Source organism: Thermobia domestica, chromosome 17, assembly GCF_964235325.1.
Source record: "Thermobia domestica chromosome 17, izTheDome1.hap1.1, whole genome shotgun sequence".
Classification (NCBI taxonomy): domain Eukaryota; kingdom Metazoa; phylum Arthropoda; class Insecta; order Zygentoma; family Lepismatidae; genus Thermobia; species Thermobia domestica.
The window spans coordinates 181,818,984-182,078,520 of record NC_137470.1 but is presented as its reverse complement, the minus strand read 5'-3'; the positions used below and the strand labels follow the sequence as shown (position 1 = coordinate 182,078,520).

The window sequence follows — 259,537 nt, the reverse complement described above, 5'->3', positions numbered from 1 at the left end:
CCACACCATTGCATTGCCTTACATTTAGCCAAAGCTACCGAAAAACCAAACATATCATTCACATTTTGCACTCTTTAAGGGGCTTTACGAACGGAATGATGTCCGATAGGAAACAACGCCAGATACATTTCTGTCCTCTTTTGACCTCTAGAATTACCTCGTAATCGTTTTAGTAGTTATTTTGAATCACGCAATATATACGAACTGGAACGCGGAAAGTGACCATAATTGAACAAAAGTTGTTAAGATACACTAGTAACACACACCCACTGTCCATTACTGGCAAACGTCACAAGCTATCCGTTTCTTTGAACCAGTTTATTCATATAGCTTTCATGGTACTTTTGCAGTGAACATTTGTGTTATTCAGACGTTTCCCAATTCTACCAGTAATCGACGGAGAGTTTCCAATATTGGTAAAGAGCAACTTTATCTTTCCAGTCATGGACACTGTCAATATTGACGGTTCAAGTTTATATACATTTTTGGCACACTTATGCGTTTCCTATACCAATATTATTGCAAGAAAAACACAAAACTTTCATTTTGTTCATAGCTTTACTATAGCAGAGCTGCCAAGTGATTTCCTAACTTATTCATCTACTTAACATAACTTAAAAACAAGAGCGTGCAATCGACAACTCGACTTTATCACACGTGCAGAGTCCAAAGATCTAGCAGACGACAGCCTAATGATCTTGATTAGAACCGGCAAACTTCCCTGCGTTAGTTAATATCTTATTTTCCACACATTTCCGCCGAAGTGTCCATTACTGGCAGAGAAATTATCCATGTCCATAACTGGGGTGTTTAACTTACAGACGCTTCGTTCCCGAGCTATAGACAACCAAATTCCTGAATCGTTGAACAAAGCAAAAGATAATAAATGACAATTATTTAGCAATAGAAAGCCTGTCCTTAACAAGGGTGAATTAAAAAGTAAGGTGAATAGTTGATTTACAGAAAAGCGTACAGAGATACGTCGATGAAGCTTTACTATGTTTGAAGTATGGTATCACACTATTATTCGAAGAAAGAACCGTACTTGTCTAAACGTTTATTCCAACGTGGCACCAAATCATCCATGCCCTGCTCAAAGAAATGTTGTTCCAGATTTCCTAACCAGGTACGTGTAGCCTCTTGTGCCTCTGTCAGTGTCTGGAAACGCTGCCCACGGATATGTTGCTTCAGGGGGCCAAACAAATGGTAATCCGACGGGGCTAAATCAGGGCTATACGGAGGGTGATCGAGAATTTCCCACTTGAACCCGCGGAGGTGTGTACGGGTCCGTTCGGCTGTATGTGGACGTGCGTTATCATGCAGTAACAACACGCCCTCTCGGAGTGCCCCCCGCCGTTTCTGCCGTATGGCTGCTTTCAGCCTGTCCAGGGTTTGGTAGTAGGTGTCTGCATTAATGATCGTATCTTTTTCCAGAAATTCAACATGAATAACACCGAGACGGTCCCAAAAGACAGTAGCCATTGTTTTCTGGGCAGATGCTCTTGTCTTGCATTTCTTGGCCTGTGGTGGGTGTTTCCATGTCATGTTCTGACGTTTGGATTCAAGTGTCCATAGAGGTATCGGAGTTTCATTGCCCGTTATGGTGCGATGAAGGAATGAATTTCCTTCGTCGGCATAACGTGTGAGGTGGCTCAGGGAAATGTCCATTCGCTGGTTTTTGTGTTCGTTACTCAGAAGCTTTGGTACCCAGCGCGCGCGCACTTTTGTGAAGCCCAGTTGGTCATGGACGATACCGCTTACGGAACCATAAGAGATATTCAATTCATTGGCAATGTCCTGCAACCGCACTCCTCTGTCTTCACGAATCATGGCATCGATGACAGCCACATTCGTGTCGGTGATGGACGTTGATGGTCTGCCACTTCTGCCATCGTCTGTGACAGTACTCCTACCACTTGCAAATGCGTTACACCACACGTACACTTGTTTCAGCGACATAACACTATCTCCGTAGACCTGCACCAATTCTCGACGAATATCACATGGTTTTGTTCCCTTAGCCCAGAAAAAAACGAATGACACCGCGCACTTCCTCCTTGGTGTAATGTTCCAGTCGTTGTGCCATCTTTGAGTTGCTCTCAGCACCAGACGGGTGGACATAGAATGATGTACAACTTCTATTACCTTCATACTTCTACTACCAGATTACCTGTAACAGGGAAAAGAATTAATTAGCTACACACAATACTATGGGTTTGACAGGCAGTTTCATCCTACTTTTTGATTTATCCTTGTATATATATATAATGAAAAGTTATTCTTTTACAGGTAGGTGTATTCTAATTGTCTTATGCCATAAAGAATAATTCTAGATGCATAACTTTAAAAATATAATTTTACATGTCCATGTTAAGCAAGACACTAACTTTTTGCTTAGTAAGTTATCCTAAAGCGGACAGTGGCCGCTTCTTTTTTTCTTTTTCTCTTACGCGCTTGTTTATGCGTTAGGTGTATTTGCCAGCGTACGGAAGGAAATTTGTGACACCATTTTTCGGCCTGAAATTGCAGACCGGAACCATCTTCCTTTGGTATATTCTGTTGAAAAGCTCTTCAGAAGAAACGGAAAATGCAACTTGTTGCTTTTATCGAAGTACAACACCTGCCCAGATTGTGCTATTGTTGCTGATGTAATGGTTGATCCCTTTAGAAACACCAAACCTATGTCTAATCTCACACTAGTATGATCTATATTTTATTTTCTTTTTCTTTCTTTTTCTAAGCAGATATAGCCTGCATGAGTTGTATTAATAGATTTTGAATGTATCTAAGTAGGTATCCTTTACTTGGAAAAACTTTTTTGCTTTTTGCACCAATAATAACTCTTATTATAGGCCGTTAAAGATTAATGTGTGGTCGGAATCGTTTCCCTCGATGCGATGTTATGTTATTTTAAAGAATGGCTAGAATGTAGACTGTCTATAGATATGAATTGTGCGTGATTTATGCAACCCAAGCTGGTTGCTTTTCTAATGTCAACTGTAATACCAAGTAGATTGTATAAATCGTCACCAGTGGGTAACTAACGCACACTAGTTTTCGGGAACTTAATGTAATTTGCGATGTCAATGATCAGTAGAGTTATTTACAGGCCTAATAACCCCTTTGATAGGAGTTATTTCATAAGATGATATAAAAGTAGGGTTGTTAATGATAACGAAACTGAAAATATATTCGGTTCCGCTACAAGAATATAACTAAAATTTTAATTCGGTTCTGCTCCCAAACAGAATTGAAATACATTTATATATATTGGTCTGTTTCCGGAACCGAAAGCCACTGTGTTTTGGGTTTCGGTATCAGAATCGGTTCTTCTTTTTTCGCCTAATCTTGCTTTTTTTCACAAGGAGTGGACATGAACCTGTCATCCGGACATCCGAATCAAACCTAATCCACTCGATGAGCATAACAAAGATATGTTAATGCACAAAAAATTAGATGCCATGGACAATGGTGTAAGTCCCTGGGATCCATTAACCCTTGTAAGTATGAAGAAAATCATAGACTCGCAGTGAAACAGCTATTGCATCAACACTATTCACTGAAAAGCCATGGTTTATAGTTTATTCTCTTTAGAATGAAACAAGCTTTCCAGTGGTGCTATATATTTGGACCCATAACGTACTTGAATAGGCAAAATTGGGAGAATGCCTGGGGAATTCCCTCCAGAAAACCCTTCATTCAACTTTGGACCTCTCTGGAGTGGTCCCGGATAAAATACACAATCGCAATGTATCTCAAAAATACTATAATGGATAAAAAAAGGATTTTCCAAGCTTGTATTGCTAGACAGAATATGTGTGAGGGGAAAGCGTGTATTGGCATACAAGTATAAAATGTCTATGATGTTCTTTATACTAACAGGGTTAATAGACTCCAGGGACTTACTTCGTTGTCTATGGCGCCTATCTTTTTTGTGCATGAACATATCTTTGCTATGTTTATCGAATGGACTAGGTTTGATTCGCATGCCCGGAAGACACGTTGATATTCGTTCCTTGTCAGTTAGCCGGGAACAGCTTTTGGGATCGCTGTCCTCCACATGTTTCTATCTTGTGTGATATCCGCTGTGATATCGCACGACACTATATCGTTCTCAACACAATCTCCCCACTTATTCTTTGGTCGGGCTCATTCTAGTTTTCCATTATGGTACCATAATCTAAACAACAGCTTTAATTTGGTTCTGTCATCGGAAAAAGGATCGAAATACATTTCGACATATCGCTTCTATTTATGGAATCAAAAGTTACGAAAATCGCCGGAAACTGTGAACCAAAAATCACATGGAATTAAATCTAAATCATTTAATTCAAATAGGCACCTTAGTATTTATTTTATTTTATTTTATTTTTTTAAATTTTGAATGATAATCCCAGGTAGTGCAGTATTCTTCTTCGAATGTTCGCTGAATGATAAAACCAAATGTGTTCGCACTTGATCAATGTGGACACAGAGAAATTTCAGGAAATAATCACCACATGTGGGAAAGTTATATCCAGGGAGTATTCGAGGAATGTTCTCCGTCTGTAGGCGACTAAACGTCAGAATAGTTTTGGATATAGTTCATATCCTATTTGTTAGAGAGACTAATAATTAAGGAAAATGAATGTTTATGGAAGGCATGGTGAAAAAGATATGTTTTTAGAAAACGAGTAAATCTCGAAAACAGCCGAGATCCCAATATTTTATGCAAATGAAGTAAGTTAGTTTATTTGCTTTAACATCCTAAGATTGCCCTTTAAGTTAAACGAGAAGGATGTTTTATGAAGGTGAATAATGATGAAAAAATCTTCGTGTTCTCTCTCGGGAAATCGAGCCAGTGATTCTAAATCGAAAGTGCAAGCGCTATGCGCTACACCAGCAGTGATGGCAATATTATCTATTACTGGGATCTATCATGACATATTCTTGTATTGTGTGCCCCATTGTATAAGGGCCCCATAGCAACATTGTTAGAGTTTTAGTGTAGTTAGCAATGTAGAGGGTGGCTCGTAGTTATTAATATGATATTTCAATGACTGCGGTAAAGAAACTAACAACATAACATGAAAATAAAAGTTGAATATAAACACATTACTCTCATACAAGAAATTTAATCTATGTTCTCCATGGCATGGTTTAGCAATACATCGTCCAAGTCGATATATGTCTGCAACGTTGTCACAAGCAGTTTGAAAGACCCATACTGTTATAATGTGAAACTCTTGTATAATAGCTTCCAGTACTTCGCCCAAATTGTTGATGTGATGTTGACACATTTTGTCCTTTAAATTACATACATAAGGAAAAGCCAGGTGGTGCCAAATCATGAGATCGAACTGGCCACTCCACAGACACAAGTCGATCGATCGATCGGTTCCTTAATGTTTTGTTCTGCCACCCTCGCACTCCACCACTCTATCTAGCATACACTAACAGTTCTAAGGCTAGTTTTAGACGGAAGCATTTATCGTAACAGATGTGCTGCCAAAAATCTCGTACAATATTCTATGGCATCAAAAGTATATGGTGCTTTTACACGGTAGCATTTTGATAAGCATATTGTAGTGACGCAGCAAACAAATCACTGGAGAAAGCGCAATTATGGCTCCGAAACTAAAGCGCGGGGTATCTAAAGCTATAGTGGTTGTAATAACACGTCTCGCCGGTTATATTAAAAAACGAAAGCCAGAAAGAAGTATGTGGGAAAACTCATTTTTCTTTACTACAATTCAACTTCCCACACAAGACAAAGAGCATGGATACTTGGCACAACATCTTTCACTTTCTTTTAACACACTACGGCGCTGCAATCGGACCAGAAATACTGGGGAAAATGCTATGAAATAGAGCAGGTTCTATCGAAATGAAATGCCATAAGACATTCCATGGCATGGGAAATGTTATAGTATTTGCTACTTTACACGGTAGGATATCGGTGATACGAATTTTGCTACGAGAAATGTTACGATAAATACTTCGGTCTAAAACTAGCGTAAGTCCAGTGACCGTTATCCCACTCTTAGGCTACACAGTGTTGCCATATCGAATCTTTTTGTCCAGAATTACCAATATTAGTCAGTAAAACTACTGACGCTGTTCGGTATTAACTCTATTTAATACAAAATGAAACCGTAAGTAAATTGAACGCAACGTTCTTAATTGTACATTCGTACCTTTGACATCGATTAAATAATCATACACTACTTCCACATTTAAAAAAAAATCCAGACATTAATAAACTTAATCGAGCTATTAAATTGCTGTATACGTTACAGACACATCAGATGGAATCTTTAATTTGTGTTTGGCAATATATACATAAATAATATTGACAAATTATTTCTTACTTGTTTAAATTTCCTTGAGTCTGCTGGATTGAAATGGTCTAATCGCTGGTCAAACCACTGACACTCAGGCAGAATTATATCATCTGGCACTTTAGGTGGTGGTGGAGGTCCATGTCTGAGCATTCTGTGGCGATATAGCTTTGACGAGACAACGTCTGTGCTTATAAAAATTGTAAGCATCAAGTAAAGAATACTCCAGTCCATACTTCTCACCTTAAAGCACAAAAGATAAAGCGTTAGTATAAGACGGCATGTTATATTTTTTTCTCAAATTGTGGCATATTACTAATATATGCAAAAATGTGCACGTATACTTCAACTAGTGGTTATTTTTGTCTTATTTATATGTGCAAAAATGTGGAATGTTCGAACACAAGCAAAATTTTCTAACACATTTTAATCTTTCTAAAGAACATGAAGCGTTGAAAATACGTTGGCTTATATTCATTTATAAGTATCTAACTTAATAATGCAATTGCAAACAAGTTATATAACTTAAATTTTTAGCGGTGGCTTCTACTTCAAAACTACTTAGTTAATTGGCGGTAGCACATACGTAAAGCAAACACACACATGACCTTAGATCAACCGCTGAAACATTATTGAACACAAGGATTCATGCTGCAATAAGACAATGCGTTCTTGCTTAACAGTGGTAAGAATGTATAATATTACCCATGAATGACAGAGAAAATTTGAAGCGTTGCTAGCAAAATCCCCCGGTTGCTGGAACAATGAACTCAAGTTTAGAACTTTTGGTTTTGCGTACAATTCGGTTTTGTAAACAAATGTTGCGAAAATTTTCCTCTTGGTTTATGAACAATATTTTGAGGTGCGAACACACACAGGCACACATCGCGTTCGCTGTAAGCATTATCCGTGAAACTTTTGTGATCAAAAGTTGCTTTCTTTTGCGCTTTTTAGAGCTCCCAGAAGTTTGTTTATTGTAATGTTATGTGTTTGTCTTTGAATTAAACAACATAAACTTCATCGAAAAAGATCTCAAATGGTAAAAATGAATTTATAATTTTGCAATATATCTTTGTGGTTTGAACTCATTCATTGTGTTTACATTTTCAGTGGAGAAAACATTTCAATTTTCGAACAGCATTTCGGAGCGGATTACATTCGTAAATCCTGAAACCATTCGATTCGAAAAGTGTCACAGATGAGGACAGTTTTGAATTTAGCCTTCGTCGCCTGTGTAGAGTATTCACACTGTACAAGCAATTTCAATTGAAGTTTCTTTTGATCTTCAGCAGTCACAGCGTTATGAACTTATCAGCACTGACTCCCACAGCGTTGTGACAACGCTGCAGAATGTCTTTAGTAAACATGTCCTTCTACAAGATATTCCTGTGGGACGTTGTTGCTGGGCATTGGGATACAAAAATATTTACGGAAACGAGTGTGTCAACACAGAGGCCAAGAACAAGGTGTTGTGCTGCAATGAAGCATTCTCTTCCGTTCTCTCACCTTAACATTTATTCACCATATAGGATGTGCTCTCATTTGCATACGTATTACACAAGGCCAATAAAACTTTCTACAAGTGAAACTTTGTTGGCAACTGTCAGACATCGCTGCGTACAGGCCGCCAAGTTCATACTATTCCTACGTGATTGCACATTGGACACTATCATTTCATTCATGTATATTTAGTGCATGACACTAACCGTTAGTATTACCAAGATTTCACCGTTCCACTGAGTATTCAACACATTCTTCTAGGATGTCTAGAATGTACCGACCTCAGAGAATGTTTAGGAATGCATGCAAATCTAAACGCGATTTATGGTATTTAGTTATTTTATCTTCACTTTTATTCATGCGGTTGGAATACATAATGATATTTGACCTTTTCTTCCTATTTTGTATCCCTTCTGTTACAAATATCCCTATTTATCACTTATTTTCTTATAATGTACTATATATTTTATTTATATTTGGTTGTTTATCCTTATCTCGTTCTCACATTCCTGTATGAATTTTTGTTTCTTTTAGTGCCTTCTCTTGATAAACGTGTTCCAACTTCACTATCTTTGAAGGTTTATTTTGAATGCTTAATGCAGAAAATGTAGCAGCCGTTGGCCATATCTCCATTTAGAAACAGGTAACAGTCTTTCAATGGATAATGTTATGAAATTTATGTTTGAATGAGTGCATTGCCATTCAGGTGTATGGCGATATTGATCGGAAACAACATCTGCACCATATGATTCGCATGCTCTCCTTAAATGCAGGCATACAATATTGCGATTGACAGTATCAGAGAGCCGCCGCCATTATTCACAGATTAGCAGAGCAACTGCGGATTATGTGATATTTTAGTCCTTCTCCACAAATAAACATTGGTCATGGTCTGACATAAAATGAACTATGTTTCAACAATGATACACTCGTTTCCAGTCATCAGAGGTTCATGTTACATCTTCGTGGTACCATTGGTATTGTGTTAATACGTTGATTGTTCTTTGTCTGTGGTTATTGTCGACACAGACTGTGGGAGATTCTACTTGAGTCCCTCGGTCATTTGCACTGCATAGCACGGAGGTTCTAATTGACAATGCGTTTTAATGTTCAGTGGGACCTATCAGCAAGAGTTTTCAACTCACCACTGTTTCTCTATGATCATGATATTTTGTCGTTAGTTCTGTAGTATTTATAACCTTGGTCCTTGCTCTTTGAGACATGCCCAACACACCTCGCTTTTTTTTCAGGCTCGCACAAGTAACATTGGGCCAACACTATCACCAAACCCAGAACGCTGCTTAACCGTAGCCGCTTAACCGTTGCCAATCAATATTTTTGACTTGTTCAATTTCAAGTGTTTCCACTAAATTGATAAATTTCTGTATACTAGATTAGATAAATATTAGAAAACATGAGATGCGAAATAAGAAGTCCTCTTAATTTTACTTTAAAATTGATGACATATTCAAATTTATGCTCCAAGAATATCTCACGATAGTGTAATATGGCATTCTGTGATGGAACAAACAGCAAATTCTTTCCCTGCACATATATGTACCGTATTTGCGCGAATATAAGCTGAGCGCGAATATAGGCCGCACGCAGACTTTTGATATGAGATTATAAAAAGTAAATCTCGAATATAGGCCGCACTCCTAAATATACGAGGAACTTGTGTCTTGCAACTTTGGAGGTATGTATCAGTCATCCATTCGAAGCTAGTGTAAGACAATTCTATAGAAATTACATCATGAGCAAAGCAACTTCGACGCTAGGAGGCAGTTTGCAACGTGGACGTGTGTCACAAGTTTGCCGTTGGATATTGGCTGTTTGGCTGTCAATATCGGAAGAACTTTCCATGAAAAGTTTCAGAAAAACTGGAGTTACCAATAATACTGACGGGACTGAAAATAACCTTTTTTGTGATAATGGCTCTGAGAAGCATTCTGGATCGTTGATTGATTGATTGATTTTGAGTTTATCGTCCCGTTCAGCAGCGAGGCTATATGAGACGTGGACCTACTGATTAACGTGGAATCCGAACCACATGAGCTCCCGCCGGGAATCGAACCCGGGTCTCCCGCGCCAAAGGCGCGTACGCTAACCGCTTAGCCAAGGAGGAGCTCACATTCTGGATCGTCTAGCGAGGGTGAAGAATCAGACGCTGGTGATGCTGAGATGTGGGAAGTGATTGTGTTCTACTTTCATGGGTACGAACAAGCTGACGCTTTTATTTCGAAACTAAGTTGCTTTTCTTTTTTCAAGAAAACGTACTGTATATTGTAAAATTTCTTGGGTAGAGCAATAAAAATGTACTCTGGAGTTGGACTTTCCCTTCACCCTTTTATTACAAAAAGTATTTATGTACACAAATTATAACAAGTATTTCTCTAATATTTAGGTGAAATTAGATAGGAGCCCGGTGACCAAGCGTCGCGGGCTTTGAGATGAGGTACTCTCGGTGGCCAAGCGTCGTGAGAGGGGTGTAGATTAGGTATATCTCTCTCGGTGACCGTGAGTCGTGAGAAAGAGGAAAGGAACCCGGTGATCAAGCGTCCTGGGTATAAGGATAGGTACCTCTCGGTGACCAAGCGTCGTGAGAGAGGTTTTAGGTGTTGTGATCAATCCGGGAAGATTGATATTGGTTGAGGTGTGCAGGTCCTTTTTATTCTGCTTCCATCGTTGATTCTCGTCCTTCCGACTGTTGGCGATGGTGATCGACTCCTCTTCGGGAACGTCGTCTGTTTGTTTTTATTTATTAGTAACACATGTAGTTCACACGTGGTTATTGCCTGGTACGGCAAAGTGGGGATCCTTACAATATACATATACAGTATAGGCCTATATTATATAAATTATATAACAAAGATACGTATTCCTGTTAATAAAAAGTATCAAATGTATAACAGATTTTTATGCCAGTGTAAGACAGGGGCGGATCCAGAGGGGGCGATCGGGGCGATTGCCCCCCAGAAGATAAAACTTTCTCATGTTATATATATAAATGAAACCCATCCCAAAGTTTGGAGCCCTTAAAAGTAGCAGTATGACAACCCACCGCCACCCCAGAAGTCGGTCCTGGACCCGCCCGTGGTGTAAGGTATTATCGGTACTCAATGAAGCTGACAATTTTCGTGAACAAGATAAGTTTTTCTGGTATTTTCTTCTTATGTCCTTGATGGTTTACAAAAGTAACTGCAGTACCTTATAATGGTACTAATTTCAATCCAAAAGATGCGTGTATATGTCATTTTGAAATTGACGATTTATTTTCTTAGGCGAAGAATTTTATAGGCTGAACCATGATTTTTCAAGCCAAAATTTAGGGGAAAAATGCGGCCTATATTCGGGCGAATACAGTATTCTCTAATAAATAAACAACACATCTAATGAACTTTGGGATTAAAATATCCGAACTATTCTTTAAAATGTTCATATTCATAATTATACATACCTGAGAGCCTAAAGGTTATCCCCTGATTCTGTATTAGTAGAAATTTATAAGAAAAACAAATCACTGTCTACTTCTATTTGTCATAATTTATATACATATTTTCAGACATTTATCTCTTTATCTATTGAAATGATTAGTTTTTTAACTGAAACTAGTATAAAAAACTAAAATTTTAATTGATAACGATTTATAAATTGAGGCGATGATAAAGAAAATTTTTTGAACTATTTTCTGTAATGTAGATGAACTTATCAACTGTTTTATATTACTTTTCTTATATATTTTAAAATCTACACTTGATTTGAAGTACTAATATGAACGTTAAAAACATGATTTGTTGTGAAATGCTTTGCTGTTCTGTAAATATTTCTTTTATAATCGTAATTTCCGAACAGTCACTGGCTTACTTTTATATTTTTCAACTTATTAAAAAAATGCATCAAGATAATCGTTGATTTCTGGACTATTTATCTGCAGTGATGTGAAAAATAGAATTGTTAACGAATAAAAATATTATCTTAATACTCTTAAAGTTTTTAAAATAAATATTTTTAAGTATGTTCCGAATAACGTTAGATCAAAAGAACTCTGAACAAGAAATACTTGAAAGTATTATGTAATCAGAATTTGAAAGAAAAGTGAGTGTGAAAAATGCGGATGAAGATAATATATTTTCTTTACACGTTGAATCAATTCAAAAAGAAAAAAGCTTGTTATATGCTACCGTTTTAATTGAATGATGAGCAACGTTAACACCGGTAATTTTACTATAGTACAAACTCGTTTATTAGAGCCTCGCCGATCCTGATCTCCGGATAATCCGAATCAAATTTGTAGATTTAAGAAGAAAATAATGTTCATCTAGATAATAATTTTTTAATTATGATAGCTAGAACGTAACTATAATTACACCAAACATTGTATTTTTGTTTTCATTAAATGTACAGTTCTGGTATAGATTGCACAGCAAATCAACAAACACGGCAGTGCATGGGAGTCAAGTTCCACGAAGAAAATTCCTTTACAATGAAAAACGGGCATGCACTGCCGGAGGCATGTTATATAAGAACAAGAATTTTGGCAAAATTGCGGAATTTGAGACTCTGCAAAGAAAATTCTATTAGAGGTAGAAACATGAGGTTTCGAATTAGCACAGATATCTAACGTAAGAGATGTGCTCATATTTCAAAATTTACATTCCTAGCTTCAACCATATTCGAGTATTGGAGCCATAAAATATGCTGTTTTCAGGCTCACTGATTCACTGACTCAGTCTTCAAATTGGTTAGCTACTTCTCAATTAGATAGAGACGTGAAACTGCGTAAAGGTATCTTATAATCATTCGAGTATGGAAAAAGTCCGAAATTTAAGAAATGTGCTTTGGAAAGTTTTATAGAAGAAAAAATGTCCTTAGCCAAGTAAAAATTGCTCCATTCACTCACTCATTAATTTGATTACGTGCTTAAATAGGTATTAAAAGACATTTCTTCCCAAACTGGATTCTGTTTTCTTTACGGTCTCGTAATTCAGCTATATTTCAAAAGTGGTTTAATGGAATTAGATAAGAAAAACATAGATACTTTAAGGACAATTCAAAAAATCCACTTCACTTTAGCGGGACAGAAACTAACAACTTACAGCACTTCCAATTAGTATGCGATCAGTCAGACTATGTTTTAATTAGTCCTTATTCACTACATGACAAATACGTTTCCGTTAGAAAATCATAAATCCATTGACAATGTGTGCACTGAATTAAATACAAAAAAAAAAAAAAAATACAAGTAGGTGTAACAGAAGTTAACAGTGGTTACGGTCTTGCGACAAAAATATACGAAGAGAGTTCGCAAAGTACAATTGAGTATTCCCATACTTACAAATGTTTTATGCTGCGTTTGTAGGTAGTCATAATAAGTTGCTGTAGAGAACATATGATTGTAACATGTGCATACAGAAGCGTAGAACCAATTAACCACAGCACTGAATAATGTTTTGTTGATGGGTAACACATACATTTATTGTCAGTCTAAAATGTAGTAGCAGGTCGACGAATATTTTGCCAACAATATAACATCTTAACATAGATTGTAGAAACATATCCTCTAAAATCTAGTTCCAGTAAGGCAGAATAGATCACTTTGTTGTTGGTGCATTGACTGTCGGGTAAGTGGGACATATAAGCCTCAGTCTGCATGATCTCTTGTATACATGTTATACCATATTCTACGCTGTCTATAATGGGGGGGATTGCTATTGCACACGTACGAGGTCCAACAGTATATCTGTTGTGCCGAGAATGACCGGCAAACCTGTAATAGCTGATAAGCGTGTTTTCACGAAATTAAGTGATCCAGAGAGCAGTAAAGGTGAGAGCAGTAGTAGAGAAACTGCAAGGAAGTAAACTGGAATGGTTTGAGCATGTAGAAAGAAGACCTTCGGAATAATTTCTCACTGAATGGATGCTATTGAGCTGAGTGGGAAACAAACCGGAGCCAAAGAAGAGGTGCGGAGATAGCGTTCAGAGCGATATGATGCAGTGTGGTGCCATAGTGGATATAACAAAACTAGAAGCAGATTTAGGATAGTGATTCGAAAAGCCGACCCCAGGTATTTTTTTTTAAAAAAAAAGTGCTTAGAAGAGGAAGAGAATGATGACGAAGATTGAATGGCATTCGTATGCAACACGCACAGAGTCAAGGCTTAATTTGTCAGATGAAAGAGATATAGAATGTGTCCGTTCAGTGAAAAGTAGAATCGACTCATGTAGCCTTAGTTGAATTACCATGAAAAGTTAAACTATTTCTATTGACATTATCACTTACAGGAGGCACGGTTGCTGTTCATGTGAGTTTGGTAGTGGTCCACCACCATGACCGTGCGTTTACTACGGCTTTTCTTCTCTCTTCCCACTATGTCATGCCACAACTTTTATCGATCATCAGTCACTTGCATTTATCATCGGAAATATAGCCTTAGTTGAATTACCATGAAAAGTTAAACTAAATTTTCATTTCACTATCATTTCAGTTTTCGAATACCAAGAGTTTATATATATTTTAAATGAATTTCTTAGGTAAGTTTTATGTATATATATATATATATATATATATATATATATATATATATATATATATATATATATATATATATGTATGTATGTATGTATGTATGTATGTATATGTGTATATACATAAAACTTACCTAAGAAATTCATTTAAAAATATATAAACTCTTGGTATTCGAAAACTGAAATGATAGTGAAATGAAAAATAGAGGGAATCCTTTAGTTTAACTTTTCATGGTAATTCAACAAAGGCTACATTTCCGATGATAAATGCAAGTGACTGATGATCGATAAAAGTTTTGTCATGACATAGTGGGAAGAGAGAAGAAAAGCCGGAGTAAACGCACGGTCATGGTGGTGGACCACTACCAAACTCACATGAGCAGCAACCGTGCCTCCTGTAAGTTATAATGTCAATAGAAATACAGATAACGAAACAACTCTATTCAAATTTCGTGTAATCACGGTTAGCTGCAATATCGACACACAGTCGGTCTACACCTTCACCAAATCGTCCAGAAAAATGGCCACGGTTATTACAATAGTACGGCTATATGTCTATAATATGAGCTTTCAGAACTATCTGGATTCTATCAGGTACCCATTCCTCTCATTCTTGCACTATGAATTTTAATAAATGTCCCATTGGTTTGAGATAAGGAAAGCATGGAGAACCGTTCATACATATGGGTTTTGGGTGCTCTTTAAGAAATGCTTGCATACGTGTGAACGTACTGAGAGCAATGTTGTCACGCATGCACACAAACTCATTTTAGTATGGAAAATTTGCAAGAAGGGATGGTAACAATGTGTTCTCCAGGATATAAACATAAACCTGACTAGTCATTCTCCCAGGCGCTGGAATAATTTTTCCTCGGCTAGTGGATGTCATGCAACCCCAGAAGTGTGACGCAATCTGTTTGAAATGTCATGTCTGCATGACATGTTGAAGTACATACATTGTCTCTCATGCCTTATAGCGGATGAATATTTCTAGGATCAGTGTGAATCTGAGAAAAGATTAATCAAATGTAGGCAACGTTATATTAAATGTTCTCGGTTCCGTTTCTTGTGTCAACTCTAGTAAAGGCTCAGTATTTTCTTAATACTTAAATTCTCTGAACCGATTTTCTGCAAGTCATATTAACATTTCTTTCATTCTTATGATATATCTTCACAACCTCCAGTGCCCACATGGACATACCTAAGCGCACTACTGAATACGTATTACGTAAAGTTTCATTTTGGGGTTGGTATGGTTTTCATTTCTATCTGCACTTAGATGAAAAGTCAGTAAGTTTCGAACTGTTTATGAATGTGTTACAAGCTTAATCAGGCTTATTGTACCTAATTCGTTTGCAGGAATTATATCCTATTTTAATTTCCATGTCACTAAGTTGATACTCCTCTAGTCTAACTCGCATATAGGGACCCATAATATGTGTGTTTTCCAATGTATTCAGCTCGTCTTTAAAAACAGAACACCAAGAAGGAGACAAAATACCAACAGCATAAAATGAAATGAAATCTTTATGTTTAACGTCCCACGGTTACACCGGTTAGGCTAAAGAAGACGGTGATAATGAGAAATGACTGAAGTGGTGGAATGATGAAAGTGGTAGGAAACGGGAGAACCCCGAGAAATCCCACGAGCACGGTGTTTGTTCACCACAAACTCCACATGGCGCGAGCTGGGATTGAACCAGAGATCCCAAGCACCGGAGGTGAACGCTCTACCTCTGAGTCACCGCGCCCCCAAGCATCAGCGTGAATCTCTGGCAGAAATATAATGGTTCAGTACAAGTTGTATATTAGTAAACTTACAAATTTTTGTGAAACGTAACAACATGGGAACAGCGGAAGAAAACTGTCGCCGGTTAGTAGTCTTTAGACTCGCCATGGACAGACAATGACTGCATCACGACGAGGGATCAAGGAGATGAGATCCTGGATATCATCCTGGGGCACGTCAAATCATACGTCTTCAACATGATGCCACAGATTATCAACTGTAGTTGGAGGAATTCGCAGGTTTGAGAAGTGTTGTGCAACTGTCGACTAGCTGTGTTCAATCGGCGCCAGATGGGCATAAGGCGCCGGCCAAAGGAGTAGAGGAACATTGCATCAAGTCAGGAAGTGTAGTAGAGTACTTACAATAACAGGGCGTGCATGTGCTAAATATACCTCGTCAATGTAGAGTTGGATGGTCAAATGTCCTTCAATGCGTAGGAGGCATGGCATCCAATCACATCCCATACTCATAACACCTGCTGTTAGACAATGTGATGATGCAAAATGTAGGTCTCGCCTTTTGCTATGCCATATACGAATGCAAATATAATGCTCAGCGTTCTCAAATATTTGGAGAATGTGTACACATAAATTCAGTCCCTTACTCTTATTGAATATTCGTTGAACCTAGCTGTTTATTCGGACAAAATTACTCGTATTTTTATAACAAGTAGATACACATTAAATTAATACGATACGTAGCATAACAATAGTAAACATAAAACACATATGATTAAGTTATTACACATTGAAATTTCGTATTTATCTTTCCTTTTTTTTCATTAGGATTGATTTACCCCCATACACACATAGTCGTTGCGTATTGTAACGTGCCCGTTACAAGTCACAGGAAAAAAAGAAATAAAAAAAATAAAAATGTAAATCTTCGATAAGGAAAATGGTAAAATTACTATTATTGTATTTAATATTATGTGTTGCAGAAGGAGACATAACCTTATAAAAAAAATCATCTTCGTATTTTTTTAAAAAATAGGAGAGAAAGAATTGAATGTAAAATATAACGCTTGTGAGAAGATTTCCTTTGCCTTTCGTAACCGAGAACGTCAAGGTCTTGGCTTATGCGCTGGTCGTCGACTGCGCATGGTCACAGCTTTGCGGCCGCAAGCGGCTGGCCTCGGCTAGCTGACTTGGGCTGTGTTATGCGAACGGGTAACATCTGGAAGGATTCAGTTGTTCGAATGGATTACGGATCTAAATGGAAGTTTCGTGTTGGTTCACGTTTCTTGTATTGAAGTCTTCGTTTGTAGAAGAGTGTGTTATAGAAGGAAATAAGAATATCCATTACAAGTGAGGATTATGATTATAGTGATATTTCATTTACTGCAATATTTCGTGTATTTGCGTTTTTTGGCAAAATTAGTGAAATTAGTGTTGCTTGAAAAAACGATAAAAGTGTCGGAAGGGAGGCTTGATGTAGCTCTCTCTGCTTCTATTAGCAAGCGAATTACAGTAAAGTGCATTAGTAATACTCGGAATCACGTAATTATAATTGTTTCTGCATTTTTTCTCCATTTCGTGAATGTGGGAAATTGTGGATCTACGTCCCATTTTCTCATTTGAGTTTCTAATTGAATTGGGATCATTTAAATTGAGTCTTGAGCATAACCTCACTTTACAGTGGATTATTCTTGTTTTGATAAGAGAGTCAGAGGCAATTGAGGGCAGAAAAACTACAGAAAGTTGAGGTAAAAAACGTGGATTTTAAGAGGTGAGTGAATTTTCAATTTTTCTATTAGATTGTCTGTCTACGTCTATTCTGTTTACTCTTTGGGTTGTCTTGTTGGATTCCATTTGGTTGGATTTTCAGCTGAATATATAATTATCGCGTATAAGCTCGGCAAATCCAGGGGAACAAAGGTGGAGGGATTGTACCCGAAACCTTTGAAATGTACTATTTACCCTATGTTCATTACAGGTCTGAAATTCATGTTTTTGATTCAAAGAGTAAAATCCGAAAGGCTTATTAATGCTGTTTTTGAATGCTGAAGAATTGATAGTAAAATTTAATTTTTTTTTTTTTTAGAAAGTAAAACTTCGTTTGACTTGTTCGTGCTGTTTGGAGTATGTTTGACCGGTTTATGTTTGAAATGTTTCGATGTTGCAACGCATTCAATTGGATATAGTAAAGTTCTTTGCGGTTGTTTTTCGTCGGGAAATTTCCATTTTCAAACTAAATTGCGACAAAGTAATAAAAATAATTTCTTTTTATGATAAGTATTTATGGAACTTGTTCTTCGGTTTGAAAGAAAGGGAAATCTGCACTCGATTAAAGGTACGAATTTATTTCTTATTTTTAAAGAAAGGAATATATTAGTACTAGACAAGAGAGGTCCTGGACTGGCCTTGAGTATTCATATTGGAGTTAAGTGTGAGAGGTCCTTGACTGGACTCGAATATTTGCGTCAAACTTTAGAGGTTCCTGACTTGACTGGAGAATTTGCTTTATTATTCAATTTTGAAGATTTACAATTCAGTGAACAATTCTTTGGAATTATATTATTTTTTTCTTTTCTCAAACTGAGAAATAAAATATTTATTGAATCCAGATTTTGACTTGGCAGCGAGAAGATAGATTAATTATTGTAATTTATTTGTAATAAACATTTATTCCTGAATTGGTTGTGTTGTTATTTGTTTATATATATATATTTACTGTTAATTTATGAACTATTACTCCTCTGGATTTCCGAATTGAAATAACAGCCATAGCTATCCGGATGCTTGCTCGTGTAAAGCCCCTTCTGAGGCCAGGCTGGATTGGTTTTTCCCACCTTGTCCGCTAGGATACGGATGGGGGCGTTACAAATTTGAAACACAGCCCAAATCCGTTCTAAAATTTTTGGGTTTGTATTGTAAGTCCTCTCTAAAATTTTTGGGTTTGTATTGTAAGTCCGCTCAAAATTGTTTGTTTTGTTTGGTAAGTCCTCTTAATATTTTTGTTTTTGTAAATATTTCACATCCGTTATTATTCCTTTGATCTAAGGATTAAACTCGTTGTTATTTATGGAAGTTCACATATTGCTTTTGCATTTAAGAATTAAATTTGTGATTGATAATTAAAAATTATGGTTCATTTATAAATTACTAGTATGTTTGATAAATTGAATTAAGGTGAAGCAAGGAATTATTAGGATTATTTCCATTTGGTCAGAAAAGTCTGGGTCGCAGTAGTGTTCGTAGTTAGTATTGTATTTTGTATGTATTATAATTATATTATTTATGTTGTATTTATATTTGTATTGTTCTATAATATTACTTATGTGTAATCCGATGGAGTATGTCAGTATTGATATTCCGGAGCAATATTCCGAATTGATAACGGTAGATAGAACCGCCAATCTTGAAACAGATACTAGATCTGAATTTGGACAGTTGAATATGTCACTGACTCCGCCAACTCAAGAGAGTTTTCATATTAGACAACCAGCTATGGGAGCTAATAATTTTGAATGTGGAGGTAGTTCGCAGTCACCTGTGGATGAATACAATTTTAGTAGATTTGTTAATATTGGGAGTTTAAATGAATCGTTTCGAGATCAGAGGCAAGTTACTTTTAATGAGCCTTTAACGAGTTCTGGTTCAAATAATGATAGGAATTCGATAAATTTTGGAAATTCAGGTCCAAATAAGAATGGGATTCCTTATAGGTATTTGAATCTTAGAGATTATTACCGAAGGGTTTCTCAAATTAGAAATTCCACTCCCAAGACTTCGTTACATCCGTGGTATGATGCTCCACCTAGGAGAACTCAAATTGGTGAAAATGTGTTAACAGGGTTGCCAACTTTGCCTAGTACTAATGAATCTTCAAATGTTGAGCATCATCTCCTGATGAAGTATACATTTAAAACAACTAGTGATTTTCTAGAGTCAAAATTTAAGGAATTTAAAATAACAGATGGCAGTAATAGTTTGGTAGTTTTTGAAATATTAGCCAAAATTGAGGAAACTCTAATGGATACTAGCTACTCTTTGAGTATGATTCTTTCTGTTCTTGTCGGAAAATGTGAAGGTTTGTTATTAAAAGAAATTTTGTAAGCATTGAATCATCGAATAGCTTGGAATGAATTAAAATCTAGGCTTGTTAACAATTTTATTACGCCTGTTGCATTGCATTCACTTATTTCTGATAGAATTTATAGACGTCAACGCCTGTCTGAATCAGTTACTCAGTATGTAAGATCTATAATAATTGCCATGAATGTATTAAATTTTATGGATAGTGAGTTAGACATGATAAATATCATAGTATGTGGCATGAATCCAAATCATAGATATAAAATGTTGAATTATTACATCCCAGCTACCCGATCCGAGTTAATTGACATTGCTGTTAAACATGAATTAAATTTTCGAAATCAATTGGAATATAATAAGGAGATGGGTTCTTCTCGGAAAAAGACTAATTTAGTAATGTTAAATCCTGATCAAGGTTATAAAAATCGAGAATTTCCAGTGGGTGATAAAAATATTTCTTTGAATAAAGGATTAAATAATTCTTACCCTACTAATGTAAAGAATCGTTTGAAAGTAGAACCTCAGGTTCATAGAAAAAACAAGTTTCCGAATGAACGGTCTGATCAATTTAAAGCATCTAATGCTTCAGTTAACACTATTCCAAGTGAAATGGACAATACCGTCGCTTCATTTGTGGTTGGTAAAATACATAATTATTTAACAGACATTTGTGTGGATGGAGGTTCAAGTTTTAACATCATTCGACTGGACTTAGTGCGGTTTTGTGGATTAGAAAAATTTATTAGATTGACTCCTGAAAAGGTGGTAAATGCTCCGTCCGGGTTAAATTTTTCAACGAACCGGGAGATAATATTGACTTTGAATCTCTCAGGTCATTTTGAGAGAATATCATTTAAGATAGTGGAACAGTTGCCTTGCATGTGTCTTCTGGGAACGCCTTTCTTACGATCAACAAACTCAGTTATAGATTATGCTAGAAATTGTTTGATTCTACGCGGTGGAAAGAAACGGGTTAGATTAAATTATAAGAAGATGATTCAACATAACAAACATCTTAGCGCATTTAAATCTGGTGATGAGTCTGGCCAAAGGGATGAAATGTTAACTGATCATCACTCTACTAAACATGATGTTTCTTCTGTTTCGAACTTTATGGTATCAATTTTTATTTGTGAAGATGGATTTAATTTTCGGAAAAAAGATGAGAGTATTCAGTGCGATTTGGATTATTTTGACCTTGAATCCAAATTATTAGAAATTCCAGCGCCTAGTGCTATCCTGCTGAATCATCTGAGATCTATGATTGATTCAGAAGTTGGAGACGTTCGTAAAATCGAAGATTCCATTGAATCCATGTGGAAGGATGAAAGTTGTAAGAATTTTGGGAAAACACTGGGTGGTGCGATTGAAAGGTCCGGAGTCACAAATCCACTTGGGACTCAGTATAATAATTCATCTTCTGAGGGCAGTTGTGTCTCAGTTATTGATAATTTTCATGGAAATCAGAGTGGTGCAAATTAAATATCCTAGATTAACTTGGAGAATTCGGGACAGTGCATTGCGAATTCTCGGTTAATGGACAAATTAGGGAATAGTAGTTCAAAAGAAAATTCGAGTCAACCTTTAGTTATCGATTTAACATCTGCAGTTCTGAATGTTGAACGTGGTCAGAGTGAACATTCGGCGAGCAATGCTAGGTTGCCAGATAAGGATCAAGATAGTGTTGTGAAAGCCGATGTAAATACTAGTGGAAAGAAAATCAAGCGTAGTAATCGTAGGAAGAAAGGACCAAAGAATAAGACTTTAGTGGTAACTCAGGATTCAAACTTAGCTGAAAAGAAAGTGGAGCTTAGTCATAGCAGTGGTCCAGTGAATAAAGTGGATAAACTGAATTCCTTAGATGGTAGCAGTGGCTCTGAATTTTCGGATATTGATATCGATCAAGCTGAAAACTTTCACAAGTTTATTCAGAGAAATAAAAAGTTTATTTCGGACGAGCCTCGTACATCCGATAGTTTACATGATCAGGCTACCATGCAGGTGAAAAATCCGGAATGCACACAGTTGAAAAACCAAAATGATAATCGGGATTCTTGGAGATTCAATGAATCAGAGATGATCTCTTTCATTGATTCTATAAAGGCTAAATATAAAGACGTGATATCAGATAAAGTAGGGTGTATAAAAAACTTTATTGGTAGATTATATCTTAAGGACAATAAACCATTTAAGGACACAACATTTCCTATTCCAAAAAATAAAGAAAAGATTTTTTATGATCAAATTCGAGAGTTATTGGATCAAGGTATTCTAGAGGAAGTTGATCACTCTAATTTTGCCAGTAGCTGTTTTCTAGTTCGGAATAAGAATAACACTCATCGTATTGTTGGGAATTACATTAAGGCTAATTCACTTATTGTGAATGACGTATATCCTTCTCCTAATTTAGAGGAATGCCTGACAGGTTTAGCTGATAAGCGAGTGTATACAAAAATAGATTTACGCCGTGCGTACTTCCAAATCCAGCCAGATAAAGGTTCTCGAGACATAACAACTATTGTAACTCCAAAAGGGTGCTATCAGTATACTCGTCTTCCAGTAGGAATTAAGAGTAATATTTTGTCTCGAGCCATAGAAAAGGTATTAGGAGATATGAGAGACGAGGGTGTTAAATTATTTTTCGATGTCCTGATAGCTTCCAATTCCATCGAAGAACATATGAAAACGGTTGAAAGGGTATTCGAACGATTTAAAGATTATGGTATTACTGTATCCCCAGACAAATGTATGTTCTTTTACAGACGCATTAACTATTTAGGATATGTGATAGAAGGGGATCAAATGGAAATCGATCCTAGTAGGGTGTCAGCCATTAAAAATATTCCTCCTCCTAGAAATCGACGTGGCCTTATGAAAATACTAGGTTTATTTAATTATTACTCAAAATTTGCTTATGAATTTCAAGAATTAATGGTACCGTTGAGTGTCTTCAGTTAAATCATAGTTAAATACAAATTTGTTAATAATAGTAAAATAACTTCATATATATATTAAAGTTAAAGTTTCTTTGAAAAATTGAAAATAGTCTAGAATATTTAACGTTGTTTGTTATATAAATATATACATAATATTGTAGCCAGTTGATTGTTGTTTAAATATGTTTGTTTAAAATTTTGTGTGTTATAATATTTTTGTTTTCCGTAGCTTGCCAAGAAGAAGATGTCGAAAAATTCCTGGTTTGAGAATTTTTCTTTCCAGGGCGGCGAGTTGTAACGTGCCCGTTACAAGTCACAGGAAAAAAAAATTAAAAAAATAAAAATGTAAATCTTCGATAAGGAAAATGGTAAAATTACTATTATTGTATTTAATATTATGTGTTGCAGAAGCAGACATAAGCTTATAAAAAAATCATCTTCGTATTTTTTTAAAAAAATAGGAGAGAAAGAATTGAATGTAAAAAATAACGCTTGTGAGAAGATTTCCTTTGCCTTTCGTAACCGAGAACGTCAAGGTCTTGGCTTATGCGCTGGTCGTCGACTGCGCATGGTCACAGCTTTGCGGCCGCAAGCAGCTGGCCTCGACTAGCTGACTTGGGCTGTGTTATGCGAACGGGTAACATCTGGAAGGATTCAGTTGTTCGAATGGATTACGGATCTAAATGGAAGTTTCGTGTTGGTTCACGTTTCTTGTATTGAAGTCTTCGTTTGTAGAAGAGTGTGTTATAGAAGGAAATAAGAATATCCATTACAAGTGAGGATTATGATTATAGTGATATTTCATTTACTGCAATATTTCGTGTATTTGCGTTTTTTGGCAAAATTAGTGAAATTAGTGTTGCTTGAAAAAACGATAAAAGTGTCGGAAGGGAGGCTTGATGTAGCTCTCTCTGCTTCTATTAGCAAGCGAATTACAGTAAAGTGCATTAGTAATACTCGGAATCACGCAATTATAATTGTTTCTGCATTTTTTCTCGATTTCGTGAATGTGGGAAATTGTGGATCTACGTCCCATTTTCTCATTTGAGTTTCTAATTGAATTGGGATCATTTAAATTGAATCCTGAGCATAACCTCACTTTACAGTGGATTATTCTTGTTTTGATAAGAGAGTCAGAGGCAATTGAGGGCAGAAAAACTACAGAAAGTTGAGGTAGAAACGTGGATTTTCAGAGGTGAGTGAATTTTCAATTTTTCTATTAGATTGTCTGTCTACGTCTATTCTGTTTACTCTTTGGGTTGTCTTGTTGGATTCCATTTGGTTGGATTTTCAGCTGAATATATAATTATCGCGTATAAGCTCGGCAAATCCAGGGGAACAAAGGTGGAGGGATTGTACCCGAAACCTTTGAAATGTACTATTTACCCTATGTTCATTACAGGTCTGAAATTCATGTTTTTGATTCAAAGAGTAAAATCCGAAAGGTTTATTAATGCTGTTTTTGAATGCTGAAGAATTGATAGTAAAATTTAATTCTTTTTTTTAGAAAGTAAAACTTCGTTTGACTTGTTCGTGCTGTTTGGAGTATGTTTGACCGGTTTATGTTTGAAATGTTTCGATGTTGCAACGCATTCAATTGGATATAGTAAAGTTCTTTGCGGTTGTTTTTCGTCGGGAAATTTCCATTTTCAAACTAAATTGCGACAAAGTAATAAAAATAATTTCTTTTTATGATAAGTATTTATGGAACTTGTTCTTCGGTTTGAAAGAAAGGGAAATCTGCACTCGATTAAAGGTACGAATTTATTTCTTATTTTTAAAGAAAGGAATATATTAGTACTAGACAAGAGAGGTCCTGGACTGGCCTTGAGTATTCATATTATAGTTAAGTGTGAGATATCCTTGACTGGACTCGAATATTTGCGTCAAACTTTAGAGGTTCCTGACTTGACTGGAGAATTTGCTTTATTATTCAATTTTGAAGATTTACAATTCAGTGAACAATTCTTTGGAACTATATTATTTTTTTTCTTTTCTCAAACTGAGAAATAAAATATTTATTGAATCCAGATTTTGACTTGGCAGCGAGAAGATAGATTAATTATTGTAATTTATTTGTAATAAACATTTATTCCTGAATTGGTTGTGTTGTTATTTGTTTATATATATATACTAGCAGCGTTCACCCCGCTTCGCTGCGGTCACCCCGGAACGCAATAAACTTTGTTACTTAGATAATTTTTACTTTTTCGCTTTCAAATTGCAAGCGCCTGTCATTTATGTTAACCCGCCGAGTCACGTGCTCATGCGGGTTGCATATACATACGTTTATTTTTACCTATGATGAACTATGGAGACTTGAATGGTCCATTATCTCAAGACACTGGTAATTAAAAATTAAAGTGATATGATAAAAACCATCTAGGGTCCAAATCCTAACAACCCCCCAAAAATGAAAGAAATCGGTTCAGCCGTATTAGCGTGATGAGTTCACAAAGGATTTGTACGTTCTCTTTTATATATATAGATTTACTGTTAATTTATGAACTATTACTCCTCTGGATTTCCGAATTGAAATAACAGCCATAGCTATCCGAATGCTTGCTCGTGTAAAGCCCCTTCTGAGGCCAGGCTGGATTGTTTTTTCCCACCTTGTCCGCTAGGCTACGGATGGGGGCGTTACAGTATTCAAACAACACTCAACAACCAAAGTCGAAAACGGTTCAATTTTCTTATCTCCACAAACGGAAGGTACCATAGGAGCGCCACGAGAAACAGGGTCACTGAACGTAGAACTACGCCAACTATGCTTAAGGTACTAAATTTAAGTGGATCTTGTAAGATTTTGAACTGAACAATAACGCGAATTAACTGCTTTAAGTCGATATTTAATTTAGTCGTGGATAGGCCCTATGACTTTTGTTGTTGTTGTTGTTCTAGATATTTGATTGATTGTTGTTCTAGAACACTGATTTTAGATATTTGAAAGTATCCAATTTGTCCAAAACTATTATTTGATATTTTAACACATCCATAATTACCGGTATTACAATCCCGGCTGTCTAAAATGAGAAGCAGTTGTGAGAACTAATGGAATAAATATGTGATTGTGTGGCATACTGCAGTGTACAACGTATTTCGAGCAATGAACTTAATCCTTAAGTTTACAGTTTTATGTATTAATGTAAATATATATATGGTTCATTTAGAACACAAATGAATAACGGAAATTTACCAAACAAAAATACAAAGTTTGTGCGGTGCTCTTAATCACATGGAAAGTTAACACTATTTCTACATTAATGGAGATATTTACAATGTCTGGACGTGTATTTTGAAACCTCTAGAAAGTCGCTTAATATTTAGATCTTAAAGATGAAATATGTCCAAACCGATGAAACGTTCACTTAATTATTTTGTTGACTAAATCATGTGGTTAGGATTCCACGTTAATCAGTAAGTCGCGACTCATATAGCCTATTTGCTGAGAGGAACGTTATACTCAAAATCAACTCAACTCTTTTGTTGAGTAAATGCACCATATAAAGTACGCACCATAAACAGTATTCATTTACTCGGTTAGAACATTTGTGAATGCACAATTGTGACATAAATTATGTTCAGCCTTGAAAACTAACCTAGTCTGCACAGATTATGAGTTTGAAATATAACTGCTTGTATCGACTGTTTTTGAGTAAATCCTTAAGTTTTCGAAAAATCCAGAATAAGATTTTACACTAACAAAATACTTATTATTGTCTCAAATAATAATAACAAAAATAAAAAAAAAGAATGTGGGAATTCAATATTGAAGCCGAGAGTTATAGACATTCCATTTCCCATGGATTCCCATATCATTTCCCATTCCGATATAAGATCGAGAGTCTAATATTTCTATATAAGATAGGTTATTGCTAACTCTTACAGTTTAGAGTTTACCTGAATCGTTATTGAAAACGGGCGTTTTAATACATTTTAATACTTCTGGTTTAGATAGAGCATGAGATCGAGACTGATTTCGTCCAAAGTATCTTCTGTAGCTTTCTATTACTGTGCATTATCTATTGAAATAACCAGAGACTCAGCAAGTGATATCAATTTTGCACAACTTCCGGTATTAGTAAGAAAACAATAGCAGCAATAGGACCAATTATTGAATATTTGTTCTAAATATAAAAACAACTAAGTTTCGTTTCGCAGTGTGAAACTAAGGCAAACTTCCCAACCATGGAAATTCAAAAAATGAAATGAAATCTTTGAGTTTTACGTCCCACGGTTATGCCGGTTAGGCTAAGGAGACGGTGAAGATGAATAATGAATGAAATGGTGGAATGAAGAAAGTGGGAGAAAACGGGAGAACCCCGAGAAAACTCACGCACACGGTGTTTGTCCACCACAAAGTTCACTTGGCGGGGGCTGGAATCGAATCCGGGACCCCAAGCACCAGAGGTGAACGCTCTACCACTGAGCCACCGCGGCCCCTGCATGGAAATTCAGTCTCACACTTGAAGGGAGCAGACTGTGATGGTGTTTTCCCTTAACGCATTGAGTCGATTGCTGAAAATTGCTTGCCGCTTTTTATTACCGTTTTTGTACAAAATTGATAAGCTTTCAAACAGGAAATAGCGAATTTGTACCAGTTTCGGTTTGAATAGAATTTTAATTGAGGAGATGTAACCTATAGTGTTTTGGATTATCATGGTGCGTTGCCTTAACATGCTAAATAATTTGCAGGAAATCTCTTCTCGCTATATATTACTATTTCCGTCTTATCAATATAAACATTGAAACCGGAATTTGAACCACTTCTGTTGTGAGCAGGGAGTTGATTGAGGAGGTGGAACCTATCCTTCGGACGTTGAATCTATCGCATTAAACCACATTTCCATATATATTACTGTTTTCTGACTAATACCTGTCGCCAGAAGGAAGGGCGAACAAAACCGTACTATAAGACTCACGACACTTACGCATAGCATAGTTTGGAAATCTAATAAAAGATATGAGTTTACTATGTATTTCCATCTTTGTTTTCTATAATAGGTTGAAACTGCAGATTATTTTTCAATTACGTTGAACTATTTTTTTACCAAAAAAAAAAAAACTTCATCTCTTTTCGTAAAAAAATATACAACGTGCTATCGCAATCTCGCTTTCCACTAAAATGTCCCTATGCCACCCTTCCAATTTTTAATCTGAATTAATTAGTTCTATAGTTTAAACTTCATTCACTTTTCAGTGTGCAACACTGATGGTATTTATTAATTTTGTTAGTATATAGTATTGTATATTACAAAATCAGAATCAAAAATCACAAAAAAAAGAAAAGAAAAGAAAAGAAAACCACCTTTTATTACTGTGCAGTTTTGTTTTCACTTTAAAAAATAATAGCTTCATATTAAAGCATTCGTGTGTTGCTATGAAAACGAGCTTTCATTTAACTTTTGATAGCAGATGATTGACGACATTAGGAATGGAGATTGGTGACGCCACTGTTTCACTTTCTTATTTTATCCTGAGTACATTTATTAGTCACTATGAATAATTTGCAAATTTAGACGCAATGTTTTTTCTTGATCATGTTAAGAATGCGGCAATCACATATAAAGAAAATTCGTAAATGCAAATATGAAATTTTGTCCACTCGTTCTCTGGGTAATGTTTAAATACGTAGAAAATTCAACTAATTCAGAAGGTTAGTGATGTTGTTTTCAACGAACGAAAGTTCGTTACTGAATTCTCCATATCTGCATTTCTGTGCGTCATTTTTTAATTTTGAGCCCTCAATTTGATAGAGCATCAAGCTATCTGAGAAAGTGATGAATTTTTCGCATCACTCTTAGCATTCCCGTGATATTGAACAAAACTGTCAAATTTGGGGTGATTTAAGGAGCCACATCTCGGGGACAATAAGTTGTAGGGAGATGATATTTGTATTGATCAATATCTCAGAGGATGATTACATTTTGATACCAAATAGTAAAAGGTGGCCAGTGGCCAACTGGCCATCATTCTTCATCGATTGGCCCAAAAATGTTCGAATTTCGGAAGATTTACGAAGGCTATCTCGGGAACCGTAAATCATATAGGGATGATATTTTTGTAACTTTTGCGACAAAGAGAAGAAGGTGCGGATAAAAAGATTTACTTTTTACATGTAGGAACAATCACAGCTATCTTTTCTGGTCCATCTTTCCATTCTTCTGAGGTTCGTTCTGGAAATGTTCTTGTAGCATTCTCCACTGATTTTTTCTTGTATTTTTAACGTTTCTGCTGATTATCCATTTCATTAGTGAATATTTAGATAAAATAATTTTCGGATATAGATATTAAGGTGATAATTAAGCAGTGCTTGAACACACTCAATGGCATGCTTCCTCTGCGGAATTTGGAGATCTACCTGTACGTACATACAAATCAAATCACGTGTCGCTCTAATATACTTAACGATATTTCTTTTTAAGCTGGAGTTGACTGTAGAGATTACCAGTGTAATGGTATGCAAATCTTGCTTCCAACGATACATTAAAAGTGTTTAGTTGTAGTAACAGCGCAATTACTGTAAATGAGGTTGCACTAAATGCAATTTGTTGATTAATCCCATTATTTCAACGTGCGTTGAGCTTTATAAAGGATCCCATAAAGAACAAAATTAAAATGCTCACCACTTTTGTTCTAGTAAGTTGGCAGCACTGAATGTTACAGGATTTTCATCTGTTGTCTTTGTGGTTAGTAGTCGCTGAGCGCCGAATAGGGCGTGATTGTCATCTGTTTTCTGTATGGGTGATAATGGAGCGATTCACGGCGGAACAGCGTATTATCATAGTGAAAACTTATTACCAGTCCGATGAATGTTTTGCAGAGGCTGCTCGCAAATACCGTAGAATGTTCGGTCAACGTAATGCACCAAATAATTCGACTCTGATCAGATTAATTGTTAAATTTGAGAAAACCGGTTTCGTTGTGGACATTAACTCTTGTGGTGCTCTCATGTCAGTCGTTCTACGGAGAAGATTGTCATGATGAGTAATAATGGTGCTATAGTCCGATCTAGAAACCAGATAAGATCATACGCTATTCGGCACTCCGTGACTACTAATCACAAAAATAATAGATAAAAATCGTGTAACGTTGAGTGCTGCCACCTTACTTGAACAGAAATGGCGGTCATTTGAAAAGTTGCTTTCTTTATGAGGAAACCTTTTAATACGTTCAATATATTATCAATCAAGGTGGTTTACTTTGTTGTAATAACCAGTTTCGGTTTCAACTGCAGGAAACTTAAGATTGGATGAATGGTTGTGTGAAATAATGAGCATAGCTTGGAATCTACGAATAATATATATCTAGTTTCAAAATGAGACCTCAACACTTGAAAAGTTATTACATGTATTGCAGTGAATTTTACTATTCAAGAAAGGAACACGGTGGCTCAGTGTTAGAACGCTTATCTCTGATGCATAGGCTCGATCCACAGTCAAGTAAGGTGGACAACAACATGTGCTTAGGTTTCTTCCGCGTACAAGTTTCCTTCCACATTCTCATTCTGTTAGTTCTTCTATCATCATTCGTTTGGCTTGCTCATCCGTCTCCTTTATCCTAAAGGGCATAAGCGTGGGATGTTAAATTGAAAGATATACTATTCAAGAAATGGTGTGCTGTCACTAAACTGAAAAGGTGGATATTAAATTGACGTGTCCGCAACGCACAGCTAAAACAGAATTGCGAAATAGACAAATAATGTCGATAACTGACTCCCGCGTGTGGTCATATTCTATGTAATCAAATTTGATTAGTAGATATATCGTCGGTGAAAGGGCGAAGTAGCGTAACTTGTAAACATAAATTTCAGTTTTGACCACAATCCATCCTTATCTACCAACTATAAATAATTTCATACCTTGCATTAAGAGGTATGAACGTTCTGAAATGGTGTATCTTGAAATAGCACGGTATAAAGTTGAACGCGATATTTTAAATCGGTCTTCTGTAAAATTATAAAATAAAATCAAGATACGCCACTTCGCTCTTTCAACGACGATATACGTTCTAGAGTAGTAGACTACTGCCTTTCTTTTTTTCTTTTTCTTTTTTCTTTTCTTTTCTTTTCTTTTTTTTTTTTTTTTTGAGAAATTGCCAAGTAATATTTTAAAATCATATTTAGGTGAAGCTTTAGTCTATTTTTTTAAGCTCTAATCCACTCTTTAGGAAGGTTGTCTAGCTGATCTAATCTACACTTTAGGAAGCTTATCTAGTTGTTATATTAGTGCTTAATTGCTAGTGGCAAATATAGATATTCCTGCTTGAAATTTAGTGGTTGTTTCAAATATTTAATTTCCCCATATAGTTTGATTTTTAAAATAAATTTTATTTAATTGGTCAAATAGTTATTTCTGGAATTTCAAGTATAGCATAAATCCAGTATACACTCATAATCTACTACTCTACTAATCTAGCCTAATTTATTCTACTCTATTTAACTCTGCTCTAGCTTAGCAGACGTTGGTCTGAAATATTTTATGTTTGTGTGTGTGAGTATAAGAATAATTATTTTCATGGGACATTAGTTTTGACGCATAGTATCCATCTGTTTGCAATAATTCAAACATTCGTCCAAAAACATAACACTACATAATATCTCAGACGATCATTTAAAGTCGTAAAAGTGTCCCAGGAGGAAGGCAATATTTTAGAAAATGGTAAATGGGTTATTCAAAGCCTAAGGATTCATATGAATATTGATCTTAATCTCAACGGTTTGAGAGCTACAGGTTGTGAATTATGTTTCAATTTTTGTTGCGTATTGCTCACGCTCTAATTATACTACAGATGTGAGACATAGCGGATTTGAAAGGTGAGAGAATGACATTTCCAACGGTATGAAACATTTGGCAGTGGTATCTTTGGAATGGAGATTAATGAGGGAAAGTTAAGATTATGTAACGGAAGTGGATGGCAACACTGATTTTCAAATTTCCCTCAGTAACTTCACTTCAAAACACACCAGTGTCCATTATTGCGTACCTTTGGAGAGGCAATTTCATCGCCTTTCAAATCCGCTAAGTCTCACTTCTGTAGAATAATTGCAGAATGAGTTATAAGCAACATGAATTCAAAAGTGGTCCACAACCTGTAGCTCTCAAGCCATTGAGATTAGAACTCATGTTCATATGAACTTCGTTTTTTGCTTACCATTTTACGAAGTATTCACCCTTCCCCCTGAGACACCCTATATATATATATATATATATATATATATATATATATATATATATATATATATATATATATTAATTTGACGACCTACTACAATTTACACATGCTTTTAACGGGTTTAATGCCCGAGAGTACGTCCAGAAATATGAAAGATACGTAATACATAAAATACGTAAACTAGATTATCTAGCCTAAGTCGTGACATCTTGAACTTATTCTTCTACACAAAGGTTATTGTTCTGGTTATTGTTATTTACAATACTGAATCATAAAGTAAGATCTAGTTATTTTGATGTTGTTTTTCGTTTATTTATTTTATTACGAATCTGGCTGGGAAATAACATTTCTGTTGGCAACTCTGAGCTCATTATGATAAGTAGTCTAATTACTGTGCGTGATTGTCATCATCACCTGCTCTTCTGTTAAGACTGATTTTGTTATTTTAAATTGTATTAATTTATAAATCCTTACAGCAACAACTATAAAAGTGTTTCATGAAACACTCTCTTTATGCGTGCATGAACACGCCTGGAACATATTAATATGGTAAAGTTGAATTGCATAAAGCAAACTACCCATACTTTTTAAAACTAAATATTACGTAGCAAATGAAAACTAAGGGAAATAATCGATAACTACAACAAATGAAATGCAAGTCTCCAAATATGGCTTTATTTTGATTAGTAAGGTAATTATATCTTTACTGCGAACATTTTACCTGCTCATCCGCTTATGGTAGTTTGAGTACAAACGGTTTTCTTCTTAAATACTTAAGATAATGATACTAGTAAAAAACACCAAAACAAATCTTTCTAAATTATTCTTATTACAAATAACTAATTTATACAAGTAATTCATGAATGATTATCATGCAAATATCAGCAGCTCTTTCTTTAAAGCTACTAACAATCATGAAAACCATTTTTTTTAACCAAAAAACAATATTCACGAATTTTCATATCTTACTTTCAATATTTTCAACTTCGTGTACATAAGATGGAACCAAATTTAATATATTTTTTTCACTTCCCTTTAAATGACAATTCATATCACAAGCATGAATTGAATTCATTTAGTTATATATATAACTAAATGATTTCTCTATATATATATACAGAGAGAGAGAGAGAGAGAGATAGTACTACATATATACTAAATATCTCTTATAAACTCAGCGGAAATGATTGTTAACTCAATGCATTTACTTGTAGTTTTGCTTCGTGCTTTTAAATACAATTTTGGATTAAGATTCACAGTAACGTTTTATGATGTGTAATATTTCAATATAATATGTTTCCACTTTAAATATAATTGGTTATCATGGTTGATATTAAGCCAATGTATCATAAACACTTAATTATATGTTAAAATAATCTCCACGTTCATAACAACAATATGGTTTTACTATAAACTAATGCATATATAACAATGCTGGAAAAAAATCCCTTTTCTAACGCACACACACACACAATACGCAAATCATAAATTGAAGAAAAAGCTCGAAAATTTTATAATATTTATTATTATTGAAAACGATTAAAATTATTTTATCTTCGTACAGTGTAACAAAAACAAACACACATGACTGAGGAGAACATTTTGTGGCAGTAGGAAGGTCTCGTTGAATCTGCAAATAAATAAATAAATAAATAAATAAATAAATAAATAAATAAATAAATAAAACAAAGTTGTATGGCATGTTAAACTGTCTCCTACAAGTATATATATAATGATCCAAGTAATACAGACAATTTGAAATGATGTACAGTGGTGTGAATTAAAAGAATAAAATCCTGAGGCGAATATTCGTACGGGGAACGGGAATAAGAAATGTCCCAATCTTCGTAACATGGAACTGCATAATTTACACCTTCTACCAAACATCGTTAGGGTCATGAAGTCGAGGAGGCTCCAGTGGGCAGGTCATGTAGGCAGAATGTAAGAAAGTACAAATACTTTCAAAGTTTTAAATAATAATTCAATCAGGAAATTACCATTACGTCGCATGAGAACTAGAGGAACGTAACTCCAAAAATGCTGTTTTCGTCTTCTTCATGTTTGGACAATTTTAAAAGCCCCGTTTGGTGTGAAAGCAACGTAACACCATATGTTCTACTTGTCGATCATCTGTTGTAATGTAGCTCAATTACAATCTTATTAAAAACACATCTTTCTAAGGAAATAATATTTTTGTCCTCTCGTCTGTAAACCTACGAAAATGGAGTTACGTTTCTGATGCGACAATTAGGAAGTAGAATTTGAACTAGTTGGCTAAGGGCACAAGTTAATGAAGAGGTTTTGTGAACGTGGCATTGAATCTACGTGTTTCATAGCTCATAAAGTTATATATATCATACTAGCTGAACCTGCGCTCTCTACACAGCGCATCATTCGCATCTGAGCATAAATCTCCTTCTCATTCCTCACAACATATGTTCCTTTACAGACACAAGTGAAAGACGTCTTGATTTTTTTAAGAAAATCGGAAATGGGTATCATAAAGGGGAGATTTTTTCGATTATTTTTTCCATTATCTCGCACCATTTGCAAGATTTGAGCCTAGTGCCGGTTGTAGTTTCTAATTCATCTATGACTAGCACTCTCTTTCTTCTTGCATACAGAATGTTATAAGCAAATATATTACATATACAATTAATTATAATGTCAGTTATATTTGGTGTTCCGCGGTGGCTCAGTGGTAGAGCGTTCACCTCTGGTGCTAGGAGTCTCGGGTTCAAACCCTGCTCCCGCCAAGTGAACTTTGTGGTGGACAAACACCGTGTGCGTGGGTTTTCTCGGGGTTCTCCCGTTTCCTCCCACTTTCTTCATTCCACCATTTCATTCATTACTCATTATCACCGTCTCCTTTAGCCTAACCGGCATAACCGTGGGACGTAAAACTCAAAATTTCATTTCATTTCATTTCATATTTGGTGTTCATTGGGCAAAACACTCAAAAAATAAAGATTTATCTTAGACTCGAGAAATGGTTATCCTTCATTTTTCATTATTATTTGGCCATGAAGCAAACGTCTGAGATATATACAACCCCTATATACAGCAATATGATGTTGGAATGTATAACGCATAGGATATAATGCCTTTTTTTTTAATTTCAACGCTCCCAGTGTACCCTAAGAAAATGTAATAAAGAAATAATGACCATGTTTTTCTTAAATATTCAATTAGAACTGGACAACCTACACAAAATTTGCAATTGATCAGTGAAAACGTCATATTTCTAGATCCTGTAGTTTCCGAGATCTCATTGTCGAAAGAATTGACCACAAACATATAAACGTCCTCAACATATAGTTTAAAAGAACTCGGAAGATGGAAGCGCAATTCACATGCATTGATTTTAGAGAAGTCTTATTAAAATAAAAAGGGCTTTGAACTTTATATTATAAACTTTATGAAAAAGATATAGTTAACTAATTTAGACTATTTAAAGTAGAAATACTTAAAATCTTTGTCTCTGTTAGACGTGAAATCACACACAACCGTAAATGAAAGACTTGAAAGCAAATTTATAGGTTGGAGCAAAGTAAGGTGGTGCTCTGCTTCTAGACGTTTTTTTTTTTTTGTGACTTCCAACGTACACGTATTCCTCTATCATTAGATCATCATCGTCGCTGGAATCGCATGCTCCACAATTACTTAGATGCCTATAAACGAAAACGTTGGATCTCAGCCTGCAAAAATCTATCCACTACCTCGAACCTTACCAAATTCTGGCAAAAATTTCATCAGGTAACTGGCAAAAACCGTCATACATCGTACCCTATCATCTCACATAACAACCCTCTTCAAACCGATACTGACAAAGGAAATGCGTTCGCCTCTTTCTTTCAAGACATTTTTACCCCAACCGTATAACCACTTCATCCAACTCTCATCCGCCGTGTGGAAAACCTTGCAAACCCGCACGCTTCTCAACTCCAACCCAATCTTCACCACCAACTTACCGCTTCTCCTCTTAACGTTCTCATAACTCCTGAAGATATCTCTTCCGCCATTCGATCAAAAGGAAACATGGCCCCCGGCTTTGATCACATTACCTATAAACGCATCAAATCATGCCATCCATCTCCTCCCATCCTCTTTTCACTTCTCGCAACCATCTACAACTTCATTCTTCGCACCGGATTTTACCCTCCCCAATGGAAAATCTCCAAAACTCTCATTTTCATCAAACCAAAAAAAAAAAAAACTCCTAGTGCACTCTGATCATACCGACCAATCCAACTAACATCAGTCCTTAGCAAAATCTTTGAACGCATTCTAGTCAGCCGTTTGCATACTAATTTTTCCGACCATAATCTCATCCCTCTACATCAAGCCGGCTTTCGCCCACATATTAGTATTTCTGACCAGCTTCTACGCCTCACCACTGCTATAACAAATCATTGTAATACCTCAAAACTATCTTGTCTCTTACTGTTCGATCTGGAGAATGCTTTTGACAGTTTGGCATGCCGGCCTCATCGCAAAACTTCAATCTTTCAATCTTTCTATCTCATACATCCGATGTATACTTTCTTTCCTTTCCAATCGTATGACTTATATTAATATCAATCAATCCCTTTCCTATCCGATCTTTCTTCACTGTGGCGTCCCTCAGGGATCTGTCCTTTCACCTCTTCTATATATTTTATATGTCGCCGACATGCCCCCTCTCCCACCAAATGTCTCAGTATACCAATATGCAGATGATACCGCTTTTCTTGCCACATCTAATACTGTTCAAAACATAAATAGAACACTCCAGCAGGCAATTGACGCCTTTACTTCCTGGTGTTCCAAATGGCGCCTCACCACCAATTCTCTCAAAACACAAACTCTTATTTTACTCCCTCCTCGTTGCCGCTCACGAATCCATCGCAATCCTTCACTTCTTCACATTAATGTAAATGGCACTTTCATCCGCCATCATCACAATTACCATCATCACAATCGCCATCATCAAAGATGATACCTACCTTGGGATCATCTTTGATTCTAAACTCAGTTGGAAACCCCACCTACAAAAGAGTCGATCACAGGCAGCGAACCGTTTAAACCTCATCCGACGGCTAGTGGGCACAACCTGGAGCTTACAAACCGACACCGTCATTACGACCTATAAAATATTCCTCCGACCTGCTCTCACACATGGCCATATCTGCTGGATCTCTACACCTGATGAACTATACAGGATGGGCCATTTTAATCAATCCACGGAAATATCTGAAAAATGATAAAACATAGAAGAAATTTTTGAAGTACACGTTATATATTGCTAAGGGGGAAAACCAATTCCGCCATAAGTACCCCTCTCCGCCCCCCGTAAATTGGGGTAACGGGGGTAACTTTGAAATGCCAAATGGGAACATGGGTCGAGTAACACCTTGTTCGAAAGATCTTGGAAAACTAAGTAACGCTGTGCCAAAAGATGTTTCAAATTGTGCACCAGCTTCAAAATGGCCGCCATGATATGGTTCGGAAACTTCAGTACCCGTAGTATGAAAACCATGGAAGGTAAATGAATAGAAAAAAATTGAAATACGTAAATATCATAGGGCATATCGAATGGTGTGATCCCTGTGATCCAAGCGGTCTCCCTGAAGGGGTCTTGGGGGCTAATTTCAAAACTTCAAATAGTAACATGAGTCGAGTGGTACCTCGTTCGATAGATCTTGCAAAATCAAACATCTTGCCGGAAAAAAAAACGATTGAGATGAAATGGCAGTGTTCTCAAAAGGCCGCCGAAACATAGTATCCGTGTCAGAGAAAAGGTTTAGTACCCGTAGTATGAAAGCAATTGGAGATAAATCAACAGAAGAAAAACTGGAGTAGCTAACTGACGTAAGGCACATCGAGAGGTGTTGTCGGGGTGACTCCAAGGGCCAACTGAAAAGTATCCGGGTCAACTTGAAAATTTCAAATAGCAACTTGAAGCGAGTAACATCATGTTAGATAGACAAAATAATATCAAACACCTTCTGTAAGAATATTTTCGACATGAGACACCGTTTTCAAAATGATCGCCAAGACATGGTGAGTGTGTCTAAGGAAACGTCTAGTGCCCATAGTATGAAAACGGTTAGACAAATGAAAATAACAAAAATTAAATAGGAAAACCACGGAGGCGTTCCAAGGCTCGAGAATAATACAACAGAGATTAAAAAAAATATATTAGAATAAAATTGCCATAATGTATAGAGAGAAATCCAAGTCCTGCAAAATAATATCTCCCTGCGCTCTGTATGTGAGTGGGGTTTAAAGTAACTGTGAAAGTTCAAATGAGAACTCTACTTTAATTCGCAAATTAAGGCTACCTTACAAATAGGTATGGAGTGGTTGAAACATTTGTTTGTAAGGATGACGCTGTAGTGACTAAAAAAAGGTGCAATTTTATTTGAATGGTAACGCATATCTGTATGGCTGAGTATGATTTGATGCGAAAACAGAAAGAACGTTATACGAAAGAAGTTGCCAAATAATGCAGTTGCTGGAACTTACAAACGTGTGAATTTGCTAATCTCCGTCGCCACATAAATTTTTATGCAATGCGTGCTGGTTGTTCAGAAAACATTTCGGTGATATACGTACACACCGTTTCGTCCCTCAAACTCACAGTATGACATGAGTGCTAATAGTTAATTAACATGTAAATATGGCCATTCGCATTAACTCTGTGCACCGATTCTCTATCCATGAAGTCTGCCTTCCAAACAGCATTGGGTAGGTCAAGCGTACGCCCGAACCGTTGTCCGGTCGGACATTGAAATTTTGAAGTTAGCCCCCAAGACCCCTTCAGGGAGACCGCTTGGATCACAGGGACCACACAATTCGATATGCCCTATGATATTTACGTATTTCAATTTTGTTCTATTCATTTACCTTCCATGGTTTTCATACTACGGGTACTGGAGTTTCCGAACCATATCATGGCGGCGATTCTGAAACTGGTGCATAATATGAAACATCTTTTGGTACAGCATTACTTAGTTTTCCAAGACCTTTCGAACGAGGTGTTACTCGACCCATGTTCCCATTTGGCATTTCAAAGTTACCCCCCGTTACCCCCATTTACGGGGGGCGGAGAGGGGTACTTATGGCGGAATTGGTTTTCCCCCTTAGCAATATATAACGTGTACTTCAAAAATTTCTTCTATGTTTTATCATTTTTCAGATATTTCCGTGGATTGATAAAAATGGCCCACCCTGTATAATAGACTCGCCATCTCTGAAAGACATGCTCACCGACTTGCTTATCGTATCAAACTACCAGCACCGACTGCCGACCTCTATCGCCGAATCTACTTTCCAACAATATTTCCACACTTAGAAACACTTCGCACTAAATATATTACAAAAGTCATTGCAGAAGGAAATCCGATATTCCTAGACAACTTTCAACAGGACATAATACATGATACGTCCCCACGTCACCAACCCACTCCTCTACAAAATCTTCTCACTCTATACTATAACACTCTAGACGACGGTGACTCTCAAAAGGCCGACTTTGCCATCTACTATCCAACTCATCTTAGTCCATGCATTTATCCATCTCTGCACTAGTGTTCCATCAATGTTGCAAGCAGCGGGCTTCATCTGTCTTCATCAGCACTGTGACGCCCCAGGGCAGAAGATAACCATTCTCTTGTCCATACTAACATTACCCTCGTGTTTGTGACGTCCGCCTGCACTTCACGTCATCTCTCATTTTAAAAAGATGAATAAATAAATAAATAAGATGCCCAAAAATAACACTGAAATAAAATGCAATAAAATAATGCTCCAAATTCTCAATGACCCCTATAAATAAATAAACTTCCCCATAACTATAATCCTCATCTCGAAGAAAGGGCGTAACCCTTTGACCGGCTTAGCCCTTAAAAAAAGGTGGAGCAAAGTCACCTTACTTGTTTATAGAACAAAAGCAGGGAAGCGAAATCCACGCCGTGTTTTCACTGTGAGTCTCTAAAAGTTTATTATGCAGTTAGATTGTGTGAATGCTGGACGCTGATTGTATTACAGAACAACTTTTATAATCAATTGGAGGTCAGTGTTAAGAAAAATAGCGCATTTTAATACTTTTGTAATGTATTCTCTCTTGTTACGCTAAGTAATTCTGCTGGAACTGCAAAAGTTTCATTTTCTTATCTTCAGGAATGCTGACTTAAGTTGTTATGACGAGCATGATAATCGTGAAGTATCCTCAAAAGAGTTTTCAATTCATGTTTCTATATATTACCAAGTAGGGTGAATAGGACCATACCTACTTAGGGTGAACAGGGCCTTACTTTTGATTAGGGAGCCGCGGTGGATCAGTGGCACAACATTCATCTCTGGTGTGTGGGGTCCTTGGTTTGATCCCAGCTCGCGTCAAGTGGTGGTCAAACACTGTGTACATGGGTTTTCTCGGGGTTCTCCCGTTTACTGCTCTTTTTCCGTACACCATTTCATTCATTCTCATCATCACCCTCTACTTTGGCCTGCTTGGCGTAAGCTTGGGACGTAAAACTTAAATATTTCCCACTTTAATTTTGTACGAATGCATGCATCAACAACACCCCCACTAATTCATTCTATCTATCGTCTTATATATAATGGTGATATAAGAATTCGATAATTTTTGTCTCTCTTTCTTATTTCAGATGGGAAAATATAAGCGTTAAACGCAGATGACGTACAAGAAGCAGTACAGGTTTTTTTTTTCTCTTTCAAAATTAAAATATCTAATAAGGAATCAGCAATTAACGCTAACAATTCAAGTTCTGCAGAGAAAGAAACGTCAATAACTACATCTGTGAAAAAAGAGTTGAGTGTATGCTTATGTCTAAGGAGGCAAGCGTTTTTCCATGATTTAGTACCAACTCCCAAAAAGATCGTTAAAAAAATATCCAGTAAGTCTAGACCTAAGCAGCGTGCTGAGCTTCTAACATCACCTGAATCTGTTCGCAAAGCATTATTCAAAAGGGATTGGGAACGTAAAACGTCAGTAGTAAGTTCAGAAGATTTGACGGAAGAAAAAGAATATGATGAAGAAGAAGTAACAACAATACCAATAAAAACGAAATGATCATTGGTTTTGCAGCATTTCCTATTACTACCATTTGTCTTCATGCTTTGGGTATTAAGTATATTGCTACAAGTGCAAAGCGTAGTATCATACGCAATGTGTCGAAGGAGAACAAATGAAAATATTTACTTGTGGACGTTGTCTCAGCAGTCCAGCAACAGAACGAAAAAGAAGTTCCAAATGAAAAGTTTACTGTTTTCTGTATGTAAACTTAAGTTTTACTTTTGTGTACTCTTTTCGTATATAAAATAGGCTAGGCCTATAGATAAGGGTTAATTACCGATTTTTTGCTGATTAAAAAGAAGAGAGCGTTTGTGTTATTATTAACAGACTGTTCAAGGATTTTTAGTTGTAATGTGATTAATGTTCTACAAAAAGAAGGTATTACAGACTACTTATTTGTGTTGTGTTTTCCTAAAATACATTAGAGAGAAACTTGTTCCAACCGATATATAACTATATGACTTTATGAGCATGTAAATTTATCGCTCACACCATCTATAATTCTGAAATATTATGAATACGAATTGTACTCTATGTTTTAGTACGACTTTACAATTATCTGATGTTTCAATTCATTAATACATGTAGCCTTATTCATCTTACGAATGGCCCTATTCACCCAAATATGATAGGATGAACAGGGCCATTCGAGGCGAATATATATATATATATACATTTTATAGCATTTCACAATTTTTGAAGGAAATGGTTTTAAATGAAATTTGTAGTAAAGATATGGTATATTATAATTCTGTAAAAAGTTCTTTAATAAAGCACTAATTATAGCAGTACAAGGTAATTTTCTTTAAAGTGGTCCTATTCACCCCAATTTACCCTAGATCATATCATAACTATATATAATACTACATGAGCTGACATAAATTATTGAGCACTTCCTGTAGGGCTACAATGATTAAATTTGACATGATTGTAGGTTTTCGGGACAAACCCACAGGAAAATTGCCAAAAGTTAATATTTTTAATTTTTAGATTGTCTAAAGAGGAGATGAATAATTTCCCCACGTTTTTTAAATGAGCCTATATATATATATATATATATATATATATATATATATATATATATATATATATATATATATATATATATATATAAATATATATATATATATATATATATATATATATATATATATATATATATATATATATATATATATATATTCGTATAATCTCATATTTTAGGTGCTTAGAATTGAAATAAAAAAGACTTGAAATTCGGTATGTTTGTACGTTTTTGTTAGCGTCACCTGACTGAATCATCAGAAATAAAAATTTCCAAGGGTAGAGTGGTTTTATGGAGAACTGAAAAATCTTTCCCATGTTATTTATATGGGACGTTTTCTGCGCCCCAAAATGTTTAGGCATTTTTGCCAGGATTAGAATGATGGAATTTCGCATGATTGTAGCCTTCCAGGACTAACCGACAGAAAAGTTGCCAAAAGTAAATAATTTTATTTTTTAGGGGTCTATAGGGGGATGAAGAAATTCCCATGCCATTTAAATGGGCGTTTTCTTGGGATACAAAATCTTATCTTTTAGATAGTTGAAATAGGAAAAGAAACGATAGAATTGTGGGTTCAAGGGGAGCGAGGCCGTAGGCCGAGCAAAGATACTGTGTAGGGGCTAAGCCCCCGGATGGGCAGATTCAGGAATTATGAAGAGCAAGTTCACGAAATTCACTGTTGATTCAAAGACCGATAGATAATAAGTGCGAGGCCATAGGCCGAAAAAACCTGGGGATCTGGGGGCGGAGCTCCCAACTAGCCAAAAGCTATTCATGATATATGATAGATAATGGATCTTAAAAATTTTGTGACAATTATTACTAGCTTCAGTATTCAATTATTAATATCTGTTTTAAATATCCTTTCAGAAATGTAACGTGCTCTCTTTATAAATATGAAGCTCGTTCGTGGAGACTCTAGCTATTTTAATATAGTCTAGGACACTTTTCACGTAAAACTTAAATTTGTCTATATACGTACCTTTTGTAATAATCATCTATGGTAAGACGACTTCACTGTATAGAAAGTTGTTCAACAAACACAGGGCAACCACAAATTTAGGTGAAAGTATTTTTTTTTGAAATAAGATATTTAAGTCCTCTTTACTAATAACTTCATAAACTTCCTCAAAATATGTTCCAAAAAGAAGATACGAAAAGCCTTTCATTAGACACATTTAACAATAACTGTATACTGTTCCATTTAAACAAGCACTTGGCATAATTCATAATCAAACATTAACGTCTTCAATGCTACAATAGTCCGAAATAAATCACTTATTATTTTTAATATTAACCCTTTTTGTCAGTAAAGCTGATTTCTTCGAAACATGAGTGTAATTAAGAAAAAAAAAAACTCACCTTGATAATATTACATCAAGGAGATTGTAATATGTGCACTCATATACGCTTTAATTTGAAGACCACTTGCTAATATTGAAAAATATAACTTCTCGTGGTTACAGCACTATGAAATATGATACTTTAATGAATAACGAACTGCAATTCACTTCGAATCCAAGAATAACTTCTTTTCTATATATTCCAAATGCAATACTATTTTGCTTTTTAAATTTGCCCATCTAACGTTTGCAACGATTTAAACACTTTCCCAACTTCTGGAATCAAACACTCCACTTTGTTCATTCCAGTCTGAATAACCTTAACGTCACCCAGAGGGATAGAGCCAGAACAAGTAGTTCCCAATATTGCCAGATATGGCGCTTTAAAATCGCATATCTGATTGCATAACCGTCTCAATAGAAATGAGGAAATTAAAAAAAAAATAATTCGTAACGTCAATACGGTACACATATAAATGGAGAAAGTCAGAGACGTGACAGCTAGGGACAATATATACAACAGCTTCATCCCTCACTTTAGGTACTTAAATAAAAAAAATGTACCTGTAGTTACAAATAATTATTCTAGAATCCATTTGCCGATCAGCTTTTGAATTTCATCTCTAGCCGCTAGCAACTGAGGTGGATCATTTGGAGAAGGATCTACTATATCATCACAATGGGTTGTACCTGAAACATAAATGAGAAAAAAAGTTTAAAATTATAATTTTTAATGTTTAAAAGTAACTGACAATGAACGAACATGAACCAGTCATCTGCACATCCGAATCAAACCTAGTCCATTCGATAAACATAACAGGGATATGTTCCTGCACAAACAAATTATGCGCCATGGACAACGGAGTAAGTCCCTGAGGCCCATTAACCCTGTTACTATAAAGAAATTATAGACTCACAGTGAAATAGCTATTGCTTCAACACTGTTCATTGGAAAGTCACGGTTTATACTTCATTATCTTTAGCATAAAACAAGATTTCCATTGGCGCTATGTATTGGGGCCCTTACGTACTTGAACAGGGAAACTTGGGAGAATGCCTGGAAAATTCCCTCCAGAAATCCCTCCCGTCAAATTTGGAGCCTTATGCAGTGGTCACGGGTAAAAGCACACTATCCAAATGTATCTCAGAAAATACTATGGGAATAAGAAATGGGTGACCCAAGTTTTCTATTGATAGACGGAATAGAGATTAGAGAATAACTTGTAAACCAATACACGCTTTCCCCTCATACATATTCTGTCTAGCAATACAAAACTTTCTACACACATTTCTTATCCTATATAGTATTTGGATTGTGTGCTTCTACCAGGGCTACTCCAGAGGGATCCAACGTTGATGATAGGGATTTCTGGAGGGAATTTTCCATTCTCTCAATTTTCCCTGTTCAAGTACGTTGTGGGCCCCAATACATAGCACCTACGGAAATTTTGTTACATGCTGAAGAGAATGAACTATAAACCATTACTTTCCAATGAACAATGTTGATACAGTAGCTATTTAACTGCGAGTCTGCGATTTTCTTTACACTAACAGGGTTAAGGCGCCCCAGGGACTTACTTCGTTGTCCATGGCACCTTTTTGTGTGTGTGTTTGTGTGTGTGTGTGCATGAACATATCTTTGTTATGTTTATCGAATGCACTAGGTTTGATTTTGATGTCCGGATGACATATTTATGTCCGTTTCTTGTTAGTATATTTGGTAAAGTTTCCCTCAGCCTGTCAGCATAGTTGTGGAACGCTAATTTCAAAATTATGCTAATACATTTTTATTAACAATATTTTAGAAAATAAGAACGAAGTAAAATATTGTGTTAAGCACCATGATCTTCCTGAAGCACTTGGCATCATAACAGTGTTTCAAGTCTTTCATTAAAACATTTAACTATTTGCTTATTTTGCACTATTAATAAAACCACCAACATACAAATGTTTCTTACAATTCTCAGAATAACGTATGTTAGTTAATATTGCATTTAACGTATCACATGGACACACGACTTCGCATTTTAACAGCCGATCTTTTTATTGAATTTTGTGTTGTGAAATATGATTAATTTTACTTGTAATTATAAGGTTAGGCAATTGAATCTTTACACATCAAACTCACACCAAATATTAGGTATTCGGATGATTGTTTCAATTGCACCAAGTATTTATTTACATCAAATATAGAGTGTTTGTTTACATAATGTCCCTGCATGAACACTGTTCATTGGAAAGTCACGGCTTATAGTTCAATCTCTTCAGCATGAAACAAGCTTTCCAGAGGTGCTATGTATTGGAGTCCATAATGTACTTGAAAAGTGAAAATTGGGAGAATGTCGGGAAATCCCTATCAACTTCGGACCCTTCTGAAGTGGCTCTGGGTAAAAGCGCATAATTCAAATGTATCTCTGAAAGTACTATAGTTGTTAGGAAATGGGTGTACCAAGTTTTGTGTTGATAGACGGAATAGATATGAGGGGAAAATGTGTATTGTTTCATGCTGAAGGGAAAGAAGTATATACCATGATTTTCCAATAAACAGTGTTGATGCAATAGCTATTTCACTGCGAGTCTACGATTATCTTTATACTAACAGGGTTAATGGGCCCCAGGGACTTACTCCATTGTCCAATGCATCTTTTTTTTTTTTTTTTTTTTATGAACACATCTTTGTTATGTTTATCGAATGGACTAGGTTTGATTCGAATGTCCGGATGACATGTACATGTCCTTTCCTTGTGAGCGCTTATGAGAAATTTGCGTTTTCTACAATTTTGGAAAGATTGCATAACTAAACTAAATTATTTCATTCTTTCTGAAAGTCGCCCGAAGACAAGTGAAATGAAATCTTCGAGTCTTACGATCCAGAGTTATGCCTTATATACTAAAGATACGATGATGCTATGAAATGAATGAAATGGCGGAACGAAGAAAGTGGCAGGAAATGGGAGAACCTCGAAATGAAACCCAGGAACACGTTGTTTGTCCACCACAAAACTCAATTGAAACAACTAACGCTCTACCACTGAGCCATCGCGGCCACATCATCCGAAGACCTACTGATATTAATTTAATATATTGACGCAATCTATTGCTTAAGAAATTATGAATGAAACGGTACTAAATATGCAACACTCGACGATCACGCTGCCCGCAGAATTAGGGAGGACAAAAACAATGGGTAATAAAGATGTGACTTGGGAGAGTTATGTTTGCTACTATCCCGGGATTTACCTGATGTGACAGAGAAAGTCCGCACTCAAGATGACTGGCCTTGGAAAGAAACATTAACATTTTCGACCGATTGGCTACACTAGGAATAGAACCTGGGACCGTTCACACTAAAGGCGAAAGCATTAGCACTTACGTTACGCGGGGTCACTTTTTGTTGATAAAAGATTACACAGAGCGTGAGGTCTGACTCAACCATTACGTATATGCTAAGCATTCATACACCTATCAATTCTTATTGTTGAAACTTAAGGAATATTAGTGTAATAAACGTTTATCCCAATGAAGACTATGGATATTCAGAGTACAAGGGAATCAGGTCCAGTTATCAATGTTGTGAAAAAGAGAGGCGAAGTTTGTACTCAACGCTTTGATGCATGGAAAATTGAACATTGCTTTCCGCATTATGAGAGTTACACAAATGGCAACTCATTTGGAAAACTGGTTTTGCGAAGAAGTCTGCTAAGTTGTGTGGGTGAAACATGTAACCTTGGCTGAAAATCACCGGCAGCTGGTACAGGTTTACGGAGAGATTGTACTGTCTCGTCAGAATGTCGCAGTAGGATGTCGAAAGTTTGCGGCTTGTAGAGAAAACGTTACCGATGAGGAACGCAGTGGCCGACCCAGCATCACGTTGTTGAAACAGTTTCGCTAAAATATGATCGACCACTCTCCCTACAGTCCGGACTATGCTCGAAGGCCGCGGTGGCTAAGTGGTAGAGCGTTCACCTCTGGTGCTTGGGGTCCCGGGTTCGATCTCAGCCCCCGCCAAGTGAACTTTGTGGTGGACAAACACCGTGTGCGTGGGTTTTCTCGGGGTTCTCCCGTTTCCTCCCACTTTCTTCATTCCACCATTTCATTCATCACTCATCATCACCGTCTCCTTTAGCCTAACCGGCATAACCGTGGGACGTAAAACTCAAAGATTTCATTTCATTTCCGGACTATGCTCCAAGCTACTTTCACATGTTTTCGCACTTGAAGGAGCACCTAGGAGGCTGTCGATTCGCTTTGGACGAGGAAGTACAACACTTCATGACATCGTGGCTGAACATGCAAGGACAAGATCTATTCCAGGAGGAAATTTTCAAACTCATCCCACGATGCGACAAGTGACTCAACCAATATTGAGACTATGACGAAAAATAATCTAATGTGTGTACTATCTTTGGTGTACTGGTTGTATGAAATAATATTATACACCAGGGACGACGCCAGAAAAGTTTGATGGGGTGGGCGGTCAATGAAAATAAGAACCGGTCAATGTAGACATTTTCTGGACAATAATTAAGTTTCAATCTTTAAACTCTTTAATTAGCTAAGGCTCAGACCGAAATAGGGGAGGGACAAGGATGTGGAAAACAGCTGTCTTGGCCTTATAGAAGGTACAATTCCGGCATTCGCCTGGTGGGACTGAAGAAATGCAAGACTTAGGATGGGCTGCGGGAGTTCGTGGCTACATGCTTAACCTACCGAATTCCGCGTAGCATACACACTACCTCTACTTCCAAGTTTTTAATAATAATAACGGTGTGTACTGTGTAGTCGATGAAGTTCAAGACAGCGTTACCTTCTCTCCCTCCAAGAATGCACATGAATGCATAGACATAAAAGAAGGTTCAAACAACACAGACTAACAGATGATACTCTACCTTTCGTTAATATCATAACATACACAATAAGTAAGTAAAGTAAAACAAGAATAAAATAGGTTATTGCATTTTTTTTTATCTTTGAAGCATTTATTACAAAAAAGCAAGGGACAAAAAATATAAATCATTTATATTTTCTCTCGTATATCCTTAATTTGTGCACATTAGATTTTTTGACGTGATCTGTATATGCAACAGCAAAGATCTATGTCACTAAAAGAATAAGGAAATTCGACAGCATAATTGTTTGATCATGCCTTACACAGAAATCTTTGAAATTGAAACTTAAGTTGAAAAAAAAATATAAATTGGATAAAGAAGTAAATAGCAATTAACAAAACTTCATCATGATCCACAGAAACAACAATGTATTTTTAAACTATGAAGAGCTGATCACATGGTACGAACAAGCTTACAATAAACTTTTGTACCTGCACTTTAATGGAGTACATTGCGTTGATTGTTATGTCCAACATCGAATAATTTTACCACATTCTCTACAGCAATATTCACTACATTTTTTTCTTCTGAAGGTAAACAAAGATCCCTTAGTTGCCATTCGACTTCTTAGATATGTTTTAACCCGTCTAAGACATGAGAAAGAACGCTCACATGGTGAGCTAGATACAGGAATGGTGACAGCAATTACGGCTAATTTGTGAATTTCGTGAAAAGCAATTTTGAAACGATCCATCACTTCAGTAGACTGAGAAACGGGGGTAATTTTGCATTGCTTTTCCTCATAACGTTTCAAAACTTTCGGGAGAAGTTTCATTTTCACCTCTACACTATTGACATCACATCCATAATGACGTGCAAGTGGCTCAATTTTCTTAAATTAGAGGAAATGTTCACTTTTAGGGTGAAGACTGCTTATTCCAGTGTAAATTGGCGTTCAGCTGTATCTGGAATTATGTTTGTAAATAAAATCATTGTTCATTGCAGAGTTAAACAGGGTCCTAGAACCTATTACATTACAATCAATAACAATACCTATTGCTTTTTAAGTACAGGATGTCACCTTCATTATCCTACTTCTGTTGGGGTGGGCGGTCGCCCACCCCCGCCCAAACTTAGTGCCGTCCCTGTTATACACGTTTCATTGCAGGCTTTGTAAACTTACTTTTTGACCACTCCTCGCATTTTCCATATCTGGAATCATTTAAGCTCTAGAAAGAGGTTCAGGTAGAAATTTTATAGATGAATGAAGTTCAAAATGTCCAAAAATGAACACTTCTCTTTTCTTCACTGAACTCAGTAAATGTCACAATATAGATTGCAACTATTGAATTCTCTAAATTACGAATAAGTAAAATCTGTAATCCTTAAATAACTTTGTATATCTAATATACTATAAATACAATCAAGAGTTTGTTTATGTGTCTACCTGTGTGCGGCCTGGGGACCACACGAGTAGACCGAGAGTTACCAAATTTTGGTTGCTGGTACCTTTGTCCAGTCCCCAGACAAAGATGGAGAGTTATTTTCAAAATTCGAATCAGGGGGTCTCGGGGTGGGGCGTTTACTGATATACGCAAATGTAGTAATGACCGATATCAGTGTCAAACTCATAGTTTTGGCGGTCACTCAGATCAATAGTGAAATGCCGATCGCATTAACTTCCAAATTCACCATCATTTGGCTGCAGGCCGGGGGTCACCGGGAGATTGGACAATGAGACATGTAAAAATAATTCAAAATGACCGATATTAGTTTCAAATTCAGTTTTCGCGGTCGCTGAGATCAATGGTGACAATTCCATTAGTGATGACTCAAATTCAACTACCATTTTATGCGTGCCAGGGTCACCTGCAGGGGGTTACCAAAACATATAAAAGTACTACAAAATGCCCGATATTAGTGCGAAATAAATAGTTTTCGCGGTCACTGAGATGAATGGTGATATTCCCACAGACGTCGACTTCCAAATAGAACCCTCATCGGCTGGGGACCAGAGGCTTTAAAAAAAGTCGAAGTAGGGGGTTTGAGAGGGCCTTTACCGGAAAATGTAAAAGTATTTAAAATGATCGATATTTTTATCTTTCGTTCTTGAGTTTGTATACATTAATATTTTATATGACGCATGCGAACAATGAGTATTGAAGCTAGTAGTAACACACACACACACATACACACACACACACACACACACACACACACATATATATATATATATATATATATATATATATATATATATATTGCAGCACATAATATTTCAATTGTCTCAAAATAATTAGTTCCTTGCTAGCATATACTCTATAACGTCAACATCATGACTATATTTTGAACAAATTGTTAAAATACAGTTATTACGAATTACCGCTCTTGTTGTAGTAAAAGTCAGGGTTTTCTATCTCCCGAATATCAACTGGTCCGCTTCCGGTAGGCATATTCGTGTTCTCACTACACTAAAATTGAGATGTCTCTCGTCTAATCAGTTTTAGGAAAATATATGCATATTCGTTGTTAAGTTAATAAGTTGAACTCACCTTCAATATATATTGCAGGTGCGTCCTCATTCAAGTTTTCTAAAATTCCAAGTGGATGCCACGGGTCTATGGATCCATGAACAAATACTACTCTAGTTATCTCCGGAGCCAGTCCACCATAAAATGTGTTCGTTCTCCCAACTCCATAATTCAACGAGGTTTCGTTAAAACTGAAAAAAAAAAGATATGTTGCCAAAATTTTGTAAATAATTTCATTTTACAAAGGTGTAACGTATGTATGAAAAATATTTGCATATGTATATTGTTTGTAGCGTGAATATCACGCTACCAAAGTCATTTAAACTGCCAAAGGTGCTCTGTGGCTAATGAGAATGTAGTCGTAGTTTATAACCTGGAATATTTGATAGATTTCACATTACACTCAGTGCATTATCAGGGCAATGTAACCACATGAAAATACTCTCATTGATCCATGGTTGAATGGAGGATGTCACATCAAATAACAAAAAATGGTAACGGCATGAGATTTAGGAATTTGACATGAGATGCTTACAGGCAGTTTCCTTCAAAACATGTACCGATTTGTATTTTAATCTAATATAAATAAAGAGTTTGTGTGTTTGTCTGTCTGCTGTCTCTGTGCTGCCTGCGGACAAGACAAGTGGACCGAGAGTTGCCAAATTTTGGTCATGACTACCATGGTCCAGGCCTCAGACCAAGACGAAGCGTTCTTTTCTTCCCAAATTCGTACCAGGGGTCTCAGGGGTAGCTTTTACCGGGACATGTAAAAGTAGTACATATTTATGTTGTAGTGAAACAAACTGTTAGAAATTTGTATTTTGTGAAAGGAAAAGAATGAATCCATGTTTTTCTTCTAGGATGCACATGTACAAACGTTAATTAAAATCTATATCTATGTTTGAAATGTTTAGACGCAACTTTCTCAAAACATGGTTTCCTGTTATGGGCCCTTATTACATAGGGCTCCTCAATTATAAAACCGAGACTAGCATTGTTCAATTTTCTTCTTAAATCCTTTAGTAACTCTGAATATTTCATCTGAGTTCTTACCTACTTTTCTCTTAGTTGTTTTGATAATCAAAATGTTGGAATTCTTACCTAGCAGAAGGGATGTAAATAATAATTTGGTAATAATGATAAGGGCAAATTAAGCTTTCATTGGGAATATTCTCTAAGTCTGTTCCAACCTTCACCCTTCTGGTGTAAGTTAAGTTATATGTGCGTAGTATTTAAAAAAAGAAGTGTATGTTATATTTTTGTTCCAGACTGTATCAGTCAAATGATAATATGATGTAAGCATACTAATCTGCTCGATTAACCTATTTAACTCATATCTCCCCAAATTATTGTTTCTTCATTCTTTTTTCAGTTTTTCGCTTTACTGGTCTATTTACGGACCGAATACTCTCAAGAAAGAGACAATTTATTTTTCTGTCCGTTTATCTCAACGATAATCATGCCTGTTGTTCTGTATGGTTGCGAAACATGGTCGCTTACTCTGAGGGAAGAACATAGACTGAAAGTATTTGAGAACAGGATCCTGAGAAGAATATTCGGACCCAAGAGGAACAAGAATGGGGAATGGCGAAAGCTTCATAACGAGGAACTACATAGTTTATACCGTTTACCCAACATTGCTAGGGTCGTCAAATCTAGGAGGCTTAGGTGGGCAGGTCATGTAGCTAGAATGGAAGAAAGTAGAAACGCTTTCAAAGTCTTGACTGGTAGACCCATAGGAAAACGACCATTAGGAAGACCTAGACGCAGATGGGAGGATAATATTAAGATGGATCTCGCAGAGATAGGAATACAAAGTAGAAACTGGATCCAATTAGCTAAGGATAGAAGTCAGTGGAGAGCTTTTGTGAACGCGGCACTGAACCTCCGGGTTCCATAGGCCATAGAGTTAGTTAGTTAGTTAGTCCGTTTATCTCTGCGCAGCAGATCGCCCCAAAAATGGGACAATGAGTACGTGAGGGTAGATTACATGCAAAGTACCTCTAAAGGCTAGCTGCACTTTTAGAATATACTTACAAGCCAAAAAAAAAAAAAAAAAGCGAATTTGAACTTTTTGTATTATTTAGCACTTTCTATCTTATATTTTATAAACTGGATTAAACAAATATTAATATCATATAATTCAGAGACAAAAAACACATAGAATAGCTGTTTCCCTACTTTTTAGAATTTTAATTTTGATCAATTTCATTTTCTCATTATATTAGGTCTTTCCACATTCAAAAACAATATTTATATTGTAGGAATGTTATATCTTTATATTGTTAACTGACATAATACTTAGACGCTTCAATAACACGCTCTCAATAAGTAGGAACTGTTTGAATAGTGGAAGTATAATCTGAAGAAGTGGTTGGTTTGTCTAACTTTATCTAATATTTGCAATCTGGATGTAAATATAATATATAACGATATTCAGAATATTTGCTGCATGTATCTGCATTACCTACGTATAAGATAACTTTAGGCACACACACACACACACCAATGAAACAACGGACAACATTCCGTGTCAATCAACGCAAAAGTTGCGGATTGAAACACAATGCAAACAATGCAAGAAGCAATTACAGCTGGTATATCGGTTATCGCAAACTCAAACGAAAAATTTGTTTTACAATGACGTAAACGCTACAGAATGAGGGCCACATAATAATCCATATATATAGTGCATTACTATATTAACGTGTGCTACAAATTTCTAACTGGAATAACTTAGTATCTTAGAAACTTTTTATACTTGGGGTAGAGCGTAGCTCATCTGAAATTTGTAACACCGTGTATTTAGGCAACTCAAGGATAAATTTAACTAATCATCTTAGGATAAGAAATGAAATAATCAATTTCTTTTGGATATTTTCGACATCACACCACAAACTATTAGGACTCGAAATGGTTTTAACTATAAAAATCTACTACATCGTAATGGCACAAAAATGTAACCATTATGATTATCCAACATCGTAAATAGATGCAATACTCACAGGTAGTTCACCTCTGATAATCTCCAATCGATGTGTTCACACTATCCGATCTTAATTACAACTCCCCGAGTCTACTCTCCGTCCTCAACCAGCACAACCCCTTTCCCTGATTCAGGTGCTTCCTGGTTGTGGCGTAGAGCTTAGCTCAGGTCTCTTTCTGAAATATCTTACCTAGTTATTTCCGTATAGGAAAACTTCCTATAATTGTGGTGTGATGTTAGCAGTTTGAATATCGCTTCCTTGTTTTATAGTAAACAAAATAAATTTAAAAAGTACATGTTAGGATTTTGGATACTTTACAATATCATGTCCAACTATCGAAATAATGAATGACTCCTTCAGAATGATTAATGTTTACAAGTAGTTGAACCAAATTAATTAGGAGTTGAAATAATAAAGCTTTGTAACGAAATAAAACACTATTAACATATTTTGGTCATTCCGTAGCAGTTTTCGTTTCAGTTTTCGGTAATAGACATATGTATAATAATTTAATAATTGCTTTTTCGCAGTTTTTGCGTTGCGTAGACTGATACTGAATATTTTCCATTATTTCATTTGAGTGTGTGTGCCTCTAAAGTTATCTTAAACGTGGGTAATTCGAATATAACAAGCAAATATTGTAAAAATAATTTTTATTTGCATCCAGATTGCAAGTATCTGTAAAGTTATGGAAACCAACAACTTCTGCAGATTATTCTCCCACCATGCCTACAGTTCCCACTGCTCCATTATTGGAACGTCTCAGTTTTATGCCAGTTAACAATATAAAGCTATAATACTGAGGTGTCATAACCAAGAAGATTTTCAGACTTCATTGTTACTATTACTAGTTCTGTTTTATTGTTCTTGCTCGCTTCGTAGAGCCATAGCTGATTAAACAAAAATATTTATACCCGTCATGACCTATGCCATACATCAAATACAACACCGTGTTTCCAAGAATACACATACAACCAAGAATACACATAAAATCAAATAGTTACTAATCTTTTACATTATGTCGTAGATTTCTTTACTTACAACTAACAGAAACCTACGCATTTGTATTAATTATGTATGGAGAACTCAGAAAAATTTGACATCACCTAACTGGCTCCAGTGGTAGAGGGGGAGCAGAAAACTAATCAGTTTTTTGCACTAGAAAGTTTCACATTTTTGGTACTAAATTAAATTGAATTAAGCCAAAAGAGGGTTGAGAAGGTCCCTTTCTGAAAGAAAGGAACCCTCAGTTTCTTCCTTCAACCCATCTTGCTGAAGTGAACAAGTACGCAAGCCAAACTAGGCAGGAGTCAATACGTCAATACGAAATTAAATCAAACCAACGAAAATAATAGATACCGCCATGTCCTAAAACAAAATACAAAGATACTACACTAAAAGCTATCCAGTGGACATGTTATCAACCTACTAAACTGCAAATGGTAAGGAAAATATTTGGAAGGGAATCGAACCTCCAACTTTCAATTTTAATAGATCACTAAAACACGAAATCAGATTCACTTTACACTTGATACCTGTCCTGAGATGCTTATCATCCTAATCATGGCGGTCAATGCATAAGCTTCCACATTTATGCTACTTCTGTTCGTATTTACAATATTTCTTAAGTAGCCATGTCTTATTATGGTTTAATATTTGCTCCTATAATATATGTTGGACAAATATTACCTTATTTTTCAGTATTTTCGTCGATACTAGTAAATAGCTTTCACAGCGAATCTCCGAAGTGTTATCTCCTCAAGAGGTTTTTAGTAAAAAAGCTATGTAGAAACGCGCCAAAGCACTGAGGTTTGGTGCAATTACCAATCACGACACAGACTTTTCGCGTGGCGTTATACAAAATCAAATAAAAAATTGTTTGAAATATATAAGACTTGTTCTGACTAGAATATGGATATCTCATAGGGCTGAGGCGGGTCCTAAGGGTCCTATCTAACTTGGAATTGGCAAATATTTGGAAGAAATTTTATCCAATTCCTAAAATGTGAATTACCTTGAAATAATCTGTATATATAAAATTGAAAATCACTGTGTTTGTGACTAAATATCTTGAACCGCTCGACTGATCTCGATTAAATTTGTAACATGGATGAAATTGAGGCCGAACTGGTTTTAGGCTGTTTACTTTGATGATAGAACTGAGGGGGTATAAAATACAAATAAAACTTAATAACTCCTGAACCACTCGACCGATCTTGATCAAATTTTCAACATAGACGAGGTTCAGGCCTGGGATTGTTTGTGTGGTTTAAATTTGACGTACAAGGTAGGGGAGGAGAAGGAGGGGGAGATATATAAAAATGAATTTATATAACACTGAAAGTGACTATTGTTGTAATTTAATAATTATTGAACTATTCGACCGATCTCAATCAAATTTTTAAGAAACATGAAGTTCGGATCTGGAAACATTTTTGTAATTTCACTTTAACGGTAGATCCTAGGGGAGGGGGACGTGTAAATAAAAACTAATAAAACCTAATAACTTTTTGAATCACCCAACCAACCTCGATTAAATTTTCAACATATATGAAAGTGGGCCCTTGGGTGCTTTTTATCGTTTCACTTTGAAGAGCCAATCCAGGGGAGGGGGAGATATATATGTAAAAAAATGAAATCAAAATGACTGCCTTTGTGACATCATTATTCTTGAACCACCCTACCGATCTTGATCAAGTTTTCAACACCCACGAGTTTAGGGGCAAGGGTTACCTTAAGCTATTCACTTTGACGATGCATATTAGGGAGGGGGAGAGAAATTTAAACATTATCAAAAATGACCGATATTAGTGTTAAATCAATAGTTGGGGTCGATAAGAGAAACAGTGACACTTCTGATGCTGTTCCAATCCAAGTTCAGCCCTGATTGTTGGGGAGGGGGAGGGTACAACGTAAGGGAGGGGTATAAACATTTAAAAATGATCGAAAATGACTAATATTGGTGTCGAATCCATAGTTTTAGGAGTAGCTGAGATTAACAGTGATAATTATGATGCCCTGTGCCGCAGCGCAGATGAAGGGAAGCAATATATATATATATATATATATATATATATATATATATATATATATATATATATATATATATGATAGAATAAATAAATAAAATGGCCACTGTCAGTGTCGAATTTATAGTTTTCTGGGTCGCTTAGTGATACTTTCGAGCACTATGAACAAAATGAATAGTGATGCTTTGGAACCTGTTTAAATTCAAATTCAAAACCGTAGGATATGGAGGAAGATAAATTTTAAAATGATCGAAAATGACCGACATTAGTGTTGAATTCACATTTTTCAGGTCTCTGAGATGAACGGTGACACTTCCGATGCCATACCCGCAACACGATGGAGGGGGAAATGTATATAAATGATCGAGAATGACCAATATTAGTGTCGAATTCATGGTTTTCGGGGTCGCTGAGATGATCAATGATCTTTCCGATGCTGTTCAAATCAATGAAATTTAAATCAAAAAAAGCATATTTCATGGGTACTAAACACTTGAGATACGGAGTTGTGCGTTTAAATTTTCATTTCAACATAGCGAAGCGGGTAATATACGCTAGTAATGTATAATTCATAACCGCTAATGAGATGCCCAAATATGTGAAAGAGTTATAAAGAAATGATGAATAAATAAAAATAAATTATTATCTATAAACCCAAACACATGATAATTTTAAAACTTGCAAATTGTTATTAGTTAGATAAAATTGGATTTTTTAAAGCGAGTTAGAGAAAATTTATTCAGTAAAAACTAATTATATCTTCCAATATTATACAGTGCGTTCCAAACGTTATCGGTATAGGGACCAGGGTTAAAAAGAAAATTTTATGAGGGTAAATAAACTGAAACCTAGTGGTTATAATATTCCTGCAAGATATATATTGTTTTTCAATGTGAAAGGACCTAATATAATGAGTAAATAAAATTGACGGACGTTAAAATTCAGAATGATAGGATAAAAGATCTCAACTTTTCCGATTCGTCATTTTGTTGACTTTCCGCGAAATTTATTCCTTTCCATAAGCACTTAATAAAGAAATTACAGATCTAGTTTCGTTAGATACCAAAGAAATCTGTTCATAAAATAATTGATTTTAAATAACATAGTACGTAAAAGAGAAAAAAATAAAAAATAGTAGACCACCATATTTTTGGACAATGTGAAGTTATGGATTAAATACACTTAACATGAAGGAAGTGTGTCTCGAAACAGTTTATGTTCAATGTTAAGTCTACTCATATGCATTTTTTTTTTAAAGAAGAAAAGCGTTAAAAGAAACTTTGACGTTGTATACAAACTAGCACATATATGTTTCAAGATTATTTTAACATACGGTCTTGAAAATTGTTTGCGAAACTTTTTATTCCTATATAACTTTGTTACTACAAAATCAGCAAATATTAGTTTTAAGAATACAAAAACATATAGATCAATTAAAGAAAACTAATGACTCCATTATATAAACGCTAACTTACGTCGGCCCATAAAGATCGATGCATCGTTGAATGAAAAAATCCAAAGTTACATTCTTGCCAAAAGGTAGATCTTCTAAGTTAGATGTTTTATAGAAACCAAATTCGGTACATGTTTGATAGAACCACTGAAGCACTGAAAGTAACCAAAAATTTTGTTGCAAATGACTTAATATGACCTCAACTATAAATATTTCAGAAACAATTTTGTTTTTAAACATTTGATTATTTTTTTTTTCTAAAGTTTGTTCAGACTACACATTAAAACGTAAGTTACATTTCATTCTATTATTTCTTAAAGTTTGATGCTTATTACTCTGTTAATTATATTGTATTACTTTTGTACAAATGAAATTATGAATGTAACTTGTAATTCTATTGTTTTGTAATTTTATGAAAAAAAAATCACTTGCTTAAAAGAGTCTTAAAATGGTATTTTTGTTCTTTTCATTACAAATACTAAAATACCGGTAAATTTAGTAAAATAAAAAAAATCTTACAAATAATAACATTATTGTTTGCAGTCAAGTAGGTATTGTTTTCCGATGGACAAATCGCGCCCAGTAAGCAGAAAGGAGCTAAGCTCCAAAATGAAAATTTCTCAGGAGAGCATAAAAAACGAATGAAACGCTAATTAATTACGATTATTTCTTGCTTCTAGAATTCAGTTTTCACTGTAAACCTTTCATATTGTCTCTTGCCACTTGTCTTCTTTCTGCACAACATTAAACATGAAATGGGTAATGAGGATATGCACTTAGTCGGACATCAAGAAAAGTGGCGCTTAGCACCTTTCTGCTTTCTGGGGACGAAATGTCAAAAAGTCTGTACAATGAGGACACAATGTTTCACTGAGGTTATATCTCCTATCTTGAAGGTTCTTTAGATTGTTCTACCATATGTCGTATATGTAATTTAACGTACCATATATAACCTGAATTTCAGTACGATTGTTCGAAACGCAATTAGAGCTCAATCTGGCTTTGAAAAAGAAGTCTAATGGCACCGAAGTAAGCTTACAAGACAAAAGAAAATTAAACTGAAAATCTAGAAAATATAAATTTTCAGCAATATTTTACAAGCGAAAGGTGATACACAAATCTCGAAGTTAAGGTTTTAAAATATATTAACGTAATGAATCTCGCATGAAAGTATCCAATAATAAGTGTGTAAAAAGCTAGTGAAAGATGCAAGAAATGTGTTTATACTTTCTCGCACAAAATATTTTAGATAATGTTTTCTAATAGTTGACTTTTGAACTATGATTTCTTCCACTATGTGCTTTACAATTTGCTGGTGATAGCGCTTATATAACGTTGGGTTCTTCTGTTGCTTGTATTAATCAACTTCTACAACCAGCTTTGGACAAATTAGCTACATGCTGCCTGAAATGAAAGCTCAAGCTGAATGCAAATAAAACTAAAATGACTCTATTCGGGCCCAAACGCAATAAATACTGTATCATTCGCAATCCAAAACGTCTACATTTAAATCTTTTTAATTTTCCAATCCCAATTCAAAACAGTCTCAAATATCTGGGTGTAACATTTGACAAACATCTTACCTGGAAGCCCCATCTGAAACAATTGGAAGCTAATATCCGGCTCCGTTTGAACCTTCTACGAAAACTTAAAGGCACCACGTGGGCTCTTAATTCGAAACTTCTACTGCAAACATATAAAGTCTTTGTACGTCCAGCAATTATGTATGGACATTTTGCCTGGTTGTCAGCTGCGCCAACTTTCCATGAGAACCTAAAAGTTCTCGAAAGACACGCCTTACGTCTGGCCTACTCTCTTGCTTTCGAACGCACCGAAGCCATAGATATAGGGTTGCCAGATTTTGTAAACGAAAAACCGGGACGCAAATACAATTTCACGGTTCCCACTCATTTGGTCAGAATCAATTAATTACCTGTCTTTTCCAGGTTACTACTCACAATTTTCTAGTTCATACTATACACAGTTAACAGAAACGAAGCCCCACAAGGAATGCAAAAAGAATGTGAAAAGGTAAAATAAGAAGAGCTACCTGGCGTCCCTTATCCCGAATTTCGTTTTTTTTTTTTTTTTGTCTTTAACAAGTCCTAAATATTGTGCCAATTACGACACATTTTCTAATTTATGATTGAAGACATACTTTTTTTTTTTTTTACTTCGTTGCGGTATCAACTGAGTCAGAAATACTACCTCCCGTTTTTACGAGACATACTAGTTCTTTCGGGTTGAATTTTTGCAATCTGAAGAACGAAAACCGGGACAAACCGGAGTCTCGAAAGCCTTTTTCGGGACAGTGAATTGGTTCATTGAAAATCGGGACTGTCCCGGAAAACCGGGACGTCTGGCATGGACCAATATAATCCATACCGCCGTATCTACCACCTAAATCCACATGTATTTTGCACATAACCTCCATGCATGTACTTAAGAAGCATTTTATCGCAATAGTAACTCTGACCCATTATCCACAACCTGATTTGTTATTAGTTTTCCTACTACAACCCATATTATTATATAGCCTGAAAACATTCTCCATGTCTCATAATCCACAAAGTTGAAAACATCTCTGGCCGCAGAGAATATGTTGACTTCTACTGCCCTCCCATCTATTGGATGGGAATGAAACTTCTTAAAAAATGATGTCTCCTCAAAAAAATTGATATTCAACGACAGTAGGTGGGAGGCACCTGACACCCGGTAGCTGAAAAATCGCCTTTTTTCCATGGTCTCCTGAGAGCAAGGACTGAATTTTCCAGTGTCTCACGATACGCTATGATCCACGCCCCGTCCACCCATGGTCTTTTACGACCTCCATGTTAGGGGTGAATTTGTTCTCTTTTATGAGCCCTTTTAAGGGGGGTGTACTCGTTCCCTTTTATGAGCACATTTTAGGGGGTGTACTCGTTCCCTTTTATGATCACTTTTCCACCCCCTACGTAACACACAGCAGAGCAGATAACAGATAAGAATACATAACATAACAAGGGTATACTCGTTCTCTTTTATGAGCATATTTTTCAACCCCTACGAACACATAGAAGAGCACATAAGAGTACGTAACGTAGCAAGGGTGTATTCGTTTTCCAACCCTTATTTTAACATAGAAGAGAATACATGGAGATTACAAACATAGCACAGATTTTATGAGCATATTTTCCACCCCCTACGAGCACAAAGAAGAGCAGAGATAACACATAAGAGTACGTAACATAACAAGGGTGTACTCGTTTTCCAACCCCTATTTTAACATAGGAGATAACCCATAAGATTACGAACACATAGCAAGGCAGATAACACACAAGACTACGTAACACTCAGCAGATCAGATAACAAGGGTGTACTCGTTCTCTTTTTCAACCCCTATTGGAACATAGCAGATTTGTTCTCTTTTTTCAACCCCTATTGGAACATAGCAGAAGTACTCGTTCTGTTAGGACCTTCCCTCCTCCTTTCTCATCCAGGGCTTGGGACCGGCAATGGCGGAGTTAAAAGGTTAGGTTATTCATTTTGTAGACATTTTAGCAGAGTTTAAAAAAAAATAACGACGTCTGGTTATTCACACACACATATATATAATCTCATGTCAACCACAATCACACATACATGGTTTACGGAGAACTTAATCTCGCGCCAGGGACCATCACACATACATGGTTTACGGAGAACTTAATCTCGCGCCAGTGACCATGGTTTACGGAGAACTTAATCTCGCGCCAGTGACCATCACACACGGTTTACGGAGAACTTAATCTCGCGCCAGTGACCATCTCAGAAATGAATAGAGCATAATATCATTAGCATCAATAGTGGTAAATGAGAATTTGTTTAAGAAATTGCGTAGTGAATAACCAGACGCACGGCATGTTAGATATAAAAAAACAATAATGTCCACAAAATTGAGATAAATCACCTTGAATTCGTCTTTTATTCCATGTATAATACAGACAGTTTCGTTTTAAAAACCTTATATGATGTTGTATTTAGGGAGGTATACCATAGCTATCGAAATACTCCCCCACACACATATTAGTTATATAAACAGCAACCCAATGTTCCCCAGGCTTATCACTAGAATCAGTGTTTATAATTATGGCTGCTGGAAATGTATGAATAAACAGCGGTAGCTCATCTGCAGCATATACTCCAATAAAATGATCTTTAGGCAGATTTTGTTGTAGCGCCTCATAAAGTTCAAGTGTATTTAACATTTTTTCCCTTTAATTAATATATACTTTTCTCTGGAAATCAATTTCTAATTCTGAAGAGAATTCACCATAAATAATTGCTGTTACAGGAGATGGGAGTGCTTCTTTAAAATGAACCTCTAGGCGTACACTTCCTTGCCGTTGTGGACTAGTATGAAATGCAGCACTAGCACTAGAATCGGGAGTTAAATCAAACACCAGTAGAGTATAACCATTAGGATATTCGGCTAGTGAAATATTATTACCTTGATTAGAATAATAAATACCTGAACCTGTAAATAACGTAGAATATGCTTGTATATATAGCTTATTATCAAAATCAGGTTGTAGTGGTTTGGAAGGCACAGCTGTTCCATCAACATACAATGTAAAAAATGACATATTAAAATGCTGAAAATTGAACGGATTTGTCTGATAAGTACCATTGAAAGCAGTATTAGTAACAAAACCGATAATAATACGTTTAGGCACTATGCCTGAAAATAGATCTGGAAGTGTACTATCCATAATTCCTTGTGGCAGCGTTTCAGTCTTCACTTGCACTTTTGTTATAGGATATTTTACTCTAAATTTAGGATTTTGTAATACTTTATTTTGTGCAATTTTAACTGCCGGTGACACATCAACCTTTTTCACAAGCAATGTTGCATCTGTAATTACAACTTTTCCACCAGCATCTGCGTCACCCATTAGACAGAATGTAGGTTTAGCTGGAATTAGTTTAATGCGCAGTTGTACACCATTCAGTAAAAATTTCTCCTGATTAAATATATCAGCATGAATATAACCCAATAATTCAAATGACTGACTTAAAGTAGTGAGAAGAAAACGTTGTTTAAATCCTACATTACTATCGGCCACACTGTCCATATGCCCTGCAGTATCTTTAAACCACATTGATGTTTGAAGATGCGTTGATTTAGCTTCAGCATTATAATTTAGTAGTTTTTCAATATACGATCGATATGGGTATGTGTGTGAAGAGTAGGAAATAAGTTGATTATTTAAATATAATTGCAATTCACTGAACATTGCATTGAGAAAATCATTTACAGGGCCGATTTTCTTATCGGCAGAAGTTAAATTAGATCCATCTGATTTAGTAATTTTACCTTTAATATAAAACATTGTGTGCGGTAAGTCAATATAGTCATCTCCATGACCGGGGACAACAAATTCTATTGGTGCATTATCAGCTATCGAAGCCACAGGCTTATATGGAACTATTTTATTACCTATAATACTGGTTTGAGTGGGTAAACCAGCAAATAAATCTAATTCTGATTTCATACACTCACACTGCATTTTTCTCACTATTAATATTCACACATGGTAAAATTTATAATACCGTATTACGCTTGCGAAAATGTAATTTTACACATACACTGCCATGCTGGAAAGGAAGTGGATTACCTGTACTATCTCTTAAATCAATAATAATTTGATCAAATTGTTTACGTTGCACGGAGACATAGTGAGGATTGTCAAAAATATGTACATTATTAATACCATACTTTGTAATATTTGTATTTATAATACGTAACAACGGAGCTACAGTGTCACCCACCATTTGTGGTTCTACAATATCACTGTAAATATACATAAGTGTAGGTAGCGATTTTTGTAAATCAGGTGGATAACGAGCATGATGCACAACTGCAATATCTTCTTGTTGTATGTGATTAAAGCCTAGTATTCTGGCTAGTTCAGGAGATAGACGTACTTCTATACGCCTCTCTTGATCTTTTATTACTCTACTGACTTCAATTCGTTTTACTGTTGCTTTAACTTTTAATTGTAAATTTAATATATCACTTTTATGATTAATTTGAGATAGAATATCATCAACATTATAATAGTGTCCTGGTAAGATTTTAGTTATGTTCCAGCTTTCTGTATTCATGAGACGGTAATAAATATTATTAGTATATTTGGAAACATTCTGAAATGAATTTGTATAATGTACTTCAACAACTGCCGTCTCCCACTCACCTTTCTCTAGCACCAATGGATGATATAATTTGGTAGTATAACATGACAAAGTATTTTGTGGAAAATACTCCATAGAACTGTTACTCGGTAGTGTAAGATAAAACCTAGTCTGTTCCATATTAATCAAAAATATCACTCTTCCTTTTCTTTTTACCACCAGTCGTCTTTGCAAAATGAACTTTTCCCCGTTTTCTTCTTCTTCCAGATCCTTCCAACACTTGATTTATTTTATTTTGAGCTTTAGTTTTTAAATTATTTTTAGCTTCTTGCCAACGTGATGTTAAAGCTTCGTCAATAGGTCTATTATCACCTAATACATCTCCTCTGTCTGTCTATTATCACCTAATACACCTTTATCTGTTTGTAGACGTAAGGGTCTACGACGTGTAGATGCAAATATTTGCTTAAATGCTTTTATAATGTTTTCACCAGTTTTTGTACGTACAGGCACAGCCCAGGCATAACGACTAAACAAATCAATCACTGTTAAAATATACCTATTACCATCATTATACTTTTGCAGACTGTGCATATCGTTTAAATCCGCTTGCCACTGATCGTCAATATTGAACACTAAATAGGGATTACGTGGAAACTTTTTACGTACTGGCTTATGCAGAGTATAAGTCGACTGTTCTTTTACCCACTGTTGCACTTTGTGTAAAGGAATAGATTTCTTCACAGCTCTCCATAATGACGTTGCGGTTGAAAACGAGGCAGGGTGTGAAGGGTTATAATAAATATCGGCCAGCTTCTTCATATTTTATAATCACACCATCTGTTGACAACTTTACGTTTACGTGGTGGCTCCTCCTCCTCCTCTTCTTCTTCCTGTTTTGGATCAGCGGCAGCGGCAGATGATGTCAGCTTACGAATATATTCTATACGCTGTGGGTTGCCTATATACTCTAAAGGTATATTGGATTTTGCTAACAGTACAGCAAAGGGTTCCCAACCTGTAGGGGGAATATTTTTCTTGCGATACCTGACAAAATCTGCTATTAGATCTACTATATTAGCTCCAGGAATTAATTTATTATAAATATTAACATTACCATTGTCATCCCAATGAATGTTGGAATTTTGTTTTAATCTACGTAATAAAGGTCTTGCCTTACGCAGACAATTTTCGGGAAGAGTAGATAGCATTTCATCCTCTTCCTCCCCGTCCTCATCCTCCTCCTCCTTCTTAGTGCCAACACTAGTTGATGTTGTTGCAGTGGGTTTTTGCACAATGTGTAAATATTTTTGTAACACCTCTTTATAGCGTATCCATTTTTCTTCAACACTCATATTTTTATTATTTAAAATATTTTTCATCTCATCATCTAAATTAGATATAGTTTGATATTGGTGCAATTTTTCTGGTGCAATTAAAACAAGCTTTTGTGCCTGCTGCATAATTATTTAATTAAAGTAGATAGTATACCTCCAATAATAGGTGCAAGCAAAGCAGTAAGAAACCCACCTTTTTGTACAATTATTCGTTTTTTCTTTTGTTTTAATGATGGACCCTTTTTCGCTAAATACCTCAATTCCTTTCTATACCTTTTTAATCTATTTTTCTCTTTTTTATTTACCGGAACATTTCCTTGTAATACGTTATAGGAACATTCACAAATAGAACGAATTAATTCGGGATCAGCATTTTGTAAAATTGCTTGGCGTACTTTTGGTTTTGCCTTTGCTAAAAGTTTTAGTAAATGTGCACTCTCTTTGCTAATCATTTTTTTCTTTTTGTAGCTATTATATTAAAATTGAGTATTAAAACATATCAGTTATTGAGATTATTTTTTTACCGGTACATAAACATAATTGTAAGAATCTGAGGGGAAAATTTTTGTTCGAACACGATGTTCGTCGGGAGTGCCCTGTTTTAAATCAAAAACCAAATAACTATGAGGATCTTGTGTTGCGTCCTGATAGGCTTCCTGTACAAATTTTGTGTTACCAGGATATAATTGGCGTGCTAGATAATTAATTTGAGCCTGGTCTCTGGGGTTTTTAAAACATATTATATAATGGCAATTTAATGATATGTCTCGCATACCTTTAGCTTGATGAAACATATTTTGTGTTATAAAAATAACACTTAAATCTCGGTGGTGGCTACCTTTAGTAAAAAAGTCAACAATTCGTGTATCACATTCTCGCATTAAATCGTCAATAATTACCAGATGGGGGCCAGCTTGTGCTGGAAAATCATCTATTTCGGGGAGCCCTTTTTTAAATGTACAACCTGAGGATAGAGTTTCATACAGAGGTTGCCACTCACCATAACACCATACTATATTTTTCCATTTTTCGGCATAATGTTTTAAAAACTCTTTTACAAAATATGATTTACCACACCCAGTGGGGCCTGCAATAATGCAAGTGAAAGGATGTCGAAACTCCATTTTCTCTCTATTTTATATTTCTTCAAAAAATAAAATATTTATCAATCACCCAATAACATAGAAACTAATTCTAGTTGAATACGATTTGCTGTGACAGTATCTTCAACAAAAGTAACTTTAGAAAATTTACCCTTCACAACACATTCATATAGATATTTACTTATTAGAGGAGCAAGTGTAGAACATGAAGAAATTGCTTCATCAATACATGGGAAATAGTAACATATTTTTTTCCATGTAGAAAAATCTATTTCAACTCTACTATTATTATCATTTGCACAAATATACATTAAATTATCATCGTCATTATTAGCGTCAAGTATTACTTTCGTTTTCTCACTTAGTGCGTATTCAGTTGCATTCTCACCTTCTCTAAAATAATCATTTATATACATGGAATATGATAAAAACCTGGACCATTCATTAATTGATAACACAATACATTCATTAACAATGCGTAATTTTATAAACACATAAAATTTATAATCACTACTATATTTCAAATATACACAAAGATCGGTGGAATCATCGATGAAGTAAAAATAACTTAAAAGTTGTTTTTTATCCATAATTATCTATTTACACAACTTATTCTTTTTTACAATAGTCTATTTCTCTTAAAAACATAAGGCACTGTATCATAACTTCCTTCAACTCTTTTGCGTTTTGTGTGTACCAATTGATAGGTTTTCGTTTCCTCTTTGCTGATAATTTTGATGTCTTTTGTGCGAGCAATTTTGCAAGGGTTTGACACACTTACAGGAGGGGCATCATTCAGAACCATATTTCTAATTTGTTCGAAATTCACAATTTTCATTGTTTCACTATTTAGAGTAATTCCCCTCACCTTACAACAGGTCTTTGTTGTATCTCCGCTGAATACCTCGTACGCATAATTTTTGGTCCCACTGCTAGAAAATTAATTAATATATGCATTGGGACCTACATTATCTATTTCATTTTTTAACTCGCCGAAATAATCCCCAAGAGGTAATTTTATGCCTCCAGCTCTTACTATATAAATGAGACTATCAGTATCCATATATAACACATCTTTATCTAGCTTCTCTAAATAGTTGTATAATTCTAAGCGACCATGCATAGTAGTATACGCAGCCAATATTACATTAGTATTTTTTAACGGAATAATTGCATCATCCAAAATCTTGTAATTTAATAATAATGCATCTTCATCAATTTGAATTAGCTGTGTTACCTCAATATTACTGTCGGTTAATTTATCATAAAATATGGCAGGTTCTCGAATAATTTGTGTGTGAGTCATATTATCATTCTGAGCAAATTTGCCCCATAAACAATTCAGTGCTAATTTGCAAATACTTTTTCGTGCTTTGTTTTTATTACCAATTTTCCATCTATCTAGTTGTACTCCCTCTCTTTCATAATAATCCTTAATATATTTATTTTTCTGTTCTTCACTTTTACACCATTTAGGCCAACCATGAGCTTCTGTTTTCAATTTCATGAACAAATTTATATAATTTGTAAATAAGCCACCTTCTTTTTTAACAGGATCATATTGCACTACTTTATATTCCCATACCTCATGCATTTCTAATATTTTATAACCTTTCTCTTGGGCTTTACGTACTTCGTCCACCACCCACGTCCCAGTGAGGGCCCTCTCCGCATCACTATGCTCACAGTCCTCTGTATTTAGAGTGTCCGCGCATCTGCGACACAGAGGGAACAGAAGTTTATGATTGCTGCGATACGGTAGGACGGGATGATACAAATCCCGGGGAGGAAGTACTGTACATTTCACGATACCCTCAAATTTATCTATTGCTGGACAATCGGCACCCACATAGATTTTTGGGTGCCCTATGGGATATTTTTTCACCTTGCAACAGTAGGGGTATAACGAAATGACGTCCACGTAGTGCACCTCCTCCCCGGGGGCAGTCTTATAGTAATATTTAACAGCGGAACATAGCCCCCCATATAGAGCATCTCTAGGTTTGATAGGATCTTTTCTACATAGGGGGTGATGTGCCACCAATTCTGCAATTTGCGGATTTTTACGTAGTTCATTCTTCCATTCACACCCCCACATTTCATGAACTACGTAGCCCAAGTTTTTTAAATGATTAATTTTTCTAATGGTGTTTTCATAGCGTATTTCAAGAGTGGTATGCGGATCATTATATATAGGTTTATCACGCCCTACTTTAAAACATTTAACACATCCATGATAGAAACAACCTTCATATTCCCATACATGGATCTGTTCATCTATACGTGCATAACCATCTACTTTTAAAACACCATTTAGAACCATTTCCTTTCCATTTGCTGCGTGCTTGATTGTAATACCTAGTCTTTCTTGTTCGTAAACCAACCATTGAATCGCTTCGATGGACTGTTGATCTGACCAACGATAACCATTATGAGGAATAATACCTATAGTCTGTTCTTTGAGAAACTTGCGTCGAAATACCAGATTACAAGCCGAGGCTATACTAATTGCTTCGACTAGTGGATTAACATCAGTTATTTGCTGGAATTCTACTACGAATTTAATACATGCCTTCCGTAGAAGGTTAACATCCATGCGACAATAACGAATTAATTCTTCTTTAAAATTAAATGTCTGATTTGAGGATTTTTCATACCATTCCATAAACTGTTTTTGTTCTTTTTCCTTCATATACTGAAAACCATAGAATTTAGGGTCGGGCATAGGCCCTTCATAACTTTGATTATCTTTCGTATTAAAATAGTGTGGGAAATAACCTTTTGTTTCTTCTATGTCAAATGCATCAGATAATTTTGATAGAGCCATCGGAAAGAAATTAATACTATCGATAAATTTTAAATATTTACAATCAATACTCATTATTTTACACCCCTTCATTATGACGCTTGGAGTCCATCGTTTCGCTGATATCATTGCACGCAGGATAAAATGTGCATCATATCCTTTTGCATTATGTGTAATGCATATAACTTTACTAATATTGGATGGTTTACTGCATAAATACTCCAGAAAATCAGTAACACACTCTTCACCATAAAAAATGTTTTCCTTTCTGTTGCAAATAGTACATGAATTACCCTCGCTATTCTCAAGACAATGATAACATACTTGCTGAGTGATTACCAAATTAGGCACATGTTCACGGAATATTTCATCTTGCCTACACTCAATGTCATATAATATCATCATCCATTTTCCTACGTTTGAATATTTTCGTGATTGCATGTAACATAAATGCCGGGGGGGCATCATATTGTCACAGTTTATACAAAATGTTTCCCCACACTGGTGAGGATTTCTATTTTTCTTGATAACATACGCTTTAAGACATATTTTACATACTTTTAGCTGGGAGCACAAACCTGATTTTATATCATACGCCATACATTCGTTACCGTAAAAACATCTGTTACAATTATTACAATTTAATACTTCATCTGTCTTCTTACATGGAGGATTTTTTCGACATTTTGGGCATAATGCCTTACAGTGCCCTATATGCTTTTCTTTCACATTATATCTCTTATGGCATGTTTCGCAAAAGTATGAACAACTAAATGCAGCACTTAGATTGGTAATAACATTATAATGATTATTTATCAGGAGTAAATTAATTTTCTTTTCACCACCGATGCCCTCGAAAAATGTTTTCTCCCCCGTCAAATCGTCGTACACTGTAATCGTATAATCAGTTAAATATGATTGAATTAGTTTTAATTCAGGTATGCCACCACCATGCATCAAATTAACGCCAGAACTCTTACACAATAATTTAGCTTCTAAAGTCATAAAGTTCTTTTTTTGATTATAATAGGGTTGAGACGCATTTTTATTCCCTTTGTTATCAATGTGCCCTTTAGCAACTACAAGGGCGTGAGCAAGGCAACTACTATCTTTATTTTTAATAACGACTATACCATTGCATTTTTTCATATATTCTTCATCAGAGGAAAAATTTTGACTTTTCCTCCCTTCGCCTATAGGTAAAGCTACATGATGAAAATCAATAACAAAACGATCTTGTTCCATAAATTTAGCATTTGACTGAATGACTCGATTCAGAGCCTCCCAGACGAAGTCTTCACCGACATTCGCTGCTTCTCGAAATGAAAACCAAAACGATCTATCTGGATTATTCTGATTCCATAATGTCAGCCCTACCTGATGGTGGGAATCTACATCCTCCATCAACATATTCAATAGTTGAGCAATTCCACTTCGCAACCAGGTAATTGGGTTTTCCCCTTCAGGGGTTCTCGCAAGTTGTGCAGTTATCATTGTACCATTCATTCGGAATTTTTTGTACTTTCTAGTTATTTTGTTAATGATTGTAATTTTACTAGAACTTTCCATTTTTATTGCTTTATTCTATCAACTAACAATTATTTCCGCTGTTTGATGCTTTTACTGTAATTGGGGCTGTTCCCACTATAGAACACCAAGAAGTGTTTTTTCCAATAACGTTTTAGTGATATTTTCTAAACCTGAAAATAGTATTCTATCAACTAGCAATTATTTACGAAAACCTATATCTCACGTATTTCCGCTGTTTGATGCTTTTACTGTAATTGGGGCTGTTCCCACTATAGTACACCAAGAAGTGTTTTTTCCAATAACGTATTCTTCCTAACGGTTTAGTGATATTTTCTAAACCTGAAAATAGAGAAAAAGCAAATTATTACATTTCTTACATTGCAAAATCATCCAAAAAAATCGCTTATTAGGCGTATCCCACATAAACTAATATTTATGGGAAAGAAGATATAATATTCATAATTAGCATGATTGAAAACATCGAATATTTCATCAACCAACCAACTATAGCGCAAGTTATGAGGAACACTTAAAATCCGCATCGAAAATTTTGACAAAGTTCAAAACTAGCTTATTTTTAAAAAAATCTATATTCGGCTTATTTTTGGCCGGGTTTTCACGATCGTATTCAACACAACGTATTATTCAAAAAATAATCGGTCTTGGGTGGGGTTATGAGGAACACTTACAAATCCACACCGAAATTTTGACAAAGTTCAAAAGTAGCTTATTTTTAAAAAAATCCATATTCGGCTTATTTTTGACCGCTGTGACACCGGGTTTTCACGATCGTATTCAACACAACGTATATTTCAAAAAATAATTGGTTCGCGGTGAGGTTATGAGGAACACTTAAAATCCACCACCGAAAATTTTGACAAAGTTCAAAAATACTCACCCTTAATTCACACTTAAAATTCACTTCACTGTTCTCACACACTGCACACGATGTTATCTTCTTGCACGCCGGCGAATAACTGACTGAGAATTGCTTCGAACCTCACCCCTTATATAGTGTTCTGCTTTCCTCTGATTGGCTAAAATAAAACTCTTTTTCATTGGAGCAAAATCTACAAGTCAAGTATCTCATTGGCTAAAATAAAACTATTTACTATTGGCTCCGAACAAAAACGACTAAGATATGTACTAAATATTTTCTACGTCCATTTTTGATGTCCAAAAATCATAAAATGGCTCATATCTCGAAAACGGTCAAAAATATCGAAAAAATAATCGAAAAAATCTCCCCTTTATGAATCCCCTTGCCGATTTTACACATGAAGAACCCATGGAACCATGTTTCAAACTTGTACGACCAGGGTGGGCCAAGTTGCCAAAAGAACTTCGGATCGTCATATCTCGAAAACGGTGAGAGATAGAAATAAAATTTTAACGGCATTCGATTTAGGATCATCAAATGTATAATCTACCCAAGTTTGGTAAACATCGCCCAACTTTCAACGGTTTTTTTCGAAAATCGAAATTTTTTGCCTCTAAACCGTCATATCTCGAAAGCGGTAAGAGATAGAGCCACATTTTTGACCGGTCTTTCCAGTGGAGTACACATATACAGAGTTTCAAAAACTCAGAAACCAAATGGGTCGAAATTTTGAAAAATTCGAATCGTTATATCGGGAAAACAGTGAGAGAAATAAAATTTTAACGGTATTAGATTTAGGATCATCAAATGTATCATCTGGCCACGTTCGGTAAACATCAGCCAAACGACTAAGATATGTGGTAAATATTTTCTAAGTCCATTTTGGGTAGCCAAAATTCATAAAATGGCCCATATCTCGAAAACGGTCAAAAATTAAAAAAAAATAATCGAAAAAATCTCCCCGTACCTCACCCCTTGCCGTTTTTAGACATGAAGAACCCATGGAACCATGTTTCAATCTTGTACGACAAAGGTGGGGGGCCACGGTGGCCCGAAAAAAAACATAACACATTGAAGCGCTGTTTCTCAGCTTTCATGGCGTCATTGCTAGAAATACTCCAGACAAGTCGTCTAAGTCCATTTTTGGGTGTCCAAAATTCATAAAATGGCCCATATCTCGAAAACGGTCAAAAATATCAAAAAAATAATCGAAAAAATCTCCCCTTTATAAATCTCCTTGCCGATTTTACACATGAAGAACCCATGGAACCATGTTTCAAACCTGTACGACAAGGGTGGGCCAAGTTGCCAAAAAAAACTTCGGATCGTCTTATCTCGAAAACGGTGAGAGATAGAAATAAAATTTTAACGGCATTCGATTTAGGATCATCAAATGTATAATCTACCCAACTTTGGTAAACATCGCCCAACAACTTTCAACTTTTTCGAAAATCGAATTTTTTTTTGCCTCTAAACCGTCATATCTCGAAAGCGGTAAGAGATAGAGCAAACATAACCACATTTTGAGTGGTCTTTCCAACGGAGTACACATATACAGAGTTTCAAAAACTCAGAAAGCAAATTGGTCGAAGTTAGTAAAATTTTGAAAAATTCAAATCGTTATATCCGGAAAACGGTGAGAGATAGAAATAAAATTTTAACAGCATTCGATTTAAGATCATCAAACGTATCATCTACCCGAGTTTGACAAACATCGTGCAACTTTCAACTTTTTCGAAATCAAAATGTTTGTCTCTGCTAGAACAAGTCTTCAATGTGTTAGATTGTCCACCACATCTGAGCCCTACTGTGTTGAATGCTCCCTTATTATCTGCTATGTTAAAATAGGGATTGGAAAATATGCCATACTCTTTTTTTTTACCTCTGCTAGGGGTTGAACTGGTACACCCCTCATAAAAGGGAATGAATCTTATGTAATATCTGCTATGTTCAAATAACGAGTACACCCCTGCTATGTTAAAATAGGGGTTGAAAAATATGCCATACTCTTTTATTACCACTGCTATGTATAAATAGGGGTTGAACGAGTACACCATAGGTGTTTGTCTACTATGTAATCTGTGCTATGTTTGTAATCTCCATGTATTCTCTTCTATGTTAAAATAAGGGTTGGAAAACGAATACACCCTTGCTACGTTACGTACTCTTATGTGCTCTTCTATGTGTTCGTAGGGGTTGAAAAATATGCTCATAAAAGAGAACGAGTATACCCTTGTTATGTTATGTATTCTTATCTGTTATCTGCTCTGCTGTGTGTTACGTAGGGGGTGGAAAAGTGATCATAAAAGGGAACGAGTACACCCCCTAAAATGTGCTCATAAAAGGGAACGAGTACACCCCCTTAAAAGTGCTCATAAAAGAGAATGAATTCACCCCTAACATGGAGGTCGTAAAAGACCATGAGTTGACGGTGCGTGGGTCATAGCGTATCGTGAGACACTGGAAAATTCAGTCCTTGCTCTCAGGAGACCATGGAAAAAAAGGCGATTTTTCAGCTACCGGGTGTCAGGTGCCTCCCACCTACTAACGACCTTAAAAATTTCGTTACTGGATTATCTCTCTCTCTCTCTCTCTCTCTCTCTCTGTGTGTGTGTGTGTGTGTGTGTGTGCGTTATTTACGATATTTTTTTTTCAATCTTGAGCCCTCTATTTGATAGAACATCAAAAACTATCTGAGAAAGTGATTATTTTTTTCGCGTCACTCTTACTGTTCCGAAGATATATATATATATTAAAAAACTTCGGATTTCTGGAGATTTAGGGACCCATAGTCATAGGGAGATTATATATTGCATTTTTCTTAACTTTGAGCCCTCCATTTCGAGCAAGTGTTTTCGTAAAACAATGTATCGCAGAAAGTTTTAACATGTTTCTTCCTTCTTATAAACAGTTTCTCATCACTCCCAATTACCCAGTTCCAGAAGTCTTGTGGCTCGTTGATGTGCTTGTTTGCGAACTCGGCACAGCTGATCCCTAGGCCCTCAAATAATCGTTCAAATCACTCATGATTCTTTTCAATCCTCGCTGATAGCCCATAAAGATTAGGTTGGTATAAAATTGTCACAAAATACGAAGTTAGTGTTCTATTATCCACTAAAATAAGGGTTTATGATCTAAAAATAGATGTGATTTAGTGCTAAGTTTGTTCTAATGTAAGGGTTTAGGGTAAAAAATGAAATACATAAGGTACACAAAAACTAGTGTTGTTCAAATCTTATTGTTTTGTTCGAAGATGGACTAAAATAGTATTAGTGAACAACACCCACTGGTGGAGAAAAAAATGAATTATCAGGGAAAATTTAGAAGTGTTGTGATTGACTTTTTCGACTTTTTAACGATGAACATTGGATCAAGTAAACACATAGTAGACTGAAAACACACACAACGCAATTTTCCTATCGGTTAGCCCTGGAAAGCTACAATCATGTCAAATTTCATTCTAATCCTGCCGAAAGTGCCTAAAAGTTTCGGTGTGTAGAAGACATTCCATACAAATGCCATGAGAAAGATTTTCCAGTTCCCCATAAAGACATTCTACGGTTGGATTTTTTTTATTTCTGATGATTCACTTAGGTAACGCTAACGTAAGCGTAGAAGCATACCGAATTTCAAATTTTTATTCCAATTCTAAGTAACTAAAACATGAGATTATTAGTCCAAACAGGTCCATTTAAATAACATGGATAACATGGGGAAAGTCTTCATCCCCTGTTTAGACCCTCTAAAAATTAAAAATATACACTTTTGGCAATTTTCCTATGGGTTTGTCCCGAAAACCTACAATCATGTCAAATTTAATGATTGCAGCAATAGAGGAAGTGCTGAATAATTTGCTGGTGTAAAAGATGTCCCATATAAGTAGCATGGGAAAGATTTTTCAGTTCCCTACAAAACCACTCTAAAGTTGGATTCTTTTAAATTTTTACTGATTTACTTAGGTAGTGCTAGCAAAATCGTACAAGCACACCGGATTTTATATTTTTATTGCAGTTCTAAATACCTAAGACATGAGATTTTATGTCAAAAAAGGTCCATTAGAATAACATGGGGAAATTCTTCATCCCCTGTTTAGAACCCCTAAAAATTAAAAATATTCACTTTTGGCTATTTTCCACTGGGTTTGTCCCGAAAACCTACAATCATGCCAAATTTAATCATTGTAGCCCTACAGGAAGTGCTCAATAATTTATGTCTCCTCATGCAGTTTTATATATACGCGTACGTAGTTAAAATAAGATTTCCAAGAAGTTATGAAAAATGCTATTTTTTTTTAAAAAAAAAAATTAAAATCATAAATAAAAGTATTCAATGCAAAGCAATAGTTTAACCTGGGATATTGGGGAAATATTTACGTATAGTGTTTTGTGAACTGTCGAATCACCACATTTGAAGATGTCTTTAATCATGAATTCATTTTTTTGTGTGTGCGTGTAAATATTGAGTTTTTTTTTTAAGACGAAATTTTATAAACTCCAGTTAAAATTTAACTTGGTGATAGTGTTACATTATCGAAAGTAAACTTAAATACCAGCATACGTTGCTTTACTGTCTTTTGATAACAATTCAATATGAAACCACGGAAATTAATCAGAATCTTTTCTATTATAGAATGGTCTTTGATGCGGTATCTAAGTAAATTAATACTAAACCGCTCGGATAGAACGTTTTATGGTGTTTTCTCAGGTTAAATATATATTTAAAGATTTGAATTTCAACTAAACAAATATAACAAATTTTATTAATAAGCCAAAATCGGAAACAAATATAAAAATAACTTCTCAAAAAGGAATTATTTAAATCGAATACATGTAAACTAAATGTCAAGTAATTTCGACTATCCGCGATCTGCACAAAATAACAATTTAAGAAAAAGTTTACTAACGAGCATGTTATCTGAATATACAAATTAAGTTCCAAATCAATGTTCTTTTTCAGTCGGCATGCCAAATATAGAAAAATACATACATACCAAAAGTCTTCTTGTACTGACATCTAATTGTCCAATTCAAAGAAACTTTCCTTATGTCAAACTGGTATACTCCCTTTCTTTTTATATTTTCACTTTTCACACAACTAAACATTGAAGCAATTTACACATAACTAATATAAATTTCTATTCACTTTTAGAGGTTCACTGTAAGCCAAAAATAAGCCTAAACTAGCAAATAACATGCTTGTACACGATAAATTATGCCTACAAAAGAAAAGTAGGTGTATCGTTGCTTACCCTGTCATCATAAGTGAAGAGGGGAGGTTAGCTGCACAACCACGAAAACTCGTAGAGGGCACCACCTTCCACAAACAGTCATGAGACAAGATAGCCAACTCGTAAGCTTCTAGGATAGTTACCTATCTCAGAGGCTCACTTCTGTTGGAGCTTCTTTACTTTCTTTTTTTTCTGAACAAATAAATTTAATCACACAACAAAATATCTCGGGGGGCGCACAAACTATTCCTGAACACTTCACTGAAAAATTTATTTGTTCACTAATCTCTTCCACTAGATCTTCTTCGTCACCACTAAGTTCAGATTCTTGGACAGTTCCAATCTGTATTCCATATGTATTCTAAGGTCCCTTTTTACGTAGAAATACAAGGCTGTTCATTTGAAGAAAGTCCTCCATCCAAAAAATCTAGATGACAACATTTAGAAGGTGGTACCACTTCCTCCTAAATCTGGATCGAAAAGTCTCTCATCATTGTTTGGCGACACCCCAGGTTACAAAAGCTGTGAAATAATAAACACAAAACAGTATCTTTCTTATATAAACATTTCCTTAAATCTATGAAGATGTACATCTGACAATTTTACCTTGAAATATTTCTAAATATGGCATGCCTTTTTTTTTCAACTTCTACAATATTTACAAGAATTCTAATATAAACTAAAGTAATGATTACATTTTTAGCTGCTATTACTATTTGATATTGCTGCTGCATTGGCATTTACAGAGTTTCTTCTTTCATAATATTTCTTAAGGAAATTTACATGTCTCTTAACATTGACATCTGGATTTTCTACTAACCTAGCCCAGACTGTGTTTTTTGTCGGTAAATCCAGGATTTCATATGGGCCTTTATAGATTTTATCTAGCTTGGGATTGTATTTCTTTAACAACGATGCTTTTGTTATATTCTTAATAAGTACCTTCTCTCCTACTGCAAACTCAGCAGGGATTCTTTTTCTTTTATAGTTTTGTTCTTTCCTTTTCCATGACTTGCTGATGTTATCTGATATTATTTCTAACATTTGCTCTTTGTTATTACCATTTTCAAAAAGATTTACATTTAAAGACCATTTACAATCTAATGGACCAAAAAGTTTTCTCCCAAAATAAACTTCTGCTGGAGAAACCCCAAGTTCGCTTATAATACTAGAATTTAAAGTGAATTGAATTTTGTCGAGAAGTTTTGACCAACTACTTTGATTATTATTTACGTAACAACGTAAAATTTGTTTGACTGTTGCATTCACTTTTTCCACTAGATTAGGTGAAGGATTATAAGGACTAGTGGTAATATGTTTTATACCTTGGCTAAATAAGTACGTTTCAAAGGCATCGCTTACGAAATAGGAAGCTCGATCCGATACTAAATTATTTATCCACCCATAATGACACAAGATTTTCTCTAATTTACTTATTATTACTCTGGAATTTAACTGACGTAAAGGTTCTAGAAATGAATATCTACTTGCACTATCTGTAAGTATTAGAATATACTTAAAAACAGAACTACTAGGAAGAGGTCCTTGTACGTCAATATAAAAAGTATGGTTAGGCATAGTAACAGTTTTAGAATAATAAGTTCCTACCATTTTCGTATTTTTTGGTTTGTTTTCTTGGCAAGTTTTACAGCTCTGCACGTAATCTCTAATATCTTTAAACATTCCCGACCATGTAAATTTTCCTGCTATTCGCCCTATTGTTCTTTTTATCCCTTGATGAGATCCTGATCCTAGAAAATCATGATGGTAATGCAAAATAGTGTTAATCATATTTTTCGGAACGACTGCTCTGTAACCTTTGTTTATTTTTCCTTTCGTTTCTTTAATTAATACACTATCTTTGATTAAATAATTTGGTACTGTTTTACCTTCCTCTATTTGTGAAATTATGCCTTTCAATTCAGGATCTTGGCGCTGTAATTCCTGTAAAGAGATGTTTAAAGAAGGAAGCTTCCAAAAATTAATAAATGAAAGAGTTACTGTTTTTCCTTTATATTCTGAAATTTCTTCTATTTCAGGGGATGGAGAATGAAAATAGGTAGTATCGTATAATCTACTGATAAAATCTGCTTGGCTATTGTGGGATCCCTTTAAATGCACTATATCGAACTGAAATCGACTGATTTTTTCTATAAGAGTACCATACTTCCTCTGTCTACCATGATTTTTTAATATCCAGCTTAAAGCTTTTGAATCTGTAAAGATTGTGAACTTTCTATGTAAATAAGGCTCAAATTTTGAGAGTGCTAAAGCTAATGATTTTAATTCTAATTCAAACACATTCTTACTCCAGTCTGTTTCTGGTACAACTTTAGAATAAAAATAAACTGGTCTAAGGTTCCCATTTTCGTCATATTGACTTAAAATACCGCTATAGTTTTTTGTGCTGGCATCTACATGAATTGCAAAAGGTGAATCAAAATCCGGTACTTTCAAAATTACATGTCTTTCTATTTCTTCTTTAATTTTATCTAAAATCTGATTTTCTGCTTCACTCCACTTGAATGGTGATTTTTTCGGATCTTAATTTATGTAAAGGTCCAAGTAATTCTGAATAATTAGGTAGATATCGCAAGTAATATCCTAAAAATCCTATAAGTTTATGTAAACCACGCTTGTTCTTCGGTGCAGGTAAATTTCTTAACACCCTTACTCTGTTTTCATCTATACACATGTTACCATCACTAAATTCGTAACCCATGATTTTACCTTTTTCTTACACAGTTTACTTTTCTTGGGAGAAACAGTTATTCCCCATTCTCTACATCTTTCTAAGAATTTTTCTAAAGTTCTTTTATGTGACTCTATATCTGGACTGTGTATAATAAAGTCGTCCCATAAAATATCTAACTGGTCGCCCAATAGATCTTTAAACATGTTATTAAACAGATTTGCTAATACAAAGGGTGAAACACAAAGACCCATAGGAAGTCTTCGAAAAGCTAGAAATCTATTAGGAGTAGCAAAAGCAGTATACAATTTAGATTTTTCATCTAACAGGCACTGGTAAAAAGCGGATTTCCCGTCCAGAACACTAAATATACGATGTTTACCTATGTTTCCTATGATACTTTCACAATTAGGGGCTGGAAAAGACTGCATAATTACTTTTTCATTCACAGAAGAGTAGTTGACTACTAGCCTCTTACTATTATCACGATTATTAACTAGAAAGCAAGGGGATATGAAGGGTTAACTCCTAATCTCTTCTACAACTCCTTGTTTGATTAATTCGTCTACGTAATTATTCATTTCTTTCATCTTGTGTTTAGGTAAAGCATAAGGCTGCTGTATGCTAGGTTTATCGTCTTTTAACAAAATTTCATACTTAAAATTTTTGATTGTACCTAATTGATCTGAAATGACATCTTTATATTTCGTTAAGATCTCTTTGACATAATCACATAAACTTTCATCAAAAATATCAGTTTGAATATCGTTATTACCTTGGGTTTCATTCATGACTTCATCCAACTCATTGTCATGAATTGTGTGGTATACTGGATTGAACACGGGCTGTCCTGCAGCAGGGGAAAATCGGTAGCCTCCTTTTTTCGCTCTCCTATGCCACCTTTCCTCGCCTGTGGACACTGGAGATTAGATCGACTGGTAGATGGTTGTTGATTCAAAAGTCCAAGGTTGTTTTTCCTCTCCCCAGCAATGCCTAGTGCGCCTGTCGACATGGCTGTTGGATTGGCAACCCTGGAACGAGAATTCCGAAACGAGTAGTTTTCCGTTGTTGAAACATTGTTTACTTCCAGTTTAAAGTTCACAGTAATACCATCCTTACCCAGTAATAATTTTTGTTGTTTATACTGAATACATGCTTCTTGATTTTGTAAAAATTGTCCTCCAATTAATAACGAAATGTCTGGAGTGTCTATCACAAGAAACCAGTCTGTAAATTTCTTATTATTAATAAAGAAATGAATTTCCACTGCTTCTTTAACTTGTAATAGGTTCTTGACTCATGGAAGTAACTACATGATTTACTGTCTTTCTTTTGGGGGTACACTTTAACTTTATCTGTTCAAGTAATGTTTTACCGATATAGTTTGTACTACTGCCCGTATCTATGTAACATCGCACAGGAATGTGACACACGGAAACCATAATTTGAACCATATAATCTTGCCTTTTGTCCGAAATATTGTAGCATTTTCTTTTTTCTACCAAATTTTCTTTTCTTTTTTCTTTTTTCAAACCACACTGACGCCAAAAATGATTTCTCATTCCACAAGAATAACACTGTCTATTTTGACTCTGATTTACTCTAATATTAGGTACATTTAAACCACTAGATACTTGTGACTGCAAGGTAGCATTAGCATAATCTACATTATACTTCCGGTTAGAATCGTACGTTTCAGCAAAGGACAATAATACATGTTTTTGATTGGGAGTTGAAGTTAACAGAAATATGTTACGAATCTCAGGAGTGATAAGATTTATATCATGTTACAAAATTCTACGTCACCCATATACATGTTAAATATTTCTGAAATATTTTTCTTTTTCTAGAATAAATTCCTTAAATGTTTCCTCTGGACGCATTACTCTATATAGCTTTCCCCTTATAATTTCTGTTTTGATAATACTGCTTACATATTTTTCTACGATTCTATTACGCACTATAGCCCAATTAGCGTTTTCATTTATGAACTGTTGGAAATCTAGAAATAATGGACCTGTAATTCTACCTAATAAAAGCACTAACTAATATGATATCTGAAGGTGCTACATTCTGTTTTATCAAACTGTTAGCCTGCATTAAGAAATGACAGATCTGGTAGCCATCTACGGAATTTAATATGGGTATATTATTAACCAAACTTTCTACTGCTTTAAATGCACTTAGATTTTTAAATTTACTGAAATCGCATCTGATACCTGTATTCTGTCCTATATTAGGAGCATGACTTATGGTGTCGTGAGGGATTGTAGTTCCCGCAAAAAAAAAAATCAGATCCTCAACGGGTCGCATCTGACTACTTCTGCCCGGTTCTACATGCCCAGACGAACACAAATTTCCCACATTAGCATTATAACCACTGCTATTTAAATGGGAATTTTCTTGAGAGGGGTTAGGAATATAATTCCCCCTATTAAATTGGTTATAATTATCATATGCCTCTGCAGCGTACATGAAATTCATATTGATCTATATATAGTTTAACGTGTTTCTCTGTTACAAATCTAAACTTCAATTTACAGGTTGAATTTGGCAGGTTACAAATTTTTCTAATTGGTTTTACAGTCCAAACAAATATAATTTTTCTCTTGAGCATAAAGCTCTGGCCTAATGAGAAACACCTGACTTATGATGACAGGGTATTTTTGTCTTGATGCGGTATCTAAGTAAATTGATACTAAACCGCTCGGATAGAACGTTTTATGGTGTTTTCTCAGGTTAAATATATATTTAAAGATTTGAATTTCAACTAAACAAATATAACAAATTTTATTAATAAGCCAAAATTGGAAACAAATATAAAAATAACTTCTCAAAAAGGAATTATTTAAATCGAATACATGTAAACTAAATGTCAAGTAATTTCGACTATCCGCGATCTGCACAAAATAACAATTTAAGAAAAAGTTTACTAACGAGCATGTTATCTGAATATACAAATTAAGTTCCAAATCAATGTTCTTTTTTCAGTCGGCATGCCAAATATAGAAAAATACATACATACCAAAAGTCTTCTTGTACTGACATCTAATTGTCCAATTCAAAGAAACTTTCCTTATGTCAAACTGGTATACTCCCTTTCTTTTTATATTTTCACTTTTCACACAACTAAACATTGAAGCAATTTACACATAACTAATATAAATTTCTATTCACTTTTAGAGGTTCACTGTATACCAAAAATAAGCCTAAACTAGCAAATAACATGCTTGTACACGATAAATTATGCCTACAAAAGAAAAGTAGGTGTATCGTTGCTTACCCTGTCATCATAAGTGAAGAGGGGAGGTTAGCTGCACAACCACGAAAACTCGTAGAGGGCACCACCTTCCACAAACAGTCATGAGACAAGATAGCCAACTCGTAAGCTTCTAGGATAGTTACCTATCTCAGAGGCTCACTTCTGTTGGAGCTTCTTTACTTTCTTTTTTTTTCTGAACAAATAAATTTAATCACACAACATCTCGACTTTTTCCTGAATCATTACAGCTTATTATATAAGTTCTTTCATCTCAGGTGCTTAGGTATTAATAACCTTTCATCCCGCCCTCAGTGTGGATAGAGTGTGACGTTACAGTTAAGTGTTTTTCAAAGTTTTGATAATACTAATCTTTATTAGCAAAAAGTCACAGTGAAGTGAGTGCACACGAATGGAAAGCATGAAACTGGACTGAGGCTGTTACTTGGAACAAGCGAACATACGTAAGAGTCAACCACTGAGCTCCCATCAAATCGCGCAAATGAAAAGAGCTCGTGGCATCATGTGCCCAAGAATAGTATGGAGTTGAGCAGATTCCTATTCTATTATTGCGTCACGAAACACTATTTCTATTTCTTTGTTCACGAACCTTGCTCACGGTCAATATGATATAATTCAACAAAATGTAACAAGGAACGGAAACAATAGAGCTTTTTCCGTGCAATAACGCTTGAAGAGAAAGATAAGCTAATGTCTAGTTAAAAAGATAATGGAAGTTTGGATGAAAAGCAACAAAACAATGAAGTGTTTTTTATGCAGAAGTAGCAACACTGGGTGATAATCCAAGAGATGGCAGTGTTAGGGAGTGCTGAATATGCGAATCACAGGGTGCAACTTATACCTGTTGGTGAAAATGTTATCTTTGCAAATGTTGAAGAATTTGACCCTTGTTTGGACACCGTCTGCTCAGAAGGAGTTCAAGGTGGATGAATGCTCAACCTCAGGCTATGTCCTCTAAGTGACAACGGATGAGAACAAGTCAATATAATTTTAACTTACTTTCCGCCCGAACATAATTTAACTTAGTGGGCATAAAAGCCCTCAAATACAAGCAATTTAACAATTAAATAAGATTCGTTGGCTATTAATTGTAAATATATCTTGAAATTACTAGTGATCCATTTAACAAATTCTATCATAGCAACAAGCTTACCTTTATTGATACAAAGCTGCTGATATAATTAATTAACTTCTGTTTCTTGTATTATTTAATTACAACATCAACATGAAAGCTGTTATTCATTTTTGTAAATTACATATTTTATAAATAATTAAATGTGAACACTCACCTTCAGCAAATAAGTGGTACAACATAAACTCTTCAAATAACGAGGATTTACAACCTTATAATATGAAACCACACTGACAATACTTTTAAATGTAATTATACTTCCCACTTCTTCTAAAGGTAGAAATACTTCACACTCCATTCACTGTTTAAACTTGAAAACATTATCAGTTTCTTGTAACTAATCGGTGCAATATGCATTCCTATTTTTACGCACTCATATATTTCCGATATACTCGGTTGTATTCTAAGCGATACATCCGCTCCTAATATGCCACTCTGAATGACTTCCAAAACATCCATAGGTAGCTAGTGAAACCATAGTTCATCATTTTCCAGATACAGCGTTAATAAACAAAAGCAGAACTGGCTGCAGACGAACTTTATATATATATATATATATATATATATATATATATATATATATATATAGGGTGGTCCAACTACAATGCACGATGTTAATTATGTGTCACACCGTAACGTCAAGGTTTTTGCCCAACTTAATCTGACATTTCTTTGCTTCAGTGTTTGGCAAATTCAACCATGGAGAGGTACACAATTGAGCAACGCGTGAAGATTATTGAAGCCTTTTACGAAAATGGACGTTCAAATCAAAATGCATTTCGTGCACTTCGTGATGTTTTTGGTCAGCATCATCTACCAAATGTGTCAACAATCGGGAGAATTGTGCGCAAATTTCAGAAAACAGGGTCTGTAGGAAATGTGAAGACAGCTGTGCATGATCGCCAAGTTCGTTCTGCGGAAAACATTGCTGCTGTTCGCGATAGTGTGGCAGAAGAACCGTCAACCTCGACTCGTTGAACATCTAACAATTGAACCTCTCACGAACATCACTGATGTGAATTTTGAAGAAAGATTTGAATTTACAAGCTTACATGGTTCAATTGACTCAAGAGCTGAAGCCTACTGATCATTTTCAGCGTCGTCAATACGCCGAATGGTTGGTTGAACAGACACAAGTGAATGGTGACTTCACAAAGAAAATCATCTTCAGCGACGAGGCACACTTTCACCTCAGTGGATTCGTTAACAAGCAGAATTGCCGCATTTGGGCAAATGAGAATCCACGAGTGATTGTTGAAAATCCGATGTATCCACAAAGAGTGACTCTTTGGTGCGGGTTATAGGCTGGCGGCATCATCGGACCGTACTTTTTTGAAAATGAGGTCGGCCAAGCAGTTACCGTGCCTGGTGTTCGCTATCGAGAGATGATAACGGACTTTTTGTGGCCAGAAATTGAGGATATGGACCTGGACGATATGTGGTTCCAACAGGATGGTGCCACGTGCCACACAGCCAACGACACATTGGCTCTTTTGCGCGAAAAATTCAATGGCCGTGTAGTTTCACGTGGTGGCAATGTTAACTGGCCGCCACGCTCATGTGATTTGACACCATTGGACTTTTTCCTGTGGAGATATTTAAAAGAAAAAGTGTACGTCAATAAGCCAAGAACAATTCAAGAGCTAAAGATTGCAATAATTCGGCACATTAATGATATTGAACCTCAATTATGTCTCAGAGTCATTGAAAATATGGACCATCGGATAGAAGTCTGCCACCGAAGCCGTGGCGAGCATTTGGCCGATATTTTGTTTCACACATAATTGCTATAGATTCTTCTATCATAATAAAATATATTGAGATTATTCTCTGAAAACTTTGCGTTTTATTTACAATTAACATCGTGCATTGTAGTTGGACCACCCTTTATATATATATATATATATATATATATATATATATATATGTGTGTGTGTGTGTGTGTGTGTGTGTGTGTGTGTGTGTGTGTGTGTAAGAACAACAATACAGTACAAGTAGTCAGGGAAGAATATGCACTTGTTTTTGAACACAAACATCACCCTGTGACACACACGTGCCGCGAAGGTGAACGCAGTAGGCGCTAGACAATCGTGAGGTCAATTTAATCCATTGGTTGTAAACTAACTCTTTTAAAATATTCATTTAAGATGCATCCTACTACTAAGAGAGTAACATGCCATCATCATACAAAGTATGTTAACAATACTATTAAACATGTTTACCATAAATGTTTTGCCTGCTTCAATGTGATTCCTAGTTACTAGATAATGAAAAGCTATTCACTACTGCATGGCTTTTCTGCGAAAACATCGAAGCCTAGAAATTTGCTTTATAATACTAACATATGAATTATAAGCTACATGCCTCACTGTACTATGAATATGTCATACTGATTGCAAAATGATTACTTCATCTTGTACAGCCTCATTTTTGAAATATGTGTTATCATTAGCCTTATCATTCATTTGAAATTAGCCCAGAGAACTCGGGTGAAACCTATGCGAGGGATTAACTAACGAATGGAATTTTCGGGTTAGATCATGAAAAGCCGGAATATTTCGCCCTGTTTGCCAAGTGGTTGACTTCAAAAGATATCTTGTGTGGCCTTCTATGAGAAAAAAGCAAGAGTAATAATGTATTCCTCGAAAAATTATTTTCATGAGAGAAACACATTTTTAATCAGAAAATAATAATTAGCAAATAATTAAGGCAACTGTAAAATAAATTTAAAGTAAATGGAATTATTAAAACACACTTTGGAATTTAAGGTTAGCCTTCTTTTATATGGAAATGCCCGGGGCTAGGGTCCAGGAGTTATGGTAAGTTTAGTTATTACACTTCACGCTAATAACGCATGTATGTTGCTTTAGCTATTATGAGTTACGAGAATGCTGAATGACGTTCTTCTATATAAACATAATTTAAACAATATTGCCGGAGTACGATAGAGGAGATAAGTACTTGAAAGTATACATTGACTTCTGCAGAATAATACTGTACTAGTAATTGCTAAACAGAAACACATGCATCCAAATACAAAACTATTTCAATACCTGAATAGCTCTTGCACCTTCTTCCTTCCTGTTTCATCTTGTAGCAAGACATCAATTTTCTTCGTAGCATTTGCTATAGCTGTTACACATAATTTGTTGTGACTTGCCAAAGAGTCTCGAATGACGCCTAAATATTCTGAAACAAACATTTAGAATGTGTAACGTTTAGAATTACTTCTCCATGGAAAAATAATATTATCGTGAGTTTGATTTGTTTTCAATCAATGATTCAATGATTTTGCTGTTTTGTTACTTCTTTACTGTTTGTTAAGTCAAGACAACCAAATGAACTGTACACATTTTCGAGCAGTCTATGATCACGAAAGAACTAGCAAACCAAAAGAAACAAGTGCATCGAATTTAGTAGCTTAATCATCCGTCAGATTTGAATAACATAGATAGTTGTTGGAACAAGCAAATATAACATACGGTAAAGTTTCAGCCTAAAAAGGAGATTTATTTGATTTTTTTGTGCAGTTCAACTTGTATTTTATATACACTCTTTATCACATAAGTTTGTCACTTATCTCTCGTGAAATTGCATATCTGTAAGTCTTACTGTAATAGAAACGTTGAAATTGTTCATATCGCGCTTCATTTAAAATTAAACCCGTTTATAATTACCTTGTGTTTCTTCTGGTCTACATATGAGGAAAATCCACTTTCAACTTTCCCATTACGGTAAGCTTTTAGTCGTGTTTAACCTGTGTCTCATGTATGTAATGTAGCACATACACTACACAAAAAAACGCATACAAACTACTTTGAAGTTTCACTTTCTAGTGATTTTAAATGTGCTTAACACCGACAAGGATAAGGAATTGCAGTAGGATATAAAAAGTTCAATTACAACCTCACAAAATTCAGAGGATGATTAAAATATTCAAATATATGGATAATTATTGTTAATTAAGCTAACTTGTACCTCAAAATATGTATTGCTATATTGAATATATATATTGATCTTTCTGCTTTTTCCATTCTGTTACACTAAACTTTGATTAGTAATTTCCTTATAGTTTTAAATATTTTAAGTTTGGAACAACAATGCCAAGCAGAAATGTCATTAGCCGAGTATTCTATATTTAACAATCACTACGGTCTAGTAAGATTAAATGCTCAGTTACAATGATGAACACTGATGTCCAAAATTATTGTCGCATGTCTATAACGATATTCTTGTAAGAATATTATTTGATAATGATTTTGCAGAGTACTATTAATACAGATACTTTGTGTATAATCGGGAAATGTATATTTGTGGTAAATTTCATAGGAAATGAATTATAAATACGAAAATAAGAATGAGTAAAACAAAATGTTTCTAATTGGACAAGAAAGTTTAATTTTCGTTTTATTGTTCGTATTTACTGCTCTTTTGACATGAAATTTGCCACATACATATCTTTGCTGATTGTGTGCATACCAACATTGTAAGAAATACTGGGCGAATTCGTTATCAAATTATATTCTTACAACAACATATTTATAGATATGCGACAATAATTTTGGACATGAGTGTACATTGCAGTCATTATTTTTTTTTTACCTAGTCATCCCATCAAACTTTAATGTTGCCCTCTGTTCTTTATATTTGTACAATGCTCTCTCTTTGATGAAAAACACGCAATAATTGAACATTTTTTTTTGAATATACACGAGGTGTGTCCAAAAGCATGTAATTTTTTTCAAGCGTAAAGGAATGCAGCGCGGGGGGCTTTTTTCAGTGTATATGTAAAGGGGGCATTCATGCGTAGTCGCGAATTACTCCCACCCTCATAAAGTGTCATTGAATTTCTCCCACCATTCTATATAAGGGTACTTCAAAAGCACGATCATTGGATTTTTAAAATATTTCGTAGCAACGCAGCGGCTGCCGCCATTTTGTGTTTTCTCGATTTTAGGAGCTTACGTTGTTTTGAATTCCTCAGCATGTATTTGTGCTATCGAAATGTAAATTGCTGGACGTCTCCAATTTCTGCAGACTAAAACTTTGTCCTCAACAATTTTGGCTAAAACCACTTGAAAGGGGTGAAATCAGGATCTACAGTAGCAACATTTTTGGACATTGAAGACATGTTTGGGAAGAGGAAACTACTGACGTATAGGTCTGAATTTGTGTGTACATGTAGTCCGGGCTCAAAAGTTTATACACAAAAGTTTGCAAACATGTAGCTTCTCTCAAAGACCTGAAAAAAAATTCGTAAAATTGCTTAATTATGCCAATTTGGCATTTTTCACTATACAATATCTTCAATAGGCCTGGATAAAAAAAATCTGAAATTTTCTGAATATTTACTCTTTGAATACGCGACAAAACGTACCACTTACCCTGAGGGCTGCTTGTGAAGGGTTTTCTAAAAACACTTTAAATAATGACAAGCGACAAAACGTACCACTTGCCTGGAGGGCTACTTGCGAAGAGTCTTCCAATCCGCCATCAAATAATGACAGGCGACAAAACGTACCACTTGATAGGACAGCATATATATATATATATATATATATATTATATATATATATATATATATATATCGGCCAGAATAAGGTTAAAAGTTGAACAGATTGGTGGTGAGAAAAGTACCGATGCAAGACCAAGACTACGACTAAGGCTAAGACTAAGATCATGCCTGCAAGATTCTCGCCAGACCTAGACTAGCAAGAATCTTGCATATGCAATATTTGAATATTTGCTGATTTAAATCACACTTTATCCAGGCTTATCTAGGCATTATTAGAGGGGCGCGGGCGCTTTCTCCCACAAGGGCTACCAGCATCTCAATGTCACAAATCAAGCTGCACAATTTTCTTTCTACAGTAAGTCAATAGTATTAACAATTGACAATTAAAACCTGATATTCTTTCATCAGTATATTATTCTGAATTGTTCAAAATATTATATGAACTTCAAGGAGAACGTATACTATATTACAAACTTAGCAGATGTTTTAGTGTACTAGTTTTTGATGCTACTGTATCTATCACTTTTGCATTCGAAATATTTTTTAATAAATCTTTTTCAATAGACATCAACATAAATGTTTTCAAATGTTCCTGAGACATGGTACTCGTTAGCCTATTTTTAATGTATTTCAGTTTATTTCAGTTTTGAAAAATTTCTTTCACATGTTACCTGAGTTACGGGAAAGTAAAAAAAAATTGTATGCTGGAAACCTGGATAAGTATTACTGCAAAATGTACAATTCTGCAAAATTAAAAAGCAGCACATTGGACAATTTTTCAACACGTTTTGTATTCGCTTTCCTTGTAAACAAATGCATTTTCTCCTAATTCTGAATCACTTGCACCATCAGCACAGTCATTTTTTCTCGGTGGTGCTCGTCATCAAGACTGACTTTCAAGGATATCCGCGTCCTTCAAAAGTCCAAGAGAATACATTTATAGTATCCTTGAAAATTTCTTAACTGAAGTTTTTCAGAAAATATGTAAGTTTATCGAAAGGCATGTCTGGAAGTTCTGCTACTTGGTTGAAGTGTCTAGGGTCCAAATAACCCATAAAGTACATTGCTTCTTGAATCTTGAAGAAATACTCAAAACTACCATGTCCAATATTGTGTTGAATGCTTCGATGCAGTATCTGGTCATTGGATGGAAGTAGTTTCATCTTCATATTCACAGGAAAACTCTTTGTCCATCTCTGATGGCGAATTGTCGACAGGTCAATAGAAAAAAAAGAAATCACTTTCAAAGTCTTAAAATTTGTTATTGGTCCATTCTGCAAAGCTTAATGCTGCATTCTTAACGGATTCAAAATCATCTCGGGGCCGCGGTGGCTCAGTGGTAGAGCGTTCACCTCTGGTGCTTGGGGTCCCGGGTTCGATGCCAGCCTCCGCCAAGTGAACTTTGTGGTGGACAAACACCGTGTGCGTGGGTTTTCTCGGGGTTCTCCCGTTTCCTCCCACTTTCTTCATTCCACCATTTCATTCATTTCTCATAATCACCGTCTCCTTTAGCCTAACCGGCAAAACCGTGGGACGTAAAACTCAGAGATTTCATTTCATTTTCAAAATCATCTCTCTACTCTTTCAGTTGGAACAGAGTAGTCTGCACCATCCGATAGGACTACACTAGCTGCATCCTCTATTTGGGATAGTTTGAAAGAGAGGTCGTCACTTGAAATATCTTAAGGAACATTTGTGCTGTCCGAGTTGTTTTGAACTTGAGAAGATCTTTTATATATCCTTTAGGTTTACACCTAGCTTTTGGTTTGATATTTTCTGTAGAAGCAATTTTCTTGATTATTATGGTCAACTCTATATACAAAGCACTTTCTGGGTTCGAAAAATGACCAAACTTTTTTTCTGAAAAACAGTGTTTTTTCTACCATATTGTTTCCGCAATAACTGTAAGACGCCTTTGTTAACATTTGACCTTCCAAATGTCCATTCGCTGATAAGACTCAAGCATAAATATCGCACAGTCATTCAGCAGAACAATGACACAAAATCCATGCAAATTTTTGTCAGATCACATATGACATGATTGAATATATGAGCGTAACACCACACGTGTAACTGAGTTTCTTAGTGGTTAAGCGGTTAGCGTATGTGCCTTTGTCGTGGGAGACCTGGGTTCGATTCCTGGCGGGAGCTCGTGCTTCGGATTTCCCGTAAATCAGTGTCTCGTCTCATATAGCCTCTCTGCTAAAAGGGCCGTTAAACTCAAAATCAACTGAATCACACGTGTAACTGATCATAGTTGAATTGAAAAAATCCGAATATTGTCCTTGCATGTTACTTGAGCCATCGGTTGAATTTCCAATACACTTCTTAATATCAAGGTTCAACTCCTGCAGAATTTCCAGCAGTAAACCGCAAGGACACTGGCCTGTGGTAGATATGCATTTTACAATTACAGCAATGCTTTGTTTAACAACCATTTTAACAACATACCGTAAAACAACAGAGCACTGGCCTGAAACTACTATATCTTGAGTAGTGTCTAATAGAACAGAAAATATTAAAGCTTGAGAGACTTCTTTCGAAATATCTTCTCTGATAAGTGTGTTGATAGCATTCAAAACATAATTCACCGTGTTTAGTAAAAGTTATGCGACCACTATCCTGCTTACTTCCTCGTATATGACTGTTCTCGGTGACCTTATCTAAATTACTTTTAAGAGGAAGATCAAATTTGCTTAAGAAAGGAATAATATCCAAAAAGTTTCCATGATCTATAGCTGTGTCTTTCAGTTTATAGGCTGCTACATTTCCTCTGTAAATGAGCCCTCTTTTACCAATGAGTTTCTGCACTTTGACAACTCGATACATTACCTGTCTGTTCTTCTCAACCTTATACTGCCGTTGTTTTACCTGTTCATGAGGAAGTAGTTTCTTAACATTATGTTCTCTGTTGTTAGATATGTAAGCACTCACATTGGTCTAATGTATTTTGGAAGACTCGTGTTCTCTTACTCGCTGATAAACGTGCTTAATGTTACGTTTGTTACGTACAGAACCTTTAAGAGAAGTTAGTTCGAACTGGAGAATAATATGTGAACACGCTGAAAAAAAAAAAAAAAGAAAAAAACTTGAAGTGGTACGTTTTGTCGCGGATTAAATATCCAAAATGTTTTAGTTAGTCCAAGACAGGTTGTAATTTATATAAGTGGTACGTTTTGTCGTGGAATAAATATCAGAAATGCTTTAATTAATCCATGACAGGTTGTTTTTATGACAGGTCGTCAAAAGTGGTACGTTTTGTCGCGAAAATTCAAGTGGTACGTTTTGTCGCTGGTTCGTTTTATCGGGACACCTTACTCTTTTAGTGTACCATTAAGTCACAAGAAAGCGCGTTTTGTGTTTTTGGGCAGAATAGGGTCAAAGTATTAAGAAATGACGTCATACTCTATCTAGGAGGTGTTTTTTTTTTCACAAATTCAACTGAGAATTCGTTGTTGTGAAGTAAAATAAAGTAGGATGAGTGGATAGTCCAGTCAATGCTCTCAAGCTCGTTTCTTTCCTCTAGTTGTCACCTACCCTCTCTTATTACCCACAGCAGCACTGACGAAGAATGACGCTATCAGCAGAAGAACAGAAAAGTCAAAATGCACACTTGACAAAAGGGCCGTAAGTACTCATTGCTCTTGCTGCTTGCTATATCAATGATAATCATGTTTATTCTTGTTTTAACTGTCAACTCATGAAAGAGACTGTTGTGCCTTACTTTGACTTACATTCCCTAGTCAGCGAACACTCATTAGCTGCAAACAATGGTAGAATAATGGTAGAATAATCTTATATGTAGAGTGGTAAAGTAAGAATCTTTTCAATGGCATTAGGAGGACTAATTTCAATGTATGATATCGTATATTAATCCAGTATAGCCATATTTGGACACACAGTGTGTCATAAAATCAAAATTTAAAATCGGATAAGTCATAAAACCTTGACTTAACGCAATACCCACAAAAACTGAGAAGAGTGCAACATCAGAAAAGTCATCAGTTCTGTCATAACTACATGTATACAAGCAAAACATTTGCTTTGCATGTTTGCAACTGCCACGTACGTGATGGTTCGGATTAACTTTCAGTCTCGTATTTTACTTTTCCTCTTTCCTTTTTCCAGCTATTCCACGGCGAACACGGTCCATACCCATGCCTGCATCTTTGCCATATTGGGGCTGGGAACGCAATAGACTCGGATGCAGACACCATAGAAGATATTTGCTGTACTATGTGTAATTAAATCATGCATTAGATTTGCAACAAATGATAAAACTAAGGTGTAGATAATGAATGTGCAATATCACTCAATAAACACACATATTACATGCACATTAACCAAGAAAATAAATGAATTAACAACCCTTTGCTTAATATATCAACGAAGTAGGTGGCTTGACATATGAACTAAACAACTCACGTTAGTCTTCGGCTAGCCAATGATGGTGTTTTATCAGTGTTTTGAGGTCGAGTCCCAGGCGTTTAAGTTTGTCCCGTATAGGGATATGTTATACGTTAAAAAAAAGTGCTCAGAGATGCGCGCAATTTATGATTGCAGACAGCACGGGCGCTGCTTTCGAGATGGTGCGGAATGCACTGAAGCATTTTTTAGTTGAATATTGCATATGAATCCTTAGGCTGGAGTTTCCCGCTTATGACGTATAGCGTTGGGCTCAAGCTCTTTGGCTGAAGAGACGCGGATGCTTCAAACTGTCCAACCCGCAATGATCTGTAACAACATGTAAATCTAACTCCAAATGTACCGTTTTCTGAACTCAAGAGAGCAATTACAAAGGGAGTCGCTGTTTCCACATTGTATGTCCATATATAGCCATGAAATCGGACCGAGGCTCACCAACACAAACGAAAAACATACCAAAGCGATGAGGGAAGAGTTTCTAGAATGTTAAGAAATATACGAGGCTTGGCTAATAAAGTTTAAAATCTATCAAAGTTTTTTTCTGATTCTCCTCAAATACAAGAAAAAATTAGCTTCAGGTCGGTGATATGCTGGTTTGTAAAATAAATAAATAAATAAATAAAAATCCATATGTGTTTTAGATATATGATAATGACGTAGCCAATTAAAACCAAAAACGTAGATTTGATTTATATGAGTACTTATTAAAATCTCAATTTTTCATTTTTGACTTAATCAACTTTACACAGGCACTCTTAGATAGCTAAATATATAAATATAGATATAGATAAATGAACTACATGATTTATATCTTTGTAAAAGTAGGAACTTAAGACAGGGGAATGTAATTTTTACTACGAGCATTACTAAACATCTCTCGTATGATAATCTAGAATGAACACTTGCCACATGAATTACACATACTTACCTTTGAAGTCTGCTTTAGCCAAAACTGGCCCACTTGATGACACTGCTCCGTGAATTAAGTGTGGGTACTTTAACCTTGCCCATGCAGATAAGGAGGCTGAATATGAACATCCGAAAAGTATCCATTTTTGATCTGTGAGATTATGTTCCTTCGTCATTCCCTCTATAAATGTTGCTACATCACCTAATGCTTGCTCGCTGCTAAGGTATACTAAATTGTCCACGGTTTTATCTCTGTTCAAGAGGAAATGAGTTAAGAATATTAAACTGACGTCTTGTTTGTAGAAATAACATACACATTTCAACATCACACAGCTATCTCTATTCAATTTGCTTAAGTTTACATTCAATTATTAAATGTAGGAAATGAACCGTCTTTCATTCGTTTTAGTAAAGCTATAGTTCAACGTATCTAATTCGCATTACTGTAACTTACTTTTGTTGTAAATTGACGCTTAACAAATTTTGTCCAGGTATATTTGTTCTAAAGAGCAACGATATATTTTCATTCCAATAAATCGTGTTGAAATTATACATTCATTGCATAATGTATTATGTTTATGACGTAACAATTTTTCATGGACGTTGTAAACAAATAAAAAAAATACTAATGTTGTGTACTCTTCTGTTGGGCTCTCGCACCTGCGTGTTCTTACGTTACATTATTTTAACATTTAAACCAGAATTTTAGGAATGATAAAAAAATGGATCAAAAGATTTCGATCTTGGCCAGCAATTTTAGGAATGATCAAAAAAATGCATCTAAAGATTGCAATCTTGGCCAATAATTAGTTTTTGAATCAGGAGCTCCTAAGTCGACTTTTCGTTATTTATTTATTTATTTTTACGGAATAAGCACATCATACTGAGTTAAGTGATAGTTTGTGTTTGGCTACACTATATGTAGTTTTCCAGATATAAGGCCTACAAGCAAATTTTTGCCTCAAATATATTCGATCTTTTGATGCAAAAAGAGTCACTGCACTCATTATTTTGCTAAATTGAAATAAGGTCCAACCGGTTGTACATTTAGTGTGAGTATATTGGTAACAGAACAGAACAGTCATTCAAAATAATGGGTTTTCTAATGGCGCAATTTAATGGTAGAGTATTGTGGATTGTAATGGTTTGTTCCTTATAAGATAGGGAATGAGAAAAGTGATGATAGACATCTCAGTCCCGCGACTGGGAGGGGGAGGGGGTGTGGGAAATGACGAGTCATCGCTCGCTTAACCCCTTATAACTTCGCTCCTAATTATTCGATTTTAATTTTCTTTTTTTTTTTTTTAAAAAAAAGAAAGGTCTAAGTACGTTCTACACATTATGTTAGTAGCACCTTTTACGTAAATGTAGCCGTTTTGGTTAAATTTAAAAAAAAAATCCTAAGAAAAGATATTTCATTTGACAAAATTATCAATTTTGTATTATTTATTTATTTATGTCAAATAGCTATATTTATTAAAAAAAAAACATGACATACGAATAAAATTTTATTTTCAAAATCGTTGTTGCGTAAAGCAAGGAAAAAGAACATTAAACAAAATCTAATATTTCATTCAAGAGAAGCAATTAATATTTTTTAAACTATCATTACACTTATTCCTACAATATATTATATAATGTGATCATATTAATATTAATTTTGTAGATGTTCATAAATATTTTCGAAATATGATTTAATTATCACAGAATAAGTACTCCGATCATGAGTTTTCTTATTATACTCATTTACTGAAAAGTAAAGGATACTCTTCTTCTGATGTGAATTCACACGTTAGCCATCGGGGCACTTCCAGAATCCGAAGTTGTCCTTACTTCAATTTTTATAACATTAATTCTTCTTTATTTTAATATACACAACACTACACCATGACACCGCATTCAGAACGCAGTAAGAAAAAACAAGAAATAGGTAAAAGTAGGACAAAGAAAACACACAAACACTTCCTGATTTTCGTCACAGGGATTCATTCACGTCACAGGGATTTTGCGCTGTTCAACTGATCGGCAGCAGGTCAAAAGACGAACGGACTGGTTCATGAAAGAATAGAATAAGAAGTCACATAACAAAGGGTTTCCCTTAATCGAGTTATGACATTGCTCAGTTCCTTTTTGTTTCACGAGACTTTATTTTCTATCCTTCGCATTATCCAATTAACAGATTCCATAGCAGCATCGTCCGCTTCAAGGTACTTATCTCATAACCATGATTCAAGTTCATTGTTGAGCGCTCTTTAGGTCAGCAAGCAATATCACACATTATTGGCTTATATTGCCCTTTCCCATTAACAGTCCAACTCCAGTCGGCCACTGTAAGTAGTTCAGGATTCGCAATATGTGCTTTACGCCATAAGGGCTTTAAAATCTTACTTTTTATGGTCGGACGCAGAGAATCTTGTGTTGGAGGCATGCATAATTCATTGACTTGCTTTTTAGTGAAAAACAAACCCCACAATTCTTTCAGGGGCTTTATCTTCGGAATTCTTAAGTATACATAGAGTATAAATGCTTCCAGAACTCGGAACGTTTCCTGATTGAAAGTATCTGTTCCCAGTGTAGAAAAAGGGTCAAGTACTGTCTCATTAGCGTCCATAAATGTATTAAAGAAACTTTTTTTTTTCGTTTTACCATAAAATGAATCGGTGGTATCAGTCCCTGAGAGAGAATGCAATCCAATCAAAGCATCAGTTCGTTTGTGATCTAATGCTTGATGTACCATACGAACATAAATCTCACGTGTTTTAGCTCCTGAGACAACAAACCAGGTATCCTGTGGAAGTTGAGTGTAGAAATTCGTCCCCAGCGCTAAAATATCAGTATCAGGAGAAAATACGTTTAAAGTTCTGCTCGATTTAAACTTGCGAAGAGTGCATGTAATATGATGAGCAGAACCATTCTTGTGAAGTCGTGATATACAATGATGGAAGCTTTTAAAGATAGGCCTATATGAATTCCTATATGAAGTTGTATGTGTCGTGTTTGATACTATGCTGATTTTCCACTTGGACAAAGCTACTCTGACACTATGCTTCGTCCCTTATTTTCCTACTTCAATGATTATACTTTTGTTTCTGGTCCCATATTTTGGTTTTAACTAGTTCAAATCATGTACTGTATGTACTCTTCTACATCTAAAATTCATGTAGGAATTCATGAAACCTATCCTCAAACGTTTGCATCACTGTACATCAAGACGTCACAGATATAATTCTACTCATAATTAGATTTGCTGGATGTTATAATTTGTGTTCCGTTCCATTTAACAAAACTTCATTTGTGCTCGGTTGGCAACACTGCATTACATATGATATTATTGAGCATGTCTGTGGGTACAATGTTTGCTTACTATACCGTTGTTGCAAATGTCATTCAAATTACCTTAATCATTTTGAAGTTCTTTCTATGTCAGTGTATCTTTTGCATTGTTATCTTCACATGTTTCTAGATCCTTCTTTCCTCTGTATCTTCCACGTTTCTGGGTATCGGCCCGCAAAACTTCGGATTTCTCACTTTTCTTCACTCCTCTATCTATAGCGCATTGTTTGATTGGCAGTGCTACTATCAATATAAGATGTCTCCTTGTGAGTCAATTAATTTTCCTTTGTTCTGCATGTAGTATTTTTTTTTTAATCACATTCATTTTTACTGAAATAGATGTGAATAACACTGTTAATAACAGAAATGTATCTAGTCATTTTTTTGAGAAGAACACGTAGAATAACATGTGAAATTTATAATAAAACTTAAAGAAATATTTATTTTTCGTACAGAATCTGTTACAATTACTAAAGAAAAGTTATCTTGAAGAAATCTCTCCCTGGACATAATTCATAATCTCAAAAGATTGGGCACAACGGGAAGACACCACTAAAAATCTTGCTATTTTTTTTTAATATTTTGAATTCTTTTATTTAAGTGCTAATAGAATAAAACTACTTACTTTCGACAATATACATTTTCAAGCAAATAACGCAACGCAAGATTGAATGGAAATCAACCTTTACACGGCTGTGATCGTCACAACAATGTTTGACCAATCGACTGCCAATGGTTTCATCTCGATGTCACACCAAGCTAGAGAAAGTAGAAGCTAATTGGCTCTTGTTGAGGAAGGAAATCTAATGCAACCCTTCGTTACATCAACGAATTTTAAAGTTTGAAAAAAATAATAAAAAAGACGATAATAGTATACAACCTTAATGCAATATTGCACCCCCTCTAAATTTTTGAACACCTCCCAAAGTTCTAAGTTCTCGATAAATCACTGATCTGGATAAGATCATATCCCAGTCCTAATCCAAGATCCCGACTCATTGGTTCAATTCCTGGCCGCTAAATGCCACAGAACCTTCATTTTTGAAGGGTGTTCACTTTTTTTTTTTTTGGAACTAAATGTCAAGCTACTACTTTATTTACTCGCATGTTATAGTATTTAATACATTTATAGTTCATTATTGTAGTTAATAATGATAAATGCTTAGGTAACTGTTCTTTTATATCGTGTATTATGTACACGTGTGCGTTAAAGTGTGTGCGCGCGTTCACACATGCGGAGTTTTTTGCCCCAGCCTTGGAAAAAAAATATGCAGAGTTCCCTGATTTAGCGTGTTAGTAGTTTAGTAGTCATATATTGATAAACGAAAACCGTAATAAGTATGCCAAAATCGTAGTTATAATACGTCAAATGCTATTTGACTGACAAAGGAGAGGATAGTAAGGGAGAAATATTTAGAGAGAAATGTTGCATTGAAAGAGTTTCCTACCTCGTCACGAAAATGCTATCTGGTTTCGTGGTTGACTCTATTCACCACATCCAGTGTGTTCTCAAGTCCAGAAAGTGTAGAGTCGTATCCCCTTGGGCTTCCTCTGGCCTGTCGTTTTTTTTTTTTTTTTTTTTTTTTTTTTTTTTTTTTTTTTTTTTTTTTTTAGGTGTAAATTTAATTCTCCATAAACTTCGATCAACGTTTAGTTATTGTTTCACATCAGTCAATTCTTATACAATCAACAAAGCGTCTATGTTATTGCATATATGTGCATAATTTCGTTATTTGTTAAGTATAAATAAATTTTCTAAGTCAACATTCAATTACATTATTTATTGCAAACTTATGACATCGTAAATTAAACCTTGTAGAACATTACTATCGCGTGGAAAGTTTATTGGCTTTTGTACTGTATATAGTTCTAATGTTTGGAGAGATCTCCTCGTTAATGGCGAAACAAATCCTCGAGGAAGGGGATACGAGCAAAGTGGGTCCAAATTTGATATTCTTAAAATTGGAATTTACGGTAAAATACCCAGTAGGGAAAGTAAAGCAAACTAGTACTAGTTGATAAGGTTGGAATTTCTTCTTCAGCTACATTCGTGGTGTGTTGGAAATGTAATGAGACTGATTTTCTTGTATGGATGTATTTTATTGCTTTTTATAAATCAAGGTTCAAATTAATCTCCTTGGACTGGGCAGCTATACAGAGATGGAAGTGTTGTTTGTATTCCTCATCTGCTGGAACACATTTAAGCTCGTCGGTTACACTTTTGTGGATGCCCTTCAAAGTACCAAAATGGAGCCTTTTCAAATGATTTTCGTGGAAGGAGAGTAAAAATCTGACACAAACTGAGATCCGTGAACAGAGAGGCTGATGAACCTCAGTATTGCTTTTCTTTTCCAAAAGTCATTGATGGAAACTGCCATCTGACATGGTCCTTTGCAAACATCTTGGCGCAAAATTTCTCCTGTTTAAATCCTGTACTAACCTTTGATGGACTGTAAAGCCAATAAAATGTAACTCGCTACTCTTCATTCTTGCCCTGAACCGATGATCTGATCTCATGAGAGACTTACTCTTTCCACATTCTGATATATGTCTGAGATTGAAAATCTTCCTGCACGAGGTTCGTCTTCCACTTCTTCATTATGTATAAATTTATCGTGCCATCTAAACATTTGTGCTCTACATAGAGAATGTTCTCCATAAGCCATTTTATTTAATTGTTGATAAGTCACAGTAGTGGATTCGCTAAGATTTACTCAAAATGTGATGGAACAACGTTCATCAAACTCGATTTGCAACTCACAAACACAACTTTACTTCACATTTTCAACAATCGTGTAGCAATTGGAGCAAGTTGAAACTTTTCCTAAGTCATGATCAATGGTTAACTGCCGTGTAAAGGTGGGGACAGCAGCATTGTCGTTTTCTGGACAGTGTTGCCAGTCTAATATTTTTAAAACACACTTCGTGTTTCCTTTCAATTAGAGTAGCGTCTCAGACCTTTCAGCTTTGTATACATACGTTTATTCCTTTCCATCTCTCTGTATTTTTGAAAAGGACAAATTAATGACTCTTCACTGGCTTTTTATTTATTTCCTTCATCAAGTTCTTCTGCCGTAATTGCACTTTCATTCCCAGTTGTCTCTACAATTTAGAGATTACTTTGGACTTCCTATGTGCAATATGAAATCTTCTAGCAATTTTTCGAGTCATTGTTGAAGAAAGCTGCAGAAACCGGTCCCTATATTAGGGAGGGGTCGTAATAATATGCCTGAAAAGCTGAGTTTTGAATTTTGTTATAACAAGAAGAACATAAAATAAAATGTTTTTTACACTTATAGTTACCAGAGAAAAATAGTAGCTGGTACGTAACTAACAACCTCTATTAGCAGAGTGGATCATTTCTAAGAAAGAATAATCATATATGATAATGATTATCACGTAGTTCATCCTTAATGACAACGCGTCTTACTGACGATCTGATATTTTAGCGGTTACTATATATTTTCTCCTTTTGTTTCAACTGTAAATGCTATCATGGAATCTGACGTTTAAATTAACAATTACTCAAAATTCTATATTTTGTCTGTACTATGTCTTAAGAACATAAAAATAACTCATATATTAACTGCGTGCTATAGTAGATAGAAACGTGAAATTTAGATAGAACTCTCTGTTTATTTGGGGGCAAAAGAAAAATAATTTTATTTTTTTAACGTATTCTAAGAGTATAAATGTTTACTCCTTTTTTGCCAATAATAACATGTTACAAAGATCTAAGGTTACGTAAATGAAACACGGTACATATTTAGTTTTCATTAAAAACTAGAACCATAGACTTAGTGTTTTTAAAAATTCAAAATAATATTAGAATTTCCGTGTATTTATACATAAAGTGTCCAATGTGAGATTTCATTAGGCTAAATGTCTGAAGATGGGTGTATAAAGTCTTAATTAAAAATTAACGAATTCGTGTTTCACTATTTCCAAAAAATCACTCTTATAGAGAGAAAAGGGCAAATTATTATCGTATTTAAATGCCTAGTTCTTTATAGGCCACATAAAACGTCCAACTTGCAGATTCGTTTATATTGGAGGCTACATATTTGGTGTATAAGCTCTTTAATAAACATGAGCGAAGACGTTTTACAATGTTTTCGAAAATATTTCTCTTAACGGAAAAGAGGGAGGCATATCTATAATATTCAAGTTTCCAGTTTTATATTCACTAGTCCTTATTGTTTCTTGCAACTTGTAATAAAAAAGGTACTTCAATTAGTATAACGTTATAAATTTTAATTGATTTTAATTGCCTGCATCAAATTCTTAATATATAGAGGTTAGTGGTTAGTAAATTAGAAGAAATTTACAAAAAAAAAAAAGACTTCAGGGTGCTCCTTGTAATTAGATATTAAAGTAGGAGAAACGGAACATGATATTCCAATACATGAAAATAATTATTTTTGTGTTAAGAGAACTTTAAGTAATGTGGAATGTAGGGTCCCAGAAATTACAGAAAGTTATTCCAAAACATTACTAATAGTTTTACTCAAATACTGTCGACATACTCGTTTATTGGAGAAAGCGCGTTCCGTCTTTCTCAACGCTGGCTATTAATTTTAATGAAATATATTCTGCTATGTCATTTATTAATATATATTGTGTAATAAATAAGAAACTACACGGTGTTACACTCACAAAATGTTATGGTCGACGAAATAGCTAATAGCTGGAAGATGAGTCGTGAGTATGAATCCAATCACCTCTATTCTTGGCGTTTTCTTACTGCCGAGTTCATTACCTCTTACTTATGTGCCTTCAAAAGGAAATGAACCTTTGACAACGTGTTAACTATTCGAGCAGAAGGGACTCAAATATTATAAGAAATACACACTAGATCTGATCAGTGTTTATTCCAGGCATCTTCCGTTTAGGCTTTGTCTTCCCTTCCTCAGAGTGCAGGGAGTTAAGGCAACTTAAATTCCTATTACATGGTCCTCTTTTGCACGACATATTCTTAAGCAAATACTGCATTAGTGTAATCCACTCACATTTTGCTTTTATTCCCTCTCGGACAAAAGTTTATGGAAGAAAGATTGAATTTGATGATATTTTCCAACTGAAGTATAAGGGTCTTCGAAAAATTTGACGATTTAGCAATCGTTAAGTAGTGTCATATATGTTTTCTAGAAAATAATAGAAGACACAAGTTATTCCTATTAGAACAAAAGGGAAGTAAAGATAATGTAAATTCAATCGCTTAGAATGCATCGAGTGTTCCTGTACGCAAGTAAATTATACTTTCTTCTTAATTCGTCTTAGTCTATTTGAATGACATAACAAGATAATTAAGAGGAGTTGAGTTTAACGTCCCTTTCAGCAGCGAGGCTATATGAGCAGAGACCTACTGATTAACGTGGAATCCGAGCCACATGAGCTCCCGCCGGGAATCCAACCCGGTTCTCCCATGCCAAAGGCGCGTGCGCCAACAGCTTAGTCGGGAAGGAGCTCAGAGGGATATAATTAAAATAATTAAAGATAATTACAGAGAGATTTGTAAGTAATACTTGTCTTCTATACCCAAGCTTCTGTGGACACACAGCTCTACAAAAGAAAAATCCATTCACGGTTGCAGATAATCCTGAATGAGGAACTTTCTTTTCCGTAGGTGAAGCAAAATGAAAATGCATTTAAAACGAACTTAAAAAGGTCGTTACTGAATTTTATATTTCTGTGTACCTGTCTGTCTGTCTGTTATTTGCAGGTTTTTTTTGTTTTTTTTTTTTTAATTCTAAGCTGTCTATTCGATAGAGCATCAAAAAACTACCTAAGAAAGTGATGGAACTTTTCGAGTCACTCTTATTGTTCCCGAGATATTGGCCAAAAGAGTTCCAATTTCGGGAGATCTAAGGAGCCATATCTCGGGAACCATAAGTCATACAGAGATGATATAGGTAAGAGGATGGTAAACATTTTGGTACCAAATAATGACCGATGGCCACTGGTCAACTGGCCACCGTTTTCCAGATATTTCCCCAAAACGTTCAAATTTCAGAAGACTTAATGAGCCGTATCTCGAGAATCGTAAGTCACAGAGATGGTATTGGTGTTCATGATTCAATTTTGAGCCCTCCGTTCAATAGAGCATTAATAAAAGCTATCTGAACGTCTTTTGGTTGCACCAAGATTAGATTTTCTCAAATTGAATTTTGCCCTTGTGCCGTGCGCAGACCAATCAACTTTCTTTTCAAGATGGTAACAACTATTTCATTCCTCTTCAGGAATTGTTTGGTTATCACCCATCCCCAGCCCTTAACCTTAAGATCTGGTACAACTTTTGCGCCCGTTAAGTTTCCCACCAGTCACCTAAATTTGTTTCGAAAGCAAACCTTTCAGAGCTCTTTATAAACTGCTGTTTTCGGATCTATCGGCACCTTGTGCCCAAGGGATCACTCTTCGATGTCGTGCACAGGGTGGGAGTACGCAATCGCCTAAGCATGATTACCGAATTGGACATTTTCCCCGCTCTTCGATCCTCAAGGTCGTACTATCTAGAAGAAGTCGGCAATATCTTAGGACCCAGAGCTCCGACCTTGACTCTTGGTAAATCCTTGCCGTCACTCTATAACAACATAACACCTGATCCTTAGAGCATTATTGAGCCAATATGAATAAACCAAAATAATTAACTCACTATCGCACAATATGTCGTTTATTAGAAAGTTCAGATCTTTAACGTGGGACAACTTAAAACATTATAACTTACGTTTCTATAATAAACAAGGAATCCGTCGTCAAGACTACCAAAAACATTCCATTAACTTCATTAAAAGGTATCTATGACAACATTCAAAAACAAAAAAAATAATAATTTAATGTCTTCTTCTTCTTCTTCTATCAAGATAGCTGGCTAGTGCATATAAAAATCAAGTATCGCCCGAATAAAATTACAAGCTTATTACAAGATTACAAGAAAATGATACAACATATCATTGTAACTCTGCTGGTTTTCCTAGCCAAGGCATCCTATTTTATCCTCTTGGCTAACTTGACACTCTGTTGATTATCAGTTACTGATTCAATAATTATAACGTCATGAGTTATGAACTCAGTAATTAGTGTGGCATTAGTTTTTCATTCAATAATTATTGAGTCAATAAGTAATGACGCAATAATTATTAAATAAATAACTGGTATTAGTATTGAAAAAATAATTCCTTATAAGTTTGTTCTGGCTGCATTCAATCTAAGTTCAAAATTCAAATTATGAATGTGAATGTGAGATTAAAATCCAGGCCCGATATGTGGGTCCCGGATCCGAGATTCAGAGCCAAAATCCGTATCTCAAATCCAGATTCGGATTAATTTAGTATCAGGATCCCAGATCCGAGATCCAGATCCGACTAGAATCGTACTGAATCTCGTCTTGTCCGGGATATCCGGATTTGAAAATTATTGGCCATCCCTAGTCTACACCTGTTATCCTCTGGAAACAACAATTTGGTCAACATTTGTTTACCACGACCACGACAGCAAATGACATTAAATACTTGAATAAACAGACATTCTGCACATCAAAAAAATGAAATTTTTGAGTTTTACGTCCCACGGTTATGCCGGTTAGGCTAAAGGAGACGGTGATATTGAGAGATGAATGAAATGGTGGAATGAAGAAAGTGGGAGGAAACGGGAGAACCCCGAGAAAACCCACGCACACGGTGCTTGTCAACCACAAAGTTCACTTGGCGGGAGCAGGGTTTGAACCCGAGACCCCTAGCACCAGAGGTGAACGCTCTACCACTGAGCCACCGCGGCCCCCTCTGCACATCAATAGTGAAAGTAAACACTTGACCGTCACACGTTCCATTCATTAGAGTGATCTGCAGTCAAGAAACACACCACTCACTGTTCGTAGCCTAATCCACAAGTTGTTGATAGTGACCAAATTGAAACATCACACACACACACACACACACACACACACATATATATATATATATATATATATATATATATATATATATATATATATATATATATATATATATATATATATAAACTTTGATTATTGGGGAAACGAAATTGCGTGCAAATTGCGTACCACACACTAGATGGATGACATTATAACCTAAATTTCTGATGGAAATTCAAGTTTCGTTAATACAGTTATGAAATTTAATGTCTTACTTTCATCATCATGATTTTACATCTTTCAACTTCAACAAAACTATAGAATATAAAACATTGTGTGACAATATGCATAATGAAAGTAGAGGAGAGGACTTACTCCATTGGAATACTACTTCCATAAAATCGATGCTCCAACAGGAAACAAAGAGCACCATACTCTTTAGCATATCTAATCCAAGATCCACCAGCCAGCCAACCTGCATCTGCATATCCTTCTCCAGAAATCATCAGGAAAACAGGGCCACCCGGTTTATAGTAAGCACTGCTTGAATAGTAAAGCTGTAGAGTAAAACAAGGAGAATATTTGGCATCACAAATAAGCCAAGGAAATATAAACTAGATTATTTTATTTCTACCAGAAAAAAAAATTATGTATGTGCATATAATGGCGAAAGTGTAAACGAGCACTAATAATTTAATATTAAACTATGTCAGTCTTTCAGTACAGTTTCTACTACTTTGACACGTATACAATTTAAAGTAGCACTACATACATTTAAATCAAATCGAGGAAACGAAATGTTTCAATATTGCTATGAACAATAGCTCACTTTCAGGATAGATAAGGACACAAGACATTGGATTATTAAAGACGATCGACGAAAGGTTTATAGAAAAAGAGTAAGTTGTGTGTACTATGTTTAATGATATAGTAAACGCTTTCCACTGCTTGTATTGGGAATTATTGGTGTCAGTTTTAAAGAAGGTTTAATTGGAATGGAAAGATCGAAGGCTCATAAGAAACTTATATATGAACCAATAAGTAAGTGTTAGAATAGGGGAGGAAATGACAGAGGATAGTGCAATTGGAAGGAGAGTTCAACAGAGATGCTGTCTCTCGCCAACATTATTTGATATATATCTAGAAGAGACATTGTTAAAGAGCCAACATAATAAAGACGGCATTTCGGTAGGATGCGGAACAATTAGGTTTATACGGTTTGGAGATTATATGGCGCTTGTTGAAGGCCCATGAAAGTAAATCAATGAGATGTTAGAAAACTTGAGGAAGAACTGAAGAATATAACGCAAACCTAAATGTTAAAAAGACAAAAGTCATGGTGATTGGAACGAAGCTACCGATGTCAAATATAGCAGCAGGAGAGGAGGAAATAGCACAGTTGACTAGTTATCGATACATTTGCATTATTATTAGTGATGATATGAAGTGCGAACGTGAAATAAAAACAAGGATAGGAATGTCGAAAGAAGCTTTAGGAAGAAAAAATATATAATTCCTTATTTTGTAGAATCTTAAATAAATAGTTGAGAAAAAGACGCATAAAATGCTTTGTGTGGAATATTATACTGTATGAGCGGAAACATGGGTATTATGCAAAAATGATGTAAAGCGATTGGAAGCTTTCGAAATGTGGGTATGGAAAAGAACTGAGAGAATTAGCTGGATCGATTGAAAAAGAATGAGAGGGTGTTAAATTGGCGGAAAAGAAATCAATAATTTTACTTATTATTGAGAAGAGGAAGATGAACTGTTTGGCGTTTTGGCTAAGAAGGAACTGCATCATGAGGGACTTGCTAGAGGGTTTGTTGGCAGGAAAGAGAGAGATGAGGCGAAGGAATCTACAATTGGTAGACAATATCAAAACAGGGAATTTGTACGTGAAGACGAAGAGGTTATCAAATTAAAATTGAAGCTATTCAGTTTCCGACAAGTGACCTGCCAATAATGACAGAATACATATGATTATTATTAGAGTGGGTGCACCATATGTGGAATACCATCCTAACACGAAATACCAGACTATTTTGTCTACTATGACCTACAGCAGAGTAGACTGTAATAAATTTGTACACAGAAACGGTCTCTGTTTGCACATGAATGGTTTGCTGCCTAACGATAACAGAACATTATCTTTTGTTGCAGAATATTTTTTGAAAGACTTGCGTTTCTCAGGCATGTATACCGGTGCAATCCCTTATTGAGCATACCGTACGAAGACGCGGTAAAACACAAGAAAATGTGCTTCGAACTTTGTCTGATGTTCACATTAACATTGTTGTTAAGTGAGTATGTGATGGTACGCAACTATGTATCACCAATCTGTTTTAGATTACCATTCAACTGACAAGAGTTTGTTTAGTGCATCTATGGTCCCTATTCGACTGTACAGTATCACTAACAATCGTGGCTGTGTCATTTGGAAAAGTAGCGTTCCATCCTCTACCTGATACTGCTGCCTCACAAGTTTTGTGTTAAGCAAAAAAGAGGTTCAGATTGTACACTCCGCATCAAAAAAATTGCGACAGCTAGACCACCCAATATACACCTTCTTATCTCATAATCGTGTCTGGTAGAGAGACCCCCTCCCTCTCCTCCATTCTTCTCTAGCATACTAAAATTAGCTAACAACAAGAACGCAATTCTAATTTGAAACTACACATGTATTAGTATCGATAAAATGAAATAACAAAACCCAGACGAAACAAAATTCATAAGTTGATTTAGGGAGAAACTGAAACACACATAATGAAAAATTAAAAAAAAAATGAATGTCTATTTCACAGAGGTTCAGAAACGAGCAAGAGAGAGGGCGAGAGAAGCCAAGAGAAGAAGAAAAGTGAAAGGGAGAACAGATAAAAATGTGGAATTTTAAACTTAGCAAAAAAAGAACCTAACATTATAAAGTTCCGTTACCAGAAATCAAACAGTTACATAGATATAAGGTTTGCTTTTGTATTTTTTCAGGACTGTTCGAAAATATAGAGGATGCTTGAAACATTCATTAAGTCTCTTTTATAAAGGATAGCATATTCAATTTCCAGTAGAACTGTAGAACTCACAGACACATCTAAGATAATGTCAACAGTTTAACACAGATGCTTTGTTTCTGCGTGGTTCGGTTGTAAATTCGGTAGTGTTCATTGGACGTACTGATGGAAACTACGTTCTAATAAATCCAGTAGGTAGCGTAGGTCATATCTTCCATTCCAGACTACTAATGCAAAGTGAAAAAAAAGAAAAAAGAAAATAAAAAGGAAGAAAGAAAGAAACACAAAATTGAATGATTGCTATTTTGCTGGTAAATTTTTATCAGATATATCCTACATATAAGTCCAAACCGTATCATATTGAAAAGTTACAAAATTTCAAATGGAAAATTGGATGTTCCTTATAGATGTAACATACCATGCATGTTTCAAATTTCAACGTGAATAAATCACATTGAATTATAAGATGGAAACAAATTTGTGTCGAACTAGTATAAATAAAATTGTGTTTTCAAATAACCAAAGAAGATACCATTTTCTAGTCTTTTCCGAAGATTCATCTGTACCGAACATCCAGCATCACTTTCGTCTCTTGCGAATATAACGTTGTAATTTGCACAGAGAGAATGAACACGCTTAGAGCTAAAACGGATCATAGTGTCAGTCGGATGATGTTGGTTAGCTCATGGACCACCACTGGATCAAGGATTCAAACCCATAGTGACCCGGTAATTCGACTGAGACTCGGTAACCCAGATGATAAAAAAGATATTTTGCTTATTCTCTTGCGTTTAAACAGTATTTCTTTCTGAGATGACCAGCACTGGAGATATTATGTCCAGAGCACGAAAAACACGACGCTAAAGTTGCCAGTTAATTACATTCTCCAAACCAGGTCTATCGTTCTCTTGCTCCGTTTTAATTTTGGAACACGCACACGCAAATGAAGTGCTTCTGTACGTGAGAGAGAGGGGGAGAAGTGAAAGATGCAACGACAGGATAGGGAAACGACAAGAAAGAGAGAGAGGGGGGGGAGACGAATATAAATATGAAACATACTTATCATTTCAGTGTATAATGAAGAACACACACACTGTTTATTCGAATTCTCGCCAGTGATGCTTTTTAAGTTCTCCAACAGAAGACAAATCTCTGTTTGCAGCTATTATTTTATGCGAAAAATGTATGCTACCCGGTGGGGAATTGAACCCAGATTTTTTGCTGGGAAGTCTGGTACTTTACCACTACACCACCGATTGCTTTACCCAAACTTTGTTAAACAAATGTGATAATATTTCTTTCTGAGAACGTTAACACGAAAAGTATTTACTGCAGATCAATGAAGCGTTTCGAATGTCCTGGTAAATCCATTGCCCTTTCCCAACCAACATTCGTAAATCGTCTCTATCATGACAAAGGTGTTTGCTTCCACATTGCACGTATAATATGAGAAATCGATTGTTCACTTTCACTTTGTAAAAAATGCAAGTTTGGCATGAGCAGGATTTGAACCCATGCTGGACACCCTTATTAATCGTAGCTCCAATACGTTACCGCTAAACTACCACGCCACTTGAAGCTAGAACGCAAATATTATTTACTTTAGTCTTGATTATTAAAACGATCAAGCTTCTTCCTGTAAGTTTATTTGCACCTAAGTGCACAGCGAAATTCATTTATTCGACGACCTAGAGCGAAATTAGTGCCCACTAATAAAGTAAACAACATACAATCCAGGAAAAATTACAGAAATAAAAACATACTATGAATTAATGTCGCCGTCCAAGTTAAAATATGCCAATATTATTATTATTATTATTATTATTATTATTATTATTATTAATAATAATAATAATAATAATAATAGCATCAATTGGCCGCTTTGCTGGGCTAAATTGAGAACAAATAATAATATGCTCCGTTATTCCGTCACTTTTTACTATTACTAAAGCGCTCTTTGGTATCGGTCATTTTCGATGAATTTTATATGTCCCCTCACCTTTCCATGCTGCGGAGCACGGCATCTTCAGTGGCAGTGTTCATCTCAGCCACCCGAAAAACTATGAATTCCACAATGATATTGGTTATTTTGATCATTTTTATGTCTTCCCTTCCTCCAGTCTGCGGTGTTGCGGTCTGAATTTGGATTTAAACGGCATCAGATGTGTCACTGTTCAGCTCAGCGACTCCAAAAATTATAGATTGGATACTAATATCGGCCTTTTTCCGTTATGTTTTAAATATTGCTATCCTTCCCCCTTCGATTAGTTACACCATCAAAATGATCTGAGGAAATCCATCTCGGGTTTGTACTTCATCTAGGTTGATACTTTTATCGACAATGGTACGGTGGTTCAAGAGTTCTTAATTTTTATATGTAAATATATATATATATATATATATATATATATATATATATATATATATATATATATATCACTTTCTCATTTCCTTTCTCTAATTTCTAACGTCAAAGTGAAATAATGAAAACCATACCAGGTCCGAATCTCATCTATGTTAAAAAAAATGATCCAGAAAGCTCGCGTGGTTCAAGACTTATTAAGTTTTATTTATTTTTATATATCTTTCCCCTACCCTCCTCTGCCCTAAGTTTTACAGTCAAAGTGATATAATGAGAACCAACCCAGGCTCGAACTTCATTCATGTTGAAAATTTGATGCAGATCTGTTCGGTCGTTCAAGACTTATTAAGTCATTAACATAGTCACTTTTAATTTAAATTGATTTTTGTATATCTCCCCGTCCTCGCCTTCCCTACATTCCACCATCAAAGTGAAATAATTAAAAGCATTCCACTGCACAAACGTAATCTATGTTGAAAATTTCATCCACGTCGGTCGTTTGATTCAAGATTTATTAAGTTTTCTTTTCTTCTATATTTTTCCAGCCTCCCCTGCCCTAAGTAACAACATCAAAACGAATAGATAAAAATACTCCCAGGTACGAACATTATCAATGTTGAATATTTGATCGAGATCGGTCGGGTGGTTCAAGAGACTATAAGTCACAGTCCCTTTCAATTTTACAATATAGGTTATTATTATTATTATAATTATTATTATTGGCGTACTTTTGAATTTGCACGGCGAAATTACTGCATAATAAGTTTTTATTTATGTATTTTTTCTGGATTGAATGTGGTTTCCTTTATTAGTGGGTACTAATTTCTCTCTAGGTCGTCGAATAAATGAATTTGTTGTGTGCACTTAGGTGCAAATAAACTTACAGGAAAAAGCTTGATCGTTTTAATAATCAAGGTTAAAGTAAGTAATAATTGCGTTCCAGCTTCAGGTGACATGCTAGTGTAGCGGTAACGTAATGGAGTTACGATTAACAAAGGTGTCCAGCATGGGTTCAAATCCTGCTCATGCCAAACTTGCATTTTTTAAAAAGTGATAGTGAACAATCGATTTCTCATATTATGCGTGCAATGCTTAAGAATGTGGAAGCAAACACCTTTGTCATGATAGAGATGATTTACGAATGTTGGTTGGGAAAGGGCAAGGGATTTACCAGGACATTCGAAACGCTTCATTGATCTGCAGTAAACAATTTTTGCGTTATCGTTCTCAGAAAGAAATATTATCACATTTGTTTAACAAAGTTTGGGTAAAGCAATCGGTGGTGTAGTGGTAAAGTACCAGACTTCCCAGCAAAAAATCTGGGTTCGATTCCCCACCGGATAATATACGTTTTTCGCATAAAATAATAGCTGCAAACAGAGATTTGTCTTCTGTTGGAGAACTTACAAAGCATCACTGGCGAGAATTCGAATAAACAGTGTGTGCGTTCTTCATTATACACTGTAATGATAAGTATGTTTCATATTTATATTCGTCTCCCCCCCCCCTCTCTCTCTCTCTTTCTTGTCGTTTCCCTATCCTGTCGTTGCATCTTTCACTTCTCCCCCTCTCTCTCACGTACACACGCACTTCATCTGCGTGTGCGTGTTCCAAAGTTAAAACGGAGCAAGAGAACGATAGACCTGGTTTGGAGAATGTAATTAACTGGCAACTTTAGCGTCGAGTTTTTCGTGCTCTGGACATAACATCTCCAGTGCTGGTCATCTCAGAAAGAAATACTGTTTAAACGCAAGAGAATAAGCAAAATATCTTTTTTATCATCTGGGTTACCGAGTCTCAGTCGAATTACCGGGTCACTATGGGTTTGAATCCTTGATCCAGTGGTGGTCCATGAGCTAACCAACATCATCCGACTGACACTATGATCCGTTTTAGCTCTAAGCGTGTTCATTCTCTCTGTGCAAATTACAACGTTATATTCGCAAGAGACGAAAGTGATGCTGGATGTTCGGTACAGATGAATCTTCGGAAAAGACTAGAAAATGGTAACTTCTTTGGTTATTTGAAAACACAATTTTATTTATACTAGTTCGACACAAATTTGTTTCCATCTTATAATTCAATGTGATTTATTCACGTTGAAATTTGAAACATGCATGGTATGTTACATCTATAAGGAACATCCAATTTTCCATTTGAAATTTTGTAACTTTTCATTATGACACGGTTTGGACTTTTATATAGGATATTTCTGATAAAAATTTACCAGCAAAATAGCAATCATTCAATTTTGTGTTTCTTTCTTTCTTCCTTTTTATTTTCTTTTTTCTTTTTTTTTTCACTTTGCATTAGTAGTCTGGAATGGAAGATATGACCTACGCTACCTACTGGATTTATTAGAACGTAGTTTCCATCAGTACGTCCAATGAACACTACCGAATTCACAACCGAACCACGCAGAAACAAAGCATCTGTGTTAAACTGTTGACATTATCTTAGATGTGTCTGTGAGATCTACAGTTCTACTGAAAATTGAGTATGCTATCCTTTTTAAAACTGACTTAATGAATGTTTCAAGCATCCTCTATATATTCGAATAGGCCTGAAAAATATATAAAACAAACCTTATATCTATGTAACTGTTGGATTTCTGGTAACGGAACTTTATAATGTTATGTTCTTTTCTTGCTAAGTTTAAGATTCTACATTTTTATCTGTTCTCCCTTTTCTTTTTCTTCCTGTCTCGCCTTCTCTCTCTCTCTCTCTCTCTCTTTCTCTGCTTTATTTCTGAACCTCTGTGTAATAGACATTCATTGGTTTCAATTTTTCATTATGCGTGTTTCAGTTTCTCGCTAAATTAACTTATGAATCTTGTTTCGTCTCGGTTTTGTTATTTCATTTTATCGATACTAGTACATGTGTAGTTTGAAACTAGAATTGCGTTCATGTTGTTAGCTAATTTTAGTATGGGAGAGAAGAAATGAGGAGAGGGAGAGAGTCTCTCTACCAGACACGATTATGGGATAAGAAGGTGTATATTGGGTGGTCTAGCTGCACGGCGTTAGGTGTCGCAATTTTTTTGATGCGGAGCGTACAAAACGAAGTCCAGAAAGTAGAAGACCAAATCAAGAAACTTAGTCCAACCATAGTAACTGTAGGTGACAAGGAATTTATCGTTCGGAATAAAATGATTTGTGTATGATTGTTGGAAATGTGTGTAATTCTGCACCCTCACGCGCACCTACGCAAACGTGTTATTTGTGTGAAACCAAACCGAGAACAATCTAGGTATTCATTCTCATAAAACTGTAGATGTGAAATTTTGACTTTTGGACTCTCTCTGCTTCATTCGTGGATACGTTTTATGCAATGTATTCTCCGCATTGCCTACTCACTAGATATTAAAACATAGCAGATACAAAGCAAAGAAAATCGTATGAAAATGGAAGAAAAAAGTAACGTGTCCAAGGAAAATTACGTAGTGATCTCGGACTGTTGGTAGATATGCCGAAACAACAAGCAGGAAACACCAATGATGGCAATACAGCCCGCAAGATTTTTCGGAATGCTGAAAAATTGTCCGAAATAACTAGTGTAAATGTCGACATCATTAAGCGATTTCACATTATTTTAGAATGCTTAGATTGTGGTTTTCCGATTGATACAAACAAATTTGGTGAGTGTTTTCATTGCACTTTGGAACTGTATTTGTAAGAATGTTATTGGTATCATATGTCCGGAGGTGTACACAAAATCTCATTTTACGGGAGAAATGTTATTGCCGCGAATATTCTACCTATAGGCCAGCTTCCCGAAGAAGCACAGAAGGCTCAAACTAAGTACAATAAGATATGTAGGGAACTCTTTACAAGAAAATCATTCAGGGTTAATATCAACGGAGATTTAAGTTTTCTGATTACCTCTGATCCATATATAGCTAGGAAACGTGCTTCTGCCAAGACCAAACGTTCAGACATAATATTCGAGGTGCTTCGATTGCAAAAAGTGCTTTGTGTGAATGATTCCTCTGATCATTCCGAACACAGCAGTGAATCAGACTAATGAACATATTTTTCCCGTCAGTTTTGCGTGCTCGCTGACTCTTGTTTATTGTCCGGACTACCTAGTTTAATGTACTCATTATCACTATAAGTTTATTTAGATATAAACTGATCAAATCAATCCTATTATTTTCCTTTCACCAATTTTGTGCAATCGTGTCTACCTTTCTCAAACATATGTTACTTCTTTGCTAAGTGATGCACAAACAACATTGTACGGAGTATAGTTTTTCCATATACTATATACTTACTGCATTTTTTCCATTTAGATGTTACATCATGGCGTTGCAGGATGTCTGACATCTAACACTCTTCACATATGTATACGTATGTTACGTCAGCTATATGTTATATACGTCATCTGTATGTGAAACCTTGACCACTTATATATATTTCTTTTTGCATATGGAAAGTACGAATAGATGGATGTTGCTTGAGTTCAGTTGATTTTGAGTTTAACGTCCCTTTTCAGCAGCGAGGCTATATGAGACGTGGACCTACTGATTAACGTGGGATCCGAACCACATGAACTCCCGCCGGGAATCGAACCCGGGTCTCCCGCGCCAAAGGCGCGTACGCTAACCGCTTAGCCACGGAGGAACTCAACGAATAGATGGAACACATACATATACAAAAATTGTTTTAGAACATACGTGAAGTATTATAAAACATTCAGTTATATGCTTCCTTCAGGATCTTACATATATTTGTACGTTGTGCCCAAAAACTACATGATTTACGCATGGAACCTACGTTTTTACGTATAACTCATATATTTTCCTCTGCACAATAATGTGGAACATATTTATTTTGGTCCAAACGGCTCTGGAATTCACGAAACATTTTTCAAATGTACATATTCGGTAACCTAAGGGTGCTAGAAGCGACCGAAGGACGTCCAACTGATCACGTCTTTAATGTCCTAAAGATGAATATAATGATAGATATTTTGACACCGTTCTTTGGCTTAGCGACCTGTACCAAATTTTGGGTGCACCTATTGCATTTACTACTGCCTCATGCTTAGTAATATGAGGAAATAGCTAATTAAAAATCGCAACTAATTCCTCAATAGATTTGAGTAGTGGTATACAAAAAGCGAGAATCCATGACTTAACAAAGAATCGAACTCTGGTCTACTGTTTGCAATGCAAGTGCGGGAAATACTACACTGCATATTCCGCTTCATTCACAGTAATACGTTTGTTTTTTTTTTGGGGGGGGGGTTGCTAGATGGATGAACACCGAACAAAACAGTGGGAAAAAATATGGTAAATGGCAAAAAGTTTTGTATGAATGGTACTATGAAGTATGTCATGCGCCCTAGCACACACTCCTTCCTTACACCAGCTTATCAAGGTTGTACAGCGGTGGACACTTCTAAATGGTACACCTTAGCCGTAAATCTCCATATGGCTGTACCATTTAGAAGTATCCACCGCTGTACATGCTTCTAAGCTTATGACGCGAGCCCAGCTTTACCGGAGAAGCATTTTCTTTCTGAACTTAAGCACATGCTCTTTTACGTCTAATAACGAATTGATTGCTGTTCCTTGTAGCCGTGAGTGACGCTTGTCAGCCATGTGATTTTTCTTCTTTTGTGGTTGCTTTGCACATTTTTTATACACAAAGAAACTGATATATTATAGGTCACTAGTATTTTAATATCAATGTGTGACGCTCGTTGATTTGATTATTTTTAGAGACCAGAATGATTAATGTCATTCCTTGTAAAGATTGAAACCTTTTTCGTTGCTTTTGAGATTATTCTTGCAGCTTGAAAAACATCGTATTTCACTGCCAGCAAATTTAATTTAAACCCGTATATAAACGCTATTTAAATGTTTAGTAAAAGTTTCAATACTATAAGTTTCAATACTTTACACATCAGGGGTTACTTTGCACAAAATATGTAAAGAGTTACACAGTCCTCTGTCTGCAAAACCATGAACAGAAAACAGGAAGTTTCAACTGGCACCGTAAGGTAGAACATCTAAGTGTACCTTGGCTATAATGTTGGCGGTTAACATCAGTTCTAATGACCGGGAGGGTTCATTGTTGTAAAGATATGGAAATCAGTCATTGTAAAGGCCACCAAAATTTGAAAGATATCACGCTCAAGATTTTCCGTCAAAGTCAGTTTCGTACTTTTGTGGGATTTTGATATGTGTATAATGGGATTTTGATTCAATAGTTGAAATTGAAAGGTGAAATGTTTTAAAAGTCATAACAAATGTAAAACTGGGGGAAGGCAGTTTCAGCCTCTACTCGGGGTTACTTTGCACCGGTCCAAAATGCCGCTTAGATAGGAAATTATTACTAATGGAACCTCCTGCATTCTAAATTTAGGTAAATTTCCTATTCAGGAAGATGCCGGAATGACTTTCTTGTTGGAAAATAAATTATGAACAGTGGCGGATCCAGAAAAGTAGTTTGAGAGAGGCTTCATTCACAAAGACTTCGTTTTTTTTTTTAGAAATCACTAGACATTTTAGGGGGGGGGGCTTGCAGCTTATATACGCATAAAACTGACTAACATTAGATTTTTTTAAAAATCGTGCAATTTGGGTGGGTTCCAGCCTGAAAGTCCCAAATTCCGTAAATCTCCCACTAATTGCGGTTATGATGATATTCCTGTACATAAGGAATAACCAAGGCAATCAGTTCACGGGGATTTTTTCCATAAGTTGACATTTTTGTGAGACGTATGCTAAACTATTAGAATGCGGTTCCTGTGCCCGTACCAGAAAATACATAATTTTCTTAACAAATATCGATAATTCGACAGAAACAATTTGTACCTCCGGAACGAATCGTCAACGCGATTTCAGGTTTTCCTTGAGGTTTGAAAACAGTAAAGATCTGGCAGGCTCACATCGGGGATGTAAGGTTGCAACCCCTATCTGGGCCTGGTAGGCGATCATAATGAGGACAGTTTTGGCTGGAGCGTTGTCGTGATGAAGTTCCAGCGATCGCCAATCTCTGATCGCTTCCATTTGACGGTTCTGTGCAGGTGCTCAAGAACTTCTTTGTTAAAAAGGGCGTTGACGGTTTCTCCCGGGAGTACAAATTCTTTCTGCCTTGTCAAAAAAAAAAAAAAAAACTCAAACTAGTTTGGCGCCATGCGTGATCTTCACTGCGTCAGAGTTCGGACGCGACTGTTGTCCGACGTATTGCTTACCTTGGTCCCCCCACCACAAATTCCCCTGTCCGGAGCGCGCTGCTGGCTACTGGACCACCGCGGGTCGGCTAGTCACATGATTTTACTCACAAAACCTGTAGCTGATATTGGTGTCTGAAAGGTAGTGTAGAAAATACAATCGCATTTTTTAACTCAATCTTAATTAAGTATTAGTATATTTGGCAATTAAGTATTAGTATCGACTGGAAATCGACTGGAAGCCTTCGAAATGTGCGTGTGGAGAAGAATGGAAAGAATTAGTTGGGTCGAGCGGAAAAAGAATGCGAGAGTGTTAGAAATGGTGGGTGAGAAAAGAACACTTTTAGATATTATTAGGAAGAGGAAGAGAAACTGGTTGGGACATTGCCTAAGAAGAGATTGTATTATGAGGGACGTCCTAGAGGGTATGGTTGCGGGAAAGAGAGGGAGGGGGCGAAAGAGACTACAATTAATTAATGGTATTAAAACAGAAAGATCATACGCCAAGACGAAAAGGTTAGCGGAGGACCGTGGAGCATGGAAGCTTCTCAGCTGCGGCAAGTGACCTGCCAATAAAGGCAGAATACCTATGATGATGATATTTGGCAAGTATATCACAGTAAGTTGTATATGAACAAGAATACCAGAGGTGCAAAAAGTGCATCCAAGTTCGTTAAGGTTTGAGATGAGGATGTATGAGCCAAATTCCTTGGCCACTGCATCAGAAACGAAGACTGGAACATTGCTCGAGGTTTCTAACATATTCGAATACACCAAGATGTCTGTTCCTATTTTCCCGGCCGGGACATTTCAGCCCTAAGGCTAGTGATAGCACACAAATCCAATACTCTCATACGCACCATCCCTAAGGCTCGCTAACTTCATTTTCCTTGACACGCAGCGGAGGATTATAAGTATTCCTTGTCTGGGTTTCGAACCACGAATCTTACTGCAGTATATTGTATATGTGCCTTAGCGCGTTAGAGAAGTTGATATTCCTAAGGTTGGTGGTGTCTCAAAACTCGCCACGCCCACTACCACTATCACTAAGGCTCTTTTACATTACTTTCTCTGACACCTTGCGCCAAGTTCCAGTGTTTGTTTCAGGTGCAGTGGCCGAGGAACTTGGCTCATCCATCCTCATCTCAATATGTTTTGAGGTTGACGAACTTGGCTGCACTTTTTGCAACTCTGGTGTTTTTGTTCAGATTTCACTTCTATTTGTTGTTTACCATATCAATGTCGTATATTGGGATTCTCAATTGTGGCATATTGTTGGATTTAAATTTAGAATTGTACATTTTTAAAGGAGTCATGTGTCACATGCAACATTAGTTCCCAAGAGCTATCCTACCGCGAATCGAATCCCGGTCCATGTACAACAAAGGCGCACATCTAGCTACTAGACCAGCGGGAAGGATTTCTTCTGTTAAACATCTGTCAGAGAGGAATGTCCAAACCTGATTCTAATTAAGTTACCCGATATGATCTTGAAGCTTTGCTGGCGTCTACTATTAATCCAATGTTCTCGGGATTGCTGCCAGAGTAGGTGTTGCTGTGCTGAGCTTTCGTTACCATACAGAGGCAACACCTACTCTGGCAGCAATCCCGAGAACATTGGATTAATAATTTACCCGAGCTACAAAACCACGATCGCTAACATTTCATTTTTAATTACCTAAATACGAAGAGTATGAACAGGGCCTCAAAACCCTTGATGCTGAATGCTCGATACTTCATCACTAGACATGGCTGGTGTTTCAATATACTACCCGTTTCAGATAGGATTGCCGTTGTTTATGGTTGCAAAACGCAGAACTAAGAAGCAAACAGAACGCAGCTAAGACGTGACAGCTCACTTGTGATTCAGTGTTCTGCAGTGTTGAAAACTCAGTACGTTTCTGCAGAAAACATGGTACGTTCTTTGTGGAAACAAGCATGGTTTAAGTTAGCGTAGGAGTATATGTATGGACATGTGAGTGACAAGGATTGTTTGTTTCAACTGCTCTCCCTCTCTCTCTCTTTCTCTCACTGCAAACGAATACTATTATGTTTGCATATCAGTTATACAAAATCAGGGTTCAGTTTCTAGGGCTGCGTGCGAGCAAATAACGTTATAATTATAACAATGCAATAACAATACTTTTCATGGCGTGAATATTTACTTTTATTGTACAATACCAAACTACAACATAAAACAGGCGCAATTGTTCATAACAACTAAGAATTTCATACCTAACTTTGCTTTTGTATCGATGTGTCATTGTTTTATTTTTTTTGGGGGGGGAGTTAATAAGTGACAACGAATATTAGTGTCGTAATTAGATAGCAAATCATTTATTTCTATGCCCTTTTTCAAGTGTATATGCCTTCAAAATAGTACATTGTCATTATATTACTACAGTATAGTTCCTGGCGTAAAGGATGTCTTATGTTAAGCAGAAACAACGCCCACAGTTCAAGTAATTTCACGCCATAACTAAATTTGCCTAAAAACCTTGAAATTTACAATATTTTAGGTAATATCAGTGCATCATGAAACATCTTGTACATACAAGCCACGACCGCACTATTGTTTTAGGCATATATGTATTCATTATTATACTGTCATAATATCAAACCTGGCGCTTTGTTTTAGGTTTTCATTTCTTTCTGGATTTTAGACATCAGGCACAGATAGGGAAATGATGGGGGAGGTGATATTGGAATGGCTCGATCGGGTCAAGTTTCGAACCCGGTGTAAACTTCGGATTCGCCGCGAATCGAACCTGGGACCCCTCAATCTGTAGTCAGCGACGCTAACCCGGAAAATGCGATACCAAACTTTACAGTTCATTGTATTTCCTAGATAGAGTCATTCGGGTCACGTTTCGGATTTTGTCGCTGCGTCACTTACGTGCGGGTCAGACCGGGTTAACGTGGCTCGTTTTCAGCTCTGATTTATTGCTGTTTTTTCCTCCCCAGTTTTAAGACTACGTATTCTTCGAGTTCCCATTTTTAAATATACTACGCAATAGTAGAAAAGTGACCTCTGTCTGACATATTGCTGCGCATTAGATGTGGTACAATGATCCACTCAGATGTTCCGAAACATACTTAGGCCTATATCTAGGCCGAAGTGTCCCCAATGGGTGAGTGGTAACACTCGATGCTTTGTACTCAAGGGATCCTGGGTTCGGTTCCCAGTGGACTGTAGGGTAAGTCCGGTCCTTTGAAGCTTACCAGCTCATTTAGGACGTTATGCAATATAGGTCGTTATGCCTCCAAAACAGACAATTCCGAATAAATAAATAAAAAGTCCGGTGAACAGGAACATGTTTGTTTATGCATAATGTTGTAACGATCGTTTAATTGCACACATTTGTCGACATGAAATATCAGTTATAGAGCTCTTTAGTTTACTTAATCTATTGCAACATTGGTACAAGTACATGCATATCCCCCATAATTCAAATAACGTTACAAGTTCTCCGGATTCTCACGAAATCACGAGAGGGTTGGAGGAATCTCCTCCATTAAAAACTTCATAAAATGTTATTTATACTTTATTCTCACCTGAGAAGAAACATTCCCCCCACTTCCCCGTCACCTAGGTTGGGACAATTTTGCACCCTAATCCCGGGTCCAGCATACTAACAATAACCACAAAACAGCAATAAATAAAGATTGAAATGTGAAATGTAAGGTTTTACATTTCTGCTTTTAGTATAGATGAAAATATTTGTCGAACGGTACGCAGTTTGTATTGGGTAAAACCAATAATCTTTTGCAATTATTTCCATGAGTTCTTTTTTCTTAACTTTTGATTTTTCTACGTGGGATCAGACTTGGATCTATGTGGGACTTATCCAGGGCGTAGCAGCTGCCCCCGCAACCCCCGTAGTGCGGGGGGCCCCGAGGTATAGGGGGCCCCGAAGTCTCGCTATGAATAAAGATTTAAAGAAGTATAACTTCAATCTTACTTCTATCGGCTTTACAACTAGGGTCTCTTCTCTATACTTTTCGGGGGGGGCGTAAAAGTGTGCTACGCCACTGGACTTATCCACCTCTAGAGCCCCATTAGCTATGCCACTAGTGAGAATAAATCCTTTACAATTCTACATTTTGTTTTTATGCTGTTCTTACAACAGGATTAACGAAGGGATGCATTAGGATGTCTAAGTGCTTACAGCAGGATTCCTAAAGACTATCAAGACAAATTCTTACAACTTTTTATATATGTATATATATATATTTCATGTTTCTAGGAGTATGTTATCAAGTTTCAAAATGTAGCACGTTTCATAACATGTTCCGTACCTTATGTTGGAACGTGACGCTTTGTTCAGTTTGCTTTCGATATTGTGCATTAGCAACACTCGCCAATACAGAGACAGGCGGCGCATGACTCACTGTTGACTAGTGTTGTAAAAAAAACGGTTTTTTTTTTCTGTGAAGTTTTTTTCAATAAAAAACATCGTTCTTTTTCGTGTTTTTTTTTTCAAAAGTCTGTTTTTTTTCTGGCAACTATTATTTATTGATTTATGTTGCAGATTATTGAAATAATCAACAGAACTTGAGTCGAAGCCCTCGTAACTTACAAATCGTTTTTTTCTTTAAACCTATACGAGCAAAATTGTGTGATTATTCCTTTCGGCCCCAAGTCATTTTTGGCGTTTTCCTACATTTCCAGTTAGTGACTTATTGCTCAAAAACTATTTATTCGATTGATATGGTTAAGGCCTTGTTTTTAAGAAAATGGATGTGGCTATTTTTTGGTGTAAGTTGCATTGCAGTGTTGCCAACGGGTGGGAAATTACTGAGGGAAATGTAGGGGTGAAAATTTACAAAAAATTCCCTAACTGAATTTCAAAAATTTTTATATCTAGCACCACTGCTGCTATATGGGTTCAAGTCACCTAAACAAATCTTTGGTGTGTTGACCAGGTACAGTGAAATCCTGAAGTCGCTGGCTTCCATTCAAAGAGGGAAAGAAAAAATTATGTCATACACATGAAATTTTGACACTTTTTACGCATCAGAAGCAAAAATAAAATATGCCAGGGTACAGCTTCTCTAATTATCCTATTGAAACTTTTTATGGTTCGTTCTGTAGGGCAAAGAGGAAGCTTTCAGGTAGTGGTACGTTTGTTTCAATGTAGCCAGTAAGAGGGTAATAATAAAGGGGAAAAGGGAAATTTTCCGAATTTTTCACCTAATAGCGGGAATTAATTGTTTTAGCTGAAAATGCTGCCATCAGACAGACGAAACCTATCTGAAAATAAACCGTAATACTCCAAGAATATATCCTACAAGTATCATGGCGATATATAAAAAGTAAGCATAAAATTAAAAAAAAAAAATCTCATTCTACCTCAGAAATTCACTATTTTCTTACCATTTCCAGAACATGGTTTATTATAAACCTCAACTATACTTCCCCTAATTATTCTAGTGAAACTTTTTATAGTGCGCTGTGTAGGCTAAGGATGAGGCTGTTAGACACTGGTACATTTGTTCGAAGGTAGCCAACAAGAAGGAAATAATAGAAATAAAAAGGGATTTTTTTCCCAAAATTTGCCCCTAAAATTTGGAATTAATTTTTTTTGTGGCTAGCAACACTACTATCAGACACACACAAACTATCTTAAAATAAGCTTTGGTATCCCTCTAATATATCCTACAAGTATTGTGACGATATCTAATAAAGTAAGCATGTCAATAAAAAATATCTCATTTTTTGTACCTTTAAAAAAATCACAGGTATCTTTCCAATTAGAGAACAAGGTCCATTGTAAACCTCAACTGTACTTCCCCTAATTATCCTATTGAAACTTTCTATAATGCGTTTTGTAGGGCAAAGACGAGAATTTTAGTTAGTGATACGTTTGTTCCGATGTAGTGAACAAGTGTGAAATAATAGAGAAAACAAATAATTTTTCCAAAATTTCCCCCTAAAATCTGGAATTAATTTTTTGTAGCTGGCAACACTGCTACCAGACAGACGCAAACTATCTTAAATTAAACATTGGTACACCACTAATATATCCTACAAGTGTGATGGCGATATTTAAGGAACAAAGCTTCTAATTACCAAAAATATATTGCGGTACACATAAAAGTAAGGAAAAACTAGAAAAATCAAGGGCTAGAACCTAAATACGAATTTTACGTGCACCCCCTAATTACTCCATTGTAACGATATGTACTTCCTTTTGTTAAGTAAGGACAAATGTTCGATAGGTGTAAGTTGACTTGCACTCGGACGTATAGGTACGGATTTATAAACACAAATTTCTATTTTTTTTTTGCCCAAATGTAGGTGAATTTTAATTTCCCTAATTGGCAACACTGCGCGCAGGCACGTCCAAATGATGTCAACAGTTAGGTATCCATCCGAGGTATCTACCTGGCAAGTCTTAAGGATGTCTTTCTACAACGAAGGAAGCTACAGGGGGGAAAAAGTAAAGGAAATTCGAAATTAGAAAATTCTCGAATTTTTGACTGGGGTGAAATTTGAGAAGAAATTCGACACCAGAAGAAAAAGAAATTAATATGATAAACTATAGTCCAACCACATTTTGCAAGAATAATATCCCGATATCTTAATTAGTGTCCACACTGGAGCGGATTAAACAAGTGACACACCTGTGTGTGCCATTTGGCCACCTGGGCCACCGAGTATACATTTGATTACATTTTTTTTGACTACTAAACCGTGTTGTTGTTGTAGTTTTAGTCTCGACTAATAATAATATCGTTGTTATAAACAATAACTTTAAAGGAAAATACTCCCTCCTTTTTACATCTTAGTTCCATCACTGTTGGTGAGAAATGCAGGGTGTTTCAAAAGGAATATCGGAATTTTAAGTCTTCGTAGTAATTATTACATTTTACGTGCAGTTATAAGCAATGCATCAAGTAAAAGAGCACCTCAAACAGTCTTTGCTACAAGTGTTCGATGTGAGATTCATTCGTCACAAGGTACACATCTAGTCGATAGGCGAGAAAGGCCCATAAACTTTCCGCCATATGGCACAAAACACATTCAATTTAGTGGGTCTCGTTTCAACTGTACCATCTCCTGAGGATTTGCTGACAGCCAGATGCAAACATTATGAGTGTTCACATTAGCTCTTAGGTGAAAAGTCGATTTATCACTGAAGACGACACGATCCAGAAAATCTTCATTGTTATGCAGGAATATTTCACTTGCGAAATTGGCACGTAAACCGTAGTCTGTAGGATTTAGACCTGTAGCAACTGCAAACAATAAAGACGTAGTTGCAAGCGTCTCCTTAATATTCTTCACATAGTCGGTTGCATTGCACAGGTTCAGTCTTTATTAAAACACAAGAAGCAAGACGCTGCGAATGAGAGGAAGCGAAGGATGCAATAGATGGATTTCTTCGCTCGAAACGCGAATGCTCATAAGATTGTATACACACAGATTTTCCTTTGTGTGCGTGAGAAACTTTTGCGAGCGCTGTTCTTTGCACAAGATCTTGTAACTGGACTTTGATACCGTCCAACTCAGCTATCAATGTATTTTTTTCTTCAGGCTGACTTACAATTTCATTTTCGTTCTGAATATTAACATCTAACGTATTTTCTTTTTGCTGTATAGCATTCTTACTAACAGGATGTATATTGTATTCGTTTGTTATTGCCAAGGACTTCGATTGCTGACTACGCATGCTGACAAGAAAATTAACTCTTTCCTCTAGACCTAAGGACTTTGCTAACTCAATAACAGTCTTATACGATTTTCTTACAACTACAGAATAAAACGAAGGCAATAACCCATTGATTATCAAGTTAAGTTGTTCGGTCACTGGCATCTTCGGATCGTACTCAAGTATTAATTTCCACTTATGAAAAATGTAATCTAAAACAGATTCAGAATCTAACTGCTCCCTATTTCTCATTTCTTGCTCTAAAACTTGCGAAACTATGTTATCTTCATAAGCCTCTATTAATTTCTTCTTAATCTGTACATACATGAGATTATCATATTCTGCGGTTGATTGTAAAGCTAGCAGATAAGCACGAGCCCCGTTTTCTAAACAATACGGCAACAAATGACGTTTCTGTACATCACGTAGGTTATGAAGGACAGAAAAATCCTCAAAATGACTAAAAAACGACTGAACTGACTCGTTCAATTTGCCGGAAAATTTGGGGGGTTCTACTAAACGATCTATAGCAGAAGACATAACACTAGTATTCTCCATTATATCTATTTTCAAAATTACACTTATAATAAATATCTTACACTACTATGTATATATATCCAACACCAAAATGTAAATAACACTTCTTTCTTATGTACTAACACAAAAAAAAACAAAATATAATAACTTAGCAAAATTTTCTCTTCTCACCCACTTATCATTCGATTAAGAAACAGAAAAAAAAATTACTCTAACAGAGCAAATGAATAAAGTAGCGAGGGTGGGCGGGTGGGTTAAAAATAACTCTACTTAATTTCTCTCGACAAACTATAAATTACACAGTACAAATTACTCAAAATTTGGGATCTTAAAGCATCTACCGAATATTTAGAATCGTAATTTATCGAAATTTTAGGATCGTAACAAAGGCGTAAGCCTCACAACATCTCCACCATGTGCCGGTGCTGTGTCATCAGTTATAGCTCAGAATATGAAACATATAAATGCAACCAAATGGGGATGGAACTGATGCACAACACGGTACTTAACTGTAAAATTATGGTTGAATTTAAATAAAATTCAAATGTTTTAATTTAGAAAATGACTAGTTGGGGAAAAGGGTGAGAGAAAGAGAAAGGTTGTAATTAAAGAATAGGAATGAGCACTAGCCTGACATATCCAACGAAGCTGGTGTCGTCCTGGTCATCTGGAATGAATATCTGGAGAAGTCTCGATTAGCTGGTGACAGTCAACATCTGGATCTTAATCCTGTTGAACTGCAAGGGGCTTCGATGATGCGTCTTTGCGATGTTGTCCTCCTACACCTTCATTCTACTACTCTGGTGACAAACTTAAAGATGTCTGCGGCGATGAACCGTCAGAATGGTACTCTTTGTCTTGTGGAGTCGGTGGTCCTCCAATGGTGGGATCCGCTTCTCTCCGATGATCCTGCACCTCTCTTGATCGCGTGTCGAATACCCCTTGTTGTTCTGTTCCTCCTAGTTTTGTCCAACTCAAGAATGATGACTTAATCGGGAAGTATCAGGCTGTGCTCGAAGGTATGCGGAAAGGAAAGAAGGAAGCTAGTCGAGTTTATTTAACAAATATGCATTTACAACAGGTGTCTGAGAATGTACACTTCTAGTCAAAGTTTTCTTCAATAAGTTTCCAAAAGTTCATGTTTCTTTATATCAAATACACAGTCACTTCATTTCCAATAGACAGATACTTCACACTGCTCTCTAGTCTCCATCTTTGCTACTTGCTCTTTCTAACGGCAGACAGAAGAAACAATGCATGTACATGCGTGCGTACAGAACTGTTTGAGTTGCTCTTTCATTTCATATAATATTTATAATTGTAAGTTAATTGTAATAGATACAGTACTACAAAGTTTCAAAACCCTAATATTAATTTTGAAACACCCTGCATTACTTCAAATTGAGTCATCCTATATTCATGTCTTTTATATACATATCATCAGGGCCGGTCCTAGTCAATTTGTCGGCTCGTGCAATGGCATAATTTGCCGCCTCCCCCTTTCTCCAGAAAGAACAAATCTTAAAAGTCATGATTTTAAGTATCTACTCAAGCATGAACAACAAAGGTGAGGGTAAGTGCAGTCGCACTCAGAAAAGCTTAAATACTTACTACAAATGCAATTCCGTTGTGCCTGTTTTTTTTTCTTTAAATGTTAATTTATTATGATAGTAAAAGATAAAGCAAACACACCTGCAGAGGAAAGATGCTAATCCTTTTTATAGAATTCACTATCGAGCTTCAATCTCAATGTATCAGTTTGCAATTCCAGTGCAACTAGCTCTTTTATCTTTATTTCTTGATTTTTCTTCTACATCTTCTAACATTTTTTTAAAAAAAAACTTGTTTCTATCTTCAATGATAAGGAACTTGCTTCTGACAAAAACAAGACTACTTTCATATCAAAACTGTGATAACTTACTAAATGGAACAGATATTCACTACTATTCGAGAATTGAATTCTTGCATTTGACAACAATCAAGCAATTTGTGCACGGATTTATTCGACCATTTGCTTTAGCATTGTCCATGTGGCCTTAAACTAATGCAACCTAAACATAATTTATGAATGTAGTATTCAAATAAAAGGTCAGCTTAGTGAATGTAACTACCATCATCATGAAGTCTGTTTCCAACAAGAAATATTTAATTTAAATAATATACTTATGACAGATTTTGCCGGACCATCCAAGCTTGCCGTTCCACGCAAATGCACGTGTTGCATATATACAGTGGCGTATTTAGGGGGGCTTCCGGGCTTAAGCCCCCCGAAATCTTACTTACTATAGTAAAGTATATGAAATATATTGCAGAATGTTCACATTTTCAGGCAAAGCCCCCTATCCCGAAGTTAGCAAAGCCCCTCCCGAAACAAATTCGTAAATACGCCACTGCATATATGGTAGAGCCGGCTCTGCATATCATATATATCTACTATCCATTTCATAAAGATAGGCCCCTGACTTCGCGGTGCTGCCGTGACGTCCAGTCAAAACTTATATTGCATTGTCGTACCTCGTTGGAATTGCTGGAATGTTGTCTTTTTAATACTTAAGACATAAAAATTTTCTTTGTACTATGTAGTGAGAAAAAAATAAAAATTAATGAAAAAGTGCGTATTTTTTCGTACTTTTTTGGTAGATCAATGTTTATAGAGCTATATCTCAGAAAAGAGATCACGTGAAATAATTTCCTGTGTACAATATGTAGATGCATCCATTAACTGTAAGTTGTGAAAAGTTCAATTTTCATCACTTGATATTTTTTGTGTAATTAAAACAAATGTGCGAAGCTCTGATCTCCTTTACCATGGTAGGTAGAGAAACGTACAAAGTACTGTTCGAAAATTTGGAAGTCTAGTGTTCCAAATATTTGGAACTATTAACAAAAAAAGGTTTAGTTGATAGAGTATTTATTTTTTTAAAAAATATGTTTACTTCAACATGTTCTCTGCGTTAAGCGGTGAGCCATGTTACAACCCAATCTTTAAATTCCCCGCGCTTATATGAAGAAACAGCATACAGTAAAAGGAAGTGCGGCAACGCTGTCGTGCAGTGTTGTCGCGTTCAGGAAGCTTGTAGCGCGAAGCCTACTTCATAAGAATGTAATAGGAAAAAGTATTTATTATAACCTTTCACAACATCATAAAAAACATTAATGCATGTACACTCATGTCTAAAATTATTGTCGCATGTCTATAAATATGTTATTGTAGGAATATAATTTGATAACGAATTCGCCTGGTATTTCTTATAATGTTAGTATGTGTATAATCGGCAAAGACATGTAGGCTATGTGGAAAATTTCATGTCAAAAGAGCAGTAAATAAGAACAATAAAACGAAACTAAAATTTTCTTATCCATTTAGCAACATTTTGTTTTACTCATGCTAATTTTCGTATTCTTTTCCTATGAAATTTACCACAAATATACATTTCCCGACTCTACATATAGTATCAGTATTAAAAGTACCCTGCAAAATCGTTATCAAATTATATTCTTACAAGAAGACAGTTATAGATATGCGACAATAATTTTGGACATGAGTGTACACATCTCAATGTAATCGAAATAAAACGTTGAAGTAACACATCCAAAAACTCATCTCTTAATCTATTTACTTCATTCACTTTCGTCATGACTTTGTTGACTCATCGCTGCTCCTGCTATCTTCCCTAATATTTATAAACAATTGCTCCATTTCTACCTCAAGATCTATCAGTATACACACTCTCCAGCTTACGAACATGTTAAAGGTTAAAAAGAAATGTGCCTTGGCAATCACGTGTTCACCCAAGTTCTGCGATCAATTCCCTTGCCGAATGTACCAAATTTCACAAAATTAAATCCCCACGTTAAGCGGGTTTGCATATCCAGGCTCCTAACTATGAAAACATTTACGCTCAGTCCAACCTCAATCATTTCACGAATTCAACCTGTCTTACGTATGTTATTAGGACATAATATCGATTGTGATTTATTCTAAAAACACTTTTATACATTGCAAGAGCTGTAACGTCCAAATATTTACTGAGAACTCATAGTTGTATCGGAATAAACAAAAGCGAGTATGGAACAGTAAATTGCTATAACAAAAGGCAAAAGAAGATGTGCAAAGGCATACTAAATGGTCGAGTGGTTTGGGTCGATACACTATCAATCACATGTTTGTGAGTTCAAACCCGGTAGCAGGTTGTTTCTTTTTTAAGTGTCTTCTTATTTTCATCCGGAGGCTGAAAATATTTCTTTGAGTAACTCATTGAAAACTTCTTTTGTTTCAAATTCGATTAGAACGGAACATTATATGAATTGCGAATCTTAAATCCATAGCTAAAAAAAATGAAGTATACTCACTACTCCACTATCCTCTGATTTGTAACGAAAAACTATTTATAAACAGTGATGACTTCAGAAAATTGTCCTCGGGGGGAATTTCAATATGCGGGTGGAGAGCAAACATTGGTAGTCCACATTGAGCACGATCGAATATATGGTCCTGAAGGCGGAAATTTCTTAGCTCGAGAGGGGTCTCAAATTCTCCCTCAGATCACGTCCTGAAAGCATCATTGCTTAAAAGCTTTTCGTAACAAATATAATATTACACTTGTTTCTTGTTCTACATTTAGAATTGGTAACATCATAACTTATAGAGGATTATAATAAAAGCATAAAAATTACAATACCAATCATGTATAAATTATCCTGTAAGTTACCAACTTTGGGTCAGATTAAAACTCAAATATTTGTTTTCGGATTGCACTTAGAGGTAAGTCCTCCCCATATAATCCTGATTGGAAAGCCATGTTTAATACTAATTAATTAATCAATACTTATATGAATATTTTTTTTATTTTACTAGTTTTACTATTCAATATTATATACACTTCATTTCCAAAATCAAAATCTCGAAAATGTGTATTGTACGAGTGCAGATTCGCAAATAAATGATTATTTATCATATATATTAACCTCTATTCGAAATTCTATTTAATCGAATCGGGCAAGAACACAGACAGAAACATCGAGAACAGGTGAAAAAAGAGAGAGAAAAAAGCGTTCTACCCGGCGGGGACTCGAAGTAAGTTCGAATGGTGCTTTACAAGCCGAACGCCTTAGACCACTCGGCCATGGTAACAACTAGTAATTGTAGCAAAGGCTTCGAGTAGTAGTTCTTATTACAGAACAACATTTTCTATTGCCTAAAATTTAAACCTAATTTACTTTGATATAATATATCTATTAATTTGTTACATGAACACGTTTTCGTTACTTTGATGAATGATGTATGTTGTTGATATAGATTCTATTACACGTTCTTTCGTAAATATTATAGAAAGTATCAGGGTTATTTATGATCTTTCATGGAAATTGACTGGCGCATGCGCAGTACACAGACAGTTCAATTGGAAGGCGAGGAAGGAAACGCTAACACACTGTTAGAATGTTTCATCGCTGTGAAGTATAAAGAACAGCTAAAATGTATTTTACACTTGTCATTGCGTAAAGAATCACCAGGTTAATGTTTGTCCAAGTTCTCACTAATCAACTGGACTCATGAAAAATAATTAATATTGTCTTTACTGCACAATATGAAGAATAAAGAACGTATATTACACCACATTGTTCTCGAATTCGAACTTAGCTAAGGAAGGGACAATAAACAAAATATAATTTATTCATTCGAATTTAGATAATTCAATGAAACTAGAAATTACACAATCAAAAGGAAAAACATCGTTAAAATGACAATAATACTTTTATCCGAGATGTGAAATAAAGTTATTAATTAACTGAAATGAAAGTAATATTGGGCATGATATAGAGTAAGAAAAAAAAGTAAATGTATTCTGAGAAACGTTCAAAGTAAATTCACTAATACTTTTTGAAGATATACTACTCTTCCTTTACGTTTTAACGAACTAATAAGTAAACAAGCAAAGGAAAAGAATGAAGATGAAAGTATTGCTCTTGAAAAAATATAATAAATAAATGAAACTTAAATAAATGTTTACACAAAAAATAACACACTAGTACTTCGTGTAGTCACCTCCAGAGTCAGTAACTTCTTGAAGTCTGGAGGGGGTACTAGATACAAGTCTCGAGCAATACGACGGTGTGTCACGAAAATGTTGCCACAGTTCCATAACATGATTTTGAAGAAACGTTTGGTCTCTGTCTTCACGTCTCTCTTCCCATTCTTGCACCATGTAGGCCCACAGATTTTCAATTGGGTTCAAATCTGGGCATAGAGGGGACCACTCAATACAAATTAACTCTGGATGTTCACTTAGCCACTCTCGTGTTTGCCGGGAAGTGTGAACAGCACTGTTGTCATGCATAAATATATATTCTTCCTGTTCGGGGAAGTTTCTTTCTACGGACGGTAACAACGTATTTTCGAGGATATTAATGTAAACACTGAAGTTTATTCTCTCAGGCACCGCAACCAAATCTCCAGGACCAGCAGCCGTCATGTATCCCCAAAAGTGTGCTGATATTCGTCCTGAACAAGAAGTTCTGATAATATTTTGTTCAGCATACCTGGTCCCGCGAGGTCTATACAATATAACTCTGCCTTGTTGGTTAGACTTGAAAACCTTCTCGTCGGTCCAGATGACCAAGTCCCAATATGACTGAGGTTGGGTTATGTTATTCTGTGCCCATTCCATTCGTCTGGCCTTGTGAGTTTCAGTCCGGAGAGTCTTCCTAGCGGGTCTTGAACAGTGTAGACCAGCCCCCAATAATCTTCTTATTTTTTCGTGAGAACAATTATATTCTCTGGCTTTGTCCAAGAGGATTGACGTGTGGCGTAAAGGTCTGTTGATTACTTCTGGAACTAAAGCTTGATCTTGAGCTGCAGTTGTCACTTTTGGCCTTCCACTTCTTGACCGAGACCTGAACCATTCACCACCTTCTTCATGTCGCTGAACACATTTCTTGACCGTTTTCTTATCACATCCCAGATCTCTAGCAATCTGAGGCACAGTTTGTCCCATTTTTGCTCGGCCTATGATTTCTCCTCTCAGAGCAACAGACAGTTCTCCACAACCTTTAGAACGAGGCATTTTGAGAACCTGTTAGAAATTTGCGTTCTGGCGTGCATGACAAATGTCGGTAAAGTGCATCTTTCTGTTTCTACTGCGCATGCACTAGCCAATTTTCATGAAAGATCATAAATAATCCTGACAATTGCTGTAATATTTATGAACGAATACGTAATAGAACCTATATTAACAACATCATTCGTCAAAGTAAAGAATACCGTAAACATAAAACAATTTCAACAGACTATTACATCAGGCCAAAATAGGCTTAAACTTCAGAGAATACAAAATAAATTTCATACTCTAACAAAAGATTGAACATGGAACACGCTTACTATATTTTAAACTTGTCACATTAGCCGAGTGGACTAAGGCATTCAGCTAGAGATTTTGAGGCACCATTTAAGAGTAGTTCGAATCCCACCACAGTACAATTTGGTTTTACTTCTTCTTGACGTTTCTGTTTGTGATCCTGCCGGATTCTATTAAATATAATTCCGTAATACGCTAAAATATACGTAATATTTGAAGTTCTTAACCCCCCACTTCTACATTTTTCAAGCTCAATTGAGAAGAAAGAGGGAAAATGAAAGTACAAAGATTTACAATAATTACTTAGCATTTACTGTCATTGTAATTGTGGATATTTTATTTATGAAAATGTATAATGAACTAAAAATATATTTAGTAGGTCACATGTCTCCATTTTTCGATTCTAACTTGAAAGTTACAGTTTAGGCGGTGACATATCGAAGACCCAGGGGGTTGAGGGGGTTGTAACCCCTCCCATTGAAACTTTTATATTCAATTGAAATAAAAAGTGTTTCAGTTTATAATCTTGGAAAAGCAACAATCACTGTGTGTGGAGAACGGTTTATTTATACTACGATTTATTACTTCCAAATGTGTAGAAGATGTGACTGGATATTGTGTATAATCATTCAAGAAATACAAGAAAACGAAGGGACTTCGTAAACCCTTCACGCCACCCCAGGAGGACGAAGTGAGTCCCGCCGTCCCTCGGTTGGGAACTACTGCTTGCGAGGGAAACATTCTAACAGTATGTTAGCGTTTCCTTCCTCGCCTTCCAATTGAACTGTCTGTGTACTGCGCATGCGCCAGTCAATTTCCATAAAAGATCATAAATAACCCTGATACTTTCTATAATATTTACAAAAGAACGTGTAATAGAATCTATATCAACAACATAAATCATTCATCACTACTCAGAGGATAATGGAGTAGTGAGTATTTTTTATTTATTTTTTTTAGCTATGGATTTAAGATTCGCAATTCATATAATGTTCCGTTCTAATCGAATTTGAAACAAAAGAAGTTTTCAATGAGTTACTCAAAGAAATATTTTCAGCCTTTGGGTGAAAATAGGAAGACACTTAAAAAAGAAACAACTTGCTACCGGGTTTGAACTCACAAACATGTGATTGATAATGTATCGACCCAAACCACTCGACCATTTTGTATGCCTTTGCACATCTTCTTTTGCCTTTTGTTATAGCAGTTTACTGTTCCATACTCGCTTTTGTTTATTCCGATACGACTATGAGTTCTCAGTAAATATTTGGACGTTACAGCTCTTGCAATGTATAAAAGTGTTTTTAGAATAAATCACAATCGATATTATGTCCTAATAACATACGTAAAACAGGATGAATTCGTGAAATGATTGAGGTTGGACTGAGCGTAAATGTTTTCATAGTTAGGAGCCTGGATATGCAAACCCGCTTAACGTGGGGATTTAATTTTGTGAAATTTGGTACAGTAACACAGAATGGGTCCTTTGTTTTCTTTCAACGAAAGAAAACAATGCAATGAGTGGGTGACGAGGGCTGTATTTGCGTGTAATCACGTCGCATTGATTAAGTCTTCAATACTTCCCTTCGGTTCGTAGGCGTCAAAAACTTACACACGCATTCATATCATATGGGTTCATTGCAATGAGACGGACGAACGGGCATTTATATTTTCGTGAGTATATCTTGTGCTTTTTGATTTAAAAAAAAAAGTGGATATTCCTTCACGAGCGACGGTATTACAAAAAGAATAGGCAAAATGTTTAGCGGTAATGAAATTGCAGAACTGATGAATGACTCTGACTCAGACGGTTATGAGTTAGTAATTAATAGTAAGGACATTGATTATTCTGTGCTCAGTGGCGTATCCGGAAGTGAACAAGATAGTAACTCTCTTTCAAGTAAACCTGAGGCTGCGCAGGAAAAAAAAACGCGTCATTCCTTTCAGAGGCAGATTCTAATGTAGCTTGGAGCTCTTAGATCTGAAAACAGATTTTCTGTGAATTGTAAACTCAATATTACATATCAACTAAGGTTGTATCATATAATAAACTTTGTGCGTGTTTTTGTTTCTGTGCAAGTGTATTTTGTACTGCGTGCAATAAGTGAAGAACTGACAAAAATCAACAAATTTTCGAGGACCATCACATGCAAATCCAAACAAGATAAGAGCTCGCTTTTCTAATTTTGAACCCTTGGTACATTTACTGTATATCCTGTTAATTTCTAAGAAATTGGTTTAAAATCTGTGGAGACATTACATTTTTAAAATATCTCTAAAAAGTGACGGACAGTGCGTAACAAGTTTAAATACCCGTCCGGCTGAGAGTGTATACGCGTCAGGAAAATGTGGCAACGTAGCACTCCGTATAAACTGCGATAGCGAAGAGCGCAAAGCAGAGAAAATCATAATGTCATATTTGTGATTGTTTATCTTTTAAAACAAGTCAAAACAGTTTGGTTGAAAAAGCTACTTTAAGATCTTTCTAAAAGTTTTTTCAGATTGTTAATACACCGCAGCAATTCAGAGATAATGATGTCTCACTTTTTGCTGAATAACAAGAAAATTACTACGTGTTGAGTAATGAAATTTTCAGAACTTGCAGGTAATATATGCATCTACATATCTTGCACAGGAAATTATTTCATGTTAACTCTTTTCCAAGATATAGTCCTACAAACATTGATTTACCAAAAAAAATACGAAGAAATACGCACTTTTTCATTAATTTCTATTTTTTCTCATTATACAGTACAAAGAAAATTTGTATGTCTTAAGTATTGAAAAGACAACATTCCAACAATTCCAACGAGGTACGACAATGCAGTATAAGTTTTGACTGGACGTCAAAACAGCACCTCGAAGTCAGGGGCCTATCTTTATGAAATGGATAGTAGTCGACAAATTATTTATATATGACATTTAGAAAAATACTATTAGGCAAATTAGCATTATTTTATACCTTTAGACAAGTTATTGGAATTTTACACTGTTCGTGACATTATTTTCGTACTTATTAAAGGCCTGCTTTCACGAAAAAACAAAATTTCGTTTCTACTTTTATTTCTTAGTTGATATTGATGAAAACTGCTGAAACCCGAATTGTTAATAGGTATGGTATTCATGTAAATTGTAAAATATTTGTAGCGTATCAGTATCTAGCGTTTAATTTATGTTGCATTTTACGGTGATTACACCTACATAAAAATATTTCATACTTAAATAGACGCAAGATGCATTACAAATGACTATTTGAAAAAAAAACGAAATTTAGAAAAAAAAACGAGAGGCAATGTTTTTTTTTTAAACGTACATTTCTGAAAAAATACGAACCTTTTTTTTTCTATTTACAACACTACTGTTGACTACATCAGCGCCCTCAATTAAACCGATCATACTTAGTTGTTCTCTACCTTTCCACATTGCGAAATTACAGAGTTCATTACATGACATGCATGTTATGCAGTTTCATATTGTCTCGGATTTTCTTCCAATGATATACACCTTTCAAATATCTTGTAAACTTAATTACATTTGCCGCCAGCATATCCCATATAAAATAGAACAATTGGATTTCTCATCTTGAAACACTTCATTAATTTTAAATATCCCCACCCCTACATTCTCTTACTTATCAACTTAATTTCAATATCTATTTAATACCAATGACTGCAATAAAGGAAAAATATTCACCTAAAAAGAAAATCTTATCTTTATTTGTCTGGGTTTCCAACCACGAAATTTACGGCAGTATGTACGTGCATAAGCCCACTTAAAAAAAAGAAAAAGAAAAGTTAACTGATTCACCTAACTTGCTTAACTACTTATTGCTAGATTTCACTTGTTTTACTCGCACACTGAGAAAAAGATATGTGGCGTACGTAAAACCGTAGGTTACATGTGCAAATATATGTAGTTTTTGGGCTTAAAGTACACTAAACGTAGGTTACATTTGCAAATATATATAGTTTTTGGGGTTAACGTATACTAAACGTAAAACTGAAAAAGTATATTTTATACATACTTTTCATATAAGTGTTCCGTACAAACGTACTATCCGTACGAACGAAAGAACTGAGCCTATATAAGCGGTCAGCATCTCGCATACAGATGGACGTATGTAACTTATAGCTGACGTACGCAACGTACATATACTATGTAATGTACGGAAGACTGGTAGATGTCAGACATCCTGCAACTACATGGTGTAACATCTAAGCGCGAAAGAGGGCGCTAACTTATTCTAAGCACCGATTTAAGTAGTAAACATAAGAACCTCGTATATTTGTACAATATACCGCTCTCCGCATAACGGATTTTCCTCAGTGAGCTTAGCTCGTTCTTCTATTAACCTAGAACGACAGGAACACGAACACAGAAACGTTGAGAACAGTTAAAATTCCAAATGCTCTTCCACCGGGAATCTAACTCCGGACCTCGTACATCAAAGGCGCACGTGATAGCCAATAGACCAGCGGGGATGGCATCCGCTCGACCACTCAGACGATTGCATTATCACTAAGCACGTGATGTGTTGAGTAACGGAATCATTCCCGATTTCTGACTGTAAGGACAGTTTTTTTTTCTGAAAATAAAAAAAAATCCATAGAAAATTCCTCAAATTTCATACTCTGGCCGCTATAAGGTACCTTTAAGTTGAGTTTCGCATCTTTATCTCACTAAGAAGTACCTAATGGCTACAGACAGTTCTTCGCCCATAAAAAAAAATCCCATAGTACATCCCTTAAATTCGGAAAGTTTTCCATACTCAAGTCATTACATAAGCTAGGTACCATTATGCAAAGTTTCACGTCTCTGTCTCATTAGGAAGTACCTAATCAATGATGAGTGAGTGAATGAACCGATCTCTGTTTGGGTAAACACAGTTTTTCGTCCATAAAAAGTTCATAGCATATCCCTTAAATTTCGGACATTTTTCATATTCAAGCCATTATAAGATGTCTTTATGTAGACATTCACATCTTTATCTCATTGGGAAGTACCTGATGACTACGGACAATTTCTTCGCTTAAAAAAATCCATAGCACATCCCTCACATTTCGGATTTTTTCATTCTCAAATCATTATAAGGCACCATTATGCAGAACTTTACGTCTGTACCTCATTAGCAACTAGCTAATCAATGTGATGAGTGAGTGAATGAAACGATATCTTCTTTTATAAGGACAGTTTTTGCCCCCAAAGAATTCCCATAGCACATTCCTCACATTTTAGACCTTTTTCCATACTCGTACCTTTATACAGAGTTTCACTTCTTTATCTTCTTGGGAAGTACGTAATCAATGTGATAAGTGAGTGAATGAACCGATTTCTGCTTGGCTAAGGACAGTTTTTCGCCAATTTAAAATTTTCCATAACACATTTCTCACATTTCGGACCTTTTTCATACTCAAGTCATTATAAGGTAACTTTATGCAAAGTTCCACGTCTGTCTCTCATTGGAAAGTACCTAATCAAATTGAAGAGTGAGTGAATGAACCGTTTTCTGCATGCTTTTTCACCCAACAAATATTTGCACAAGACATTTCTCACATTTCGGACTTTTTCCATACTCAAGTCATTATAATGCACCTTTAAGGTACCTTTCCAATAAGATAGAGTTACATATCTCTATCTTATTGGGAAGTATGTAATCAATGTGATGAGTGAGTGAGTGAAAAGATTTCTTGCTTGGCAAAGGACAGTTTTTCGCCCATAAATAATTTTCTATAGTGCATTCCTTACATTTCTGACCTTTGCCATACTCAAATCATTTTAGAGTACCTTTATGCAACGTTTCAAGTCTCTGTCTCATTGGGAAGTACCTAATCAATTTGATGAGTGTCAGTGAACCAGTGAACCTGAAAACTGCATATTTTTGGGGTCCAGTATTGGAGTATGGTTGAAGTTAGGAATGTGAGATTTGGTGTATGAGAACATCTGTCCGATATATATCTAAATTCTAAAACTCACATTTCTACCTTTAATAGAGTCATTTTTAGAGAGCCTTGAAATCCAGTCCAGTTTTCATTTTCTTGGCTGACTTGGCTGTCATGCACTGCTGTGCGTGTTGATTCAGTTAAACTTTATCTCCATGATTGTTTTAGAGTACTACAACGGATCAATTAAAATAAAAAAGCTGAATAAACGAAATATAATTTCTTACTTGTTTCCATGTTCTTGAATCTGTTGGATTGAAGTGATCTAATCGCTGCTCAAACCACTGCTTATCAGGCTGAGGCTGGTCATCTGGTATTTTAGGTGGGAGTTTTCTTCTAAATATTTCGCTGTGAAAGAGTTGCGGCGAGACGAGATCGGCACTTACAAACAATATAAGAAGGAATTGAAAAGTACTCCACTTCATATTCCAAAGCTGCAAACACAACAAAAAATAAATTATTAGGATAAGGGAGTGAGGAATGTTTAAAAAAAATGAACAACGAAATATAACATGTATGTAACACCACCAAATGCGGAGCTTTCAAATCCATCCAAACAACGAGAGTAATGGAACACCTACGGACTTCTACAAGTAAAAGTACAACAAGGAAAATAGATAACAAAACGAAACAGCACAGACATATATATGAAAGTGATTACGTTTATAACGTCATAATACTTGAAGTACCCGACAAATTTCGTTCAAATTTTCAACATAGATGATGTTCAACACTAAAGTGATTTATTTATTTACTTTGTCATTTCACTTTGAACGTGTAATTCAGGGAAGGTGATGACATACAAAAATGATTGTTGCTGAAAATCCAGCCCACATTAGTACTTCTCAATATATATATATATATATATATATATATATATATATATATATATATATATATATATATATATATATATATATACCGGGTATTGCAAAATAAGTGTTACAAAACTTGGGAGGTGACTCCTGCCACTGAGACAAGGAAAAGAGTTCTCTTGAACTTTCGGCTATCGGACATAGTTTCGGATCTACAAGGTGCCGAAAACGTGGGAAAATGACTTTCGGACGCCAATAGTTCGGAAACTATCCAAAGTAAAGAGGGCGGCTAAAAAATTCACTGAAGAAGTCATACCTGCTGTATTGAATTTTGCATGTTTCACAATCCTACCATGCACGCGCAAGGGATTCCCCAAAGGAACGTACCCAGACAACACGTACCTGTACGGCACATGTGCACTTTCCATGCATGAGCCGTACATATGCACATGTTCATTTGTGTGGATGATGCATATATACATAACCCGTGCTTAAGCCGTACATGTGAATTTGCGTGGATGAAGCTATGCTATTGTCATTTTCTCTCTCTCTCTCTCTCTCTCTCTCTTTGTGTAATAATGCACGAAATTTGCACTTCACAAAAAAATCAAAGCTCTGTTCAGTCATGTCTTTAACCCGTTATGTAGATTCTTACAAAAAATAAAGTAGTACGAGAAAAAGCACAATCTTATCAAAAAAGAGCTGAGTTTCAATGATTTATGAGTGTTATCTAGTTAGGATATTTTTTCCTTCACTGCTATTAAATTTTTCATAATCACTTATGAATCTTTGTAAATAGTGAATTGAAACTAAATTGTCCACAATAATGTAAATGCATTGTGTGTGCTAGATTTGACTTTAAAACTTGTTTTGAGAACACACAAAATTTAAATTTGAGCATATTATAAATGTGATTTGACGCGAAATAACTGTGTAGTAATATGAAAGAAAGATATGGTAAAAATTGAAGTGTTTTCTTTCATAAGACTTTCATTTTCTTAGGGTGGCGAGCACCAAACTAGTATAAATAACTCTTTTAGTAACTCTTACTTCTTTAGTCTGGACTACTTTAGTAAGTTACTTCCATAGTAATATACTCTTTTAGTAACTGTTGGAGAGCTCAATTTATATTTACTTCTTTAGTTGTAACTAAAGTAGTAACGCCTTTTTACTAAAGAAGTAAGCCATTTCTACACACTACTGGTACATGTATTTCGTTTGCTGTCGGGAGCTGAAGCTTATTAAAAGATGTGCCCATGAAAAAAGGCAGAGAACATGCTCTTGTAGTGAAGAACAGGAAGTTGTTGGGAAAAGCAGACGAGCTTCTTTCGTTGAAAATGTGTTTAATACGAGAGGAATATAATGCAAAAATGTTGTTAATTAAAAAGACAGAGAGAAATCATAGAAAACAACCTTAAAATGGAAGTTATGAATAAGTTCAACAACGAAATGGCGCAAATTTTAGGTTCCGGTTCTTCAGGCATGTGCTCGAGAAATTTATGTTTTTGTAAATGAATATGAATATGTTTTATATGTACGAAATATGTTTTATTTGATTGATAGTTTTTCCAATATGGTCCTGTTTTTCACATGACGTAATGTTTGTGTTTATTATTTCAGCATCAGTACATTTAATTTTTCTAATTACCACATACCGGTACTAATATTTATTTGTATTAACAAAATTATAAGAGTAGACATTTCGTTTTTCTTAGAAATAATCAAAACACCTTTATTCTATAACTTTACGTACTGAAGTAAGAAATAAAATGTAAATGTTAATCCCCTAGTTGCAAAAATAAATAAATAAAATAAAATAAAATAAAAACAGAGAACCATAACTATAAAATTATACATAAATAAAATGGGTCACATTTCACTGCAGTAGTGACGATCCAGTGTCTTATATTCATTTAAGAGGGGAAAGTCTTTACACTAACTTCTTATTCTACTAGCAAATTAGGTACAACATTAATTAAAAGTATTAAGTATAATATACCTGACAGCCTGCTCTGCAGCATCTGCTTCTGGCTGGAATGCATATTGGTCGATGCCATTCACATGCACAGCATCAGGGTGAAACACATCTCCAACTTCTATTCCAGAGTTGTGCAGATCTGCAGCAGCCACAATAACATTCCCACATTATTTTTTTTTCATATCGCATTGTTTCAGTGAAAATTTGGAAACATTTCTTGCAAACACCGAATGAACGTTCTATTATATATCTTGTAGCAATATGGGCTCTTGTAACGCTCTTCGGCTCCTGTCTGAGATCGAAACTCAGGAGTCATAAGATGTTTGGAGAGAGCATATCCGCTATCTCCAACAAGCAACCCATCATACTGTTCAATTCCAAATTCTACAGAACTATAAGATTACCAATGTCCCAAATGCATGCATCATACGGGAAACCCAGCCAAGCCACTGCTTACCAAGTTCAAAATCTTCATATTGGCATCAGAAATGATTTGTGTATTACTAGAAAATAAATTCTTGATTTTCTGTATAGCTCTGCTTGCTCCAGAAGGACAAAGTATGGGTATATGTACTGTACACTCATGTCCAAAATTATTGTCGCATATCTATAACTGTCTTCTTGTAACAATATAATTTGATAATGATTTTGCAGGGTACGGTATTTTAATTCTGGTAGTACGTGTATAATTGGGAAATGCATATTTGTGGTAATTTCATAGGAAAAAAAATTATAAATACGAAAATTATAATGAGTAAAATGTTTGTAAGTGGACAAGAAAATTTTATTTTCGTTTCATTGTTCTTATTTACGATTATACACATACGAACATTATAAGAAATACCGGGTGAATTCGTTATCAAATTATATTCCTAGAATAACATATTTATAGACATGCGACAATAATTTTGGACATGAGTGTACATAATCTATGGCCCTATGACATTCGGGAATCCAGCAATTCCTTAAATTTCCTTTTGTTCCTTGATATATATTTTCTTTGTTCTCTAACATGTTACACACAAGTTACAATGGCTTTAAGGCAATTAAAATTTTTATTACACCTTTAAAAGTTCTTCCAGCAGTAGTACGATCGATGTTAATGAGATCACCTGCTACGAGTTGATAAGTACCAGTGCGAAAGATTCGCAATCCACAAAGAAGTTGCAGCCTAGGAGACAAAGCACGGTTCCTATCAGAATTATGATGTAGTAATGGCTCCAGCATACCAAGCAGCGGCTCAAAAGATTCCTTACGAAACCAAACCGTTCTTTGATATCATGGTCGCTATACATCGCAAATGGGTTTCTTCTTTCCATTAAAATCCTCATTCTTGGGTTGCCTACTTCTTCCTACATCTTCATATATTCTTCCTAGTCCAGATAATCCATAGAATTCCATATTTAATACACATAAATCAAAGAACACATCTTACTCTCTAACTTTACTCCTACTACTGCTTAGGAGTAAATTTTTGCCTTATTTCCTCCTTAAGTTACTAATGTACTCTTTGATGGTGCTCTCCAGCAGTTATGGAGTAAATAAATTTACTTCAGGAGTAAATGAAAAATTTACTCCTGTAGTAATTTACTCCTTTAGTTCAGTTCTCTCGACTGGAAGTCGCCGATTTCCTTCTCTCTTAGTAACTTACTACTTTAGTTTCACTTACTCTCGGTTGGTGCTCGCCACTCTTAAATGTGGGAAACTAGGTCGTATCTACATACTATATTTTTTCCGCTATTTTTGGAAACTAATAGGAAGTTTTTAATTATGTATACGACAAACGCCATGAGATATTTATTATTTTCCACACGGGCCAGTTAATTTATATATATTAGTATGGCGCTAAATACGTTGTACAACTGTTAGGTGTTACACTACCGAAAACGTGAGAAAATTAAATTTAAGGATCCATGGCTCCAGTACTATGGGACCAATCGTGGTCGGGTCATAGCGTCACATAGGAACTAGTATGTGTCCTATCCAAATATCCATGTTTCAGAATCGTGCGGCATTTGCGCATCAATTTCTGTAGAGGCAGTTGATTAGTACTTCAAAGGACCTCGCACTTTTCTTATGGAAAGTGGCTTTCGGCTAATCTTGTTGAAACTTCGCTGGTTGATAGTTCTTAACATGTGGATCAAAAGTCTCAATGGGCTCAAAGACCGAAATCCACTCCTTCTCCCCCCCCAAAAAAAAAACGCCTCCAAGTAGCTGGGGGGGATTGAACTGATTTCAGCATGTAAAACAATTTGTTGTTTTAATCAACTCAACAAGGACCCCAAACAACCACATGTTAGACTATCAAACTACCCCATTTGACACCGCCCTTTGCCCCCCACATATCGCCCCCGCGAATTACGTAGGCGACTTTGATTCGTTTTAAACGACAATGGAACAATATTCAATAATACTCTCAGAAGCTGAAGCAAACAACGATGCAACTATCTACTATCCTGATAAAGACAAGACAGGCACCACACCTTTTAAACGAGTAATAATGTCCGTCAATTATCTTACAAAGGACCGTTTGACGAACAAAAGCAGAACAATACCCAAAGATGAGACCTTTATTATCTTGAAAAGGACTATAGACAGATGACAGATCACACCTTACAAACAACGAGTAATAATATTCGTCAACAATTCCGAAACGTACACTTGCTGAACCAATGCTGGTGGCGAGCAAAAGGTTTCCCCCCTGAGTGGCAGGGTCCTTGTTGAGTTGATTAAAACAACAAATTGTTTTACATGCTGAAATCAGTTCAATCCCCCCCCCCAGCTACTTGGAGGCGGTTTTTTGGGGGGCAGGAATGGATTTCGGTCTTTGTGCCCATTGAGACTTTTGATCCACATGTTAAGAACTATCAACCAGCGAAGTTTCAACAACATTAGCCGAAAGCCACTTTTCATAAGAAAAGTGCGAGGTCCTTTCCGGAGCATTTCCGAAATGCCTCTCTAAGTTTTAATGCGTAAATGCCGCACAATTCTGAAACATGGATATTTGGATAAGGCACACACTAGTTCCTAAGTGATGTTATGCAGGGCTCCCAGCTGTCCTATTTTCCTATTTTTTCTTATTTTTTGGAAATGTGTGTATATTTGTCTTATATTTTAATCTTCTCCTATATTTCCTATATTTTTAGTGATTGCATTATTAAAAATACAAGCCAAAGACAGTTCCAGTGATGATTTAAGTTGCTACATATTAGCAATATGCTAAATAAGTCATAGCATTTTTTAAGGGACAAGTCACTAATCCTCACTATTACTTTTTTTAAAAAAATTTGCTCTTTACTATCCTCCTTTGTTCATTTTTTTCTGTTTCCTATGTGCTTATTCTTCCTCAATGAAGCTTAGCTGAGGAACCTTACCGTGCTCCAGTCTCTTGTAACGCAAGCTGTGTTAGCATTTTCTTTCAGCAGTGTGTGCAGCAGTATTGTTTCGGCATTAAGGTGTGTTGGTATTCACCAACATATCCCAACGTCTTCCAATATTGCTGTACATAACATGCAAGGTCCACACGCGTCCTGGAAACCCTGGAAATAAAAGTGTTTCGTAAAAACGTCCTGGAAAGGTCATGGAATGCAGAAAAATAGTGAAAATCCTGGAAATGTCCTGGAAATTATTTATGAAATGGAAATGTCCTAAAATTTATGTTGTATAACAGTTGTTAGAAATGTGTATATATCATTTGCAGGGCTATAAAGAATAAAATGCTGTTATATTATTTATTTTAGAGGGAAATACATTGATCAAATAATTCAATATTTAATTAGATTCAAGTATTTCATTACACAGTTATTATTTTTTATAATAAACATTGCTTTGTTTAGTAACTTTTTTTTTGTTCAAGTTATTTAGATAGCAAAGCTAATATGAACCAGCTATTTATATATCAAATCATTTATTTCAATCATTTTTTTTTTCAAAACAATAGCAGGTCTACTAAAGTAAGACTATCCATGGCTTTGGATTGATTATTTTAACAAAAGAAACACTGATCAAAGCTTAAAACACACTTTATTTTAAATTATAATAACTGTTTCGGATATCTAACATATCCTTCTTCAATATGGAAAATAAATGAAAATAAAGGTCTACTAAGTTTAAAAAGTAAAATGTTGTATATGCTCTTATTCTGTATTAATCTAAATCGTGTTTCCAGTTGCTCACTGGAGTGAAGGGTGGCCTTTTCTTACAATACATTTATTTATTTATTTTCGCTTCAGAGCACAATGTTCTATTGTATAAACCAAACTGTTCTATTTTATAAACCAAATTGCCCTATATTTTTTCAATGTCCTGCTTGGAGGGCTGTGTTATGACCCGACCACGATCGGTCCCATAGTAGTGGAGCCACGAATCCTTAAAGTTAATTTTCTCGCGTTTTCGGCAGTTTTCAACACCTAAATGATGCTTTTTTCGCCCTATGTTTATTGGAACTTTTTCTTTATTTTGCTCTCAGGAATCACCCCTCTGCTTTTGTACAACGAATTTAGCGCCATATTTTGTATATATAATGTTTTCTTATTAATATCCATTATGTTATGCTTGTTTTCTTCTAGTTGCTTTTTTTTCCTTAACAGGCACAATGTTGCGAAAGAACTTCACTGATTTGTCTCGTTCTGGGAAGAAACGGAGGCTGGAAAAAATAAACTCAATTGATTTCCCTCTTTCTTGTACGACGCAAAATATTGAAAGTGTTGCCTCCAATCTACAACAGAATATTCTGGAACCTGCAGAATTTCATAACCAGCCTTCAACTTTAACCCGTCATTCACAGACAGATAACTTTGAAGCACTTTTGCCTTCTATTACGAATGATTCATTCCCCGAATTCTACCACCATGATTTGTGTGATATCAGTTCTCAAACCCAGTCTCTCTGCCAGTCTGATTCATCTCACTCAGAGAAATCCAAAGATAGTGATTCTGATTCTCAATACAATGATTTCGTTGTGAATAATGAATCTACATTTATGAAAGAAAAGCTGATTGAATGGGCAATTCAATACAAAATACATCAAGGGGCACTTACAACTCTTCTCTGTATACTGAAAGCACACAAATGCTTTACTGCCTTGCCTTCAGATGCCAGAACTCTATTATCCACTCCCAGAAGTGTTGCTATTCATGCGATTGAACCGGGTAATTACTGCCATATCGGTTTATCTGTGTTTCTGGAAAAATTTTTAGAGAAAAAGACTGAAAATTATATTTCTCTCTTGGTTGGTATTGATGGGCTCCCATTATTCAGAAGCAGTAGAGGAGAATTTTGGCCCATTCTTGTGTCTATTTCCAACACACCAACCTTGAAGTCAGTTGTGTTTCCTGTGGGAATATACTATGGAAAGGACAAACCTCAAAGCTGCGCAGAGTTTCTTCACAAATTTATTGTGGAAATAGTACATTTAATTGAAAATGGAATGTTAATTGGAGATAAACTAATAAAAGTTGTAATAAGTGGTTTTGTTTGTGATGCCTCAGCAAAATCATACATTTTGGGAACGAAAGGACATACAGGCTATTCTTCATGTACTCGGTACAAGGAAGTGGGTGTCTGGTGTGATAATAGATTGGTATTTCCACACTTGAATGGTCGACCAAGAACACACGAAGGCTTCTTGCAACAAGAAGATGAGGACTTTCATCGTGCACTTTCCCCTTTGGTACAGATTCCAGGCTTAGATTTCATTAAGAGTTTCCCTTTAGATTACATGCATGTTGTATGTCTCGGCGTAATGCGAACGTTACTTTTTAATTGGGTTTTCGGTGCTGCTCCACAGAAATTCCCAGCGAGAATTCAAAATGCAATCTCATCATCGCTTATATCAGTTTCAAAGAATATCCCATGCGAATTCAGCAGAAAACCTAGAAGTTTAAGTGAATTGAAAATCTGGAAGGCAACGGAATACAGGCTATTTTTGTTGTACACTGGTCCTGTGATATTATCAAAAATACTATAATATGAATATTTGAACATTTATAAACACTTCTTAAGTCTTTCAATCTCAATGACTATATTATTAAGTCCTCAGTTGTGCTTTCGTTATCAACAATATGCCAAAGATCTTCTGATTCATTTTGTTAAAATGACGAAGCAAATTTATGGATCCAGACTTCTAACACACAATTTCCATGCTCTATTACACATTTCTGATGATGTTACAATCTTTGGGGCTTTGGACAATTGTAGTAGCTTTCGCTTTGAGAACTTTTTACAGTTCTTTAAGAAACAGATTCGAAAGGGTGAGAAACCTTTATCACAGGTTGCTAAAAGACTTGGAGAAATTATCCATTCGGGTAAGTGGTATAATTCATCTTCACAAAATTTTCCAAAATTCACTGCTCCACATTCTCTTGGTCCCATAATAGAAGGATGCGATTCTGCTCTGCAGTTTAAACATGTTGCATTTGAGTCCTACAGAATAAGTACTTCCCCTCCAGATTCGTGTTCCCTTTCATCAGATGGAAGTATTGTTGTGGTAAAAAACATTGTTTATTCTAAAAATTCTGATTTTTTTGTTATATTATGTTAGAAATTTGAGGACAGAAAAGACTTTTTCAAAGATCCATTTTCTTCAAGCTCCAGTTTTGGAATTTATAGTGTTAGTAGATTGTCAGACCATTTATTTGAGATACCCATTTCTCAAATCTCTCAGAAAATGATACTGATTTCTCATGGTTCCTCTCAGGTTGTACTTCCACTTATACATACATGTTAATGTAGGTAAATCATAAGGCCACTTTATTTACAAAATTATTTGCTCAGAAAAAAAAATATATTTTTACTCTTCCCTTAGTACTTCTCTAAGATTTTGTTTATAATTTTCCTAGGTTTATTTCTTTTAACTTTTTCAAATTTTTATATGTATATTTTTAGCGTACATATTCCTTTAACTGTAATGGTCTTGCAAGATGTTTGTCATAACCAATTTCTCACGTCATGTCTTTGCTGGGTAATAGATTTCTCACTTGTATTTTTCGTTCAATATAGCAGTTTTGTTACTTATACGAAGTTTAACGAGTGCAAAATGAAAATCAAATCTTTTATTGGGTGTGTGAAACTTCAATTTGTAATCTGCATATACAAGTGTATTAAAAATAAATTTCAGTAATAGTTTTTACTTTTTTCTGGGCTTATTTATTTAAAGGAAGGTGACTTTCAAGAATTATGCTCTTGTAAAATTTATTGAAGAGGATGATGCACTTGGAATTATAGCAGGCCTGTGGATACACGAGAGTGGCACATCTTGTAAATACCCGAATGTTCGTTCCAATGATAGCTTTATAAGCTTCTAAAGAAATTATCTCCTCCTGAGGATGATTGGGCTCCATGCGCAATTAAAATTCTAAAGGCGTATGGTAAGCCATCTTTGCCATTTTTTTCAAGACGTTTATTTAATCTTGTAAATTTATATCTGTGAATTTTCCAGATGTTATTTCTAAATCGCTGCATTAACCTAAACATGACATTTAAGAAAATTGTGACATATCAAAACTAAAACTTGGCATAATTATTTTACATTGAATGTGCTTTTTACATTTCCAATAACTAATATCGAATGTGATGAAAGAAACTTTAAATCATTCGTGAGCAAGGAATTTATTTCGTTTCACTTTAATTCTACATTGAATACTAATGTGAATTCATAGAGTATTTCAGCAGAAGCCTTTGTGTTTTCGTACTTTACAAATAGCGTCTCTCTCTCTCTTCATTCATCAGATACATTGGAGAAAGCAATGCAGCATTTGAGTAAAGCAGAAGAGACCTCTCATCTTGAATCAGATGAGGAGGAATACAGTAGACTCAGAAAGAGAAAGTTGAAAAAAGTGATTTTACCTGGGGAAAGTTCTTCTGATGATCATGACTGATTCTTGATGCGAGAATCAGTAAATGTAAGGAAAATAGATATTCCCTATCCAACTCCACCAAACTCTTCTAGCACAGCAGAGGAAGCACGTGCCTGTAACTTTCCTCACTCTGGTGATGCAGACCAAGTATCTGCTTCAAGTGGTACACCTGCAAATTGCTTCACATCCTCAGAGAGAAGTAAGAGTGACCGTTCATCTTCAATATGTGAAGGTTAGTTCAAAGTTTTATTTATTTGTTTATTTATTTTTTGGAGCGTCAAGCTTTTCTAAAAGTACGTAAAGCTCGCGGTTCTCATGTATTCCGCAAATACAATGGACTAGTTATATTTAAGCTGCTCATACTTAAAGGCTAATTAATTATATTTTTCATCCCATTTAATTAGCCTGTCATGTGTGCTTACGTATATTTCATCAAGTTACCTTGATGTAGCTTGGCTCAAACAATGGAGCACGATCGTAAACAAAAAAAAAAAAAAAGTTGAAATGTCTTACAAATTAAAAAGTATGTCTTCGTATATATTTTATTACGCTCTTGTAACTTTTAAACCAATAGACACGAAGCACTAAAATTGTGCACCCTTAACATATCGGCAAGGAACGGAATTTGACATTGTAGCTAATACCACCAGACTAACAGTGTTACCAACCCAACATAAAGTTACATTTTTGATGTGGCACTACGTCAGCTTATTATAAATTTCAAATATACATACAAAATGAAAACATTCAATTCTGCATTTTTTGTTCAGTGTTTCAAACTAAGGATGCTACGATGTCACAATAAATCCGAAAACATCCCAATTTTGGTGGTCTGTAGAACCGTAACAATGGAAATGAAATGGGTGGGGCAGTGCACATCGGAAGTTCGTTAATGTAGAATTCTATGATCAGGATATGGCGTCTTTCTAATAAACAAAAGCAGTTAAAAGGAATTAAAAATTTGATCATTTTCTAAGGGCTTTATTTCGAAAAAGTGTTGAGATAAGTATCGTTGATTATTTTTAAAATATGTAACCATCATAATGCCGTTTACAGCAATTTGATATATTAAACAGTTCCGGAGATATAATGATTGTTGTTAAATTTGACGATACATCTTAAAATGACGTAGTTGCAAGAGTTTTAAATTAGCGTTGCTTTTCTTAGTTTCTTTGACACTTAACCAATAGTTTTTGGCAGCTGTTACTAATACAGGTTCTTGCGATTTCATGATTTTTAGCAGTATTGTCAACTTTATTTATGATATTTCCCCAACGATTAGAAATATACAATTGCTGTAAACGTCATTATGATCTTTAGATACTTTTGGAAAGAATCTACGTAATTAGATGTGATACTTATCTCAGCACTTTTTCGAAATAAAGCCCTTTGAAAGAAGTCAAATATTTAATTCTCTGTAACTTTGTTTCTGTACATTAGAAATGCGCCATATCCTGATCGCAGTATTCTACAGTAACGTACTTCCGACGTGCATTGTCCCATCCGTTTCACTTGCGTTGTTACTGTTGTGGGGGCCTCCAAGGTGTTTTTTTTTTGTGACACTGTAGCGTCCTTAGTTTGCAACACTGAACAATAAGTACGGTATTTTGTGTTTCCATTGTGTATATGGGTTTGAAAATTGTAATTACCTGAGGTAGTGTTATTTGGAAAAAAAAGTAAGTTTATGTTGGGTTGGTAACACTGTTAGTCTGGTGGTATTAGCTAGTATGTCAAATTGTCACCCTGCCGGTATTTTAATGGTGCAAAATTTCAGCGCTTCTTGTCTATTAGTTTAAAAGTTACAAGAGCCTAACAAGAAATGAACGACCATATATCTACCTATCTATAGGGAGTACAAATTACTTCAGTTACAAAAGATGTCTCTGGCTGTTTCATAGTGACAGTTTCTTTCGGTGGTTTCAGAGGTTAGACATCTGTCAGTACTTTTCAGTTTATAATGCTTTGTTTCATGCAAAACCCCGATTGTCACTGTGTTGAATATGGGAACTTCTGTGGTAACTGAGCAGCATTTGGGGGAGGTGTTAAGTTTTCTGCTTTAATTGAAAGAAAAGTGCAGCTGAAGTGCATCGAATGCTTGTAGAACTTTATGGTAACAATGGTCCAACTGATAAATCATGTAGGGATTGGTTTCTACGTTTCAAGAATAGTGATCTCAGCGCTGAAGACAAGCTTCACTCTGGACGGCCATGACAAGTCGAAGACAAATAATTAGAGGGATTACTCGATGAAGATCCGAGTCAAACGCAAGAGGAACTTGCAGAATCATTAGGAGTTACGCAACAAGTAGTTCCCGTATAGCTGAAATCCATGGGAATGATTCAAAAGCAAGGCAGTTGAGTGCCTTATGAACTGAAACCGAGAGACGTTGAAAGGCGATTTTTCACTTGTGATTCAAAGACAACAAAAAAAGGGTTTTTTACATCGGATTGTTACTGGGGATTTTATATCGCATGTCAATCGCTGCCGTTGACCTCAACATCAATACCAAAGCCAAATATTCATGGTTCGAAGGTAATGCTGTCTATCTGGTAGGACCAAAAGGTGTTGTTTACTATGAGCTGCTACAACCTGCGATTTCATTACGGGTGATTGGTATAGGCTACAATTGATTCGTTTGAGCCACACATTACGAGAAAAACGGCCGGAATACGAGCAAAGACATGGACAAGTTATTCTTCTGCATGATAATGCTAGGCTTCATGTCGCAAAAGTTGTGAAAACTAACTTGGAATCCTTCAAGTTTGATATTTTACCGCACCCGCCGTATTCCCCGGACATTGCTCCTTCCGGTTACTGGTTGTTCCGACGGATGCAGCACGATTTGGCAGGTCACCGGTTTACTTCTTTCGCAGGAATCGAAAATTGGCTCCTAACTTGGATCCCTCAAAGGACGATATTTTTTTTTTTTTTTTTTTTTAGATATAAGGCGAGAATTGCCTGAGAGGTGGGAAAGGGTAGTAGCCAACAATGGACAATACTTTGATTAATCTGTTTATTCATTTTGTTTTGAAATAAATGTATTTTTGATCCCCTCCCCCCAAAAAAAAGGAAAAAAAAGACCGAACTAATTTGTACTCTCGATATATATATAATATATCGGGAAAATGTATGGTATATTCTTTGGAGATTGTTAGATTGTTTTTTCGTTCCCTAAATTTTATGTTTTGGTGAAAGCATTAAATTTTGATGTTCAAACATTAAAAGGTATGGAATACCGTTAAATGTTCATGTACTGAAATGCACTTTTCAATATGACAGGGTATGAAAAATTGTTGAAAGTCATCTTTCATGTATTGAACATGCCTTTGTCGTAACAATTTTGTATATCTAATACATTATTCTGTATTCTTCAGGATGTTGCAAGTTGACAAATTCTGTTGTTCAGCTGTTGGAAATGGTATCTGATCTCAATGAGAAGATAACAAGAATAGAAACAAAAATAGACTTCGGTCTTGGGGAAAAGTCTTCATCAGATGAAAACTGTGATGAAGGATTTGCAGTACTATCAGGTCTCCCACTTACAACAGATGCTAGTTTTAAAGAGTTCGATGCAAACATTGGGGACAATTCTAAATTTCAACGGAAATGTGTGTGTCTTTTAAAATTGTTTAAACTTATTATTTAAAAAAAAAAAAATCTTTGTGCATACTTACAACATTTAGATGCCTTTTGCTAGCTGTTTCTAACCCATCCAAATATAAGAAATTGTTTCATGGCATATTCGGCACGGGATGTACGCAAACCTGGCCCCATAAAGAGGAGGCGATCTATATATCTGCGGAAAGCTTAGATCAAGGTTTGATCAAAACCAATCACCAAAAATGGGGTAGTCTCACGCATTTCGTTAGGGGGCGCTACATAACTAATTTCGGTGAAAACCTATAATTGACATTTTGAAATGTTTCGCAGTATCTCTGGATGTCTAGTTAAATAATGTTTTGATTGCTTATTATAGGTCGCCATTTCAAGGAATTTCGTGGATTTTCACCATTCTGTCCTGTAAAGGATACTATATAGAGCTTCTAATAACTTTCAGAATTTCGATTGTTTTTCATTGACTTTCAGTGGAAATTCTGAAAATTCCAGAAATTCTAGATAAGTTTTCAAATGTTATCATTTTGAAGAGAGCTTTTATTAAAACAATGAAAACTTGACGAGAACTTTCTGGAACTTCAAGATTTCCATTGAAAGTCAATGAAAATCCTCAATGTTGTTAGAAGCTCTGTTGTATCTTTTCTAGAGCACAAAGGTGAAAAATCCAGGAGAGTCTGAAATAGTTACCTATAATGAGCAACCAAGACAATATTACGTGAGTAGTCATTTATAGACTTTATAACATTTCAGAAAATAAATTATGTTTTCACAGAAATCAGTTATGTAGCGCTCCCTAGCAGAATGCTCCCCATTTTTGGTGACTGATTTTGATCTAACTTTGACCTAAGTTTTCCGGAGATACATAGATTATCTCCACTTTATAGGTTCAGATTCGCGTACATCCTGTATGGCATTTACCATTGTTATTTTTTTTCCTACTAGATAGCACCATTAATACTCCTCATTGTGAATATAAACAACTAAAAGTAGTACTGATGGCACGGTCCTGTCAATCTTCTATTTCAGTGTTCTAACTTATTAAAAAAAAAAATCGTCGCTTTCCATGAGTAAAGTTGTGAATCTACGAAATACATTTTTTTCTGAAGTCATGGCAATTGTATTAATTTGAAAGGGATGTTTGTATGATACTTTTTATATTGCTACTCTCACTATTTCATTGTAATAATAGAATATTGAGTGTCTGTTATTTATCTTATTGTGCTCTGAAATTAAACTTCCCTTTCTGCTCACTTTTGTATTGACTGTTCGCTTCTATATTCATGTGTAAGACAAAAACCTGACATTTACAACATTGGTGCTGAATACTAAATTGTCGTAAGAGTTGACATTTTGAAGTTATTAAATACGTTTCATCCGTATGCATGTTTTTTTCTATAAGTTAAATTGTGTAAAAAGTTTTCAACAACTAAGAATGTATGTGTATATTGACTATGTATATGTATAATTTTATCAAATTTGCAGAATTAAGACACATTCAAAAAGTCACACATTAAAGAATTATCTTCTTTAGCGATCATGGGAACTCGGATAGTACTACATTCCTCCACATGCTCTATGAAGTAAAAACAGTGGAGTTGGCTAGAAATGTAATGCATTCCCTAGGTTATTTTCTTCAGCAAACAAACGAAAGTAACATTGAAAAAAAACTACCAATAACATTAATTGTTTAAAAGTAAGATGTATTAATCTATCCAAATTGGATCCTAGTTTTCATCAGCTTTGCTGATTTATTTTTGCCACCACATTTCACATCATATAAAAGATATGTAACCTTGGCAGATAACTTAATCACAAGAAATAATTTATGGTGATTATTTGCTCTAACATTAACTAAATATTGAAAAATATTATTTATATGCATGAAATTTTTTCGCTGCATTAACACAGCACAATCGATACAATGTTACTTTCAGTTTCAAATGTTGGCGAGTGGTGGAAAAACTCCAAAACAACTAGCACAGAATATTCTTCGTCGTGTCGTGGTGGATGAAGTTGCTGAGCTGTATAGCGTCACAGGAAAGTCGGGAATAAATTGTGTGAGGAAGCTGTCGTTTGTGGAGACACAAACCTACAAGTTTATTGTTGGTAAGATTTTTTTGTGCATTTTTTTTTCAATCGTGATCGCATTGTCTTCAATGCTTGATAGTTTATAGGGTGTTTATTGGGAAAGGGCAATAATTAGGATGTGCTCAAGCATGTCCAGAACAAGAAGTCCATATAAACTTTGTTTCAGGGATATTACTATATGAATTTGGTACATGTGGACAAGGAAATGTGTACATTGGAGTTACGTTGAAACAGTTTCATTAATTTTATGTTCCCGCTGTTATTTACCAACACTGTACACCTTTCATTTCAACCAACCATACATACCCAAGGGCGTTAGAACAGGTGCCTAAGTGGCAATTGGACTAGCCCAAAACATCCAATCCAACGACTAGTATTTTGCGTGAAGGCACTGGGTGATAGTCGAGTGAAAACGGTTCACCGTTCATTTGGTATCACATGATGCGTAGAAAGAATAATATCCTCCAAATACGGAGGGAAAGTATTTTGCAAAAGATGAAGGTATGGTGCACTGTCAACACGGAAGTCCCATCTGGTAACTGTTCACATGAAGCATGTTGGTTTTCCGCGGACCATTGGTGCCAATTATGAGTAGTGTTAATCCTGTAGTATCCTCCTCAGTCCTCTTTACATTAGTTACCATTCTCGTGTCTTATAGTGTCACAGTACGCATTTCAACATAATTGCAGTGTACCCTTGTCACCATGCATTAAACTTCATGTAGTGATATATCTGAAACAAAGGTTTAAAACGTATATGTTTATGTAAACTTTATTGTTGTAGTCGACAAATCTGACCGCCTCTCAAATTATTGACCTTTCTTCCTGAAGCACCCTGTATATTGTTTCTTTTTGAGTAAGAAATTGTTCTTTGATATAAAATATAGTTTTGCAATAGAATGTAAGTTTAGTGTTTGTAGTAACACAGACCCCACCAAAAACAAAACAAACAGAAGAAAAGTGAGATGAGCACAGTTATGTTTAATTATTTCAATAAGTGAGGAATTTTTAATTTGATAGGTTCTTTTTCTGGCGTTAATAGAAGCTATAAAATTCTACTATATTTACTCAATTATACCTCTGAATTGTTCCAAAATTTATTACCTTAAAACAATGATTCTCATTATAAACAATAATTTTGAAAGGCATATGAAACATGGCCGTTGGTTCAATTCCAGATCACACAAAATATTTCCAATCCTCTCCCCACATTATTTAAACTTGTAAGACGAAAATATCATACGTCGTATATGCTTTGTAATGACTGCACTTTTTTATTTACTTAAAAAGTCACTGACAATTGCTGCAAATGATAAAAATGTCAATTAGATTGAGAGGGGAGTCATTGGTGTGGTGAGTGACTCACTGCTGGGAATGACAATTTCAGCAATCTTCAATACAGAGAGGCAGTGGGAGGGGGGAAAATCGGAGCATAAACCTCTCTGTATGCTGTATGCGAAATAGTTTTTCTTTATCTGTTCCGTATAAAAATTGCGTGAAGTATTATACTCTCGTAAATACAGCAAATATCTCATTACCAAGCTATCATTCAGACGGAAAAGGATTGCATACCAAAATTGTTGTTAGGGTTTCTCTTTCTCACTTTTGATGTTCTTATTTTAGGAATTAAGTTCACTAATGAATGTATAATTTTATATATATCAACATAGTCATATGTACATTTTTTTCTAGCATCTGCAAAGAAATTATATCCTGAGTGTTCGGAGGAGCAAATCAGGGAAGCGATAAGTGATTGGCTGCACCACGCCAAAACAAGGAGGTCACGAAGGTACGTATCACCTCTGATGTTTGGTTTTCATGTATTCCTAAGCCTTTATTTTAATATTTACATGCAATTTTGCAGCAGTTTTCAAAATAAGAACGGTTAACAAGTGGTCTCCAAGCTTTAAATTGTCACTATAATCTACATCAGAAGTCGGCAACAGGGCGGACATTTTTGCATACTTCGGACCTAGCGGGCAAGGAGGTGCGGAACTGTGCTTTTACCTTGAAATATGTGCGAGTAGCTAACGGAGTGTAAAATGTGTTTGCTCTCGTAGGTAATTTATAAGCAGTAAAAAAAAAAAAAAAAAACCTTTGACGCTGTCATTCTTTCAACTTTATTCTCTATAATGTATAGGCACCTATTCTCAACGTGTATATTAACGCTCTCCAGCGGCGTTCTCATTTTCAAAGGGGACACTAGAACGAAACTGGGCGATTCGGGGGTGTTTGAGATTTCATGATCTTTAAGACTTTTTTCTTATTGTGCGAGAACGATTATGTATTTTACAAACTTAGAAATTTGTAGACTTTTTTAGTAAGTTATATATGACACAAACAAACTTTTTCCTTTTTTTTAAGGTTAATATCGACGGAAAAGAGAGGAACATTTCATTTTTTTTCGTCTTGTACAGTGTTCAATATAAATATCGCAACTCGACTACAGTTTTAAGATTTTATCTTATGCAATACATTTGAAATCAATGTTCTGCAGGTTGCTACATAATCAATCTAACCTTAAACTAACGCCTGATAGGCAAGTAACCAGCGAAATATTGATTTCAAATGCATAAAATAAAGTATTGTACTATTATAGAGTTGCGATATTTATGTGGAACACTGTACCACCTGATGATAAAAAGAAATTGACTCATTGATAGTAAAAGAAATGTTTCTTAAGAATCTTACTAGTATTGTTTAAATTCAAAATTTACATTATGTTAGTTAAAAAAAGAAGAAACCTTTACGTCAGGATTGCAACGCTGAGTTAGGAAGGAGGATAATCCGATGTCCCGTCATTGCACTATTCGATTTACAGGCACGCAGACAGATAATATGGATTTTGCCGATCGCTTATCTAGGATATAGGATCTTTTTTTCTTACACAAATTTGCCACTGTATTTTTGCATATTTTGGGTTAAATTTTAAGTAGTACTTAGTTTTCCAGTGTCTTAGTATCTAGTAACATGACTTGAAATATGAATATCTAAATAAATTTATTAATAATGCCATTGTACTTGATAGCATTAAGATTTATAAATTTGTTTCACTGTGAGTCATATAAGTCAGGGGCGCACTGACAGGAATTCCGTCGGATCTGAACCCCCATAACGTTTAATTTGTATGAAAATGAATATAATTTCAAGGGCAGGTACGTAACTTATTTGCATTTCATACTCTAAACCATCCTCGGCCGCTCGCAGAGAGGAATACAGAGTGCACTACTGTATATACTTCTGCCTATCTTGCATAACGTGGTAGAGATCAGCCAGTTATATACAATTGATAATATGGAAAAGGCAACGTTTTTTATTGGTTGTTCATGCCACAAAAATAAATCTTTTTCAGCTTGCTTGCCTCTCTGAATATTGTTTCTTACTTTCAACCCACTTTTCGTAGCTTAGGTAACATAAAACTTCCATTTGTGCTAGATTTTTCTTCGTTATGCGTTGACTCACAGCTTTCGTCTTCATTTTGAACTTTTCAGAAGGCATTCGAAGTGTAGTGTTTCGATCATCCGTGAACATTCACCTCAATTTCTCTACCAAATTCACTTCTCATAGTTCTTACTGCATCCAGTCTTCAGTTTATTCTCATCCTTCACTGTCCGTACGAATGAGCACGGGGTGAACAAGCGTACTCATACATTTACTCCTGTTGTAATAACTCAGTTTTTCGTGTACTTAAACCCACACTTGTCAATGTCATTCAAGGTCAGTGCATTTAGTACCATTTACTCATGAGATGTTCTACCCGTGTTTTCAACACACGTTTGCACAGGATTGCCACCTGTCGATAAAACGTCAGCCTCGTTTTCAAATTGCTAATTTAAATACTCTTACTGGAATTGATTCAATACCCTAAAAAATCTTATTTCAGAGATGCTGATGGTGGTGATTTATTGAGCTTAAATGGTAGTCTTTAGCTTTGTTTCTGGAGAAAATGGTATGGCATGTATAATTTGGATGGACCATATTTAAATTCTTAATCTCAAACTATGCTAAGAATATGACTGTGATTTAGTTTAAATAGATTGATTTAGTGTCTGCACTTACTGTATTACTTTTAAAACTTCTCTTTACAGGATGCAGAGGACTGAGGCCAAGGAATTATCGGAGAAAGTAAATTAAAAGAAAGAAAAAAAACAACAACCATCTTGTAGATTACTTTTTATATTTAATAAGAAATAAATTATAGATATATATAATCAGTTGTTATCAATGTTGTAATACCTACTATTTCCATAAAATTACAGCGGAGTTGCACCAAGTTACGGTTAATAGAATATATAAACATTTTTGCACTTGGATTTTTTAAAAATCTAATTTCACTTGTGATTGAGTTGAGGCCACTTTGCTTTATCAAGCATATATTTTAAATCTGAAATAGCTCCATGATGGCTTTTGATAAAATCATACTATGTAAAAGCTATGTTGACAAACCAAGCACTGTATTAAAAGAAAAAAAATATATGCAAACCACAACTGTTTATAAGTTCAGAACCTAATTATTCAGACAAGTATGAGTTTTTTCTTTCTTAATATTTTCAGTATCATATATAGGGCTCGGAAGTTAAAGATAGTTTTTCCCAAGTGCCCGAAGGTAAGGAACACCATAATATATGTTAATTTTGGGTCATTTTTGGCCAGAAAATGCTTAGTTTTAAGTCATATTTGGCTTATTGGTCCCCATTACCCTTTAAGTCTTAACACCTGGTTTTGGTACTTGACCTTTTTTCAACTACAGTTTTGCTGACCATTCTCAATTAGAAACTCTTAAACATAGTTTTCTCTAATAATCTCTGACAATAGGAACCCTTGAATGACGGGACCAGGTATAGTAGGTATGACCAGACAGTAGACGCTTGCGAGGATTGTCATCCAAGTAGTTCAAAATGAACAGCAGAAACAGGGCGATGAAAATGCAAATTTGCAATTTTTTTTCTGTTCAACATATCACCAGAATTGTGTATTATTTAAATATTATACACATTAAGTGTATCATTATTGATTTTATCATATTTTAAGTATTTTTTTCCAAATTTAGGTCATTTTCTTAATATGTTTAGGCTTTTTAAATATTTTTTTAGGTAAGGTCTTCAACTTCCAGGCCCTAATGGTACGATACTCAATATGCTGCATAGCAAAAGGAAAAGTCTATAATGATATATGTGTAGGAAGAAAGAAAAATATTGTCTAAATGCTCGTGACAGTGGTTTGTTAATATATACGCTACTGATAAACAAAGTTTCGTCAGAGTACCATACTGTCTCCTCTTCAGGTGACGAGAATATGCTGTAGCTGCCTTTTGAGGGGGGGGATTGGATTCTAGAACTTTGAGATTACTGGCCTGGAACGTTAATGGTGCGGTAGAGTAGTGCACGAGTCAGTAATTTTTTGTAAGTATATAATTGTTTTTTCGTTACATGTAACTCTCAGTTACTTTTCAAGAAGGCGTTTACAATGTTGTATTTGAACTGCGTAAGGCACCAAATATATAAACTCCCTTTTTTTCGTTGCATCTCTAATATGCTTTTACATCACCTCTAAACTACCTGTGTCCTACATGAAAGTCCTCTGGGTACTGCGTGTAAATCAAATGTGCGGAAGGTGTAAATCACTTGTGCAGGACGTGTGCATGGCACAGGTATTGCACACGTGAAGATGTTGAATAGAACCGGTGACGCTTATGTACATCACATGTACAGGCATGCATTTATACAGATAATGCACATGTTGCATTCGTACAATTGTACATGTACTAGGACGAAATCACCTGTGTGCTACGTGTAAATCGAATACGTGCTACGTGTAAATCAACTGTGCGGAAGGTGTAAATCACTTGTGCAGGACGTGTGCATGGTAGGTATTGCGCACCCGAAGATGTTGAATAGAACCTGTGACGCTTATGTGTATCACATGTACAGACGTGCATTTATACAGATGCACATGTTGCATTCGTGCAATTGTACACGAACTACGACGAAATCATCTGTGTACTACGTGCAAATCAACTGTGCGGAAGGTGTAAATCACTTGTGCAGGACGTGTGCACTGCACATGTACTGTGCACGTGAAGATGTTGAATAGGACATGTGACATGTGCATCACATGTACAGGCGTGCATTTATACAGATGATGCACATGTTGCATCCGTGCAATTGTACATGTACTACATGTAAATCGAATACGTGCTACGTGTAAATCAACTGTGCTGAAGGTGTAAATCACTTGTGCAGGACGTGTGCACTGCACATGTACTGTGCACGTGAAGATGTTGAATAGGACCTGTGGCGCTTATGTGAATCACATGTACAGGCGTACATTTATACAGATGATGCACATGTTGCATTCGTGCAATTGTACATTTACTACGTGTAAATCACCTGTGTGCTACATGTAAATCGAATACGTGCTACGTGTAAATCAACTGTGCGGAAGGTGTAAATCACTTGTGCAGGACGTGTACACTGCACATGTACTGTGCACGTGAAGATGTTGAATAGGACCTGTGACGCTTATGTGCATCACATGTACAGGCGTACATGTATACAGATGATGCACATGTTGCATCCGTGCAATTGTACATTTACTACGTGTAAATCAAATGTGTGCTACATGTAAATCGAATACGTGTTACGTGTAAATCAACTGTGCGGAAGGTGTAAATCATTTGTGCAGGACGTGTGCACTGCACATGTACTGTGCACGTGAAGATGTTGAATAGGACCTGTGACGCTTATGTGCATCACGTGTACAGGCGTGCATTTATACAGATGATGCACATGTTGCATCCTGCAATTGTACATTTACTGCGTGTAAATCACCTGTGTTCTACGTGTAAATAACCTCTGTCCTACATGTAAATCACCTGGGTACTGCGTGTAAATCACCTCTGTCGTACATGTAAATCACCTATTTGCTACATGTAAATCCCCTCTTTCCTACATGTAAATCATCTGGGTACTGCGTGTAAATTATCTCTGTCCTACATGTAAATCACCTGTGTGCTACGTGTAAATCACCACTGTCCTAGATGTAACTCACCTGTGCACTACATGTAAATCGAATACGTGTAACGTGTAAATCAACTGTGCGGAACGTGGACATCATTTGTGCAGGACGTGTGCACTGCACATGTCCTGTGCACGTGAAGATGTTGAATATTACTTGTGATGTATATGTGCATCTCATGTACAGGCGTGCATTTATACAGATGATGCACATGTTGCATCCGTGTAATTGTACATGTACTACATGTAAATCGAATACGCGCTACGTGTAAATCAACTGTGCTGAAGGTGTAAATCACTTGTGCAGGACGTGTGCACTGCACATGTACTGTGCACGTGAAGATGTTGAATATTACTTGTGATGTATATGTGCATCTCATGTACAGGCGTGCATTTATACAGATGATGCACATGTTGCATCCGTGTAATTGTACATGTACTACATGTAAATCGAATACGTGCTACGTGTAAATCAACTGTGCTGAAGGTGTAAATCACTTGTGCAGGACGTGTGCACTGCACATGTACTGTGCACGTGAAGATGTTGAATATTACCTGTGACGCTTATGTGCATCACTTGTACAGGCATGCATTTATACAGATGATGCACATGTTGCATCCGTGCAATTGTACATGTACTACGTGTAATTCACCTCTACACTACATGTAAATCGAATACATGTAACGTGTAAATCAACTGTGCGGAACGTGGAAATCATTTGTGCAGGACGTGGGCACTGCACATGTACTGTGCACGTGAAGATGTTGAATAGGACCTGTGACGCTTATGTGCATCACATGTACAGGCGTACATGTATACAGATGATGCACATGTTGCATCCGTGCAATTGTACATTTACTACGTGTAAATCACCTGTGTGCTACATGTAAATCGAATACGTGCTACGTGTAAATCAACTGTGCGGAAGGCGTAAATCACTTGTGCAGGACGTGTGCACTGCACATGTACTGTGCACGTGAAGATGTTGAATAGGACCTCTGACGCTTATGTGCATCACATGTACAGGCGTACATTTATACAGATGATCCACATGTTTCATCCGTGCAATTGTACATGTACTACATGTAAATCACCTCTGTCCTACATGTAAATCAAATACGTGTTACGTGTAATTCAACTGTGCGGAAGGTGTAAATCATTTGTGCAGGACGTGGGCACTGCACATGTACTGTGCACGTGGAGATGTTGAATAGGACCTGTGACGCTTATGTGCATCACATGTACAGGCGTGCATTTATACAGATGATGCACATGTTGCATCCGTGTAATTGTACATGTACTACATGTAAATCGAATACGTGCTACGTGTAAATCAACTGTGCTGAAGGTGTAAATCACTTGTGCAGGACGTGTGCACTGCACATGTACTGTGCACGTGAAGATGTTGAATAGGACCTGTGACGCTTATGTGCATCACATGTACAGGCGTACATGTATACAGATGATGCACATGTTGCATCCGTGCAATTGTACATTTACTACGTGTAAATCAAATGTGTGCTACATGTAAATCGAATACGTGCTACGTGTAAATCAACTGTGCTGAAGGTGTAAATCACTTGTGCAGGACGTGTGCACTGCACATGTACTGTGCACGTGAAGATGTTGAATAGGACCTGTGACGCTTATGTGAATCACATGTACAGGCATGCATTTATACAGATGATGCACATGTTGCATTCGTGCAATTGTACATTTACTACGTGTAAATCACCTGTGTGCTACATGTAAATCGAATACGTGCTACGTGTAAATCAACTGTGCGGAAGGTGTAAATCACTTGTGCAGGACGTGTACACTGCACATGTGCTGTGCACGTGAAGATGTTTAATAGGACCTGTGACGCTTATGTGCATCACATGTACAGGCGTGCATTTATAGAGATGATGCACATGTTGCATCCGTGTAATTGTACATGTACTACATGTAAATCGAATACGTGCTACGTGTAAATCAACTGTGCTGAAGGTGTAAATCACTTGTGCAGGACGTGTGCACTGCACATGTACTGTGCACGTGAAGATGTTGAATAGGACCTGTGACGCTTATGTGAATCACATGTACAGGCATGCATTTATACAGATGATGCACATGTTGCATTCGTGCAATTGTACATTTACTACGTGTAAATCACCTGTGTGCTACATGTAAATCGAATACGTGCTACGTGTAAATCAACTGTGCGGAAGGTGTAAATCACTTGTGCAGGACGTGTACACTGCACATGTGCTGTGCACGTGAAGATGTTTAATAGGACCTGTGACGCTTATGTGCATCACATGTACAGGCGTGCATTTATACAGATGATGCACATGTTGCATCCTGCAATTGTACATTTACTGCGTGTAAATCACCTGTGTTCTACGTGTAAATAACCTCTGTCCTACATGTAAATCACCTGGGTACTGCGTGTAAATCACCTCTGTCGTACATGTAAATCACCTATTTGCTACATGTAAATCCCCTCTTTCCTACATGTAAATCATCTGGGTACTGCGTGTAAATTATCTCTGTCCTACATGTAAATCACCTGTGTGCTACGTGTAAATCACCGCTGTCCTAGATGTAACTCACCTGTGCACTACATGTAAATCGAATACGTGTAACGTGTAAATCAACTGTGCGGAACGTGGACATCATTTGTGCAGGACGTGTGCACTGCACATGTCCTGTGCACGTGAAGATGTTGAATATTACTTGTGATGTATATGTGCATCTCATGTACAGGCGTGCATTTATACAGATGATGCACATGTTGCATCCGTGCAATTGTACATGTACTATACGGATACTGTATGTGCATTGTGCTGTCTGGGTAGGGAGTCCCGGATAATCTGCCAAATGAAAATTGGTCTAAATGGTTATGATTTGATAAGGTTTCTACCAGGTAACAATAATTCGTTTGTATTAAGTCGATATCTGGAACAAATACAAAATGGCGGGCACCTTCATGCCCGTTGTGGGTGGTTGCATAATCGCCAGGTACGAATGCTGGTTAACAGTGACGTTTTGAGTATTAAGTGTAGCGAATTTGTACTCAAATGCTCTAGAAGGACGTCTGGAGTGTCGATAGAGCACAACAGATGATTCAGGGTGATTCACATGTGTGGAAACACTTAACAGAAAATGCCCACAAAAAATGCACTCATACTCAGTAAACGTGAGTTCAAAGCGTCAGAAATGTAAGGATTAGCGTCAAGAACATGAAAGAAATTGAAAATTCACCAATATTATTCCATCAAACAGATGCAATATGATGTGTACGGTTGCATACCAATAAGGATGCAACAACTGAAGCCAAGTTGAAATTGTGCAAGGGAACTCACTGAGAAACTGGGTAAACTAAAGGAATGTCACTAGTGGGATCGCATGATCGATATTGAAATGTGGCCAATGTGTGTGTTGATATCGGCATGTAGCCAATGGACAAATGTCAACATGTCCCACTACTGCTGGCACACCGTCTCACGTGCGAAAACTAGGAAAATAACGTTGTACATTCTGCTATTACATCTCGTGCACTTTTCGGTAGAACCTAAGTAGAACACGATTGTATCAATGTTCCTCTTTGTTTGGGACATTGTCCCACAGTCGACACATATGAATAGAAATCCCTTAATTCATGGTTCAAATTCTGATATAGCGTGAAGATAAAAAACTTGTATCATGTCCCACGTATTTTAGGACATATGACGAACTCGAAATATAGGAAAATAACTCCAGAAATTCGTATTTTACACACAATGCACATACCAAGACAAATACGAAAACAGAGCTCCTCTATGGCTAAGCGGTTAGCCTACTCGATTTTAGCGTGGGAGGCACTGGTTCGATTCCCGGCTGGAACTCATGTGGTTCGGATTCCACGTTAATCAGTAGGTCCACGTCTCATATAGCCTCGCTGCTGAACGGGACGTTAAAATCAACTCAACTCAACAAATACGAAAATGAACCAATTCGGCACATGTAACACTACAGCTGGAAAACCATACACATGGAAAATAAAACGACATGAGAAATAGTAAGAAACGTCTTAAAACTCTGATTGTTTACAACTGTGCAGTAGAAGTAAGAAAATGAAACACATAAGGATGTCGGGAGGCTGTACAAGAGCGCTTGCCAAACAAAATGGGTACTCCTCAAAGAAATTAATACAGAGAAACTGATTCTCCCTCGAGCCTCAGGGCTACAGCGCTCGCTTTTGCTCGCGTACTCGCAGTTTCCAATCCTACTGGGAGCCCACGGCGTCAGATTCAAGACCCAAGTATTTATTTTCCTATTTTTCGCACGTAGGACGGTGTGCCAGCAGTAGTGGGACATGTTGACATTTGTCCATTGGCTACATTTCGATATCAACACACACACATTGGCCACATTTCAATATCGATCATGCGATCCCACTAGTGGCATTCCTTTAGTTTACCCAGTTTTTCAGTGAGTCCCCTTGCACAATTTCAACTTGGCTTCAGTTGTTGCATCATTATTGGTATGCAACCGTGTACATCATATTGCATCGCCTTGATGGAATATTATTGGTGAATTGGCAATTTCTTTCATGTTCTTGACGCTAATCCTTACATTTCTGACGCTTTGAACTCACGTTTACTGAGTATGAGTGCATTTTTTGTGGGCATTTTCCGTTAAGTGTTTCCACACATGTGAATCACCCTGCATGATCTGTTGTGCTTTATCGACACTCCAGACGTCTTTCTAGAGCATTTGAGTACAAATTCGCTACACTTAATACTCAGAACGTCACTGTTGGCCGGATTCGTGCCTGGTGATTATGCAACCACCCACAACGGACATGAAGGTGTCCGCCATTTTGTATTTGTTCCAGATATCGACTTAATACAAACGAATTATTGTTACCTGGTAGAAACCTTATCAATTCATAACCATTTAGACCAATTTCACATTTGTCAGATTATCCGGATTAAGTCATTTTCCCACGTTTTCGGCATCTTGTAGATCCGAAATTATGTCCGATAGCCGAAAGTTCAAGAGAACTTTTTTCCTTGTCTCAGTGGCAGGAGTCACCTCCCAAGAGTTGTAACACTTATTTTGCAACACCCGATATTATATATATATATATATATATATATATATATATATATATATATATATATATATATATATATATATAAATGACTGGTATTAGTGTCGAATTCACAGTTTTCGGGGTCAACAAGTTGATTGGTGAGAGCTGTTGTGTCCTTTGTGTCCAAAAATAAAACGTATTCTTCTTGTGCGAAGAACGGCCATTGTGCTAGTAATGTACCGGTATATGAAAGAAAAAAATGTTGAATTGATAAGATGTATAAACGAGTTTTGAGAGTTTGAAATAAGCAAATTCGGTGTTGGACGTCATAGCAATCACGTATACATTGTTGTTAAAAATTTGTTATTACTTTGAATACAAAGGTTTTGTCCTGACTTAAATTCGTTATGAACATGACCAATTAAAATTACCTATAATTCTATATACATATTAGGCAATAATAGGTTGCCACGTCCCTGTTGAGTGCACTAACTGAATTTTACTATCATTAGTGATCCTTATTTAGTGTTCTTGTTAGAATCGCACAGTTCTGGTCACGGAAACCTAGGCTGCTTTCTAGAGAGACAGCCCAAAATAATTTCAATCTACATCCCTACATCCTTCGGATTTGTGCTTATAGTAGAATTTATTTTTCCTCGATTCTAACACAGAGTAACGTGCGTTCTTTTTACAAAAACAATAGACTATCCTCACGTAACTATTGTCAGTATATATACTACCTTTCGGCTAGCTGGGGGCTCCGCCCCCACTCCCCCGTGTTTGCTCGGCCTCTGGCCTTGCACCTAATAAGTCCACAATTCTATCATATTTCAAGTTTCTTTTTGTATTTCAATTATCTAACAGATAAGATTTTGCATCGCTGTAAAACACCCATTTAAATAACATAGGAATCTCTTCATCCCTTTAGACCCATTAAAAATTAAAAATATTCACTATTCCTCTGGGTTAGTTCCAGAAATTCATAATCATGTCAAATTTAATCATTCTAATCCTGCCGCGAGTGCCTAAAAATTTTGGGGTGTAGAAGATATCCCTTATAAATAATATGTGAAAGATTATTAATTTCCCCATATAACCACTCTATATTTAGACATTTTTACTTTTGGTGATTTATTTAGTTGACGCTAAAGAAAACGTATAATCATACCGAATTTCAAGTTTTTTATTCCAATCTCAAGTAGCTAAAATATGAGATTATATGTAAAAAAAAAAAAAAAAAAAAAAAAAAAAAAAAAAGATGGCCTTGCAAGTAACATGGATAACTTCTTCATCGCCCCGTTAGACCGCGAAAAACTTTAAAATGTTCAATTTTGGCAATTTGTCTGTCGGTTAGATCGAAGAGCTACACAGCAAAAAATGAGGTGTTGAAATAACACAAAATGACTGCCACTTTAGAGTATCACTTGTGTGCCAATTCACCACAAAGAATTTTTTTTTTTTTTTACTGTTAAACCGCAGATGGTTACGATTGATACACATATATGGTCTATGAGATTCGGCTACAACAATAAGAAAGTAAGTCACTTTATTCATAAAGAGGTGAATTATTATTGTTGTTGTGAAACATGTGATACCAAACAAACAAACAAAAAAAAAAACAGATATGGATGGGGAGGTTGAGATGTAAGTGCTTAGGACAGACAGCGGTCAATGTTTGGTTAGATATAAGGAGTATTGAAATAATTAAAGGTATGCTTATTTGAAGAGCTGAGCGAATGACGAGATGAAGTGCTTGGACGCCACAGTACACAAGGAAGTGTTAGTATTCACAAATGAGCTTATCTTCTGTGTTGGGGCTACTCAACACTGATGGTAGACATGGGGGAAGCCCTTGTTAGAAAGAAACTCACTGTGCAAACGATGGGTATATGTGCGAATTGAATTCTGATGGAAGATATGTAGCGAAGAAATGATGGTGAAGGTGCTTCGGATGCTTCTGGCCATAGATGGAGAGTAGATGCCGGAGTGGAGGATAGTAATACTTAGGCGAGATGGAAAAGCTTCTATCAAGATATATATAGTGTCCATAAGCGTATGGTGCTGAGTTCTCCATTTCTTATCTATGTAGCGGAGCGAAGATCTTCAAGATCGCGTGTGATATGCGGAAATGTGATTCTTTCGTATAAGAGATGTGTGGAACTAGGCAAGCTTATTCGAAATGCGAGTCTCAAAGCGTGGCGTTCTATAATACGTAGGTGCTCGTAGAAATCATCATTCGCACTAACCCAGGTGGTGTGACCAGGAGTGAAACATGGGCGAAGGCATAGCTTGTAAGGGTTTAGGACGGTATCCGCCTGCAGGCTCCAGGTAGTACCAACCAAGCGTTTCAATAGATTTAAACGGTTTTGTGCTTTCTCCTTAATAGATAGAAGGTGAGGTTTCCAAGATAATTTGGCATCAAAGACTATCGACAGGTATTTAGCAGTAGTGCGAATACATGTTTTTTTTTTATTTTCTGCGGAAAAACTGTTTTACGGGGGCAAAAGCACTCACCCAAAATTTTGAAAGTTGACGCCCGAAAGACAAAAACAAGTGGACCAAAGTGTACGAAATTGTGCACAGATATGGCAGACGTAAAATGAAGGAATACGTGTTTTGTATTTTCCTGGAAAAAACGGTTAGGTGGGACGCAGACCCCTCCAAACCTTTGATCCTGAAATATCAAAAGTGCTAGTAACAATATGTCTGATGTGTGTAAAGGACGAAGAATTCCGATGACACTTTGTGTATGGACAATACGCAAAAACTAAACGAATGCCTGTTTTAGGGGACAAAATCCCCCATCCAATATGATGAAAGTTGACGCCCGAAAGGCAAGAAGAAGTGAACTGAAATGAATGAAATTGTGCACAGATATTGTATACGAAAAATGAGGGAATATGGGTTCCGTATTTTCCTGAAAAAAAGAAAAACGTTTCGGTGGGACACAGACCCCTCCAAAACTTTGATCGTGAAATATCAAAAGTGCTAATAACAGTATGTCAGAAGTGTTTAAAGGACATGAAGAATTGGAACGACACATTGTGTAGGGACAATACGCAAAAAAAAAAAAAAAAAAACCGGGTTTATTTTCTGCGAAAAAATTGGTTTTAGGGGGCAGAATTCCCCGCCCAAAATTTTGAAATCGTGCACAGATATTCTAGACGTAAATTGAGGTAATTGTGTTTCGTATTTTCCTGGAAGAAAGCGATTGAGTGGGACACGGACCTTCTAAAACTGTTGATTAGGAAATATCAAAAGTGCAAATAAGTATGTATACGTTAGAAGTTCCTAAAGAGTATGCAGAATTGCAACGAAACTTCGTATAGGGACAATTTGCAAAACAATAAATGAAATGAATTTTAATTTGTATGAAAAAACAGTGTTGGGGCCTAGAGCCCCTCCAAAAAAAAGTTAATATTACCATAAAAGTGCAGGAAGGAGTGGACCGAAGCAAATGAAATTGTGTGTAGATATTGTATAGACTGTATGTAAAATAAGGACTTTCGTGTTTTAAAGATGTCCCTATCAATTTTGGTACATCAACAGCAAACAGGAAATTAATCGGCACGTGTTTTTGTTTATGCGGAAAAACATTGTAAGGGTTAAAGTTGTCTCGTGAAATACTACAAAATACGCTATACTGTTTGTGCTTGTTGTTGATCTGCCAAATTTGAAGAAATCTGATGGAGACACTTGTGAAACACGAGAGGCTTTATTTTTCATATCCAATATCTACAGACAATTTCATTCGCTTCGGTCCAATCCTTCCGACACTCAACGCCTCGGTCCACTCAAAAGGTTTTTTTCTCTTTTCAGGAAAATACGAAGCACGTGTTTCCTCATCTTACCTCTACAACATTTGTGAACAATTTCATTCAGTTCGGTACATTTTTTCTTGCCTTTCTTGCGTCAAATTTCAAAATTCATGGAGGGGACCTTTTGTCCTCTAAAACCGTTTTTTTTTCGCAGGAAATAAAAAAGCCGAATTTGTTTATTTTTTGCTTATTGTCCTAACAAAGTTTTGTTCCAATTCTTCATGTAAATTTACGCACTTCTGACATACTTTTATTAGCACTTTTGATATTTCATGATCAAAGGTTTGGAGGGATCTGTGCCCCACCTAACCGTTTTTTTCCAGGAAAATACAAAACACGTATTCCCTAATTTTATTTCCGCAATATCTGTTCACAATTAAGTTCACTTTGGTCCACTTGTTTTTGCCTTTCGAGCGTCAACTTTCAAATTTTGGATGAGGGCTTTTGCCCCCTAAAACCGTTTTTCAGCAAAAAAATAAGTAAATAAAAATAAAAAAGCACATTTGTTTATTTTATGTATAGTATCTATCTGCCAAATTTTATCAAAATCGGAGTGTTACACTTGGGAAGTGTTACTTGTTAGAATTATAAGAACAATTTATTGTCCACAGTTTGGACACTGACTCAAAGTAATCTGACATAAAAAAAACCTCAAAAGGGAAAAAGTAGGTTTATTAAAAAGTGCTTGAGGTTTGGTAAGGGACAGCTTCCAGGACCTCACGCTGGATACGTCACTGAATCAATGCATTATATTTGTTTCTTGCAAAGATGATAATTAGATGCGTAATGTGTAAAATTATATCATAGTTTGACTTTTTATAGGTCTTTCCTTAACACATCCATATTATCCGTCGTTCTGAATTCCTGTTTTATGTCGGATAAGCGAAACTCTACTGTATTTTCAGATAGCATATACACAGGAGCTAGAGGTCTGCACGGGGAGGAATTTTTAGAACGGACCCGGGTTTTAATGTCCCCTTTAATTTATAATCTATAGGCATTAGCGGATTAAGGGCGGAGCCAATGGAACCCAAGGCCCCAGCTCAGGGGGCTCTTTAAAATCCCTCTGTTTAATACTTACGCTCGCGGTATCGCTAGATTTAAGTCTTTGCATCAGGAGCATTTACCTGTTAATAATGAATGCAATTATTTAATTGTTAATAATGAATTTAAGTAAACTAATTATTGTAAACTTGGACCACATTCAAATATTACAGCATAGTTCTCGGTAGTTCCATAATTAATTTCAGAGACCACGGTCTTTCAGTGGTAGAGCGTTCACCTTTGGTGCATGGAGTCCTTGGTTCGATCTATGCTCGCGCCAAGTGAACCTTGTGTTGGACAAACACTGTGTGCGTGGGTTTTCTCGAGGTTCTCCCGTTTTATCCCACTTTTTTCATTCCACCATTTCATTCATTTCTTATCATCACTGTCTCCTTTAGCCTATCCGGCATAATCGTGGGACGTAAAACTTAAAAATTTCATTTCAAATCATTTCAATCAAAAAAAAGTTGTAGGAAGTATGTAATTTCGAATAAAACAAACTACTATATACAATTCTGAGTATATTATTCTTTTATGAAATTCTCGCGAACCTTATTTCTAAATTGAAGAGTAAGAAGACTAAATTCATTCTCTTATTATTATAGATCCATTTCAATTGAAGCAGTTGGAAAAGTTGGAAAAAATAAAAAAAAGCATACCTTATATTCCAGTGTGCCACAATCGGTATAACGCGCCACACTGGTGTGTCCAGCAAAGTGAACAGTGTGACGCATACTTTTTCCTATTATTTGCAAGAATATTTGTCGAGTTCCTGTTATTTATTATTTATATTATTATTATTATTATTATTATTATTATTATTATTATTATTATTATTATTATTATTATTAATTCTTATTATTATACATTTCTTATTACGTTGATTGTCATGTGTATTTAATTCCATACACACGGCTGTCCTGTACAGTAGAGCGTGATTATTTTCCATACGCAAACAATGTAGATATTCCAAGTTTGTTGTGTTCGTTCTATAGGTGTGTATGTAATTAGATACATATGGCGTAGAAATCAAAATTTAATGTCCATGCCACATATATGCAAAACTATACACAAAGACATTTATGAACAAAGACATTGAGTTTGAGTTTAACGTCTCGTTGAGCAACGAAGCTATATGAGACGTCGGCCTACTGATTAACATGGACTCCGAAGCACGTGAGCTCTCGCCGGGAATCGAAGCCGGGTCTTCCACGCCAATGGCGCGTACGCTAACCACTTAGGAGCTTATGAACAGAAACATTTATGAGCTAAAACAAAGGCGAAAACAAAGATGTGTGATGTGATTTTGAGTTTATCGTCCCTTTCAGCAGCGAGGCTATATGAGACGTGGACCTATTGATTAACGTGAAATCCGAACCACGTGAGCTCCCGCCGGACGAAAACAAAGACCTTTGGAATTGACAATTGCTTGGACATTCCAGTCGAACCTACCTAATATTAGCAACGTTTCTACGATAATTTCGTAACATTGTATTATTTCTTCTGTTGATTAGCTTGGTTAGGCTTATTTAAACACATTTAAAAAGAAGTTTCGATTTTGTTCGGAAAATTGTTATTAGGTGTAACATTTAAAAGTATATTTAAGAAAGGGTACGGAGTAAACACACTGTACTTTCTCTCTCAAATTTTTTACACTGACTTATGTTAGGCTGCAACTGTTATTGAAACATTTATTTGGGAAATTGCGAATAAAATAATGTTTTGGAAAACTTTGCTAGAAGAAACTTCAGGCCCAAAAGTAAAGTACCCATTGGTCATATTTCCGTTAGAAATATTTTGATCCATATATTAGAATTATAAAGGATATAATTGTATGTGAACTATAAGCAAAAGTGTCTGAGTAATTTCTGAGAAAATTATGCAAAAAGTCACCCCCAAGAATAAATTATCCCTTGTGGATCTTTTCAGTACAAACGAGCTATGCTATATTGTTAGTGTTTCATAAAACATTTATTTATGAAATACGAACACAATCGCCTGAGTCGTTCTTGAGAAAATCGCAGGGTAAACTGTCAAAAGTAATATACCATTTGTAGATTTTCCGGATGAGGGAATTATACCATATAGCTAGGTTATTTATGTAACACGTATTTATAAAATATGAACAACAAACATCTCCTGAGTTGTTTTTAGGAAGGTCATCGGGAAAAGCTTACCCCCAAAGGTAAACTCTTCTATCTGTAATTTTGACAATATATCGAGTAATTTTTAAGCAAATCGTCGGGAAAAATTTCACTGTCAAAGTAAACTATCTGTTTTGGATTTTTCTTTTCGGAACAAGCGAGTTATACCATATTGTAAGATTATTACAGAAAATATTTTTACTGAAATTAGAACAAATTTGTCTCAGTTATTACTGAGACATTTGTCCAAAAAAAAATCAACCCTTGAGAAAACCACTTCTTCTGTATGTTATCGGAATAAACTATTTATGCTCTATGTTAGTTTATTAATGAAATATTTCTTTACGAAATATGAACAAAATTGCCTGAGGCGTTAATGGGAAAACCATCGGGGGAAAGCTCACCCTAAGATTAAGCTACTCCTTCGAACGAGTTGCCATATTGTTAGGTAATAAATGATACGTTTATTTATGAAATGTGGTTGAGAAAATTGTGCAAAAAGAACGCATACCATACAGTAAATTACACCATATATATTTTTTCAGAAAAATTATTCATATGTGGTGGAGATTTGTTAATAAAATATATATTTATCAAAAGTAAATATAATCGTCACAGCTTTTTTTATTTAAAAAAAATGAATTATTTTAAATTTTAATCCTTCAGTAAATTACCCTTGCTTTTAGGTGTCGAAGGACATAAAATTCGAAAGATATTATGTTATTAAAACGTTATGTCTAGAATTCGGTGCAGATACGTTGAACAGTATGGCCTCTATTTGAGTGCGTGTAAAAGAGTGACGAACCGAGAGACAAATAGATGGACAGACATCGAAAAATCATTTTTTTCGATATGTAGGAGCCATGTAACTTGAATTTATTGAAATCTAGTATTCGGTTTTTATAACTATCACCACACTTTCTTCTTTCGTCGCTCAAATGTGAAAACGAATAGGCCTACACCGACACGTAATCTGATAATTTGTAATCCCAAAAATTTAATTTGTTATGTTTAATGTGTGGTTACTCTAGAAAAAAAAAAAGCTTATGCATGTTACATCATTTTATTATCAGTTTTTCACGCTACTGTATAATTCGGTACGATTATAGTTAATATTCATGGCATCTTTTGGAAGCATTCGCCTTCCTCACAAAGAGAGCTGTAAAATTTAGTTTTGTTTAAAGAAAGCACTCTTTTTTTTCACACAGACTTGCATTTGTTGCACTTGTGTATATGAAACAAAAGGAGAGAGAGAGAGAGTCATTACTTTAAAAAGAAACACACACACACAGAAACACTAGAACAGTTTTTTTCTTCATGACAACGAGCTATCGTTGTGACTGTGTTCCCCACGCTGTGTGTAAAGCTGCAGGTTGCTCTTGTTTTGTTTTTTTCCTGTTCCTGACTCACAGACACTCGCAGTGAGTTGAAGTTGTGTAAAAACGGAGAGGGAACGGTTAAGCATACCATACCATAAACTAAAAACAATCGCTATTAGTAATAAATAGTAAGCCAATTCTGAATAAATACGTCATCAGAAAAACAAAAAGTTATTTAATTATTATATTATTTCGTTTCTTATTAACATAAAAATTATACACTTTCTACAATGTTTTGTAAAGAAAAAAAATTGAACAGGACCGGATGGGATTCGATCTGGTGTGAAAACCAAGGGTGGATAACTTAACGAAATGTGCAATATTTACAATTTGTTATCTGTTACGGTTACTATTTTGTAACCCATTTCTGCACCTAGTTAATAACGTTATTGGTCAGTGTAACTTTTAAAATGGTACGCTCTGAATTATGTTACGCTGAGTAACGTTACTCAATGGAACATTCTGCATTTTGGTATTGTAGTTACGGTCACCAAGGGATTAGCGTTACTCGAAATACCCACGTATGTCGTACCTGCTTGAGATTGTTAAGATAAAACTGGTTCCACTGAATACCAGTTCTCTCTTGAACCCAAAGGGTTTTGTTCCTTGATTTTAGCGATATGAAACGTATTGAAATTCTGCAGAACATTTTTGTGTAAGTAGACATATTTTTGTTATGATGAGTACCATTTCTATGTTTCTCTTTTCTTTATCGGTTACCTTTTGTACCTGAATTTCATCTTCTTCAATTCTGATGGTCTTGGAGTTACGCTTGAGTAACGTTTAAACATCCTTGGCGACAGGGAGTCTAAGGTTGGCTTTAAAAGAATCTCCATTATACTAGTAAATAAACTCCACGTTTTTCAGTCTGTTTTCTTTTTCCTCATACTTAAGATTCAGTAAACACCTTAGGGCAGCGTTTCCCAACCGGTGTGCCGCGGCACACTGGTGTGCCGCGAATGGGCCGCTGGTGTGCCGCGAAAAAATCGAAACAAATTATTAATTCTATACGAACCAAATTGCAAGTCAGGGGAAAAACATTACTATGAACCTCTACTATAAATCTGCAATTTTAAATTTCATACTGTGTTACTTTTCTGTACATTTTTAATGTTGAAAAACGTATTTATCATTGTCATGACCATTATTACTTCTTTATTGTTGCAGACTATTTCGTAACTTGAAATTTTAACATATCATTCAATAAATTCAACAAAGCAAGCATGCATACAAATTACCTACATTTGTGTTTTAAAAGTATAGGAGATTTGTTTATTTGTTCGTTATTTAGTGATCTTCCCGTTTAGTTAGAGGTTAGATACAGTTTTCGAAAGAGAAAGTGGATTTTTAAAAACCCGAGTCCTATATTTCATTGCTATTGTTTTCTATTTTAAAATTAGAATGAAAAATAAGTATAATGACTTAGCACGGGGGAAAATCAGTGATCGATCTTTCTTCTCTGTAAGAAGGAAATTAGTAATCACATTAAAATACCACGGTAATTATATATATATATATATATATATATATATATATATATATATATATATATATATATATATATATATATATATATATATATATATATATATATACATGGGTGTGCCGCGAGAATTCAAGTTACACCTGTAGTGTGCCGCAAGTTGAAAAAGGTTGGGAAACGCTGCCTTAAGCCCTCAGGTACATGTCCTTTGAGAATAGCATTACTTTGATTGCTCTGTATTTAAAAAGAGGAAAAAGAGAAATGATCAAAGAGTGAAGTTTTTAATGTAAGCTTATTGATAAGATTTTTACTTCGTGTGATGGCACTGCCGATAGTTGAGTTGATTTGGAGTTTAACGTCCTTTTCGGCAGCGAGGCTTTATGAGACGGGACCTACTGATTAACATGGAATCGAAACCACATGTGCTCACGCCGGGAATCGGACCCGGGTCTTCCAGGCGAAAGGCGCGTACGCTAAGTGCTTAGGCATGAAGGAGTTCACTGCCGGTAGTCACCATATATGTTTATTTTACAACAGTCTTGCACTGACCAATGTGGTTGAAGCTCGAGCTCACTTCCCAACAAGGATCGATCCCGGAGCTACATTCAACAAAGCTACACATATACTGGCCCCCAGGGAAGCAGGAAGGACATTTCATTTGCTTGCAAGCAATTTAGTTTATAAATCAAATACATATCAGACATCAGTGGCGTAGCGAGAAACTCATCAAGGGGGACCAACACACAAGATTTGGTAGAAAGGATCTTCTGAGGGGTGCACCAATAACTACCAGTAGGCCTACATTTGAATTGAATTGGATTTTTTTAAATGCCTTAAGGCACCTGTGGTGTGAATGAGGAAATGCCCTGGATATCCTAAGTATCTGTTCTCGGTGAATCCTTTTGTTGAACTTTTGGAAAATTGACTTAAACTATCGATTTTGCAAAACTTCCCTTTGATTTAAGCCCAAATCGAAACATGACTGAGGAAAATTTCGGAAAGTGTTGCTATTTTCACTCCTAGCTTCTCACTTTACCTAGTGTATATTTACAAGGAAGGGGGTGCACGTGCACCTTTGCACTTTTAAACATATTTCTATTTTATCTTATTTTTGAAAAAAAATCTGCCAGAGAAAGAAAATTGTCAAAAAGTGCTACCCATTCAGAAGACTATTTTCTTCTCATGTGAATGTTTTGACTTCTCGTGGCAATATGGTAATCTACAGTTTATTTTGTCTCATTTTCTCCCTTTGATTTTTAATGTAAAAAGTAAATAAAAGAATTATCATGGAAACAATTTTTTCATGTTGTATTCAGAAAACAAACATAGGGTTCTTGCGGTTCTAAATTGCGGTTCTGAAATTAATATATCGCAGGCATTAGTTGATATAGTAGCCTACATGTTGGTTTTCACCAGGTACATTCGTGAAGTGTCCCCTCGAGATTCGTGTAAAATTGATTTAAATACAAAGTTCTCTGATGTCTAATGTGTATTGTACTAAATTGTATGTATAATGTGTATTGTAATGTTTTAAACACATGTTTTGTTCTTTTTTTAAAAAAAAAAAACAAAACTATTTTTTCCAACCCTTGTCTGGTGCCTAAGTAATATAAAACAAAACCATGTACCAAATTGGTCGCCAGGTTGGAATTTTCGATCGCCAGATCGCCAATGATGACTGAATATTTCAGTTTGGCGATAGACATTTGCATAAATTATATCTTGCAAAAAAAAAAGAAAAGAAAAAAAGAAAAAAAGAAAGAAAGAAAGAAAGAAAAGAAAAAGAAAAAAACTATATGATCTTGTTGCTGGATTCAGACTTGAGGTTTCGTGGCGTGCCTGTAATATATAGCAAATCAATATATAGAAGTCATTACATATGCCGGCATGAAAAGGTAAGAAATATGGCGTTTGAAGCGAATAACTGACAATATACAGGGCCAAATGAACACATTCTCACACGCAAGATTATTCCTTCTTCAGCCCCTTCACCTTCCATCAAACAAAATATATTCGTAGTTCTTTTGTTGTTGTAAAGGCGAACCTGTCCTTTGCCCTGTCGCTTTGTAAAGTATAGCGATCTTTATTCTTTGGACAATGGGCTATCTGCGCACCATATTTCGATTATATTCAGCCAGTAGTTACGGAGAAATAAAATAGAACATACAAAGCAAGCCGAGCCGAGCCTATCGCCGGCCGAGCTCGTCCATCACATGTAGTGATCTTTATTCCTTAGATGATTGGGTATTTTCGCATCAAGTTTGGTTTAAATTTAGCTGATAGTTACCGAGGAATAAAGTACTACATATGCACACACATAATTACAGTACATCTGGAGTAAAAGTACAACATCCGGTCAGTTTACTCCGGGAACTAAAAAGAAAAGTCCTAACATCAGTATCACCAATAGAACATACTATATGTAAGGGGAATCCACTTTCAACATCGCAATATTAATGGGGGGGGGAGCTTGAGCCGGGTGATCCTCCCTGACTACGCCACTGTCAGACATGACCTACAGCTTAAGGGGATGTCTTCCCATCATCAGAGGCTTCAGAATCTTCATAAGATAACATGTAAAATTTAATTCATAAATATCTTAGAAAATACTGCATTTAGGAACTGGTAATTTTGTTGCCAAAGAGTAATACAATTCAGATGACTGTCACAATTTTGCACCTAATTACTTGGATTAATTGTAATGCATTCTTCCGTATTGAGTTACAGCAGGTAAAGAGTCAAAAGACCACTTGCAAATCTCATGAATTACTATGGATGACATTCTTTGAAGAACAAATGCTGAGGAGGGATGTATTATGACAATTTGAAAAGTGAAACCCGTGTCTACCCCTCCAGTTTCATAATCATTTATGCCTTCAGCAGTCTCCCTTTCCACTCCCACCTCCCACTTCCCACTGATTTCCCACAACTTTACGACACAACTATCTGAATGTGCTTTTTCGGCGTAAGTTGGTATGATTCACGTGTCAACAAAATACTTCGTAGAACAAAGATAATGATCTTTGAAACCTCAGTATGGAATGTCTTTCCAATTGCTTTTCTACATCTTTTGTTGGTTGAAACGGATGGATTCTCCTTCGAAGCAGTAGCTTTAATCTCTTCCACTCACAAATGTAAACCAAAAAAAGTCTAAATGTTTCTTACATATTTGCCTATTTCTTTTGTTTTCTGGAAGGATAGATTTCTTTTCATTTTATAATATTTATCACAAAAACGCACACAGTGCGATGTTTCTGTGGTTAGAACGGATTAATTGTGTGCAGGGATGCCAAAAATCAAGTTTTCGTTTTTTTTTTTTTTGAATAACTAGAGTTTGGTTTATCAAAACTCCATTATATATTTACCTTATTCGCGTGTGTTAGTGTGTGACAAAAATAAATAAATAAATAAAATAAAGTATTTCATGGATCATCACCAAATTTGGTAAAAATACAAAGAGTCAAGAATTAGGAAGTGAGTTTGTTATTAAAATAGTCTTCTCAAACCGAAAGTGGTTTAAAGAAACCATTTCCGGTTTGATCATTGATCATCATAGATCGAAAAACGTAATACGTATTAAGATCCGGGTTTCAGTTTCGTAAGAGCATATTTAATCTCTATTATTAACTCTCTAATAAAACCGGAAGTGGTTCATTCAACTATTATAATTTCTCGTTTCAATAAATATTGGTCTACATAGAGCAAGAGCGGTAGATGAAAGCAGTTTTCTCCATTCGGATAGCTCTCAAGTGTCTCAAAAGTGCAGTGGCGTAGTCAGGGGGGCTCACCCGCCTCAAGCTCTCCCCATTAGTGTTGTAATGTTGAAAGTGGATTCTGCTTACATGAAGTATGTTCCATTTGTAATGTTAGAACTTTTCTTTTTAGTTTCCTTAGTAAGCATAAGAGAGCTTGTAGTTTTATTCCAGATGTAATTAAGTATGTGTGTATGTAGTACTTTATTCCTCGGTAACTACCAGCTAAATTTAAACCAAATTAGATGTGCAAGTACCCAATCATCTAAGGAATAAAGATCACTACATGTGATGGCCGAGCTTGGTCGGCGATAGGCTCGGCTCGGCTTGCCTTATATGTTCTATTTTATTTCTCCGTAACTACTGGCCAAATATCATCGAAATTTGGTGTGCAGATAGCCCATTATCCAAAGAATAAACATCTCTATACTTGGTGGCCGACTGGGCAAAGGACAGGCTCGGTTCGGCTCTGTTTGTATGTTGTACCTTATTTCTCAGTAACTATTGGTCAGATTTATATCAAATTTGGTTTCTAAGTATCGCTTAAGGAATAAAGATCATTATATATTATGTCTGGGCTCGGTCGCCGACAGTCTCGACTCGACTTGTCTTGTACGTTGTATCTTCTTTTTCAGTAACTACTGGCCGAAATATTTTAAACAGGGACGCAAGTGGAATGCAGGACAAAAATGTCCTTCTCTCCTCTTGCCTTATGTTTTCTTACTTGCTTGACAAAAGTTATATTATTTTGCTTGGTGAATTCTTTTCCTTCAACCTTCAGAAAATCATGCTTTTGCAAAGCTCTGCTTTCTTTTAAGCCCCAAACAGATACATGATGGCAAAAAGTTTCGGAATGTGTTGCTATTTTCACTGCTCGCTTCTCATTTTAGATAGTGTACATTTACAACAAAGGGGGGAAGTGCACCTTTGCAGTCCCTAAATCCGGCCCTATATATATATATATATATATATATATATATATATATATATATATATAGATAGATAGATAGATAGATAGATAGATAGATAGATAGATAGATAGATAGATAGATACAGTGGCGGTTCCAGGATATGAACAAGGGAGGGGCTAAACCATAGCTTGAAGCTTTATCCAGTGTAAAGCAGAATTGAAGCCCATTTTAACCAGTGTATACCTGATCGTTAAGGGGGGACTATAGCTCCTATAGCCTTCCCTCGGATCCGCGCCTGTATACAAGGGCGCCGATTTCTCTGTAAAATGGGGGGCCTCATTTAGATGGAGAAGGCATATATGAGGATTTTAAAACAAATTGCATTCAAATTATTCAAAATATGATATATTCTTAAATACAATAAGGGGGCCCACATGTGCTTTGGGGGGGGGGTCCCGGGTTTCTTCGTCCCCCAGGATCGGCGCCCATGCCTTGAAACGGATGGATTCTTCTTCCAAGCAGTAGCTTTCACCTCTCTGCCACTCAAAACTATACAACGAAGAAAAGTCTAAATGTTTCTTATTTACCTATCTTTTGTTTTCTGGAAGGATAGGTTTCATTTCATTTTATATTATTTATCATAGAAAACAGACAGTGCATCGTTTCTGTGGTTAGAAAGGAATAATTGTATGCAGGGGTGGCAAAAACCAAGTTTTCCTTGTTTGGTTTTTGAATAACTAGAATTTGGTTTATCTACTCCTTTATATATTTACCATACCTGTGTGTGCACGTGTGTGAAAAAAAGAAAGAAAAAGTAAAAGAAAAAACTAAAGAACTGCTTGATGAATCATCACCAAATTTGCTCAAAATATAGTCAAGAGTATGGAATTTTATTTGTCAGTAAAACCACCTACCCAAACCGGAAATGATTTAAATAAACCATTTCTGTTTTGATCTTTGATTACCATAGATCGAAAACGGCAATATGTAGTGAGATCCGGTTTTCTGCTTCGTAAGAATATATTATTAACTCTACTACAACCTACAATGGTTCATATCAACTATAATTTCTGCTTTCAATAAATATTGATCTATATATAGCAAAAACGGTTAAAAAATACATGAAAACGGTTTCTTCCAATCGAGCAGCTCTCAAGCGTCTCAGGTGTACCTTTCATCTCTTCTTGTGATCTTCAATTGAAAGCTCGGTTTCAATAGTGATCTCCATAGAACAGGAATGAAGCGGGTTTTTGCTTTCTATTCAGCTTTCTAAAAATAACTACTATATTCTGTCTTCCAAAAGATGTGGAAATCAACTACTACCGATTTTAACTTTGATGGCTATAGAATAAAAACTGTAATAGATAAGAAGCGGTTTTCTACAATTTATTAGGCGTTCCAAGAATATATTTCGTCTCTAGTCTAATCTCTCTACTAAAACCGGAAGTGGTAGAAATCTACTACAATTTACAGTTTCAATATTAATTGTGAAAATATCGTACCACAGACACCAAACTCTTGCACACGTGGCACTGCTACTTGTTTTTGAACCATTTTCTTTATCTTGTGGACAATCGTGGCCTCTATTTTTTAAATAATAAAATAAGTCAAACTCGAGGTCATATGTAAACTAGTTTTACAAATGATTTACCAGTAGAGCACAAATTATTTACTAGTCTGCCCATTCATTACTGTTCAAGATTGAATAAGCCAAACCGAGTAGCGTGTCTGAACAAAGGAGTGAGTTAGGGAAGCTAATACATAAGACTATTTGCATGAATAGAACCTACTTTAGATTTGTAATAAGGGATAAAAAATCTTAAACATCTGAGAGGTTATTTGGTTCACACAGTTACAGTTAAGAAGTTGATAAGAGAATAAGATAGATTGGGCTAGAGCCTAAGTTGGGATAAAGCGGGAAGTATTAACACATTTTTGTAATGAAAGTCTTGATTCTGAGCGAAAACAGCTAGTTGACCTTTGACCTCGAGTTGGACCGGTTTGCGGTCACTTCTTAAGATTGAGACCGAGATCAGTCGAATTAGCACCCTCAAGTTGCAGTTATTCATTTTTTTAAAGAAGGGGCCATGGCTACAAAACTTTTAATTTATTTAGATTACATATGGATAGAAATAAGTATTTTCTAGCCCGTTCTTATGTAACAGGGGGGTTATGAAGGACGGGACCTACAGTTTAAAATGGGTTAAAACCATTACTCGGTTTGAATCGGAGAGAAATTGTCCTCTAGCTGGGCTCAAACCTGGGACCCCTGCCTGATTACAAAAGTGACAATTCTACAGACTCATCCACGGAGAACACCTGATAAAGATATATTGTACTGATATTGCATGTACTGTACTTGTGAATATTTTAAGAATCGCTTTACAAGAAGAGAAAAAAAAAACTGCACAAGTTAAATCAGTACAAAGTACAGAAGATATACTTTATTCCTCCAAGTTAGTTTACAGAGTCAAAAATTTAGCGACCTAATTTAATTTGCATATAAATATAAGAAGTGAATAAAGAATCAATTGAGTTCACTCTGGTTCTGAACCATTTATATTATTTTATTGGTTTAAATCAATTGTTTGTTTAACATACACATACAAATTCTATGAATTTCAATAGGAAAATAATTTTGGATCTTTGGATAATTTTAGCACCAGTCGAGCTAACACTCGACTCGACTCGAAACTCGAGTCAAGTTTAGAGTCGAGTCAAAGGTAATTTTCTCGAGTGGAGTTCCGAGCCGAGTCACTGTTTTTGACGTCGAGTTTCGAGTGAGTCGAGCTTGTTAAATGGCTCGCTCGTTCAGCTCGTTTTAACTCGTTTTGAAATAATGGTCTGATTAGACTGGGAAGCGAAAGCCATGAGAAATGTAAGCAGCAGTGTGAAATACTTTTAGTGTTGCTCACGACAAGGAACACTACTCGCATCTCGTCTCGTCTCGATAACGAGACGACAATATTTTTTTATTTTTTATAACGAGACAGCCTCAAGTGTCATAAGCATCAATATAAGTATATACTGTAGCTCTTACTATCAAAGCTGAGATCTGCACGTTCGAATTTTTGAACTCAAGCAGAAGCCCAACCCGAGTGGTGATGTCAATCGGCTCGGCACTCGGTTCAATTGAGCGAACAACTCGAGCCGGCTTGGATCAGATGAGCCATCGGCTCGGCCCAATTGAGCCAATTGCTTGAACCATCTCGGTTGAGACGAGCCGTCGGCTGGCACAATTGAGCTTTTGGCCCGAGCTTGCTCGGTTGGGATGAGCTACCGACTCGGTTCAGATGATTCACCAACTCAGCTGAGATGAGCCATCGGCTCGAGCCAGCTCCGTTGAAACGAGTTCATCGCCTCGGTTCGACTCGGCTCAACTGAGCCGATTGCTCGAGTTGGCTCGGTTGGGTGAGCTGTTGGCTTGGCTCACTTCTCGGTTCGGCTCGATAGTGAATGAGCTATGAACCAAGCCGCTCCAGCCACTGACAACTCTAGACCCGAGCCGACCAGTTTTGAACATGTTTGACCGGCGCCCTATAACTTTTAACAATTTTTGGCTCGAGCCTGAATACTTTCTTCTCCGGAACTCAAACCCAGATCCTCGTGAACAATGTCCTTGCCTCCTGAAGACTTCTCGGTGACCAAGATCGGAAGTCAACTAGTTTTTAGTATACAGGTACACCCCGCCTACTTTCTTGGTTATACATGATGTTATAATAATAATAATAATAATAATAATAATAATAATAATAATAATAATAATAATAATAATAATAATAATATAAGTAGTTGTAGTATCATTGACCTATTATCTATGTTAGATACTTAAAAATAGTAATTGAAACTACACACGACTCGACTGGAGTCGAAACTCGACCTGAATTCGAGTCGAGTTGGAGGAAATTTTTCGAGCCGAGCTCAAAAATGTCTGCTTCGAGTCGAGTCGAGTTTCAAAGAAAACTCACTCGTATCCATCCCTACAGTGGAATAGATATAAAGTTCGTGACCCGAGGTCTCGCTATGTATGTTCACAGGGTGTTCGAAAACGACATCAAATTACTTAAGGAATTTAATCCTTGCACGAGAACATAAAATGAAAGTTACGGGTCACCGTACTAAAAACATTCTCGCTTAAATTTCTTAGGTTAAATCATATTATGTTGCTGTCAAATACAACAAAACTTTAAGGCGTTTTCGGAAAACTCCAAAATATTGCTCGAGTTGTTGCTTTCTTGTACCGTTACGACCAATTTTCTGTGGACAATATATCTGAAATAACGCAACTGTGCACCAAGGTTGGTCTATAGGCTTTTTCATGTTTTCGTCCGAGGATTCACATCCCGAAGTTATTTCCTGACACCATGTATATATATTATATTTGCTTATTTTTGAGTAACAAGATCTAGAAATGTTCGAGGCCCTAGTTCCACTTATATTTATTACCATAATGAAAACTTTAAAAAATCGTTCACGTAGTCTAAATTATAGTGACATTATTATGTCCGTTCTTCATTAGCTTGGTTGGTTTGGTGGGTTTAGAGTTTATTGTCCCTTTCTGTACCGATGTTATAAGAGACGTGAGCCTTCAGTGGAATCCGAGTCCTTAGTGATCTGTTGATATTTCAAGGCTCTTCCGCCGGGTGTCGAACCCGAGATCTGTGATCCAAAGTTGCGCGAGCTAGCCACTAGACAGACGAACGGGAAGGGTTATTGTATTTTTTTTTAGAATGTTACCTATGTATGTTTATTCACGGGAAAGTTGGTTCATCGGGTTCAATCCATCGTTTCAATCTGTTGAATTTAGCTTGAAGTAAAGTTGATATTTTTTATTACATCCAGAAAAATATGTGTTGAATAGCTAATGTTGCCAGAAAGTAAAAGTAACTACCTGTCACGAATTTCAAATCCCAGTTACTAGAGGGAATTCTGTAGTTTGTATCCATGCAAACGTCTCATACAAACTTAGTGCTGCAAAGGAAAGCTAAATTTCAACCATGATCTGTATAAAATTGTTGATCCTCCTCTTCAAAGTATATACTCTCGCCTATTTTCTACTGTTGAGGCAGTGTTATTACAAAGAGTTGGAACGTACTAATATGAAATTAGTAGTTAGCAATACTTATCTAACTAGAGTTACTAGTAATGAAGAAATTGGCGTTCTCTACCTGATCTTTGCTTTCGCAGTATACCTAATACAGCATGAAATCGCAAGAAGCAAATATTTCAAATTGTCTTGGAAGCAAATATTCTTTCTTTGTAACATTTACAGAAAATCTATCCGCTCTGCAGAAACGGAGGAAAGAAATGGGATGAGGGTGGCACCCCGCGGCGTTCTACCACACCCATTGGAAAAGGACTTCAGAGGGGGAGGGAAATACCTGCCTGTCAACAGGACATCTGTTCGCGAAGATCACATTGGAAAACACAACCTTCAATATATAGTCCATTACAATGTTACTTTAAAAAGTTCATTACTCTTGATCTACGTCATTAAGCGTGAAATTGAAACAATCATTTCATTTCTATTGCTTTTCTGTATACGTATGAAAAATTTTAAATTGTTACGTACCATATTTCGTTAGATATTCATGAAATAAAGTTTACATGTTATCTTATGGGGACTGAGAAACCAGTGGCAAAAGGTATAACATCCCCTTAAAGATAACCTCCCGACATTCACTTTGTGGAACAACGAAAAAAGCTTGTAAAACCGGTCAGGGTAGCAGGCCACATGCTTTGAACCCAGGATCTCCCTTTTGCGAAAGAAGAACGCTAGCGTTTGTTTCATGACCAAATAATAATGGAAAGGCAAGGATAACCATATCTCCAGTTTAAGATGAACCTTTATTTTTGGAGTGTTTTGCCCAATGAACACCATATATGACTGACATTATAATTAATTGTGTATGCAATGTATTGTCTTATTACATACTGCATGCAAGAAGAAAGAAAACACTGGTCATACATGAATTAGAAAGTCCAACCGGAAGTAGGCTCAAATCTTACAAACGGTGCGAGATATTGAGAAAAAATAATCTAAAATAGTCTCCCACTTATGATACTCCTTGGCTTTTTTTAATCAATACGTCTTTCACTTGTGTCTGTAAAGGGACATGTACAGATATTGTGAGGAATGAGAAGGAGATTTATGCTCATATGCGAATGATGCGCTGTGTAGAGAGCGCAGGTTCAACTAGTAAACAATTAATTTGCCTGTAACTTTTACCCAAATTGGCATATCTTAAAACTAACTTCACCATTGTCTTCCTAATTAAATTATAGCCCGAAATTATGTATCGTATTACTTATTCCTATTTATAAAACTTTTCCTTAATTCAAAATGGCGGATTTCAAGATGGATGCCGTCAAGGTCATACCTACCATACGACTTCCCCCTAAGCTTTATATATACATTGTTTTTTTTTTTTTTCATTAACGCTCCGTTTACAAAGGGTAGTAAGGAACTTCTGCAGTAATCTCTAATAACCACATCACAACTCTTAAAAATTATAAAAAATAGAAACATTCGCCACGGCAAATATTTCTATCATCATAAATAGTGCATACATGTCCTTTAACAGAAAAAGAATATTGAAATCAGAGCCAGGCAATTGAGTGATGTCCTTTGTTAGATTTCAAATCAATCAAGAACGATGAAGTGGATTCCACCCCACCCCACTGGGACATGTTTCATACTGTGTTCGATTGACTAATTAATAAATTAATTGAGATTTAACGTTCGTTTTCAATACTATTTTTACATGAGCGAGTTAAGCACCTTCCTTCCGCTGAAATCGATATTATACATGGCAATTGTAATAGAATAATCTAAATATTTCTTTGTTCTATCTACAAAAGTTATAATTCTGCCATCTCGAGATGTATAGCAAGAAACCAGTGAATTATTCTATTTGTCAAGAAAGCATTGAGAAATGATTTTATGTTACAAATCAGAAAGTAATAGTTGATTAATTAGAGTTTAGCCATGGTTAGGACTCCACGCTAATCAGTAGGTCCATGTCTCATATAGCCTCGCTGCTGAAAGGGGTGTTAAAATCAACTCAATTAGAGTTTAGCGTCCCTTTCAGCAGCGGGCCTACTTGAGATATGGAAACACAACTCAACGTGGGACCCGCACTGCATATGCTTCTACCTATAATCGAAATCTGGTGCTTCGCGTAAGAAATTACAGTAATACCGTTGAAACAGTGAAGATATTTACCATCCTGTTTTCAGCTATGGCATTTTACATTTACAGTTCTTATAGTTTCCTAATCAAATTTGAAACGAAAACACTTGAATAAAGAATTACTTTTAAAAAATGTTCTCAGTCTCCGGGTAAGTTGAAATTAAAAAAATCAAATATGACTTTCTCCATGTCTTGAACACACGATTAACAAATTATTCATCAAACTTTTGGACTATTGTGTACGATACTTTAGGTTTATTTTGTGTAAAGTGGTTTTCTGTTCCACAGCCAGATACTATAGAATTTGCGACAAATATTTGGAAATTACATTTCTTGCAACATGTTGTATTTTCCTGTTTCACCTATTTCAGTTTCGCCGAATGTCTTTGCCTACTTAATTATCGCACACCTGTGCAGGCGGCCATGTTCGACGCATCAGCACTTCCGGTTATCCCGAAAACTAATTAAAGGGAATTTATACCCACAACTCAGGGTCATGAAGTGGCTCGGCTAAGATCCGAACGAGACAATTGTGTTTGCATTCAATATGTTATAATAACTAGACGAATCCCAAAGTTACATGAGCCACCGGGCGGGATATCGTGAGTTACAATTTATTTTTTAGTGTAAAAGCTACAAAACTACCAGAATAGTTGGAACCGAGTAATTTGTTCGGAAACTGTTGGTAAGTGGAAAACTCGGCAAACACGAATGCCACCATTTTCAAGGGCACAGAGTTTGGGGTAAAATAGTATGTCCCAGGGTCCCCCACAGGGTCCCAGACGAGGTTTAAATCAAAACTTTCAAATAACAAGGGGGGTTAAGTAGCATATCATTTGAAAGCTGTTGTTAAATGAAAGAAAATGAAACAAGTCTCGACTCTCTACGACAACCCTGTGCAAAATGGCGGCGGGTCAAAATGTAAACAAAAAATTAATTGAAAAGTCAAAGGTTACCCCTATAAATCGGGAACGGTGAGGCAAATGTGAAAACAGGAAAGGACGTGTGGCATTATTTGCAAAGTGTGGCATTATATTCAAACGATTTAAGTTGAAACGTCTTGTCCCAGGACCCCAACAGGATCCAAGGTGAGGTCCAATTCAAAAGTTTCAAATGGCAAGGGAGGTTATGTAGCACACCGTTTTAAAGCTGTTGTTAAATGAAAGAAGATGGAGCAAGTTTCAACTCTCTACGATAATCTTGTGGAACATGGCGGCGGATAAAATATAAACACAAACCAAATTGAAAGGTCTATGGCTACTTTGAATCCAAGATGGCCGCTTAAGACCTTTGTCATTCATAACAGTACAAATCTAAATCTTTTTTTTTTTTAAAAAAAAATTGTGTATTTAGAAACAATAGGAAGACAAAATAACAACTGAATTTCGATTCATTTCAACTATTATTTCATTCCGTAACAACACATGTATGCTTTGTTCCTAATGCACGTTAGTCACGGTTCTCTCGATATCATTTGTGTTAATATAATGAATATGTGATGAACACACAACTCTGATTTTCTGTTCATACTGCTAAACAAAAGTCGAATATTTTATCATACGGATAGCGATGAAGCGTCCATATCTCAGCTGTGAATATACCAAAATACTGTCCTACTGTAGACCACTTACATTTTGATTTTGTCATTGCTGGGGAAATTTTCTAAAAGAAAGCTCGTTGAAAGTACATTTAAAAAAAGGATAGTCTTTTTTCGACATTCTAATGTACCTTGGAGCTGTATGGAATACTTACACGGAGGAATACCTACGGAACTATCGTCCCTTGTGTGCCAATTGCGAGTGGCTTGCAGAAGGCTGTCTTGCAGTTTTATTGTGAAATGGCATCAATTAACATGGCTGAGTTGTAATAAGCATCTACGCAACTTGTGAGTGATATACATAGTCAGATGCTCTACTGTTACACGTGTAATTGCTGTGTAACAGGATGGGAAGTGTTGCGTTCAACGGTAGAGGGTTGTGTCCAGGTATTCACGGCCGTGTAAAAGTGTAGACGTTGGTGTTTAAGTAAAATTAATTGTGTTAACCTGTACAGGCCTGCGCAATGGCAGATTACCCTGTAGAGGAGCTGGCAGATATGCAACTCATTTATGGAGAAGCAAGGGGCAATAGCCCAGAGGCGAGTCGTTTATATCGTGACCGTCACCCTCAAAAGAGAGTAACTTTCCTTGTATTTTTCCACGCCTCCATATTCGACTTCGAGAGAGGGGTCCCTTCAGTTTCTTGTAAGTGAAATCGGAGGAAATATCCTATATGGACAGCTGAACTTGCAGACAGCGTACGTCGAATGATCAGAGACCGTCTTGAAACTATCATGTGTATGGTGTAAAAATCCACATGCATCTCTAGTAAACGATCAGCAGCAGAAATTTGGTGTAGTATGATGGATAATTTTGTGGTAGAATCTTATTTATTACCGGCCTGTATATTTGGGAGTACGTATCTTCTATTTTTACGTAATTTTCTCCCAAAATTGATAGAACATGTGCCCTTGAACATAAGACAGCAGATATGATTTCAGTATAACAGTGCACCTGCACATTTTGACAGGAATGTGCAGACTTACCTAAATGAAACATTCCCAGATCGTTTGATTGGGAGAGAAAAACCTGTGTTATGACAACCTCGTTTATTCTGCCTCACGCTGCTTGCTTTTTATCTCGGGAATACGTATGGAACTCCGTCCGCGACAGTCGAAGAACTTGTAGCTCGATTTAATACAGCTGCGGCAATCACCTACGAAATTTCAGATGTGCTTCAACACACGCGGAAAAATTTGCTTCGTCGATGTCATCTTTGCAATGCGGTCAACGGTCGACAATATCAGACTGTTATTCTTCACAGCTGTCTCGTGTACACATACTGCATTGCACAAATACTGTACAAGGTACTTCTGAGTATTTCACAGTTATCCTACCTTGTACGAAACAGAATAAATCGATAATTTGAAATAGTATTTCTTTCTTTCCTTGTGCAACACACGCAACATCTTGAGTATCGTCGAATTTCATTCCTTATGTACTCGTAGTTATTATCTTCCACGGATTTACGCATTACGGGGAGGAAATATTTTAATGCAGCTTACTTTCGCTCAAATTATATTCACATAATTTGTGGAAATCACTGTTATTATGTGAAGAATCCCTTATACTCTAGTTCATCATACATGATCTTTAGCCCCTGACTGTCTTATGCACAGTCGTTATAAACCTACTCTGGACCAAAGTTATTTTTTCCATTTTTACACACTCTTAAGTTGAACAGGAAGCCGTTCATTGATCATCCGTTACCACTAGCATTGAAGTTATAATTGTGATACGCTAAAGACTTCGTTTCATTTAAATTCTTCTTCCGAGTCCAGGAATCACCTCCAGACGTTCATTACATTAATTAAGTTACACCCTATATATATAACAATAAAGAATAATACCGATATTAGTGTCGATGAAGTAGTATTTGGAGCCACTCAGACGAACAGTAACATCTCCGATGCAGTTTAAATTCATACTCAGATTCCATTGCCCTTTATGCCCAAAATGAAACTATTATCCCCGTTCTCAATTTGTAATGTATCAAGCAATTATAAAGCATTGCTTATTATCCAATTTGTATTCGGTGTAGAGATTCAATTTTCTCAAAGTTTCAAATAAGATAATGAAATATGATTTACTATCGAATCGGAATTCGTGTCAGGTATTATTATTACTTTTATTGGTGTTTTCCTTTCTTTCAATTGTTAAAACAAGAAACTTCCTTTGCACTGTCATAAAATATGTGCTCTTTTCCAATAGCATAATAAGTGCTCATATAATTTTAAACTTTGAAATTAGGAATTGAATCAGTACAATAAGTACAACTTGAATAACGAATGATTTATAATTGATGTTTAATGGCGTACTGAAGGAAAATGATTTCGGACTTTGAAACCCCCCTTGAGAAAGGTATTATTCAAAAGTAAGCACGTTTATCATATTAGCACGTTTATATATATAAACACTTGATATTATATAAACTTATGTTCCTAAAGCCTCTGAACACCCTAAACTTTTGCGTAGAGTACTGATTGTGTTTCTCTTATTATTTTAACCGTTTTATGCTTTGAACGAAATTTGAAGTGCAGGGACCCTATGAAGGTAACCACCTTTACTATCAAAATTTCTTTAATATTTCTCAGTTTTTCTTCAAAACAATCAATAACGAACGAAAAATAAATGACTGAGTTTGATTTTGAATCGAAATTTGAAATACCACCAAAAAGTTGCCCCACCCAACCTTATTTTGTAAATGACTCTTAATAATTTTCAAAACAAGCTATTTTCTCTTCAAATCAATCAATAAGAAAGAAAAAACACGTTATTAGCTTGAGTATTGAATCGATATTTAAAAGCGAAAAAATAGTATGAAGTTGACCACCAAATGTATCCTGCAAATAGATATATTTTACTGGTTGTTTTGAAACAAGTGATTTTTTCTTCAAAATAAGCAACCTGCCCCGAAACAAATCACCTTCATCAACATTAGTTCTTAAATATATTCTTATGTTTTTCGAATCAAATTACTTTTGTTTCAAACAAGCAACAACAAAACCATATCAAACGATTGATTTTGATCTTGAATCGAAATTTGTAAGTAAAGGAATCAGATTGAATTTGATCACATTCTAAATTTATTTTGTAAATCCCTTTTTTCTATTTTTTCAAGCGATTTGCTCTTAAAAACAACCAATAAGAAACGCTTAGCTTCGGTTTTGATTCGAGACTTTAAAGTGGAGCCAATACGAAATTCCATCACCCATTTCTCTTGAAAAAATTCTTTATGTTTTTCGAAACAGACTATCCTTTTTCAAAATAATTAATAGCATACGCATATCAAACAATTGATTTTGATTTTCAATCAAAATTTTAAGTGGAGGAACAAGGGTAAATTTGGCCATATACCAACTTTATTTTGTAAACATTTCTTTATGTTTTAAGAAAGATACGATTTTTACGATTTTTTTCTTCAAAAAAGTCAATAACAAACGAAAAACAAACGATTGGCTTCCGATTTCAAGTCGGAATTTGAAAGGAGGCAACTTAACATAGGTGCATTGATTCGCTTAAAAAAATCCAAATTTCCAAACGCAAATTCTAAGCCTACAGTTTTAAAATTGCAGTTACATGTACATACTTCAACTTAGTATACATAAAAAATTACAGCATTATAAAAACATCAGACAAATAATATTATTTATTCGGTATTGAAAACCTCGAATTAACTATTGGCGTTATTTAGCGTCATTTTTTTTTAATATCACAAAATTAAAGGTGTGGTCACGGCGTAGGATCGACACGGCATAGGACCGAAACAGCGTACGACCAGCGGCGTGCCGTCAAGGGGACTAGGGAACTAGGCTAGTCCCCTGGAATTTCAATTAAAGTATTTGTGTTAAATATATACCAAAGAAAACGAAAACATTTCTCTATTTTTGTAAAATAACACTATTTCAATTGTTCTGACACAACTATAGTCAGCGCCCGTGTGCTGGGTGCGATAGCGAAGTGGAGATCGGAAACGCTCGGGTTTTAATCGGCTTTTCTCGGGGAAGGGAACAGGGTCCAGTCAGCTAGTCCTCATATTATGTTGTCTAAGCTCTAAGCACGGGCGTTCTGCCGTAAGCGAATTTAATGCTCGCTTAATTAATTTTGATTTTTACAGTTAATAGTTTTAACGCTATTAAATTTACAGTATTAATCTTGATACTTTAAGAAATCTAGTGAAGTGTGAACTTTTTAGATTATCAATATACTTTGAAATTGACTCAAAGAATAAAGTATCGAAGGGGACTCGTTTGAGAAACCGAGTCCCTTGCAGCAAAGCGATGGCGCAAGCAGTGATATTACTTCAATTGGTATAGAGGACAGTAGGAGTGGGGATCGGCTGTTTCAGTCTTGTATTCTGGACCATTGGATTCCTTAATTTTCAAGAAATGCGACAAATAATAACCAGTGGTAGAACAACTCCAAGCATTTCCATTTAGACAAAAATGAAAGATTATATACATAATATCAATACGGATTATTTTGCTTCTTCAAAATAGCTAACTGCATGTAAGTCAAGAAACAAACTGTATTACTGGCCTTGTATTCCGTTCCACATAGAATAGGACGTGTGGAATAATGGAATAATGATGGCTTTTGTGACATGAACAATTTTCACAAACCCAAGTTCCGCCAAGAAAAATGTTATTCACACCTGTCCACAATAACTAAATTGAAAACTTTCAGGAAACCAGAATTGATTTTTAATTGAGCAAGCAATGCAGAAGTTGATTCAAACCAAGAACTAATGAACCGATTGATTTATTCCTCTTGTTTTATGGCTAAACAAGAGCTATAACAAACAGGAAGATTCTGTCAATTAGGGAAATTATATTGAAGTAATTCAGTTACTTTCTAAGTACGACATTAAATGGACTTGCAGGGGCACCTGAAGAAAATTTTCTAGGGAGGGGCCCATCTCCATGGTTGCTATGTTGCGTCTGGTATTTCTGGTATTTAATATACGTGGTTTGCTATATTACGTATACATTTTCGTGAGCCAGAGGAAGGTCCGGGCCTCACCCTGCCGTCTCGTTCGGGCGCCCGTGTTGACTTGTCATCTTCACAGCATGGGAGTGTTTAAAAGAACGTCAAACAGAATTCAGAATTATATTATTAAATGTGTTGGTGAGTAATTCTGGATAAAATTAAGTCATAAATAAACAATATACTTCTTACAGCAATAATGTTGGACAAAACTACGGACATTGCAAAGATCTCTCAACATTCAATCGGTACGTGAAAGACGGCAATTCGTGAAAGATTTATTTGTTTTGCAGATGTTACTACTAAAAAAAGCAGTGATTGCACTGCGACTGCTCTAAGTGAGCATGCTTTCCAAATTCTCTCTCATTTTAATTGTAAGCAAAAGCTTGTAGCACTAGGCTATGGATGGAGCTGCCACATTTTCTGGACATTTGAACGGTTTACAATCTTTTGTGAAAAGGTGTTGGAGTGCACTCACCATACACTGCTATCATCACAGACTCAATCTCGTTGTTCCACAGTCTGTTAATCACATCAAGGAATGTAAAATATATTTTAGAATAAGTGGCATTCCAAACTTCTTTTCATATTCATCGAAACGCTGTAACGCGCTTGCTGAATCAGAAGTAACTAAGCGATTTCCAACGGTTGCCACTATAAGATGGAATTACAATTCCAAAATTGTGAATGCAGAAAATGAAAATCAAATAGAACTCTTACGGTGTTCTGAGAACATTGTAGAAGACTCAGATAATTGCGACACCGAAGCTTTCATTACTACAAAAAAGAAAAAAAGAAAAATGCGAGAGTTATCATTGAAGGATTTCGATTTTGCATTTCTCCGCACGGATATACTATTCAACATTCAAATATTGCATCCAAAAAGTACAAAAGATGGTATCTCAACTTAGAAATGCAAGAAACGATTTTGAAGACTTATAGAAAAGTAGAATTGGATGACAACGGGAACCTTCTAATAAAAGACGTAAAGTAGATGACTGAACAGATTCAGAAATTAAATATGTGCGTATCTTCAATGACATTATTGATACTGCGATTTCAAGATCTCAGTGAGTTACAATTTCTTGAGCTGTTAGATTTAAAGAATTTTCAGTGCTTGAAATCTTAATTTCCTGATTGCTTGTTTTTGACCCTTAAATCAATTTACGGGAGTTTTTTTTTTTTTTTTTACTTTTAACAATTTGCGGAGTGAATTAATATAGGTTTACAGACACTTAGATTTTTCAAATAAAACTGTGACTGAAATTATCCATTTCTTGAAAGAAAGAGGCTTGGCAGAAGAAGCGTTTACAGAAACATATAAATTGTGTTATTTGGTGTCAACAATACTACTCAGGACCTTCACTCTACAGCACACATTCTCTTCGAACCTAGTCCCCTGTGAGAAAAGTCACGGCACTCCACTGCGTACGACCGACATTCTGTAGGGTGGTCAACACTTTCTGAATATATCAATGTCGCATATCCCTCACCTTGAATTTGAGGATATAAAAATTGTAAGGATAAATAATTCTAAACGGTATATTTATATATTTAAATATATATATTTAAATAGACCGTTTAGAATTATTTATCCTTACAATTTTTTATATCCTCAAATTCAAGGTGAGGGATATGCGATATTGATATATTCAGAAAGTGTTGACCACCCTACAGAATGTCGGTCGTACGCTGTTTCGGTACTATGCTGTGTCGATCCTACCCCGTTTCTGTCCTGTGCCGTGTCGACCCTATGCCGTTTCGGTCGTATGCCGTGTAGATCTTACGCCGTGTCGGTCCTGTGCATGTAACCCGAAAAGTCTTGTAGCATGGAAATTGTATCACATTTAAAGCTCTACAAGAAAACTGAGAACGATTGTTTCTCGCAGGACTTATAGGTAGAGTTATTATGCAAAAACTGACTATCATAAGAAAACATGGGATATTCTGGATTTCGCGGAGTTAGCCCGTGCTTCTTGAAATTAACACAGGTTATAACAGATCGAAAACTTGTGCTTTAACTAATGTCTAGGTGCATTTTACACATCCCTGAAACAGTTTGTTATGGCATTTTGAAAGGAAAAAAATAATCCAGGAAATAATAGCAATAATCCTAATAATAATAATAATTTGCTATTACTGGTAAAATTGACCCCATAGTTATAATATGGAAATGTATAACATAAAAAATTATCTAAACAGCTTGACATTTGTATCTACACATACCTATAAGTCTGTACTTCTCGTACAACAGTTGCTCACTTCATTCTTCTCATTACATTTCTACTATTTATATACTCCTTTCTCCATGCTTATCTATTTATCTATTTACAAGTACGTTTAATAAACAGGGTCGCTTACAAAAAGGATGTCAAAGTTTTTCTCGTTTTATGAATTTAGAAAGTGAAATACTGATAAAATGAAAACATTTCCTGAAGTGATATTCTGTCGAAAAAGTTACATGTTAATATTATCAGTTACTTTTTATTTTAGATTTTAAAATGTTATCATTTTTTAAGAAAAAATATTTAGTTCATAAGATTTCATTACGGAATGTACTTCATTCTTCAGGAACCTACGCAACCTTCGTAATAAAAATTGGATAATGTTCTTTGGTTGACATTAAGATTTTATTTTTAAAACAATGATTTGAATGTTCTTCTTCACTTTGTCTTTTTAAGTGAAAAGAAACATTGTTTATTATCAGATAAAATGCTTATCCTAGTTCTTTTATGATTTTCTAATGTAAAAAAAAACTCAGTTTTGAAGAACGTTAAGTGAAAAAAATCATCTTTCACTATATCATACTTCATAATAATTGTTATGTGACCACATTTCAAAATGGCAAAATTTTGAAAACCGACAAAGTGTTTGTCTACAAAAAAAAAAAAAAAAAAAAAATCATCAGAATTACTCTTGTTCTATAATACCCAATTACAATTACAATTTCAAGCCTTTCGTAAGACCCTTCCTGTTCTACAGAGATTTTTTTTTCATGTCACACATCATTTGGTCATCATTTCATAAAACTATATCAAACTCCATAATGCAAGAGACTGTACTAAAGGTGATGCCCTAGGAGCTGGTGTGGTAATCACTTCAGGGGGCTGCGTGGACAAAGTATTACTTCCTGTTCACCACTATTTATGTTCCTCCTAAGTGCAGTTTGCATTGTTTTCCATTCAAATGATCAAAAATTGTCCTTACAACACTCACAAAAAACTGTGTTGTTTACATCAGCTGGATACATCTAACTGTGCACCATTTTGAAACAGATTAGGCCAACGTTACTTCAGTTCCTTTATACCATGAAAACCTGCAACACCAGTACGGATAGGTCGTTTGGATTTGTTCTTATTTCAGTAATTTCAGTATAGAGTTGTTAGTAGGATGAATAATATTTTAATCAATTGAACAAAACACAGGATAATTTTGTGATCAGCAGTGATAGCTTAACGTGTGTTCGACCAAAATTATTACCCACTTAATCCACGAAGTTTCAATAAGTAAGACTTACACAGGTCACAGGCTACGTGTTGGTATAATATATGCATCTATGACCCAACGCCAAACAGTGTAAGTTTCATGCTCTATCTTATCGTAGCTGAGAAGAATGGCACAAACAGAAGCCATGTTCCGGTGGCGTGTCGTACAGCATTACACGTAGAGAGCAAACTGGGACAAGTTGGCTACTGTGCTATACTTTGTTGGTGAGGAGAAATACAATGAGACAATCTGTATAATAATTCAAAGTTACGAAACACAGAACAACACTGACAGGAAGTCGATAAGTAAACGGCAGATCGTAAAATTTCACGGATAAAGGTTAAATGCATTTGTGCATATGAACAACCACAGTGACAAGTGGTGTCTGAGGGATACAGTTGCCAAATGTGAGTGTGTATCTTCGACTGTGCACTATACCTGCAAGAAAAGAGCAAACGTGATAGTACGTAAGAAACAAAAGGCCACTAAATACACAAAGGAGCATACCAAAGACGTTCGCAAAAATTGTTGTGCATTGTTGTAACGTTTTCAAGGGAAATCATTGGAGCTCTACGATGAGGTGTACTTCGTAATGATTAAATGTGCTCAGGAATACTTTTACACGTCTGAAAAAGTGTGACTTTCCCGTCTATGAAATGTGTGGAAACAGTAAAATTTCATCTGTGTTGGTGTTGATGTGCGTTGCATATTCTGAGCAAGAGTTGTGTAAAACACTCGTGGAAGAGAAGCCGTATGCCGTCAATGCTAACACGTACACTCATGTCCAAAAGATTGTCGCATATCTATAACTGTCGTCTTATAAGAATACAACTTAATAATGATTTTGCAAGGTACTTTTAATACTGATACTATGTGTATAATCTGAGGGAAGAACATAGACTGAAAGTATTTGAGAACAGGATCCTGAGAAGAATATTCGGACCCAAGAGGAACGAGAATGGGGAATGGCGAAAGCTTCATAACGAGGAACTACATAGTTTATACGGTTTACCCAACATCGTTAGGGTCGTCAAGTCTAGGAGGCTTAGGTGGGCAGGTCATGTAGCTAGAATGGAAGAAAGTAGAAACGCTTTCAAAGTCTTGACTGGTAGACCCATAGGAAAACGACCATTAGGAAGACCTAGGCGCAGATGGGAGGATAATATTAAGATGGATCTCGCAGAGATAGGAATACGAAGTAGAAACTGGATCCAATTAGCTAAGGATAGAAGTCAGTGGAGAGCTTTTGTGAACGCGGCACTGAACCTCCGGGTTCCATAGGCCATAGAGTTAGTTAGTTAGTTAGTTATGTGTATAATCAGGAAATATATATTTGTGGTAAATTTCATAGGAAGACAATTATAAATGTGAAAGTTAGAATGAGTAAAACAAAATGTTGCTAAATAGACAAGAAAGTTTTATTTTCGTTTTATTGTTCTTATTTACTGCTCTTTTGACATGAAATTTGCCACATACATGTCTTTGCCGATTATACACATAATAAGATAATAAGAAATACCGTGCGAATTCGTTATTATATTCCTACAGCAACATATTTATAGGCATGCGACAATAAGTTGGACATGAGTGTACATTACTGAGTGCTTTAAGAAGTGGTTCCTTCATGTCCCCACAGACAATGCAAGTACACTTTATGCAAAAAAAAAAATCAATTCTACTAATGTATCTCAATGCCGTCCCATTAAAGATTTCTGGACTCTGCTGGCAAGGAGTTGTATGATAATGATTGGATGCAAGAGAGAGAAGAAAATAGCTGATTCATCGCATCAAATGTATACGCAAAACGAGTTGCTTTTCTTTTTAAATGAATTTCCGTTCACCAAATTTTCCATTCTTGCATAACCGAGCACTTCATACATAAAAGCACGAAACTTATTAAATAGTCACAAATCAATTTATTGCTAGTCACCTATCTCCCATAAACATATTTCCCCCATGCGAAGAAAGGGCATATGAACTAGTAAAGAAATAACTGCAGGATGTTGTTTTTTAAATATTCAATTAGAACTGGACAATCTGCACAAAATTTGGAATCTACCAGTTAAAATGGCACGTTTCTAGCACTTGTGGTTTTTGAGATCTATTTGTCGAAAGGATTGAAGGCAAACATATAAACTTTTCTTTGGAGACAAGCATATAAACATAGCATTTCAATACACAGACTAGCTGAACCTGCGCTCTCTACACAGCGCATCATTCACATATGAGCATGAATCTCTTTGTCATTCCTCATAACATTTGTACCTGTCTATTTATAGGCACAAGCGAAAGACGTCTTTATAAAAATCGTCAAGGAGTATCATCAGGTAGACATTTTTTTAGGTTATTTTTTTTACATCTCGCACCGTTTGCAAGATTTGACACTACTTCCGGTTTATAATTGGTCAGTGTTTTTCTTTCTTCTTGCATGCATTATGTAATAAGCAAATACAATACGTACACAATTGATTATAATGTCAGCGATATAAGGTGTTCATTGGATAAAAGACTCCCAACAAGAAAGATTCGTCTTAGACTAGACAAATGGTTATCCTTCGTTTTTCATTATCATTTGGCTATGAAACAAGCACCTGAGAGATATACAACCACCGTATACAAATATGTGGTATTTGAATGTATAACTCGCAGGACATGATGCTTTTAAAAAAAAAAAATCAGCACTTCCAGTGTAAACCTAAAAAATGTAATAGAAAAATAATGGTCATGTTTTTTTGAATATTAAATCAGAACTGAACAATCTACACAAAATCTGAAATCGACCAGTGAAATGGTACGTTTCTAGCACGTCTGGCTTTCGAGATCTCATTATGAAAATGATTGGGGACAAAGTATAATCTTTTCTTTCGAGACAAACATATAAACCTAGCATTTTAATATATAGATAGATAACATTACCAGTTTTCTTGTAGTACAAAATGTACTACTAATACAAAAGTTAGCATAACACCATTGTTCTGATTGGTTTGTTTCGTGCCATTTATCAGCAAGAAGTTTGTGTACAATATGATCTTCTGCAGTATCTGAACAACTGTAGTTGAGAGGGTTGAATTTGATCCTTGGGAATTGAACCCGATCCTCGTGCACTAACAACACACGCCTAACAATTAAACCGGAAAGGAAGATTACAAATATGTAATAGTAGTATGTGTGTAGGGGTTGTATGTGTATAGTTAGTAGCATTCTGTTAACGGCTTATAGTAAGGCATGAATTAAACTTAATTATCTAAATTAGTTTTTAAGTAATTTGGTTTACCCTATATACGAGGTTTGATCAAAAATAAGGTGAATAATTTTATTAGAAACAAAGTAATACCCTTATATGGAATTTGATTTAATCTCCTTCAAAGTACTGTCCTTGGCTAGTAATGCACTTATCCCAACGTTGAATCCATAATTTTAAGTATTTCCGGAAGGATTCTTTTCAAAGGACGTTCAGTTGCTCTGTCGTGACCCTCTCAATGTAAGAAATGATGTCAAAACGTTTTCCTTTAAGCCAAGTTTTAATGGTTGGGAAGAGCCAGAAGTGGAATGGTGCTATACTTGGAGAGCACAGATAATGTGGACAGATGGTATTTTTTTCGGAGAAAAACTCGCGGTTCAAAAGAAATGTGTGTCACGGCGCGTCTTCGTGGTGAAGAAGGAAGTCATTTCCCCATTTAATCGGCGGTTAAATTGCTTTTCGTTGACCAATACAAGATGTTTAGTTCTTCTGAAAGCTCTTGAATAGTCATTCGTCTATTTAAATAAATCATTTGTGCCACTTTTTGCACGTTTTCATCTGTTTTTGACGTCAAAGTTCATCTCAATCATTGCTTGTTTTCAACCCACTCCTTGCCACTTTTGAATCGCTCATACCATTTGTAAGCAGTCTTAATGCAATCAATTCATCGTCACACACTGATTTTAACAATTTTTAAGCTTCTTTGGTACTTTCTTGCCACTTAGAACAAAGCTTAATGCTGGCGCGCGACAGACAATCATAATACACCCTCACTCTTCTGCATCTGGAGGCCAACTAACATGTCACAACTCGTTCAAACGTGACACTGACTGTACCGAAGGTTTAGGCTACCGGATGTACTTGTTGAAATGTATACAAAATCGATAAATGACACTGTGCAGCTACATTCACTGTACTTTTTGTTCACAACTTGTGTGCTCCTGTCCGTCCAGAAGAAAAGAACCTGTAAGACTACTTTGTGGATAACCACATTTGGTCAGCATCTGGAGGGGAAGAATTCAGGAACTGAGTTCGTTTTAAGGGTATATTCAAATTGAAGTGACATAGATCAATCATTTATTATTTTTTACGTTGATCAATAAAAACGGTTATATGCAGCGAGAAGCCGTTTATCGTAATTGATTAATCATTCCACAATGCAATTCATACCCGCTTTTTAGGTTCTGCGAGAACCAGAAATAGGAGAAAAACACTACAACTTCCTCTTTCAGTATTGTTCTATGTACGAGGCATGCCCACGAAATAAATGTACTGGATTTGGGTAGGTTCAAAAGAAATATATTTAAAATATCTCTTACATTGTTTCATCCGTACGTATGTAAACCTTTTCTCCACGTAGTCGCCTTCCCCCTCGATGCACTTAGTGATACGAGAGATTATGTTTTTGTATGATTTGGTCAAAGAAGTCTGCCGTCACCTCTTTTGCCCAATTCTTCACCTCCACCTTCACTTCCTCGTCAGTTGATTTTTTTTAACCCATGTTCATCTTCAGGGAGGTGAACAGATGATAGTCAGGGGAATGAGCGAATCTGTCAAAGTAGACGGTCTTCCACCATTTTGCCCATCATACACATCAGTACGACAGATTTTAAATTCACGACACCATTTAAACCCACCCGTACGATTCATAATTACTTTTCATAAACTGATTTGAACTCGTTAAAAACTTCAGGCGAAGATCTCCCTTCACAATGAGGTTACGGATAACGCAGGGAATCTTGCACTTGGTGGCAGATTTCATCGACATCTTTTGCGGGAGACGTTACTGTGGCCACAGTTTTGTTCGTACCGATGCATGATTGGGCTCGTTGGAAAGAGTAGAAATTTAGCTACAGGGCAAAATGAAATGAAATGAAATATTTGAGTTTTACGTCCCACGGTTATGCCGGTTAGGCTAAAGGAGACGGTGATGATGAGAAATGAATGAAATGGACCCAAGCACCTGCGGTGAACGCTCTACCACTGAGCCACCGCGCCCCCAAGCTACAGAGCAGTGAGACTAACATAGCAATATCAAATTCCTTCTGCCCGTAACATAATCCTAGTACACTTATTTTGTGGACGTGCCTCGTATATCGTAAAGTGATTTTTTGAACCGATTTAACATTATAAAAAAAAATATGCATTTTCTCTTCATTTCCATTCAAACCGGAAGTGGCAGAAATCAATATTGACAATTAAAGAATAAAATAATTAATATATAGGAAAACGAAGTTACCTGTAATAAAATAAGCGTCACAAGAATATATTCTAATTCCACTCTAATATCTGTACTTACAAAGAAGGTGTTAGAAATATATTAAAACTTCTAGTTTCAATACTAATTGAGAACATATTACGCCATACAAACCAAATTTCTTCAGACATCACACTGCTACTTGTTTCCAACAATAACTACTTCTGTCATAAGTAATTCTTAATGGAAATGAGTAATAATACCTTGTATTAGATTACATTCTTATTGAATTAAGTTTGAGGTATAAAATGAAATGAAGTACTTTATTAAACGGGTCTGAGATTTTAATAATACAAAATTCAAACAAAACCATAGTTGTTTTTTTTTTTTAATTTATAATGTTTATTAGTACTCCATATGGTTTCCAATGTCAATTAACTTTAAACTTGATATTATAACTAGCTGTCATGTCCATAGCAACAGAACTGTTACACTATACACTAACACACAGAAGTGTGTAAGAAAACTTAGTTTGCTATTTTAAATTTCACACAACGGAAATCACAATTTAGAAAGAACAATTCCAAAAAATGCTGAGATTGCCATAATTATACAAAATTATTAATATACATTTTAATGTTTGGAGTATAAATATCGGGCAATATTACCAAATATATGAATAATTGTAAAACATCAAAATCACGGTAAGTAGGTACGGAAATCGGTGATCTTGCTAAACCTGGAAAGAAGAGACAAAATTGTAATTCATATAACTCTCTACTCTAACATCATCTACAATTGAAGGTCTTAGTAGAAGAAGGGCCAATCCCAATCCCCTATGAAAAATGAGTTTTGTGACTGAAGTGTAAGTTAGTGTCATCTAGTGTTACTCATTGAACCAAATTCATTGAGGGATATTCAATAGTGTTCCGTATCTACTCCTACAAACTAAAATACCTTTGTTACTTACTAGTTAGATTTCTTCTACATTAAAACTGCATTCTTTTCCTAATCACAAAATTGTGAGATAGATCCTTCTTCCATTGACCTCTTAAATTGTTTCAAGTACATACAAAAAATATAAAATTTAAAGTGTTAAATATTACAAACATTGAGTTTCAAATTTCCTGTTGATTAAATGACACTTATGTATTTGGTCTTACTTTAGAATGGAAACAGTATTTCCTCCTGGCTCATTCACTGAATAGTGCTGCCCCTAGATCCCTGACTCTGGAATCATGATACACTGGTGTATAGGATCACCCCGTCTGAATTTTGTAAATGTGTGCGTTGGCCCACTTCCTTACTTTTGAGGAGAGATGAGGTGATTTTGAGTTTAACGTCTCGTTCAGCAGCGAGGCTCTTTGAGACGTGGACCTACTGATTAACGTGGAATCCGAACCACATCAGCTCCCGCCGGGAATCGAGCCCTGTTCCTTACTTTTGAGAAGATACTCATGGGACTACTTAAATTTTGGAAATTGAGTAAATAAAAATTTTGAGTGGTAGCATAGGACTGGGGTAAGTACCCTTGTAAGTTTGGGTGCTCCATCTTTTCTTCTAACGGTAAACAAGTTTTAAAAATCAAAATTCTGTAGGTGTTTGACCGAATTAATGCTCCTTGATGAGGTTTTATCACGTTTCATGGTCATATGCGTGAATACAGTGATTTCTATTTAATCATGGAACATAGGTGCATTGATATATCCGTGTCAGATTTTAAGATGAGTACGTTGGTCCACCCCTTAACTTTGAGAATTAAAAAAAAATCATTGGATGTTCTCTAGAACTTAAGTATATACGTCTATAAATTTTCTTAGTCTAGTTTGTTCCCTTCTAAGGCTGAAAAATGCATTACGTTTTAGCGTCTGGTACGTTAATGGCCTAATTTATCTTCTTGTTGGAGCTTATTAAAAGACTAGCCTTTGGCTAGCTGGGGGCTCCGCGCACAGACCCCCGTCTTTGCTTAGCCTACGGCCTTGCACTTTCTACTTAATTTCCCCACTATTCTACCTAATTTCAAATTTCATTTTGAATTTCAATTACCTAAAGATAAGATTTTGTATCCCAAGAAAACGCGAATTTAAAATAACGTGGAGAATTTTCATTTCCCCTTTAGACTCCTTAAAATTAAAAAAAAAAAAATAATAATTTGGCATGCTTTTTTTCTGTGAGCTACTTCCCAAAGGCTACAATCATTTCAAATTTCATCATTGTATGCCTAAAGGAAGTGCCTAAACATTTGGGGTGTAGATGATGTCCCATATAAATTACATAGGATAGATTTTTCAGTTCCCCATTAATCCACTGTAAATTCGGAAATTTTCATCTTTAGTGATTTTGTTAAATAATTTTATGATAAACGTACAAGCATACCGTATTTCAAGTTTTTATTTCAATTTCAAGCACCTAAAATATGAGATTATAAGTATTAAAAAAAAAACGTCCATTTAAATGACATGGGGAAATTTTTCATGCCCCCTTTATACCCCCTAAAACTTAAAAATATTCACTTTTGGAAATTTTCTGTCACTTAGTCCTGGAAAGCTACAATCATGCCAAATTTCATCTTTCCACGTCAACCGGAAGTACCCCTTTGTTTTATGTATAGTTAAGATAATGTTTGATGGATGCGTGGGTCGTTCTCTTTCATAAAGAATGGATATTATGAAGACCTCTTTAAATATGGAGGGGCGTATTGGTCAGAACAAAAGATAATCTCGATATATCATAGCTCTGGAGCGTCTGGAAATTTTGAATTAAACTTCGTACACACATTACTTGGCTTCCTGGGAAACGTACATTAAGTGTAACATCCCCTGGCCCACCTAGAAAAAGGGAGTGACATGTAAAAATTATCCCAAACGACTGATGTTAGTATCAAATATATACTTCTCAGGATCGTTGACTGAATAATGACACTCCTAATTGCATTTAGGTCCAAGCTCAAACCCAATTATCAGTATTGAGGAGCAGGGGCGGCTTTATAATTTTAATTTTGGGGCTGGTAGACCAGCCCGCTAGCTTATGGATACATATACACATTTAATGATAATATAAAATTACTTTTAAGTAGTGGTTGATCCTATTTGTTAAATAACTATCTACCATTTGTATATTAGTAGCGGTGTCTGTTAACAAAAAACTTCAAACCTAATTTGAAAGTGACTATGATTGTGACTCTTAATCTCTTGAACTACTCGACGGATCTCGATCAAAATCTCAACATAGATATGGTTCGGATCTGGCATGTTTTCATCATTTTATTTTGGCCGCACAATGTAGTGGAGGGGAGGGGGGACATATATGTAAAAGAAAAAAGTGACTGTCTTTGTGACTTCATCACGCTGAAAACACCGAACCAGTCTTAATCAAATTATCAACATAGATGAGGTTCGGACCTGGGGTGGCTTTTAGTATATCCCTTTGACGGTAGAACTTAGGGTAGGAGGAGGAGAGGGGGTATATATACAAACTTAATAACTCTTGAAACACCTGACCGATCTCGATCAAATTTTCCTCAACCTAGATGAAGTTCGAATCTAAGATGGGTTTTGTCATATCACTTTGACGTGTAACTCAAGGGAGGGGGACATACATTTGAAAGGAGTGGGAGAGACATTTGAAAATGATCGAAAATGACCGACATTAGTGTGGAATCTGTATTTTTTGGGGTCGCTGAGATGAACAGTGACACTTCTGTTTTTGGTGTCGCTGAGGTGAACAATCCTACTTCCCATGCCGTGCCCCGCAACATTGGGAGGGGAGAGGGATATATAAAAATCAACGAAAATTACCAATATTTAAGAGTGCTTTAGTAATAGTAAAAATGGAACATATTACTATCTTTCCTTAATTTAACCCAGCGAAATCGGGGTGCGTCTTAGATTCGAGGACGTCTTAAATTCGAGTAATTATCGATAAATTGTTAATTAAATATATTATTAACGTGTTATTAAAACTACTTTGCTATCCAGAAATATTTTTAAGTTTGTATCATATTCAATCATCCAAAGAACAATAAGGTCCTGCGCTTGCGCAAGACGTGCGTGTTTGCTCGTTAATTTAAATAGTGGAAAATATATTTACTCTTTATTGCATCTTTTCGCGTTTATATATTTTTTCAAAATTTTGGGGTAGACCCATGCCTACTTGGTCTACTCCCTAAAACTGCCACTCTGGAGGGGTGAAGGGTGACCTTAAAAAATAGTCGAAATTGTTAAATTATGGTTGAATCCAAATTTTTCTTGGTCCCTAAGTTGATTGATGATAATTCCGATCTCCATTTAAATCCAACTTCGGCCTCCAATGAAGGTGCATCATGGATGGACTCAAGTAATCCCCCAAAACTTATCTCGTTCCATTCTTAGTGCTCTGGTGACGGGTCTGAGGTAAATGTCCGTTTGGATACGGATTTTTTTCCGTTAAGTAAGTACCTATATCAAGGATGTGTGTTATTTTGGTAGCAGAGTTTATAGTTATGTTTCCATGGTAGCGACATTAAGGAATGTACAGTACAGTAGCATAGAATGTTCCTTCTTAGTTGTGTCATGTTTCTAAAGCACATTTTATACTGTATTCATCACGCCAGGTTGTTTCTCTAGTATCACCGTTGTGTGTAATCTTATCTGCCACGTGCGCGATCTCAACTAACACCCTAGGGTGTTATTAACCCTGACAATAACATATTACTAAATTATCGCTTCAGGTACACCACACGATTTCAAGACGTGTTACCAAAACTGTTCTCCAATAATGTTGTATTTCAGTCATCGTTATTCTCTAGAGCTAGTTCGTGCCAATAGTAATGTTTTTGAATTCAATTACTTCAACTTACGATAAAACGGAATGAATTAAATAAATAGATAAATTTCTTTTGGTAACCAATTTTATTAACACTGAGCTAAAAGAATTCCGAGACAGCACATCTCAAAAGAGTTCACGATCATTACAACCTACATCAGCAATAATTTGCTTTATTTCTTTTCCATTTTTCTACATAGACCTATTTGTATTGTATATTTCAGTTTCATCAGTCGATTAATTATTTTTTTTTAAATAACAGCTCTGTTATAAATGGTTATAATAAGTCTGAATCTACATTAGACAAACAAAATATACTTATAGAAATATAAACAAACAAATTGTCATGGCTAGTTGTTTAAAAATATTAGAAGTAATCTAATCTAACGGGCAAGGAATATCAATATAGGCGAGGACTCTATTCACCTCGGATTGAATCTGGAAGGAGTTGATTGACGCAACACGTCACAAAAGCATAGGGTGTTATCGTCAGAGTTAAGAGAAACAGCCGCACAATTTTATGGAAGTTTGTTACTTATGTGTAAACTATCCTTACTTGCCTTTTTTTATTCTTGAAGCCATTGGCCGATCAAATCTCCTATTTGTTGTTTTGCTGCAATCAACTGAGGGGAATCACTTGAAGAAGGATTATACATGTCTGCACAATGAGATGCACCTGAAACAAATGAATGTGTGTAAGGTGAACAACTTTAAGATTCTTCAATTAAATAATTATGTTTCTTTCCCAATGTTGGAGAAATATAAGTTCTTTCTTCGGTGGCAATTGCTTCTTTCCCACACAACTGGACAACGGAGTCTTTCATTGCTTTTTCATATATATATATATATATATATATATATATATATATATATATATATATATATATATATTTAAAACATTGCTTTTGGTGAGAAAATTTTAGTGAGCCCTGAACCTTCTCAGTGTTTCTCCTAGACTTATTATTATGCACAGTATATATTCTGCAGTTATTTGGAACTGAATTAAGTGCTTTCTTTAATCGCTTATGGAAATATTGTGGTAGTTTAGAGAATTACTGGCTGACTAGATGTTCAATTGACCAAAGTGACACCAGTCACGTTGGTTTTGCAGTTCCTTATCTGTACTTTCTCACGCCCGAGTTATCGCAGTGTCTCGTGCGTTGTGGGCAGTTGACTAATATTAACATAAATTATTTTCCGTATTCTGTTTGCATGTGCACACAAGTGCTTTAACCGAGCGGTTTTTGGAATGAACTGCCAACACTTTTTAGCCGACCACTGCAGCTCGTAGCTTGAGCTTTAGCGCTAAGGGAGTTTGACTCCGGTATTGTGTGCAGCCACCATGCACGTTGCGTCGGGAATCAAGTATGATTTTGTGTTAAGGGGCATAATCTATTAGCCGGTGAAGGACGTTTTCTTACGGCTAGCCCTAACTAGTAAAGTCCCAGGTTCACAAACCTAGTGCGCTAAAAAGTTGTACACGCGCCCTTCAACATCAACATTCTACTTTTTTTTTTTAATTTGCTGAAGACTCATGTTTACGCTTCAGGATTGTTCGGCGCAGCAACTGGATTTTTACCTGGGATTGTCCCGAAAACTTTTCCCCCAGTGCTAATCCCCCTATTGCGTCAATGGTGTGAGAGAAGCATTTGCAGTGAAATCTGAATTATAATATCATATATATCAATCGCTACAGTGCATTAGAAAGGCAAAGTGTGATTTTAGTGATGAAAATTATTATACATATTCTGTGTTCAGTGTTGTGTTCCTTCCTCTTCGTTATTTTTAAATAGTATTCTAATAAATAAGTATAGTGTTATTTAATCCAGGGTGTTTTCGTTGTTTGTGTGAATGATGTTTGTGTGCGTTATGATCTGGATGACCGTCTGATCGTCCGTGAGGTTTTCGAGACGAGACACCCGAATCTCTCGGCCCCTAATACTCGTCTCATCATTGAGAGCGACGAGCGATTTGGAAACAATTTGTAATCCTTCTTGGAGAGGTCCTTCATCGTCCTATCCAGGTAAGTTCAGGTATCAGGAAAATACTTATTGGTAGGACCACGAACAGCGACCAGATTACACGGAGTGGTTACAAATAAATGTCCGCCCGAACAGAGACCTCGAACCGAAATGGTTGCAAATAAATGTCGCCCGAACTACCGACTCGAATCGAGACCGTTGGTGCTCGAATATACATATAAAATGAATATTTTAATATACCATTTCTCTTTCAGCTCAGTGCCAGTAATTTGAAAAATATTCTCTTTTAGGTGATTTTAATCATATAGTTTTGTGATAGTATATTTTATCCTAATCATTTGTTTTAAGTTTTGTTTTCGTTCTGATGGCACACCAGGGACTTAATCCGATTGCTAGGGCGTTTTCACTTCTCGAAGAATTATTGAAGCAAAGTAAAGAGACTCGTGCTGAAAAGAGAGAGAATTTTGCTAGGTTAGAACGAAAATTGGATAAAAGTAAAGATACTTTTGCTGAGGTAAAGAGTGAATTAGGGCAAAAGATAGACGCTTTACGGGATGTGTTTCGTGAAAATAACCAAGGAACAGAAAACACCGAAAGCAAAACACCGGAATGTGAACCTAGTTACAGTTAGATGTTCCTACTGGATACGAAACACCGGAATTTGATCCTCAGTTAGTGACTGGTATTCCTAGTGTAAACAAAACATTGGAATTGGAACCTGAGCTAGAGACTTAACACTTCTAACGTAAAGGAAACACAGAAATCTGAATTCCAACCAGAGACAGGTATTCTAAACCAACCTGGTAACAAATCAGACAATGATTTTGTCTATTCGGAATCTAATGACACCGCTTGTAGTAATAGTAGCGAAAATCACGGAATTATGATTGTAGACAACAGAGGTCGTACGTGCATAAAAATGGCTGTCACAAACCAGAGATTGAAAAAGCACAAACGAGGTTATAGTTATTGTAATAAGGAAAGATATAAAGATCAGAGCGTAAACGATATGAAATTTAAAGGGAATCAGAACGAAAACCGTACACAAAAAGGTAGTAACAGAAACAAAAAGAGTCGTAAATTACGGCCACGTAACCTGAGTTATCACAAACAAGACAGGAACCGCAACTTGTGTAACAACATTAAGCATAGATTTGTACGGAGAGGTAATCATCGTAAAAATTGACGAACAGACTGCAGTTATCAAGACAGAAATAGTAATCACAGAAAAAGAAAAAAAGTAACCAAGACTTTGTATGTTGATAGAAATTTTTCTTCCAGGAAAGCCACGCATTCCTTTTAATCTTTCTTTCAACTGTTAGTGATAAACATGTATTCATTTTTCTTCCTTTTGCTTTTAGTTTTTGATTAGAACACCTGGATACGAAAATAAGAACTACGCATTTCTTTTAAACTTCTTTATGCTCCTAGCTTGTAACTGTTCAGCGGAGAGCAATTATTACATTTTTTTCTTTTTCTTGTTTGATAAGATAGCCGCTGCATATTCGACCACCTGTTTATGTCGATGAATAACGGACGACACACAGCTGATTGATTCTCTTCCTCTTTTGGTCTTTACTCCGTGTCGCACCTCACACTTGAATACCAATGTTGCAAACCTTATTAATGACTTACTCTTAGTTTAATGTTATTAATTATTTCTTGTTTTCATTTCAGATGTTTGAATTTAGATTTTTTAGTAAATAATTAACGTATCATCATGCGAAGGAGGACCGTATTTATCCAAAAACGGTTTGAAATCTTGGTGAGATTTCCGCACCCTCAGCCAGTGGGAGGATATTATGGCCTCATGTTATATTTTATTAAATGTTTTAAATTTTAAATTCCTTTTTAGGATCCCTTCCCATTTTCGAAATTTTTAAATATGTTATTACATGTTATTCACAATTAATGTTTGATTTTCTTTTCAGAATTTAAAAAAAAAATGTATCGAGATGCCCAGGATAAGAAAATTTTTAGTTGTTAACTATATATATGTTGATCCTTCCTCTTCGCTATTTTTAAATATAATAGTATTCTAATAAATAAGTATAGTGTTATTTAATCCAGGGTGTTTTCGTTGTTTGTGTGAATGATGTTTGTGTGCGTTATGGTCTGGATGACCGTCTGATCGTTCGTGAAGTTTTCGAGACGAGACACCCGAATCTCTCGGCGCCTAATACTCGTCTCATCATTGAGACCGACGAGCGATTTGGAAACAATTTGTAATCCTTCTTGGAGAGGTCCTTCATCGTCCTATCCAGGTAAGTTCAGGTATCAGAAAAATACTTATTGGTAGGACCACGAACAGCGACCAAATTACACGGAGTGGTTACAAATAAATGTCCGCCCGAACAGAGACCTCGAACCGAAATGGTTACAATATTTTATTTAATTTTGAGGTTAGGTTTTACAGTAATTTACCCACGTACTGTTTTGTGGTATTTCATAACTAAATATTTGATGAAAATTAATACAATATATCGTGTCATCTACCTTGGAAAAGTTATCAAAAATAGTTTACAAGTGACGCGAAACACTTGATTTACTTTCGGTAAATAATACAATTGTTGTAACTGTGGGCACAAACAAAATTAAGACATTTTTCAGATTTACAAGACCAATTCGAAAAATACTTCACTTCCACATGTGGGAAAAATAGCTGGGAAGAGTGACGTCAGTTCTGTGGAGCTGTGTGCAGTAGTTCAGTAGGGAGTCAGCAGTGGAAGAAGAAGGTTGTGTTGCGTTTCAGTCGTCCGCTTTAAAAGTTAGAAATCAACGCTCCAATAGAGAAACCCGCCAAATGTGAAATGCGTGCGGTAATACGATTTCTGAGTGAAAAAAAACTTTCGACAGTTGCAATTCGTCCCAAACTGCTTGTAAGCTAAATGAAAAGCATCTGTTCTGTCTACTCCGTAAGTTAAGAAATATAAGAATGGTTTTATAGGTGCAGCGAGGAATATATGTACAGGATTTGAAGTGCTACGAAAATTAGTACATTTTTTTGTGATCTCATAGCGAAGGAAAATTACAGCTGAAAACCTCCATAAATGAGAGATTGAAATACAAACAAGTAGATGTTTTCACCCATCAAACGTAACGATCCTATGACTGGACTTTAGAAGAAGAAGAAGACAATTAAAGTTGTGGAATCAATAAAGAAAGACTAATTAGCCTTTGGATTGCTTTATTCTGAGTATCCAAACAAAGAGGAAGTATTTTTACATTGCGCGACCAGCTTACCACTATCAATTGCTGATCCAGATGGCAACATGCGAATTGGTGATAAAGCTAAGCTTCGATTTTTGTTTATACAAGAAGGAAAAGCTGAGGTAAATCGTACTCCAGAGAATGCCACATTGCTGACTGATGGTATGGTAACCATTAACACTGTGCATCCGAAACAAACTTGGGGTGAATATGGCCTGGAGGTACTTACATCATGCTTTCAACCGGACTCACCCTCGGCTGTTGCTTTCCATATTGTTTTTAATGTATACCATAAGGAAATCACAAAAAAAAAAATGCCCAAGACGAAGAAAAGGAGAAGCTGGAACACGAGTTCATATAGGGTCAGCTGAAACACCCATGTCTCAATAAAGAAACTGGAGAGATTTTCTTCGAAGTAGCGAGAACAAATCTGAGCTTACAAAATTATTGGTAGAATTCAAATAGAGAAAAACTGACATATCCAGTAGTTGTCACAGATGGCGAGGATTCTTATGAACTTACGAAAGGAAATGACAAATGCAATCACATGGAAGCAGATGCTCGACTGATTTTGCATGCCTCAACAGTTTCCAAAGTGACATCTGTTGTGATTTTCTCTAAAGATATTGATGTGTTAGTCATTAGTATCCATGCATATAACAGGTTCAAAGAAAAATACAATGTTTATCCATGGTTTCTCAAATTTAATCATAACACGTATGTTAATGTCATGATGATCTGCTACTCTTTAGAGCCTCATTTGTCTGAATCTATACTGACTGTGCATGCTATTACGGGCTCTGACGTGACATCATTTCTAATTAAAGTTTCGAAAATAGCAGTAATCAAAAAGTTGCTTCACAAAATAGAATTAGGGAAGGTTTAGATCAATTTGGAGAAGAACCTCATCTTACACCCGAAGTACAGGCAATTGGAAAGAAATTCAACCAGCAAGTTTGTTACAGTGGCAAAGAGGATGAAAACTACGTCAAAACTCGAATCCGACTGTACGAAAATCAAAAGCTAAACGGAACAACGCAGACCCAATGAGTATCCAAGAACATCTGAAGAGACTGAACCTAATTGTGTATAACTGGAAAAGATCAATGGAACCAATAATACCGAAATGAAATCCTGAGGAAAATGGATGGAAAATGAGTAGATGATGGAAACCTCTCTGGTATGATGGACCTCAAATAGCTTCGAACGAAATGTTTGTGCAGAAACCTGAACCTGAAGAGGAGCGTGACTTGAGTGGTGATGGTACAAGTGATTGCGATAGCAGTGAATTGATTGTGATAGTAGTGACTAAATCATGCTCGGAAAATAGGTTTCGATTTCCGATATGAACGGATTGTAATTTGTGGGTATTACGGAGATTTGTATCCATTTTAAACAGGTCTCACATAGTCTCAGTGCTAAGAAACGATTCTGCATTATAATAAATACATAATTTTAAAAATCAGCCATTACAAAGTGTTAACAGGGTACTGACTATTGATAAGGCTATTTAGAATATTTTCGCTTGTACAAAATCACACAATGGGCTCAACTCCTTTCTGCATGTTTTTTTTCTTTAAAAAAGTAATCATCATTGGAAATCCTCATATTGGAACTTGAGAAATGAATTAAAACTTGAGTTTTAGATTTTTCACTTAATTCCGACGAGAAATAAGTAAGTTCCATATATGACACACCTACAACTCACAAAGAACATGCCAGATGACACCAAAATCTCTTATTCGTACACGTCAATATCTCATACAGTAGACAAAAGAGTCATTTGGTGCCTTTGATAAATCACAAAAAAGCTAAAGTAAAAAAAGTGTATGTGCCGTGCCATATATGGCACGGCACACTGTAAAGGGTTAACTTTATGGTCTATAAATGCGTATTGCACTCATGCAATTATAACGCAATGCTTGTAAATTACATTAAAACATATAAGTATTACGGCGCATACATAAGTATCACTAAATATTTTGTTACATTGAGAGTATAAATGTAAGTTAATAGTCTTTTCCTGAAATGCAGGTATCCTTTTCATCACACAATACTCCACTTGATAAATTAGTAATTAGGCCTTATTAACGGAAACAATACTTAATGTTATCACATTTTCAAACTCATATATAGTCCTCCTTTTTTCAGACAGACTTATTTCATATTAATATACTTACTTTTTTTTATCAGATTGTCAAACATAGACCCCACGTATTTTTTAAAAGTCTTTCATTCCCATCCGAGGATGGGCGGGCCTTAGAAAGTTATGCCTTCTCTTTGGCCAGAGCACGTAATTTTCTTTCGGACATATTAATATCCACATTCTTACTAAAATGGAAACGAGTGGCATGCTACTATGTTCTCTACTTTAATTAGCGTAATTTATTTATTCATTTATGTCTTTTTAATTGATAAATGCGATTTACCTTCTATATATATAGCAGGTGCATCTGGACTCAAACTCTCCAGGACTCCCAGTGCATGCCAGGGGTCTATAGATCCATGGACGAAGACTACTCTGCTTACGTCTATATCTACTCCACCGTAGATTACGTTCGTCCTGTCAATTCCATAATTCAACAGGGTTTCGTTAAATCTGTAAGCAACAATAAATTCTGATAAATATGCTGCTTTTGGTATTGAAAGGAATTCTAGTCATAGAGGTGAAGATTCCTCTGTTTACACTTCTAAGGAAGTATATATAAAAATGTACTAAAACGTCTATCTTTAATATTTCTTTAAAACAATTATGTCACAGGCGCTACAAGAACTGAGTTGTTTCAGTAGTTTCGCCTGTTTGAGCAGTTAAGCCTTGTTTCACCGTTGCAGCAAACGATACAAAAAAAAAAAAAACGCACAAAGTAGCTCCGTCACCTGTCAAAGACTTGCTAACTACCAAACGGGAAACACGCTAAATCACAAAGCGTGTCAACACATGTGGAAAGAATGATTTTACTTTATAATGTTGGCTTTACAATGATTTTACTTTATAATGTTGGCTTTACTGTTACGTTTGGTTAATAGAGCTATGTTTTTGCTAACTCCATAATATTCCACTATTATATGAAACTTAATGGGAAATTGAATTAAATACAATCATGCTGCTCTACATAAAGTAATTATTTTAAAAAATAAAAGGATTGAGTAAAGTTTAATTAACATTTTCAATTACTGACCATATACGTACATACATAATTTATTCTTGTATTTTGTTCTATAAGCGAAATAATCTAATATAAATAAAATACAGAGTTTGTTTGTGTGTTTTTATGTCTTTCTGTGTGCCACCTTGAGACCAGAGTAGTGGACCGAGAGTTACCAAAATTTGATCACGAGTACCTTGGTCCAGGCCACATATCAAGACGAAGCTTTTTTTTTAAAATTTCGAACCAAGGGGGTCTCAGGGGAGCGTTTAATGGGACAGGCCTGGGGACTAAACAAGTCAACCGAAAATTTACCGGGACATGTAAAAGAAGTAGAAAATGATCGATATTAATGTCGAATTCATAGTTTTCGCGGCCGCTGAGCTCAATGGTAAAACTCCGATCATATTAACTTCCAAATTCACCCGATTCGGCTGCGGGCCGGGGGTCACCGAGGGGATACCAATACATGCAAAAATAATCCAAAATAACCGATAATAACGTGAAATACATAGTTTTCCCGGTCGCTGAGATCAATGGTGACACTTTCATTAGAGATAACTTGCAAATTTGGCCACCATTGTATGCAGGCTTGGGGTCAGCGTTGGGAGGAGGGATTCTGAAACATGTAAACATAACCCAAAATGGCCGATATTAGTGTCAAATTCATAGTTTTCGTTGTTGCTGAAATGAATGGTAATACTCCCACAGGCATTGACTTCCAAATACATTCCCAATGCAAAGAATGGGTATATTCAGCTAGTACACAATGAATTTGTCTAGCAGGTATACTGGTAAGGTTTTATAAGATAATACCAGAAAGTTGCACGGTTATAATAATAATAATAATAATAATAATAATAATAATAATAATAATAATAATAATAATAATAATAATAATAGTAGTAGTAGTAGTAGTAGTAGCAACAGTAGTAGTAGTAGTAGTAGTTTTCATTGCTGGTCCAGTAGCTAGAGCTCGTGTGTTTGTTGCATGGTGTCTCTGGCTCGATTCCTGGAGGAAAAGCCTTGAAAACATTGAACGCATTAAGGTGCCTCAAATTCCACCTTCAACTGTAGATCCAAGTATCGTATGGCATCGATACTGAAGATGGCACTGAACTATTAAACCATCAGTCATTCAACGCGTATCATTTATATACATCCATATCACTCCTTGAGTTTGTATTCTCCGTCTTAGGAAAAAATGTTTAAGGAGGGAAAAATCTATTCCAACTGTTTTGCCTTATCATGGTAAATTATTTACAAGCTCCATCAGTGTTGTGCAAACTTCTTCTTTGGTTGATGACTTAGTATTTTTCACTTAGCATATACAAAGTAATGGGCGGACCGATACGAGACAGATGTAATAGACCCACGGGCTATGTAAAAGGTAAAGGCTCACACACTTTCTTAATTTAGACTCAAAACAGTGTTTCGGCCGCTTTTGCATATTCAGATAGCACGAGGTGTCCATTTCACAAAGGATGGATGGGGAACCTTAATTCTGCCGCAAAATGGGCTCTTTCCTCTATTTCATATTTTTCATACTCATTGGCACGTTAAGTTGAATAATGTCGCTTTATGTTAAACTTTTTTTTAGCATTCTCTTAAACTTTTTCGATACTATTATTATTAAGTAATATTTGGCTCTTGTAAGAAAAATGCATATACTTGGGATTTTAAACTTGCGTTTTACATAGGCGGTTCGCTCTACTCAAACTACTCGAATATGGTGTCACAAATGTCGAGGTGGAAACACTGAGGTTACTTTGTAGATTTCCTCATAACATTTTACGGCTGCTTGAAGGAGCAGGTCGACACATCGGTTGTTCGTAGATGAGAAAAACACTCAAGAAGCTTGATTAATCACAATAATCACCTTGCTCAGCACGCACCAGCCAACTTTTGTTAGGAAGAGTCCAGTGTTGAAGGCAGAGAGGCAATAACTCATGACTATTTATGTGTAGAAGAACATGTGCTTTTTTACACCTAAAAATAAAGCCCTATTTAAATACTGCAGCTAGTATTCACAAAAAAAAGAAAAAGGAAATATGGGTCTGGATTGTGTTAATAACAAATAACATAGATGAAGTGTAAGATCATTTTTTAAAGATTGCATCAATTTTTCAGCTGGTCTTATTAAGAAAATCTACTAATGTCTATCAAATTGCGAAGTTTTTTTTTTTTTTTTTTTTTTTTTTTGAGTTTGGACACCGCGAGACAGCCTATGACCCTATTTTGAAATTAAATAACAATGCTACGTGAAATTAGAGATACAATTTCATTACATTTTGAAATTTAATTTGCAAGTGTAAGAGGTAAACTAGTTTTGACGTGCTCAAGCGTAGCAATGAGAAACAAATATCCGCCGAATCTGGCATTGTAAGACAAATATGCTTAGTAACAATCCACGCTATTATTTCTATCATATACTGTGAACACATGAAAACTACAAACTCGAAATGAAGTGCAAGGACTGGAAAGAAAGTGCTGCCAAAAATGCTGTTACATTACATATAACATGCGATGGGGCTGCTATTTTACAGCACGTATATTCCAAAGAGGGTGTTGTTAATCGTCTGTCTACATCCTCTGAAATCCTTTCAAACATTCTATTATCAAGATCGACCCCATACACAAATGAAATTATTCGAGATCATCAGTGAGGATTTAGAAAAAATCGATCATCTATCGACCAAATATTTACCATTCGCCAAATACTCGAAAAAAAGTGGGAATGCAATACCCCGGTACATCAACTATTTATTGATTTTGGAAAGGACTACGACTCGGTTAGGAGAAAAAAAATATTGTACAACGTCCTTACAGAAATTGGAATACCGGAAAAGCTAATTAGATTAATTAAGATATGATTAAATGAATCCGAAGTAAAGACCGGGTAGAAAATATTTTGTTCATGAGCTTTCACGTCGACAATGGCCTGAAACAAGGAGATGCGTTGTCACCATTATTATTCAACTAGAATTGAACGGTGTTCACCAGGTTATGGCCTATGTTGATGATGTAAATTTAATCTTATTAAATGCAGGGGTCTTATTAAATGCTTGCAGTGATTTGGGTTTAGAAGTATATGCAGGAAAAACTAAATACATGGAAGTGCGTCGGGACCGTAATACGGAAAATTATGGTTGCATTAAAATAATACTTTTGATAAAGTGGATATTTCCAAATATCTGGGACCAATATTAACAGAGGAAAATAATATTCAGGAAGAAATTAAATGTTGACTAAAAGCAGGAAATCCGTGTTATTATTCAGTTCAAAATCTGTTGTCGTCGCGAATTCCGTCAAGGAATTTGAAGCTTGAAATATACAAAACGATAATCATGCCTGTTGTTCTTATGGTTGCGAAACATGGTCACTTACTCTGAGTGAAGAACATAGACTGCAAGTACTTGAGAACAAGATCCTGAGACGAATATTTGGACCCAAGAGGATCGGGAATGGTGAATGGCGGAAACTTTATAACGAGGAACTACGTAATTTATACGGTTTACCAAACATTGTTGGGATCATCAAGTCTGAGAGGGCAGGTCATGTAGGTAGGATGGAAGAAAGTAGAGACACTTTCAAAATCTTGCGTGGAAGATCAATCGGAAAACGACCATTAGGAATACCTAGACACAGATGGGAAGACAATATTAAGATGGATCTAGCAGAAACAGGAATACAAAATAGAAACTGGACCCAGCTGGCTAAGGATAGAAGTCAATGGAGAGCTTTTGTGAACGCGGCATTGAACCTCCAGGTTCCATACGCCATAGAGTTAGTTAGTGTTTATAATCGCACTATCATGCATTTTGCAAATACAGATCAAATTGTGCTTGGGAAGTGTTCATGTGAAATTTGGCCGCCATAACACTATATTTTCGAACTTGCAACACTGCACGAGTTGTATTTGCAGCACCTGGGTGATCTCGATTTTGATTAGCTGAGAGACGTCACATGGCCTGGTCACATAATATGAAGTCATGAGGATCAATTTCCTCTTGATCTTGGCAAATATACATTGGCCCATTTGTAAGTTTTAGGAGAGGTTCTTAGGACTATGGCCCTCAAATTTCGGAAATAAAAAAAAATATTTACCATGAATGTATAGGACCGGAGAATGTGTCTCTGTAAGTTTGGTGGGCCAATCGTTCTTTTTCCTTAGTAAAAATTGCCAAAAAAGAACATTTCGGAGGAATTGGACCTACTTAGCTTCTTTGAACAGGCTTTATTACGTTATTTTGTTAAATATTTATCAATATTGGTTCACTCACTTTCTTAGGACATTCATACATTTACACTCCCCTTTCGATACTTGGGAGGAGTACATAGTACCAAACCTTAATTTTGGGAATTGTCAAACAGTAAAATGGTTAATGCTTGAGATTCTTCCGCAAAGCTATTCCCTTATGACCTCCCTATTTTACCTTCTATGTGTCAAAAATATGATTTAGTGACATTTCTTATTATTTAATTTGCATTTGTTAAATTACCTCATATTATTTCAGTTCATTCTTATATATTCAAGTATTCAAGGTTATTTTGTCAGTTGGTTGAATGTGTATTTGTATGTGTGTCAATGTTCAATAGTATTATAACGATGTAGTTACAAATAGCGGCAGGGTACAAAGCTCAACTCGTGTGCAAGCAGTGCTCAAACTTCAACAATACACTCACACAGACAGGTTCATGCGCACCAAAAGACCTTCGTTGCTAGGCAACAGCAGAAAAATTCTGATTGGCTGAATCCAGTCACTTATTCTTTTAGCAGCAAGAAAAGAAAAAGAATAAGAGCAGTGTTTGTCGCTTTGTGTGTAACTTCGTGAACGTGTTCCAAAGGAAGTAGCTGTTTGTAATCTTAGCTTTTAACACTACAGTACTCGCATGAAATAATTGAAACATGAGTGCTCGCGCGGATTACGATTGTAGTCCATTTGATAAATATATATATCTTAGTGGTTATTCAATTGGTATTTTTACATTATTTTTGTGGGTTTTCACGAGCGATAAAGAACACATTTCAGTGCAAACATTTTGTTTTTTAATGCACAAAAAGAATTAGAAGCCAAAACATTAGAATGGGTATGCAATTTACTATTTAAAAATATATTTTTGTAAATGTTCGTTTATTTCCTTGTTATTTGATTAAAAATTGAAATAAAAGAGGAAATTTGCAATTAAAGTGTTAAAAACTGTTATAAAAAATAAAAAGAAGTTGTTAAATTGTTTGGAAGTTTAACTTTTACACTTGAAAACAAGGTCAAAAGTAGGCAAAATGTTGGGTGTTTCAGTCATAAGGGCCAGTGCAAAGAGTGTGCTTGTGGTCAGAGTAGATCCACTTTCTGCACCTGAAACATCTTCGGGTACACTTGTTTTTTCTTCTTCCACAAAGAGGTTCGTTAATTTCCATAGCCACAGATTGCAGGAAGTCTGTACGGTTGATCATAGCATCATTGTTATTTATTTATTTATTTATTTATTTTTGAAAACAATGAGAGCGTTTACTCCAGCAACGTTTAACATGTGGAAGAAGAGAGTGAGTGACCATCTTTGCGAATCCCTGGCTCTATCACACTGGCGACACAATTTGTCCAATATGTCAGCTCCAAATTTACTGTTGTTCTATGGAGTAATAACTATGCAGTGTAGGTATGATGTTATGACGCTGTGTTTGCGTATTTCTTGGGTGCACTCAATCAATATACCATCTGGTAATTCTGCTCTTTCCAATTAAAAAAATTCTCCGTGAAACCTGTCTTCCTGGATAACACCGTTCCTTTCTTCATCTTCTATTTCTTCCAAATCGTCACTTTCACTTTCTTCAGAGTCACTACTTGACAACGTCGTCCTCTATTTCATCTTAGTGTTCTATACTCAAAACACTTTCGTCGTCACTTTCAGTTTTTGTTAGCCACTGTCGTATCTGTTCTTGCTCTGACATTTTAAACTAACATATATATCACATATATTTGAGCGAATAATGTGAAATAATACATTCAAAAGAAGAACAGTTAAAACATTAGCCAGAAAACAAAATATCACGTCAGTACTCGCACGCATTACAATAGTAGTCAATGCGAAAATAACAACCCCTATAACATCAGTGCGTTGACTTTGGGTGCTATCACTCGACTAATGGTGTTCTAGAAATAGGGAAGGAAGGTAGATGACCGCTCAAGGTCACAAGTGTTGCCAACCCTCAGATACCAGAAAACTCAAACCCACTGGACTACAATAGTAATCCGCGCGAGCACTGTAGTGTTAATGAGGCTTTTAAAGAAAATTACAGTGTAAAGGTCTGTTTAAAATGGATGTTCCAGATGTTGAGTCAACGTAGTTTCCGTCGCTGGATTTGAATGGGCAGTTTCTTGCTCTAGAAAAGGTAAAGGAAGGCTAGACATAAGTATACGAACTTAGATGCGCGGCTGTTATGGAAAACAAGGACATACGATTAATATACTCAGAATCTTTAAACATTCGGAACTATGTTAAACTCAACTGTATTATCATTATTTGTTTGTAATTACTTCAATTCAACTAGTACCATTAAAGTTTGTATTATTACTGGAACTTAACAATCTTCCTAAATTTCAACAACTTCTTCAAATTGTTAACGCAACCCTTTCCGAAGTGTACGGAGACCACTCAGTACGGCGGGAAGGAGAACTTACCAAGGAAACGAGTGTGTTGACCTATTACTCCATAAACTATAATAATTTGTCAAATGTCTATCACACCTGAAGGAACAGTTTTCAATAGTTAAAGTGGACGAGATGGCCCCTCAATACCCCTTTAGGTCGGTGGGAAAATGTTTTTTGGGGGGCATTTGTTTCATTCTACAATGTAGACAATTGGACCCCAGTTTTGCTGTAAGTCACAAAACTAGATTTGCCATCTCTTTCTGCTGTTTATTTTTTTGAAGTAATCGAGTTATAGAGTTGAACCCGTACCTGGAAAATACGATTATTGACAACTTTTTGAACATATTGCGGCAAGAGAAATTTTTAACTGGCTGATGTATATTTTTATAGATAATTTATGCAGTATAACATTACTTTGCACTCGACTGAAAATAATTATTGTATTTTCGGTATCTTTCATACTTTCCTTATTCTTTTTCAAACTTAGACTCTCTTGCAGGGAGAAATATTATCCTTTTTCTCTCTTTTGTTTTTTTAAAAAAAATTGCTAATTCATTGCGTAAACCAAGCTGCAACTTTTGGTTGTTACTGGAACTCGAGACATGGCTCTAGAGAAGAAAGAACGCGGAGAACGTATGCTTTCATATTGCTATGCTACAAAATAATTTTAAAAAATGGCAGATAAGGCAACACGAAAAAAAATTGAAAATAATACAATAAAAAGAGAATATACACAATACTATGTACAACATATGATATTATATTATTAGGCAAATTATATACAACAAGGAATTGTCGTATTGGTTACGTAAAAAATGGCATAATATGAAAAATAGCAATATTAATGCCATGGTTGAAATATAAGATGAAAACGTGCAAAGAAAGGTGAATTTCAAGTAAATGCGGAGTATAACTAATAAATAAATAACAAAAAGCTGCATAAATACAATAGAGTACGTGTCTAATTTTAAAGTACCAAACTTTGAGTACATATTACACTGCACGCAAAGTAATAGCAAGTAAAGAACGTTAACATACCTTGGTCCATAAACATCAGAGCACTGCTGAATGAAATAATCTAAAGTAATTTTGTTTCCAAAAGGTTGATTTTCTGAATCTGTTGTTGGAAAGTAACCAAATTCGGTGCACGTTTGATATATCCACTCATAATCTGAAAGTATCCAAAGTTTCATTGCATATGGTTTACTACCATCTCACACAAAAATAGCATAAACTAATGAGGAAGATATTGCTTTAGATACAAATTTCTTATTTGAACAATTTATATATCATATTGTTTACATGGGAAAAATGTAAATACATATTATTTTCAATGCTTTTATGTCTCATTTGAAGATTTTAATATTGCCAGGATTTTTTTTCAAACTCTAGTAGCTTTACTACTGTTGAATAATGCAACGATGATAGATAATACTTCTGTGTACAAATATAAAGTAATGTAATTGTGGAGTAATATTAATGAACGACGTCCAGTATACCTTATCATGTAAGAACAAAATTCGTTTATTAAATTATAAACTTAAATATGCTGGAAAGCTGGTATATTCTCAAATAATGTTTATCTAACTTGAAAATGGTATCATTAATACCCAACCGTGCAAGAGAAAAGTTATTCATGATTTCGAACCTATAATATACTTGCAGAAGATGTTTCTCATAATCAATATCCTACATATCTTCAATCTCCTGTATAGGTAAAAATTTCATCTGTACTCCACACAATATACTATTATCCTGCACTTTGTTATTAGTTCGCTACTTGTTGTGGTACATTTTGTTGTTATGCGGAATTCCTTTATTATTATACTACAACAATATGTTGTGTTGAAAAATATTGAAATGTTGACAAACGTTGAAAAGGTCTGAAAGGTTGGCCCATCACGCAGCGGTCACCATCCCACTTAGCTCGAGTGGCGGGAAGATTCAAAAGATGCAAAAGCTTCGAAGTTCATATATAACATGTGAGACAACGTCTGGGAATCTAAACACAGCATAGTTTGGCGAAAATAAGGAAATCTTTCAAAACTTCAATTGGTTATATACAGAGAGATATTTTACACTAAATTGTTTTAATACATAAAATGAATCTTACATTATAATGGTTTTAAACTATGATTTGTAAACACTTCATTACATATCAACACATAAAACTTCATTACATATCACATGGAGAGTTACAAATACAGGTAAGTAACAATTTCGAATATACTTGCCTTTCATCTCTCACACACACACACACACACACACACACACACACATATATATATATATATATATATATATATATATATATTATCATTATTATTTCTTCATTCTATTATCCTTCCTTTTTTCATCTTTATTCTCTTTTTACTACTACATTTAAAAACATTATTTTCTTTATCTGCAGGTTCGTTGAATATGAAAATCGTGTTACTCCATTAAATACTAAAGGATGACATATACAGATCGCGAGGCTTCATCTTTAATATACAATATGATCATACAAAATACTTAAGTAATTCTGGAATCATTAAAACAAATTTGTTTCGGTGATAATATTCAAATAATATTTCTCCTATTTCAGAATGTTTTTCTGCCACGATGTACATTGCAGTATATAAAATCAGATGCACTTTACTTTGTTATAATATATATATATTTCTGTAGTATTAGATTTTATAGATATATTTTCAGAGATGAAAGTTTAAAAAAATAAAATTTATTTTATATTTAAGAATTTAGATTTTCATTTTGTTGACGTCCGGTGGAAGAACGGTTGAGGGAGAGAGAAGTCTCCCCGACCTAACTTTATAATTAATACCTTATCATTTCTTTCATACTGTATCTCCTGTCATAAATAAATAATTAATAATATTCATATATTACCTTTTATAGATGTATTAATCTCTGGACAACTATTATTCAAGGAGACTGTTGACTACTTTTAATTCTTCTTCAATTCAACTATTTTAATCTCTAGGTATTTTTATCGATTCGAAAAAAATAAAATTCTGTTGATTTTTTTTTTCATCTTAGGTTACAGATCAAAATCCTAGTTCCAACTTATCAAATATGTGTAATGCGCTATGGTGCAGGTACAATTTAGCGACGCTTTACACTCCTTTAACAATATTGGTATGGTTTATTTTCTTAATGGATCCGAATAATTTTACGATTTTGTGCTAGCAGGAGCACGCAATTCCTCAAGTTCGTGAGAGTCTCTACAATAATTTGGGAATCAAGAAGGTTTCTGCTTAAATCATTTATGATAAGAAAATTCGGTGATAACGCTTACCATCAACCACAAGAACTGTAAAATTCTTAGCAGGCATTTGCACATTATGTACTTCATGTAAGCACAGCCGCTGATTTGATTCTCGGTTGAAGTTACTCCCTTCAGGCTCAAAACCTAATACCTTGGTTCGTGTCTAATTTTATAATTCGTGTTGCCTTACTAGGATTTGGAATGGACATGGATGTTAAAATCGAGTAAACCTGCGATTCTTTAACATAAAGAAAATGTGGACCAAACTGAAAGGATTTGCTTTTTCTCTTATTTTAATATAACGATTGAGGTATTTTGCGATTGTGGATAGATTACATTAATACATTACTCTTCAAAGCAGGACAGAATTAGTCTATGATGTTAACATAATGATTTGCCAAGCTCTTACTCAAATGGCAAATAATAAAAATGACGTATAATTATTCTAACAGGCAATGTTTTAATATTGTCAAACTAAACCACGATACACTGAGTAAGGCTAAAAGAAAAGAAAATGAAGCAGAAAGAAAAAGAGCAGATAGCATAAAGAAGAAAAATTAAAAGACGAGAGTGTAAAGGCACATTTTTAATTGGACAAGTTTCGAACTGAACAGCTGAACAGTGAAGTGAAAAGCAAGGATTACTTTTTAATGAAGTCATCATCATCATAGGTATTCTACCTTTATTGGCAGGTCACTTGCCGTAGCTGAGAAACTTCCATGCTCCACGGTCCTCCACTAACTTCTTCGTCTTTGCGTATGATCTTTCTGTTTTTATATCATCCATTAATTGTAGTCTCCTTCGCACCTTCCCTCTCTTTCCCGCCACCATACCCTCTAGGACGTCCCTCATAATACAATCTCCTCTTATTCAATGTCCCAACTAGTTTATCTTCCTCTTCCTAATAATATCTGAAAGTGTTTTTTTTTCTCTCACCCACCACTTCTAACACACTCTCATTCGTTTCCCGCTCAAACCAACTAATTCTTTCCATTCTTCTCCACACCCACATTTCGAAGGCTTCCAGTCGATTTTCATCACCTTTACGTAATGTCCACGTTTCCGCCCCATACAGTACAACACTCCACACGAAGCATTTTATGAGTCTTTTTCTCAACTCTTTATTCAAGCCACAAAACAGACTTTTCTTCCTCCTAAAGGCTTCTTTCGCCACTCCTATCCTTGCTTTTTATTTTACGTTCACACTTCATGTTATTACTAAGAATACTACCCAGATATCAAAAATTATTCACTTGTTCTATTTTCTCCCCTCCTACTTTCACATTTGACACAGACCCCTTCGTTCCAATCACCATGGCTTTTGTCTTTCTAACATTTCTAATGAAGTGGTGGAGCCTAAATAAAAGTTTATCACCTGAATGTGTATAAGAGGTGACCAACTCCCTAGTAGCCAGATGAGTGGAAGTCTGATGAAGAAACAGCTACTGTGTTGGAATTGTTACTTGTTTGTGTTTTTATATATTTCTATTACTTGTTCAGTGTTGTTTAATAAAACTGAATATCCTATTATGTCTCATGCTAATATACAACCACATATTACTTGCAGAACGAATGGTCTTTCTTAAAATACTGTACCAGGTATTATCCCACAACTATTTCTTCGTCAAATTTGTAAGCTTCCTATGAATATAATGTTAACGTAAGTGGGTTTGGCGAGTAATAGTCGGTTTATATTCCCAGCGAATGTTCACACTACTTGGATTCCACGTTAAACTGTAAGTCCACGTCTCATATAGCCCTGCTTTTGCAAGGACGTTTAACTTTAATACGAACAATCATCTAATACCTCTCCCAGCCACTACTATATTTTTCGAAGACTTGAGAAACTGATCGATTTCAGAAATATTTGTTTTGAAAAGGAAAATAAAAGAGTTTTGAGTTTTACTTCCCACGGTTATGCCGGTTAGGCTAAAGGAGACGGTGATGATAAGTAATGAAAGAAATGGTGGAATGAAGGAAGTGGGAGGAAACGGGAGAACCCCGAAAAAACCCATGCACACGGTGTTTGTCCACCACAAAGTTCACTGGCGGGGGCTGGGATCAAACCAGGGACCCCAAGCACCAAAAAAAGAAAAGAGAAAACACTAGTTAAAACAAAAGGATTGAAAAGACATAAGCTATAGTGTCAATTCTGGAAACTAGTTTTTGTCGGAACAAACTAATTTTATGGAAAAATTTAGTTCAGTCAACGAGGAGAAAGTCTTTTGAAAACTCGTGGTTTTGAAATTTAGTACAGTTATAGGAGAGGTGCCCTAAATTGCATACTTAAAATCACTAAGGGTTGGCGACTGGTGGAGGGGATTCAAAGTATGTTTTTCACTGTGTTCTTTTATATCTCATAAACTGCGAGGTCTAGCAAAAATTAAACTATATTAAAATTCCTACGACAATAGTTCTTTATATTATTTGTTTATACGAAGAATATTTTGGAAGTTAGGGAGAGATAAAAATTACTTGTTTCAAAACAAGTCTTATTGTAATTGTAACTGTTTAGGTAAACTTAAAAAAGATGACTATAGACCCTATACAAAGACAGTACACAAGTTCGTGCACGAACACGTTATTGCTTGGGCACGAGAGCCGACTTGGGCGCGAGTTGTTTTGTGCAAGTGCTTATGCGTTACATTCCATACCTCTCTTAGCTCTACTAACGCTTCGAGTATGGTTATAATAAGCATATCCTAATTCTAATGAACTAAACGTCCACTTTGTGAAAAATACAAATATAACAAACTAGGGAACAAGAATTTTAAGAAACCTAAAAGTGCATTAAAAGATTGTGATCTTGGCCAAAAATTAGTTTCTGGATCAAAGATCACAAAAATTTTGAACTGCCTCTAAATCAAGTATTAGTATTTTCTACGGAGAAAGCACGTCATTCTGAGTTAAGTCATAGTTTGAGTTTGGCTACACTATATGTAGTTCACGAGATATAAGGCTTACAAAAAAAATTGAAGTATATTGGATCTTCTGATCCAAAAAGTATACAATACATAATTATTCGAAACACATACTTACAATAGTCCCAAGGGTATTCCTGAAGAGAAGCGATGTAGTTGTCATATGTAGCATCAAAACACTCAGTACCTCTTCTATTGAGTACAGCGTAGCGTTCAAGCTCATCTCCGAGACTCTCGTCAAGCATAGTTTCGCAAACTGCCTGGATCCCATTTACGCCATAATATGTATTATATTGTACAGAGTCTACAACTACTGAAGTTAAAGACTCGTAGAAGTATGCGACATCATATTTGTTTGTAACATTGAGAGGATTACACAACCTTAAAAAGGAAAGTAAAACAAGTTAGTTAAATAGTAATTAAATATTATCCAGTGAAACATATATATATATATATATATATATTTATTTATTTATTCTTGCTTGTGTAAAACCTAAACTGATTTTCTGAAGAAGCAATCCCTTAGAACAACGACCCTGTATATTTCTTTCAAGTGTGTATATTGCAGCGTAAGTAAAGGAAAAAATCGGACATGTTGGAAAAGTCGTCATCTTCGATTCAAGATGGCGGTTCAAAAGTTTGTAACCATGACAATTTTAAGTTGTTCTCACTGTAGGACAGTCATCTTCCGCTATACTCTTAAGGATGAAGTGCAGTTTCAGTGAAGAGACAAATCATTGGAGAAGTCGCCATCTTGAATGCAAAGATGCAATGTTGTTGAATTGGCTTGATCTGCCTTGTTATGAGCTATGTTAAGCATAAGAGAACAAACATGAATCAACGTACGAGCATAGCTCAGAGGTAACGTGTGGGCTTTCTAAGTAGCAGGTTTAAGTTCTATTTCCGACTAAACGATTTTGTATTTTTTTCTTATCTCCATTTCTTCGTATTAACAAAGTACTTTCTGTTCGTATTGCGGGAACGAAATATTTTCATTATTACATACGTAGAGGGAAAACATATTTTTATACGGCAACTTTTGAGATAGTCCCGAAACGAGGCAGTATGTTCGTGTGAAGTTTCGAGACGATACTGAAGTATTTAAAATCAAACATATATAGCTTTGCAAACGGAGCATCACCAGTGTGTCTTTCGGAAGGAATGATTAAGCCGGGGGCACTGCTGATAATATTCTATTTGTTATTGTATTATTAACATATTATTTTGAGCTCCTCCAGGGGCGCTTTAAAGAGGCAGTGTCCCCCAAAAAGAGTCTGAAAGAAACATTGACCATCATTTTCACAATATAGTGTATATACAAGACAACAATACATTTGGTCTTGCGACAACAGTGTCTGCTTCAAACCGGAAATTATTGCAAAATATCTCTCTCACCTTTTATGTCCCTCTTTAAGATACATGCGTATACCAAGTTTGAAGTCAACACCACAACTGGAAAGTATAAAATATTAAGTTTAAGGAAATACACACACACACACACACACAAATGGACAACTCTTGAAAATTGTCTCGTCGGCAGCGTAGATAGTTATAATATATAAGATACGTGGAAAAGTGCCCCTTTCGATTTAGTAGTTTGTGTGGCGGGACCGGTTGGAATGAAATTGACGTGTATAATAGAGTCAAGCTTATTGGCAATCACCCATGCCATAAAATAAATTTTCGAAGAAAGAAAAAAATCAGAAAAGAATTTGACGGGGATCGAACGCAGGTCTCCTGTTCAGAAGTTCCACGTTTTGTATTGTAAGAGGTATTATTTCGATGTGCTCGGAGAGGCACTCTCAAAGCTCCGGCAGTGTCTCCCCCCAAAGAAATACAGGTCTGGAAGAAACACTGGGCATCATTTGTACGATATTGTGTCTCACGATAAAAGTGTGTTCTTCAAACCGGAAATTAGCTGATATCCCTGAAACGATGCCAGAAATCGGAAAAATGATCGCAAAAATCTCCCCTTTTTTCTCGCAGTTGATCCTCGTATAACAAGTTTAGAATGTATACTACACATCTAGCCTCCAAATCAGAACTACGTTAGTATCGGAACAACGGTTTGGAAAATAGTCATAATAGATGCTCAAAAAGCGCTTTTTGGCAGTTGTGTGGTCGGCAGCGTAAATAGCTAAAATATATGAGATACGCGGAAAAGTGCTCCTTTCGATTCAATAGTTTGAAGAAAGAAAAGAAATGACGGGGATCGAACCCAGGTCTCGCCGGCAGTAGTCTAACATGCTTCCAGTGGACTACTGAACTGCTTAAAGATTTACATATTCAAGTCTCTACTTAGTGCTCACATGGTACATAAGGGGTCAGCATCTGGAATTACACCTCCAAAATTGGAGTACTGATGGTATGCGCCTTCTTGAAATATATTATTATGGAATTCATGTTTTGTGAGCTGATTGTAATAAGAAACATGATTTTTAGTAATTAAGAAATGATTATCTACTAAATTATAGTCTGCGATGAAAATATAAAAAATAATATGTCGGAAGTTTGCAAATATTTTCCCACTTTTATATAACATATATGAAGTACCTTTGCTGCAGGTAAGATGTTTGTACAACTATCCACAAGTACACCATTATAATACATTGTAATATATTACAAGGGAAAACGTAGTGTTTACGAAAATGCTATATATAAATGTTTAAAAATCCTGCAACAAAATTTATATTTGTAAACCATGAATATTTGTGGTGTGTGTAAGCTTTATCAAGTAGGAGATTGCAAGACACTCTCCGCTATTATGTGACAGAAAATAAATAATGTTATTGTCTCTAATACGTATAGATGTGCGCAAGGTGCGCATAATAAGCCATTTACATGATTGTCAGTGTACTCGTAGGAATCTAGTACTTTTTAATAAATTGTATATTTGCTGTTCAAAGGGAAATTCAGGAAATAACACCTGTTTAATTGACGTATGTGTTGGTGATAAGTGTATTCTTTAAAGAGAATTTTTTTCTCCAGAATAGTTTTCCAGAAGTTGAGAAAGTAAATGGCAAAGTTATGACTGGGTGTCTGGGGGCGGAGCCTCCAGCGAGCATTAGCGAGTATCATATACAACCTGATTTACTTCTCGGAATAAGTGTGCATCATTGTTGTAAGTTCCAGGAGACTATGTATCATACTAGAAAATAAATCAACTTATGTTAGTGTTTATAATAATTTATTCATACTTATACAATTAGTAATACGTACAATGTAGTGTCTTTTAGCCTTGTGTCTAAAGCGAAAGTCAAACTATTACCAACTAGAAGTGTTCAGGTTAGAAATCAGATATGTTTGTTCTGGACATTTAAAATATCATGACTTAACTTTCAGTCCATATGCTGTTTACAATATGTTAAGAGTACAAATGCCGAATTTGCACATACAATTGAACGGAAAAATGAAATGAAATCTTTGAGTTTTACGTCCCACGGTTATGAAGGTTAGGCTAAAGGAGACGGTGATTACGAGAAGTGAATGAAATGGTGGAATGAAGAAATTTGCAGTAAATGGGAGAACCTCGAGGAAACCCACGTACCGGTGTTTGTCCACCACAAAGTTCACTTGGCGGGAGCAGGGTTTGAACCCGGGACCCCATGCACTAGAGGTGAACCCTCTAACACTGAGCCACCGCGGCGCCACCAATTGAACGGAATCCTCATATTAGGCACTTTCTGAATAAATAGTGTAAGATTAAATTAAATAGACATTACACGTATTTCATTCAGGAGCTAAATTTTCGAAACGTTCAAGTACATGTCTTATGCTTTTCGTGTTACCATAAAGTTCAAATACTGAATTTCGCATGCCAAAGTAAAGAATTATAACCTGGCTGTTTTGAAGACAAACGGTGATAAATTTTAAAATTATATAAATTGCCCCCTTTCTCTCTTTAGGTGCTAAATTAATACATATATTTTGTGAAACCCAAGCACCGAGTTTCAGATTCATAACTTAAGGGATACAGCATCCTTGTCATAACATTTGAAGCCTTCTTACGCGTCCTTATAATGTGTCGGCGTATTGGATTATACCTTATTTTCGTGAAATAATAATAATAATAATAATAATAATAATAATAATAATAATAATAATAATAATAATAATAATTCCTTGTCGAAGCTTCACATTTGTATCTATAATAGTAGGGCTTGCTCCATTGCTCCATAAGGAATCAGTATCCTCTCGTTCTTTATGTAACTGTACAGAAAATTAAAGGTCGTATTCAACAAGAAAACAATAATTGATATGTTAACCAATTTTTATACACTAAACTAGCCAATGTCATTGTTTAATACTGCTATATGAGTTAGTTTATACCATTAATTATATGGATTTTCAATTGTGAACTCAGCAACGAAACAAAGAGAACTGTAATTTATGATGTTCGTTTATCTATACAATGTTCGGCTTCGATTCCCGGTGGGAACACTCGGTCGAAAATGTGTAAAAGCTTTTCGGGACCAGCCGTCCTGAGTGAGGTTTCCCCGGGGGGGGGGGTTCTCATACATACTAGGCAGCAAATAACGGGATGGTACCTAACATAGGCCTGCAGGTCCCAGGCTGCTTCTTTTCTTCCTATCCTTTTCTCGGATAGTGATCCCCGACGGATATCATCCCTCATACGTGAAGGACTCACATGGTCATAGATGCCGAAAGCCCAGAATTCTAATTCCTAATTCTTAATCCCAATCCTGGACAATGCTCTCTCTTGACTCGGTGAATTTAATAGATGAATGGTAGAAGGAAGAAAGTGGGAGGAAACGGAGGAACCCCGAAGAAACCCACGCACACGGTGCTTGTCCACTACAAAGTTCACTTGGCGCGAACTGGGATCGAACCAGGGATCTCTTGGACCAGAAGTGAACACTTTACCACTGAGCCACCGCAGCCCCACTGAATGTTGTGAAGCCCCACGTAACTCAGCTTGTTAATCAATTCATGATTTTTTTTATGACATGAGTTAATAAACCCGTCATCTTATTTATGAAACTCATTAATTATGATATTGTTAATAAAGCCGTTGGATATGTTACTATGAATAGATCTGTTACTCATGATTAATAAAACCATTACTTACGATATTATTTACCCTAGGAAGAGGCTCCTCGAACCCACTCAGTAATACGTTCATATAATTAAAGATAAAAGAAGTCCATAATTGTAACTGTAGTATAGAATATAAGATAAATAATTATTTGCTGGGCAAATGGGTAAATATTCATTTGTGGGATTCATGAATTGACGCTCTTCGAGCAACGAATTATATAGTGGCCATCACGGATTTGATATAGAATTATAACAATATGCACATTCATCATACATTTCTTCATTAAATGAAAAACATATGATTATTATTTACCAGAAAATTGAATGCTATAAATTATTGTATGTGGCTGTAACAGTAACATAACCATTTGTTCATAAATAGTTGCAATGAGTTACGAGAACAGGGAACTAAGTTTGGACGGAAAGTGAACACAGTCATTTTAATCTTGATAATAGGTCCACGTTTCGTATAACGTTGCGACGAAGCATACATTATACTTCACAAAACTAAAGAGAAAAACATTTCCATTGGTATAGTTATGATCATACTATTAAATTGTTGTTAAAATATATACTTGTTTGCACATCAAGAAAATTAAAATAATATGTATAATCGAAACCTTCTAAACGTGGTTATATTTGTGTACTCAAACATTAAAAACAATCCAATTTGCAAATAATTATAAAGTTAAAAATTAACTGCTAAATAGATTAATTAATATAATTACAAAGATTCAATTATAAATTTTTGCCTACGTGAATAATTCTTGCACTCTTCTTATTCCAGCTTCGTCTTCCAGTAAAGCATCAAGCTGCTTTGTAGCATTTGCAAAGGCTGATACACATGATTCGTTGTAATATGCCAAAGAATCTCGAACAACAGCAAAATATTCTGGAATAAACATGGATAGTTGATATTATTTATAAATAATTCCAGATGTTAAACAGTGCCTAGTAGGTTACAAATGAAAGTTGCAATAGAAAGATAGTGATTTTTCTCTGTTTTCTTTAAAGAAAATAGATTTGTGTTATGCATAGATAATATAACAATATAAGATTTGAATTAGTTTTGATTTTAAAAAAACTATGAAAGATTGAATGATGTAATTCAGATTTCTTAGTTTGACTGTTTCAAATGCTTAATTTAACAAATACCCAAATTATTGTCTATATTTTGGATGAATAATAAAACATTATACACATATACATTCTTTGTAGCAGCATAAGAGAAGATGAACATATTAGTGGGATTTCTACAACACATTTAATATCTTTAATCACTATTTTCTTCTCTTTTTAAAACTTATATATGCAGTGGACGCCTCCAAGTTACTAAACTTCTCAGTTCGCAGGAAAATCAGTTTTGAAACATATTTCATGAACAGTTCTTCCCTCCGATTAAGAACAATATTTCGGGATACTCTTTCACACATTACATATAAACAATACCACGCGTGCAGTAGCGCTTTTTCGGATTTCTTTTAATAAATATATGTTAGACTGTTACAAACAAAGGCATTTTTTTATTTACACTGGCACTATTTTCTTCCACTTTCTCTGCTTATTAGTCCTCATGCTGATTCGATTAATTTAGTGATGTTAATTATTATTATTACAAAGAATTGTACTATTTTCATTATGTATTCTTGATTATAGAAAACACTTACAAGTGAAATACATATAGTTGTAAAAGCTAATCCTTCATCATTATTTTTTTCTTCACTTTTCTTTGTCCAAGGCTAATGTTTAATTGTTATTTAAACGGCAGTTACCATGTATAATCAGTTGGTATATATATTCAATTGTGGACAACTCAGGAACCAAAATACCTGAACAAAATATTTCACACATCAAAAATAAAAAAAAGTGTTAATGTCTACCAACATGTCTAACAAATTTGATCCCGATCGGATAAATAGTATATGTACAAAATTTGAAAATATGATACAAATTCCACCGCTCATAACTTCGGATCCCAAACCCTGTGCAACAAAATATTTTAGACGCATATAATAGCATATCCAGGTACATCGACAAGCCAAATGTTATTTCGATCAGATGATTTACATTTATGAGTTTTTGTTTTCAATAATACGAAAGAAAATTGTATTTCCAATAGCTCGGGAACCATGTAAAACACGGCATTTCACACTCTTACATAGTAGGTGAGGTTCTACCACTACGTCAAGTCTGATTTAGACTGAATTAATAGGTTCTTGCTTTCGAAATATGACCCAAGACTCAAGAATCCAAAGCCAGTACAACGTAACGTTTAACACACTTACATAGTAGTACAATATGAACTATGGTGCCAACTTTGACTTCGATAGTGCAGGTCATCTGAACTCTACAATATACGTCGTGTTCTAGATTTTTCAAGAAAAAATCAAATGAAAGTCGATTTTTTAAAAAATTCATACAGTGTCATGCTTGTATGGCTCGAATATATTAATTCCAATGAGACAATAATTGAGATTACGAACAGTGTTATGCAACAGACCAAGTTCCCAATCCCTGGTACAATGCATATGAATATATAGTTAAGAATGTGTAATTCCCAATCTAAAAGCATTTCAGAACAAGACCCTGAGACAAATATTCGGACCCAGGAGGAATGTGAATGGGAAATGGCGGAAACTTCACAACAAAGAACTGCGTAATTTATATACTTTACCAAACACTGTTAGGGCCATCAAATCTAGGAGGCTCAAGTGAGCAGGTCATGTACCAAGGATGGAAGAAAGTAGGAACGCTTTCAAAGTTTTAACTGGAAATCGAATCAGAAAACATCCATTGGAAGACCTACACGCAGATGGGAGGACAATATTGAGATGGATCTCGTAGAAATACGAATACAAACTAGAAACTGGACCCAGTTGGCTAAGGAGAGAAAGCAATGGAGAGCTTTTGTGAACGCGGCATTGAACCTCCGGTTTCCATAGGCCATAGAGCCAGTTAGTTAATCTCCAATCAATCTGGAGTACTGGAATTGTATACAATGCTCCTAGTGTCGAAATTAAACACGTCTATAATAATCTTAACATTATTTTTGCTAACCAAACATGCACGTAAGGAAAAATAGACGGATTTAAGGAAATAATCCACTTAAATTTCCGCTGTTGTGTGTTATATATCCAAATTACACTTATGCCTGTAAGAACGTAAAAACAACAAATACGTTAAAATGTATACTTGTATCCAATAATGCTAAAACTCCATTATTTCCTGTTGCACAAACGTTTTCTTGTACCCAATAATAAGATGTTTTAATTAATAACATATCTTATATTTTTTGTTTTTAAAACTGACAAACAATGATTCACTTAAATAAGAATAAACAGTATCATTTTCATTAGCTAGCTTAAAAGATGCAAAAATTGTTTCAATTAATCCAACACACTAAGTTTCCTTGTTGACGAAGTAACCATTTATTTATATAAGTAAAACATTCTTCACAAAATTTATAAATAAAATTGTACCACACCATCGAACTATTAAAATACAAATCTAACATAAACTGTAAGAAAATGAAATGTCTTCCTATGTTAATTGAATAAATATTTAGATAGATTAATCATTTTAATTCATAATATTTGATACATGTAATATACAGGTAATGTATATATATGTTTAATAAGTATATATGACTTATTAGTGTTCAGTAAGTATATAATACAATACTTTATTTAATTGCAGATGGAAATTTGAATCATATATATGATATCAATCTTACCCATGAAATCTGCTTTGGCCAAAAGAGGTCCGCTTGATGACACCGCTCCATGTATTAAGTGTGGGTACTTCAGTCTTGCCCATGCAGCCAAGTTACCTGCATAAGAACCTCCATAAACTATCCATTTGGCATCTGTGAGATTGTGTTCCCTTGTCATTCCCTCAATAAATGTTGCAACGTCAGCTAATGCTTGTTCGCTGGTAAGATACACTAAGTTCTCCACGCTTGCAGTTCTGTACAAATGATATAAATATAAGTTATTAAACAAAACGTTTTAACTAATAACATACACATTTTAATACCGCTGTTACCAGTTTTGATTGTACCAAATATTATGTACTTGAAAAAAAAATGATAACTGGAATACTCTTTTTAACCGATTTAGATAAAATGCTTAGAAATAGAAAATGACTCATTATTACTATCCTTCAAAAATTTGAAGTTTGTACCGCACAAATCAATATCTACCATAAAATTACTTTAGACGATAATGTTATGAGGTATTAATTTGTTTGGCTTCCCACATATTTCAATTCTTTAATGTATAATATATATGAGAGAGGGTCAAAGACTAAGGTTACAAGGCCGTCATTTCTGGAGATTCATCTGTTATAGAGGACAAACTATGTGACAACGTGCCTAAACATGTAAGGACAGGCTTTTTACCAAGGATGTTATAAACTATAGGTGATCTGCCCATACAACAAAATCTTGAAGCCATACGTCACAGTTACGACACACCTACTCTGCCCGCTCCGCGCCACCAAGATCTCAATGTTTCGAGCTGACAAACATGGCAGAAACGAGACTAGCCAATCAGATGTACCAGCTCAGACATGCTCAGTTGTTTTTCGCCTTCACTGAGATCATAGGATAAAGATACGTGTAGGCAGATCCTCTAGTTTATAACATCCTTGCTTTTTACCGTGAAGGACCTTCAAACTCATCCCACTATGCGATAAGTGCCTAAACCGATATGGTGACTATATCAAAAAATATTCTAAGGTATCTACTGTGTGTTGGTTGTATTGGTTGTATAAAATATTATATGCAGGTTTCACTGCAAGCTTTGAAATCTTATTTTGTGACCACTCCTCTTAAGAGTAATGGATTAATTTCAACTTAGCGAGTTTTATATTCTTATTATAGTAATTGTTTTCTGTTTTTGGCGTTTTTATTAATGTCTACTTTAAAAAGCGTTTTTTGAAGTCGAAACATTCTTTTTTTAAAAAGAGAAGTTCATTTCCTATTCATATCTGCGTTTTTGAACTCGGTTATTTTTTTTTAAGTTTATTTATTTGCCCAACTTTTTATTGCCCCAGTGGTTTAGTCAGGTATTTTAAACTACTAAAGGTTAGTACACTAACTTGATATAAAGTCATTCTGCGAAACATGCGTGACCATTTATACATGAACGTGCGCACGATATTAACAATATAATTTGTTGAAACGTTTTATGGTCTAACTATAAAACTGTAATTAAATCCTGATAAAATCTATATGGAATCTGCGACAACATATACTACTTGTAACTGTAAAATAATAATAAAAATATGTATACCTGTTATCGGAACGAAAGGGTAGGCATCAAATATAGAATTAGGAGAGGAGAATGTCGAACCGGTGACTAATTTTTGATACCTGGGTTCATTTTTAGTGATGATACGAAGTGTGAAGGTGAAATAAAAACAGGGATAAGAATGATGAATAATGCCTTTAGGAGGAAGAAAATACTATTTTGTGGGACCTTGAATAATGATTTGAGAAAAAGAATTATGAAATGCTTCGTGTGAAGTATTGTGTTATGTGGGTCAGAAACATATGCATTACCCAAAAAATGATTATAAACAAATGGAAAATCTCGAAGTATAGGAAGTGTTAGGAATAGCCAATACAGTGGTTCTTCGTATTCGGAATGATCTTTTTCAGACTTTGGACAACACTATTACTGAAACTATGTGCTTTCTTCCGCATGTCTAAACTCTATTATTATTATTATTATTATTATTATTATTATTATTATTATTATTATTATTATTATTAGGCAGGAATCAGTTCCTAGATTGTCTTGCTATGTTTCATGAACAGTATAACTACAATTGCAACTATAGTTTATAAATAGCTTTTTCCAAGGTGCTAACTATACCCCAGAAATCCGCTTCTGCTTGGCCTGCCACCACGCATCTCTTATGTATCAGCCTTTACATCAAGAGTGATTTTCGTGCATTTACTCTTAACATTTCCTCAATTTCGCCCTGCGGGGGGCTTTGCCCCCAGAACCTGTATTTACTTGGCCTACGGTTTTGCGCCTTCTAAACCGACAATTCTACCAAATTTCCAGTTTCTTTCCATTTTTCAACCATCTAAAAGAAGATTTCGCATGAGAAGAAAACGCCCTTTTGAATAGCACTATAATATATTCACCCCCTTTTAAACCCCTTAAAAACTAAAAATATCCACTTTCGGCAATTTTTCTGAGGGTTAGTACCGGAAGGCTACAGTCATGCCAAATTTCATCATTCTAATTCTGCCCGAAAGGGCCAAACATTTTGGGGTGTAAAAGATTTCCTATCTAAATAACAGAGGAAAGATTTTTTAAGTTCCTCATAAAACTACTCTAAAGTTGGAATTTTTTAGTTTTGCTGATGTGCTTAGGTACGCTGACGAAAACGTACAAGCATACAGTATTTCATTTTTTTCCAATTCCAAGTATCTAAAATATGAGATTATACGTCCGAAAATATAACCATTTAAATAACATAGGGAATTTCTTCATCCCCCTTTAGACTCCTTAAAAATTAACAATATTTACTTTTGGCAATTTTCCTGTGAACTAGTTCTGGAAGTCGACAATCATCCCAAATTTAATCATTCTAACCCTACTGGAAGTTCCCATTAATTTTGGGGTGTAAAAGGTGTCCCATATAAATAACATAAGGAAGATGTTTCAGTTCTTCATAAAACAACTACAAAGTTGGATTTTATTTTATTTTTTTAAGGACTTACTACGATAACGCTAATGAAAACGTACAATCATACCAAATTTTAAGTCTTTGTTCCAATTCCAAATACCTAAAATACGAGATTAAAGTTCCAAAGTGGCCCACTTATAACATGAGGTTTTTTTTTTCATCCCCCTTTGGCCCCGTAAAAATTAAAAGTTTTCACTTTGGCAATTTTCCTGTGGGTTAGCCTCGGAATCATGCGAAATTTCAACTTTCCACGTCAACCGGAAGTACCCCTTTATTTTATATCAGTTCGTGTAGTTTTGTATATACGTAGTTAGGATAGGATTAGGATAATATGTTTATCTATGCCAATACTTTGAATCTCTTTGTTAGGTTATATACTACTAAATACTCGTACGACATAATTCTAGCAGACTAACTGAACTGGCCAGATACAGAACTTTTGTCGTAACAACGTAAATATTTACCTAAAGTTATAATTGCTCTAAAACAATCAACCCCTAGTGATCAGAATATGAGTTTAGATTATAGGTGACTATAGCATGTAATCGACGTGTATAATTGTATTGAGTTATTAAATAGATTTTCTTTGTTAAAAATGTAGCCAAAATGTTATTCATGCCCAGAAATTGATTCCATAATGCATCATATTTGAGTATCTGAGTATCATTAACTTGATCGGACAGGAACAATACCGTCGTTTACAGTATAACGAAAGACCACACAGATATATCTGTGACCAGTAAGTAAAATATACACTGCAAACAATTCTCTCATTTCAACTTCCCCTTCTTTTGACGTATAAATGTATAATAGTGTCATAGGAAGAGAAATTGGAAAGTAAATTGAGTACACACTGTTTAATGATGCATTCACATAGTACATAATAGGTATGTGATACACAAGGGACTATTTAATACACTTTCATATTATATCTCTGGAAGGGTTCTTTCTTTCGCGATGAGTGGTCAGCCATGCTCGGATAAAGTTCTTTTAATTATTTATATTTATTCTCCTTACCCCACATAAGAAATTCTGCAAGCTACACTTGTACAAAGGGCGTTGAATAAACCGATATGCTCAATGTAAACCCAGATTAATTGAAACGCTTAATGTAAATGCGCTTAGTATTTCTGACTACTTAGGGTTTAATACGTGTGTCGACCATCGTTCATAGGACAAAATCCAAGCTTATAATGAACGAAATGAAACATAATATATATATTTGTTTTTGTCAATTATTACTGTCGAAATGAAGTTAGTTCACTACATTGCTCAAACTACTTTGCTGGGTTTTGTTAATTAAGTAGTTGTCTATTTATATTCCATATACTCCGAGTGTAGCACATCTTAACTATATATAAAACTACATGAACTGACATAAATTAAAAGGGTACTTCTGTTTGATGTGGAAAGTTGAAATGATTTTAGTTTTCCGGAAATAACCGACAGGACAATTGCCAAAAGTGAATATTTTTAATTTTTAGGGGGTCTAAAGAAGGGATGAATAAATTCTCCATGTTATTTAAGTGGGCCTTTTTTAACCTATAATCTCATATTTTAGGTACTTAGAATTGGAATAAAAACTTGAAATTCCGAATGTTTTTACGTTTGCTATAGAATTATTAAACAAAGTCATTAAAATAAAAAATTTCCAAATTTAGATTGGTTTTAAGGGAAACTGAAAAATCTTTTCCATGTTATTAATATGGGAAATATTTTTCACCCCGAAATTTTTAGGCACTTATTGTAGGGCTACAATGGTCAAATTTGACATGATTGTAGGCTTTTGGACTAGCCGACAGAAAAATTGTCAAAAGTGAACATTTTCAATTTTTAGATGTTCTAAAGGGAAGATGAAGAAATTATCCAAGTTATTTAAATGGGTCTTTTTAGGCGTATAATCTCATATTTTAGGTACTTGGAAATTGAATACGAACTTGAAATTCGACATGTTTGTATGTTTCCGTTAGAGTTACCTAAGTAAACCATCAAAGATAAAAATTTCCAACTTTAGAGTGGTTTTATGGGGAACTGAAAAATCTTCCTCATGTTATTTATATGGGACGTCTTCTACACCCCAAAATGTTTAGGAACTTTCGGCAGGATTAGAATAATGAAATTTGGCATGCTTGTTGCCTTCCGGGACTAATCTACATGAAAATTATCAAAAGTGAATATTTTTAATTTTTAGGGGGTCTAAAGGGAAATGACGGAATCTCCATGTTATTTAAATAGACGTTTTCTTGGAATAAAAATATTCTATCTTTTATATAGCTCAGGTTGGAAAAGAAACTTGAAATTCGTTACAATTGTGAGGCCGTAGGCTGAATAAAGGTAGGGTTGTGGGGGTGAATCCCCTCAGCTGGCTAAATTTAGAAAATATGAAGAGCAAATGCACGAAATTCACTATTGATGGAAAGGCTAACACGTAAGAGATGCGAGGCCGTAGGCCGAGTAAACGCAAGGGTCTGAGGGTAGAGCCCCCAGCTAGACAAAGGTTAGTTATGATATGAAACTCAAACGAACAATACTTTATAACATGCTAGATGATGTTCATACAACAAATAAAAGTGAAAACTTACTCCGTTGGACGACTATCTCCATAATAGCGATGTTCCAACACGAAACAAATAGCTCCATATTGCTCAGCATACCTAATCCACGCTCCAGTTACTAGCCAAGAATCCAATGCAGGCGATTCCCCTTCAATCAACAGAAAAGCAGGGCCACCTGGTTTATAATTCTCATTGCTTGAGTAGTACAACTGTTTAGTAAAATAGAAAAAAAAAACAGAATTATAAAGAGAAAATTGATAAGGACGAAATAAAACAAGGTTGTTTTATTTGTACCAGTTAGGAACAAGACACGTATATGCTATGTGATCAAAAGTGACTGTACATCTGTATCTGCAAAAGTTTTTCGAAGGACTCACAAGGGACATCACCCAATTGTCCGGCTCCGATTTCAATGAATTTTTTATTGCTGATTAGAGGACATGTATTCATTACTTGTGATGACAGAAATTTTTGCCATGGTGCAAGTTTTCTATTTTTTAATAATTTTTAAAGGTTGTGATGTGGTTAATAGAGATTACTACAGAAGTCCCTTACTACCCTTTGTAAACGGAGTGCTAATGAAAGAACAACCATGTAGATACGTATAGGGCCTAGGGGGAAGTCGTATGGTACGTATGGCCTTGACGGCAGCCATCTTGAAATCCGCCATTTTGAATTAAGGTCAAGTTTCTAAAATAGGAATAGGGCAATATGATACATAATTTCGGGCTAGAATTTAATCAGGAAGACAATGGTGAAATTAGTTTTAAGATGCAACCATTTGGTGAAAAGTTACAGGTATATTAATTGTTTATACTTACTATGTGCGTAAGTCCCTTACCTCCGCTTCTAACCCGCGTATTAATGATAATAAGTGGATAATGGTTTCGGTAATACATATTATGCCTAGAGGGAAGTAATACGATAAGGGTATCATTGACGGCAGCCATTTTGAATTAAAGTGAAGTTTTGAAAACTGAAAACCATAGCATGTGGCACCACATTTTAATAGTAAAATTTCCCCCAAAGCCAATGGTATGCTTATTTTTGTTCTATAGTTAACCAATATGAATTTATGACTCTTCTAATGTGCACGAAACGTCCATTATTCGATCTTTCAAATGGGCAACACTCCTAATTTTCATCGCATGTTTTAAGACTCCAACTGGCACTTTGCAATTGTTTCCATGGCTCATGTTTTCTAAATTTATTTTCTTTTTTTAAGAGTTGCGATTTGTCAGTTCATGAATAATGTTGGGATAACCGTCCAGCAATCTTTCTGAAGTTTGAAGACTTGCCATGTAATTACTAATTTCATAGGCAATGTAATTATTTATTTCCTATACCTGCCCTTCAAAAACTCGTTTACTGACATGAATCATCGCAGAACGAAAGAACTCCAACTTTGAATTCAGACAATGCCGGAGACGTAGCTTGTAATGGATAGTAGATGAGACGAGAAGTAAGTTGAAAATTCACTTCAAAAAAAGAAACGAAATATGATTGTTGTGTAAATCAATGGTCTTTTGTTTTGTTTTATATTTATTTGTTTATTGTATATTTATTTATTTATTTATTTTCTATGGCAATATTTTAGCTAGTCAGACAAAAAAGTCATTCGTTTTCTAGCGATTGTTGTCGATGGTTCATGTTTGTAAGATTTATAATCAGTATTGATCAGGAACTCGATTAAGTTACACCTCTATATAAACAAGTTACCTGTTTTCATATTTTGTTCACGGTATAAACAGTGTGTTGGGAACAGTCACATTATGTCCCTTTGATATTTTCTATCATTGATGCTGTTCCTTTAAAGTTATAAAGTCGTATTTATTAAAAAAAAAAATACTGTTTGTCGTTTGCGCAACATGTAGGCTACATTTCATGATAATTTTGAGTTCTTGTTACACCAATTTCTTATAATTTCATTTGTATTTCTTTACATCGCATAGGTCCATAGGTACCTCATGTACTCTGGATTAAAATAAATAATTACACTGCCTAGGAAATTAATAATTACATGGCAAGTCTTCAAAATTCAGAAAAATTGCTGGATGCTTATCCCAACATTATTCATGAACTGACAAATCGCAACTCTTAAAAAAAGAAAATAAATTTAGAAAACATGAGCCATGGAAACAATTGCAAAGTGCCAGTTGGAATCTTAAAACATGCGATGAAAATTAGTAGTGTTGCCAATTTGAAAGATCGAATAATGGACGTTTCGTGCACATTAGAAGAGTCATAAATTCATATTGGTTAACTATAGAACAAAAATAAGCATACCATTGGCTTGTGGGGAAAATTTACTATTAAAATGTGGTGCCACATGCTATGGTTTTCAGTTTTCAAAACTTCACTTTAATTCAAAATGGCTGCCGTCAATGATACCCTTATCGTATTACTTCCCTCTAGGCATAATATGTATTACCGAAACCATTATCAACTTATTATCATTAATACGCGGGTTAGAAGCGGAGGTAAGGGACTTACGCACATAGTAAGTATAAACAATTAATATACCTGTAACTTTTCACCAAATGGTTGCATCTTAAAATTAACTTCACCATTGTCTTTCTGATTAAATTCTAGCCCGAAATTATGTATCATATTGCCCTATTCCTATTTAGAAAACTTGACCTTAATTCAAAATGGCGGATTTCAAGATGGCTACCGTCAAGGCCATACGAACCATACGACTTCCCTCTAGGCCCTATACGTATCTAATTGGTTGTTCTTTCATTAACACTCCGTTTACAAAGGGTAGTAAGGGACTTCTGTAGTAATCTCTATTAACCACATCACAACCTTTAAAAATTATTAAAAAATAGAAAACTTGCACCATGGCAAAAATTTCTGTCATCACAAGTAATGAATACATGTCCTCTATCACCAACAAAAAATCCATTCAAATCGGAGCCGGACAATTGGGTGATGTCCCTTGTCAGTATTAATGCAATATTAACATAGACTATCGTGATTAGAATGTGCTGGAAACGGGTACCTCTTTTTGACCGTTCAAGATGACGGAAACATGCTTACCAATCTAGAAAATAACAATATTTATAGCACAGGGCTATTAAATCATTCATCACCTGATATGGGCAGGTGACTACACAGACTGTGAACTTATCAATTGCTGGATCAGTGTTACCGGATATATATGATGACAGCACATATTCAAACCCATATACCTGTATTATTTTATTCTATGAAATATTAGACATATAGCTACGTTGTATTGAAATATACAGTAAGTGCGATGTATAGTAAAAATTGCGAATTTTATTGGTGTATATTGCATCATTAACGCAGTTGGTAAGAAGTTAGGACTTTATGAGAATGTAATGAAATTTAATTGAAATTCATATGCAAGTTTTATTAAAAAGTTGTGCAAGAAGATAAATACAAGAGCTGGGTAAAAAGTAATTGCAACATTATTATAATTCGTACCTGGTTCTATGGACAGAAGAACAACTGTTACATTCCTTTAATGTGATCGCCTCTCATGTCTATTGCCTTCTACAACACGTATGGAATGCACCGTACACAAGTCAGTGCGTCAAACTTTGTTGATGTTCCGCAGAGATCGCCATACGGCACGGGTGATGGCTTCTCTTGTGTTGTGGCGCTTCCCGCGAAATGGTTCCTTTATTTTTTGCCAAAAGATCGTCACGAAGTTCCTAAAACGATCATTGTGCACTGCGCTTTCATACCATTTCAATCTTGACCCACGCTTGTTCGTCTTTCTGAAACATATTGTTATGAGGCTTTCACTTTCCACCTCTGCTTTACGGCACTGGTGCTTTTGACTGAATAATGCACAGTCTTTACTATTCGCCACACTTCATTGTCTCACACTCCCTTATCAGATACGAAACTCTTGTGCCCTTGAGACATAGCCCTCTGACGTGAGAATACAGTTGCCACTACTTTTTATCATACCTATGTAAATATCACATCTTCGAAATCATTAGCAGATAAATAACATAGCACTAAAGTTTAGACTGCTCTAAAGTTGTTATTTACTAATAGTGCTTATGCTAGTGTTTGTATTAAACGTGCACTGTGATTCCCCTTGCGTACTTTATATTTTGTTATGCTGGGATCTCATGATCGTTAACAATCGTTACTATACATTAGTATATTTGATAGCAAATATACAGTAATAAATTCTTCTGAGTAACACCTCATTTTCTCATTATACTCAGAAATACAAATTGAGGTAACGTCATTCCTTACTTGTTTAAAAGTTCTCGAGTCTGTTGGATTGAAGTGATCTACTGGCTGCTCGAACCATTGCTTATCAGCCCGAGGTGCATTATCTGGGACTTTAGGTGGAAGCACAAACCCACTTCTTAATCGTCCATGGTGAAACTCTCGTGACAAGACATCGTCATTTGCACTTAGGAAAACGGCAAGAAGCACGAGAAGATTGTTCCACTTCATTTTCATAACCTGCAAAAATAAAATAGTAAACTGTTACGCTATCAGAATTAATAAATTTATACACATAATATCACATTACGTGTAAAATCTATACAAAAAAAAAAATACAAACTATCATATGTCCATATTACTTAAAGTTTCTTTCTGTATTCGAAATTTTAGAATCTAAACTCAAAACTAAAAGACAAACAAAAGTTTGAAAAGTAATGGAAATATTTAACGTGGTTTATTACCATAAATTAATAAAAAAATTCACAATTATCTAGAACTTCCAGTAAGATTTAAATTGAACGTAAATACTATTATTCAGAGCTAGAGTGAATTATAGATACTTGCAAGGACACATAAATTTTACTCCTATAAATTATTGCATATAATATTAAAACTATTCTAATATATGTATTGGCACGATTACTTACGTGCCTATAAGTGCAGTAAATATAAAAATGTGTATAAACCCAAAAGTATCAAGCTATGCTTAAGTTATTGACTAACTCTCAACTAGCAAAATCGAAACATTGTTTCATCGATAGTGTTTGCCTACCGTGTGAAATGGAGAGCAATCAACAATTTAATTATGCCACGGAAAAAGTTTTTTTTCGTCGTACATAAAAAAAAAATATAGACAAGCTGTGAAGGAAAACCGTCCAATGAAATATATTTTCTGTAAAGACATTTCGTTTATTATTGTTAGATTTCTTTTCCAAATTTGAAAGATTGAATTTGAAAAAAAAGATCCACTGTTTTTTGTTCTATAGGTACAAATCTATCAAATCATGTTTGTTATCACGTTAAGAATGATATAAGCAATCGCTTCCGCTTAAAGTTTGACAAGGTACATTCGCGAAGTGTTCCCTCGGGATACGTCTAAAATTGACCTAAATGCAAAGTTCTCCCCGTTCCAAAGTGTATTGTACTAATTTTAGCGGCCCATACGGGTAATATTCATATTTATGGGTCTTTATATAACCGGAATTCATACTCTACTATAACGCTTGGACACATAATTGCTTTTAGTTTCTTTAGATGTAACTGAACATGAATGTGCGCATATGTAAAACAAATTGGATCAAGTACTGCTTCTCTGACACGTGTTATCCACACCAGCCGTCATCTTGGATCCGTCATATTGGATTCAACTTTCGGTTTTTCAAATGGGAATAGGTGCATGTGATACATCAAATTCATACAAAATTTGCTCGGAAATTCACCGGTGTATTGAGTTTTACGGTAGCTTGCACCATTTACAAGGTATTGCATGTTATATGTGAAGCATTTCACAAATTCAACAATTAAAAGTTGTGCAGGGCCCCGTTGGTATATGTGATCTTTTACGTGATTTATTGTTGACGAAATGTTTTCTGAACGTACATACACACAGACACACAGACGTAAATAGGATATGGTAGATCTTCACCAAAATCTGGTCGTATCTAGATTTACATTAGGCATTTTGTTCATAATATAATACTTCCTTGTTATACGTGGTATAACATGGAAGTAACGACAATCGCTCACGTAAATGTTCTAAGATTATGATACCAATGTTGTACAGAGTTTGTTTACACCTAAAGTACTTTTCAAGTTAGAAATTGTTTGATTTGTCAACATCAAAAACGTAAGCGTGACTTATATTTGTCTGCAATGTATATTGACGAAGTGCCTAGAGGGATTAAACATGTAATATCTCGCAAATGGTAAAAGCTACCGTACAACTCACTACACCAATGAATTTACGAGAAATTTTATATGAATTTGATGTATCACATGCACCTATTCCCATTTGAAAAAAAAAATGGAAAGTTGAATCCAATATGACGGATCGAAGATGTCGGCCGGTGTGGATAACACATGTCACAGAAGCAGTACTTGATCCAATTTGTTTTGCATATGCCCACATTCATGTTCAGTTACATCTAAAGAAACTAAAAGCAATTTTATGACCGAGCGTTATAGTAGTATAGTAGTATAGTATAGTATGATATAGTAGTATAGTATAGTATTTTTTAAATATAATAAAATCAAACCGGAAAAAATCTTATGAATTCTATTCTCTGCACCGCTATATATCATCACTTCCGAAATTAACAGCTTTCTATCATACATGGTGAAGTAAAAATCTGTATGCATGTGCTACGGGGTGTCTATAGGTGAGGGCGCAACCTATGTCGACAGCGGCGAACACTTGAAATCTGCCGTCTTGGATTTTGGTTACATTTTCTTTTCTTTTCTTTTCTTTTCTTTTTTTTCTTTTTTTTAACAGGAAGGGGATCACATCGCGTATCATTTTACATTGCCTTTTTCTGAGAAATACACCTGTGTAATTCGCTTTGCGGTATCTTTATTTGTGTAGGGGTTATGACCTGTTAAAATTTAAAATTTCAAGGAGGTGATCAATTTTCTTTATCGTTGCAGGTGATCCACAATGGCACTTACACAGGAGAAACGCATTTCAATTGTGTTGTGAGTGGTGGACAAAGTAACAGAGTTATTGCTGCTGACTTCAATGCACGGGATCCCGAGATAAATAACATTTCACATATGACAGTTTCAAAGTTATTGTACAAATTTCCTGAAACAGGTTCTATGGCAGACAAGCCACGCAGTGGAACGTCCAAGAGCACCCACCGACGAAGAGAGTGCAACAACAATTATGGCATTGTTTGTGAAAAGTCCACATCAGTTAGCGTTCAGTGTCAGTTAGCTTGCAATCCTTCGTGTGTTGCAAGCACACAAATGCCATAACTATAAATTACAGTTGTAACATTATCTCCTGGTTACAGTTGTAACATCATCAGTGTTAACATCATCTCTTGGAGTTTGCAGGTTCCAGGTCACTGCATAGGTAGGAGGGGTCCTATGAAATGGCCACCACGGTCCCCTGATCTCACAGCTCTTGACTTTTATCTGTGGGGTCATTTGAAATCAATCGTTTATGAGTTAAAAATCAACAACGTAGCCCGTCTCTGTCGGCGTACTGAGTAGGCGTGTGCCTCTGTTGACCCACAGACCCTACGACGTGTGCAGCAGGAGTACTAAAACGACTCAAATTGTGTATCCAGCGCAATGGAGGTAATATTGAGCATATGCTGTAATGCCGACCCTGACAAGTGTCCCAAATTTTAACAAGGTAATACCTCCTATACAAATAAAGATGTCGCAAAAAGGATTGTACATGTGTATTCCTCAGAAAGAGGTAGCGTAAAACGATATGCGACATGAACCTTTTCTCATTTAAAAAAGTAACCCAAATCCAGGATGACGGATTTCAGGATTTCCGCCGCCGTCGCCATGGTTTCTATAAGTTGCACCCGATCTATAGACACCTCCTACCATACGACATTATGATTCCTTACAAGGTTCGACTTTTATAGGGGTGCATCCATACTTTTACTTCACCCTGTATAATAAACAAATATAATATTTGTAAACTTAAATTTGGATTGTACGGACAAAAAAGAAATACATTCTTAAAGGAAATACATAGTTGAAAAAGCAAGCTAATAAATGACATCATTTAAGGAAGATATTTGAGGAATATGGTCAGAAAACACCCAACCCAAATAAATGTTCCTGATTCTTTCTCTGTGCATGTTCATCATCAAAATCCACTTTTCATTCTTTGGTGAATTTTGGTTGGATAAATCCCTTGTTTGCCAAAATAAATAAATAAATGAATAAAAAAATAACAATAATAATAGAAAACATCTCATTTTGGTACATGATTTTTTCTATTGTAGTCATTTCCATACAATTTTTCCGCCCTCATTCCTACTACCAATTTGATGTTACCAGGTGTAGGCAACTTTTATAAATGTTAACTATATGATATGACTGTATGAAACTGATATGCAATTTTCTTCTATAATTTGGAAAGAAAACCAGTTGATATTGATAAGTAAATATACATCTGATTTCAACTCAGACATACCGCGTTCGCTGTAACCATTATCCGTAAGTGCTTTCTTTAGCACTTTTTAGAGCTCCCAAGAGATTGTTTATTGTAATATTATGTGTTTGTCTTTGAATTAAACAATGTAAACTTCATGGGAAAAGATCTCAAATGTTTAAAATGAATTTAAAAACTTGCAATATATTTTATGGCTTGAACTCATTCATTGTATTTACATTAACTCAGTGGAGAAAAAAATTCAATTTTCGAACAGCGTTTCACATTCGTAAATCCTGAAACCATTCGATTCGAAAAGTACCTCAGATGAGGGTAGTATTGAATTTAGCCTTCGTGACCTGTGTAGAGTATTCACATTGCACAACAATTTCAGTTCAACTTTTTTCAATCTTCAGTAGTCACAGCGTTATGAACTTATCAGCACGGACTCCCAAAGCGTTATGACAACGCTGCAGAATGTCTTTAGTAAGCATGCCCTTCTGCAAGATATTCCTATTGGACGTTGTCGCTGGGCACTGGGACACGTAACTATTTACGGAACGAGTGTGTCAACACAGAGGCCAAGAACAAGGTGTTGTGCTGCAATGAAGCATTCTCTTCCGTTCTCTCACCTTAACATTTATTTACCATATAGGATGTGCTCCCACTTGCATACGGATTACACAAGGCCAACAAATCTTTCTACGAATGAAACTTTCTTGGCAACTGTCAGACGTCGCCGAGTACTGGTCGCCAAGATGATATGATTCCTACGTGATTGCACATTGGACACTATCATTTCATTCATATATATTTAGTGCTGGCACTAGCCGTTAGTATTACCAAGATTTCACCGTTCCACTGAGTATTCGGCACATTCTTCTAGGATATCTAGAATATATCGACCTCGGAGAACGTTTAGAAATACATGCAAATCTATAGGCGATTGATGATGATAATACGGTCTTTAGTTATGGTATCCTCACTTTTGTTTGTGCAGTTGAAATACATACACTTATTTCAGGCTGTCTTTCTGTTTTGTATGTCATCTATTACAATTATCGCTATTTATCACTTATTTTCTAGTAATGTACTATATATTTAATTTATTTTTTTTTGTTTATCCTTATCACGTTCTCACATTCCTGTGTGAACTTTTGTTTCTTTTAGTGCTTTCTCTTGATGCACTTGTTTCAACTTCACTATCTTCGAAGGTTTATTTTGAATGTTTAACGCAGAGAATGTAGCAGGAGTTGGTAATATCCTCACCGGGACAAATAGCCTCGATCGCTACTGTCATCATTTAGAAATAGGTAAAAGTCTTCCAATGGATAATGTTATGAAAATTTTTTTGAATCAATGATTACCATTTACTAAGTTATGAAACTAAAGACAAGTATGATACTCTGTATTAAAGATCCTCCATAGGTTAGTTTCATATTACGGCTATTATTTAATAAAAGTGATTTTTCTTGTTTAGCGTCCCACGGTTGTCTCCATTAAGATATAAGGGACGATTGAACAACGAAAATGAGTGATTGTGAAATTAATTGTTTGTGGTCTTTCGCCAAGAATACCAACAGGGATCGCGTACACCAGAGGAGGACTATCACTTAAATGTTGTTTGTAAAATATATATTGGTTTCTATAGAATGATATAGCTACAGCATCAATAAAATGTTGTGCTTAATATACCTCAATGATAACTTCATGTTTATTAATATAAAATAATTAAAACAATTTACTTCTATAATTTTCACTTAATGTTGTTAAGGACTCTTATTATAAGTATGCAAGTACTTATCAACTTAATGGAAACATATATATAACAAGAATTTCAGAAATGATCAAAAAATGGATCAAAACGTTCCCGTCTTGGCCAATAATTAGCTTTTTGCATTAGGGGTCACAAAATTTTTGAACGACCCCTAAATCGATTTCTTTACGGAATAAGCATATCGTAGTGAGTTAAGTGATAGTTTAGGTTTGGCTACACTGTATGTATTATTCCAGATATAAGGCGTAAAAGAAAAATTTTGACTGAAATATATTGGATCTTTTGACTCCAAATTAATCTGATAAACTTACCAGATTAATTTGGCACTTGAACAGACTTCGCCCTTGAAACAGCTTTAATGGAACGAGGAAATGAGTAAGAGAAGTTGTAAATAACTGTAAATGTAATGTTACCCCTTTTCGCGTGCAATGTATCACTCAATTCCCTGTGAGAGTATGAAGAAGAAAATCTGCGCTACTTTTGCTCTCTGAAACGGGCAACAATGCTCAAGTATGTATAGGTCAAGGAATTGTGTGGGCAAGGATAGTACTCATCTTTATTTCAATATTCCTCAAATCACACTGTAACAGATAGAGCTCTTTGAATGAGTGCATTACCATCCCGGTTTATGGCGTTATTGCTCAGAAACAACATCTGAACCATACAATTCGCGTGCTCTCCTTAAATTGCAGCATAGCTAGAGACGGTGACACGAGCTGTAACCCTCAAAGCAGAACCCATTGAAAAACACAATATTGCGATCCACAGTATCAGAGAGCCGCCGCCATGTTTCACAGATTATCAGAGCAACTGCGGGTTATGTGATATTTTAGTCCTTCTGCACAAATAAACATTGGTCATGGTTTGACATAAAATGAACTATGTTTCATCAATAATACACTCGTTTCCAGTCATCAGAGGTTTATGTTACACCTTCGTGGTACCATTGGCATTGTATTAATATGTTGATTGTTCTCTGTCTGTGGTTATGCCTGCGAAACCAACCCCGTATATCCATGCATTGTAACTGTGATTGTCGTCACAGACTGTGGGAGATTCTGCTTGAGTCTCTCGGTCATTTGCACTGCATAGCACGAAGGTTCTATTTGACAATGCGTTTTAATGTTCAGTGGGACATATCAGCAAGAGTTTTCAACTCACCACTGTTTCTCTATGATCATGACATTTTGTCGTGTGTTATGTAGTTCTTATACCCTTGGTCTCTGCTCTTTGGGACATGCCCAACACACTTGGCTTTTTCTTCAGGCTCGGACAAGTGACCTTGAGCCAACACTAGCACCAAACCCACAACGGTGCGGTAGTCGCTTAATCGTTGCCAATCAATATTTTTTCATGTTCAATTTTCAAGGGATTCCCTTAAATTGATAAATATCTGTATATCAGATTTGATAAATATTAGGGAACATGATATGCGAAATAACAAGTCCTCTTAATTTTACTTTAAAATTGATGACATATTCAAATTTATGTTCCAAGAGTATCTCACGATAGTTTAATTTGGCATTATGTGATGGAACAAACAGCAAATTATTTCCCTGTACATATATGTACAGTATTTGCGCGAATATAAGCTGTGTGCGAATATAGGCCGCACGCAGACTTTTGATATGAGATTATAAAAAGTAAATCTCGAATATAGGCCGCACTACTGAATTTACGAGGAACTTATGTGTTGCAGCTTTGGAGGTATGTATTAGTCATCTATTCGAAGCTAGTGTAAGACAATCCTATAGAAATTACATCATGGACAAAGCAACTTCGGCGTTAGGAGGCAGTTTGCAAAGTGCACGTATGTCACAAGTGTGCCGTCGGATTTTGGCTGCTTGGCTGTCAATATCGGACGAACTTGTCATGAAAAGTTTCAGAAAAACTGGAATTTCCAATAATGCTGATGAGACTGAATATTAGCTTTTTTTGTGATAATGACTCTGAGCAGCATTCTGGATCATCTAGCGGGTAAAGAATCAGATGCTGGTGATGCTGAGATGGGGTAAGTGATTTTGTGCGATTTTGATGGGTACGAACAAGCTGACGTTGTTTTGCGAAACTAAGTTGTTTTTCTTAGTTCAAGAACGCCTACTGTATATAAATATACAGAATAGGCCTATATTATATAAATTATATAACAAAGATTCGTATTTCTGTTAATAAAAGTATCAAATGTATAAATATTTTTTATGCCAGTGTAAGGTATTATCGGTAATCAATGAAGGTGACAATTTTTCTCGAACAAGATAAGTTGCTCTGGTATTTTCTTCTTAAGTCTTTGATAGTTTACAAAAGTAACCGCAGTACCTTATAATGGTATTAATTTCAATCCAAAAGATGTCATTTTGAAATTGACGATTTATTTTATGAGGCGAAAAGTCTTTATAGTTTGCACCATGATTTTTCAAGCGAAAATTTAGAGGGAAAAATGCGGCCTATATTCGGTCAAATACGGTATTCTCTAGTAAAGAAACAAAACATCTAATGAACATTGGGTTTAAATATCCGAACTATCCTTTAAAATGTTCATATTCATAATCATACATACCTAAATACATAAACGTTCTTCCCTTATTCTGTATTAGTAGAAATTTATAAGAAAAATAAATGACTGTCTACTTCTATTTGTCATAATTTATATACATCTTTTCAGACATTTATCTTTTTAT

The 259,537-nt window shown here is 35.6% G+C and overlaps 3 protein-coding genes across 3 annotated transcripts; 1 reads left to right on the top strand and 2 right to left on the bottom strand.

The window, feature by feature from the left end:
- Positions 1-32,958: 32,958 nt before the first annotated feature.
- LOC145674263 (putative serine protease K12H4.7) lies at positions 32,959-199,779 on the bottom strand. The gene is made up of 11 exons (XM_081744098.1): positions 199,749-199,779; positions 141,014-141,220; positions 107,124-107,305; positions 95,565-95,797; positions 87,750-87,885; positions 81,115-81,315; positions 69,397-69,992; positions 58,579-58,711; positions 51,109-51,278; positions 44,292-44,417; positions 32,959-33,911 (listed from the first exon to the last, which is right to left on the bottom strand). Exons 2-10 carry the CDS (start codon positions 141,209-141,211, stop codon positions 44,308-44,310), a joined length of 1,959 nt encoding a protein of 652 aa, XP_081600224.1. The 5' UTR covers positions 141,212-141,220; positions 199,749-199,779; the 3' UTR covers positions 32,959-33,911; positions 44,292-44,307.
- Positions 151,313-161,271, top strand: LOC145674262 (uncharacterized). Its single transcript, XM_081744096.1, has 5 exons — positions 151,313-151,667; positions 154,810-155,045; positions 156,985-157,156; positions 158,830-158,926; positions 161,226-161,271. Exons 1-5 carry the CDS (start codon positions 151,463-151,465, stop codon positions 161,269-161,271), a joined length of 756 nt encoding a protein of 251 aa, XP_081600222.1. The 5' UTR covers positions 151,313-151,462.
- A 12,036-nt stretch (positions 199,780-211,815) lies between the features above and the next one.
- LOC145674261 (putative serine protease K12H4.7) lies at positions 211,816-255,142 on the bottom strand. The gene is made up of 9 exons (XM_081744095.1): positions 255,125-255,142; positions 250,987-251,202; positions 246,772-246,953; positions 241,218-241,450; positions 238,241-238,376; positions 232,545-232,807; positions 227,276-227,408; positions 218,871-219,040; positions 211,816-211,925 (listed from the first exon to the last, which is right to left on the bottom strand). The coding sequence occupies exons 1-9, from the start codon at positions 255,140-255,142 to the stop codon at positions 211,816-211,818; spliced, it is 1,461 nt and encodes a 486-aa protein (XP_081600221.1).
- Positions 255,143-259,537: the final 4,395 nt, after the last annotated feature.

Bases quoted from the DNA above. Each gene is read 5' to 3' on its own strand.
- LOC145674263 (XM_081744098.1), bottom strand. From the start codon at position 141,211: ATGAAGTGGAGTACTTTTCAATTCCTTCTTATATTGTTTGTAAGTGCC. The intron at 95,798-107,123 runs GTAAGTCCTCTC...CCTCTTGAACAG, and splicing joins GGAAGTAGTATTCCAATGGA to AGATAAAACCGTGGACAATT. The intron at 44,418-51,108 runs GTGAGTTCAACT...TTTATGTTTCAG, and splicing joins ACCTGCAATATATATTGAAG to GTACAACCCATTGTGATGAT.
- LOC145674262 (XM_081744096.1), top strand. From the start codon at position 151,463: ATGCGAGAATCAGTAAATGTAAGGAAAATAGATATTCCCTATCCAACT. The intron at 151,668-154,809 runs GTTAGTTCAAAG...TGTATTCTTCAG, and splicing joins TTCATCTTCAATATGTGAAG to GATGTTGCAAGTTGACAAAT. The intron at 158,927-161,225 runs GTACGTATCACC...TTCTCTTTACAG, and splicing joins AAAACAAGGAGGTCACGAAG to GATGCAGAGGACTGAGGCCA.
- LOC145674261 (XM_081744095.1), bottom strand. The intron at 238,377-241,217 runs GTAAGATTGATA...TGTTTATTCCAG, and splicing joins GGCCAAAGCAGATTTCATGG to AATATTTTGCTGTTGTTCGA. The intron at 227,409-232,544 runs GTAAGTATGTGT...GGATACTTTCAG, and splicing joins GGAATACCCTTGGGACTATT to ATTATGAGTGGATATATCAA.